The 288,358-nt window shown below is 38.1% G+C and overlaps 2 long non-coding RNA genes across 10 annotated transcripts; one reads left to right on the top strand and one right to left on the bottom strand.

The window, feature by feature from the left end:
• Window positions 1-71,844: 71,844 nt before the first annotated feature.
• On the top strand, window positions 71,845-284,672 carry LOC102547510 (uncharacterized). Of its 9 annotated transcripts, none has more exons than XR_010059787.1 (13): window positions 71,845-71,969; window positions 112,504-112,617; window positions 113,882-113,979; window positions 168,939-169,001; window positions 188,717-188,853; window positions 196,360-196,616; window positions 262,633-262,736; window positions 267,208-267,274; window positions 271,509-271,564; window positions 278,532-278,625; window positions 280,057-280,194; window positions 281,172-281,288; window positions 284,422-284,672. It is a non-coding gene; the product is annotated as an uncharacterized LOC102547510 (long non-coding RNA). The 9 variants fall into 9 exon arrangements; XR_005496103.2 differs by lacking the exon at window positions 168,939-169,001 and adding an exon at window positions 157,991-158,070; XR_005496102.2 differs by lacking the exon at window positions 168,939-169,001.
• On the bottom strand, window positions 126,266-129,800 carry LOC134483000 (uncharacterized). The gene is made up of 2 exons (XR_010059785.1): window positions 129,169-129,800; window positions 126,266-128,932 (listed from the first exon to the last, which is right to left on the bottom strand). It is a non-coding gene; the product is annotated as an uncharacterized LOC134483000 (long non-coding RNA).
• Window positions 284,673-288,358: the final 3,686 nt, after the last annotated feature.

Raw genomic sequence — 288,358 nt, 5'->3', positions numbered from 1 at the left:
CTAATCTCCACATCTAGATATCCAGACACTGATAAGTAGTGTCCCTAAAGGTGTGGTTAGTGCCTCTACAATACTGATATCCTTAGGAAGACAGATAACTAGCAACTAAGTACTCACAAGTAATTGATGGAAATAATTATATATGTGTATCCTCACCAAGCTCTGACTCTGGCAAATGATAAACATATGCCGGTCTGAACACCAGCAAATTCAGGTACTCCTATCACACAACCTAAGCACATCTCTCTTTTTCTCCGTACTTGGTTTTAAATGTGAACAAATTTTTCCTTCTTTTCTACTCTCTCAGTCTAATTTGAGAGGTTAGTAGGTAGCCGACTTTGAGTTTAAAAATCACATGCATGCACATTATAAAATACAGTGCATATGTTTTTACAAATAAGAACATGGTTTGTCTCCAGATCAATTAAGTTTGCGTATTAGTGTATGCATGCCGGGATGTGTGATCCTGTGGGTGCTTTTGGAAACTCAGTAATGAATATAGTGTTTGTTCAGCAGTGAACTCCTGCTCTTTTGTAAATCTGAAGGTTTGTTCCATTAGGCAGTTCTCTAAGAAAGGGGGAAAGGGGCTCTTCACAATGAAATATGCTGTACTGAACATTCCAAGAAACTCCAGAGAAGATTATATACTCCTGACAGCCCAAATGTGATAAGTATATCAAGATTTACTGTCCCTTTATTAGTTTCTCTTACAAGAGAACACCACAGCTGCCAAGTCTGAATCATTACCCTCATTTTTCCTGATATAATCAGTACGAATATGGTGACTGCTTCGATATTGCCTCCATGTGAGCTTTTCTAACTGAATAAGGTGAGATCAACCTTATTGTGTAGCTCACTGATTAGAGCTCTGATTAATGCTGCTGCTTTTATTTTCATTTCCCAGGCTGAGGTAATGCATATGCTTCCGAGTTCCGGGGCCTGGCACTTGTCTCTGCATCAGACCCTCTCTAATATGTTTGCAGCAAGTTTTGCAAACCCAGAGCCTTCTTGCCAGGCTTAATTACTGCTGGAGTCTGCCTTTTCATCTCTCTTTTTCTTTCCTACAACTTTATAGAGACAAAAAAATGCCCCGAAGATACATAGTTTGTTTGTTTCATTATCTTGTACAGTGTCCAGCCCAAAAGAAAAACCAGGCCAGCATCTCCAAGGTGCAAACATTTTACATTTCCTCAGATACTTTTAAATGGAGAAGGCAGGAAAGCAGTGGAATTTACCAGCCCCTAAGACTCACCAGAAAGAAGGGTTGTTTTTTTTTTTTGTTTTGTTTTGTTTTTTTCCATCTGAGAGGTGTTGCCATTAAAGTCTAAAGACACCTGAACTAGGTGCATGAAGGATATCTCCATCCTGTTGATCACTTCTCTAAGGAAAAGATTGGACACTGTGTGTCAAATAAAGAAAAAAATTCCCACTATCCCCAAGCAAGGGAAGAAACAGCAGAACAAAGCTGTGTTATGCTCAAAATGGGCATGTGACCCTTTTAAGTGGACAGTGTCCTCTCCCATAACCACACTCTTGTGCAGGTGGTTGGAATGCCTTACATGGAAAACAATAAAATAGCTGAAAATGCAGATTAAAATCTTGACAAATGTGTCCAGTACAGATTCCATACAAATCTGCTAAGAGGATCCTTGATACTCTAAGCCCATTTGACTGGCAATACACTTCATAAATCTTGGAAGGAAAGGAAAAGAAGAGGTGGATGAAAAAAGACACCTTCTCGTATAATAAAAGGGCTTAGAACAAAAGTGGTCTAAAGATGTATATGCCACTTTTGTAAATGAAGTTTTGCTGTAGTGATGGTCCACCTACTCTTCTTGCTAGTGGTGTTTTCACAATATAAACTTCCTTGTCAAACAATATCATAGTAAATGAAATAGAGGGTGTCTGTCAACCAGAAACCTAGAACATTACTGTCTAGGCCATTTACAGAAAAGTTTGACTACCTTTCCACAGAGAAATTTAATGATCCAGTGATGTGCCTAACTTCAGAATATGTAGTGTTCAGGGTCCTCTTGAAAATTCTCTCGTATCTTTTTTCCGTCCCCTCCCCCTTCTTCCTTCATCTGTAGAGTTTATTCTGATATGTGAGCTACATTCTTAGACAGGCTTACTTCCATAGGTTTTTGTGCATTTTTGACTAAGACTTGACTCAGAATAGCCACACATGAGGGAGAAATATTTCTTTGAAATATGTGAAGCAGGGATCATGGAGACATCTGACTTTATTGATTTGCTGGGGCCAGTGCAGTCATGATTTGAAATTTGTGAACTGCTTGGTTACAGTCAAGAACAGGACAAAATAATAATTGAAACTATGTATTTTGAACATGACTATTTTCACTGATTTTACAGAACTTGGAGATCAAGGGGGATTGGAGAAAGTTTGATTTAATCAGTTACTATGGTATGAAAGAGGAAAGGAAGTGAAATAGGGATACGAGGAAGAGAAATAAAAGAACAGCGAAAAATGAGGAGGGAGGAAAGGAAGGGAGACAGGGAATAAAGGAAGTTACCCAATGTTTTGTGTTACTTACAGGTGTTGTTTTCTTGCTGAAAAAAAAAATCTCTGTCCTTGAAAGTGCTAAGTATTCTGTCACCGACATTTGGAAGTGTCTAACAGACTGAGTGTGCTACGACTCTTTTGGAATACAAAACCAAGAGCATGATGAATTGTGTGTAATAAAAATGTGTGTAGACATCTTCTATGCATTAAAAGACTCTACTTCCTTTTCTAGTAGATTTTATACATCCCTGAAAATGTGTTATTAAAACAGTTTGTTAATTGTCATTCACTCTATTTTGGGTGTGGGTCAAATGAAAAGAGAAGTAAGAAGTAATTTATAGAGAAATAATCAATTGCCAACAAGATTAGAACTGCATAAAGCAAATTAACTATAGCAACATTCCATGAAAATTTGCAGGCCAAAAGGATACTTTCCTGAAGGTTTGGGTATTGTTCTTTTCCTGTCACAGCTCTATTCTCCTCTGTGGCAGTGAGAACAAGTGCGCCTTTTGAGGAAGTGACTACTCTTATAAACACATGGAAGAGAAATAATTCAGGGTTCTATGTCCTCTGTTTCTCTGCCATTTGACAACACAGCAATCCAATTATCTGGGGACCAGTAGCTGAGGAACTCTACCACAGTGGAATGACATCTTAGTCCCACGACATGAGCCCTCCACCAGACAAAGAATTCTGAAGCTGCACTTGACCAGGGCCAAAATTCTGAGAAATGAGTTTATATTGTTCTTAAATTATATATTTTGATGAAACAGCAAAAATAGACAAAGACAAAGGATAACCATGATATACTAAAATTATTGGAGAATAATTAAAACAGTGTTTATAGAATCCGAATACAATTTCTGAAGAATATCTTTTTACATTTTTTGAATTGTAGATTGCTTTTGGAAGCAACCTCCATCCCCCTTCCCCTGCTTCTAAGAAGAAGCTCCCACTCCCACCTCTTGTCGTATTATTCTCCTAGGAGACTGAGGAAACGAGCTTCTGAAGAATATCTTAAACAGAGAAAAGACTTCTCATGCGTAGAATGGACCAAAATATAAAAGAACAAGAATATTACTATAGTGTTGAAACATATAAGTGGAAACTCAATCACTAATGGAAGGAAAGTTAAAATACTACTAAAAATTGCCAATAATTCTGTAAACATTCTATGGTTGCATGGCAATCATGAGAGCGTGAGGTTGATGTTCTATAATGCATGTAAATGATGAAGACATTATATAATAACTAAGAAGAAGACAATTGAATTTCTGAAAAGTGCTGGTCAGCCAACCATACCTTTTTAGCAACCTCAAGAATAATAGAGAAAATAATATAAAAATAGGTAATTAACAGATGAGAAATAGCATTTTACGCTTGTGAATGCATGTTGATTTACGTATAAATGAACTAATATGTTTTATACAATATTGTGATTATTTGAGATTTATATGGAGAAGGAGAAAGAGATAAAGAGACCATCTTTGCCTATCATGAACAAATTGCCTTGTTTGATAAACATTTCTTAAAAAATAATTAAAAAACTGCAATGAAAATAAGAAAATGGAAAAAATCAATTTAGGTCCCACACCTGCGGATCCCGGCCCACAGCAGCTCTCTGCTCCCAAACCCCGTGGGAGAGAGACCTCACCGCCTGGTCAGGTGGGCACTCCTGAGGCTGCAGAGCGGAGGAGACCACCAACACTGCCCACCCCTGCCCACATCCCTGGCACAAGAGGCAACTGTATAAGGCCTCTGGGTTCCCGTAGGGGAGGGCCCAGGAGCGGCGGGACCCCTGCTCCTGAGACACCTCCGGAACCTGAAGGAAACAGACCGGATAAACAGTTCTCTGCACCCAAATCCCGTGGGAGGGAGAGCTAAACCTTCAGACACGCCTGGGAAACCAGAAGAGACTGCACTCTGCGCACATCCAGACACCAGAGGAAAACACCAAATGCCATCTGGATCCCTGGTTCACAGAGGCTCCTGGAAAGAGTGGCGCAGATCTTCCTGGTTGCTGCCGCCGCGGAGAGGACTTAGGCAGTACCCCACGAGCAAACTTGAGCCTTGGAACCACAGGTAGGACCAACTTATCCCCTGCAAGAGACCTGCCTGGTGAACTCCAGACACAGGCCCACAGGAACAGCTGAAGACCTGTAGACAGGAAAAACTACATGCCCGAAAGCAGAACACTCTGTCCCCATAACTGGCTGAAAGAAAACAGGAAAACAGGTCTACAGCACTTCTGACACACAGGCTTATAGGACAGTCTAGCCACTGTCAGAAATAGCAGAACAAAGTAACACTAGAGATAATCTGATGGTGAGAGGCAAGCACAGGAACCCAAGCAACAGAAACCAAGACTACATGGCATCATCGGAGCCCAATTTTCCCACCAAAATAAACATGGAATATCCAAACACACCAGAAAAGCAAGATCTAGTTTCAAAATCATATTTGATCATGATGCTGGAGGACTTCAAGAAAGACATGAAGAACTCCCTTAGAGAACAAGTAGAAGCCTACAGAGAGGAATTGCAAAAATGCCTGAAAGAATTCCAGGAAAACATAAATAAACAAGTAGAAACCCATAGAGAGGAGACACAAAAATCCCTGAAAGAATTCCAGGAAAACACAATCAAACAGTTGAAGGAATTAAAAACGGAAATAGAAGCAATCGAGAAAGAACACATGGAAACAACCCTGGATATAGAAAATCAAAAGAAGAGACAAGGAGCTGTAGATACAAGCTTCACCAACAGAATTCAAGAGATGGAAGAGAGAATCTCAGGAGCAGAAGATTCCATAGAAATCACTGACTCAACTGTCAAAGATAATGTAAAGCAGAAAAAGATACTGGTCCAAAACATACAGGAAATCCAGGACTCAATGAGAAGATCAAACCTAAGGATAATAGGTATAGAAGAGAGTGAAGACTCCCAGCTCAAAGGACCAGTAAATATCTTCAACAAAATCATAGAAGAAAACTTCCCTAACCTAAAAAAAGAGATACCCATAAGCATACAAGAAGCCTACAGAACTCCAAATAGATTGGACCAGAAAAAAAACACCTCCTATCACATAATAGTCAAAACACCAAACGCACAAAATAAAGAAAGAATATTAAAAGCAGTCAGGGAAAAAGGTCAAGTAACATATAAAGGCAGACCTATCAGAATCACACCAGACTTTTCACCAGAAACTATGAAGGCCAGAAGATCCTGGACAGATGTCATGCAGACCCTAAGAGAACACAAATACCAGCCCAGGTTACTGTATCCTGCAAAACTCTCAATTAACATAGATGGAGAAACCAAGATATTCCATGACAAAAACAAATTTACACAATATCTTTCTACAAATCCAGCACTACAAAGAATAATAAAGGGTAAACCCAACATAAGGAGGCAAGCTATACCCTTGAAGAAGCAAGAAACTAATTGTCTTGGCAATAAAACAAAGAGAAGAAAAGCACACAAACATAACCTCACATCCAAATATGAATATAACAGGAACAAATAATCACTATTCCTTAATATCTCTCAACATAATGGCCTCAACTCCCCAATAAAAAGACATAGCTTAACAAACTGGATACGCAACGAGGACCCTGCATTCTGTTGCGTACAGGAAACACACCTCAGAGACAAAGACAGACACTACCTCAGAGTGAAAGGCTGGAAAACAACTTTCCAAGCAAATGGTCAGAAGAAGCAAGCTGGAGTAGCCATTCTAATATCAAATATAATCAATTTTCAATTAAAAGTCATCAAAAAAGATAAGGAAGGACACTTCATATTCATCAAAGGAAAAATCCACCAAGATGAACTCTGAATCCTAAATAACTATGCCCCAAATACAAGGGCACCTACATACGTAAAAGAAACCTTACTAAAGCTCAAAACACACATTGCACCTCACACAATAATAGTGGGAGATTTCAACACCCCACTGTCATCAATGGACAGATCATGGAAATAGAAATTAAACAGAGACGTAGACAGACTAAGAGAAGTCATGAGCCAAATGGACTTAACAGATATTTATAGAACATTCTATCCTAAAGCAAAAGGATATACCTTCTTCTCAGCTCCTCATGGTACTTTCTCCAAAATTGACCATATAGTTGGTCAAAAAACGGGCCTCAACAGGTACAGAAAGATAGAAATAATCCCATGCGTGCTATCAGACCACCACGGCCTAAAACTGGTCTTCAATAACAATAAGGGAAGAATGCCCACATATACGTGGAAATTGAACAATGCTCTACTCAATGATAACCTAGTCAAGGAAGAAATAAAGAAAGAAATTAAAAACTTTTTAGAATTTAATGAAAATGAAGGTACAACATACCCAAACTTATGGGACACAATGAAAGCTGTGCTAAGAGGAAAACTCATAGCGCTGTGTGCCTGCAGAAAGAAACAGCAAAGAGCATATGTCAGCAGCTTGACAGCACACCTAAAAGCTCTAGAACAAAAAGAAGCAAATACACCCAGGAGGAGTAGAAGGCAGGAAATAATCAAACTCAGAGCTGAAATCAACCAAGTAGAAACAAACAGGACCATAGAAAGAATCAACAGAACCAAAAGTTGGTTCTTTGAGAAAATCAACAAGATAGATAAACCCTTAGCCAGACTAACGAGAGGACCCAGAGAGTGTGTCCAAATTAACAAAATCAGAAATGAAAAGGGAGACATAACTACAGATTCAGAGGAAATTCAAAAAATCATCAGATCTTACTATAAAAGCCTACATTCAACAAAACTTGAAAATCTACAAGAAATGGACAATTTCCTAGACAAAGACCAGGTACTGAAGTTAAATCAGGAACAGATAAACCAGTTAAACAACCCCATAACTCCTAAGGAAATAGAAGCCGTCATTAAAGGTCTCCCAACCAAAAAGAGCCTAGGTCCAGAGGGGTTTAGTGCAGAATTCTATCAAACCTTCATAGAAGACCTCATACCAATATTATCCAAACTATTCCACAAAATTGAAACAGATGGATCACTCCCAAATTCCTTCTATGAAGCCACAATTACTCTTATACCTAAACCACACAAAGACCCAACAAAGAAAGAGAACTTCAGACCAATTTCCCTTATGAATATCGACGCAAAAATACTTAATAAAATTCTGGCAAACCGAATCCAAGAGCACATTAAAACAATCATCCACCATGATCAAGTAGGCTTCATCCCAGGCATGCAGGGATGGTTTAATATACGGAAAACCATCAACGTGATCCATTATATAAACAAACTGAAAGAACAAAACCACATGATCATTTCATTAGATGCTGAGAAAGCATTTGACAAAATTCAACACCCCTTCATGATAAAAGTCCAGGAAAGAATAGGAATTCAAGGCCCATATCTAAACATAGTAAAAGCCATATACAGCAAACCAGTTGCTAACATTAAACTAAATGGAGAGAAACTTGAAGCAATCCCACTAAAATCAGGGACTAAACAAGGCTGCCCACTCTCTCCCTACTTATTCAATATAGTTCTTGAAGTTCTAGCCAGAGCAATCAGACAACAAAAGGAGGTCAAGGGGATACAGATCGGAAAAGAAGAAGTCAAAATATCACTATTTGCAGATGATATGATAGTTTATTTAAGTGATCCCAAAAGTTCCACCAGAGAACTACTAAAGCTGATAAACAACTTCAGCAAAGTGGCTGGGTATAAAATTAACTCAAATAAATCAGTAGCCTTCCTCTACACAAAAGAGAAACAAGCCGAGAAAGAAATTAGGGAAATGACACCCTTCATAATAGACCCAAATAATACAAAGTACCTCGGTGTGACTTTAACCAAGCAAGTAAAAGATCTGTACAATAAGAACTTCAAGACACTGAAGAAAGAAATTGAAGAAGACCTCAGAAGATGGAAAGATCTCCCATGCTCATGGATTGGCAGGATTAATATAGTAAAAATGGCCATTTTACCAAAAGCGATCTACAGATTCAATGCAATCCCCATCAAAATACCAATCCAATTCTTCAAAGAGTTAGACAGAACAATTTGCAAATTCATCTGGAATAACAAAAAACCCAGGATAGCTAAAACTATCCTCAACAATACAAGGACTTCAGGGGGAATCACTATCCCTGAACTCAAGCAGTATTACAGAGCAATAGTGATAAAAACTGCATGGTATTGGTACAGAGACAGATAGAAAGACAAATGGAATAGAATTGAAGACCCAGAAATGAACCCACATACCTATGGTCACTTGATTTTTGACAAAGGAGCCAAAACCATCCAATGGAAAAAAGATAGCATTTTCAGCAAATGGTGCTGGTTCAACTGGAGGTCAACATGTAGAACAATGCAGATTGATCCATGCTTATCACCCTGTACAAAGCTTAAGTCCAAGTGGATCAAGGACCTCCACATCAAACCTGATACACTCAAACTAATAGAAGAAAAACTAGGGAAGCATCTGGAACACGTGGCCACTGGAAAAAATTTCCTGAACAAAACACCAATGGCTTACGCTCTAAGATCAAGAATCGACAAATGGGATCTCATAAAACTGCAAAGCTTCTGTAAGGCAAAGGACACTGTGGTTAGGACAAAACGGCAACCAACAGATTGGGAAAAGATCTTTACCAATCCTACAACAGATAGAGGCCTTATATCCAAAATATACAAAGAACTCAAGAAGTTAGACCGCAGGGAGACAAATATCCCTATTAAAAAATGGGGTTCAGAGCTAAACAAAGAATTCACAGCTGAGGAATGCCGAATGGCTGAGAAACATCTAAAGAAATGTTCAACATCTTTAGTCATAAGGGAAATGCAAATCAAAACAACCCTGAGATTTCACCTCACACCAGTGAGAATGGCTAAGATCAAAAACTCAGGTGAAAGCAGATGCTGGCGAGGATGCGGAGAAAGAGGAACACTCCTCCATTGTTGGTGGGATTGCAGACTGGTACACCCATTCTGGCAATCAGTCTGGAGGTTCCTCAGAAAATTGGACATTGACCTGCCTGAGGATCCAGCTATACCTCTCTTGGGCATATACCCAAAAGATGCCCCAACATATTAAAAAGACACGTGCTCCACTATGTTCATAGCAGCCTTATTTATAATAGCCAGAAGCTGGAAAGAACCCAGATGCCCTTCAACAGAGGAATGGATACAGAAAATGTGGTACATCTACACAATGGAATATTACTCAGCTATCAAAAACAACGACTTTATGAAATTCGTAGGCAAATGGTTGGAACTGGAAAATATCACCCTGAGTGAGCTCACCCAATCACAGAAAGACATACATGGTATGCACTCACTGATAAGTGGCTATTAGCCCAAATGCTTGAATTACCCTAGATGCCTAGAACAAATGAAACTCAAGACGGATGATCAAAATGTGAATGCTTCACTCCTTCTTTAAAAGGGGAACAAGAATACCCTTGGCAGGGAAGGGAGAGGCAAAGATTAAAACAGAGACTGAAGGAACTCCCATTCAGAGCCTGCCCCTCATGTGGCCCATACATATACAGCCACCCAATTAGACAAGATGGATGAAGCAAAGAAGTGCAGACCGACAGGAGCCGGATGTAGATCGCTCCTGAGAGACACAGCCAGAATACAGCAAATACAGAGGCGAATGCCAGCAGCAAACCACTGAACTGAGACTAGGACCCCCGTTGAAGGAATTAGAGAAAGAACTGGAAGAGCTTGAAGGGGCTCGAGACCCCATATGTACAACAATGCCAAGCAACCAGAGCTTCCAGGGACTAAGCCACTACCTAAAGACTATACATGGACTGACCCTGGACTCTGACCTCATAGGTAGCAATGAATATCCTAGTAAGAGCACCAGTGGAAGGGGAAGCCCTGGGTCCTGCTAAGACTGAACCCCCAGTGAACTAGACTGTTGGTGGGAGGGCGGCAATGGGGGGAGGGTTGGGAGGGGAACACCCATAAGGAAGGGGAGGGGGGAAGGGGATGTTTGCCCGGAAACCAAAGAATTATTATTAAGTATTAAATAAATTTAAAAAAAATTAAAAAAAAGAAAATAAGAAAATGGTTTAATATAACAAATAGTAAATCCCATAGTTTTGTCTCCCATGTTGCACATGGTTTGGGGTTCAGTCCAGAGCTGTATGTTTTAAAAATATGTGATAGAATATCTAAGAAAATTTAGGACATGTCAGATAGATAATATTCTTGGCCTTGTATTAACTTGTAGAGACTGGGGTCCTCAGCAGGTGTTTCTTAGACATGGACAGGAAATCTCCCTAAGAGGAATTTGTGGGTTACAAAATAGGCTTACTCTTGATGTGGGGCAGGACAAGAAAGCAACTTCCTTGGTTCTTAATCCTAGCATTTATTCTAGTGTTACATGCCTTTTTTTTTCTAAAGCAAACTCTACATGTTCCCGAGATGACAAACAACTCTGAAGTTTCCAGAGAGCGAGCCTTAAAAATGGGCTGCCCTAGTCCCTAATCAATAAGAAGCTGTTTTGAAGACAGCTGTTATTTTCTGGTGCAGAATGCATCTCAGTATTTCCAGCTGAGTGGTTCTGGAGGCTGTTTCATGATTGCATTTTATGTTTCTTATTGAAGAGCCCACAATTACTATGCCATCTTTCACAGCAAAGGATGCTGCTGTGACCCGCCATTGGCACTGCATAGATGCTGCAGAACGGACTTTACATGGAGTCTTTGGTATCTTGTCTCCTTTCTCAAAGAGCTAACCATTTAGCAACGCTTATAATCCCCATTTACATATTTATTTGCATCAAAATCAAGAAATGAGTTCAGTAAAATATATCTATCATGTTTTCTTTTCTCCAATTTTTAAGTGTACATAGCAACATCTGTAATTCAGATTGTCACAATAATTTTAGAATACAGGAAATACAAATTATTAATTTAAAGGTTTTGTACATTTGATTTTATTTGCAAAATTACTAGAATACTTGGTTTATATTTTATGCTTTAACAAGCATCTTTCTGAGTTGACAAAGTACAGGACTTGTTCAAGAGATACTCTGTTGTCCGCATGCATTTACAGGTATGTGTGTGTTTTGTGTTTCATCATGTGGTAACTCTGAGCTAATGTGAGTGTTGGGGGTAAAGAGCATAGTTGTCTAAAAATTAAGAATCTTTTTTGGAACAATTCTATTTCTTAACATATTTTACTGAGAAAAAAGTAAATCTCCAGGTTTTTTTTTCATATTTTACAACATTTATTTGCAAAGTGGTAAACATGGGGAAAAGTAAGTTGAATGTCAAGTTAACCTTGGAACCGAAAAAAATTCGTAGAAGAAAGAAAAAACTGAGTAGACATATTTAGCTCAAGGTCCCTTCTTCCTTCCTTCCTTTTTTTTTTATTTGTATTTACTTTACATCTTTCTCACTGCCCGTCTCCTGGTCACCCTGTCACACAGTCCTTTCTTCTATCCCCTAATTCTGGCACATCAAGACTCTGTAAAGCTAGGTGCATCATCTTCCGTTGACCCCAGACAAGGCAGCCCAACTAGAAGAACATACTCCAGGGACAGGCAACAATTTTAGGGATAGACTTGGCTCCAATTGTTCAGGACCCACATGAAGAACAAACTACACATCTGCTACATATGTGTGGGGAGGCCTAAGTCCAGCTCGTACTTTTTGGTTGGTGAGTCAGTCTTTGAGAGCCCAGAGAATCCAGGTTAGTTGATTCTGTTGGTCTTCCTGTAGATATTTTAGAAATACTTCTTAAAGTTTATTTTAATCGCCTTGAAATTTTCTGTAGAAATTGAAGGCTTTTTTAAACTTTGAACTTTAGAAAGTTTTACATTGAGAAAGTGCTAAAAACTGGCAATTTTGTAAAGATTAATATACTGCAATTACCTATTTATACATTAGCTTTCTATAATATATGGGGACATGTTAAATGAGATTGTAATTTATTGATCCATAATTTGTGATATATTTACTGACACGTGCAGTAACTTTTACATGCTATATAACTGGATTTGCTTTTCAGCTTGTCAGTACATGGAAAATGCTACTCTTGTACAATATTCCTGATCTGCATTCTTCCTCACTATTGGCATGTAATTTGGCAATGATTTACAACATTAATATACATTTTCCTGTATGTTCCTTAGTACACATTATAAGTAAGTATCTAGAATGAATGCATTAACTGAGAGACTTAAAGTTCTACAAGAAAACTAGAAACAATAAACAAATTCAGCAACAGGGCTGCATAGATATAAAACTTGTACAAATCCATTGCTTTTTTATACAATAAGAAGGAAAATACAGAGGAGATGGTAGATACGCTCTCCTTCACCATATCGTCAAGGAAAACAAAGTTTCTGGGAATAAATCTAACTGAGAAAGTTAATATCCTAACATTTCCTAACATATACAAGTTATTAGCATTTTATCAAATTTCTTGGAATAGGGAAAATATTCAACATTCATAATTTGGTCAACGTTAAAGTATACAGAACTAAATTTGTGGTTGAAAGAACATGATTGTCTTTTTGCATCATCATCTTTGTTAATTTCTGTAATTTTAGAAAACAAAGTCATCATCAGTAAATGACTTAAATGTGTTTATAATTCAATAATGTGTTAACTTTTTCTGTGCCTAGCATGCATATAATTTTTCATCTGAGATAATGTTATAATCTGATATTTATTCATTCATTTATTTTTACCTGTTTATTTATTCTGATTTACAGTCTTTTGTTTTTATCTAGTCATTCTTTTTATATCTCATGCACTGCCCCCCAACCCATTCACCCCTCCTACAATCATTGCCTTTATTTGCCCTTCCCTTCTTTTCTGAGAAGATGGACTCCCCTCCATCCTCCTACCTTACCATATCCTCTCCCAGTGAGGCCAGACAAGGCAGTCCAGTTAGGGGAATATATCACACCTGCATGCAAGAGTTTTTGTGATAGGCCCCTACTTCAGTTGTTTGGGAACCCCATGAAGACCACACTGCACATATGCTGCATTTGTGGAGAATGGTGTAGGTCCAGTCTAATTATGCTTTTTAGTTGGTGTTTCAGTCTCTAAGAACCATAAGGGTCCAGGTCAGTTGAATCTGTTGGACTTTCTGTAGAGTCACCATTTGCTTAAGGGCCAAGAATCCTTTCCTCAAGTCTTCCAAAATTCTCCACAAGATCCATCCACTATTTGGCTGCAGTCTTATGCATCCCTCTGAGTCAGGTGAGTCAGAGTGGAGCCTATAAGACGATAGCCATGGTAGACTCATGTCTAAAAGCATCACAGAATAACATTAACAGTATCAAGGATTGGTGATTGCTAATCCCTAATGGGTGTCAAGTTGACCAGTTATTGGTTGGGTATTCCCTCAGTCTCTAATCCATCGTCCATTCTTGCATTTCTTATAGTCAGGATAAATATTCCGTGGAAAGTTTTGTGTATGGCTGATGTCCATACTGCTCTACTTGGGTTCCTGGCTGGATACAGGAAGCAGTTCATGTTACATATCTTCATTGTTATGAGTCACAACTAAGGTCACCCCCATTGATTCTTGGGTGCTGTGCCTATACCAGGTGTCTGTCAAATCCAGGAGATGCCCCTACCTCCTTATATCTATTGATTGCAGCCTAGACTACTATACCCAGCAAAACTTTCAATCACCTTTGTTGTGGTTTTTTTTCTGGAGTTACCTGTTTTTGATGCTAATTCCCCTGCCCCAAGGAAGGCTGCCTAGTCACATATTCAGGACTCAGGTGACTTCAGCAGAACCTTCTCCCCATTTAATTTGTAAAATACAGGTGAGGGCCGGTACAGGAGAGAAGGAGGTCTGTCGTCGATTAAGAAGGAAGGATGGATAGGAGAAAAGTTTGAAGGAAGAGGAGGAGACTGGAGTGGAAAGAGGAGAGACAGGAGGGACAGAGAGGGTAGTCACAGTGGAGAGAAAATGGAAGCTGACATTAAGAATCCACTCTGTGTACTTACAGGTTATAATTAATGTTCTGAAGGGATGGATGGTACTGGGCTTTGTATATTTAGGTGGGCAATTATATCTTATCAATTGGGTCAAAGGTTATTGTGTTGTGTGTTCTTTTATGTGACAGTTTGAGTGTAGGAAAGTGAGTGGAGGCTGGAGACATTGGGCCACCGTGGAGTTGGGACTTGTGTGTCTGGCATGGAAACCTGCTTTGGGAACTAGAGAGGTAGAGAGATTGCTGACGGCTCAGAGAGAGGCCTTTGGCAGTGTGATATGGGACCGAGCAAAGCAGGTGAGAGGCTTTGCTCACTGATATTAAGATATCTAGCAGTCATCTTGGTGCACTGCACTGTAGACCTATTGGGGATAAAAGTCAGTGTTTAATTTTTCTTATATTTTACAACAACACACCTTAGGTGGAAAAAATGAAGATATTTCAAGAAAAATCCAAATTCAAACATTATCTATACACAAATCCAGCCCTACACAAAATACTAGAAGGAAAAGTCCAACCAAAGGAGGATAGCTACATCCAATAAAACACAGAAAATAAGTAACTCATACCAGCAAAAACAAAGGGACCAACACACACACACACACACACACACACACACACACACACACACACACACAGCACGACCACCACCACCAGCACCAGCACCACAAATACCAACATCAAAATAACAGGAAATAATTATGACTGGTCATTAACGAACTCAATTCTCCAGTAAAAAGACACAGGTTAATTTCAAATGTTATCACCTTTCCCAATGTCCTGTCCATAAACCCCCTATCCCATCCCCCTCCCTCTGCTTCTATGAGGGTGTTCACCCATGCACCCCCTAAACAAAACTTTGAAAATGCTTAAATTGCACATCTAACATGACACATTAATACTGAGAGACTTCAATCTCCACTCTTACCAAATGACAGGTCACCCAGACAAAACCTAAACAGAGAAATAATAAAACTAAGAAACATTATGAAGCAGATGAACCTGTCAGACATTTGTAGATATCTCGCCCAAACACAAATGAATATACCTTCTTCTCAACACCTCATGGATCCTTCACAATAATTAACCACATAGTTCGTCACAAAGTGAACATGAACAAATACAGGAAAATTGACATAACCTCTTGTATCTCATCAGAACACCATCGATTAAACCTGAACTTCAACAACCTCAGATATACCATAAAGCTTACATACTCGTGGAAATTAAATATATACATATAAATCCATTTATTCATTGTATTATATACCTATACATACATATATCACACATGAATACAGAGTGATAAAATATTTTGTTCATAATTGTCCTAAAATAGAAAAAAATCGCATATATCAATCAATAAGAAAACTTGAAAACAAGTAATGTGCTATCAAGATATAGATTATTCCTAAAAATTAAGAAATATTTGTTGAACAGCACAGTAAGCACATACATCAATCATCTGCAGAGACCTCAGTCTCAGCAGAGAACTAACGGACAATGAATGCTTACATACTATACTCGGTTCACGAAGATCAGAACAGTGGTTATGAGAAAAGAGATGCATGCTAGTCTAGGTTTAACATTCAGTCATTCTAAACTGTGCAAAATTTATACTCATAGAAAATAAAATAAAACACTAAAAAATACTAGAAAAATAGACACAATGTCTTTTCCCTTCTGCATATTCTCTCTCTCTCTCTCTCTCTCTCTCTCTCTCTCTCTCTCTCTTTCTCTCTCTCTAACATAGTTTAGTTGTAACTTGTTAGATAGGTAGTTACTTAGTTGGTTAGTTAGTTTTATCTATATAATTATGCTTATCTTATGCTAGAACAAGCAAGGCCAGAGTATTTAATGCCCTTTAAAGATTGAAAAAACCGACATCTTGAGATTTGCAGGCAAATGAATGGAACGGGAAAATCATCCTGAGTGAGATAACTGAGACCCAAAAGAACATGCATGGTATGTACTCACTAATAAGTGGATATTAGCCAAAAGTAAAGTACAGAATACCTAGGATACAATCCACAGAACTCAAAAAGTTTAACAAGCTGAGAGGCCCAAGTGATGATACTTCAATCTGATTTAGGAGGGAGAAAAAAAAGGAATTACAGGAGGCAGAGGAAGGGAGGGACATGAGTAAGAGAGGGGAGGGGAGGAGAGAGAAAAGGGGAAACATGATCAGGAACAAAATTGGAGAAGAAACTGAGAGAAAGGAGATCTAGTGACTGGACCTAATTGGGATCCAGCTCAAGGGGAAGCTCCAAAGCCTGACCCTATTACTGGTGCTATGGTATGCTTATAGACAGGAAGTCCTCTGAGAAGTCCAACAAGTAGCTGACTGAGACAGATGCAGATACTTACACCCAACAAACAGACTGAAGTCAGGGACCCTAGTAGATGAATTAGGGAAAGGCTGGAAGAAGCTAAGGAAGGGCAACCCCCTAGAACAGACAGCAGTCTCAACTTACTCAGACTCCTGAGACTTCACAGACCAACCAGGCAGCATACACTAGCTGGTCCAAGGCCCTGACACACATACAGTAGAAGACTGACTGTTCTGGCCTCAGTGAGAGAAGAAGTACCTAATCCTCAAAAGACATTAAGTCCCAGGGAGTGGGGAGGCTTGGAGAGTGATGGGGATGAGGGGCATCTTTTTGGAGACAGGAGGGAGGAGGAATGGGATGAGGAACTGTGGGACTACAGACCAGGAAGGAGGCAAAAAAAAAATAAAAGTAACAACAAAAAAAAAGAAAAGAAAAGAAAGGAAAGGAAAGAAAAGGAAAGGAAAGGAAAGGAAAGGAAAGGATAAGCCACAACAATGAGGTTACTGAGATTTTGTCTCCTATGCAGCCTAAATAGGAACTGAATACGAGTAATGACTGACATGTTAATGTGGAAAAGGGGAAGACTTCAAGGGTTCATCTCTAGGGAATAGTCCACCAATTGTCTATATAATACCAAATAATCATTCCTACAAATATTCATACTGGTGATATGCTCATACAGAATGAGCATGTTATGTATATATATATATATATATATATATATATATATATATATATGTGTGTGTGTGTGTGTGTGCCTATAATAATAATTAATAGAAGAGTCCATAATTTTGAAAGAGAGCAAAGAACTGTATATGGGAAGATTTGGAGAGTGGAAATGAAAGAGAGAAGTAATCATAACCTAATCTCAAAAATAAAGAAATTAATAAAAATATATTAGTTAAAAGAAGACTTACAAATGAAAGACAAAATGTTAAATATATTTTTGCAAAAACTGAATATTCGTGATAAGACTCGGAAGCCTGTTTGACCCTATTCATGTTCAAGACAGATAAATAGTATAATGTTTCATATCAGAAAAAAGATTATTAGAGAAGTATATAAATGTGTTTTTAATCTCTGTATGGAAGGAAATGTGATTAATGATCCCTATTATCTAACACATAGTATCATACCATCAGAAAATAGTGATCCTTTATCTCTGCTTGCCCTGTTTGTAACAACCCTATTGCTCTAATCCTTCCATCACAATATTGAAAAAAATTTGGGGTGGTGAACATGTCTTTCTAGTCATGACTTCAGTAGGATTGCTTCAAAACAAACACTTACGATGATGTTGGTGAGGGACTTTGCATACATATCTGTTCTTGTTGAGATGAGTTTGTTCTAATTCCATATTCTCTAGTACATTTATCATGAAGAGATGTTTGAATTGACAAAAGTATTCCCCTTTACTGTCCTTTTCTGCAATGATCCCTAAGCATTAGCTGCTAGATCTGTATCATTAAAATTGTGTAAAAATTTATATGAAAATTACTATTATTCTTACATTCTGAAAATACTACTAGACTTTTTCACGTTTAAAAAACTAAGGGAAAGTAAGAGCTATAACAATAGTGAACACACTTTAAAGCATAGTAATAAACTTTTTCTAAAACAGTTATATATACAGTATAAGATGTAATACAAACACTATTTGCTCTTATTAGGGGGCACAATGAGACAACTCAAGAAAACAATGGAGAGCTTTCCATCTTCTGATTTTTTTCGTCAATTTCTTTCTTCAGTGACTTTAAGTTCTTGACATACAGGACTTTCCCTTGCTGGGTTAAAGTTACACCAAGATGACCAAGATGGAGTTATTTCCCTAATCTCTCTCTCTCTCTCTCTCTCTCTCTCTCTCTCTCTCTCTCTCTCTCTCTCTCTCTCTCTCTCTCCCTCTCTGGCTGTTGATTATCTGTATAAAGAAGGACTGTTCATTCATTTCTTTGAGTTAATTTTGCATCTAGCCATTTTGCTGAGCGTATTTATCAGCTGTAGGGTTTCTCTGGTAGAACCATTGTGGTAACTTATGTATACTATCACATCATCCATCACTTCTTTTCGAATTTATACCCACTTGATCTCTGTAGTTGTCTTATGACTCTAGCTAGAATATCAAGAACTATGTTGAACAAATAGAGAGAGAGTGGGCAGCTTTGTCTAATCCCTGACTTTAGGGAAAAATGTTTAAGTTTATCTTCATTTAGTTGGTTTTTGGCTCTTGACTTGTATGTTTTTGATTATGTTTAGGTATATGCTCTATGTCCCTGGTTTCTCTATTCCTCTAGCATGAAGGGGTGTTGGATTTTATCAAATGCTTTTCCAGTGTTTGATAAGATGATCATATTATTTTTTGCTTTCAGTTTGTTTGTATGGTGGATTAAGTTGAAGGATTTACATATATTGAACCATCCCTGCATCCCTGAGAAGAAGCCTACTTGATCCTGATGGTGTCTGTGATGTGCGTTTGGATTCACATTGTATTTTAATGAGTATTTTGCCAACAATCTTTACTAGCGCAATCCAGTTCAAATTATCTTTCTTAGTTGAGTCTTTGTGTGGTTTAACTATCAGGGTGACTGTGGTCTCAGAGAATGAATTAGGCAGTGTTCCTTCTGTTTCTATTTTATGCAATAGTTTAAGGAGTATTGGAACTAACTCTTCTTTGAAAGTCTGGTAAAAATCTGCACTCTAACCATCTGGTCCAGGTATTATTTTGGTTGGTAGATATTTAATGACAGCTTTTATTTCTTTAGGTATTATTGGGGTTTTTAAACAGTTTACCTGCTCTTGATTTAACTTTGGTAAGTGGTATTTGGCTAGAAAATTGTCCATTAGCTTAGTTTTGAGTTTTTCTATCTTGTTAATTTTCAAAAAAAAAAACAAGCAAAAAACAAACAAAAAAACCAACAAAAAACAGCTCCTGATTTTGTTGATTCTTTGTATTGTTTTCTTTGTTCATATTTGATTTTGATTCTTTCCTGACTTCTTGCTTTTGTTTTTTTTTTTAATCCAGAGATTTTAGGTGTACTTTTAAATTGTTGTATGACTAATATCCACTTATCAGTGAGTGCGTACTATGTGTGATCTTTTGTGACTGGGTTACCTCACTCAGGATGATATTTTCTAGTTCTATCCATTTGCCTAAGAATTTCATGTAGTCACTGTTCTTGATAGCTGAGTGATATTCCATTGTGTAAATGTACCACATTGTCTGTATCCATTCCTTTGTTTAAGGGCATCTGGGTTCTTTCAAGCTTCTGGCTCTTATAAATAAGGTTTCTATGAACTTAGTGGAGCATGTGTACTTCTTACATGTTGGAGTTGAGGTGGGAGTGGGTGAGTGGGAGTGGGAGCAAATTCTAGAAACAGGGAAAGGGTAAATGGTGATGGGAGGGGGAAATGGGGATGACATTTGAAATGTAAGTACATAAAATATCCAACAAAAATAAATAATGCAGGTATGAATATGTTCTATTTTTTTTTTTTGTGGAGGCACTTAATGTGAACTCTTCTCTTAGTACTGTTCCATATATTTGGGTAGGCTGTGCCATCATTTTTATAAAGACGTCTAGAAAGTCTTTCATTTCTTTCCTTATTTCTTCCCTAATCTAGAAATCATTAACTACCGAGTTGCTTTGACACCATACTTTTGGTCATGGTCTCCCACAGTAACCCTCTCAGGATACGTTCATCATATTTGTAGCTGCTGCTTGCTGGTCTCCAGTTCTCTTTTGAATTCAAGTGTGTGAAAAGTCTCACTGAAGGATTGCTGCCAATTGGAAAGAATTTTAGGCAAGGACCAGGTATCTAGGCATTTTTTTTCACTTATATGCAAAACCTTAAGGAAGGAAAGAAGGGAGAAAGGAAGGAAGGAAGGAAGGAAGGAAGGAAGGAAGGAGGGAGAGAGAGAAAGAGGGAGGGAAAGAAGGTGGGAAAGAAGGAGGAAGGAGGAAGGAAGAGAGAGGGAGGAAGAGAGGGACAGAGGGAGGGAAGGGAGGAAGGAAAGGAGGAAAAAGGGAAGGAAAAATACGTCATGATGTTTTCTGTACTCTGTTTGCTTGCACATGTTAGCTATAAAGCCCTGGTATTAAACGTGGTAGAGAAAAATATGAGAGGTTTCCAGAAAAGTAATGCCTGGGCCTGTGATCTTACACATTCTGATAAAGTAGGAAACCTGGACAGCCCTATATTGTGATCTCAGAGATAATCTTTTATTGTGAAAAATCAGGATCAATTCAGCCTTCTTAAATAATGTACTATTTAGAATCTTTATGTGAACTATTGTCTTTCCTAATCATTCTTTCATAATCCTGTTCCACAATTTTTAACATTTTGAGTTTAGTTTAAATAACAACTTATCAGAAACATCAAGCATAATCACGCTCCCCAAAATAACCTCACTTCCCATTCAGCATCACTCATAAAAATCTTGTTTGTATTTTTATTTGATATTTTTGTCATTCATTTGTTTACTGATATATTTGTCCATGTTGGTCTCTCCGTGGTGCCTGAAAAGCAACCTTAGATTTGTCAAATGCTTGTTTGTTTGTTTTTCCTTTTACTATTTCACTGTAAGCTTGGAACATACAAAATAAAGTCTTTTCTTGAATATTTATAAATTTAGTAATGACTAATTTTCTCTTATGTTTTTTAAGATTTATTTATTTTATATGTGTGAGTACACCGTCTCTGTGTTTAAACACACCAGAAGAGGGCATTTGATCCCATTACAGGTGCTCGTGAGCCATCATGGGGAATTGAACTCAAGATCTCTGGGTGAGCAGTCAGTGTTCTTAAACACTGAACCATCTCTCCAGCCCTATTGTTCCCTTTTTACTGAACATGTTTACTTTGCTACCTTCAAGGAATCAAAGTCACAAGTAGATTTAACAGGTACATATGTAGATAGAGCATCATTTTGACTAGTTTCTCCACATCTTGGGGGATGGTATGTATGGCATGAGCAGGAACCAAGTTCTAGAGTACTCTCTGTGGACGGTCGATGACTTTAGAAGATAGCTTTGTCCACCCCTAAAGTACTAACTTAATAATACAGTATAAAAATTAATGTTTATATACTTATAAATGTAACACCACCCTATGAGCCACAAGGAGTATCCCCATATAAAGAAGTCTTACACACACATGTAGCTTAAAGTGTATGATGTCTGAAGATAGCACTTGTGAATACTACAAGATGCATGAAATTGCTTAAAAGTGCTCTGATCCTGGGAGCACACAAGGCAAATATGAGATAAAGCTCACTAGAGCTGTTTTTCTGCCTTGTGGTGTTAATTAAATGTCAATACTCCCTTTTCTTGAGAAGGTCGGAATTAAATTCATATTCTCCACAGAGAAAGGCAGGATCAGAAAGTTGAAGTCATCTGTGTAAGCTGCCCCACTTTTTTTTCCAAAATTCCCAGGAGTGATTTTATATTTAAGTATTTCTTAACCATTATTTAAAGTTGTAATATGTAAAATACACTGTGTACCTTTTATTCAAGTGCTAAATTTTCCTGTTTCAAAGAAGCTAACATTGATGCATTTAGGGTTAGCTCTGCTTTAGTGTTATTTGGTGCATTGTTAAAATTAAATCTTTATCTTTCAGCGGAAAGAAAAGATTGCTTAAGAGAAAATTCTACACTCTCATAAAATGAGGTAGTAGTTATAGATGATCTAAAAGAAACCCAACACAAAATCTCAATAGCATGCAACATTTAAGGTGACTGAAACATGTAATTATATAAAGTCTTAGAGCCTGAGATCTGTGTCAGTATCTATCTATTCAAAGGTTACCCTGGAGGCATGAACAGATACAAGGATGCCTAACAATTAACAGTATTGATAGAGATGAGGCTAGAAGTGTCTGTCAAGAATTCTCCGTGCTAAGTCTACTAAAGATGGGGAACGATTCACCAGTTTCAAAAGGGCTAGATTTCCAAAGACAAGGTTAGTTGTGAAGGGAAGAATCGTGATAGCCCTTCATCAGGATAAATGGAGGAAACTGTGGATGGAGTCATGTGGTCTTTTTATATCTGATCTGCACAATCCACATAGGAACCTTCATGACAAACCATACCTGAGACATGGGACATGGAAAAAAAAAAAAGAGGCCGCAGACAGTGTGACTAAAGAGGAAGCCCAGACTTAGACCCAAGTTAGCATGTTTAGAACCTCTACACTGGGGCTGGGGATTTAGCTCAGTGGTAGAGCGCTTACCTAGGAAGCGCAAGGCCCTGGGTTCGGTCCCCAGCTCCGAAAAAAAAGAACCAAAAAAAAAAAAAAAAGAACCTCTACACTGCAGTGACAAAGAGGTGTCTTTGAAACACAGAGTGGGGACGGATTTCTTGAAAACAGAGGAGGAGCTCAGTGAGGTTGTCAGGACACTGCTCTTGGGAGACAAGGAAAATAGAGTTTTGCATTTAACACTGACCAGGGCACTCAGCCGGAGGCCCAGGCTTCAGTGTGCAGTGATAATCTTAGTGTAATTGATAGCCCCAGGGTTCTATAGAGAGTCACAACTTTGTCCTGAAGTGATGATTCTGAAAGAATATATAAGATTAAAAGAATGTATAACTATACGGGCATTAATAACAAAGGAAACAAATGAAGTATTAAAGGAAGGAGGGAAAGGACGTCATGTGTGGAAATGTGCATTCCAAATAAACATGAAACAGTAAAAACAGCATGAAGAAGAGTTAACATACAGGAACATATTCCTATTTAAATCTCAGGAAACTATGAGAGGTAAAAATTAACTATGCCTTGTGAACCTTATGGTGGTGTGAAATGTTGGCAAAAATGCAAAAGCTGAAAGAAATGACTGTCAACAGGTGTGAAGCCTTTGCAACCAGTGACATATAACCATGAGATAGATCATGATAAATGAAAACTTCAGGTTATAATCTTCAATCACATGTAAATAAGGATTCTTTGGCCACAAGTCTAACAAAGCAGAAAGAAAAGAGAAACAAATAATAATTAAAAGATACTATCAGGGTCAAGGTTGACCATTCTTGTTGGCTGGGATAAAGGCATATGTTATATTTTATTTTGTGGGGATTTTTAATGGGCTTACAATTTAAAATGATAAAAGATATAAAAGATTCGAAGTTGGATAGTGAGAAGTTAAGCTTTGATCCATAGAGATTTTATTAATTAAACAAGTAAATTATTTAGACAACAGCAAATTGCAGCAAGTTGCAGGTTCAGGTAGGCATGCATTCAACCTCAGAACTCAGAACTCAAGGGTGAGGCAAGGGTATATTGAGTTCAAAGCCAGTTATGGCTGCATAATGATATACAGTCTCTATCCCCTGTATACAAAAGATATTAGAAATGGCACAAGATCCTTTTTATTTGTCTTTCCTCAGTGGCAAAGGGGATCATTTTTCTGAAAAATGCATTGTTCCACAAGGCCTTTTCTCTAGCAGAGATGGGGACAATGTCAAAAAAATGTCTTCCTAGTCTTGCTTTTTCTCTTGTTATAGTCTACATTACAATGCATATTTGCTGAAACACTTATTATATTGTTTATTCTAAAAGCATTTTATTACATTATGTAAAGATGCATAAAATATGAAACATAGCTGTCCACTAATCTATGTACCATCTAAAACATTTTCACTCTATTATTTTATTAGATCATCACAAATTAGTGCTTAAAATATTTTTCCTATTTGCAGATACATAAAGTGAGAATTAAAAATGTTTTCATATAATAGGGCATAAAATTTCATATTAATAACAAAATGCTCATAGTAAGAATACAAGATGACTGAACAAATTAAGCAGGCACTATTCGTTCATCTACATGGATTTAGAATTTACTGTACATTCTGTGGTAAGAATGCAAAGAATAAAGTACAATTCTCACAAAAGTGTTTTTTTTCTCAATTACTCCTAGTTCTTCTATTTTCTAGTCTGACTACTTGTTAGCATAGCTGGGGATTACATCAAAAACAGAAAATATATTTTATAGGGCTGTAGATGAATTCATATGGTTTATTAATGCTATACATAATTTCCAAAGGCATATATAAGAAAAGCAACTGTTTGGCAGTAGTAAATATAGTATATGTTCATTACTGAAAAGTATTGTGTGTTGCACACATAAAGGTTGATTGCAGAGTATACTACTGTGGAGTTCTTAAGAAAGTCATTGTGTTGACTTAAAGCCAAAGTAAGATTTTGAGTTGAAAAATTTTATCATCTAGAATGTACTGGAATGTTATGAGAAAATGTATTCCAACAATACAAAAGAGAAAACTAACAATGCTATGATATTTCCTTTATAAATGAATCAGTCTTTAAAGCCATATGATATGTTCACAACATCAATCCTCAGATTTAGGTTTTTTTCTTTCCAGTTAACATTTTATTACTTACAAAGTCATATTTTAAGCAGCACTAACAAATTCACACTCATCACAATCAGTAAAATCATTATAATACACATTTTGCCATCTCTCTTCTCACAGCCATATCACTGGTTGAAGGAATTTTGATAAATATTATCAAAACTATATAACTTGATTTGGGGAAACATGGGAGTGTTTCTGGCCATAGGAAATAAAGAGTCAAGGATAGTGCACTATTATTGGGGTTCTGAGTTGACTGTCCAGATACTAACATGGTTGATTTCCAGAATCTATAGGGAAATGGAAAGCTCATTGATAAAGTGATGCTTTAATGTTCAAAGGGCAGAAAGTTTTGTTTCAGTGACTGGATTGCACCCTTCATTCTTCATTATATTCATTAGAAGCAGTAGACAATTTATCAATTCACTTGAAGTACATATTTCAGTAACATAGGAAGCACATGAAATGTTAAGTTTCATAACGTAGCAGATTTGCACTGACCCAGTTTTTTCCTATTTGTTGAAAATTTCCTGTAGTCCTGACAATATCAAGTATTTGTAATGGTGACATGGACTTCAGCCTGGATTAGCTCTAAGTGAAGTAATTCATCTCTACCTTCTTGATGCTGTATGATCTTTCTTAAGTCTGATGAAAACACCAATCTTTCAGGGTTTGTGATAAATATCTAAATAATATGTATTAGAGCCTTTGGCATGATCATTCAAAATGAGCATTTAATAATTATATTTAAATTTTAAAATGATGACTTATTTGTTATTATTTGCATGTCTTTCAATCATCATCTCTGATTATTTTTCCATTGTATCAGTATTTGGGAACGTGTTCTCAAAGCTAGAGGTCAAATTTGATATAAATGAATAAATGCAATAAATGTGTCAAATCTCTCTATCCTGCGATCTATCTTCAGCCTGTAAGGTTAGATCAACTGCCGTGCAGTCAGAATCAAGTACATAAGTTCCAAATAAAAGGGTGATAAACATTTTTAATATGAGGAATTGAGGGCCTTCCCTAGGCTGTTAGTAGTGAATCACTGCTAACTTAATGTAATAAGATTATAAACAGAGTAGAGCTTGTAAAAAATGCTGTGACATTCTAGAGCCACTAAAAATTATTAAGATTAATTGGAGTCATAGAATCTCAAGAAGTCTGAGAAAAAAAATGAAATAATTCAGTCCAAATATCAGATGCTTTGACTTGAGTTACAAATTTTCGACACTCCTGCTATTTTGACATTGAGTGGCCCCAGTTACTCAGCCTTTCTTTACAGTTCTTTAAGAATCTAAGGCTTTAATACTCTACCCTCCTGAAGTTTCATTTGCAATCTAGACATCAGGCAGGACGGAGTAGCTATGTGATTCTGTTCTCCTTAAAAACATATTATCCCCTAATGGTATCTCCTTACCTTCCCACCCTTGGAAGAGAATGGTCTGTGGCAGTTTAGAAATATGTGCTATAAATTGGCAGGCACAAGCACCCTAAAAGACTGTAAAATAAACATGAATCCTCTTTGAAAAAACTCTTTGTATTTTCATCACATCCCTTGTAAGCTAACACACTGCACTGTTTACAGTCTACCACTACAATATATTTTGAAACGATTACCTTCTTCTGAGTCGTTTGTGTCATAATGTTCTCCATAGGTACCCATAAAATGAAAATGTAAGCCGTTTTTATTGGCCACACTACATCTTAATTGAAAATATTAAGGGGGATTGCTCTCATACTGATTTTTCCCTCTATTTAATTGGCTAATCATATGATATTTTTAATGGAATAATCGTGAAAGAAAATATGAATCTAATTTAAATTCAAACTGGATTTGGGATATTTAAGAGATTATCCCAGAGTAACAGAGGGTGCATGAGGCAATAAACATCTGCTCAGTCCTGACCACTAGCCTTCATGTTTATGAGCTTGGGGGATATTTATTTTCAGGAGACATGATTCTCTACATTTGGGCTTCAGCTGTTTTACTGCTGTGATTTTAGTGAAAAAATTTAAATTTATCAGCAGATTTTTGTATCCATTTTTTAACCTCTTTCTTGCACTCCCACACAAATGCAATTCAAAAAATGGAAAATTATCTCAGGGAATCCCTTCACTCTACTGAGATGAAAAAAAATCAGCCATTAATTTATTGCTTACTAAGAAAAGTATGACAGATGAGCCAACCTAGTAACAGCCAGACATGCTATAGTATAAAACCATGGCAACTATAGCAATAGAAATTTACTTATTTCATCTTTGTACTCTTTAATGTGCTTTTGACTCTCTCCCAGTGTTTAAATGCGGTAGATTTACTCAAAGTTGAACAAAGGAATGGAGGTCCAAACTACTGCAAAGTGTTGGAAACAAAAGGTATAGGCTCACGACGATTATTCCTCCTGTTTTAAAAGTCTCAGCTACACAGGTAACAAGCTGCAAGGGTCTACAACAAGTTCACCATTTGCATACTGCAGGTGATGATTTTGCAATAGTAACTAGACATGGTGTTTATGAAGCATCCTTTTATGCACCACAGGGCATGTGGGAATATTTAGTGGTATAGTCATAATTCTAGGAATTCCAGAAATTTCATGACCAAACTGACTGCTATTCTCACTGCTTATAATAGATTGAATATGTTTGGCCATAGGTACTGGTGTTGTTAAGAGGTGTGGCCTCATTGGAGGATGTGTGCCACTGTGGTTTTTGTGCTTTTGTTATCTCCTCCTATGCTACAACTTTACCTTTTGTTGTAGAGACCATCCTCTTAGCTGCCTGAGGATGCTAGTTTGTTACTGAACAAGATGTAGAATGCTCAGCTCCTCCAATGCCATGCCTATATGTATGTTGCCATGCTTCCAGCCATGTTGATAGTTGACTGAACCTCAGAACCTGTAATTCAGCCCAAACTAAAACTTGTCCTTTATAAGAGTTGCTCTGGTCATGGTGTCTCTTCATAGCAACGGAAACCCTAATTAAGATACCACATATGCTTCAGTGTCACATTTGCTCACCCTGCCTCAATTATTCCAGTATGGTGACCCTGGCATTCACTGTGCTAGCCACCACTGTCTTCTCGTATATTCTACCCACAGTGCTGGTCAAATGAGTTTCAGATACAAATGTAGCCCTTACCTTCTTGGTTTTTTGCACTCACCCAGAGAAATCTCTGAAATAAACTCTGTGTTTCTTTAAAACCCCAAGTCACTCTTGTGAAACTACACTTGTAGTTGTTCTTCTGGCTTCTACCGTAAGGACTGAGTAAATGGTTTCTGAGGCTTAGTAAAAAGATTCATCACTTATGTAATGCCATGAGTTCTTGATCAGCACAAGAGATTGGTCTTCCTTTTTATATAATTCAACAGGCTCCTGCCCTTGGTTGTGTATCCCATATCTGAGCTGCCCTGTTTCAACCTACATTTAATGCTCTAAATCTGCTCCTTCTCTAAGGCTAGAAACTACCACGAAGTCACTGGCATTATCACAGTTCTGGATTGTATTTGGAGAATGGCATAATTCTATCAGTTTAGCTTTACTGTTTACATCCAGTTAAACAATTAAGATTAAAGCACGAGTCCCATTATAGACTTCCCATAGGATACTGTTTCTACAGCTCAGGTCCTGAGATTGACAATGAGATTCATGTTTGGTTTTTTCATACTTCCATGGAAACGTATGAGATCTTAAATGACTTTGAGAGTCACAAGAAAGAATACAAGGATAAAAAAAAATAAAATTCTACTTTACTCTATTAAGTAATACGAATTATATTTTTTCTTTGATTTTTCCCTAAAAATGGCTATGGATTTAAGCAAAAAGACCTTTTATTGATTTTCAGTAGCACAAATGATCATTATGGTTCATGGTAGTTCAGAGCAAATTTTCTTTCCAAGATGAATGTCTCACCTAACAATTATTCATTTTTATTCAGGACCAAGAACTCAATGATATTACAGCTCAGATGACGGAAGAAACTTGTTGAAAGAATAACACATTTAGGAAAGAGATCAACATTAGGTTAACTGAACCATGAGGCAGAAATGTGTAAGCAAATATGGTCTGTAACCTCCTAATACTGTTTCTGTTCCTGCATACCTAAAGTGTATTTTGAAAGGGGCAAAAAAGTGTAAGTCTCTTTGTGTGGCCTGACATAAAGGTATAGCTATAAAGGTATAGTGCATTGCTTACCAATTAAAATGCACTGTGAGAAATGGGTTGCTATGTAACACGCCCAATATAAGCCTCATATAATTAGTTTATGTAAAACAAGAAGCCTTTGATACCAGAAGTTGGAGGATGTGAAAGGTTCACTGTTGTGTATGTATGTACAGTCCTATTTACAAGACGTTTTACCATTTCAGAGTGCAGTTGACAACTTACATGTCCATTAGATACTTTCTGATATAGTTTGCTTTAGTAGTGAAGTAAGCATGTTAATCTCAGCAAAACTCTTGCTATGTCATGCATACGTTTAAAAAATTGAGTCATCTAAAATTGAGGGTCTTCTCTCTTAGCTTTGTTTTCTGTTTGTCAATGAATCCAAAGATTCCTGAGTGTTAGACTTTGTTGCACGTCATTGCTGGCATTTGATGCACACTGAAGAGTAGGTAACACAAATGCCATACAGCTGAGGCCATTTTTTTTCTGTTTCCTCTTCTAGAATCTTTAAATGTTGTCTGAACATAATATGTAAGATATATATTTCCCAACGTTAAGCATCAAAGTAATAACCATAGTAGCAGAAGACTTCTATTTATTTTATCTTGTATGTTTAAATACATCATTTTGAGACCATTAGGAAGATAAAGTAACATATATCTATATTAGTCTCTCTCCTTGGGAGAAACGTAATTGATGGAATTAATATACCTATATTACTAAAAATTAAATATATATTATATATGTTTGTGGTTGGGTGGTGTGGGTGGGGGTGATTTAGTAGAATCATATACAGGCAGTGATCTATCTAGTTAATTGCTATCATCCAATAGAAAGATCACCAATTCAGTAGTTATTTAGTTCATGAGGCTGGATGTCCCAGCCAGTCTACAGTCTGCTTTCTACTCCTGAAGAAGTAGAATCCTGAATACTAGCAAAGGAATGCCTCAGTGACAAGATAGATGAACTTGCCAGAAAGAGGAAAGAGAGGGAATACAGGAATAAAGCAAAGGACTTCCTTTTTCGAAGTCTTTACAGGTTCTCTGAGAGCAAATGGTGTGAACCAGATTTAGGGTGCATCTTCTGATCCCACTGGTCCATTCAAGAAAATCTTCTGCAGACACAGCCAGTTGCTTAGGTTTTAGCTGACTTCCAATTTTATCATGTTGACAACCAAGATTAGCAAGCACAATATCTATTAAAGCTTCCTGTGACACCTCGTTAAAACAGTCACAATTTTATTAGTATATTATAGTTACAGAGAACAATGAGTTCCGTTGTGATATTTTTAGTCTTCATGGAATATAATGTGATTATGTCTTGTATGCCACGGCCTTCGTTACATTGCCTACCCTATCCTATGGTTCTTCCATCTTCTCTAATAATCTTCATTTTCATAGCACATTTTCCAACCTCCTTGAGGCCACATATGATGCATGCATCATATACATGTTCGTAGAAAACTACAACTGCAAACAATTGCAGAGCTCAATGAATAATAGGGAATCCAACTGCATAGATGAATTTACATCTCAACCCCTGCATCTATGGCTCAGTAAAAATTAAGGGAGAAAGAACAGGAAAGATTGTAACAGTCTGAATACCAGGAAGTTTATTGTAAAATCTTATCTTCTAGAAAGCTACACATTTATCCCTAAAGGATAATATCAAAAGATATGCTAATTCACATGGGGTTCGACCTATAGACAAAGAACTATAGCTGAGAGAGGAAGAATTAGCTTCTGCTGGGGATGAGTCCTCCTATTAGGTTATCCACTAGAAATTGGTCAACCTCCACACAATATATTTGTAAATAAGAGAAACAGACAACAGTAGATTGTATTTACATATTATGTACATACATATATTATATGTGTACTTAGCAATAATAATAAAAATTGCCTCAATTTTAAGTGGGTGAGAGATGATGGACATCATGAAAAAATACTTTCTTATGTGAGCTATTATTTGAAACATATTTCCTAGCATTATATTAGTGATGAGTTTCATATCTAACAGAAATGAAATTGACATTAAATATTACTTTAATTAATGGCAGACTTTAGTTATTGAGTTGTCTTCCTTTTGTTATCACCAGCTTCAATTTACACAGACACATTAAAGAAGAATCAAGGAAAGTGGCCAACATAAGTTAGAGTCATGAAAGTGACAAAAGGCTACAAACAAAATTACCCAAGATTCCATTACATAGAAGAGAAGTTTGCATGTGAATGAGAGTCAGAAATTCAAGAGTCGGAAAAAAAAACTCTACTGATAGGTAAATAGAAAAAGGCAAACATAGTAAGTGTAAATGTAACTTTTATTTGATTGATGTAATCTTCTTTTCTGAGGCTTCCTACCACCTCCATCCCTTACTTAAGCCTGGTCTTGGAAGCGTCTAACCTCAATACAATCTTATCTATGCCTAGAACGTTTTCAGGTTATGAGATTTACTGATAAGTAAGCTCATCCTTTCCAGTTCTTTCTGAACCATGGCTGGTTCAATTCAGCTCTTCTGGCTCAAATTCCTTTCCAAACTGACTAATTGAATCCGGCTCCTCTCAGCTTCTCCCTGACTTTCTTGACTTGGTGGCAAACTTTGGCAATTTGCTCTAATCTTATGGCTTCTTCTTATTTTCTGTTTTCAATGGCCTCTGCTGACTTGTACTGGATTGTATGAATTCACTAGTGAACTCCAGCTTCCTGCACTGCACTCCCAAATCAAACTGAGCTGCCCTAAACTGCACTGACTGAATGCCACTCAGACTCCTGAGTGGTGGAATCAAAGGCATAGCCTTACCTCTCATGGACTTAAGCTTAAAAAAAAAACCTGGAACATGTTCTTTTGACCAGGATGACCTTGAATACAGGTATATGTTTTCTCCTGTCTCCTGGGATTAATGGTGTGAAATTACAATTCCTATACAGGTTAAGTATAGGCATATAATAGGTAATTGTTTCCAAATAATTTGATGGTAAACTATATGTCAAGGAGATAAAAAGTTATTTTTTGCCTTGGGTGAAATTGCAACATAGTTAAAATTAATGAAAAACAAAGTCTCTGGAATTCTGTGCTGAGCTATTTTGCTTCTCCTCACGTGTCATTCTCAGCCAGTATCCCCGCGTAACCTCCTTTTAATGGCGGACATCGACACCATGCTTCTTAAACTCTCACATGCAAATGACCTGTCCTTTTGTGGAGCTCACTACACTATGGAAACTTTATAGGAGATGAAGTGACATAGGAAATTTAGAGTCCCTCACTGCCGTTATGATCACATTAATTAAGGGATATGGCCCAGTACTGCAGCAGCTCCATTGTGTTAATTCATGTCTTGGGATGAATGTTCAACATGGGGCCTAAGAATGAGGCCACAGGACTCCCATTATCATCATTGAGCCACGGGGATTAATGGTAGACACCTGCTCCTCAACTCTGCCGTTGCAGATTACAAGGAGTTATGACTTATATAACACTTTGTGACAATGTAATTGTGTCAAGACCCTTTTCAGTGCTTCTAACCTATACTCAGTTATTCTCCCATAATGCTTTACATGTTAAAATATAATTTCAAAAACACATATTAATTAAAATATATAATTACAAAATCAAAACTATCCTTATAATTACAAAGTCAGAACTATTTAGAATGAATGGAATTTTCTAGGGAGAGTTTACTTTTTTCATGTAAATGCTGAATTAAAAAATATGAAATAAAAGAACACAAAATGATATATTTTGGAACATATTATCAATTTAAATTAGAACTCAGAATTCTAACCTTGGAAACTGTACAGCAGGTACCCTTCAAATGGACACAAACATTTCAGGACTCAGTAATGTTTGAATCAGATGAAGAGAATTCTTAAATTCTGTAAAGCACACAGGAATCTCATGTAATTCAATTGATATTCTCCTCCCCCAAGTTGCTACTCTTTTATTAATAAGACCTAGTCACACTTAATGGAAATTTCTATGCTAATTCAACAGTTTAAGAATTGTAGTGTCTTGATACACATCAAAATTATTTGAAAATATTTTAAAATAGAATTTAAGGCTCTAAGTGCAGATAGCACAGTCATTGAAGAAGCTCAGAAACCTGAGTTTTCATTAAAAACAACAACAACAACAACAACAACAACAACAACAACAACCCCTCTGGGTAAGTTTGAAACACACCAAATCTTAACAAATGCAGTTACAGCTGAAATATTAGAAGAACTATGTTTGTTTCTTCAGAGTTTCTGTAGTTTGCTTTGATCATAAATGGTAAGTTCCCTGTTTCTTTTATAGAACAAATTGGGTCAAAATTTAGGAATTGTTTTATTTTTAATAGTATTTTTTTCAACCCGGTTGGCCTTTTCTCCATAATACATTTATTAAAAAGTACCTCTGATGTATGGCCACATGGACACAGTAACGTAACTGCTGCTTCACCAGAGTGCAGCTGTGCCGTGCGTTATTTCAACTAGACTCTATCTTGTCTGTGGTTATTCTACTCTGAATCTCACTTTGTTTACTTTTTTATTTTCTAGTGGAGAAGATTCCTGACTTAATCCTGAAGGTTAATTGCTAACCATATGTGTGGTTTTTAGACTCCTGTATCATATTAACCTCCTTTGGCATCCTGGTAAAAAAATGCACAAAATATATTTTTCTGACCAAGTTACTCTAACAAATTCACCAGCATTGGAATTCAAGTTGAAATACTATGTTGTTGTATTTCTTGAGTACACTCTCTTCTAGAAATATTTTCCCACATATCTACTGTTAAGGTCCCTTCCTTGTTCTTTATGGCATCTTTCAAATGCAAGTTGTGTGGTGGGAATCATTTTTGAAGTGTTTTCTCTGAACACATTTTCTTGTCTTTCTTTATGTTCATATCTGACAGTACTGCTCATTTGAATAGAAAAATTTTCAGTAATTATATCTTTGTCTAGTCTTTGCTAACAAATACCACTGTCTTCTAGTTAGTTCTTTGTTACTAAACCTACGATACAAAAAAAAAATGTAACAACTTCTGTTTATGATCTTCCCTACTACCTGTGTGAAGTCAACAAATTTATGACTAAGGGAATCACATAGCATGTTTTACAGGTCTGCATTCCAGTGCAGAGTACCTTTTTCATCACATAGAACTTATATAATGAGTCTGGTACCAGACAGGCCTGAGTCAGACCCTAATTAAAGGCTGTGGTAAATATGGCCCCAATAATTACAGCCAGTGAATGACAATTTTAAAATTTAGAAATTAGTTGCTTTTTTATATTATGAACATATGAATAGCAATGATCCTTCATTTAACACAGAATAATTAAAACAATCATGTACAATATGCAATATTGCTAATAGTCAATTAATTCTTGGACGACACCCTTGTGAATTTTATTGTGGTCTCTGTTAGCAAAAGTTTACACTGAAACAGAGGACATTAAATATTTATACAAAGTATTGCTATTATAAAATACATGTGTTTATCTAATATCTTTTTCAGTTTCTTTATCCTTTGAGTAGAGGAAGGCTACTGACTTGGTAGAAGTTAATTTTATATCCAGCCACTTTGTTGAAGATGTTTATCTAGTGTGTGAGCTCTCTGGTAGAATTTTGGGTATCAGCTTTGTATATTATCATCTTATCTGCAAATAGTGGTACTTTGACTTCCTCCCTCCCAATTTGTATACCTTTGATTTCCCCCCATCAAAGGAGGGGGAGGGAGAATGGAAGGGGGGAAGGGGATAACATTTGAAATGTAAATACATAAAATATACAAGTAAAATAAAAAGGAAAAAAATAAAAGAAAAAAAAAGAAAAAGATGATCTCGAAGGGAAAAAAAGAATTCGATCTATTAATATGCTATTGGGGGAATTCCAATCAAAGCATCAGCTAAGTGCTGCTACACATACTTATGGGAATGGCCAAGATACAGAACACTCTCAAAACCAACTGCTCATTAGGATGTGGAATAGGTCATCTCTTTGGATAGGATGGTGAAAAGAGAAACTCACAAATCTATTTGGAAGAGTGTTAACATGTTCTTAAAAGGTCTATCATGCAACTCAGTCACTGTGCTCCTTTACAGTCTTGAAATGACTTGAAGGAGGTGAAGAGGCTTGCCACACCATAGGAAGAAAAATAATATCAACCAACCAAACCACACCAGAACTTCCAGGAACTAAACCACCAACCAAATAGCACACATGAGGGACCCATGGCTCCAACTGCATATGTAGCAGAGGATGGCCTTATCTGTCTCAGTGGGAAGAGAGACCCTTGGTCTTGTGAATGTGCCCCAGTGTAGAGGAATGCTAGGTCGGTGACATGGGAGTGAGTGGGTGGGTGGGGGAGCACCCACACAGAAGCAGGAGTATGGGGGATTGGACAGGGTGTTTCTAGAGGAGAAACCGTGAAAGGGGACGACATTTGAAATGTAAATAAATAAAATATCTCCCCAAAAGAAGAAAAATATCCGAGTAGTATATATTGTGTAAATGAACCACATTTTCTGTATCCATTCTTCTGTCCTGGACATCTTGTTTGTTTCCAGCTTCTGCCTATCACAAATAAGGCCACTAAGAACATAATGGAGCATGTGACCCTATGGAATAGTGGGACATCTTTTGGGTATAATTCCCAAGAGTGTTACTGCTCAGTTTTTTGGTGGGCCTACTACCAGTTTTCAAGGAACCTCCAGACTGATTTTCAGAGTGGTTGTACCAGTTTGCAATCCCACCAGTAATGGGGGAGTGTTCCTCTTTCTCAACATCCTCACCAACATGTGTTGTCACCTGAGGTTTTGATCTTAGCCATTCTGACTGGAGTAAGGTGGAATCTCAGTGTCGTTTTGATTTTCATTTCTCTGATCACTAAGGACTTTGCAAATTTCGTTGGGTGCTTCTCAGTCATTTGAGATTCCTCTACTGTGAATTCTCATTTTAGTTCTGTTCTTTATTTTTTGACTGTGTTGTTTGTTTTTTCATGGTTAGTTTCTTGAGTTCTTCATATATTTTGGATATTGGTCCTCTATAGGATGTGGGGTTAGTGAAATTTTTTTCCCCAACCTATAGGTTGCCTATTTGTCCTTTGCCTTACATAAGCTTTCCAGTATCATGAGGTCCCATTTATCAATTCTTGATCTAAGAATTTGAGCCATTGGAGTAATTTAGGAAATGTCCTCCTGTGCCAATGAGCTCAAGACTCTTTCCCAATTTCTCTTCTATTAGATTCAGTGTCTCTGGTTTTATGTTGAGTTCCTTAATCTACTTGGACATGAGCTTTGTGCGTGGTGACAAAATGGGTTTATTTTTATTTTTCTCCATACAGACCGCCAGTTAGACTAGCACCATTTACTGAAGATGCTTTCTTTTTTCCATTGTATATTTTTGGCTTCTTTGTCAAAGATCAAGTACATGTAAATTGTGGTTTAATTTCTGGGTTTTCAATTCTATTTCATTGGTCAACCTGATTGTCTCTTTACCAATACCATGCAGTTTTCATCACTATTGCTTTGTGGTAGAGCTTGAGGTTAGGGATGGTGATTCCTCCAGCCGTTCTTTTATTGTTAACAACTGTTTTCACTATTCTGAATTTTTTGCCTTTCAGATGAATTTGAGAATTGCTCTTTCCATGTCTTGAGGAATTATGTTGGGATTTTGAAGGGGACTGCATTAAATCTGTAAACTGCCTTTGGTAGGATGGCCATTTTACTATGTTTATTCTGACAATCCATGAGCATGGGAGGTCTCCCCATTTTCTGAGATCTTCTTTGATTTCATTCTTGAGAGACTTGAACTTATTAACAAATTTCCACTTGTTTAGTTAGAGTTACCCCAAGATATTTTATATTATCTGTGGGTATTGTAAAGGGATTTGTTTCCCTAAATTTCCTTCTCAGCCTGCTTATCATTTCCTTTGTATTTCAAAAACACTTGTGTTCAGTTCTACCCCTGTGAGTCATGTGTTATTGAGTAAACTATTAGCAACTATTTATTATTATTATCAATTTCAGTTTGTAAACTGCTGATATTATTTTACTATGAATTTATATCAGTGAGTTTGTCATATCTATAAGAAAATGCCTATTATCAGTATCAACCAACTAGATTGAACAATCTTTGAAAGCACTAATAGTTCTTCTTTCCTTACATATAATTACACCTACTATGTTACTCCTTGCATGAGATAGTAGACATAATGGGAGAAAAACAATTATGGGTTTCAAAATGTGAAATTCAATCCCTGCTTGGAATATGTAATTTTGTAATTAACATTTGCTCTTCTGAATCTTTCTTTTATAACTCACAAACAAATATGTACGTGTGAGAGATTTCCTCACACTATTATTAGAACTAAATTCTGAAAAGCAAACAATAGGTTTTATACTTATGTAGAATTCAAGTAGAGTTTCAGTTGAAAAGTGTGTAAGTTTTGATGTAGGTAAACAGTAATGCATCTATGTATTGATGAAAGAAAGAAATTATCTAAAGGAGTTGGTTCACAAAATTATTGGTGCTGAAAAAACTACAATGTGGAATTTTTACATCTGCCACAGGAACAATTATGATGTGACACAATTCATACTTAGAGTCTTGAGATTTAGAGACAGTGGGATGTAAGTTACACTTAAAATCCAGATGGTCAGAGAGAGAAAATGTTATCCTTTGACTCTACTTAGGCCTTGATCAATTATGATATAATCCCGTTACACCTGACAGTAACATACCTTATACCCAGTCTATTGCTTTAAATCATAAATATGGACAATCTGTGTGTCTATAAGGTAGCCCTTAATTCTTTGTTGTTTATGAAAAAATAGGTATAATATCATTTCATGGCCCAAATATCATGACCCTGAAAACAACCATGTTTCTCTAAAAGAAAATAAAAGGAGTCTAGAACAATGTCTTAGTGGTTAAAAACATTTGTTGTTCTCGCAGAGGGCCCAGGTTCAGTTTGAGAACATACCTGATGATTCAAAACATTTTTTAACTCCAATTCCAAGAGACCCAATTCCCTCAGATTAAATTGTGTAAGAAAAAAATCCTCTATTTTCAATAAAAGGAAAAGAAAAAATATACTTGAATCAAGTTTTCAAATTTACCCTCTTTTGATGTTATATAGTTTAAATACTAACATTAGAAATTAATAATTGCAAAACAAATTAGAAAACATCTTATATTGAATGTAAAGCAAATAAAAGAGGGAAAACATCAAATTATTTAGAATATGCATAGTCTATCTAGACACATACACATGCATTTTATATATGCATAAATATATACATTAAATGCTCAAAATAAATTGATTTCAGAATACATGCTACATATGTACACTAACATATATATGTTATAATATCCATACATTTTTCAATATATGTATTAATATATGCACATAAACACATCCATATTTCATTTGAGCAAAGTGGGTAGTAACATTTTGTTTGATTGCTTGAAGTTCTACCAAGTATGAATGTTTTATTATTTTTTTTACAAATATTCTAAAGATATTTCTGCAGACCAGTGACATTGAAACATAAAAGCAAGCATCAAACATTGATTTTGTGTATGGAGATTAATGGGGTCACAGCAAAGGTAAAATCATAGGCTGTCATGCAGTATTTTCATGTGGGAGCTAAAGCTGTACCAATAATCAACCAGAAACACAATCTAAAGCTAACCTCTCTTCCTCATTGCCTGAAATGAATATTATCCTCATTCCCTTGAGAAAATAGATTAAGAAACAAATTCTCACAAGCAGTAAGAAGTTATTTTCAATACATCAAAGATAAATAATTTTTTTAACTAGAAATCTTCACATTCTTTCTCTCTGCTATAACAAGTGTTATTGACTTTCTGAGTTAACAGCTTTCTTCTTTTTATGAACACAGGTGTTATTATACCCCAGATATAAATTGTATTTTATAATTCCTTTATCCAATTAAGTTTTGACTAAAATCCTGTGAAAACTCATTGAATATAACTTTTACGGCTTATTTTATAATCATTTAAAAAATAAACAAGTCAAATAAAATTTAAACAAAATCTATATGAGGGTTAATTATTAAATGACATGGAATGCAATTATAATGTAGAGCTAAAATATTTAATAAATAAGGATCAGAAATGGTTGAAATTTAAGGAGGACATGGGGGAACAAGAGCGAGATGACATTCCTGGCAACATGACTATTTGCTGATGGACCATGAAAGAGGTGATCATGTACCATTGATGACAACTGGCCTGGCAGTGTAGAACATTCACTGATGGCAAATGAAAGATGCATGTGTATTGGTTATTTTTGAAAATTACATTTGAAACAACTTATGTCTTTGATTAAAAGATGATCAAATATGCCTTAGCTCTCTTCTGCATCAACCTGACTATCCATAAAGCACACAGTCCACTTCTGCCTACATAAAGTACAAATACATAAATCAGCCACCAACAGTGCTTTATGCCTGTTGAACAACCTGACTCTCCTCACTTTGCTTCATAAGGCTTGTCTATGATATCCTGACTATACAAGTGCTATTATATTTCTGGATTTGGAAACAGTATAATTCATGAATTCCTTCCATGTTTCTACCAAGTTCTGTCTGAAATAAAATTTTTATCTGCATTATCTAGATTCATCTATTTCAAGCTAAAATCTGCCCAAACATCATGTTGCTTATGACTTGTGTACTACATAAGACTACCATCTATTGGTGTTTATTACAGTCAGCAAAGCTCAGCATGGGGGGACTCAGGTCTGTCTGTAATATACCCAGAAGAGAATAAGGAAGACTTGAAGAAACTGGAGAAATGGTATTTCTGAAAATGATACTTTTACAAAAACAGCACTTTGTAGAGTAAATAACTTTAGGATTCCATGCTGTTAAACATATTCACAAAAAGTGTGGCAATCAGCTGGATGAGGAATTGTGGTCCAGCATTGGGACTCTAACCACCCATATTCCCTAGATGTAGCTTCCAACCACCAGTTCAACCATTCTCCCCTGCTTGTTGCTCACTTCTCAAATTTATAACTACTTCTTCTTTGTAAAAATGGAAGAAATGAAATTCGACTTATTCTTCTAAGGATTAAATTACATTTTAATGCCATAAACATTTTATACAGTATAGTATAAAGTATCACATTGTGACAATCTTCTCGTTCCTGTTACCTGAAGTTGTTAGGTTTTGGTTTTGCTGAAAATCATCACCAATATATTATCTGGTAACCTTAAATGGCACACCACCAAAACACTATTCCTTAATCTCTCATCCATAACTTGCTCCTTGAATCTACTGCACAATATTTTTGTGTATGTTAATTAATATATGTTTCATACTGTGTAAATCTTTTCAGTGATCCTAGTGCAAAGAATTATTCCTTAGTACTATAGTACTTGGGATTTAGACTGTTAGATGATGGGGGTGAGTGAAGATTTTAGGTAATTGTGGACATGCCTTTGAAGTGGATTAAATCACCTTAGCAATCCCATTAAGATCAGGGACAAGACAAGCCTCTCTCCCTACCTATTCAATATAGTACCCAAAAGTTCTAGCCAGAGTAGTTAGACAACATAATGCTATGTTGCTCCCATTCCCATCCACCCACTCCGTACTCAACTCCCTAGCATTATCCTATATTGGGGAAACAAGCCTTCATACGACCAAAGGCTTTTCCTCCTATTGATGCTGGCCAATGACATACTCTGCAACATGTGTGGCTTGAGTCATGGGTCCCTGCATGAGTACTTATTGGTTGGTGGTTTAGTCCCTGGGAGCTCTGGTGTGGTTTGGTTGGTTGATGTTGTTCTTCCTCTGGTGGTGTTGCAAGCCCCTTCAGCTCTTTCAACCTTTTCTCTAATTCCTCCATTGGGGTCCCCTTGTTCAGTCCAATGGTTAGCTGGGACCATCCTCATCTGTATTAGTAAGACTCTGGTAGAGCATCTCAGGAGACACCCATGTCTGGTTCGTATCGGCAAGCACTTCTTGGCATCAGCAAGCACTTCTTGGCATCAGCAAAAGTAACCAAGTTTGTTGGCAGCATATGGGATGGATTCCCCCAGGTGGGGCAGTCTCTGGATGACCTTTACTTCAGTCCTTGCTCCACTCTTTTTTTTTTTTAAAGATGTATTTATTTATTTTTTTTTATGTATACAAGTACACTGTAGCTGTCTTCAGGCCAGAAGAGGGCATCAGATCCCTTTACAGATGGTTGTGAGCCACCATGTGGTTGCTAGGAATCAAACTCAGGACCTCTGGAAGAGCAGTCAGTGCTCTTAACCACTGAGCCATCTCTCCAGCCCCTTGCTCCATTCTTTGTTCCTGTGTTTCCTCCCATGAGTATTTTGTTCTCCCTCCTAAGAAGGAATGAATCATTCACATTTTGGTCTTCCTTGTTCTTGGGCTTCATATATTCTCTGAATTTTTCACACATATTCCATGCTTTTGGACTAATATCCACTTATCAGTGAGTGCATACCATTTTTGTTTTCCTGTGACTGTGTTACCTCAATCATGATGATATTTTCTAATTCCATCTGTTGTGGTTTGCCCTGGAGTTATCTATATTTTGATGCTAATTCCACTGCCCCAAGGACAACTGCCTAGTCAAGTACTCAGGAATCAGGTGACTTCACCAGAACCTTCTGCCCCCTGAATTTGTAAAATACAGATGAGGGCAGGTACATGATAGAAGGAGGCCTGTCACTGGAGGAGAAGGAAGGATGGGCAGGAGAGAAGTTTGAAGGAAGAGGCGTTGACTGGAAAGGAAGGAGGGGAGAGAAGGAGAGAAGCCATGGCAGGACAATGGAGGCTGACGTTAAGATTCTGCTCTGTGAACTTACAGGTTTCTATTAATGTTCTTAGGGATGGATGGTATCAGGCTTTGCATGTTTAGGTGGGCAATTATATCTTACCAATTGGGTCAAAGATTATGGTGTTCTGTGTTCTTTTATGTGACGATTTGAGTGTAGCAAAGTATGTGACAGCAGAAGACACTGGGCCGCCAAGGAGTTGGGGTGTGTTTCCACCAAGATATCTAGCAGATACTTTGGCCACCATGGTGATGGACCTAATTGGGGTAAAAGACAGTGTTACTTTTTTTGTTTTTTTATACAACAACAGATGGCAAATTAATGTGCTGGGCAAGAATCTACTAGTAGTCCTGAGAGTTGAGAGAAAGTTTTTATTTTCTAAGAGGAGGGCAGTGCCATGTAAACTCATGTGATATCTCAAGGGCAGGGAATTGAAACAAAGAAACAGGGAAGTAGCCTGGGCTGACAGGCTGTAGGTCCCCTGCTGTGTGATAAATAATGGCAGCTCAGAGAGTTAGAGATTAAAAGCTGCTTTTTAAAGAAAGTTGTTTAGAAAGTCTTTCAGGATACTCATATTCTTTTTAAAGTGGGCTTCACAGGAATTTTGGGTTGAAATTCTAGTTAGACAAGCTATTTCTTAATTACAGGTATTATTAAAAGGTGATTAAGTTTGGTTTTAGAAAGAAGGGAGTAAAGAGATTACCTGAATGAGATGGGGATTTTCATCCACAGTTCAAAACTTAGATAGGGAAAAATTAGTCACTACCTCTAAATAGAGTTGGGATGAATGTCTGTAACACCAGGCACAGTGAATGCAGACATGTATTATAGAAGTTACTAAGGTTAAAGAAAAATCTGTGGCTCTGGGTAGAGAGCTTAACAGATGGATATATTTTGGGCTAAAGTCCTGAGATTTAAGTTGCTTATCGGTTTTAGAATTGATAGAAGGTGTTTAAGTTTGTTTTAAGGAGAGTAAAGAGATTACCCGAATGACGTGGGGATTTTCTTCTATGGTTTGGAACTTTGATAGGGAAAAATTTGTCACTAACTTCAAGTAGAGAGTCGTGATAAATGTCTGTAACAACAGGGAGAGTGAATGCAGACATATATTATAGAAGTTATTAAGGTTAAAGAAATATCTGTGGCTTCGGGTAAAGAGCTTAACAGATGGTTATATTTTGGACTGAAGTCCTGGTTTGACATGTTGCTTATTAATATTGGAATTGATAGAAGGTATTTGGTTTGTTTTATAAATTACCCCGCTAAAGGTCATATGGCTCGTCGATGCTGGCTAGCGAGGGTTTGTGGTTATTTTTTGCATCTATCCCAACGGGAAGCTCAGATTCTCTTAACATAGGCTCCACAGGAATTTTGGGTTAATTTCCTGATATCACAGAGTACAAAAGCCTATTAGGCTCATTGTTTAGCTTACTTTCTTTTTAAAAAACTGTTTCATCTTCATGAGGGTGTGACTGTGAGTTTTATGGTTATACTATTACTCTGGGAGAGAGTACAAGATACAAGCGTTTCTGCTTACAAACTAAAGAACACAGTATTTTGGGAGAAAGATTTTGTCTTTTATTTTTAAAAACTGTGATGAGGCTCTGGAAACCTCACAGAGTCATTCTGATCCGATTTTATAGAGGTTAAAAAATTAATTCAGGAGAGTCAAACAAAAAGAGATTTCAGTTGTAAACTTTTTTCTTGAGAGTTGTGTTTTACAGAGTGTGTCTACTTGGATTCCTGGTCTAAAGGACTTTCATCTGGGTCCAGTCAGGATACATCGGCTACAGCATTTGCTTCATTCTTCCTACCACCCATCCCCAAGGATATTTCAATGCCCATGCACAGCTTGAAAAAGTTATAGGGGAGTCGTCTCACCAATTCCCTTGACTTTGGGGGGATGAAAGTGGTTATTCTAAAGTTGTTTTTATGAGGAATTTAGAAATGGTTGTAATTTAACAGGAAGGAATTAGCTAGATTTCAAGGACCAGGGAAAATTAAGACCCCCCTAGCAAACAGAGTAGAGCCAAAAATGTAGGTCAGCCAGTTCAGTGACTCTGTTTCAGGAACTTGACTGACCACAGACTGATAATTAGACCAGCCAATTCAGCAACTCTCTCCCAGGAACTAGCTGACCATAAAGTTAGATTAAAAACTTAAGGAACAATATTGAGAAACAGGAAGCTTCTCCTTGTGATTTTTCACTGGTATTCTCAACCTTTTCCAATGATGCCATCCCTACCCCCTTGGGTTGTGGCTTTTACCTTTAAATACCCCTTCTCCCAGCTACTCGGGGTTGAACAACTCAACCCCTGTGTGGGATACGAGTGTCGTCCCCAGTGCACTAGTTCCTATCAAAAAATCATTTGTGTTACTACAGCAAGGACGCTCTCTTGTGAGGTCTTGGGTGGTCACATCATCCCAAGATATGAGTGGGGGTCTCCCTGCTCCGGGGGTCTTTCTTTTGGGGTCTCGTCTGGGATTGGCTACAACCCTCATCTCCAGAGACCCACTTGGAGGTGAGATATTGTCTGTGTCTTTGCGTTTTTGTATCAGCTGAACTCTGCGTGTGTATTTGCTCACGAGTTCTGGATTTGCAGTAGCTCTCATCTTGGGTAGAGATGGAAGCTGGTGTCTCAAGAGAGAAGGTGAGTGTGAGCAGTAGACATGCCAGGGGTTCAACGATTGTGCTGCCCTGGGAGACATCCCAGGAAGTCTGAGCGAACCCCAGGGATGCCTGGGAGATTCCTGTCTGGGTACCGGTGAAGATACATTAGTTCTGTAGTTCCCCTGGATTGGAGAAGTCTGCGCCCCCTCCCAGCCATCTGTATTTCCAGAGTCGTCTTTTTCTGAGTGTCTTAGGTCTTTGTTTTGTGTTACTTGTGACTTTGATGATGGGACAGACTGTGATGACTCCTCTGAGTTTGACTTTAGACCACTGGGCTGAAGTTAGGGCTAGAGCACACAACTTGTCAGTTGAGATGAAGAAGGGACTGTGGCAGACGTTTTGCAACTCGGAGTGACTGATGTTTGATGTCGGCTGGCCTCCAGAAGGAATCTTTTACTTAACCTTCATTTTTGTAAAATCTGCTCTCCTCCATCTGTCTTTGGTGCCCTGTTGGGAAGGAGGAGTGAAGTAGAATCCACTCCCCTTCATCTGTCTCTGGTTGGGAAGGAGGAGTGATGTGGAATATGTTCCCCTTCATCTGTCTTTGGTGAGCTCATGGAAGCTCCCATCTGAATCAGTTCAGTTTTGTGGTGATCCCACGGCGGCCACTTGTTTTGTTTTTGTGCGCACTTCTGTTTTTTGTCTGTTAATCTTTTGATTGTCTTTCTGTGTGTCTGAATGTTGTTTGTCCTCTTCGGCGGACCTGTATTTTCTGGACTCTCTTCTTTTTTTTCACACCAGCCCACTTGAGATGCTTGTTAGTAGCTGTTACAGGTCCTCTTTACTACTGAGGGAATACAAAATCCTACTAGAGCCCAGAAAGAATGTTCCAGAGATGGATGGAAGGCCCTCACTTCTGCCTGTTGACTTCAACACACCTGACAGTAGGGAGGGCCAAGTCTATGGCCAGGTTCCAATGGTGTGTCTTTAAGGGGCTGTAAAACGGCCCACCAATTTGGCTACGGTAAGAAAAAAAAGATATGGGAAAAATGTTGCAGAAACTTGTGGGGTTAAGCTAAGTTGCTGAGAGAGTTAGTGTAAAGTTAATGTGTGGTTCAGGGTCTGTGCACATAAGTGGACAGCATAGAAAAGAAGACAGAAAGAAAAAAAGCTAGAGAACTAAAGAGAGATAAAAGATAGGAGAGGAACTTATACTGGCCACAGTAGTTAGAGAGACTAGGAAGACAGTACCTGGCAGCAGAAAAGAATTCCTGGCTAAAGATCAGTGTGCCTATTGTAAAGAGAAAGGGCACTGGGTCAGGGATTGCCTCAGGATAGAGGGGAAGCTCACTCAGAGTTTTGTGGATACAGGGGCCCAACATTCTCCCAAGTGGCCAGTGTCCATCAAAAGACCTTGGGTACAGGGGACTACAGGCAACAAACAATACTTACTGACTATCCGCAGAACAGTGGACCTTGGCGTGGGCTGGGTAACCCACTAGTTCATGGTCATCCCTGACTGCCCCTATCCTTTGCTCATGAGAAATTTGCTCTCCAAAATGACTTGTGTGGGCTGAAATGGCTGGGTGGGGCCATGTGTATGCATATCTGCAGACTGTGTATGTGGAGCTTAAGACACAGTTGGACCCTGTCTCAGTGCACCAGTACCTGATGCTGGAAGATGTGTGACTTAGTGCTGTTCTGCCTGGAACACACTGCTCCTGACTGTGCCTAACCCCTGATGTCCCAGAGGATGGGACCACTGGTCAGCTGCCATGGACTAGATTCTCCACTGGTTGGGGGCAATCTGGTCACCTTGCTACCCAGTCCTGACCTGGAGCCACCACAGCACGAGTGTCAAGTACTGGCAGAAGCCCATGGGTGGAGGGAAGATATCTGCGACTGACTGATCGACCCCTGCTGAAAGCCAAGGCTACCTTGTCTACAGTCGGGAACAGTTCTCTTCATGAAGGTCAGAGATGAATGGGTGCTGCCATGGTGGACAACACAAATGTCATCTGGGATGGACAAACCTCTATCCCCCAGCACATCAGCACAGATGCCTCTGCCGTCTCTTGGATGCTCTGATGAAGCCAGCAACTGTGATTATTATTCTTTGCCAAGGACATCAGGAGGAAAGAGATTCAGTGGCATGGGACAATAATAAAACAGATCAAGTGGCTCAAGAAATGGCTATTCAGGAGCCTACCCTGGTTACAGGCCTGCAAGAGACAACCACTGGGAACTGGGATCGGACTAAGGGATAGCCTCACTTAGAATGTTCAAACTGAAGAAAAGGCACAAATTGCTTAGAAGAAAAAAAGGACAATGGCACACTTGAGGGAAAGCTATACTCCCCAGAGAACAAACAAAAGACTTACTTTGCCAAATACACAAATCGACTCATTTAGGTGATAAGAAGCTTATCCAAGCAGTTAAGGTATATGTAATAGACTTTAGGATTTTAGCCAGAGAGACAGTAAAAAAGTATAAGCTATGTCAGCAAGTGAATGCTTAGCAAGCAAAAGGGCAAAGAGACCTAGGGAGTTTAGTGAGAAGTCAAAATGAACTTCACTGAGATAAAACCAGGAAAATATGGTTACAAGTATCTCCTAGTGCTTGTAGATACCTTTGCAGGATGAGTAGAAACTTTCCCCGTCAAGCAAGAGAGGGCCTCAGTAGTCATCAAGAAGATTCTGGAAGAAATCTTCCCCTGATTTGGAGTGCCCAAGGTAATTGAGTCAGACAACGGACCTGTTTTCATTGCCAAGGTAAGCCAGGGTATGGCCAGGTATTTAGAGATTGATTAAAAATTACGTTACAGAAGGGTTGGGGATTTAGCTCAGCGGTAGAGCGCTTGCCTAGTGAGCGCAAGGCCCTGGGTTCGGTCCCCAGCTCCGAAAAAAAAAATTACGTTACAGACCTCAAAGTTTAGGACAGGTAGAGAGAATAAATAGAACTCTAAAAAAGTCCCTGACCAAATTGATTATGGAGACTGGGTGGCACTCCTTCCCTCTTGCTCTCTTCAGAGCAAGAAATATCCCCTCCAGATTCAACCTTACCCACTTTGAGATCTTATATGGAGCCTTAGCCCCTCTGACTATATTAGATCATGTTATTGAACCAACATATCCTAATAATAATGACTTGTATGCCAGGCTAAAAGACCTACAGGTGATATAGAAAGAAATATGGTCACAACTGGCAGCAGCCAATGCCCCGGGGACCCCTGAGACATCTCACCAGTTCCAGGTTGGAGACTCGGCTACATACGATGTTATTGAGCACAGACACTTGATCCTTGCTGGAAAGGACTGTACCTGGTGCTGCTGACCATCCCGACAGCCATCAAGTCTCAGTCCTCACCAGCTGTGTACTAGCTGTTGGGGCTGGGAGCTGGAACCTAGAGGGACACTCAGATCTTCAAAAACCTCCCTGGATGTGCACGTCAGATAAGTGGATACATCAGAGACATAACTGGGTGATTGCTGTAATGCTCACTTGAAGACTGTGCTTTAGAAACAAGAATTTCATGTTTGCCCTCGGTTCCATCGAGATTGGTCCCCCAATCGTAGGTGTGGGGTAGGCTTGATTTCTATTGCAAATGATGTTAACACCTCCTTACTATGGAGGCATTGCATATGTTAGTACTCCTAATAGTTCTTGGGACTGTGCCTCGGGGATCACAACCTGTATAAGTTTAGAAGTTCTACAATGCAGTCATGACTTTTGTGTGTAGGTTCAGATACTGTCCAGATTAGAATCCTGATGCTAAAGACTTAGTAAAACACAAAAGAGAGTTGAGAATTACTCTGGCAATTATCTTAGGGCTGAGTTTAGGTGCTGCAAGGGCAGCTACAAAGACATCTGCTATTGCCCTACAACACAAGGCTTATGGAGAATTCAGAACTGCCATTGACTTAGATATAAAAAGAGTAAAAAAGACTTTTTAGCTGACCTCCATGAATCCCTAACCTCCCACTCCTAGATAGTCCTTCAGAATAAGAGATGAGACCTGATATTCCTTTAAGAAGAAGGTCTGTGTGCTACACTAAAGGAAAAATATTGCTTCTACTTAGACCATTCAGGAGTAATTAAAGACTCCATGAGTAAACTTAAAAAAAGATTAGACAAAAGACAGAGAGACAGAGAAGTACATCAGGGATGGTTCGAGAGTTGGTTTAATAGATCTCATTGGATGACTCTGATATCTTCCCTTATGGGACTCCTCTTAATTTTGCTTCTGCTTCTGATTATAGGTCCATGTGTGTTAAATAAGCTAGTTACCTTTATTAGAGAAAGAGTAAATGCTGTTCAGATTTTAATATTACTCCACCAATATAGTACTATACAAGGTCAAAAAAAACCCAATATTATAAAGATCCTGAAATTTAGTTCTGTAATTAAAACTAGCCACTAAAAGAAGTGGGAAGATGAAGGACCAGGAAAAATTCAGAAACCCTAGCAAACAGAGTAGAGCCAAAAATATAGGTCAGCCAGTTCAGTGACTCTGTTCCAGGAACTTGACTGACCACAGAACTGATAATTACACCAGCCAGTTCAGCAACTCTCTCTCAGGAACTAGCTGACCATAAAGTTAGATTAAAATCTTAAAGAACAATCTTGAGAAACAGGAAGCTTCTCCTTGTGATTTTTCACTGGTATTCTTGACGTTTTCCAATGGCGCCATCCCTACCACCTTGGGTTGTGGCTTCTTACTTTAAATACCCCTTCTCCCAGCTACTTGGGGTTGAACTCCTCAACCCCTGTGTGGGATACGAGTCTCATCCCCAGTGCACTGGTTCCTATCAATAAACCTTGTGTAATTACAGCAAGGAAGGTCTCTCATGAGTTCTTGGGGGGCTACGTCATCCCGAGACTTACGTGAGGGTCTCTCTGCTCCAGGGGTCTTTCAGATTGAGTTGTACAGTCATAATCTCATTTTGTTACTAAGATAATACCCTACATTTGCTTTGGTATAGAATTTATTTGTCAAAAAAGTTTAAAAGTACAAGGTTGAGAGTCAGTCCTTCTATTGATGTCATTAACTTCTATTGATGTAATCAAACTTCTGAGTTGATTACACATGTGAGTTAAAGGCCAAATAGTAAACATATTGCTGACTCTGTGAGAGTACTTTCAAGATATTATTAAAATACGACAACAGTACAGATTGTCTTATACAGTAGATGGTTTTGAAAAACATCAGACATCCACAAAATTTGAAATTTAAAGTTATTTATCTTTTGTGGAGACATATTTGCTCCTAACCGTTCCCCTTTAGTGGAGTTCATGAAGAATTTGAACATCTCTACCTCCAGGTGAGGCAATACTTTGTTGCTAGGCAGACACTGGACAAAACTGCCTCTTTCATCTGCAGACTAATACTATCCAGAAAAGGACAAATTATATAGAATAGTTCATTGATAAACTGCCAAGACAGGGTGATCAGCCCTTCAAAATCTGCATTTCAAGAGTCTGTCAGTTGATTTTGGGCCAGAAGGCTGAAGACTTGTGCTCACATGTTGCTACCAGGGGAGTGTGCTAGTGGAGATTTGTTTCTACATCCTCACTTCTGGAAGCCGTGTTAGGCTTCCTATGTGTATAGATATTTGGTCATTCTCAGATTTCTGACTGGGTTGAAGACTGATTATATTCTCATAGGCTATCAGTCTGTTTAACTCTGAATATACATATTTTACTGGATAGTTATCAGATAGTATACAAGCTAGCCAAAATACAATATAGATTTTAAGATTTTCATTAAGCTGGAATGGAATAACTATATGTTCTGTTTAACTGATATAGTGATGGACTGGGTGTTGAGTTTATCATATGCTTTATAAATTGTAGAATGATAATAATTGTATTCAATTTATATATAAGTGAAAAGCCTTTTTAACTGGACAAAAGGGGTAAATGTTGTGGTTTGCACTGGAGTTATCTGTATTTTGATGTTAATTCTACTGCCCCAAGGACAGCTGCCTAGTCAACTACTCAGAAAGCAGGTGACTTCACCAGAACCTTCTCCCCATTGAATTTGTAAAATACAGATGAGGGGCAAGTACAGGATAGAAGGAGGCCTGTCACTGGAGGAGAAGGAAGGATGGGTGGGAGAGAAGTTTGAAGGAAGAGGAGGAGACTGGAAAGGAAGGAGGGGGAAGAAAGGGAGAAACCGTGGCAGGACAATGGAGGCTGACATTAAGATTCTGCTCTGTGTATTTACACGTTGTTATTAATGTTCTTAGGGGATGTATGGTACCGGGCTTTGTATGTTTCAATGGGCAATTATATCTTACCAATTGGGTCAAAGATTATTGTGTTCTGTGTTCTTTTATGTGATGGTTTGAGTGTAGCAAAGTATGTAGCAGCAGGAGATATTTTACAACACCATCCATTTGGCTAAGAATTTCATGTAGTCATTGTTTATTATAGCTGAGAAGTAGTCTATTGTGTAAATGTACCACAATCTCCTCTCTTGAGAGACATTTGGGTTATATCCAAGTTCTGGCTATTATATGTAAAACTGCTCTGAACATACTAGAACATGTGTCCTTGTTATATGTTGGAGCATATTTTGGTACATGTCCAGGAGTGGAATAGCTGTGTATGCAAGTAGTATTATGTCCAATTTTCTGATTAACCTCCAGACTGATTTCCAGAGTGGTTGTGCCAGCTTGCAATCCCACCAACAATGGGGCAGTATTCCTATTTCTGCCCATCCCCACCAGCATCAACTGTCACATGAGTTTTTGATCTTAGCCATTCTGACTGGAGTGGGATAGTATCTCAGGGTTGTTTTGATTTGCATTTCACTAATAACGAAGGAATGAACATTTCTTTAGGTGCTTCTTAACCATTAGGTATTCCTTTGTGAGAATTCTTTTTTTTTTGTATGTATTAGATATTAGCTCTTTATCAAATGTAGGGTTGGTAAAGACCGTTTCCCAATTTGTTGGCTGCCGTTTTGTCTATTGACAGTGTCTTTTACCTTACAGAAGCATTGCTATTTTATGGTGTCCAATTTGTTGATTCTTGTTCTTTGACCATAAGCCGCTGGTGTTCTATTCAGGAAATTTTCCCCAGTGCCCATATGTTTGAGACTCTTCCCCAAACTTTCTTCTATTAGTTTCAGTGTATCTGGTTTTAAGTGGAGGCCTGTGATTCACTTGGACTTGAGTTTTGAGATAAGAATGGATCAATTTGCATTCTTCTATGTGCTGATGTCCAGTTAAATCAGCAATATAATTTTTTTAATGCTATCTTTTCCCCCTTGGATGGGTTTAGCCCCTTTCTCAAAGATCAAGTGACCATAGGTATGAGGGTTCATTTCTGTGTCTTCAATTCTATTGCATTGATCTACCTACCTGTCTCTTTACTAATATCATGCATGTTTTTTTAACATGATTGATCTTTAATACAACTTGAAATCAGGGATGGTGATTCCCGTAGAAGTTCTTTTATTGTCAAGAATAGTTTTTGATATCCTGGTGTTCTGCTTTTCCAAATGAATTTGCATATTGCTCTTTCTTGTTCTATGAAGAATTGAGTTGTAATTTTGATGGAGATTGCATTGAATATGTAGAGTGCTTTCAGCAAGTTGGCCATTTTTACAATATTAATCCTGCCAATCCATGAGCATGGGAGATCTTTCCATATTCTTAGATTTTTTTCAATTGTTTTCTTCAGAGAGTTGAAGTTCTTGTCATACAGACTTTTCACTTGCTTGGTTGAAGTGGCTATAAGGTATTTGACATTATTTGTGGCTAGTGTGAAAGGTGTTAGTTTCCTATTTTTTTCTCAGTCTGTTTAGTCTTTGAGTAGAGGAAGGCTACTTATTAGTTTGAGTTAATTTTATATCCAACCACTTTGCTGAAGTTGTTTTTCAGCTATAGGAGTTCTCTTGTGTAATTTTTGGCATCACTTAATTATCCTATCATATCATCTGCAAATCATGATACTTTGACTTCTTCCTTTCCCATTTGTATCCCTTTGAACTCCTTTTGCTGACTGATTTCTCTGGCTAGGACTTGGAGTACTATATTGAATAGGTAGGGAGAGAGTGAGTCGCCTTGTCTAGTCCCTGATTTTAGTGGGATTGCTTAAAGTTTTTCTCCATTTAGTTTAATGTTGGCTACTGGTTAACGGTATATTGCTTTTACAGTGATTAAGGATGGGCTTTGAATTTCTGATCTGTCCAAGACTTTTACCATGAAGGGGTGTTAAATTTGGAAAAAATGCTTTCTCAGTGTCCAATGAAATGGTCATGTGTTTTTTTTCTTTGAATTTGTTTGCATAGTGGATTATGTTGTTGGATTTTCATATATTGAAACATCCTTGAATCCTTGGGATGCAACTTACTTAACCATGGGGAATTAATATTTTGATGTGTTTTTATATTCAGTTTGTGAAAATTTTATTGGGTATTTTTGCATCCATATTCATGAGGGAGATTGGACTTAAGTTTTCTTTCTTTGTAGGGTCTTTGTGTGGTTTAGGTATAAGTGTAACGGTTTCAAGGTATGGCTTCAAGGAATGAATTGCATAGCATTCCTTCTGTTTCTATTTTAGAGGAATAGTTTGAATAGTATTGGTATATTGCAAAAAATCCATCTGATGCTGTTTGTTGTTGTTGTTGTTGTTGTTGTTGCTTGTTTTTGTTTGTTTTCTGTTTTGGTTGGTAGACTTTTAATGACTGCTTGTACTTTTTCAGAGGTTATGGTACACTTTAGATGGTTAATCTGACCCTGATTTAAATATGGTTCCTGTTATCTGTCTAGAAATTTGTCTATTTCCTGCAGATGTTTCAGTTTTGGTGAGTATAGGCTTTTGTAGTAGGATCAGATTTTTTTTTTTAATTTCCTCAGATTATGTTGTTATGTGTTCCTTTTCATTTCTGAATTTGTCAATTTGGATACTCTCTGTACCCTCTGGTTAGGTTGGCTAAAGGTAGCACATTTGATAGTTATCTCAAAGAACCTACTCCTGGTTTTGTTGATTCTTTATATAATTCTTTTTGTTTTTACTTGGTTCATTTCACCCCTGACTTTGATTATTTCCTGCCATTTACTACTCTTGTGTGTAATTGCTTCTTTTTCTCTATAACTTTCAGGTGTTCTGTCAAGCTGTTAGTGTATGCTTTGTCAAATTTCTTTTTGGAGGTACTCAGAGCTATGAGTTTTCCTCTTAGCATTGCTTTCATTGTATCCCAAGTTTTGGTATATTATTTTCCAAATCATCATTTTCGTTAAATTCTTAAAAGTCTTTTTTATTTATTCCTTGACCAAGTTGTCATTGAGTAGAGTGTTTTTCAACTTCCATATGTATGTTGGCTTTCCAATGTTTTTATTTTTTTTGAAGACCAGCCTTAGTCTATGGTGATCTGATAGATTGCACGGGGCTATGTCAATCTCCTTGTATTTATTGAGGTCTGTTTTTTGACCAAATATATGGTCAATTTTTCACAAAGCACTATGAGGTGCTGAGAAGAAGGTATATTAATTTTGCTAGAATGAAATGTTCTATAGATGTCTGTTATAACTATTTCGTTCATAAATTCATTTAATTCCACTGTGTCTCCACTTAGTTTTTGTTTCCATGATCTGTCCATTGATGAGAATGTTGTATTAAAGTCTCCTACTCTTATTGTGTGCGGTGCAAAGTATGCTCTGAGCTTTAGTAAAGGTTCTTTTATGAATGTCTGTGCCTTTTCATTTTGAGCATAGATATTCAGAATTGAGAGTTCATCTTGGTGGATTTTTCCTCTGATGCATATGAAGTGTCCTTCTATATCCTTTTTGTTAATTTTCATTGAAAGTCGATTTTATCAGATATTAGAATGGCTACTCCAATTATATTCCACTGATCTACCTGCTGGTCTCTGTACCAATACATACAATTTTGTATAACTATTGCCCTGTAATACTGCTTGAGGTCAGGGATGGTAATTTCCCTAGAAGTTCTTTTATTGTTGAGGATAGTTTTTGCTCTCCTGTACTTTTTGTTATTCCAAATGAATTTGCAAATTGCTCTTTCTAGTTCTATGAAGAATTGAGTTGGGATTTTGATTGGGATTGCATTGAATCTGTAGATTGCTTTTAGCAAAATGGTCATTTTTACTATATTAATCCTGCCAAACCATGAGCATGGGATGTTTATTGATCTTTTGAGAGCTAGTTAAATTTCTTTCTTCAGAGACTTGAAATTCTTGTCACTTGCTTGACTAGAGTCACACCGAGGTATTTTATGTTATTTTGGACTACTGTGAAGGGTGTCATTTCCCTAAATTCTTTCTCATCCTGTTTTTCCTTTGTGTAGAGGAAGGCTCTTGATTTGTTTGAGTTAATTTAATACCCCGACACTTTGCTGATGTTGTTTATTAGGCTAGGTAGTTTTCTGGTAGAACTTATAGGGTCACCTAAGCATACTATCCTTTCATATGCAAGTAGTGATACTTTGATTTTTTTTCCTTTCCAATTTGTACCCTTTTGGTTTCCTTTCATTGTCTGATTGCTCTGGCTAGGTCTTTGAGTGCTATACTGAATAAGTAGGGAGGGATTGGGAAGCCATGTCTATTCCCTGATTTTAGTAGGATTGCTTCAAGTTTCTCTCCATTTATATTAATGTTAACTACTGGTTTGTTGTATATTGCTTTTACTATGTGTAGGTATGGACCTTGAATTTCTGATCTTTTCAGGACTTTTATCATGAAGGGGTCTTGAATTGTGTCAAATGTTTTCTCAGCATCTAATGAAATGATCATGTGGATTTTTTCTTTGAGTTTGTTCATATAGTTGATTACATTAATGGATTACTGTATATTGAATCATTCTTACATCCTTGACAAAGGAGCTAAAACTATCTAATTGAAAAACGATAACATTGTCAACAAATGGTGCTGGTTCAACTGAAGCTCAGCACATAGAAGAATGCAAATCAATCCATTCTTATCACCCTGTATATAGTTTAAGTCCAAGTGGATCAAGGACCTCCACATCAAACCACATATACTCAAACTTATAGAAGAAAAAGTAAGAGTCTTGATCACCTAGGCACTGTGGAAAATTTTCTGAACAAAACACCAGTGTCTTATGCTCTAAGATAAGACAATGAGACCTTGTAAAACTGGAAAGTTCTGTAAGACAAAAGACACTGTAATTAGGACAACAGAAACCAACATATTGGGAAAAGATCTTTATTAATCTTTATACAAAGAAATCAAGAAGTTAGAGTCCAGAGAGTCAAATAACCCTTTAAAATTAGGTTACAGAGCTAAACAAAGAATTCTCATGTGAGGAATATCAAATGGCTGAGCAGGACCTAAAGAAATGTTCGACATCCTTAGTTATAAGTGGGATGCAAATCAAAACAACCCTGAGTTTTTACCTCATAACAGTCAGAAGGACTAAGATCAAAATCTCAGGTGGCAACATATGCTGGTGAGGATATAGACAAAGGGAGCCACTCCTCTACATTTGGTGGGATTGCAAACTGATACAACACTCTGGTCAGTCTGGAGGTTCCTCAGAATATTGGATGTTGCACTACCTGAGGACCCAGCTATACTACTCCTGGACACATACCTGAAAGATGTTTGAACATACCACAAAGACACATGCTCCACTATGTTCATAGCAACCTTATTTATAATAGCCAGAAGCTGGAAAGAACCCAGATACCCTTCAACAGAGGAATGGATACAGAAAATGTGGAACATCTGTACAGTGGAGTACTACTCAGCTATCAAAAACAAAGACTTCATGAAATTCAAAGGCAAATGGATTAAACTAGAAAATATCATCCTGAGTGAGGTAACCCAATCACAGAAAGGCACACATGGTAGAGACTCACTGAAAAGTGGATATTAGCCCCAAACCTCGAATTATCCAAGATAAAATCCACAGATCACATGAAGCTCAAGAAGAACGTCGACCAAAGTGCAGGTGCTTCACTCCTTCCCCAGAAGGGGAACAAAAATATTCATAGTAGGACATATGAAGGCAAAATTTGGAGCAGAGACTGAAGGAATGGCTGTTCTGAGCCTGCCCCACATGGGTATACATCCCATGTATATACAGCCACAAAAAAACTAGATAAAATTTGACTTAGCTAAGAAATGAATGCTGATAGGAACCAAATATAGCTGTCTCCTGAGAGGCACAGCCAGAGCATGTCAAATACAGAGGCAAATGATAGCAGCAAACCATTGAACTGAAAAAGATATCCCCATTCCAGGAATTAGAGAAAGGATTGAAAGAGCTGAAGGGGCTTGCAACCCCATAAGAACAACAATGCTAACAAACTAGAGCTTCCAGGGACTAAACCACTACCCAAAGGTTGTACATGTACTAACCCCTGGCTCCAGCAGCATATGTATGTAGCAGAGGATGGCCTTGCTGGGCAAAAATGGAAGGAAAAGACCTTGGTTCTGCCAAGGCTGAAGTCCCCACTGTCAGGGAATGTTGGGGGGTAGGAAATTGGGGTGGATGGGTAGGGGAACATCCTTATAGAAGAAGGGGAGGGGGATGGGATGGGGGCTTATATACGGGAAGTTGGAAAAGAGAATTACATTTGAAATATAAATAAAAAATATCTAATAAAGGAAAAAAGTTAAAAAAATGGCTACTCCAGCTTGTTTTGGGGACCATTTGCTTGGAAAAAATTTCCCCAACCTTTTACTCTTAGGTACTGTTTTTCACTGAAGTCCACTTCCTGTATGTAGTAAAATGTTAGTATATTAGTCTATGTCTTTTTTGTGGGAAATTGAGTCCATTGATGTTAAGAGATATTAAGAAATAGTGATAGTTTCTTGTTATTATTATTTTTTTGGTTAGAGGTGGAATTATGTTTGTGTGTTTATCTTCTTTGAGGTTTCATGCAAGAAGATTACTTTCTTGCCTCTCCTAAGGTATAGTTTCCTTCCTTGTGTTAGAGTTTTCCATCTTTTATCTTTTGTAGGGCTGGATTTGTGGAAAGATATTGTGTAAATTTTGTTTTGTTATGGAATATCTTGGTTTCTCCATCTCTGTTGAGTTTTGCTTGATAGAGTAGCCTGGTCTGGCATTTGTGTTCTCTTAGGGTCTATATAACATCTGTCTAGGATGTTCTAGTTTTCATAGTCTCCGTTTAGAAGTCTACTGTAATTCTGATAGGTCTGCCTTTATATGTTATTTGACCAGTTTCCCTTATTGCTTTTAATATTCTTTCTTTGTACTGTGTATTTGGTGGTTTGACTATAATGTGACAGGAGGAATTTTTTTTCTGGTCCAATATGCTTGGAGTTCTGTAGGCTTCTTGCATATTCATGGCCATCTCTCTCTGTAGGTTACAGAGGTTTTCTTCTATAGTTTTGTTGAAGGTATTTACTGGCCTTTTAATTTAGGAGTTTTTGTTCTCTTTTATACCTATTCTTCTCACATTTGGTCTTCTCATTGTGTCTTGGATATATTGGGTTAGGACTTTTTTTTCCTTTTTGCCTTTTCTTTGACTACTGTGTCATCATTTTCTATGGAATCTTCTGTCCCTATGATTCTCTCTTCAGTATCTTGTATTCTGCTGGTGATACTTGCATCTATGACTCCTGATCTCTTTCCTAGGTTTTCTATCTCTAGGGTTGTCTCCCTGCGTGATTTCTTTATTGTTTCTCTCTCCATTTTCAGATCCATGATGGTTTAGTTCAATTCCTTCTCCTGCTGTGTATGTTTTCCTGTAATTCTTTAGGGGATTTTTGTGTTTCTTCTTTAAGGACTTTTACTTGTTTACCTATGTTCTCCTGTATTTCTTTAAGGTAGTTCTATATGTCCTTCTTAAAGTCCTCTATCATCATCCTAAGCTGTAATTTTAAATCCATATCTTGCTTTTCTGGTTTGTTTGGATAGCCAGTATTTGCTGTGTTGGAAGAACTGGGTTCTAATGATGCCACACAGTCTTGGTTTCTGTTGCTTAGTTTCTTGTGCTTGCCTCTTGTCATCTGGTTATCTCTGGTGTTAGTTGGTCTTGTTGGTTCTGACTGGAGCTTGTCCCTCCTTTGGGCCTTTGAACCTGTGAGCATGTGTTCTTTGGAGTGAGAGCACTCTTGCTAGACTAGTTCTCTGCCAGCATATTTTGTGTCCGAGAGCTGTCTGTACCACTGCTCTAGGTACAGATGGAGAGCTGTAGGATCCTGTACTTGGTCACCCTGCAGCTCCCATGCTTTGTGTGCTCCTGGTGTGTCTCTCCTTTGTCAGTCAATGAGGAGAAAGTGGGGTCTTACCAGAGGGCTTAGGAGGGAGGGAGGGAGGGAGGGAGGGAGGGAGGGAGGGAGGGAGAGAGAGAGAGCTCCTTGCAGACCAGCTCTCTGAGGGCAGGTTTTGGATGTGAGAGCTGTGGGACAGCCCCTCTCTGGGTGCAGAAGGAGACCAGAAGGTGCTACTCAGCTATTAAGAATGAGGACATCCTGAGTTTTGCAGAAAAATGGATGGAACTAGAAAATCATGGAGTGAGGTAACTCAAACCCAAAAAAATGCATTGTATATTCTCACTAATAAGTGGATATTAGCCAGAAAAAGAAAAGTACAGAATATCCAAGATACAGTCCATTGAATTAAAAAAGCTCAACAAGGTGAAGGGTCCAAGTAAGGAGACCTCAGTCACACTTGGAAGGGAGAAGAAAGCAATCATATTGGGGGAGGGAGGAACAGTGGAGAGAAAGAAAATGGGGTTGGGGGAAGAGGGGAACATGATCTGGTATTCGGTGGGGGAAAAGGACTGAAGCCCTGAGGGCCAGCAGAAAGAATGAAAACTGGCAAACTCAGGAGGAAGTTGTTTGAGAAAACCCTCTAGAATGTACAAGGGGAGTGAGACCCTCAGGATTCAATGGTGTGGGACTCTAGAGGAAATGCCCTCCAGTGGGGAGAGGGAACTCATTGAATCTACCTCCAGCAGAAAGACAGGGCATCAAGTGAGAGATAGGGTTGCTATGCCACAGTTAAAGCTCTGACCCATAATTCTTCTTTTTTGAAAGAAATGCAGGAATGGAAATGGAGAAGAGCCTTAGGAAAAGAAGGTCCAATGGCAGGCCCAAAGTAGGATCCAGCTCAAGGGGAGGCTCCAAGACCTGGCACCATCACTGAGAGTATGGGGCATTCACAAAAAGGGATGAATCATGACTGCCCTCCAAAGACCCAACAAGCAGCTTAAAGGGTCAGATGTGAACACAAACAATCAACAGAAGCTGCTAACCTCTCTGTTCGAAATAGAGAAAAGCTAGAGGAAGCTGAGGAGGAGGCTAACCCTTTAAGAGGACCAGCAGTCTCAGTTAACCTGGAACAGTGAGATCTGTCAGTCACTAGATCACCAGCAAGGCATCATACACCAGCTGAGATGAGGCCTCCAACACATATAGAGGAGAGGATTCCCGGGTCTGGGTTCAGTCAGAGAAGATGCACCTAACCCTCAAAAGACTGTAGGCCCCAGGAAGTTTAGAGGTCTGGTGAGGTGGGTGGAGTAAGGACATCCTTGTGGAGACTGGGGGGCAGGGCAGGGAGGAGGTATGGGATGTGTAAGAGTCAGGGGTGGGCCAGAAGGAGAATTAAATATGGAGTTTAAAAATAAATAAATAAGGGAATGTCAGGATGAGGAGTTGGGAAGGGGTGGGTGGATGGGTGCACAAACACCCTCATAGAAGAAGGGGGAGGGGTATGGGATGGGGGTTTATGGAAGGCTAAACTAGGAAAGGGAATAACATTTGAAATGTAAATAAAAATATCCAATAAAGTAAAAAGTAAAAAACAAATTAAGGAAAGAAAGGGAAGGGAAGGAAGGAAAGAAGGAAGGAAGAAAAGGAGTCAGGCAGGGAGGGAGGGAGGGAGGAAGGAAGGGGGGAAGGAGGGAAGGAAAACCCAGGGCTGGAAAGATGGCTCAACAGGTCCTGAGTTTCTGAGTCTAGGGTTCCTGAGTCCACAACCACCTCTAGTGGGATTTGATGTCCTCCTCTGGTATGTCTGAAGAGAGCAACAGCGTACTGACATACATAAAATGAAGGACCATTGGGGCTTTCACCAGCCTTGTACCAACATGCCTCTGGTTAATACTAGGCCAGGTTCCAGCTTCCTGCCTCGGGTCACAGCTAGGCCAATTTCCATTCTCCACCCACAGTTATTGGGAGCAGCAGGATCATTATTGAAAAATGCAGAATGGACTGACTGACAGTCACCTGACCTCTGGTCCCAGATAAAGTTTGAATGAATATCATAATCTGCCCATGCTTGCTAGTCAATAGATTCAGAGATCAATTTGTTTAGCCAATAAATGTAAACTGTAGTCTTGCTGATTTAAACTGTACACATAAAAAGTGTAAAAACTGCTTGTTATAACCATTCAGGGAAGTCTTCTGATCACTTGCCATGAGGTGCTGATGGGGGGTTGACCCCAGGAGCCAGAAAATAAACATCTTGCGTTTGCATTGAATTCTGTTCCATGACTCACTTGGGGAGGGGGTTCTCCTCATAGTCAAGACTCACTTCAAGTCTTACATGATCCGTCAGCAGCAAATAACAGAGCTCCCAGAATCTAATTAGTCTTGTTCTTGAGAAGGAGCTGAATTATGGTTAAAAATATCAAACACAAGGAACTTTTATGTAGGAAAAGTTTTGCCATCTGTTCTAGGTTAGAGAGATATAGATGTTCAAAGTGATTGAGCATCTTCAAAGAAGCATGTTTCTGTGCAAAAGATCTGTACAATATAAATCTTTCATTATTCTATCAAGGATGCGGATGGTGCCTGTGAAATTGCATTCTTATCTGAAAAGCTAGTGGCAATTGTCTGCTATAAGAGGGAAAGTTATTTTTCTTCAGGAATATGGGGCCCAACAGACGACAGTAAAGGGTCCCATACAAGTGTACACGCAAACAGCACCAAATGGGCTCTGTGGTGATATAGAAAGACAGGAACAGAGACAAAGAAAGGAACTTCATAGAGACAAAGACCAAAGAATGAAAAAGTCATAGAGTGATGGGGGAAGAATTGGGAGGGAATAAAATAGGGTATAAATTTGATCCAAATGCATTACATGCATATACAGATAATAAACACGTTATATTTAAGAATGAAAAGGTAGAATGCTTTGTTTGGTAAGCTGTACCTCAAGAAATTCACATGTGGTAGTATAATCCTGGGCACAGAACAGCATGGTCACATGTGTGTGATTAGAACCAGACCACATTTACTCGGTGATAGATTATCGCAGCTAACTCTTAACAAAGCGGGAGTGTTGGTTGAAAACAACTCTTTTCTATATTTAACTGCAAATGAAACTCCTCATTTAGATAAATGTGATGAAGTCAATCCTGCCACAAATTCTTTTAAAGTAAAAATTGTCTTGTGGTAGAGACTAAATATATAATTTGACAAACAATTACTTGAGCCTGTAGACTTTCAACAGAACGAGATAGAGCAAATATTCTCACTTAAAAAAAAGAATCAAGTATCTCACCTCTGCTTGTGTCTGAGCTTGACCCTTACCTCTGTGGCATAACTCAAAATTTGATACTAGGGTGTGTCATTGGCAGACAATTAGACCTAAGGCAAGAATCCATAGTCTGCTAGCATGATGGCAGTGGTGGGACTTTAGTGACCTTATTTTCACTCCTTTACCCTCTCACACATCCCTACAGAACCATTCCTTGCCTTCATCAAAACAATTTCCTTTGTACTTATGAAATCATTGCAGCCAGGAAGCAGAAGGCATGGAAAGGCACAACCACAGGAGCCTTTTCCCATCTGAATATCACAGATCTTGTCTCTCACTGTGGTATAAGGTCTCTGATTACATCAGCCTCTTTAAATTATGCTGAAATGAAGGCCATTCAATTTGCCACAATCAGTAACTTTCGAAAGAGCTCATATAATTGATTTCACAGTCATATAGGCATAGGTGACAGAGAGGCACAGCTTCATTTAGGCAATGTTTTCTTTCATTCCAAAGTGCAGTATTCAATAGAAATCAAATTCTTTCCTCCAACAGTTGGCTGCTAAGTTATGGTGCATACAAGGTTTGGGTTTCTTTTAATTCCTTTTTTCTCTTTCTCCCCCTGCCCCATGTTACAGTTTCATGAAAATTGAAATTAATGCCCAGGGTGATCTAATAGAAGCCAGTAGGCTACAGGTGAAATAACTTCTTTTTGAAGCTGGACCTGATGAGTATTTCAGCCAGAAGGCAAGGAGCCATTCTGAATGCCATTCCAACCTCCAGGAGCATTTGCTGCAAGAGGAAGAGTTTCAACGCCCAGCCAATGGAGAGGTTAGATGTGCGTGCAGCCATTGTGTCAAATATGAAAAGTGCAGCCAGATTTTCATTCTTTGGGTGATTTGTGAATGCTTACAAATCCACTATTTCTGGGAGCAAATGTGTCTTGGCATCAGCAACGCTTGCTTTTCTGACCTTGGGTTTGATAACAAAGAGGCTGAATTCATAATTTCCATGTGCAGAATAGAAACTAGCTAAATTTGATACAAAATAAAAATCTTAAAATCAACATCCTTCTGATTTTTTTTATTTGAGTTACAGAGTTTACATATAATACATACATTTATTTGCTTGGTGGCAGGTAAGTGTTTCAGACAAAAAAAAACAAACCAAAACAAAACAGTACCCCCCGTCTCTCACACACACAGACACAGACACACACACACACACACACACACACACACACACACACACAAGACACACACACACACACACACACACGTACACACACTCACAGTAGCTTTAGATTTGATTCCTAGATATTCCTGTCCCAAGTTAGCCTCAGACCAGTCATATCTTTAATATTGTTTGTCAAAATTCTCTTTATATTTTATAGTTGTTACCATACCATATTTTCTGGTAGTAGTTTGTCAAGTCAGAGTAACTTTTCAGGTCCCTCAGGCCTACATATCTGTCTGTCTGTCTGTCTCTCTGTCTATCTATCTATATATCTACCTATTATCTTTCTCTACCTACTTACCTACCTACCTACCTACCTACCTACCTACCTACCTACCTACATATAAGACTTTTTAATACAGAATCTCTCTATGTAGACTAGGCTGGTCTAGAACTCATAGAGATCTTACATTTGCCTCCTTAGCACTAAAATTATAGGCTTGTGCCACCATGTCCAGCCAAACTTACTGTACTCAATTAGAACACTATAACCCTGTTGTCTCATAGACTGTTTTTAGTAGGGTCACATTAAATTTTTCAACCAAGAATTTATCATCATATGATATAAAATATGAATAAGTTCAGAATTATTAATAGTATGGAATTATATTTTATTGTTAACATTATCCATCTTGGGTTGAAAAGTAAATACCAAGTGAATTATTATACACAAATTCCATACATGACATGCACTTACATCTTTTTTTAAACTCTATTTATTTATTTACACCCCAAATGTTGCCCCCTTCTGGGCTTCGCTTGCTGAGTTCCTTCCCTCTCTCCCCTCCCTGCTTCCTCTGACTGGGCACCCCTCAGGTATCCTCCCTGGTGCATCAAGTCCCATACATTCACATATTAATACTATGTGGAAGAAAATACGTACATTTGACTTCCTGATGAGTCATAATGCATAACAGGCAGACGTTCTATGCTTTACAAAAACTGTCAAATATATTAGACTTCCTGTCTCATTCAACTATTCAAAATGTATTTAACTTTCAGTAATATCTAAAAGATAATACATAGTCCACAAGATAAAATTCACTAGATTTTCAAAAATTATAACCTTTCAAATCTAACGATGAGACATTTCCACTAGAAAAAAATTGTAATGTTTTATAGTAGAAAAAATATTAATCTTTCCAAAATTGTCTCATGGTCATAGGTACTCCCTCTGTAGGCTGTGTTTTCATTTGTCTCTCTAAATGTGATCCTTCACCTCTCCAGCATGCTTTGTGCTGTAAAGCATCAATATTAATGCAGTCAATGAAAGGTCACCTGCCTTTTGAATTACTTGCAGTTTGGATGCAGATGAGAAGGAAGTAAAGCTCTAGATTTGGCTTATCCCTTCTGCTCAGAACAGCACACTCTCCTGCCAAATGCCACAACTCTTGCCCAGGGCCTTTCCTCAACAAACTTCCATTTTTATGTTCTAAGAATCATTTTATTTATTCTCTGATCTTAGCAGGGATGATACTGGCACCCGCAGTAGCCAAGAGTAAGACATTGCCTTCTTACTTGGGGATTTCCCTTCTGGTGTGTGTGCTTGTGTGTGTGTGTGTGTGTGTGTGTGTGTGTGTGTGTGTGTGTGTGTGTGTATCTTTTCATGCTTACACATTTTAAGTGCATCCCCTGTTGTATGAGGGGATCCTGATTTGTACCCTAGGCCGAGACACTGTTTCTTTTCAAAGGCATCGCATCTGCTAGATTATCCAGTCAACTGGCCCCTGATTAACATTTAGAGATGCAAATTGGGAGCCTGAATAGAAAACATCAGATATAACAAAACGTATGGGCTACAGGAATATCTGTAGAAAGAAACACAACTAGTAACAGATCCATTGTTATCCCATACACACAGAAGAGGTATCTAAGACAATCTTGCACCTTCACTTTTGAGTAAAAATATTACTTAATCATGTCTTCATCTTCTTTCTTTTAAGATTTATTTACTTTGTGTGTGTGAGTACACTGTAGCTACACTGTGTCTGTCTTCAGACACACCAGAAGAGGGCATCAGATGCCATTACAGATGGTTGTGAGCCACCATGTGGTTGCTGAGAATTGAACTCAGGACTTCTGGAAGAACAATCAGTGTTCTTAACTGCTGAGCCATCTCTCCAGCCCATGTGTTCATTTCCTTAAAGATTCACTGCAATTATTGTTTTAATAGGTCACCAAATGGTAGGCTTTGATCTTAGAAGTCATAAACTCTGGAAGGCTAGAGACATCTTTGTATCATAGTCATTATGCTGTTTCTCTAATTCAAAGTGTCCAATATAGAGGGGTGTGTGTGTGTGTGTGTGTGTGTGTGTGTGTGTGTGTGTGTGTGCGTGCGTGTGTGAGTTTTAGATCCTCCACAAAGAGCAGAACAGATGAGCACCAGCGTATTCACCACTATCACCAGCACCACGAGCACCAGTACCATCAGCAGTACCAATACCAGCACTACCACCATTAGCACCAGTACCGCCAGCACTACTACTAGGAGTACCAGCACCAGGAACAGTACCAGCACCAGCACAAGCATAAGCATTAGCACCAGAAGCAGCACCAGTAGAACAAACACCAGTTCCAGCACCAGCACCAGCACCAGCATCAGTGCTAGCACCAACACCACCATCATCACGACCACCGCAAAGCAGCAGCAGCAATGTCAATGACTGAGTCAATAAAAATCTAGTTTCGTCCAATTGTTGTAAATTTCCACATTCCTTTCAAGCATCTTTCTCTGAATTCACAAAGTTGAATACACAAAGTTCCAGGAAACATAATGTTTTATATCAGTCTAAATGACTGCCCATGATATATCTAATGAAAGAAGACAATAGAAGGAATTACAATCACAGGAACAGATGAAAAGGGAAAAGTATTCTATAAGATTTCTCAAAAGTTAGAGGGTACTTATATTCCACAAAATTAGCTCCCAAGTAAAACATGCATGACTTTTAAGTCTATGTACACTGCACAAAATAGATTGCTAATTCACTGCACAAAAAACAGCCAGCAGGAGGACCCATGATACTTTTTATACTAAATTTACTTTTAAAGAAGGTGTAATTGTTAGCTTTAACTATAAATTTCACACTATGTGGAATTGAGTAGTAGGAGAATCTCAAGGTTTTTTGCATATTGGGTCTGCCTTCGGGCATGTTGTGGATTATTGTCTTAAGTGAATTGATGTGGAAATGCTCAACCCAAAGTCAGCAGCAGCATGTCCTCCTTAGATCGTTCTGAACTGTTTAAGAGTAGAGAAACAAGTTACACAAGCAGAAAACATAGTGGGCATAGATATCTTCATGCATTCTGCTCTACTGTGTATAAGATCTGGCTATCTGTTTCAGATCCTGGCCATTGTCACTGCCCCACATTGAAGAACTATAACCTGGATTTGTAAAATGAAATAAACATCTCCCCCCTCTGAGCTGTTTTTGTCTGGTTATTTTATTACTGCAACAGAAATGAAACTAGAACAAAGAGAAGCACAATACACAGATAATTTTTCCAGAGGATAATTTGTACCAACAGAACAAAAGGTATGGGGATATATATAGACTGTAAAACATTATCCCACAAAATTATTATTTTTAAATAAACAACTCGTGTATTTCAAAAACCACACAAGACAGAAATACATGAAAGTCATCTTAAATAGAAAAACAACAAAAACCATTTTCATATCATACTCCAGAAGACATAAAGTCATCCAATAAAAATTGTACCATTGCATGACTAGAATGTGACTCAGAAATGATAAACACATCTGTTCTTGAGGATCTCAGTACCTTTGAGACAAGAGGCCATTTTTTTTTTGCATATTTCAGTGTTGTGACATTCAGCAAACACAATGGCTCAGCTCCTTTCTGTCATTCTGTATCTGGGTCTTCTTTATGCCAAAAGTTTAAACTTCCAAGGAAACAATGTTTCCTGTAATGTGACCAGAGATAATTACAAGAGGTAAAACAAAATGGTCTGAAGTACACCAAGGGCAGGCTTAGAAACAAGTCCCCGCTCATCTCTTTCTGTAATAACAGATCACTTAAAGCTTTTCCATACCATAGATCCCACAAAATTGTAAAGACTAAAATTAACTGTACTTACTCAAAGTAAGACTTACAGAATGGGAGACAAAGAGTGGCTCTTCTCTATTCTGTATTTTTTATTTTTCTAACTCACCTTAGACTTCAGCTCGTCAGAGACATTCAGGTTATGTATTCCTTGATACATTACTGTCCTGACATCTTAGAATCCCATTGCTACAGGAACTCTTTTAAAATCCTTTATCTAAGTAAAAACACCGCTCAGAGCAGCCCCATGTTCTTTATGCTTTGAAAATTTCCCACATGTATACAATATAGTTAGATCATCTATACCCCTAAACTAATTACCTCACACCAACAACACAATATGGGAGGCAGCTTCAATAATTTAGATGCATTTGAAATGTACTTCCTTGTCCTATTATGGTTAGGACATCTGGTCTTTTTTGTGGCACATTCTAGAAAGAAACCACTTTGGTTATTGATTATTTAGTTGTTGGTTGTGGTACTGGTGGTGGTGGTGGTGGTGGTGGTGGTGTGTGTGTGTGTGTGTGTGTGTGTGTGTGTGTGTGTGCATGTGTGTGTGTGTCTGTGTGTGTGTGTGTGTGTGTGTGTGTGTGAGAGAGAGAGAGAGAGAGAGAGAGAGAGAGAGAGAGAGAGAGAGGGAGAGAGAATATATATTTTCAGTGGATAATAAACATAAAATTAAAATTATAAAATAGCCAAGAGATATATGTCTACAGAGCAAATTTGAGCAGTATTAAAGTTTATGCTGCTTAAATCACTTCAGATTGTAGGATATTCACATCTCCGAATTTTATGATAATGTCAAGAGAGCTTCTGGTGAGTCCCATTAATTTTTTGGTATTGTTTAATTTTACATGAGTAAATATAATTACTCCTTTTGTCATGAAGAGCAAGTTCTAATACCAATTTATAATTCATGGAGCTAATTATGTTAACGAGGCGGCAATCTTTCCTCTGCTATCTCCCCTGTAATTTTAAAGGATTTTGATTTTTCCCCCTTCCCTCTACAATTTCTCTTCCAGCTATGAAAAGGAAGTGTACACATTTCATCTGTGATATAATTATTTACCATGGCAACAGTTTGTGAATGGGATTGGGAAGTTGCACAGAAAGAAAAAGCAGCTTAAGGGGAATAGCTTTAAAAAAAATCCTTTCAAGGCAAGTGAAGAGGCCTTTCAGGTGGGAGCGGGTTTTGTCTCCCCAACATTTTAAGGAGGGTTTCAGCCTTGCAGAACATTGTAAAAACTATTGTTGGTCTCAAAATAAAAGAGCTTATTTTCTGCCGTTGCATTTTCAGAAAATCACCTTGATTAAGAGCTTGGCAGAAAATGGAAACCTACATTTCCCCCCCTCCACTTGAATTAACAACCTCCAGGAAAGCAGAGCGAAAATGCTTTCTTTTACATCTCAGAGGGCATAGACAGGGCATGTGAGGGGGGTAAAAGGAAGCTCTTGCTTGATATATCCAGAAATAACCCTGAACCCTATACAGCAAACAAAATCTTCCTTGCATCATAACTACAAATGGCAAAGGAAATTTTTCTATCCAAATCCAGTGGTCCAGTCTTTGGAATTTGCCTACGGCTGTCATACAATCTTTCATTACTTGCATTGTTCAGAAGAATGTTGAAATCATTTAGCCCCCATGTGAATAAATAGATACTTCCAAACATCCTAACATACAGATAAAACCATATTAGTAATGAAATTAAAGTAAAAGCCATCATGTCTCCTAAGCATTTGCTATGGAAACATTACTTCTCAAAATCTTCTATCCTTTCAGCATTCAGCAACAGCTAACCAACTAAGTTTGGCATAATCCTTCTCTATTGAATGGTAACATCACATCTTTCCTTAAAATACTTTAATGCATGTTTGAGTGTGTGTGTGTGTGTGTGTGTGTGTGTGTGTGTGTGTAAGAGATGTGCTTGTGAGTGAAGCTCTTACTGAGGATAGAAAGGCTGTCAGACCCCCTGCAGCAGGAGATATAGGCAGTTGGGAGATACCTGAAACAGATACTCGGGAAATGATCTTGGATCCTTTAAAGGACCCTTAATAATAATACATCATTAAGCATGACCCTGTATCCATGTTGAAGTTACCTCTCTTGGATCTTTCAGCATGCTGATTGGATCAATAACTATGTGGAAATTACAGTTGAGATCTGACAGAGCACAAGCCTCTAAATACCTTAATATAAGAAATAAACAGAAAAACAAAATATACAAACAAATCTGATGACACACTTTTGCATGGACATATTAAAGGAAATTTGATTCTTTTGAACGGCAGTTTCAGTTTACTGGAGAGATGGCTCAGCGGGTAAGAGTACTGACTGCTCTTCCAGAGGTCCTGAGTTCAAATCCCAGCAACCACATGGTGGCTCACAACCATCTGTAATGAGATCTGATGACCTTTTCGGGTGTGTCTGAAGACAGAAACAGTGTACTTACATATAATAAATAAATCTTTAAAAAAATTAAAAAAAAAAGAAAGGCAGTTTCTCTGTCCAAGTTACAGAAGCATCAATTTGATGGCCAAGACATAAGATGATGAGATCGTAATGGGCTGAGCATAAGAGAGACTTAGTGTCAATTAGAAGGGTTGATTTTGAATTTCTGTATCCACGTAAAAACTGTCATGGCATGGTCACCCGAGGCACAAAGACAGGAGGATTGCTCTGTCTTGATTGCTAAATAAAACATAGTAGCTCTAAGCTATGTGAAATAACTTTTCTCAAAGATTAAAGAGAGGGAGCAATAGACCACAATGGGTGTTCACAGAGATTTTCCTGATGCTTGTGGTTAATTTGGGAGAATCCAGACCACTGTGGGTAGCACCATCCTTACTTAGGCTAGTAGCCCTAGGCAGCTTAAGAGAGCTAGGTGAGAATGAGCCAGAGAGAATGCTGGCAAATATTGATTCTCCTGGCTCCCAACTTCAATTTCTGTTATATTTATTGCCTCAACTTCCGTCTGTGAAAGACTATAACCTGGAAGTTTAATCCAAATACATTCTTTCTTCTCCACAGCCACTTTGGACACAGAGGCAGAATGAAAACAGAAGAACCACTCTAAGTCTTCCATGCTCTACACATAGGTCTATCCAATGCACATGCATATATACTACAGAGATACACAGAGACAGAAGGGAACACACACACACACACACACACACACACACACACACACACAGAGCTAGAGAGAGAAAATGTGTGAGTGAATCAGTAGAAGCATCATGTAATTTCCAAGGTGTCCTCTTCAGTTCATAAAGATTTAAGTCTCGAAATGTCTCCCTTCTGGTATGTAATTTCATATTCAACCAGTGTGTATTAGTTGAAATATAAAGAATTTTTTTTTTTCGGAGCTGGGGACCAAACCCAGGGCCTTGCGCTTCCTAGGCAAGCGCTCTGCCACTGAGCCAAATCCCCAACCCCTATAAAGAATTTTAAAACCAAACACTAAAAGAGGTTTAGTATGTCTACCTGGGTGATAAAGTGGGTAACAATACTTTGTTTTTAAATTACATGTGCTGTCTAGTCAAGAGATATTCTAAGGAGAAAAACATATTTCTATGTGTCACAAAGGATGTGTGAAACTCACTTTGTGTCTGAAGAGGACAAAATATAGTCCTAAGTGCCTGGACCTCAGTTCCGTCCACAGTGTCCCAGAGCAACAGTGCCAACAAATCCTGGCATAGACTGAGCTTGGCCCTTTGTCTCTGTGCCTTCAATGAGTTGAAGTTATTCTTCTGAAGGAAATATAACTTAGGTATATCCAGAATTCAATAGATAGTATTCCTAATATGGTGTCTATACCTAAAGGCAACTAAAATACGATTCACTCAGTACATTTAGCCTGATGAGATCTGCAAATCCAGAACACTCCCAGCCTTTGAATGAAATTATTTCAGCAAACACAGCTTAGTCTTCACTCTGTTATTCTCAGGAGATTACAGGCTAATTTTATCCTCCTTGTTATATTTTTTATTTGTTTCATTTAGTTTTTCACTGTTCGTTTCCTTCCCCCCAACTCTTCTTCTTTTGTGGCCTTGGAGCCAAATACATCTGCTTTGTATGGAAATTCCCACCTTGGACACAAAACCTTCTCTTTAAGGTACCCATTGGGTGAATACTTTGATGGTTCAAGGGCAAGTTCTAAATCTGTACATGTTATAAACTTGTTCATCTATGTTACTCAACTCATTACTTCAAAGGGCTCTTTATGTCTTGATAGTATCTTCTTCCATAAACCTAGCAACGCTGGAAGATATAGATCACTTCTCAAAGATGAATTGTGACATCAAAGTGCAATTCCTTTATGAGGTAGAAGGATGTAAGTGCGTGTGGTGTTACTGTTATAGATTCAAGGAAGAGGGAAGAAAGCAGTCACAGCACCACCCATCCCACCACTGAGAAGAAGTCTAAATAAGGCCATAAAGAACTAGGGGAAGGCAAACTATCAACAGTGAGGTAAGGTACTCCATTGTGCCCACTGAATAACCACAGGCTATCTACTGATAGAAATTACAAGTCTGAAGGTCTGTGGCAGTGGCTATCACATTCGGCATATTCACACTCCTTGTGTTCTTACGCCTCACTTTAAATCACAAAGCAGAGTACCCGAATTCTGAGACTGTGTAGACCAGGGTCAGCAGTGGTAGGTGTGTAAATCACAAATCCAGATGGGATCACCACCCAAGAATGTGAATCCTTGAGGTCTGATCTTCTGATTTTCCTGTCAATGCACTCGGCAGGTCTTTTCTCTCTCGCTAGGGAAGGGAACTGATGTTTTGTTTTTACTTCCTCTTCTGAAGAACAAAAAAAAACAAAAAAACGTGATTCCTGGAAATGCATTCTCACATACGTCTTTGCATTTCTGGACATGTAGATATTGAACAAGTTAGTTGTAAAGATATCTTCATGGGACAAGGTTTCTGCCTCTGGAACTGGCAACAGTTCATGTTATGATCACATCTTCCTTCAATATGCATACAGCTGAGATGAGTTCCGTAAAACATCATGTAAAATATGTGTATTAGACACATGAGGTCTTCCAGAATTGATAGAGTGAGTAGAGAGCCTGTACCTTTTTGATAGCTAGAATCCTCCATGACCTCTTAAAGGGAACAAAACAGGAAGAGTTTTTTGTTACTATCGGAGTACTCCTGTTTATACAACAGTCTGAAGCCAGCCAATCATTGTACTAAACTGACCATGTGTCAAACAATTCTTAGGTTCTTTCCAGGACCCTCTAGTGAACCAGAAGAGAAAGTGGAGGTTTAAATACCAGAAGCCATCAAAGTCCTCTACCATTAAGGAGTCCACACCACATGGCAGATTAGTCTGTAGCAGTTGTGAAATAGTATTTGCCAGCCCCTTCTGTGCGCAGATGGTTGGTTCATAGCATCATGAAGTAAAGGGGGAAAAAAAGAAAACGTGAGCAGGTTGGAACTATAGCATGCTTGCAGAAAATGTGAAGACAGGCCCTTTGCTTCCTTTGTGTCTCCCCATTCCCACCTCCAAGTGGTTTAGAATTGAAATGCGGACAAAAGCATCTCCAGATTTATTTGGCTCTGCCATATTAACCATAAAAAAGATCTAGCCTGTTCCAATCTTCACCCAGCAGTAAACTATAAATCCAACTTCTCTTCTCTGCTGGGAAATAAAAATCCAAATACAGTAGCATCCAAATAATTATCAAGAGTTGAGCTGCGCTGGCAGGGTGCAATGTACAAGATTCAATTTTAACTAGTGATTACAGACGGGCAACCTTCTAGCCCTGAATGTCAAACGGCCATGTCACTTTCTCCTGTCACGGAGTATGTCAGGCTCACCGCAGCCTGGTGACTTTCCATCAGAGGTAATGAATCTTGTTCTCCTGAGATGGGAAGTGTCACTATGCCTCCACCCCTGCCTTTTTTCCACCTCCACTCCTCATTCCCTTCCTGCCACCTGTCTAGGTCCTAATAATTAAGAAAAAGATGCTGTGTGTGACTGCTTCTCACATCCACACCAGTGCTCTACTGCGATCAATTTAAATTGTTTGGTCAGTCATCAGCTTGCAAACTGTATGTTATAAAATGGCCAGCCTGTTTATGTTTATGGCCCTGGAGTCTAACGCACTGAGCTCTCTTGTCCTTGGGCAATAAAAAAGTGTGTGTGTGGTGGGGGTGTGGAAAAAGAAAGAAAGGTAAATGCTGACCTTATAGCCTGCATGTTTTGGGGCTCTATTCCAACTTTTGAGTCTGATAACTTGCTTTTAAATCTCAAGAATTTAGCACTTTTAACTTCTGACCTTCCTGCTGTTGGACAGTATGTGTGAACTGCTGGGCGTGGGTTCCACATCGAAATCCACCAAGGTATCGGAGAGGGTGCAGAGCCAGTAATGACTCAAATCAAGAGGCTGACATGAACAAAAGAGCCCAGAGAAACACTTCCCTTATGTATTTCATGAAACACGGATTATACATATACATCCAGAACCAGTTTTAAAAGGAAAGAAAATTCCTCAAAAACACCAAGTTCTTACAGTTTAGCCTAAAATCTTGGGAACTTGGAGAACGTACATATAGTTGACATGATAGGAGTTATTTCAAATGATAGTAAGGACATTCATATTAAATTTAATATACTTTAGCAATGTTAGACATATAGAATACCTATATTATTCAGCATTATATATTAACCACTGAAGGGAAGTATATTCTTCCAGTAATATACTCTATCCAGTAATATACTCTATAAGGCACACATATAGGAAGGAATAAAGTTGATGGGCAAGAAGTGGTAAGGGTCTTGTACTTAAAAATGGCAAACCTTGTAGGAATTAAGTCAGTTGCATTCATTACAATGTAATGAAATTCATGTTGACCAAGATGGTCTGGAATTAGAGTCAACCAAAGAGAGTGCCTATGGAAAAACAGTAGTTATCAAGGTATATTTGATAACCCTTTGTGTGACACACGGCAGTGGCTGTAGCACTGTGTGTATCCCATGGAACACGGGCAGCAAACAAGAGTTGAGATCATTTAATTCACTGTCATTTAGTCTACACCAGCAGGTTAGGAGGCAGAATCAAGGCTAACCATCATGTCAATGGTGGCTCAAAGGATCCGGGTGTCAAATGCTTTCCTTTGGTAAATAGGCCTTTTCTTTCTTTTGAGTAACTTGTTCTCCTGTACTGGTCAAGACTTAAAGAGAAATACTTAAATCTCAATGGACCAAGGCATTTGAAGGAAGATTATTAATATCTATATGATACTTGACAGACTTTCCTCTTGCTTTCCTGTCCCTGTCCAGTTCCTGTATTAGTTTCCGGAAGAAGCTTATCACAAGAAATTAAATAGTAGGCAACATGAACAGTTCTCTTGTCATCATTTAACCAGAAGCTTTGTGGGGGGAAAAACAAATATTTGAGAAATTAAAATGCAAAATACTGGGACATGCCATGGGCATCCACAGTCTAATATGGCCCTGATACAAGCAGCCTTCCTTTTCTGAGAGAGTTACAAGCCTCTAGACAAACCCCAAATTGATATTTCATCTTATATGCTAGAATATGTCTCCAGTCTGGTAAGATGGACGCTTACCCCATGGCTACCTGCATCTTAGTGTTCAATCAATGAAATAAGGTTTTTGAGAAATAAGGTTTTGAGAAACACATGCCACCTTCACAGATTCTATGGTGTATGATTTCAACACAAAAAAATTCTTTCTCCTTTTCATATTCTTTACAGCATTACAAATATATTAGGAATGAAGACTGAGCAGAACTGTCTCCTTGTGATAGAGAAATCTCTTTATCAATTGTATTTTCTTCCTACCTTGGTTTCCTAGTTGAGTTTTACTTTAAAATTTTAAATTCAACCAGTGATACAGAGACTATTGTGTATCAGCTGATGTTTATCAATGATACTAACAGTAAAATGAAAAAAAATGACATCTCTTATATAACTGGAATCCTAGAAATAGAAAGACATGGGAAAGAGCCATTGGAAACATGGTATTCTCTGCTAGGAGAATGGATCAGGTATGGAACTGGGCTCCAGAAAGTTTCATGTCTTATTTACAAAGAAGGAAATTAAAATCAGGTGTTTGTAAACTGTTACCATTGTTGAACTAAATTGCAAGCTATGATTCTAAAACATATAAAAGAATCTCTTCCTATAACCATAGAACTCTTGTGATTACCCTAGTCAGCGTGGAAACAAGAATGTCATTAAGAGATTTCAGCATGCATGCTAGCATATAAGCCATTGGTAGTTTAAGAAAGCCTCTCATGCTTCTAACTATATTTAACTATGAAGATTGCCCATTCATCAATAATCCATACAGCCTTATTTTTTTCTTCAAGTGGGATTGACTGAAATACAGTTTTCCTGGAGGCAGAATGACATCATGAATTAAAAAGATAAGAAGACAAGTGTCTCAATGTTTGTACCAATTAGTCACCATAGATCCTAACCATGTTGAAGATTTAGAGTGTCTAGGAGGAAGTTGAGTGTTCATACTCAGATCAAACTAACTAGTTGACACATTAGAAGATGGGCATTTTTATAGTATAACATCTCTGTGATACAGGGTATTTGACATCACAGGTTACAATATGCCAAAATATGAAATCTTCACTGACTAATGAAATAACCTAATGGAACCATGAACTTTAGCTTGTATTGTGTGATATATTCACTTAACTTATCTATTGTAACATAATAGAAAAGTTAAAATCAGGGAAAGTGAAAGGACTGAGACCAGGCAATTTGGTTATTGAGGTAGCTCTGAATCTTTCCTTTAAGTTTTCTATAAAGTAGAAGCTACTTAAAAATAAAATTTACTATAAAAAACGTTATACTACATAGTTCCTATTCATGTAACAAAAAGTTTCATCTTTAGTCTCTGAGGTTCAAAGAAAGATCTAAAGTTTTGTATTTTTGTTTATAATTAGCAAAACAAAATTAATTGAATGATTAAAATTTTTATATTATAAACATGTCTCTTTGTTTGAAACTATGAATTGAGATGCATATTCATCAGCATAAATGGCAGCAGGCTGTGAAGAAAGAAGATTCAAATGTGAGGTCACTTGTGAGCTAAGGCCTGGATGTAGCCATGGGGTTCCATTACTTGAAGATATTTTTTCAGGTTGAACATATTTGAAGGAAATGACTCAAAATATCAGTCCTATAGAAAAGTTCTCTGATTCTCTGCTCTCCGAAAACCAGCTTTTCTAGATTGACTCCTTTGCATTGCATTCCTCTTCCCATCTTGATTTTGGGGAAAAGGAGTTTTGAGAATTAACAAAACAATAAAAAAAGCAGTTGTGCTTGAAACCATGTGAACACCATTATGGAAATTCTATTCAAATGCAAACTTCAGAAGTTATATTTCTAATAGTCCTAAGAGGACTAATTAATAATCACAAGTGCTTTGAAGATGAAAAGTGCTAAATTAACATCAATATTTATTTATTAATAATCAGAGGAGGTGATGCTGCCATCTTGAAATTGCCTCTTTTACTATCAAGTGCTGTGAGCTATCCCATTTCACCTTCTTAATTGCCTTTGCCATCCATCATTGCAGTGTGGCAATTCCATACTTGTGTTTTGTATCTCATTATTTTAAAAGGCCCCAAGTTCTATGTCCATGGTTAGAAAATATCTTGTTTGTATGTAGTAATGCTGTTCATTACAACAGGACTTGCATAATTTAGCTTAAGGAAAAATCAAATTGTCCTTAACATTAAACCTCCAGTGGCCACTGTAGAGTAAGTTTTTAGTACCACGGTCTTGCATGAATCAATAAATAAAAATGAGTTCATCATCCTGTCGTTTGTATATAAAATATAAACATTACCTCATAGCTCTTAGGATCATGCAGTGTCCACCTTCTTGTGGTTTATTGTAATTTATAAAAGATGTGGGACCTTTCTCTCATTGCATAAATGGTAGACTACATTCTCCACTTCCATCTATGGCCTTGAGCTTCAAAAGTCCACATATATGCCTTTGTTGATTCCAGCTATGTTTGAAACATATCAGTGGAAAAGAAAGATTTTGTTTAATAGTAATTTATTTCTACACTTTATTTCCTGATATCCACCTCCCTCTTCTCCCATTGTTCTGTTTCTCCCTCTCATTCTTCCCTCCCTTTCACCTCTGGGAAGGGGAAGGATTCCCCTCAGTATTACCCTGTCCTGGCAAAACAAGTTTCTGCATAACGTGGTGCATCCTCTCCCACTGAAGCAAGACAAGACAGCCCAGCTAAGGGAATGTACTGCTTACACAAGGAACAGTTGTTGGATTACCTTCATGAAAATCAAATTGTGGTCCTGCATACAAGTTGGTCATGGACAAAGACAGAGACAAAGGGAATGGGCAACCAATGACTGGCCCAAAATCAGACCTCTATTTGGGCAAGAACCAGTCTCTAATACTATTAATGATAATCAGTTATGTTGCAGACATGATACAAGCATAACTGTCCCCTGAAAGGTTCCACCAAGCAGCTACTGGAAAATAGATGTAGAGACCCAGAGTCAGACATTAGATGGAGCTCTTGGAAGAGTTGTGAGAAGGATTGAGGGACATTAAGAGGATACTCCCAGAGATTAAACCACCAACCTGAGAGCTAGCAAGGACTAGACCTAGTCCTCCTGCACATATGTAGCAGAAGAAAGACTTTTTAAACATATTTCAACGATAATTAAAATTTACAAAATTCTAGGCAGGCGGCACTGGTGAGTCACAGACTTCAGGACTTTCTGGCTTTGACTTTAAACTTAGGTACTTATCAGCATCCACAGTGAAGTACATGCAGGAACTAGGGGCTAACTTGGTTTCTTCCTTAATGTTTGCCAATAACTATTAACTACAGGATAGCATGCCAATGGTGTGAGACACAACTCTGACATGCAAGTATTTGAAGTTCCTAAATAGTCCTAATGGCATCCATTAATTATTGGATCAACATAGACTCCAGGAAAATTCACTCTTCAACACTTTAGTACATATTGTATGCTACAATAAGAGCATGTATTTCTTAAATAGACAAGGGACAACATACAATCTCTTCTTAAAACCAGCAGAAATCTTTAGTTGATTAGACACAGGGACAAGGGTATCACTGAGGGGAAAAATAGCTGGCAAAATAATAATAACATGGACAAGGGGCCAGGTAAAATTTATTTACAAGTCCAGTTTAGTTCCTGCTAACTGGGATTCAGATTCAAAAATGAAACAAAAGGCAACCGATGAACTATTTCTAGACCAGTAGAGAGAAAATACTGGAATATAGCATGTCATGTTTATTTCACAAAGAAGTTAGTCACCTGAACCATTTGACCATTAAACAAGTAGATATTTACCACCTGACTCTCAAAGGCTTGAGTTGAGCTTTGCAGAATACATAGCTTGGTTGCATTTTAAGTTGTAAAATCAGGCTTGGTTATGAGGAGACTAGAAAACAGTATTCTGCCTGGGATACTCAGCAAATGGAGAACCTACCTTACTTGTGGCATTAAAAAATTTTCTGTGAGGTTATATTGAATATTTTAGCACATATATAGTAACTCACAAATCATCTTTGGGGGGATTAAGAGCAAACTATTATAGTTATCAAAATTTTTACAAGCTGCTTTGTATATATGTAACACATTCCATGCCGACAGGAGATTAATTCTGGGAAGCACAAAATATAATGTAGGCACGTAGATAGTTGCATGTATGTGTGCATGCACACATACAGGCATGTGCACGCATGCACATAAACACACACACACAGAGAGAGAGAGAGAGAGAGAGAAAGAGAGAGAGAGAGAGAGAGAAGCAATCCTTTTCTACATTGGTAAATTGGAGAATTGCATATACCGTATCACTTTCTTTTTTAATGAATTAGAATCATCTAATACCTAGTAGCACAAAAAAATACTGATTTTCCTCATACTTGCAAATTTTCTCTCATCTAATATACTAAAGGGAGCAATATCTCATAAAATTGCACATATCTTTATATATATACATAGAAGAGATGATTGATCAACAGTAAACAGTAAGTGAGCCAATGCCTAAAGTTTAGCTCCATTGTCACAGGTAGATAAAACTAAAGATATTGTTTCTGATTTGTAAGATACAATTTGTATAAACAAAATTTATATTGAGGTCAACTCATTGTTTTTTATGGTGATGATGTAACTAAATATTCTCCAATACTTCTCCTCTAAAACAATCTCTAGGGCCACGGCCATTTTCTTCCCTCTGTGGGTTTTTGATGGTTGTCTTCTCATGAAAAGCAAAACGATTCACTAATTCAGTTTGTAAATGTCCTTCAGAAAAGTCCTCTGAAATGTCTTCTCTTTCTCCTGTAGATTTCTCTCATTTTCCTTTGTTTTCATCCTCTTGACTAAGAAGTGCAGCTATAAAACTAACTTCTTGTAGTAAATAGTTTCTTATTAGATTGTCCTTGAGGCTATCTTTTACTGTGTTCTTGGGACCTCTCCTTTCCTGGAATATTCAAAAATTATATGTGATATTTTCTGCTATGATTTTTAAAATATGGTTTATCTCAACAAAGATGCATGTTCTAGTAACATTTTTCCCAGAATGACAATGCTTATGTGGTAAATATAATGAGAAGACTGATGACAGTCATTGGACTCTTTCACTGTTAAGGTACTGGTACTGGGCCTTTGGGGTAAAATGTTTTCAAAGCGATCAGTCCCCTCACCAAAATGTTGTCTCTGTTAGTATTTTGTCTAAGGAATGACCCATGTTATCTGGCAGCAGCCAGGTATGCCTCATTCACTGGAAAGGGGGATGCCCCCTTCTCTCTCCCTCCCTCTCCCTCTCTCTCTCTCTCTTGCATTCTTGCTTTCACTCTCTCCCAATTTCCTTTTCCTGTCTCTTCCCTTCACCCTCTTCATGTGCTATGGCTGGTCTCTACTCGTCTACTTCTCCCTCTCTCTCCCTCTCTGCCTTTCTCTGTCTCTACTATCCTCTTGATTCCCCTCCCCATGAACTGAATAAACTTTATTCTATACTATACCATCATGTGGCTGGTCCCTCAGGAGGAAAGAATCCCTCAGCCTGGGCCTACAGAGGCATCCCCTTCCCCTTTCCTCACCACATATCCATAAAATGTATCCCTTCTCCTTCTTATCTTTTTATAGATATATCAGTCCCAAAAATTCAATTGCTTTTTCTTATTAGCACATATATCCAATCTTTATCTATGCCTTTCTTGAGTCTATGACATATGAATCCCAGCAATGGGGCCCTTGACACTGTTTGTAGAGACTTTGAACAACAGATTTACAAAGAAAATATAATCTTTACTTGTAAAATATGTAAGCAATGCTTGCCTGTTCTTACATGGACTTGACTGTTTGATTACCTCTTTGTATCCCCATTTGTAGGGTAGGAAGGTGATGACTCAAGGAAAGCAAGTTGTCCTCAAAGATCATTAGAATGTTAGATGTGAATCTACGCATATCTCAGCTACTTGTCAAAAACTCATATTATAATAAAGTCAGATGGGATTTCCCAGAGTTTTATTTTGGGAGACAGCGCTAAGGTAAACAAACATTGACTATATTAATGGAGCTTGTGCTCATCTTTCTCGGTCCCATTCATCATTCAATGTTCAGCACACTCATGTGTCATAAAACATCAGAGCGCTCATGTCTTACCTACTAAGCATGGTTCATTCAATTCACCAATGAGTGCCTCCCCTTCCAAAAAGAAATCATATGTGTTAAATGCTTCCCACATACTTCTCACATATTTCCCACATAGTATTAGTTTTTACCCTCTTTGTTTTCTTGGCCATTCTTACATAGTCCTTTGGTGATAGCATTCTCAATAAAGGTTTGTTGTATTTTTCAAGACAGAAGATGTCAAATTCTGATATGTTCTCAAGGCATAGAATAATGTTGTCCTCTATACTCATGTCGGTTACCATATCTGTCACAAATGTTTATTAATGATTAAGAGATTTGATTTGGTATATGATTGATAAACTAATTGGCTGAATCTCTATAGAACATATATACCAGAAGCATATATTCCTTCAATTTATTGTTATTCTGTATATGTTAGATTAGTTGTCTAAACACAATTACAAAAAAATCTGAAAATAAAATTAAAAGTTGTGTAACATAAATTATGATAGAATAGTTTTTTTTTATTTTGCAACATCACGTGGGCTAGTATGAATTTAAGATTCTTAGATTCCTCTTTCCTCTCCATTTCCTCCCCCCTCTGTATAAATGCAGAAGCAAATTATGAATTGCTCCCTCTTTCCTTCTCCTACCACATTCACATACTCACATGCTTCTGTGGATCAGGCATCACACGGAAGGCCAAACAAACATCATTGTGTGTATTTTGACAACTAAATTAAATTAATCTCAACTAAGTTAAATCAGATACCTTGAACTGTACTTTAAGTTGTCATTCAACAGTAAAGATTCTTCTGCCTGTTATTTGGAATGAACACAGTAGCACGAGTTTTCCATTGAATGAACAGAGCTAACTGAGGGTATCCAAGAAGAAACTTCCATAGATAATTGGCTAGTTCAGGGACGCAGCAGAGCAGAACAGCATTCCAGATTGAATCGAATTCTGGAACACGTCTGAACAGATGACTAAAATACGGAAGAAATGATGAGGAAATCGACATGACAATTAATGAATAATTTTAACTTCATTTTTATCAGCTTTTATGTTTCCTCTGTTGATATAAAAATGTAATCATGAACATAATGCTAAAATATTTTATGTATATGCTATATACATTATAAAACGGGATCAGGATTTATTTCTATTATGAAGAAGAACATTGACAATTTAAATTAATAGTCTATATTCCTTCTTTCTATTAGGAAAAAAGTAAAAGCTTAAGAGAGACTTTGATAGAATTGTCACTGTGACATTCAAATACATAAGAAAATCCAGGAATGAAATGAATATGAAATTTAAATACATCCCTTGAAATATTAGAGTGAAAGAAAACCTTTACTTCAAGCAGATGACATTCACAGTATTTGATGTTAAAATTTTTAAATTTTTCATTTAATGAATCAGTCAGCTTCTTTGTTCACATTTTTGGAATAAGTATAAATTTAAAATTGGCTTTTATTATCTACTCTGGGTTCTTAATTTTCTGTTTGATTTATCCTGTCTTCCTTTTCTACTTATTCACATCTGTTTTCATGGAGCCATTAATTTATCTCTCCATTCATTTTTGATCATATTCCTGTCACATCTCTGCCATGTCCTATATTCACAACTATAGCTATTCATGATTGTTATTAATGTCTAATAACATACTATGCTATATCTAAAGAAAAGTTTAGTGTGTGCCTACCTATGGACATTGGATCACTGTGTAAATACACTTTGATTATCAATGTATTGGCAGCATTGTCAAAACTATGATTAATTGGTAAGGCCAAAACTAGATACTTTTACCCACAATTCATGCTCCTCTATTTCTATATTTCTGCAAATATTTATGCATCTCAGTTTTCAGGAACCTGATTTTATTGAGTGTGCTATCGGACCCCTATTTAAATTTTTCATAGCTTTTAAAACAGTGCATTGTATATAATGTGTACCTATTATATATTTAATAGGTGAAACAAATAACTTATAGTTGAATTTACTGATAGCATGTGATATTTTAATTTCATTGCTATTTATTTTACGTCCCCCCAATGATTGTGTTTTTACTGACATGGCTGTATCTTCTACGTACCAACTATATTCTGTTTCCTAAAACAAGCCTGTTTCTAAATTTTGAATTTTGGGCCAAATAAAAGGCCTCTAGTGGTTTTCTTCAGAGCTCCCAGTCACCATAGTCTTTGTAACTGTCACACCCCGCATCACACATAGGTGTAAAGTTCTAAAGCCTACCAGCCATATATGGAGTTTCCTTTTCTCCTTCACAATGGGGTCAATTTCACTATTAAAACACAAACCAATCCCAGCAGGCTTTGTCTATGTTTGGGTCTCACATTCTGTGTTGTTAGGTATTGTTGCAAGAAGACAATTCCTTCTCTCAGCCTACAAAGGATGGTAGAATTCTAGCCATTTGCCAATTTCTAGAACACAGAAAGCAGTGACAGGAGAAAAAGCTAGTCTCCTGAGGAGGTAATGTAGCAAAGCCAATGGTGGTTCATATTTTTTTCTAAAATATTGCATGACATTAATGGTGAGAAGCATAAATGTGAAATTCCATTATAAACGAAATATACTGTGCATCCATAATTCATCCCAAAAGGAACAAAGGTGTTAAAACAGTGGAAAATGTTCAAAGGAACATCCAGGCCTATGACAGAGGGCCAGTGGTAGACAGTAGATACTTACAAATTACAGATTTGAAGGAGCAAGTGAGGAAATCACTATAAAGATGTGGATATGCAATTGGGATAAGACAACTTGCCACATGGCATCGTTTATATTTTATTGTTGGAAAGGATGGATTTTTAGTCTATACATGAGTTTTGCAGCATACGAGTATCATTGATCCCTCATTCTCTTTCCCCTTTTTTCTACATGTGTACTAATTTCTTACTCTCCTGTCACTTCTACACATTGGAAGGGTTGGTTTCCATACATTTCCATAATCCCCTCAGCAATGTTTATTGCCCTGGAATTTATTGCCCTAGAATAACTACATGAATAATCTATTTGTAAGTGCAATCCGTCAATGGAGTAAGAGTTCCATTTCAACTTCAAATATGCTCTAGATTGCTATCATACACAAAAGCTGGCCATGTACCCTAGACCCCATCTCTGCTGGTCAGTTTTCAAAACCTTTTCCAACTGTCCTCCCTATGTGACTGTATCCTCAATATTCAGAATGCTTGCAGCATAACTTGTTTTTCTTAATTAGCACACACTTGAAAAAATGTTCAATTATACTCTATTGACTGATTTCCCTATTTATGTGAAAAAATAATCTGGGAAAAGTAACTCAAGGGAGAAAGGGCTTATTGTGACCCACAGGTCAAGAGTACCTTTTCCCATAGAAAGGAAGTCAAGGACACATGAGCTTACAAAAGCTGGTCATATTATAAGTACACTCAAAGTACAGGGAACACTTGCTGCTTCTCAATTCCTTTTCTCCTTTGTACAACCTAGTATCTTGTACAGAAATTTGTTTCTACCCACAGTGGGAAGAAAGACCTCTGTAAAAGATAGCAGGATAACCTTCTGTAGGTATGCCAAAACCCCTGCTTTCTGGGTATATTGAGTTGACAATTGAGAGTAACCAACATAGACATCATATGTATTCCTACAAAAAATGAGGGGGGAAATGGGAAATATTCATGAAAGCTAATTTGGTACATGAGTCCTTTATATTTATATCATAATAGACAGAGCACTTATCTTCTTTTCATTGTCCATATTAGGTGTCAAATCTAAAAGTAAAAATGAAGTATTCGCAGAGAAAAGAAAGAAAATTAAAAAGGAATGGTATGTTGTCCATTGAGCTTAAATAAATAATTGTGACTACAGCAGCCCCAAGTGATATAAATGATAGGACTGAGGAGGATGCTACAGAAAGTGGGATATTGAGACACTTTGCTGAAATCAACCTGCTTCCTTAAGATTCAAGAACTTTAGTGCAGACAAGAGCATGGGTAAGTTAATAACAGAATTTGGACAGAAGGAAAGCCTGAGTGGACTGTGAAAGTCCAGCTGCTCTCTGGGCTGGGCATTTTAAGCAGCCTGGATTTTATACCCTAATACAGGATAGATTTAAACACAAATAAATGACCTACAGACCTTGTAAAACAGTTTTTGGGGGACATCATAGGTGTTTGAAGAATTGAGGAAAAAATGTGAGACTACTTATAAACACTATAAAGTACTAGAATAAAGTTGAGATTCTTTTGAAGTATAACATTTTTATACTATTTTTAAGATTACATAAAATTACATCATTTTACTCTTCCCCTCCCCCATTTATATTTCTAAAGCTCTCACAAACCTTTCCCTGTACTCCCATAAATTCATGGTCTCTTCTCACCAATATTTTGGGACTCACTCACATACATGTACATACCAGAGCCATCTGGCCAGCTCTGAAAACATACACGTGAGTAGCATCATATGAAACGAACAGGTTATATTTAACAAGGTAACATTTTATAATGTAAGTTATATGATAGAAAGAGAGTGGGGATATATGCTGGTCAAAATCATGAATTTCATTACTTTCCACCTTTTCCCACAAGTTTAATTTTTTTTAAAAATTAAAAACATTTAAAAATGGCATGGTTCTATGGTTAGAACACAGTGTATTTCTTCTCATGTGCAGATATACAGATCTGTCAGCTCTGTCTCCCATTGTAAACAGTTCTGCTGTTGCAGTAGGGGGCAATGAGCCTTAGATCTGTGAGCCTATTGTAATCTCTGGTTCAATGTGGTGACCAAATACCCACAAGTATTTGCCTCCATTTTTCAATAAAATGAGAGAGAATAAAAACAAATTAAACCCATAAACCTTAATAAGAGAGAGGAGAGAAGAAAGAACATCATCCAATATTAGATTCAAAACATTATTGAGAAATGAAAATGACTAGGCACAACACATTGGCAGAGGAGGGTTTGAAGAATCTATAGTCCAAAATTAATACCCCACACAAAAAAAATGGATGACAGAAGCAATGGGTGCTGACATTATAGGACAAACTACCAAGGAATAAAATTAGTATGTATGGAATGTGGATCTAATTTTTTAAGGCAGTATGGGTGGCTGCCTGTTAAAGAATTAAAGGCTCAGTTTAAGAATCTGTCTTTGGGAAAGCATTCATCATGCTTTCAGTGTGTGTGTGTGTGTGTGTGTGTGTGTGTGTGTGTGTGTGTGTGTGTGTGTTTCTTTTTTGCACATCTTTCGATATAGGGAGAATACAGGAAATCACACACTGATTTAAGGTATGGTCAAAGAGATCTTAGAAATATCAAACCAAGAAATCATGGGACATATAAAGTGTAAAGACAATGAAATGACTGAGTCGTAGCTTGCAGTTGGCAGAACAGGACTCACACCTGTCCTTATTTGACTGTTTTTCAGCAAACATCTACCTGATCACTTAAGTTCTCAATTGACTCTATTAATCTCTGAGGCGAAGGAAGAATCTAGCAGAGAAAATAAAACTTAGAAAAAGAAAATAATAAAATACATTATCAGAGTATGTAATTCATTTTTCTGGACATATATGGATAAGAATCACTTGACCTCAGTAGTGATTGACTATGGACATAAGAAGGATGCCTGCAAAGCCAGGCTTGAACCAATTGTTTATTGAGGTCACCTTTAAAAGTATGGGTGAGGACATAACCACAGGGCATGGAATATGTGTGGGTCTTTATAGAATTGAAGAATAGTATCTGCTCTCTACAATTTTTAGCTCAGATTCTTGGAAAAGGGACAGGGGCCTATAAGTCTCATGCACCTTCCTCTATGTCTTGTATGCTCTTTGGGCTTTTCTTGAGCATCTTGTACACACTTTTGCTGTTTTGTGTGATCTGTGGGCCTACCTTACTCTCTCCAGGGGTATTAATGTTAATCAGTCTCATGCAGATCTTCATATATGATCTAATTTCTACATGCAAAGGCCACATCCAGAGGATAATACCCCTCAAAACCTACAGAATTGGATTACCTGAGATAAATAACTTAGACATGAACAGAAAACTATTCGTTATAGATGTAAGAGATGGAAAATCCAAAATCCTAGTCTAGAATCTAGAGAAGGCCTTCTTGATGGTTTCCTAAGGAAAGAAAAAGAAAAAGAGAAAGACAATGAAAAATGACAGAGTGGCTCTCTTGGCCATTACAATGAAAAAAAAAATGACTTCAAAGATAGATTACTTATGACTCCATTAAATCCCAAAGGCTCCATTCTACTACAGCAACAATTAAGCCATCTTTGTAATTCATTTCCAGAGTGTTTCCATCTTCCTCATATAAAATTCTTTACTCAGTTGCTTTGCCTTTTCTTCCCTTTCAAGCCCATACTACCCACTATTACACTGTTGTAATTAAATGTTCTAGAAGTTTCATATGAGCAAAGATAGATTGTTTTTAAGGTTAATATTTCCACAAATATCCTAAAAACTTCATCAATTTTCATAACCAGATTGATAAAACTCATCACATGATTCCAATTCTAATAGAAATGAAATAAATGCAAAAATCCCTGAAGATTTTGATGAAACAACCTAGCACTGATAACTTAGTGACAATCAACTGAAATATTAGCTAGTAACTGAATGGAAGCTATGAAGCCATGGTGATGGCAGGGGCTAACCCGCCACCGTCATTGAATACTGAAGAAGAACTCCACTTGATTAGTCTGGAAACTGAACTTCCACATTGTATCCAGGCACACTGCAGACTAAAATTTGGTTTGTGTCTGCAGAATGAGATCTGAACAGTTGAAAAATGTGTGTCTCCAAGTTTTTAAAACATTTAAATTATGTAGATTTATCACTTCTATATCATACACATGCCACACCCATGAATGAAAATATGTAAATTGTCCATTTTTCCCTTTTTATTAGATAGTTTAATTTACAATTCAAAAGTTATCACCTTTCCTGATTTCCTGTCCCTAAATCCCCTATCCCACCCTCCTCCCCTTGCTTCTATGAGGTTTTTAATACTACCCACCAAACCACCCCTTTTGACCTCCCCATCCTGACATTCCTCTATACTGGGGCATCGAGCCTTGGCAGGAACAAGGGCTGCTCTGCCCGTTGAAGCCTATCAAGGCCATTGTCTGCTACATATGCAGCTGGAGCCATGGGTCTGTCCGTGTGTACTTTTTGGATGGTGGTTTAGTCCCTGGGAGCTCTGGTTCATTGGTATTGTTATGAGGTTGCAAACCCCTTCAACTTTCTCAATTCTTTCTCTAACTCCTCCATTGGCGACCCTGTTCTCAGTTCAATGGTTGGCTGTGAGCATCCACCTCTTTATTTGTCATGTTCTGGCAGAGCCTCTCAGGAGACAACTATATCAGGCTCCTGTCAGCTTGTACTTCTTGGCATCAGTAATATTGTCTGGATTTGATGGCTGTATATGGGCTGGATCCCCAGGTGGGGCAGTCTCTGGATGGCCTTTCCTCCAGACTCTGCTCCAAACTTTGTCTCCGTAGTTTCTCCTGTGAATATTTTTATTCCCTCTTCTAAGAAGGTGTGAAGCATCCTTTGAGTAGAAAGGCTCCTGATTTGTTTGAGTTAATTTTATTTCCAGCCACTTTGCTGAAGTTGTTTATCAGACGTAGTAGTTCTCTAGTGGAACTTTTGGGATCACTTACATATACTATGATATAATTTTGCGAATGATGATATTTTGACTTCTTCCTTTCCAGTTGAATTCCTTTGACCACTTTTTGTTGTCTAGTTGCTCTACCTAGAATCTGAGTCCTTTGTAGATTAGGAAGGGAGAGAGTGGTCAGCCTTGTCTAGTCCCTGAGTTTAGTGGGACTTCAAGTTTCTCTCTATTTAGTTTGATGATGTCTACTGATTTGCTCCACATGGCTTTTACTATGTTTAGGAAAGGGCTTTCCAAGACTTTTAAAATGTAGAGGTGTTGAATTTTGTCCAATGCTTTCTTTTACCATCTAATGAGATGATCATGTGTTTTTTTTTTCCCTTTGAGTTTGTTTACATAGTGGATTACATTGATGGGTTCCCATATATTGAACCATTCCTCCATCCCTGGGATGAAGCCTACTTGATCATGGTAAATGACTGTTTTGATGTGTTCTAGGATCAGCTTGCAAGAATTATATTGAGAATTTTTGCATCAATATTCATAAGAAGAATAGGTCTAAAGTTCTTTTTCATTATACTGTCTTTGAGTGATTTAAGTGTAAGTATAATTGTGGCTTTAAAGAATGAAATGGGTAGTGTTCCTTCTGTTTCTATTTTGTGGAGTAGTTTGAAGAGTATTTGTATGAGGTCTTCTTTGTAGGTCTGATAGAACTCCCCAATAAACACATCTGGACCTGTGCTCTTTCTGCTGGGAGACTTTTAATGACTATTTCTATTTCTTTATGGGTTGTGGGACTGTCTCGATGATTTAGCTGATCCTGATTTAACTTGTGTAGCTGGTATCTGTCTAGAAAATTATGTATTTCATACAGATTTTTCAGTTTTGGTGAGTATAGGCTTTTGTAGTAGGATCTCATAACTTTTTGAATTTCCTCAGATTCTATTGTTATGTCTCCCTTTTTATTTCTGATTTTGTTAATTTGGATACAGTCTTTCTGCTCTCTCTTTAGGCTGAATACGGATGATCTTGTTTACTTTCTCAAAGAACCAGCTCATAGTTTTGTTAATTGTTTGCATAGGTCTTTTTGTTTCTACTTGGTTGATTTCAGCTCTGAGTTTGATTATTTGCTGCCATCTACTCCTCTTGGGTATATTCTTTTTGGTCTAGATGTTTTAGGTGTGCTGTCAAGCTACTAGTGTGGCCTCTCTCTGGTTTGTTTTTGGAGGCATTCAGAGTTCTGAGTTTTCCTCTTAGCATTGCTTTCACTCATAAGTTTGGGTATGCTGTACTTTTTTTTTTTGCACTTTGTGTATTGCCTCTTTTTTTCCTCCATCTTTATTAAATTGTGTATTTCTTATTGACATTTCAATTGTTATTACCTTTCCCGGTTTCCGGGCCAACATCCCCCTAACACCTGCCCCTCCCCTTCTATATGGCTCTTCCCCTCCCCATCCTCTCCCCATTACCGCCCTCCCCCCAACAATCCTGTTCACTGGGGGTTCAGTCTTGGCAGGACCAAGGGCTTCCCCTTCCACTGGTGCCCTTACTAGGATATTCATTGCTACCTATGCAGTTGGAGCACAGGGTCAGTCCATATATATTCTTTGGGTAGTAGCTTAGTCCCTGCAAGCTCTGGTTGTTTGGCATAGTTGTTCATATGGGGTCTCAAGCCCCTTCAAGCTGTTTCAGTCCTCTCTCTGATTCCTTCAACGGGGGTCCCATTTTCATTTCAGTGGTTTGCTGCTGGCATTCACCTATGTATTTGCCATATTCTGGCTGTGTCTCTCAGGAGAGATCTGTATCCCATTCCTGTCAGCCTGCACTTCTTTGCTTCATGTTGTATGTTGGAGCATCTTTTGGGTATATTCCCAAGAGAGGAATAGTTGGGTCCTCAGGTAGTTCAATGTCCAATTTTCTGAGGAACCTCCAGACTGATTTCCAGAATGGTTGTACCAGTCTGCAAACCCACCAACAATGGAGGAGTGTTCCTCTTTCTCCACATCCTCGCCAACCTCTACTGTCGCTGGAGATTTGGTTCTTAGCCATTCTGACTGGTGTGAAATGGAATCTCAGGGTTGTTTTGATTTGCATTTCCCTTATGACTAAAGACGTTAAACATTTCTTTAAGTGCTTCTCAGCCATTCGGCATTCCTCAGCTGTGAAATTTTTTTTTTAGCTCTGAACCCCATTTTTTAATTTGTCTCCCTGCAGTCTAATTTCATGAGTTCTTTGTATATTTTGGATATTAGCTCTCTATCAATTGTAGGATTGGTAATGATATTTCCCCAATCTGTTGGTTGCCGTTTTGTCCTAACAACAGTGTCCTTTGCCTAACAGAAGCTTTATAGTTTTATGAGATCCCATTTGTCGATTCTTGATCTTATAGCATAAGTCATTGGTGTTTTGTTCAGGAAATTTTCTCCAGTGCCCATGTGTTAGAGATTCTTCCTCACTTTTTCTCCTATTAGTTTGAGTGTATCTGGTTTGATGTGGAGTTCCTTGATCCACTTGGACTTAAGCTTTGTACAGGGTGATAAATGGATCGATCTGAATTCTTCTTCATGCTGACCTCCAGTTGAACCAGCACCATTTGCTGAAAAGGCTATCTTTTTTGGACAGTTTTGGCTCCTTTGTCAAAAATCAAGTGACCATAGGTGTTTTGGTTCATTTATAGGTCTTCAGTTCTATTCCACTGGTCTATCTACCTGTCTCTATACCAATACTATGCAGTTTTTATCACTATTGCTCTGTAATACTGCTTGAGTTCAGGGATAGTGATTCCCCCGGAACTCCTTTTATTGTTGAAGATAGTTTTAACTATCTTGGGTTTTTTGTTATTCCAGATCAAATTGCAAATTGTTCTGTCTAACTCTCTGAAGAATTGGATTGGAATTTTGATGGGGATTGCATTGAATCTGTAGATCGCTTTTAGTAAAATGGCTATTTTTACTATATTAATCCTGCCAATCCAGGAGCATGTGAGATCTTTCCATCTTCTGAAATCTTCTTCAATTTCTTTCTTCAGAGGCTTGAAGTTCTTATCATACAGATCTTTCACTTGCTTTGTTAAAGTCACATCAAGGTAGTTTATATCATTTGGGACTATTATGAAGGGTGTCAATTCCCTAATTTCTTTTTTCGGCTTGTTTCTCTTTTGTGTAGAGGAAGGCTACTGCTTTATTTGAGATAATTTAATACCCAGCTACTTTGCTGAAGGTGTTTAACAGGTTTGGGAGTTCTCTGGTGGAACTTTTGGGATCACTTAAATATACTATCATATCATCTACAAATAGCGATATTTTGACTTCTTCCTTTCCAGTTGAAACCATTTGACCACTTTTTGTTGTCTAATTGCTCTACCTAGGACTTTGAATACTTTGTAGACTAGGAAGGGAGAGAGTGGTCAGCCTTGTCTAGTCCCTGAGTTTAGTGGGATTGCTTCAAGTTTCTCTCCATTCAGTTTGATGATGGCTGCTGATTTGCTCCACATGGCTTTTACTATGTGTAGGTAAGAGCTTTCAATTCTGGATCTTTCCAAGGCTTTTAACATATAGAGGTGTTGAATTTTTGTCAAATGCTTTCTCACCATCTAATGAAATGATCATGTGGTTCTGTTCTTTCAGTTTGTTTATATAATGGATCACGTTGATGGTTTTCCATATATTAAACCATCCCTGCATGCCTGGGATGAAGCCTACTTGATCATGGTGGATGATTGTTTTGATATGCTCTTGGATTTGGTTTGCAAGAATTTTATTATCTTTGCATTGATATTCATAAGGGAAATTGGTTTGAAGTTCTCTTTCTTGTTGGGTCTTTGTGTGGTTTTGGTATAAGAGTAATTGTGGCTTCATAGAAGGAATTCGGTAGTGATCCATCTGTTTCAATTTTGTGGAATAGTTTGGACAGTATTGGTATGAGGTCTTCTATGAAGGTCTGATATAATTCTGCACTAAACCCATCTGGACCTGGGCTCTTTTTGGTTGGGAGACCTTTAATGACTGCTTCTATTTCCTTAGGAGTTATGGGGTTGTTTATCTGGTTTATCTGTTCCTGATTTAACTTCGGTACCTGCTATATGTCTAGGAAAATGTCCATTTCCTCCAGATTTTCAAGTTTTGTTGAATATAGGCTTTTGTAGTAGGATCTGATTTTTTGAATTTCCTCTGATTCTGTCGTTAGGTCTCCCTTTTCATTTCTGATTTTGTTAATTTGGACACACCCCCTGTGTCCTCTGGTTAGTCTGGCTAAGGGTTTATCTATTTTGTTGATTTTATCAAAGAACCAACTTTCGGTTCTGTTGATTGTTTGTGTAGTCCTTTTTGTTTCTATTTGGTTGATTTCAGCTCTGAGTTTGATTATTTCCTGCCTTCTACTCCTCCTTGGTGTATTTGCTTCTTTTTGTTCTAGAGCTTTTAGGTGTGCTGTCAAGGTGCTGATATATGCTCTCTCCTGTTTCTTTCTGCAGGCACTCAGCGCTATGAGTTTTCCTCTTAGCACAGCTTTCATTGTGTCCCATAAGTTTGGGTATGTTGTACCATCATTTTCATTAAATTCTAAAAAGTCTTTAATTTCTTTCTTTATTTCTTCCTTGACCAGGTTATCATTGAGTAGAGCATTGTTCAACTTCCATGCATATGTAGGCATTCTTTCCTTATTTTTATTGAAGACCAGCTTTAGCCCGTGTTGTTCTGATAAGATGCATGGGATCATTTCTATCTTTCTGTATCTGTTGAGGCCTCTTTTATGACCGATTATATGGTCAATTCTTGAGAAAGTACCATGAGGTGCTGAAAAGAAGTTATATTCTTTTGTTTTAGAATGGTATGTTCTATAAATGTCTGTTAAGTCCATTTGGTTCATGACTTCTTTTAGTCTGTCTATGTCTCTGTTTAATTTCTGTTTCCATGATCTGTCCATTGATGAGATTGGGGTGTTGAAATCTCCTACTATTATTGTGTGAGGTGCAATGTATGCTTTGAGCTTTAGTAAGGTTTCTTTTATGTATGCAGGTGCCCTTGTATTTGGGGCATAGATATTTAGGATTGAGAGTTCATCTTGGTGGATTTTTCCTTTGATGAAGATGAAGTGTCCTTCCTTATCTTTTTTGATGACTTTTGGTTGAAAATCGATATTATTCGATATTAGAATGGTTACTGCAGCTTGTTTCTTCAGACCATTTGCTCGGAAACTTGTTTTCCAGGCTTTTAATCTGAGGTGGTATCTGTCTTTGTCTCTGAAGTGTGTTTCCTGTAGGCAGAAAAATGCTGGGTCCTCAATGTGTATCCAAATTGTTTATCTGTGTCTTTTTATTGTGCTATTGAGTCCATTACTGTTGAGAGATATTAAGGAATAGTGATTGTTGCTTCCTGTTATATTTATGTTTGAATGTGAGATTATGTTTGTGTGCTTGTCTTCTCTTTGTTTTGTTGCAAAACAATTAGTTTCATGTTTTTTAGGGTGTAGCTTGCCTTCTTGTGTTGGGCTTTACCATGTATTATCCTTTGTAGGGCTGGATTTGTAGAAAGATATTGTGTAAATTTGGTTTTGTCATGGAATATCTTGGTTTCTCCATCTATGTTAATTGAGAGTTTTGCAGGATACAGTAACCTGGGCTGGCATTTGTGTTCTCTTAGGGTCTGTATGACATCTGTCCAGGATCTTCTGGCTTTCATAGTCTCTAGTGAGAAGTCTGGTGTAATTCTCATAGTTCTGCCTTTATATGTTACTTGACTTTTTTCCCTTACTGCTTCTAATATTCTTTCTTTGTTTTGTGCATTTGGTGTTTTGACTATAATGTGATGGGAGGAGTTTCTTTTCTGGTCCAATCTATTTGGGGTTCTGTTGGCTTCTTGTGTGTTTATGGGCATCTCTTTCTTTAGGTTAGGGAAGTTTTCTTCTATGATTTTGTTGAAGACATTTACTGGTCCTTTGAGCCTAGAGTCTTCACTCTCTTCTATACCTATTATCCTTTGGTTTGATCTTCTCAATGAGTCCTGGATTTTCATTATGTTTTGGGCCAGTAGCTTTTTCCATTTTCCATTATCTTTGACAGTTGTGTCGATGATTTCTATGGAATCTTCTGCTCCTGAGATTCTCTCTTCTGTCTCTTAAATTGTGCTGGTGATGCTTGTATCTAATGCTCCTTGTCTCTTTCTTTGGTTTTCTATATCCAGGGTTGTCTCCCTTTGTGCTTCCTTCATTGTTTCTATTTCCATTTTTAATTCCTTCACCTGTTTGATTGTGTTTTCCTCTAATTCTTTCAGGGATTTTTGTGTTTCCTCTCTATAGACTTCTGCTTGTTTATTTGTGTTATCCTGCATTTCTCTAAGGGAGTTTTTTATGTCTTTCTTGAAGTCCTCCATCAACATGATCAAATGTGATTTAACATCTAGATCTTGCTTTTCTGGTGTGCTTGGATATTCAATGTTTGCTTTGGTGGAAGAATTGGGCTCCGATGATGCCATGTAGTCTTGGTTTCTGTTGCTTGCGTTCCTTCACTTGCCTCTAGCCATCAGGTTGTCTCTGTGTTACCTTATTCTGCTATTTCTGACAGTAGCTAGACCATCCTATATGCCTGTGTGTCAGGAACACTTTAGACCTGTTTTCCTGTTTTCTTTCAGCCAGTTATGGGGACAGAGTGTTCTGCTTTCAGGCGTGTAGTCTTTTTTGTCTACGGGTCTTCAGCTGTTCCTGTGGGTTTGTGTCCTGATTCTATCTTACAGGTCACTTGGAGCAGAAAAGATAGCCTTACCTCTGGTCTCAGGCCTGAAGTCGCTCCTTGGGTTTGGGTTTCACCTCGCCGTGAGGGCAGCAACCAGAACGGCCTGCCCCACCTTCTCTCAGTTCCCTGTGCACAGGGGGCCCAGATGTTATTAGCCGTTTTCCTCTAGATTCAGAAATGTGGACAGAGAATAGTCTCCTCTGGTTTTCCAGGTGTGTCTGCCCCTCTTAAGGTCTAGCTCTCCCTCCCATGGGATTTGGGTGCAAACAGCTGTTTGACCTGGTCTCTTCAGATCTGGGCGGAGTCTGGACCATAGTGCACCTGCAGCTTGAGTGCCCCTATCTTCCTGTTCCCAGAGGCCCTATACAGTTTCCTTTTGGCCCAGGGATTTGGGCAAGGGTGGGCAGTAGTGGCGGTCTCTCCTGCCCTGCCGTCTCAGGAGTGCCCACCGGTCTGGGCGATGAGTTCTCTCTCCCACGGGGTTTGGGAGCAGGGAGCTGTGGGCCGGGATCAGCGAGCATGTTGTGCTTTCATTTTCATTAAATTCAAAAACATCTTTAAGTTCTTTCTTCATTTCTTCACTGACCAAGTTGTCGTTGAGTAGAGCATTCTTCAGCTTCCGTGTGTATATTGGCTTTCTGATATTTTTATTGTTATTGAGGACCAGTCTTAGTCCATGGTAATATGATAGTATGCATGGAATTATTTCAATCTTCTATTACCTGTTTTGTCCTGTTTTGTGACAGATTATATGGACAGGTTTGGAGAAGGTACCATGAGATGCTGAGAAGATGGTTAATTCTTTTGTTTTAAGAATAAATGTTCTATAGATATTCATTTGTTTCATAATTTCTGTTAGTTTCTCTGTATCTCTGTTTAGTTTTTGTTTCCATGATCTCTAAATTGCTGAGAGGGGTGTTGAAATCTCCCACTATTATGGTATAAGGTACAATGTATGCTGTGAGCTTAATTAAGGTTTCTTTTATGAATGTAGCTACCCATGCATTTGGAGCATAGATATTCAGAAATGAGAGTTCATCTTGATGGATTTTTTCTTTTGTTGAAGATGAAGTGTCCTTATCTTTTTTTTTTTTTTTGATAACATTAGGTTGAAAGTCGATTTCATTCGATATTAGAATGGCTACTCCAGCTTGTTTCTTGGGACCAATTGCTTGGAAAATTGTTTTCCAGTCTTTTACTTTGAGGTAGTGTCTGTTTTTGTCACTGAGGTTTATTTGCTGTAGGCAGCAAAATGTTGGGTCCTCTTTACCTATCCAGTCTGTTAGTCTATGTCTTTTTATTGGGGAATTGAGTCTATTGATGTGGAGAGATATTAGGGACCAATGATTGTTGTTTCCTGTTATTTTCGTTGTTAGAGGTGGAATTATGTTTGTGTGGCTCTCTTCTTTACAGTTTGTTGATATATTACTTTGTTGCTTTTCTCTAGGGTATAGTTTCTTTTCTTGTGTTGGCGTTTTCCATCTATTATCCTTGGTAGGGCTGGATTTGTGGAAAGATATTATGTAAATTTGATTTTCTCATGGAATATTTTGGTTTCTCGATCTATGTTAATTGAGAGTTTTGCTGGATATAGTAGCCTGGGCTGGCATTTGTGTTCTCTTAGGGTCTGTATGACATCTGTCCGGGGTCTTTGACTTTCTAAGTCTCTGGTGATAATTCTGGTGTCATTCTGATAACTCTGCCTTTATATGTTATTTGACCTTTTTCCCTTACTGCATTTAATATTCTTTCTTTGTTTTTTGCATTTGGTGTTTTGATTATAATGTGACGCTAAAAATTCTTTTCTGGTCCAATCTACTTGGAGTTCTGTAGGTTTCTTATATGTTTATGGCAATCTTTTTCTTTATATTGGGGAAGTTTTTTTCTATAATTTTGTTCAAGATATTTACTGGCCATTTAATTTGGGAATCTTCACTCTCTTCTATACCTATTATCCTTAGTTTTGATCTTCTTATTGTGTCCTGGATTTGTTGGATGTTTTGGATTAGGAATTTTTTGCATTTTGTGTTTGCTTTGATGATTGTGTCAATGTTTTCTTCGGTATCTTCTGCCCCTGAAATTTTCTCTTCTCTCTCTTGAATTGTGTTGGAAATGCTTGTATTTATGATTCCTGATCACTTTCCTAAGTTTTCTATCTCCAGGGTTATTTCTCTTTGTGCTTTCTTTATTGTTTCTATTTCAATTTTTAGATTCTGGACTAATTTTTTTCAATTCCATCACGTTTGGTTTATTTTGTATTTTGTCTTTAACATCTTCTACCTGTGTTGTCCTGTATTTCTTAAGGGAGTTATTTATGTCTTTCTTAAAGTCCTCTAACATCCTCATCAGTTGTGATTTTAAATCAAAATCTTCCTTTTCTGGTATGTTGAGGTATCCAGTATTTGCTGTGGTGAGAGAACTGGGTTCTCTTTATGCCAAGTAATCTTGGTTTCTGTTGCTTAGGATTTGCCCTTGTGTCTTGTATTTGCTTATCTTTGGTATTAGCTGGTCTTGTTTTTTCTAACAGTCACTAGACTCTCCTGTAAGCCTGTGTCTCACCATTACTGGGAGACCAGCTCTCTCCCCAGATTATTTGGGTACAGAGAGCTGTAGCACAGGGTCAGCTCAGGGTGCAGACTGAAATCCTAAGGACCCTGTCTCAGACTACTCCTGAGTTCCTTAGTACTAAGGGCTCTGGGTGGGCCCCTCAGAGCAGAAGTGGTGGTCTTACTTGTGTTCTCAGTTTTGTCAGTCCTCCTGGCAGACCGGCTTCTCCCAGCAGGATCTGGGTACAGAGAGCTGTGGTGCAGGGTCAGCTCAGGGAACAGGCAGAAACTGGAAAGATCCTGCCCCAGACTGTTCCTCAGTTTCTGTGTCCTTAAGCGCTCCCTATGGGTTCCTCTTGGACCAGGAATGTGAGCAGAAATAATGGTCTCACATGTGTTCTAGGTACAGCACTTCTGAGAAACCAGCTTTCTGCCAGTGAGATCTGACAAAAAAAAAAGTCTCTAAACAAACAACACTGAACAAAGAGAATTTTAATGTAGAGACCTCACATATATTTTTGCTTATTTTTATAGCCCCAGGACAGTTTCAAAAATGCCCCTATGGCCATGGCAAGAAGACTAGACATCCATGAGCACAGAAAGTTCTCAAAAAGCAACAGCAAAAGCCTGAATGTGAAGAGACCTGTTGTTCCTTGTGTTGTCATTTTGGCATGTATCATTGGTATTAATCTGTTGTCTGTGACATCATTTATACGAGTCTAATTTTCATTACTATCGCCATTTCCTCCTTACATAGAGAAACAGATGTTTGTCTACTTCTTTGCACACTGGCATTGTGACTTGCCTAAAATATATATGAGTTCACTGAAATCATACCAACTTACTATCACATTAACCCCTTCAGTTTTCCAAAGATCCATCCCTGTTCAACAAAGTTGTCACATTAGCACCACAACTCACAGAAGTATCAATACCCAGAACTTCTTGACACAGACTTGTATATTCCCCCTCGATTTCTTCTGTATCTATGCAAGGGGCACTCAGATTCTCTGTTCCCCTGACATTTTGCCTCCTCAGCCACCCAGAGACCTTCACAGCTCTTTGTTGTTGCTTGTCTTTTCTCCAGCTCCAGCTCTTTTTAGTAACAATATTTCCTTTTAGAATCTTAACTGAGTCTGGCAGATTCAAACAAATGGTAGATCAGATATGAATGTCTTCTCTTTGAATTTCAGGAGACGGATACAGGACTGTGTCAGGCCATGCCCTCCAAGAGATTAGGGGAAGCATTTAAACTAAATTATTTCCATTAGTTTGACAGAGAAAATAGTTGGTGATGTCTCAAGCAAATAAGGACATTTTCAGACTGAAAAGCACATAAGGTTCTCTCAAATATGTTTGCTTCCCATCAAATCCTTCTGATGCTCTTATCATCTTTGTTTCAATGACTTTTGAAGACACTGAATCTTGATTTAAAGAAGAGTTGACTTATAGTTCCTCTAGATGCTTTCCTTGCCATGTCACATTTTCAGTATCATTTGCAATTTAAGCTGTCATGTATTCAGAAATAACCCAGAAACTTCTAAAACGATATCTAATAGCTTTCTCTTCTGGCTGAAAATCCTATTAATTTGGACATTTTTAGGGAGGCTATCATGGAAACCTAGAAAAGAGATACCTAGAACAAACCATATTAAATTGAAAGTGTTAAGAAGTTAGAAGCACCTATAATCCTCCACATGTTCATCAGGATACTTTGAACTCCACCCTATATTTGGCAGTGGGTCTCTCCATGTTTCCATCAGTTGCTGGATGAAGTCTCACTGATGACAACTGGATTAGGCACTACCTATGAGTATATCAAAGTACCATTATGCATCACTTCATTGATGTTTTTTCCCAGTTTGTTTGGTTCTATCCCAGGTTTCTGGATGATATGCCCTCTGGGTTCTGCTCCTCCAGACAGTGTAAGGGGTATACTCCCTCTCATGGCATAAGTCTTAAGCTAGACCAGTCATTGGTTAGCTACTCCCAGAGTTTCTGTGTGCCCTTTACCTCAGCACATCATGCTGCTAGGACGAAGGTTAATGATTTTGTGCCTGAGGCGGTATCACAAACCCGCCAATAGAAGTCTCTCATGGTTACAGGATATCACTCGTTCACGTTCTGTACACCATTAATAGGAGTCTTAGACAGTATCCCCCTAATAGGTTCCAGAGGGTTTTCATTGCACTAGACTTCTGCCTTATCTCAACGTGCCCCCCATTCCAGTTTTCTCCCCCCAGTACTCTCTTTCTCTTCTTACCTTCTGATCCCGCCTGTTTGAATTCCCACCTGTCTCCAATCTATACAATATCTATTTTATTACCATTCCCAGGGTTAACCACGTGTCTCTCCTTGAACCCTCTTTGTTACTTAGCTTCTCTAGGTCTGTGTATTATAGAATTGTTATCCTTTACTTTTCAGTTAATACTCACTTAAAAATGAGTAATATGTTTGTTTTTCTGGGTTTGGGTTACCTTGCTCCAGATGGTTTTTTTTTTTTGGTAGTTCCATCCATTTGGATGCAAATTTCCTACATTTTTTAACAACTGAGTAATACTCCATTGTGCAAATGAACCACATTATCATTGTCTATTCTTGAGTTGTGAGACATCTAGATTGTTTCCAGTTTATCATGAATAAAACTGCTATAACTTATTTGAGCAAGTGTCTTTGTAGTAGAATAGAGTGTCTTTTGGGTACACCCAGGAATGGTATGGCTGGGTCTTGAGGTAGATCAATTCCCAACTATCTGAGGAACTTCAGTGTTTATTTCCAAGCCAAACGTATCAAACACACAGGAAAACTCACAGAATCAACAAACTTGGACTCATAGGGGTTCACTGAGATTAAACAGACAAGGAAGCCTGCATGGCCCTGACCTAGGCCCTCAATATATATTATAGTTGTGTAACTTGGTGTTTTTGTGGAGCTTCTAAGAGAGGATCAGGGACTGTTTCTGATTTTTTTGCATGGTTTGGGGACCTTTATCCTCCTACTGGTTTGCCTTTTGCACCCTTAAGATGAGATGAAGTTTCTAACTTGTTACCTTCTATAGGTAATAGCTTTGGGAGGGAGACCTGCCCTTTTCTGAAGGGAAATGGAGGAGAGGAGATGAGGAGGAAGGAAATGAAAAGTTGGAGGAGGTGGAGGCAGAGGGAGGGAGAGGAAACAGAAGTTGGAATGTAGTATATGACAGAATAAATTAATTAAAATGAAAATAAATTAGAAATATTTGGGTGTTGTGGGTGAGTCCAATATGCAGGATCTGGGTAACTTTACTATTGATTCTATGAATGCTGTGACCCTGTAAAAGGTCACACACAAACACACAAACACACACACACACAATCACACACACAATGAGAGAGAGAGAGAGAGCCTCACAGTCTCTCTGTATAGCTAGAGCATTAGCAATTCCTGTGAAATATGATGTCTGTGATAATAAATGAGAACTTAAACTGCTGTGAATCTTTTAACTCATGATATTTATCACATGACGAGCACACACTAGAATTCCCTCTACCTCTCCTCCTCTTCAGTGTCACTATGATTAGCAATGCTCCATCACTGATGGTGAATTGACCAATGCAGAAATCCCATACTACCAGTTAGATGCCCAGCTCTGTGAGATGGTGACTTTCCTAACAAATGAAAATATCATGGGATGGAGAGTTCAAGGAAATAATGAGCTTCTAGTGCTATCTCACGGGAATTCTGTAATTAAAAGGAAGTACTGTATCAAATAGGTTATGTCTAAGAATCATTAGGACCCAGCTTTTCTTTTAGATATAATGGAATGATTAGGTTCTCCTAGTTCATTAAGGCTCATAAGTTTGGGTATGTCAATGTATTCCCAAACTATTTTTCTTTCCTGCTAATCGGGAAGAAGTCTGAGTGGAAAGACTTGGCTTGCTGCTTCTGGTGGAGCTGCCTGGCACACAGTTTCTCTAATTCAGGTGCAGTCATTGCCTGTTTTCCACTGTTTTCCTTCCGCCTGAAAACCTAGAAAAGAAGTGGCAGTCGCTTCTTCTCTTTTTCTTCTCCAAGTAAATGATGAAATGATATTCTTCCCTAGTCTCTGTTAAATGATTTCTATTAGAAGATCTGGCAAACACTTCAAAAATATGAAAGAAATGACAGGAGGATTTGTTGACAAGGGGAAAAATGAGAGTTCAGAAACTGTCACACACATTGGAGGTCAAGGAGCAGCTCCTCGATCCTCTGGCATAAGGTTGTATCCAAGTTGTTTTTCAGGAATCTAGATTTCCTTAAATGACTCAGTCAGTGAGAGTTCTATTAGGATAAAATCGATCTTACCATCAGCAGAATTGTTTTGATGGTTAGTTTAACATTTTTCTTAACTGATTCCATCCTCTTCTCTTCATTAGATGAGAACCATGAATTAAGATACAATGAAAACCTTGCATATTTGAAATAAATATCATCACACAAACCTCAGTTTAAAATGAAGGACAAGTAAAAATCTTAAGGAAATGGGACTTCATTAAAAAGAAAGGACCACAGGAAGTCAGTCTTGCCTTGATGTGATGACAGGAACAGAAATAAAGGCCACCAAAAGCAGACTGATGTGCCTGGTACGCACTTAATGAGACTCACTAGAGACCATTCTAAATTCATTTTGTTCACACTAGAAGACCTTTGAAGTTGTTACATCTCAATTAAAGAAAGGATTTGCTTTTGGAGATAGATCAGCAGGAATAATACTTGCTAGTCATGTGTGAGGTCCTAAGATTGAGTCTCTAGCATCTATGTACAAGCCAGGCCTGAGATTCACCTATTACCAATCTTGGTGTTGTGGTTTGAGGAACTTGCCATCCAGGCATCCTAGTGGCTATGGAAAGATTCCAGTTCAGAGAGAGATCCTGTCTCAAGGAAATTCAGTGAAGAACAGTAGAGGAAGATACCTGAACCTGACATGCCCTTCTGCATCTTCATGCTTATTAATGTGTGACTATATATGTATGCAACACACACACACACACACACACACACACACACGCACACACACACACACGCATGCACACACACACACACGTGTTAACTTACAGACACACACATGGCGTAAAGAATATATAATAAAAAGCAGAAATGCTATTTTTAAAAGGAACAAATAAACAAACAGAAATATTCTGCATACGTGAGGTAGACATATATTTTGTGAGGTCTAGTCCTGACATCACCATTTTCTTCCATAATTTGATTATCAGTCGCAGCCTAAATTTCTTGTCTCATAAATGGCCCTGATGTTCCACATTTCCCTGTGGTTTCGGGGCATTTTACCAGATATTAATTTAGTATATGACAAGTGTGTGTGCATGCAAAGAAAATTACATGGATTTGTATTCTCCTGGTATTAATAGCATTATGAGAGGTATAGGTATAAACTTGTGAAAAGATATTTTGATGTTTCAAGGTTACCGACATTATGTAAAAACATATAGAACATTATTATGAAATCATATAACACTGCTAACCAGAAATCACTTAGTTTCAAAATAATGAGGTGATATCCTAGAAGAACAAATGTGGGAAGGAGGTAGAGTTTCATGAAGGAAGACACGTTGGATGGTCAGGCACTTGTATAAAAAGGTCTCAGTTCAAACTAATATGAAGGTTGTAAAGCGAGAGACACAAATGGAAAAGATGAAAGAATGACATTAAAGGGAGGCAAAAAGAAGTCAGGGCAGCTTCACTATATAAAGTGTCTTCCTTAGAAATGTCACGTATATCTGAAAGAATCCCTTAATTATATATTCTAGGAAAGAATACTAGTGTGTTGCTATGTTATAGGTGTGAAGCATAATTCTGTAAAGTATAAAAGCTCTCACCCAGCAATCAACTCTCATTTAAGACCTTTCTCTACTGGAGAAATCTGAAAAGGCTGTTGAATACTTTGAAATTTATCAGTCTTGTTTGTCCTTTAACTTCATTCATTTGAGAAATGACCATAATTTTACTATATTATCTGTTTTTTGTTAACATACCACATACCTACCTATTCAAAAGATGCTTTATTGATACAATAAAACCTTACACCTAAGGCTCAGGAAACATGGCACAAGAAGAAGAAGAGAAAGTAGAAGAGCCAGAGGGCCAGGAAGATGTCTAGTGTGAGACACAATCTTCTGTATATGACAGAGAATAAAGCCCATGAAATCTCAGCAATGTAGTCACTTCAGTAAGACAGGAAATAGGACAAAACTAGGGGAAATGACCTGCTGTATGAAAGAAATTTTACAAGGCCCAATCTCTAGATGAAGAGCTAATCTCTTCATCTAACATGGCTAAGGAAAAAATCAGTCTTCTCCAGAATTAGTGCCCTGATAGGTTATCCAATCCCAAGAAGTTATCTCTAAACACAAATGCATATGGCCAATAGAAAGTGGACTCGACAGGCAGTATTTATATACATATGCATATTTATGAATGTGTATGTATAATAATAGTCTAAAAATAGATCAAGAATTTGAGAGGAAGTTGGAAAGACATGAAAGAGTTAGAGGAGACAATGGGGGAGGGGGAATGATGTATATAGAAAACTCATGTGTGAAATTCTCAAAATAAAATAATTCATATGACTAAAATTTAATTCAGAAAAAAACAACAACACTAATCCAGTGTCTTGAGCTAATGGCCACACATGTGACCTAATCACCCAAACATCATTAGCCACTGTAACAGTTTTGGTGAAAACCCTTCAACACAGTGAATCTTGAATTACCTAAATGTGTCAATGGTCATATTGACATGAAATATGTATAAAAAGAGTCCCACTGATCAGAGCAGTTGTGAACCTTCTTACAGATGTTTTGTTAATTTCTTTGAAAATGTTATAGTCAATGTTATAAAAATGTAATATGTCAAAAATGCATTTTGATTACATTTACCTCTTTCCCCATCTCCGTCTAAACAACCTGCCCTGCTTCATAGCCAATCAATGTTGATTTTTTTATTTTTTTCTTGGATATATTTCTTTATTTACACTTCAAATATTATTCCTTTTCCTGTTTTCCTATACCCAAGCCCCCTATTCCCCCAATTCCCGATAATGGTGCCCCCATACATCCCCCTTAATACCCAGATATTCCCCTGCACTTGGGTCCAACCTTGGAAGAACCAAGGGATTCCCTTTCCACTGGTGCCCCAACAAGGCTATCATCTGCTACATTTGCAGTTGGAGACATCAGTCAGTCCATGTATATTCTTTGGGTAGTGGTTTAGTCCCTGGAAGATCTAGTTTGTTGGCATTGTTGTTCTTCTGGGGTTGGAAGCCCCTTCAGCTCTTTCAATCCTTTCTCTAATTCCTCCAATGGGGGTCCTATTCTCAGTTCAGTGATTTGCTGTAGCATTTGCCTCTGTATTTGAAATGCTCTGATTCTATCTCTCAGGAAAGATTTATATCTGGTTCCTGACAGCATGCACTTCTAAGCTTCATCAATCTTATCTAGTTTTGTTGGCTGTACACATGTGGGCCAGGCTCTGAATGGCTGTTTCTTCAGTCTCTGCTCTGAACTGTGCCTCCCTATTCCCATCTGTAGATATTTTTGTTCCTCCTTTTAAGAAGGAGTGAAGTATCCCCATTTTGTTCATCCTTCTTGAGTTTCCTGTGGTCTGTGGTTTGCATCTTGGGTAATTCGAGCTTTTGCGATAACATCCATTTATCAATAAATGCATACCATGTGTGTTTTTCTGTGATTGGATTACCTCACTCAGGAAGATATTTTCTAGTTCAATCCATTTGCCTATGAATTTCATGAAGTCATTGTTTTTGATAGCTGAGTAATATTCCATTGTGTAGATGTACCACATTTTTTAATTCATTCCTCTGTCGAAGGGCATCTGGGTTCTTTCCAGCTTCTGGCTGTTATAAATAAGGCTACTATGAACATAGTGGAGCATGTGTCTTTGTTATATATTGGAGCATCTTTTGGGTATATGCCCAGGAGTGGTATAGCTGGGTCCTCAGGTGTTGGAATGTCCAATTTTCTGAGGAACCTCCAGACTGATTTCCAGAGTGGTTGTACCAGTTTGAAATCCTACCAACAATGGAGGAGTTTTTCTCTTTCTCTACATCCTCTCTAGCATCTTCTGTCGCCTGAGTTTTTTTTTATCTTAGACATTCTGACTGGTCTGAGATGGAATGAGGGTTGCTATGCTTTGCATTTCCCTGATGACTTAGGATGTTGAACATTTCTTTATGTACTTCTCAGCCATTCAATATTCCTCAGATGAATATTCTTTGTTTAGCTCTATACCCTATTTTTTAATAGGGCTATTTGGCTCTCTGGAGTCTAACTTCTTGAGTTCTTTGTATATTTTGGATATTACCCCTCTATCTGATGTAGGATTGGTAAAGATCTTTTCCCAATCTGTTGGCTGCCATTTTGTCCTAACCACAGTGTCCTTTGCCTTACAGAAGCTTTGAAGTTTTATGACGTCCTCTTTTGTCGATTCTGGATCTTACAGCATAGCCATTGGTATTTTGTTCAGGAAATTGTTCCCAGTGCCATTGTGTTAAAGAATCTTCCCCATTTTTCCTTCTATTAGTTTAAGTGTATCTGGTTTGATGTGGAGGTCCTTAATCCACTTGGACTTCAGCTTTGTACATGGTGATAAGAATGGATCAATTTGCATTCTTCTACATGCTGACCTCCAGTTGAACCAGTGCCATTTGTTGAAAATGCTATCTTTTTTTCCATTGGATAGTTTTAGCTCCTTTGTCAAAGATTAAGTGACCATAGGTGTGTGGGTTCCTTTCTGGGTCTTCAATTCTATTCCACTGGTCTATCTGTCTGTTTCTGTACCAATGTCATACAGTTTTTATCACTAATGCACTGTAATACTGTTTGAGTTCAGGGATAGTGATTCCCTCCCAGAAGTTCTTTTATTGTTAAGTATAGTTTTTGCTATATTTGTTAATTACTCTTTCTATCTCTGTGAAGAACTGAGTTGGAGTTTTGATGGGGATTGCATTGAATCTGTAGATCCTTTTGGCAAAATTGCTATTTTTCTGTATTAATCCTGCCAATCCATAAACTTGGGAGGTGTTTCCGTTCTGTGAGATCTTCTTCAATTTCATTCTTCAGGGACTTTAAGTTCTTTCACTTGCTTGGTTAAAGTCACACCAAAGCATTTTATAATATTTGGGACTATTGTGAAGGGTGTCACTTTACTATTTTCTTTTTCAGGCTGTTTATCCTTTGAGTAGAGGAAGGCTACTCATTTGCTTGAGTTAATTTTATACCCAGTCAGTTTGCTGAAGGTGTTTATCAGGTTTAGTAGTTCTCTAGTGGAAATTTTGGGGTCACTTAAGTATACTATCCTATCATCTGCAAATAGTGATATTTTGACTTTTTAATTTCCAATTTGTATACCTTTGATGTACTTTAGTTGTCTGATTGCTCTGGCTTGGACTTCGAGTACTACATTCAATAAGTAGGGAGAGTGGGCAGCCTTGTCTAATCCCTGATTTTGGTAGGACTGCTTCAAGTTTCTCTCCATTTAGTTTGATGATGGCTACTGGTTTGCTGCACATGGCTACTGGTTTGCCCCATAGTGCTTTTTACTATGTTTAAATGTGGGCCTTGAATTCCTGATCTTTTGAGGACTTTTATCATAAAAGGTGGTTTAATTTTGTCAAATGTTTTCTCAGCTAGTGAAATGAGTGAGTCTAGTGAAATGATCATGTGGCTTTTTTCTTTGAGTTTTTTTATATCGTGGCTTACGTTGGTGCATTTTTGTATTTTCAACCATCCTTGCATACCTGGGATGAAGCCTACTTGATTATGATGGATGATCGCTTTGACGTGCTTTCTGGATTCGGTTTGCAAGAATTTTATTGAGTATTTTTGCACCAATATTCATAAGGGAAATTGGTCTGAAGTTCTATTTCTTTGTTGGGTCTTAGTGTGGTTTTGGTATAAGAGTAATTATGGTTTCATACAAGGAATTTGGTAGTGCTCTGTCTGTTTCTCTTTTGTGGAATAGTTTGGACAGTATTGGTATGAGATCTTCTATGATGATCTGATAGAATTCTGCACTAAATCCATCTTGTACTGGGATCTTTTTGGTTGGGAGACTTTTAATAACTGCTTCTATTTCTTTAGGACTTATGGGGTTGTTTAGATGGTTTATCTGTTCCTGATTTAAATTTGGTACCAGGTATTTATATAGAAAATCTTGTTGATTTTCTCAAAGAACAGCTCCTGGTTTTATTGATTATCTGTATAGTTCTTTTTGTTTCTACTTGGTTGATTTCAGCCCTGAGTTTGATTATTTCCTGCCTTCTACTCCTGTTGGCTGTATTTGTTTCTTTTTGTTCTAGAGCTTTTAGGTGTGCTGTCAAGCTGCTGCTCTCCTATTTATTTTTGCAGGCACTCAGAGCTCTAAGTTTTCCACATAGCACTGCATTCATTGGATCCTACAAGTTTGGGCATGTTGTATCTCCATTTTCATTTAATTCTGAGAAGTCTTTAATTTCTTTCTTTATTTCTTCCTTAACCAAGTTGTCATTGAGTAGAACGTTCAACTTCCATGTATATGTGGGTGTTCTTTTGCTATTGTTACTATTGTAGATCAGCCTTACTATGTAGTGATCTGCTAGGATGCATGGGATTATTTCTATCATTCTGTATCTGTTGAAGCTTGTTTTGTGACAGATTATATGTGACGAGGTACCATCAAGTGCCAAGAAGACGGTATAACCTTTTGTTTTAGGATGAAATGTTCTATAAATACCTGTTAAGTCCATTTGGTTCATAAAGTCTGTTAGTTTCTCTATGTCTCTGTTTAATTTATTTTTCCATGATATGTACATTGATGAGAGTGGGGTGTTGAAATCTACTATTATCGTGTGAGGTGCCATGTGTGGTTTGAGCTTTAGTAAGGTTTCTTTTATGAATGTCCGTTCCCTTGCATTTGGAGCACAGATATTTAAGACTTTTTATTATTTATATTTTATTATTTATATTTAAGACTATTTATTAAGAGAGTTCATCTTTGTGGATTTTTCCCTTGATGAATATGAAGTGTCCTTTCTTATCTTTTTTAAGACTTTTGGTTGAAAGTCGGTTTTACTCAATATTAGGATGACTACTCCAGCTTGTGTGTTTGGACCGTTTGCTTGGAAAGTGGTTTTCCAGCCTTTTACTCTGAGGCAATATTTGTCTTTTTCTCTGAGATGTGTTTCCTGTATTCAGCAAAATGCAGCATCCTTTTTACATATCCAATCTGATAGTCTATGTCTTTTTATTAGGGAGTTCTGTCCATTGATATTAATATATGTGAAGGAATAGTGATTGTTGCTTCCTGTTTTTTTTCATATTTAGAGGTAGAATTACATTTGTGTTTCTCTCTTCTTTTGTTTTCATTGCAACGAAGTTACTTCTTGCTTTTTCTATGGGGTAGCTTCCCTCCTTGCATTGGAGTTTTCCATCTACTATTCTTTGTAGGGCTGGATTTTTAGAAAGATATTGTGTAAATTTGGAATCATGGAATATCTTGCTTTCTCGACATCTATGGTTATTGAGAGTTTTGCTGGATATATTAGTCTAGGCTTGCATTTGTGCTCTCTTAGGGTCTGTATGACATCTGTCTAGGATCTTCTGGCTTTCATAGTCTCTGGTGAGAAGCCTGGTGTAATTCTGATAGATCTGCCTTTATATGTTACTTGACCTTTTTCCCTTACTGCTTTTAATATTCTTTCTTTGTTTTGTGCATTTGGTGTTTTGACTATAATGTGATGGGAGGAGTTTCTTTTCTGGTCCAATCTATTTCGGGTTCTGTAGGCTTCTTGTGTGTTTATGATCATCTCTTTCTTTAGGTTAGGGAAGTTTTCTTCTATGATTTTGTTGAAGACATTTACTGGTCCTTTGAGCCTAGAGTCTTCACTCTCTTCTATACCTATTATCCTTAGGTTTGATCTTCTCATTGTGTGCTGGATTTCCTGGATGTTTTGGACTAGGAGCTTTTTATGTTTTACATTATCTTTAAAGGTTGTGTTGATGTTTTCTATGTTTTCTTCTCCCCAGACTTTCTCTCTTTTATCTTTTGTATCCTGTTCGTGATGCATGTATCTAAGACTCCTGATCTATTCCTTAGGTTTCTAACTCCAGGATTGTCTCCCTTTGTGCTTTCTTTGTTGTTTCTATTTCCATTTTAAAATCCTGGATAGTTTTGTTTAATTCTTGCACCTGTTTGGTTGTGTTTTCCTATATTTTTTTAAGGGATTTTGTTTGTTTGTTTCCTCTCTAAGGGCTTCACTTGTTTGCTTGTGTTTTCCTGTATTTCTTTAAGGGAGTTATTTATGTCCTTTTTAACGTGCTCCATCATTATCATAAAATGTGATTTTAAATCTAAATCTTGCTTTTCCAGTGTGTTTGGATATCCAATATTTGCTTGGTGGGAGAGTTGGGCTCCGATGAGGCCACATAGTCTTGGTTTCTGTTGCTTAGGTCCTTGCACTTACCGGTCGTCATCAGGTTGTCTCTTGTGTTAGCTTGTTTTGCTGTTTCTAACAGTGGCTTGACTCTCCTGTAGGCCTCTGTGGCAGCACTCCTGTAGACCTGTTTTCCTGTTTTCTTTCAGTCATTTCTGGGAACAGAGTGCTGTGTTATCAGGTGTGTAGGAGCTCTGGTGTCTGTATATCAGCTCTCAGTCCAGGCAGGAATCAGAAAGGTCCTGCCCCTGATTACTCCTAGGTCCCTGCGCCCAGGGCACACAGATGGCACGGCACTAGATTCTCTCTTGGGTTGGGAATGTAGGCAAAGTGTAGTCTCCTTTGATTTCTCAGGAGAGTCTGCATTTCTGAGGATCCAGCTCTCTCCTCCATGGGATTTGGGTGCAGGGAGACATTTGATTGGTTCAGTTCAGTGCTGGGTGCAGACCAGAACTGCAGGTACCTGCTGTTCACTGCTCCTATATTCCTGTGTCCAGAGACTATGCAGTTTCTTCTAAGGCCAGCGATGTGGGCAAAGGTGGGCAAAAGTAGCAGTCTGTCCTGAGGTCACAGGATGGTCCTCACTTCCGGGTGTTCAACTCTTTCCTCCATGGGATTTGGGAGCAGGGAGCTGTTGGATGGGCCATTCAACTTTGCGTTCTCATTAGTGCTACTTATGTATTCTCGTGTGTGGACACCCAGTAGAGTCTGCTTGAAATACCATCATTCATACTCTTAAAGGAAGCTAGCATTGTCTCTCAGTCCCAGCAGTGACAAAATAGCAACAATTCCTTACGGAGCAGTGGAACTTTGTGTCTTCCTCTTTCAATGCAAAGTAGTTTTATCTGATTTAAGTTTATAGAATTTTTGTGCATGTCATAACTGCTTTCAGTTCATACTGTTCTGTTTCTATTGTTTCATTTCACAAAACACGTGCTTGGGACATTTAAGTAGAATATCATATTAAACGAAACAGCAAAAAAAATGGTAAACTGCATTACATAGGAACTACGGAATATTATAGTACATTGTAGCATCAATGGGAAGGGTATTTTTAATTGTTGGTATTCAGCATAATTTTGTAAATAACTGCTGCCCATCCCATTTTCCTCCCTCCTGTTTATCCCCTTTTATCCAGAAACGCCACTGGATGGGTTTGTTGATTCACTTCTCAACTTTTCTACTGAAGATAAGATTTCAAGATCTGTTGTAAAACAGAGATCACCCTTATGTTTTATGTAATAAAATTATTGATCATGAAAAGAGAATAAATGGTGTTTATCTGCAGACGCCATTCCCTAAGGATTTATTCATAGCAATAATACTTCCCAATAACTAACAGTCTTTGTTTTGCAGGTTCCAGCCGGTAATGCCCTGTTCAAATGAATTTAGAGATTTTCCCAGCTTGTGTTCATATGCTACAAAAGGGAAATAACCGAAATTACACCTACTTGTGTAGGAATTATCGACTTTATCTTTGAAGTGCAAATGAGCTGAATGAAAACACACTTAGTCTGCAACACAGAAACTATTTCTACCACTGACTGGTGGTGCATTAACTATCTTATAAAGAATGCCTGGTGTTGCAAGGGATCTGAAATGCTGGAGAACAGTTATCCCACTGGTGACAGCAAATGCCTTGCACAAAGTGAACGAGGCAATAGTGGTTCTCCCCCCCCTTTCAATAATTTTTTACTTTCTCCATTCGATGTAATTAAATTTAATTCCAGCAATTCAAGTTAGTAATATCCCATAAAATCTCTCTCTCTCCTCTCTCTCTCTCTCTCTCTCTCTCTCTCTCTCTCTCTCTCTTTCTCTTTCTCTCTCTTTCGCTCTCTGTGTGTGCATATGCCTGTGTATGTGCGTGCATGTTTATCTATCTTTCTCTGCTCTGATATTTTAAAAACTAGTCTAAAGGAGTCAAGGTTGGACATGTACTATTATAAATCAACCCTCAGGAAGTTTAAATCACCTGTTATTATTTTGCAGAATTCCTGTAGTAATCTGTGACTGAGACCTACTTACATAGGATAATGTTCAACTAAGTGAAGATATCATTAAAGAAAAAAATCATGATGCATTAAAAGACAAAGCAAAAGGCAGGTGAGAAGAAACTTTTAAGTGATCATCCATGTTTGCAGCTTGAAAATGGACTGTGGGCATGAGGTTAAGTGGTTAGGATAGACTTGATAAGTGCTATAGGAATTTTGTTACCTTTAATATGAAGTCATAGATAGTAGTGACCAAATGTGTCTGCTCACCATTTCTAATCTGCCATCTTGATTCCTTCATAACTCATAACTGAGATGCTTAAAATTAAACAGTCCCTTGTGGAACACTATTGCGTGTTGCCACAGTAGAAATGACTTCTCTGAGGAGGATCTGCCTCTTTGTTAAGTGATTGGCAGCCAATATTTTCCATTTGTTTTTGTGAAGTATACAAAAGATTAATACATACATTCTGTTTTGTAAGAAGTTTAACAAACTCCTCACTCCACCTCATTCTTTTTTAATTCAGATGTTAGAATAATACTTTGTGTTTTCAGAGAGGAGAAAAATATTAAAAGAGACACAAATAAAAATTTCCTCTGCATTTCTAATTCCTGCCTCCTCTATGAAACAGATTGTGTCTGTCCTTTTATACTTGAGAGAGGTTGGTTTCAAGAATTCTAACCCTATCATGATTTGACTCTTCTAGTTACCTCCATAGATCTTATAATGACCACTATAATGTTAGTAACCATAGTTTTATGTAACCAGTTATAATACTCTACTACTGAGGGAGTAACTGAAATTACCATCTAGAAAATCCCAATGATCATGTTCTTTCTACACAGTTAACTACAGGCATGTGGAGGCCACAGCTGTGAATTATGTTGAAAATTGTGTTACTAAAACATCTACATTTTGGATTTTTTTAAAATTCATTTTACGTTAAGATCACATACTCCCTTCTCTCTTCCAAGTTTCGCCTTTACAAATACCTTCCCACATTACCCCATCCTTTCTCTTAAGAGAAAGGGAACCCCTATTGGGTATCACCCAACCCTGAGTCACCTAGTTTCAGCAGGATTAGGCACCCACAAGGCAGTCCTAGTAGAGGGGAAGGGAAGCCAATGACAGGCAACAGAGCCTGAGACAGTCCCTGTTCCAGTAGTGAGGGGAACCATAGGAACATTAACCTGCACATTTACTACAAATGTGTAGGGAATTGAGTTCCAGCTCCTGCATGTTCCCTGGTTGGTACTCCTGGCTCTGTAAGCCACACATGGTCAAAGATTAGATGCCTCTGTAGGTCTTCCTGTGATATCCTTGATCCCTCCAAGTTGCTAATTTCTTTCCCTAATTCTTCCACATGACTGCCCAGACTTCACTTGATGTTGGACTGTGGATCTCTGCATCTGCCTCCATCTGCTTTTGGAGGAAGCTTCTTCGGAAAGAGTCATGCTAGATTCCTGTTTTCAGGTAGACCACAGTATTATTAATAGTGTCAAAGTTTGGGCCTCTCAAATGGACTGAGTCTCAAGTTGGGACATCAATGACTGGTTACTAAAACATAAACATTTTGTACATACACTTCTTTTAAAGAAAGATTCTTTCTCCAGAAGTGCCCTGAAGGAAAGCTGGTATACAGACTAGCATGTATCTTAATAATAACACAAAGAACAGTCCAAGATGACATGAAATGCAGAGGCAATATCCATCTAATTTAGATTTTATTGTTCTTCATCCAGTGTTTTTTTTTACAAGCTCCCTTATAGCGCACATGTATAAAAAGAACAAATTTCAAAATTCATTGGTCTTATGAAGCAAAGAATGGACTGATCTAACTCAAAATAATTAGGAGGTATCAGTTCAGTGATGCTGAAATTTGAATTTCTTAAAAAGTAGCAAAATATCATGCCATAAGAGACAATAAGAAAGGAGGAAGGACAATGAAACTATTTGACTTCAAAATTTTACCCTAGTCATTCCTCTAGAAAAGATAAACTGAAAATTCTACATTTTGCAGTTCCAAAAATGGTTTCAGAGAAGTTTTTACTATTATCATTGTTCAATTTCATGCGTCTCTGCACTTGAACTTCCAGCCAGGAGGAGGGCTACAACTGCCAGAAGTTTTATGTGTGTGTGTGTGTGTGCGTGCGTGCGCGTGTGTGTGTGTGTGTGTGTGTGTGTGTGTGTGTGTGTGTGTGTGTAATATCCAGCCAATATTTGCAAACCCAGGAGGCTGGGCAACTTATCCAAACTTGTGAGTGCTGATATGATTTGAGCCTTTGACCATTCTAAGATTTTTGATTTCCAACCACAATCCAATTATAAACTAAGGAAAAAGAATAATGGAACACAATTCCACAAGTTATTTTCTGTACATGAATCAGTCTCTGTGGGCTTCCGGATTTCTGTTATTTTTCTTCTTTAATCTGAATATATAGGTAACATTATAGATTATCAAGAGTGGTCTACATTTCTTGTGAATAGCTCCTTTATGAAGTATCCTTCAATAAATAGTCAGTTTAACAGGAACATATTATTGTATTATTTAATTTTTTCAGCATCAGAAAGCCCAAATTTTCAGATAACTTGAAAAAATTTATCAAGTCAAAGTCTAGTGAATTTTGAGACATGGTGATAAGACATCCTCCTAGGCTGTCCCCTCACCCAGTTCTCAACACTATTGAGCCATTGTTATATATTGCAAGCTATAAATTATTCTAGGCTATCTGTAATTTTCATTACACTTTAAACTCCTTAGTTTAACACTTCAATTTTATTGTCCTTAATTTCTGGCAGTTGTTGTCTGCCTGATTCATACAAAACGAGAAACAAAGAAACAAAACACACACACACACACACACACACACACACACACACACAGAGAGAGAGAGAGAGAGCTTTATCTTTTCTTTTTTAATTAGTTTTTAATTTTATCATTCTATTACCTCTTTTTATTGGATTTTTATTCATATTTTAAATATTATCCCCTTTCCTGGGCCCCCTACCCATCTCCCCTTTCCCTTCTTCTCTGAGGGTGTTCCCCACCTATCCACCAACCCCTTCCTTACTCTTTGTCCTGACATTCCCCAACACTGGGGTTCCAGCCATGGCAGGACCAAGGGCTTCTCCTCCCATTGGTGCCCAACAAGGCCATCCTCTGCTACATATACATATCTTTTTTCAAACTTAAATCTTAGCAGACCCGAAGAATGAATGGGCAAACACCAAGTATGATATCCAATCAGGATCATCCAAAGTCACAGATCTGCCCAAGAACGTGCTTTTAATGCTTGAGAGTTTATGTCAGTGATTTTATGTTTGGAAAAGATCTGATTCTAGAAATAGATTTATATTCCAAAGAGAATAGATTCCTGTAATCTCTGTGTACACATATATTTAGCACCTAAGCTCATGGGCAGTAGAGATCTGAGTTAGGAGGCTAGGATTTCAAAAGGCCTATTTCTACATTTTAGGAGAAAGTAGCTGAGCCCCTTTCAGAGATGTGATGAAGTGGAAGCTTACACATGGAGATATCTCCATGCATAACTTGTATGACACTTTATACATGTTCCTCAACATTTTATGTACATATTAGAATATATATATAGATATATAGATATATATATAGATATATATAGATATATATAGATATATATAGATATATATATATATATAGATATATATGCATGCTTCCTCACATAGAAACAACTGTTATCTCCCAACAGCTAAAGTCATGAGAAAGTAAGCATGGCTTTTGGAGTCAGTTTGGGTTCAAGTACTGTCTCAAGTGTGTCCTACATTTTATTACTGGTAATCTATTTAATGCTTGATGCTATTAGCATACCCTTTGTGAGAAACAAATTAGGTTTTTCCATCAATACCAGTAAGCTTGGGATGAGTTTAGCTGCGTATCTGTCATCATTCTTATTAATGTATATTTCAATTAGCTGATTCTTATATCAAGCCTTATACAGTAGATATTCTGCTTCACAGATCAGGAAACTGAGGCTCTAAAATGAAAAATTGTTCCAGATGTTACATACTTGGTAAATAAGATACTCAAATTTTACCTTAGAAAGTGTGGCTTCAAGTCCTGTGTCATTGATCATGACCATAATATATATAATTAGGGAAACACTAAGGATCCTTTTTTCTTTTTCAAAAGTGCGATATTACTGGGGTGATAAAGAACATCTACTCTGATATGTTTTGAAAGGCTGAGATATTTGCCATGCTGATCAGCAGTCTCGGGAGACTGAAGAGATGGGGATTTAATGGCTGCTTCAGGTTCTTAGAGACAGGGGAATGGCAGAGCAAAAATAAGGACAAGAAGGGAGAAAGGAAGATTGTGAGAGTTCTCATAAAAAGAGAGTATGCACTAACACTAGCATGTTAAATGAGTAGTCTGGTAAGACCCTGAAGAAGATGTGGAGGACACAGAGATAAAATATTAAAACCCCTATCATCATTCATGTTTGTCAAGCCATGATCTAAACTCATTGAGGGTAGATTTCTATAGTCCATCTCCTCTGCATTATAGTGACCATACAGCAAATGACCAGCCATTGTCACATTTCAGCCACACCTACCTACACCCCTCAGACATCTCTCTTCATACAAATGAGGTAGATTCCAGATTTTTACAAAAATATGTATGGTGAACTAGTTAAATAGCTGTATGATTATACTTTAAAGTTGTGTTTACCTTGAATTTGATTTGAATTCTTGAGAAACAGGCTCCATTGAGTGAAGAACTTAACCTTTTTAAAGTCACAGAACAAACACATACACACACATCCTACCTTGAGTATACAATACTAAAAGAAACGGTCTCAATATATCGTATGCTTAGAAGTACCCAGTGTGGAAAAACTTTTCTACTACCACACCTGAGTCTTGTTTTTGTTTTTGTTTTTGTTAACTTTCATTCTGGTTTACAAACCTATTTACATAGGAGTGTTTCTGTGCCATCCTTTGAAGAGTCACTATCTGAACCTAACACCCAGGACTTACCTGACTCCGTGGGCATAAATCATGCTGTCACTGCTTTAGGGAATAAAAATTGCAGTTTTTAAGTTCAGTGAAACATGCCCTTCCCTCTTCATCACTATCCTGAGCCAATTACCGTGACGAACGTAACACAGTAATCATAGCCACATAAAGGGGTGATATGAAAATCTGACTTACACACATGTTCAGTTCTTTGTTTTGACTTTATACTTTAAGCTTGTGTGTCTGTGTGCATATGCATGAATGTGTCATTTGTGCATACAGGTATGTGTGAGTAGTAGGCTTTCAGTTCGTAGTAAGGCTTGAGATATTCCAAACCAAATGTACAGGATTGAAAGGTCCACAAGAGAAAACTCAATGCACTCATTTTCCGGTTTGGTGCATGTCTTTGTTTGTTTGTTTGTTTGTTTGTTTGTTTGTTTTTTGGGTTTTTTGTTTTCTTTGTAACTTTTTTTAGTGTATGTCTTAAAGGAAAAAAATTGTTCTCTTTGCAAGCTTGTATTTGAGTCTTTCATACATTACCAAAATCTCACTAGAAAGGAGAACCACAGAAATGGATATGCAGAAAGCTTTTCTCATAAGGAAATTGGAAATTTATTTACAAAATTATACACTCAATTTGTGATACAGGATGTATGCTTTCCTTTGTCACTTAAACATGTTAAATAAATCAGTATATTCACAGTATCTGTTTTCATTTTGAAAGCCTTTTAAAATATGAAAAGGGGACAGACAATATTACAAAGTAGTAGAAAGGCACTGGGCTAAAGACCTCTGGAATCAGCCTCGTATTAGGTTTGAGTGTATTTAGATAGAACTTCAGTTAATTTCTTATGTAACTCATATGCATGTTCCTCCTGAATCTCACAGCCATGAAAAGCATTGATACAAAAAAAATTTATAAATCCATTTGCAGTTTATTAGGCATGGCCGATGAATGGATCAGTAATTATCAGTACATTAGCACTTAACTTCTGGGGAACATTCAGCTATTAGCATATAAGAATATTCAACAAATATGTGTTTAAGTAACTGAGTGAAAGTCTGCAAACCAACCAAACACAAACATACTTGATGGAAGTAACAGTTCAAGTATAGAAACACAATCAGTGACGTTTTCCATCAGCACGGGATTTCTGACATATCCCGGTGTGGGCCTAGCATGATATTCTTATGTATAGATTCCAAAAGAATGGTTTTAAAGGAAAGCTGTGTTTTCACTGTTAATTGTTTATACTAAGACAAATAGGTTCAAATGTCTGGAAATGTTATCTATGGAGTTCTTCAAACTTTTTGTGGTAACTTGATTATACTCTTAATATGTAGTAGTTTAAGTCATTTTTATCACACATTCTGGTTACCCCCTTCTATGTTTCAGTCTAATTTTACATTTATTTCAAAATGATTGACACATCAAGGAGGAAGATAATACCCTGTAATTCTGTTCAGTAGGTACTTTCATAAGAAATAAAATGTTTAATTACTAGAAGAACACTTCTCTCCTGAGACACACAGCTACAATACAGCAAATACATAGGCGAATGCCATCATTAAACCACTGAACTAGAACGGGACCCCCTTTGAAGGAATCTTTGAAAGGACTGAAAGAGCTTAAGGGGCTTGAGACCCCATATGAACAACAATGCCAACCAACCAGAGCTTCCAGGGACTAAGCCACTACCTAAAGACTATACATGGACTGACCCTGGACTCCGACCTCATAGGTAGCAATGAATATCCTAGTAAGAGCACCAGTGGAAGGGGAAGCCCTGGGTCCTGCCAAGACTGAACCCCAAGTGAACATGATTGTTGGGGGGAGGGCGGTAATGGGGGGAGGATGGGGAGGGGAACACCTATAGAGAAGGGGAGAGGTAGGGGCTGGGGGATGTTGGCCTGGAAACCGGGACAGGGAATAAAAATCGAAATGTAAATAAGTAATACTCAAGTTAATAAAGATGAAAAAAAAAGGAATCAAAACCAAGCTATGGATGATGTTCTTTCCTTTACACTCATGGGAGTGGGAATGCTAACAGTCTTTATGTAATTTTCCTTTATTTTGGCCTGCTCTCCGTAAGGGTGTCACCATCCACAGGGGAACGTGTTCCTCTTATGTGTGACTCTTTGGGCATCCATTCATCCACCTCTGGACCAAAGCACCTGAAAAAACAGCTGAGGCTCCCCACAGCTCCACTCACAATGATGTCCATAAAAAAGCAAATCTTGGATTCTCTGCCTGCAACAAGTGTGAATGTGGTATTTTTTCCTCCATACTTTGGGGATTAACACCAAGTTCTGATGCTTTAAACATTTTTGGCTTTGGTTTTGGTTTGGAGATGCATAAAAATATCGTATGTTCATTTAAGACATTGTTTTAATTTTTCTTAGTTTAATCTGATCAAGAGTTGAAAGGTATCACTGGGCATGTTTAATGATTATCAGCATATCAACTCCAGCTGATAAATCACAAAAACAAAACAAAACAAAACAAACTAAAACAAACAAAAAAAATACCCCTGGAAAACAAAAAGATTGTGTGAAAGAGAAAGCTTCCAAAGTTCTGTTTTTGCTCAGAATGCCTTGATAGTGAAGAATTGTAGAATATACTGCTATCTAGATGGCATCTGATTATTTCAAGGCTACTTGATTCATGAGAAACATACTACCAGCTATCTTCCATCAAGGCTAAATTACTAATTCCAAAAATACTGATGTTTTCAAATTATCTGCTATCACGAATAGTTTATAAAATAGCACATTCTAAAAATAGAATTTACTTGAACAAAAGTTGTGCATGTATCTCTAATCTTAAAATCTGATAATATGAATACCCCTTAGATGGACAGGATGACAGAAAGGAACTGCAAATCAACCCCAGGCTATTAAGAAGTTAACTATAGAAACTATTTTGCACCTAAATGAGCTTGCCTGATTCTATATTTATATCTGAATTCATGGAAGAACCTTAGACAATGAAATTGCCCAACTTCAAAGTTCAGATGTTACTCTGTAATGGCAGAATTAATTTCCTTGATTGGTAATCCATCATGCCTAAGTGTGATGCATGTGGTATCAAACATGTGTGTATCTGCTATCATTAATTGTGGCATATTGTCACAACTGATAAGGAAATGCAGGGAGAAGGAAAGGAGCAAGGCTGTGATATTGGCAGTGTAGCCTTCTCTTCCCATAAGCCATGGCAGATACAGCAGACTGGCAAAATAAGTGTGGGCCTGTGTGATTCACACTAGGAGAAAAGACAGGCTTCCAAAAGCATAAATCACCAGACCAGCCACGCTCTCCATTTGCAAAGCTGCTGCTTATATTGTGAGATAATGATTGATAGGGTCTAAACAAATGCTTGGAGAAATCAGGGAAGGTGCAGGCGCTTAGGTGTGACATTTGGTCACAGAAATCTGCAGGGAACAGACCAGCTGGCAGTGAGGCCATTCTCAGGAAATTAACACAAACACATTTAAAAGAAGAGCAAATAATGAACTGTGGGTTAAATGACATCCAGGTGGAGTAGCAATTTTGGATACCAGGTAGTCTATGTGCCAGAGAGGAGAAAATCGAAGGAGTAGAGAAATAAAAATATTTGGGCAGATTTCATTAAGACAAGGGCATCCTTTAAAAAAAAACAAACCTTCAGTTAGGGAGACAAAAGTTTCAAGGGATAAAAAAGCAGAAGTGAAAAGTGAAAAGTCTTGGAAAGTTTTGTTTTGAATATAGGCACAACTAAATCCGAAAAAGAATATGAGCCTTTGATATAGGTGATGTACTTATTAAAATAAAATGAATATAGTAAGATAGTACATCTTGTGTCCTGCCATTAGAGTTGTCTTTTTTTCTTGTTGTTTTTGTTGTTGTTGTTGTTCTCTTCCTTCTCCTCGTCCTCTTTCTTCTTCATGAAAATAACTCATATATTAAACCATAATACAGTTATCCGAAGGCAGCTATTTGAACATTATGTCTCCAGTCCCAAACTATATACATCTCAATGAACTCTGCAGTTTGAATAACCATTCTAAAGTATAGAGCTTCACCAAGATTTATGCTCAGAATTAGGACAGTGATTCCTTTCACATAGTCTTTCATGTTATGTTTTCTAATGTATATATTCTGTCCTTATCACAGTACCGTCCTTCTTTGAACATCTCCAAATGTTTTACTACACTCAAACACCTCACCTGTCTTGGATGTATGTGTGGGAAAAATGCAAATTTCTGTTTATCTTCTGGGTTTGAGTGATAATGATTAATACTAATATTACACGTTCTATTTTATTTTTATTGGATACTGTTTATTTACATTTCAAATGTTATCCCCTTTTCCGGTTTCCCATCCATAAACTTCTTATTCCATTCCCCCTCCCCCTGCTTCTATGAGAGTGTTCCCTCACCCACCCATCCAAACCTTCCTGCTTCCGTGCCTTGACATTCCCCTACACTGAGACATGAGCCTTGAAAGGACCAAGGGTTTCTCCTCCCATTGATGCCCAACAAGACCATCCTCTGCTACATATATGACTGGAGCCATACATCTGTTCATGTGTACTCTTTGGATGGTAGTTTAGTCCCTGGGAACTCTGGGTAATTTTGTTGTACTTAGGGGGTTGCAAACCCCTTCAGCTTTCTCAATTCTTTCTCTCACTCCTCTGATGGAAACCTTGTTCTCAATTCAATTGTTGGCTGCGAGCATCCGCCTCTGTATTGGTCATGCTCTGGTAGAGCCTCTCAGGAGAGAGCTGTATCAGGCTCCTGTCAGCACACACTTCTTGGCATCAGCATATTGTCTGGGTTTGGTGTCTGTATATACATGGGCTGCATCCCCAGGTGGAGCAGTCTCTGGATTGCATTTCCTTCAGTCTCTGCCCCACCTTGGTATCTGTATTTCCTATGAGTTTTTCTGTTCCCCCTTCTAAGAAGTACTGAAGCATCGGCAATTTGGTCATCCTTCTTCTTGAGCTTCATGTGGTCCATGGATTTTATATTAAGTAATCTGAATTTTTTGGGCTAATATCCACTTATCAGTGAGTACAAACCATGCGTGTTTTCTCGTGACTGGGTTACCTTACTCAGGATGATATTTTGTAGTTCCTCCATTTACCTAAGAATTTCATGAAGTCATTGTTTTTGATAGCTGAGTAGTACGCCATTGTGTAAATGTACCACATTTTCTGTATCCATTTCTCTGTTGAAGAACATCTGGGTTCTTTCTAGCTTCTGGCTATTATAAGTAAGGCTGCTATGAACATAGTGAGCATGTGTCCTTGTTATATGCTGGGGTATCATTTGGGTATATGCCCAGGAGTGATATAGCTGGGTCATCAGGTAGTACTACCAACAATGGAGGAGTATACCTCTTTTCTACATCATCACCAGCATCTGTTGTTAGGTGAGTTTTTGAGCTTAGCCATTCTGACTAGAGTAAGGTAGATGCTCAGAGTTGTTTTGATTTGCATTTCCTGGATAAAAAGGATGTTAAGCATTTCTATAGGTGTTTCATGGCCATTCAATATAACTCAGCTGAGAATTCTTTGTTTAACTCTGTAGCCCATTTTTAATGGGGCTATTTGATTCTTTGGAATCTAACTTTTTGAGTTCTTTGTATATATTGGTTATTAGCTCTCTATCAGATGTAGGATTGGTAAAGATTTTTTCCCAATCTGTTGGTTGCCATTTTGTCCTAATGACAGTGTCTTTACTTTACAGAACCTTCGCAATATTATGAGTTCGATTCTTGATCTTAGAGCCTAAGTCATTGGTGTTCTGTTCAGAAAAATTTCCCCTGTGCTTATTATGTGTTCTAGGCTCTTCTTTACTTTCTCTTCTACTAGTTTCAGTGTATTGTTTATTGTGTAGAGGACCTTGATTCACTTGGACTTGAGCTTTATACAAGAATGGATCAATTTACATTCTTTTATATGCTGACCATCAGTTGAACCAGCACCATTTTTTGAAAATGGTGTCTTTTTTTCCACTGGATGTGAAAGAGCATACCCCTAAACGGGGAGCCGCGCCTCTCGCTCCAATCGTGGGATGGGGTGCCCCCAGGAATCACGAGTAGCCGGTCTTGATGTAACAGCAGGAGGTAGCTTTATTAACGAGTTCCCGGGTCTTAGCAGGATCCCGGGTCGACACGTATCTCACACAGGAGACAGAGGAATCGACCCCGAGCCTCTTCAGGCAGGGGTTTATATAGGAGAAGCCAGGGAGTTTCGCGTGGTTATCAGCAAGGGAAATGGGTACAAGGTCTCATCTGCAAGCAGTACGTGCGGGCTGGGGTGTTCTCAATATAGGAGAACGTCTTATCTTTATCTATAGAGCAGGGAGTCATCCATCCGGATGGCCCCCCCTTCCTGGAAAAATCCCTTGACCTTGTTTTTAGGCTTGGCCAGGCACATCTCAGGCCGGCTCTGTCCTGTCCCCTTATCTGCTGTTCTTTTGCAGTTTTTATGAAGTTTTTATTTTAACTCTTCATTTCCAAATGGTCCGGCAAGCCCTATAGTCTCCCTCAGGTAGTCCGGACCTTGTTTATGACTAACTTTTTGAAATTTGACTCTTCATTTCCCTCTACTTTTTGTGAATAGTTCTAATCTTAGAACTACATGATGAGTTCAGCATCCAGAGATGCAGCTTCACCCCGTACAGCCTGATACTGTTGTCTTAACATGAAGACATGTACAGCACTAATCCATTCCCTGACAAAAGCTAAAAGGCAGGCGATTAATGATGCAGGGCCCAAAAGTGAGCAAAAGGAGGAGGATGATCAAGGGACCGGCTGAGGCCGACAACAGGGTGGTAAGCCATGGGGACCTATTGAACCAGCTTTGAAACCAGCTATCAGTGGCTTCTCATCTCGTTGTCTCTTGTCTAGCCTCTCTCTAAGTTTAGCCATAGAATCTTTAATGGTCCCTGAGTGATCGAGGTAGAAACAACATTTTTTTTCAAAGCGGCACATAGCCTTAAATAATTTTTAACTCTCTTTTGTGTCTTATTAAGTCTTTAGCATCAGGATTCTAATCTGGACACTATCTAAACCTATACACCAAAGTCATGACCAGCTTTTAGAACTTTTAAACTTATACAGATTGTGATTCCTGAGGCACAGTCTCAAGAAGTGTTAGGAGTACTAACATATGTAATGTTAAATCAAGCCTATCTCCTCACCTATCTCGATGGAACCCAGGGCAAACATGAAATTCTTGTTTCCAAAGCACACTCAAGTGAGCATTATAGCAACCTCCCAGTCACTTAAGTCTAGGGAGCTTTTTGAAGACCTGAGTGTCCCTCTAGGTCCCAGCTCTCAGCCCCAACAGCTAGTACACTGTTGGTGAGGGCTGGGACTTGATGGCTGTCAGGGTGGTCAGTAGCACCAGGTATGGTCCTTTCTAGTGAGGCTCGAGTGTCTGGGCTCAGTGTAGCTGCAGTCTCTGACCTGGAACCGATGAAATGTCTCAGGGGTCCCCGGGGCATAGACTGCTGTCAGCTGTGAGCAGATTTCTTTCCGTATCACCTGTAGGTCTTTTAGCCTGGCATACAAATCATTATTATTATGACATGTTGGTTCAGTAACATCATCTGATATAGTCAGAGGAGCTGAGGCCCCATATAAGATCTCGAGGGGGTAAAGCTGAGTCTGGAAGGGGTATTTCTTGCTCTGAAGAGAGCAAGAGGGAAGGAGTATCACCCAGTCTGCGCCAGTCTCCATGGTTAATTTGAACAGGGTCTCTTTTAGAGTCTTATTTTTTTTTACCTGTCCTGAACTTTGAGGTCTGTAAATATAATGTAATTTCTAATCGACCTCTAAATACTTGGCCACACCCTGGCTTACCTTGGCAACGAAAGTAGGGCCGTTGTCTGACCAGATTACCTTGGGCATTCCAGACCTGGGGAAGATTTCTTCCAGTATCTTCTTGATGATTGTAGAGGCCGTCTCTCGTTTGGTGAGGAAAGCTTCTATTCCTGAAAAAGTATCTACAAGCACTAGGAGATACTTGTGATCATATTTTTCTGGTTTTGTTTCAGTGAGGTTCACTTTGACTTTTCACTAAACTGTCTAGGTCTCTTTGCCCTGTTTGTTTGTTAAGTATTCACTTATTGACATACCTTATACTTTTTCCTGTCTCTCTGGCTAAAATCTTAAAGTCTATTACATACACTTAACTACTTGGACAAACTTTTTATCTCTTAAATGAGTCCATTTCTGTATTTGGCAAAGTGAGTCTTTTCTTTGTTCTCTGAGGAGTATAGCTTTCTCAAGTTTGTCATTGTCTTTTTTTGTTTAAGCAATTTGGGCCTTTTCTTCTGTTGTACATTCTAAGTGAGGCCATCCCTTAGTCCAATCCCAGTTCCCAGTGGCTGTCTCTTGTAGGCCTGCAACCAGGATAGGCTCCTGTATAGCCATTGCCTGAGCCACTTTATCTGCTTTGTTACTGTCCCATGCCACTGAATCTCTTCCTTCCTGATGTCCTGGGCAATGAATAGTACTCACAGTTGCTGGCTTCACCAGGGCATCCAAGAGATGGCAAAGGCATCTGCGGCACTGATGTGCTGGGGGGTTGAGGTTCAGCCATCCCAGATGACATTGTGTTGTCCACCATGGCAGCACCCACTTATCTCTGACCTTCATGAAGAGAACTGTTCCCATCTGTAGACAAGGTAGCCTCGGCTTTCAGCAGGGGTCAATCAACCAGTCGCAGAGGTCTTTTCTCCACCCATGGGCTTCTGTCAGTGCTTGACACTCATGTTGCAGTGGCTCCAGGTCAGGATTGAGCAGCAAGGTGACCAGATTGTCCCCAACCAGTGGAGAACCTAGTCCATGGCAGCTGACCAGTGGTCCCATTTTTGGGACGTTTTATTCAAAGGCAAAACATCAGCCACTCTATCACAGTTTAAGTCCTGGATTGGGTGATAATTGTTAGTGCCTGGCTGGCAGGAGTGATGTGTTCCAGGAAGAACAGGACTAAGTCACACATCTCTCAGCATCAGGTACTGGTGCACTGAGACAGGTCTTAAGCTCTACATTCACAGTCTGTAGATATGCATATACATGGCCTCACCTAGCCATTTCAGTCCATGCAAGCCATTTTGGAGAGCAAATTTCTCAGGAGCAAGGGATAGGGGCAGTCAGGGATGACCATGAACAAGTGGGTTACCCAGCCCACGCCAAGGTCCACTGTTCTTCAGGCAGTCCATAAGTTGTTTGTTGTCAGTAGCCCCTTATACTCAAGGTCTTTGGATATTGGCCCACTGGGGGGGCATAGGAGCACAGAACATTGGGTCCCTGTATCCACACTTCTCTTCTATCTCTGTACATAGCCAGCACTCTAGGACCAAGAAGCTCTCTAGTGGCCCCTCTTGTTCTTTCTTGGGCAGTCCCTGACCCAGTGTCCTTTTTCTTTGTATTAGGCACATTGATCTTCAGCCAGGTATTCTCTTCTGTTGCCAGGTACTATCTTCCTAGGTTCCCTAACTACTGTGGCCGGTATATGTTTCTCTCTTGTCTCTTATCTCTCTTTAGCTCTTTAACATCCTCTTTTTGTCTCTTTTTTTCTCTAGCTTCTTGTTCTTTTTATCTTTTTTTCTTTCTCTTCTACAGTCTCTCTCATATCTTCTGTATCTTCTTTTACAGCTATTAGATGTTGTCTACTTAACCACATTTTAATTTTACTTTTTTGTAACTTACACTAACTCTCAGCAACTTACCTTAACCCTTCAAGTTTCTGTAACTTTTTCTTTATATTCTTTCTTTATCTTAGCCAAATTAGTGGGGCATTTTCTAGCCCCTCTGAGACCCACTCTTGGAGCCTGGCGGCAGACCTGGCACTCCCTACCTTTAGGCGTATTGAAGTCAACAGGCAGAAGTGAGGTCCTTCCATCCGTGTCTGGAACATTCTTTCTGGCCTCCAGTAGAATTCTGTCTTTCCTCAGTGGTAAAGAAGACCTGTAATAGTTACTAACAAGCATCTCAAATGGGATGGTGAGAAAACAAGAGAATCTTGAGAATAGAGGTATACTGAAGAGTGCAAACAGCATTTAGTCACACAGCTAAACCAGGAGGCCTTCTTGAACAAAAAGGCCATTATACAAATAAGCACAAGCTTTGTCTATGAACCAGAAAGGCGAGCAGAGAGGCAGCCAATCTATTATCAACTATCTCTCTAGACTTAGATTTTCTCTCAAGGAGTGTCTCTCTTCAGTGTCCGCTTGGTGGCTTTGCCTTTCAGGGGAACCAGCCTCCAAATGACACTAGGCTTCTAGTAACAACTAATAACAAAAGGATGGAGAGATGGTTAGAACCTGAGTGCTAGATGCCAGGTGACTGACAAAAGAATCGTAACCAGTTCACCTGGGGCTATCAGGACCTCAGTAGTAGCCCTTTACCAAACTGTCTCACTGGGTTAAAGGCCCATGGAAAAGAAAACATTAATCCTGACCTTGGCCACCGCCAAAACCTGAATTCTAAATCTTGACTGGCAAAACAAAACAAAATTCTTTACAGTTTGTTGTAGATTCTTTGAAACTATTTTAGGGGCTCCTCTGTCCCCCAACCTGGGGCATTTGACCACAGGGGCAGGAACTGGCTGCTGTGGGAATAGGATCAAAGGCACTCTCCATGTTAATGATGACTAACGAGAAAAGTAATTTAATGCTGGAGACTGACTCCTCTCTTGGAATAGGGCCAGCAGATAAGGCAGGCTTCCTTAAAGAACTTCTCTTAAAGAGTGCTCTCCTTCTGTGAGCAAATGTCAGAAATTCCTTTCTTGTTTTTGTTTTTTTTAGAGTCCTCTCCCACCTCGCTCTCAGCCTTTTCAGATAGTTCCTCCTGTAGCATTTTTAATGTAGCCTGTCCCTTTAAGGTTCTTTGCTACCAAGCAAAATTTAAATCTTTCCCAGTTTATCACAGCTGTCTACCGTGAGATTTCCAGAGACAGCGAACCAAGATGTAGCAATTCACTAAGAAATCTCTCTATAGTGTTTCTTTTTACCTTAAGCCTTTTTCTTTTAAACAGCTCTTGAAGAGCCAGAAAAATTGGGTGAGACTTGAGAAGTCCCCATGCTCGCTGCAGCAGCTCCGCAGCTAGTTTCCCTTTCCCCTATTGTGTGGGCTGTGAGCACAAGCACAGATAAAACACTATGTTTTAAAAAAAATAACGTTGGCTATCAACCAACACACTGCCACTAGAGTGGGGTCCGCAAAATTAAGTTCCTTACTCACTAAGCATTAAGGGGACCAAGTAAAACTCTTCGATGAGCAAAGCAAACGGTTCAAACACAATTGTCAGTCCAAGATTTCAAACACAAATCTCTTTGACGGCCAGTTGCTGGGTCCTCCCGACAAAGTTCGGCTTGCGGAACGTCTTTCACACGTCCCAGAACTTGCACGATTGGGGCGTCCCCCTGTGCACTTTCTAAAAAGGAAAAAAAGAAAGAAAAAGACTATTCAGAGTAGGAATCCTTCATCTACTCACAGGCGCCTATTCGGGGTGGGGAACCTTCTTCCACCCGTGCACAGGGCAGGAATCCTCCTTCTGCCCAGACAGTGCACCAAGACCTTAAACCGGTGCCGAAAAACACAGACTACAAGACTTAATTCACACACACTCACACACACAGCAGCCGCTTTCCAGCACTCACACTAACGTACCTCCAAGTGGCATTCGGGGTTCCTGGGGGTCACGCTCCGATCCCGGACAAGCCCCCATATGAAAGAGCGTACCCCTAAACGGGGAGCCGCGTCTCTCACTCTAATCGTGTGATGGGGTGCCCCCAGGAATCACGAGTAGCCGGTCTTGATGTAACAGCAGGAGGTAGCTTTATTAACGAGTTCCCGGGTCTTAGCAGGATCCCGGGTCGACACGTATCTCACACAGGAGACAGAGGAATTGACTCCGAGCCTCTTCAGGCAGGGGTTTATATAGGAGAAGCCAGGGGGTTTCGCGTGGTTATCAGCAAGGGAAATGGGTACAAGGTCTCATCTGCAAGCAGTACATGCGGGCTGGGGTGTTCTCAATATAGGAGAACGTCTTATCTTTATCTATAGAGCAGGGAGTCATCCGTCCGGATGGCCCCCCCTTCCTGGAACAATCCCTTGACCTTGTTTTTAGGCTTGGCCGGGCACATCTCAGGCCAGCTCTGTCCTGTCCCCTTATCTGCTGTTCTTTTACAGTTTTTATGAAGTTTTTATTTTAACTCTTCATTTCCAAATGGTCCGGCAAGCCCTATAGTCTCCCTCAGGTAGTCCGGACCTTGTTTATGACTAACTTTTTGAAATTTAACTCTTCAGATGGTTTTAACTCTCTTTTCAAAGACCACGTGACCATTGATGTGTGGGTTCATTTCTGGGTCTTCAATTCTATTCCATTGTTTACCTGCCTGTCTCTGTACCAACACCATACGGTTTTTATCAATATTCCTCTGTAATAGTTTGAGGTCAGGGATGATGATTCTTCAGTTCTTTTATTGTTGAGAGTAGTTTTTGCTATTATGGGTATATTGTTATTCCATATTAATTTGAAAATTGCTCTTCCTAAGTCTATAAGGAATTGAGTTGTAATTTTGATGGGACTTGCATTAAATGTCTAGATTGCTTTCAACAAGATGGCCATTTGTACTAGATTAATCCTGCCAATCCATAGACATGGGAGATTTTTCTTCTTCAGAGAGCTTCTATTTCTTTCTTTAGGGGCTTGAAATTTTTGTCATACAGATCTTTCACTTGCATGGTTAGAGACACTCCAAAGTATTTTTTATTATTTGTGACGATTGTCATGGGTATTGTTTCCTAATTTCATTCTCTGTTTGTTTATCCTTCAAGTTGAGGATGACTGTTGACTTACTTGAGTCAATTTTATATCATGTCATTTTCCTGAAGTTGTTTATCAGCTGTAGGAGTTCTCTGGTAGAAATTTTGGGGTCACTTAAGTACACTATCTTATCATCACCAAATAGTGATATTTTGACTTCTTCCTTTTCAATTTGCATTCCTTGACCTCCTTTTATTGTCTGATTGCTCTGGCTAAGATTTCAAGTAGTATATTTAATAAGTAGGTAGTTAGTGGGCAGCCTTGTTTAGTTCCTGATTTTAGTGCGATTCCTTCAAGTTTCTCTCCATTTCGTTTGATGTTGGCTACTGGTTGGCTGTATATTGCTTTCAGTTTGTTTAGGTATGGACCTTGAATTTCTGATCTTTTCAAGACTTTTCTCATTGAGTGGTATTTAACTTTGTCAAATGCTTTCTCAGCACCTAATGTGATGATCATGTGGGGTTTTTTGAATTTGTTTATATAATCGATTACATCGATAGATTTCTGTTTATATTGACCCATCCCTTTATCCCTGGTATGAAGCCTACTTGATCATGATGGATCATCATTTGTATGTGTTCTTGCATGTAGTTTTCAAGAATTTAATGAGTATTTTTGCATTGATATTTATAAGGGAAAATGGTCTGAAATTCTACTTCTTTGTTGTTTCTTTTTACTGGTTTAAGTATAAACATAATTGAGGCTTCATAGAACGAAATTGGGTAGTGTTCCCCCTGTTTCTATTTTGTGGAATAGTTTTTATGAGTTTTGGTATTAGGTCTTCTTGAAGGTCTGATAGAATTCTGCACTAAACCCTTCTGGTCCTTGGCTTTTTTTTTTTTTTTTTTTTTTTTTTTTTTTTTTTGGTTGGGAGACTTTTAATGACTGCTTCTAATTGTTTATGGTTTATAAGACTGTTTAGATGGTTTATCTTAACCAGATTTAAGTTTGGTTCCTTGTATCTGTCCAGAAAATTGTCCATTCTATCCAGATTTTTCAGTTTCATTGAGTATAGGCTTTTATAATAGGATCTGATAATCTATTGAATTTCCTAAGTTTCTGTTGTTATGTCTCCCTTTTCATTTCTGATTTTGTTAATTGAATACTGTCTCTGTACCCTCTGGTTAGTCTGGCAAAGGTTTATCTATCTTGTTGATTTTCTGAAAGAATAAGCTTCTGGCTTTGTTGATTCTTTATATGGTTCTTTTGGTTTCTACTTGGTTGATTTCAGCTCTGAGTTTGGTTATTTTCTGCCATATATCAGATATTCCTCTTAGGTTTATTTGCTTTGTGTGTGTGTGTGTGTGTGTGTGTGTGTGTGTGTGTGTGTGTGTTCCAGAGCTTTCACTTGGGGTATTAGACTGCTAGTGTACTCTTTCTAGTTTATTTATTTATTTATTTATCTATTTATTTATTTATTTTTGGAGACACTCATTTATGAGTTTTCCTCTTATCACTGCTTTCATTGTGTCCTATAAGTTTGGGTCATTTCCATTAAATTCTAAAAAATCTTTAATTTCTTTATTTCTTCCTTGACAAAGTTTTCATTGAGTAGAGCCTTGTTCAGCTTCCAAGTGTATGTATGTTTTTTGTTGTTCTTAATGTTATTGAAGAAAAACCGTAGTTCATGGGGATCTAATAGGATAGAAGGGATTATTTTATTATTTTATCTGTTGAGACCTGTTTTCTGACCATTTATATCATCAAATTTTAGAGAAGTCACCATGAGGTGCTGAGAATAAGGCATATTCTTTTGTTTTACAGTAAAATGTTCTATAGTTATCTGTAAAATCCACCTGGTTCATAACTTCTGTTAATTTCATTGTGTTTTTGTTTAATTTCTGTTTCCACGATCTGTCCATTGATGAGAGTAGGGTGTTGATGTCTCCCACTGTTATTGTGTAAGGAGATATGTGTGGTTTGAGCTTTACTAAAATTTCTTTTATGGGTGCCCTTTCATTTGGACCATAGATGTTCAGAATTGTAAGTTCATATTGGTAGGTTTTCCCTTTTGCATGTATAAAATATCCTTCTTTGTCTTTTTGATAACTTTTGGTTGAAAGTCTAATTTACTCCATATTAAAATGGCTCCTTCAGTTTGTTTCTTGGGAACATTTGCTTGGCCAATTTTTTAAAGCCTTTTACTCTGAGGTAGCATCTGTCTTTGTCACTGAGGTGTGTTCCTGTATGTAGCAAAATGTTACACATCTAATTAGTTAGTCTATATCTTTTTTTTGTGAGATTAAGTCCATGGATGTTAAGAGATTTCAAGCAAAAGTGATTGATGCTTTCCGTTACTTTTGTTGTTAGAGGTAGAATTATGTTTGTCTGGCTATCTTCATTTGGTCTTTTTGAAAGAAGATTTCTTTCTTGCTTTTTCTAGAGTATAGTCTTCTTCCTTGTGTTGGAGTTTTCCATGTATTATCCTTTGTAGTGCTGGATATGTGGAAAGATATTGTGTAAATTTCATTTTCTCATCGAATATCTTGGTTTCTCCCTCTATGTTAATTGAGAGTTTTGCCTGGGCTGGCATTTGTGTTTCTTAGGGTCTATATGATGTTTGCCCAAGATATTCTGGCTTTCATAGTTTCTGTTCAGCAGTCTGTTTTAATTCTGCTAGGTCTGTCTTCATATGTTACTTGACCTTTTTCCCTTACTGCTTTTAATATTCTTCTTTTGTATTTTTTTCACTTCTTTTTTTTTTTATTAACTTGAGTATTTCTTATATACATTTCGAGTGTTATTCCCTTTCCCGGTTTCCGGGCAAACATCCCCCTCCCCCCTCCCTTCCTTATGGGTGTTCCCCTCCCAACCCTCCCCCCATTGCCGCCCTCCCCCCATAGACTAGTTCACTGGGGGTTCAGTCTTAGCAGGACCCAGGGCTTCCCCTTCCACTGGTGCTCTTACTAGGATATTCATTGCTACCTATGGGGTCAGAGTCCAGGGTCAGTCCATGTATAGTCTTTAGGTAGTGGCTTAGTCCCTGGAAGCTCTGGTTGCTTGGCATTGTTGTACTTTTGGGGTCTCGAGCCCCTTCAAGCTCTTCCAGTTCTTTCTCTGATTCCTTCAATAGGGGACCTATTCTCAGTTCAGTGGTTTGCTGCTGGCATTCGCCTCTGTATTTGCTGTATTCTGGCTGTGTCTCTCAGGAGCGATCTACATCCGGCTCCTGTCGGTCTGCACTTCTTTGCTTCATCCATCTTGTCTAATTGGGTGGCTGTATATGTATGGGCCAAATGTGGGGCAGGCTCTGAATGGGTGTTCCTTCAGTCTCTGTTTTAATCTTTGCCTCTCCCTTCCATGCCAAGGGTATTCTTTTTCCTCATTTAAAGAAGGAGTGAAGCATTCACATTTTGATCATCTGTCTTGAGTTTCGTTTGTTCTAGGGATCTAGGGTAATTCAAGCATTTGGGCTAATAGCCACTTATCAATGAGTGCATACCATGTATGTCTTTCTGTGATTGGGTTGGCTCACTCAGGATGATATTTTCCAGTTCCAACCATTTGCCTACGAATTTCATAAACTCGTTGTTTTTGATAGCTGAGTAATATTCCATTGTGTAGATGTACCACATTTTCTGTATCCATTCCTCTGTTGAAGGGCATCTGGGTTCTTTCCAGTTTCTGGCTATTATAAATAAGGCTGCGATGAACATAGTGGAGCACGTGTCTCTTTTATATGTTGAGGCATCTTTTGGGTATATGCCCAAGAGAGGTATAGCTGGATCCTCAGGCAGTTCAATGTCCAATTTTCTGAGGAACCTCCAGACTGATTTCCAGAATGGTTTTACCAGTCTGCAATCCCACCAACAATGGAGGAGTGTTCCTCTTTCTCCACATCCTCGCCAGCATCTGCTGTCACCTGAGTTTTTGATCTTAGCCAATCGCACTGGTGTGAGGTGAAATCTCAGGGTTGTTTTGATTTGCATTTCCCTTATGACTAAAGATGTTGAACATTTCTTTAGGTGTTTCTCAGCCATTTGGCATTCCTCAGCTGTGAATTCTTTGTTTAGCTCTGAACCCCACTTTTTAATAGGGTTATTTGTTTCCCTGCGGTCTAACCTCTTGAGTTCTTTGTATATTTTGGATATAAGGCCTCTATCTGTTGTAGGATTGGTAAAGATCTTTTCCCAATCTGTTGGTTGCCGTTTTGTCCTAACCACAGTGTCCTTTGCCTTACAGAAGCTTTGCAGTTTTATGAGATCCCATTTGTCGATTCTTGATCTTAGAGCATAAGCCATTGGTGTTTTGTTCAGGAAATTTTTTCCAGTGCCCATGTGTTCCAGATGCTTCCCTAGTTTTTCTTCTATTAGTTTGAGTGTGTCTGGTTTGATGTGGAGGTCCTTGATCCACTTGGACTTAAGCTTTGTACAGGGTGATAAGCATGGATCGATCTGCATTCTTCTACATTTTGCCCTCCAGTTGAACCAGCACCATTTGCTGAAAATGCTATCTTTTTTCCATTGGATGGTTTTGGCTGCTTTGTCAAAAAATCAAGTGACCATAGGTGTGTGGGTTCATTTCTGGGTCTTCAATTCTATTCCATTGGTCTATCTGTCTGTCTCTGTACCAATACCATGCAGTTTTTATCACTATTGCTCTGTAATACTGCTTGAGATCAGGGATAGTGATTCCCCCTGAAGTCCTTTTATTGTTGAGGATAGCTTTAGCTATCCTGGGTTTTTTGTTATTCCAGATGAATTTGCAAATTGTTCTGTCTAACTCTTTGAAGAATTGGTTTGGTATTTTGATGGGGATTGCATTGAATCTGTAGATTGCTTTTGGTAAAATGGCCATTTTTACTATATTAATCCTGCAAATCCATGAGCATGGGAGATCTTTCCATCTTCTGAGGTCTTCTTCAATTTCTTTCCTCAGTGTCTTGAAGTTCTTATTGTACAGATCTTTTACTTGCTTGGTTAAAGTCACACCGAGGTACTTTATATTATTTGGGTCTATTATGAAGGGTGTCGTTTCCCTAATTTCTTTCTCGGCTTGTTTCTCTTTTGTATAGAGGAAGGCAACTGATTTATTTGAGTTAATTTTATACCCAGCCACTTTGCTGAAGTTGTTTATCAGCTTTAGGAGTTCTCTGGTGGAACTTTTGGGATCACTTAAATATACTATCATGTCATCTGCAAATAGTGATATTTTGACCTCTTCTTTTCCGATCTGTATCCCTTTGATCTCCTTTTGTTGTCTGATTGCTCTGGCTAGAACTTCAAGAACTATATTGAATAAGTAGGGAGAGAGTGGGCAGCCTTGTCTAGTCCCTGATTTTAGTGGGATTGCTTCAAGTTTCTCTCCATTTAGTTTAATGTTAGCAACTGGTTTGCTGTATATGGCTTTTACTATGTTTAGGTATGGGCTTTGAATTCCTATTCTTTCCAGGACTTTTATCATGAAGGGGTGTTGAATTTTGTCAAATGCTTTCTCAGCATCTAATGAAATGATCATGTGGTTCTGTTCTTTCAGTTTGTTTATATAATGGATCACTTTGATGGTTTTCCGTATATTAAACCATCCCTGCATGCCTGGGATGAAGCCTACTTGATCATGGTGGATGATTGTTTTGATGTGCTCTTGAATTCGGTTTGCCAGAATTTTATTGAGTATTTTTGCATCGATATCCATAAGGTAAATTGGTCTGAAGTTCTCTTTCTTTGTTGTGTCTTTGTGTGGTTTAGGTATAAGAGTAATTGTGGCTTCGTAGAAGGAATTCGGTAGGGCTCCATCTGTTTCAATTTTGTGGAATAGTTTGGATAATATTGGTTTGAGGTCTTCCATGAAGGTTTGATAGAATTCTGCACTAAACCCGTCTGGACCTGGGCTCTTTTTGGTTGGGAGACCTTTAATGACTGCTTCTATTTCCTTAGGAGTTATGGGGTTGTTTAACTGGTTTATCTGTTCCTGATTTAACTTCGATACCTGGTATCTGTCTAGGAAATTGTCCATTTCCTGAAGATTTTCAAATTTTGTTGAATATAGGTTTTTATAGTAAGATCTGATGATTTTTTGAATTTCCTCTGAATCTGTAGTTATGTCTCCCTTTTCATTTCTGATTTTGTTAATTTGGACGCACTCTCTGTGTCCTCTCGTTAGTCTGGCTAAGGGTATATCTATCTTGTTGATTTTCTCAAAGAACCAACTTTTGGTTCTGTTGATTCTTTCTATGGTCCTTTTTGTTTCTACTTGGTTGATTTCAGCTCTGAGTTTGATTATTTCCTGCCTTCTACTCCTCCTGGGTGTATTTGCTTCTTTTTGTTCTAGAGCTTTTAGGTGTGCTGTCAAGCTGCTGACATATGCTCTTTCCTGTTTTTTTCTGCAGGCACTCAGCGCTATGAGTTTTCCTCTTAGCACAGCTTTCATTGTGTCCCATAAGTTTGAGTATGTTGTATCTTCATTTTCATTAAATTCTAAAAAGTTTTTAATTTCTTTCTTTATTTCTTCCTTGACCAGGTTATCATTGAGTAGAGCATTGTTCAATTTCCACGTATATGTGGGCATTCTTCCCCTACTGTTATTGAAGACCAGTTTTAGGCCGTGGTGGTCCGATAGCACGCATGGGATTATTTCTATCTTTCTGTACCTGTTGAGGCCCGTTTTTTGACCAATTATATGGTCAATTTTGGAGAAAGTACCATGAGGAGCTGAGAAGAAGGTATATCCTTTTGCTTTAGGATAGAATGTTCTATAAATATCCGTTAAGTCCATTTGGCTCATGACTTCTCTTAGTCTGTCGACATCACTGTTTAATTTCTGTTTCCATGATCTGTCCATTGATGAGAGTGGGGTGTTGAAATCTCCCACTATTATTGTGTGAGGTGCAATGTGTGTTTTGAGCTTTAGTAAGGTTTCTTTTACGTATGTAGTTGCCCTTGTATTTGGGGCATAGATATTTAGGATTGAGAGTTCATCTTGGTGGATTTTTCCTTTGATGAATATGAAGTGTCCTTCCTTATCTTTTTTGATGACTTTTAATAGAAAATTGATTTTTTTGATATTAGAATGGCTACTCCAGCTTGCTTCTTCTGACCATATGCTTGGAAAGTTGTTTTTGAGCCTTTCACTCTGAGGTAGTGTCTGTCTTTGTCTCTGAGGTGTGTTTCCTGTAGGCAGCAGAATGAGGGGTCCTCGTTGCGTATCCAGTTTGTTAATCTATGTCTTTTTATTGGGGAGTTGAGGCCATTGATATTGAGAGATATTAAGGAATAGTGATTATTGCTTCCAGTTATATTCATATTTGGATGTGAGGTTATGTTTGTGTGCTTTCATTCTCTTTGTTTTGTTGCCAAGACGATTAGTTTCTTGCTTCTTCTAGGGTATAGCTTGCCTCCTTATGTTGGGCTTTACCATTTTTTATCCTTTGTAGTGCTGGATTTGTAGAAAGATATTGTGTAAATTTGGTTTTGTCATGGAATATCTTGGTTTCTCCATCAATGTTAATTGAGAGTTTTGCTGGATACAGTAACCTGGGCTGGCATTTGTGTTCTCTTAGGGTCTGTATGACATCAGTCCAGGATCTTCTGGCCTTCATAGTTTCTGGCGAGAAGTCTGGTGTGATTCTGATAGGTCTCCCTTTATATGTTACTTGACCTTTTTCCCTTACTGCTTTTAATATTCTTTCTTTATTTTGTGCGTTTGGTGTTTTGACAATTATGTGACGGGAGGTGTTTCTTTCTGGTCCAATCTATTTGGAGTTCTGTAGGCTTCTTGTATGTCTATGGGTATCTCTTTTTTTAGGTTAGGGAAGTTTTCTTCTATGATTTTGTTGAAGATATTTACTGGTCCTTTGAGCTGGGAGTCTTCACTCTCTTCTATACCTATTATCCTTAGGTTTGATCTTCTCATTGAGTCCTGGATTTCCTGTATGTTTTTGACCAGTAGCTTTTTCCGCTTTACATTATCTTTGACAGTTGAGTCAATGATTTCTATGGAATCTTCTGCTCCTGAGATTCTCTCTTCCATCTCTTGTATTCTGTTGGTGAAGCTTGTATCTACAGCTCCCTATCTCTTCTTTTGGTTTTCTATATTCAGGGTTGTTTCCATGTGTTCTTTCTTGATTGCTTCTATTTCCATTTTTAATTCCTTCAACTGTTTGATTGTTTTTTCCTGGAATTCTTTCAGGGATTTTTGCGATTCCTCTCTGTAGGCTTCTACTTGTTTATTAATGTTTTCCTGTGTTTCCCTAAGTGTGTTCATGTCTTTCTTGAAGTCCTCCAGCATCATGATCAAATATGATTTTGAAACTAGATCTTGCTTTTCTGGTGTGTTTGGATATTCCATGTTTGTTTTGGTGGGAGAATTGGGCTCTGATGATGGCATGTAGTCTTGGTTTCTGTTGCTTGGGATCCTGCGCTTGCCTCTCGCCATCAGATTATCTCTAGTGTTACTTTGTTCTGCTATTTCTGACAGTGGCTAGACTGTCCTATAAGCCTGTGTGTCAGGAGTGCTGTAGACCTGTTTTCCTCTCTTTCAGTCAGTTATGGGGACAGTGTGTTCTGCTTTCGGGCGTGTAGTTTTTCCTCTCTACAGGTCTTCAGCTGTTCCTGTGGGCCTGTGTCTTGAGTTCACCAGGCAGCTTTCTTGCAGCAGAAAATTTGGTCTTACCTGTGGTCCCGAGGCTCAGGTTCACTCGTGGGGTGCTGCCCAGGGGCTCTCTGCAGCGGCAGCAACCAGGATGACCTGTGCCGCCCCTTCCGGGAGCTTCAGTGCACCAGGGTTCCAGATGGTCTTTGGCTTTTTCCTCTGGCGTCCGAGATGTGTGTGCAGGGAGCAGTCTCTTCTGGTTTCCCAGGCTTGTCTGCCTCTCTGAAGGTTTAGCTCTCCCTCCCACGGGATTTGGGTGCAGAGAACTGTTTATCCGGTCTGTTTCTTTCAGGTTCCGTCCGGTGTCTCAGGCAGGTGTCCTGCCGCTCCTGGGCCCTCCCCCAGGGGAGCCCAGAGGCCTTATACAGTTTCCTCTTGGGCCAGGGATGTGGGCAGGGGTGAGCAGTGTTGGTGGTCTCTTCTGCTCTGCAGCCTCAGGAGTGCCCACCTGACCAGGCGGTTGGGACTCTCTCTCACCGGGTCTGGGAGCAGAGAGCTGCTGCGGGCCGGGATCCGCGGGTGTGGGACTTCCGGTAAACACAGACCGTGCCTGGTCCTAGAGAAATTCTGCTTCCGTGTGTCCCAAGCTCACCAGGCACCTTTCTTGCAGCAGAAAATTTGGTCTTTCCTGTGGTCCCGAGGCTCAGGTTCGCTCGTGGGGTGCTGCCCAGGGGCTCTCTGCAGCGGCAGCAACCAGGAAGACCTCAGTATTTTTTTTTTTTTTTTTGCATCTGGTATTTTGATTATTATGTGTTAGAAGGAGGTTTTTTTCTGGTCCAGTCTATTTGGAGTTCTGTAGGCTTCTTTTATATTCATGGGTATCATTTTCTTTAGATTAGGGAAGTTTTCTTCTATAATTTTGTTTAAGGTAATTCCTGGCCCTTTAAGTTGAGAAACTTACTCTCTTCTATTCCTATTAGAGTGTATAGTCTTATTGTGTCCTGGATTTCCTGGATTTTTAGGTTAGGAGATTTTTGCATTTTGCATTTTCTTTCACTGTTTTGTCAATGTTTTCTATGGTATCTTCTGTACCTGAGATTCTGTTTTCAGTCTCTTGTATTCTTTTGGTGATGTTTGCATGTGTGACATCTGATGTCTTTCCTAGGTTTTCTATCTCCAGAGCTGTCTCCCTTTGTGTTTTCTTTACTGCTTCTATTTCCATTGTTAGGTTCTGGATGGTTTTGTTTAATTCCTTCACCTCTTTGGTTGTGTTTTCCTATAATTCTTTAAGGGACTTTTGTGTTTCTTGTTTAAAGTCCTCTGCCTGTTTACCCGTGTTGTCCTATATTTTTTTAAGAGAGTTACTTATGTCATTCTTAAAGTCCTCTATCATCATTATGAGATAATTTGGATTTTAAAATGCAAATCTTGCTTTTCAGGTGTGATGGGATATGCATGGTTTGCTGTGAATGGAAAATTGTGCTCTGATAATGCCAAGTAGCCTTTGTTTCTTTTGTTTATGTTCTTGTGCTTGCCTCTACCCTCCTATTTATATCTAGCGTTTCCTGTCCTTGCTGTCTCTGACTGCAGGCTGTCCTTCCTGTGATCCTGTTTGTGTCAGAACTTCTCAGGGTCCAGGTATCTCTGTGGTCCTATGATTCTAGGATCCTTTGGTATTGAGATGCTGGTTGTTTCTGCTCTTTTGGGACTCAAGCTTCCCCTGTGAACCTGTGATCCTGTTATCTTGGACATTTCAGAGCATCTCTGATCCTGGTTATGTTAGAGCACCTGGGAGTCTGTCCTGTGATACGTGGTGCAGAACCAGTGGCTAATGTCTGTTCTGTGCCCTAACTCAGACCAGAAGGGAACTGTGCCCCTGGCTGTATGGGGGTTCCTCTGTCCTTGAATCCTGGGGGAACCCATTTACCCTGGGTGTTGGGGAGGATGTTGAGGGAAATGTTGTAGCCTCTCCTATAAGCACATTGGAGTCAGGCTTTCTATGAGTGTTGTAGGAGTGGGTGCTGAGCAAATGCCCAAGGTCTGCTAGGGCACTGATTCAGACAGAAAGGAACCCATGCCCCTTGCTGGGCTGGAATTCTTGTGTTCTTGCGTCCTGGATATCCCAGTTACCCCAGGTGTTTGGGAAGTTGTGGCTTCCTCACCTCTGTGAGCATGTTGGAGCACCTGGAAGTCGGACTTCCTCTGGGTGTTGTAGGCCTGGGTCAGAGCCAGTGCCTAATCTACCATATTGTTCTTAAGGTATTATGTTTAAGGTTTCATAATGGTTTCAATGTTAATATGCAATTAATATTTCTGTGCCATGGAAGAGAATTACACTATTTTTTTCAATGTCAGGCTTTGCATGCTTCCATTGAGCAATTCACAGTGGTACAAGGATCTCAAACTTTCTGAATTCTCCACTTTCTGCACCATGGTCTCAGTGGGGTTGTGTTAACACGTGGTTGTAGCCTGCTTAAAGAATCCTTAATGAGGAGATGTGAGAGAGAAGATATCTGTTCTCTAGGTCTACTGTGGATGATTTCATTTTAGGGTGATAAGAGAAGTTCATGGAGTTTAAGAGAAATAGTTCCTGGTGAGTTGTAAGTCAATTCCTAAGAATAAGAGTATTTACTCAGGGTTGGGGATTTAGCTCAGTGGTAGAGCGCTTGCCTAGGAAACGCAAGGCCCTGGGTTCAGTCCCCAGCTCAGAAAAAAAGAACCAAAAAAAAGAGTATTTACTCAATAAATTAAATTTTAAAACTGTAGCTCATTTTCGCCCTCTATTTCTTTACTAAGTAAAAGAAAGGATCAGTGGTCAACAAGGCTCAAATGATTTTTAGATGAATTGAAATTAATTAAATATATGTATTTTTATATATTTATGTAAAATATAAATATATATATATGAATACCACACTTACACACTTATCTCCCTGTCTGCTGGTAATGTCACACGAGTAAGCATAATAATCAAAGCAGAACATTTCTGTCTATGATGAACATAACTCATTAAAAAGGTCAAACTAAAACTTTCATAAAGAATCTATAAAAACTAAAAAGAAAATAAATAAGGACAGAAATCCAAAATGAAGGATGGAGGGATGAAGGAAGAAGAGTATCAAAGGGGAAGGCAAAGAAAGGAGAAAGGTAAGAGAGTGCTGAAACACAGCTCCAGACATTCTGTTATCCAGATTCGTTAAGTACTTTTGTCTTCCAAGGTAGTCAAACAAGTAAAGAAAATTAACAGGATGGAAATAGAATAAGAAGAATTGCAAGTCTTCATCAAACCGCCTTCTTTGTATTCCCTGAAGCCGTCTATCTTCTACTTTCCAAACTTCCAATAGGGTCTAGGCACCCCCTCGCTGTGCCTAGGGGTGAAGTGGGGGTGTAGAGATATTTGTGTGTGGCAGTTTCTTTGACTACCCGGATCAGTTGTCAGTTATTAAGTGAATGAATAATACAGCCACCAATATGGACATACAGATTAGAAAATAAATGTCCTTTCAGTGCATATGTAAAAATATCACAAGAAACTCTGAATAGCACTGTGCATCATGAAGAGAGACTTATCCTTCCAATGTTGCATGGCCATGTTGGCAGATGGAAAAAGATGGGAGACCCTGAACCTAAAATCTGTCAGACCCTGAATTCCCACTTTAAATGGTTAAAAAAAGCAGTTATCATAGCATGAATTGCAATCATGGTGTTGGGGTATAAGTAAACTACATAGAAGTACAGAAAGAAAGAAATAATAGCTAAAAGAGAAAGAATGTTACCAAGGAAGTAGAAATTAAGGAAAGAATATTTTGAGATATTTGTTGTAAATTAGCTTTTAAATAAATCACTCTTCCCAAACACAAACAATAAAATAAAGGAGTGGAGCACAATTACAGCCTTCACCTTTCAGGAGAAGCACAAGAAAGGCCACTTACTGAGATTTTGAAATATAATGTTACCATGACAAAGTGAGTAATCCAGAAATCTCATATTCAAACAATTAGTTTAATACCATACCATGTCTTTCAGATCATGAGTGTTAACCTTAGCTTTGCAGTAATGTTAATTAAAATTTGACCTTAAGTAAACATTCTTTCTGTTACAATTCTTCAGGAATAAATGAATAAACTAAAATCTGACAGTAGAGGATAAAACTCTGAATTTTCAAACTCTAAAGAAAGTTTACCAATTCAATCTCAGTGATTGTCTTGTTGCCAGTGCCTGTATCCCACGTCAGAAATCTCCTATAATCTATAGTCAAAAAGGAATGCCTGGGTGTGTTATTTTCCAATGTCTAAAGGCCTCATGGATGGACTTAGAACTACCCTTAACCACATCCAAGCTTCTCAGACCCCCTTTCATTTAGTGCATGGATGTTCGCATCAATTGAACAATATTCTGACCTTTTGTAAAGGGCAAATATAATACTACATGAGCTTGGTTTGCTGAACTTTAGACTCTTCTGAATTAGAGTGTGTTGAAGAGCGACTGCTTAGATTTCATATATAATGTCATGGCAAAATTAATGATTCATTCTTATAGGAATTACCAAGCTTTCCTTTAAAAACATGTTAAAATATATATCATTTAAGCTTGAGCATTGAGACCTATTGTTGAATCAGCTGCCCTCAGGATAAGTGGAACTGGTTTGAAAAGAACACATTGATTGGATCAAGAAAAATATGCAAGATCAAAGGCACATGGTTCATGATTTCACAGAGAGAACAGGAGTGGCTGCAGGCAGAAACAGAAACCCGAAGTATATACTTTACCTTCACTTTTTTTTTTGGTCTCTGCCCCTAATCTACACTCTGCTTCCTGCACTACAGATTCTTTTTTCCAAAGCTGATTTGCCCTCTTTGAAATGTATACCTTAACTATTTCATACTGTAGGTTTAAAATCATTCCACAATCAGAAAGAATTATGGTTATCAGGTACAATTACTATAAACCTGATCCTTTCATCATCTTCATCTGGTTAACCCGGTCATTCCAGTTCTTCTTTCACTCCTGGGTCACGTTTTACAGAACATCATCAAATGACCACTGTCATCCTGTGAAGCCGCTGCTAAGAATATGCTCATTCTGAATGTGATGTTGATAATGTACTTCTAATTATCATACCTGACATAAATGCTTCATAAATACTAGCTGTTAGTTTAATTTAATTTTCTTATCTTCCATTACACAGTAGGAACCGTGTATTTAAGAGAGAAACTATCTTACCCTTTATGTGGGAACTGATGCATTAAAAGAAGGACCAAATGTGCATATCAGATCCAAATCAAACCCATAGTAATCCATTCACTGCTATTTATTGTACCTAGTATACAAAGTGTCATGTGAAGCAAGATGAGAAAGACAAAGAAATAATTAAATTTTCTTCTAAACCAGAAAGCTCACAGTCTGAGCCACGAGTCAGGATGTATATATATATATATAATATATGTATATTATATATATATTATAGGAATTACAAAAGGTATATGTATGAAATTAAAAACAAAGAGGCAACGATTATAAGGTAACAGGAAGAGTAAAGACCAAAAGACAGCCTTTAGGAGAGGACATCGCAGGCTACAGCATTTGGAAGAGTTACATGTAGAATCACATGAGTTGTTTAATAGACATTATTCACAGCTTCTGTAGACAACTGGAAATTGGTGACCTGAAGGATGCTGAGGATGTCATTCCTTTGACTATAGCTGTCCAGTTGGAGTTCCTTCTGGTGGTTTGTATTATCAAAGTTCATAAAAGTTAGGTGACTCAATCAATAATAGGATAATTTCAGGAATGAAAACATGCCTCTAAATGTGGGGGCAACCTCGGGGGAAACAGGTAAATTTCATTCAGTACTATAGCCAGAAGGTGAATTTACTGGATTTTTAAAAATGAACTTAGACTTTTGTCTAGCACTGGTGGGAAGAAAGCAATATCAGAAGTATTTGGGACCATATCCCATAACCATCTCTATGCCAAAGCCTGATCCTGGCTACAGAAATCATTATTTTTAAGCACCTAGACCTACAGGGGAACAAAGCTAGAACTAATGTTACAAAGACTGAATAATATTTGACACTTATCCATCACAACCTAGTATGCCATGCTGGATAAGACCCTCCTGTTTACTCTTTCTATGTGAAGGATTGAGTGAGGTAGTCCAAGTGATCTCTGACATCCTTGATTATATCAGTGATTTAGCAAACCTAAGTGTCACAAACTTAGGGTGACAAGCATTATGTAGCTATACAAGTAAAAGAAGACAGAAATTGAGTGTTGCTTTGCAATCTTCTAGTCTGCAGGCTTTCAGTCTTTGTATTTATACAATCCCATTCCTGCAAAAAGCACCTAGCAACTGGGCAAATACAAGCAAAATCATTACCCATCTTGGTATGTGGTAGTTATATTTATGACTGTTGCCTAGGATATTCTTAATTGAGATGTACTGTTTGTCATTTATTTTCCATGTACTTATATGCGAGATAATAAGATATCTGACTTTTGAGTGGCTTATAGGATTCCTGGGTTACTAAGACAAGTGTACTAGACTTACATGTTGGTATATGGCTTATGTGCCTTCCAAAGCTGAAACTTTAAACTACATTGAAATCTAATATTTCTTGGTGACTGAGAAATGAAATTACAATTCAGAGAAACACAGAAGGAAGAAGAGAGAAAAAATTGAGGCTTCAATTTGTCGGACAGAGCAGCCCACCACTACTTTCTCTTAGTTATGAAGCTGGAAAAAATGACAAGGTAATAAGATTTGGACCAATAGGTCTCAATAAAAAAGAGAATGAAACTATATTTTATGGACCAATTATGACTTGCACTCAGTTCAAATTGTCTTCCACCTCTAGTGCCCCTGCAGTATGCTCTGTGCTACCCGGATAAATATCACTCTCAGCTTCCCCTCTAACTTCTGCTTGAAGGCCTCACCTTCCTCCGTGTCTTCTTCCAATAAAGCAGGAGCAAGCATACAGGCTAGATATTTGTGACTTGTCTGCCTTGGCTCAATCCTACCTGATAATTCTCTCACACTCTGAAGGCACTGGGCACTGCATAGAACAGAGCAAGTCCTTCTGAACATATGTGAAGTTGCAAAAAGTGTTAAGGCATGGAAGACATTTTATTTGGTTTAATCTTACGAAATAACTGTTTTCAATTAATTTTGCATTTTTTTTGTTCTTTTTTTCAGAGCTGGGGACCGAACCCAGGGCCTTGCACTTCCTAGGCAAGTGCTCTACCACTGAGCTAAATCCCCAGCCCCTAATTTTGCATTTCTATCTTCCTTCATTAGAAGCCCATAAAAGTTTAGAGTTTGTAAAAAGCATAATCAACAATAGGTTTTCATGTTATGACTTTCTGTCAGTATAGTAGTCTCCCCCAACACACCTATGAAAAAGATATGCTGTTAGCTTTTTGTGTGTGTGTGTGTGGTATAACATTTTAAATCGAAAATTCATTGGATGGATTACTTCTATTCCCTTTACTAGCTCCCAAGTACTCAATTCTGTTTTCTTTGGCCCATGCCTATAGAAATCAACTACAGAATGTGCTTGTGCCTATACATTAAAATTCAGAGATCTAGATACTTATCCTAAGGGGTACGAAGGACACATACCTGCATTTTCCTAGAAAGAATACCATAGCATAAATAAGAAGAGAGGGTCACAGGAAAGTATGTAAGAGAATGCAGCAACCAATGAATCCTGAATCACTGAATAACACTACTCGTCCACCAAGCTTCCTGAGACGCCCTACTCTCTATGGGTTTCACACATTGTCCTTTGTCTATCGATATTTTTCAACCATTTACCAAACATTTCTCTTAAAGTTTGTATCCAGTTGAAAGTAAATGTTTTCCATGTAAAATTAATCAAAAGAAAACATTAAAGCAAAACTAAAGAAGTTAATAAATATTGACTTTCAAGATATAATTATAACAGATTAAAAGACATATATTAACTATTGAAAACTCAAGCGTTTGTCATGTAGACCATGCTCAAGAGTTAGTTATTTTAGCCATGATTCTACCATGATTCTGCCTTCTTGGTTTTCAAGAAAGTAACTCCCTCTGTTTAATGTTGTTTCTTTTATTTGCATATATATCTGTGACTTACTTTTGTAAGTGCCTATCAGGATCTCTGTCTATGAGCACATTCTTTGTAACATTTCAGCCATTAGTAGAACTCTGGTAGAGATCTGCATTGTTAATGTTTCTACTTCCCCATGGGGTGTCACAAACAGATGTTCATTTATGCATTCATAAAAAGAACGCCTGGAACAGAGAGCCAGGAAGATGAGAGAAAGAAATGGTCTGGAGTCAGCTTGTCCTATCGACATATTGGGGAATTCACCAAACCTGTGTGCTTTTAGTGTATGGAGTGACGGAGGGTAGTTCTTTTTTATGTGAGTGGGTGTAGTATAGAGCATAATATGGGTTCATAAGAGAAAAAAAACCAAGGTTTTTTGACGGTATATGAAATGAATAAGAGGCAGTGCACCCATCCACTTCCTTTGACTGCATCTCTTAGTTAACATCATGTTACCAGAGTGACAGATGAGGCTTAAAGGAAAGAATCTGATAGATCTCATAACTATTCAAGTTCAAGTCTGAAGTTAAGGATATCCATTGCTCTGGTTCTCTGTTCAAAGACAGCACTGATTCTTATAACTGACATGATATGTAAAAGCATCATCACCAGGACAGAAATGTGAATATTTTTTACAATGTCATATCCCTGACATTACACACACACACACACACACACACACACACACACACACACACACACACTCCATTATGTCTCACTTCCACTCAAACTCCTAGAACTTACAAATATCTCCACAAGTTTTCATGCAGAAACATTTAGGGGACACCCATCAAAAATTTGGAAGTAATCTATTTTACTACAGAAAAAGGCATGGATTTTTACATATTTTCCACGAAACATCATCACATGTTTGTGTGTTTATTGTCTTAATTCTTCGCCTCAAAATGTGCAAATTAGTGATAAAGTGTTTGGAATATCCCGGCCCGCAGCAGCTCTCTGCTCCCAGACCCCGTGGGAGAGAGACCTCACCGCCTGGTCAGGTGGGCACTCCTGAGGCTGCAGAGCGGAAGAGACCACCAACACTGCCCACTCCTGCCCACATCCCTGGCCCAAGAGGAAACAGTATAAGGCCTCTGGGTTCCCGTGGGGGAGGGCCCAGGAGCGGCAGGACCCCTGAGCCTGAGACACCACCAGAACCTGAAGGGATCTAACTGATAAACAGTTCTCTGCACCCAAATCCCGTGGGAGGGAGAGTTAAACCTTCAGAGAGGCAGACACGCCTGGGAAACCAGAAGAGACTGCACTCTGCACACATCTCGGACGCCAGAGGAAAACAGCAAACGCCATCTGGAACCCTGGTGCACTGAAGCTCCCGGAAATGGATATTCCTGGTTGCTGCCGCCGCAGAGAGCTCGTGGGCAGCACCCCGCGAGCGAACTTGAGCCTCAGGACCACAGGTAAGACCAACTTTTCTGCTGCAAGTGACCTACCTGGTGAACTCAAGACACAGGCCCACAGGAACAGCTGAAGACCTGTAGATAGGAAAAACTACACGCCCGAAAGCAGAACACTCTGTCCCCATAACTGGCTGAAGGAAAACAGGAAAACAGGTCTACAGCACTCCTGACACACAGGCTTATAGGACAGTCTAGCCACTGTCAGAAATAGCAGAACAAAGTAACACTAGAGATAATCTGATGGTGAGAGGCAAGCACAGGAACCCAAGCAACAGAAACCAAGACTACATGGCACCATCAGAGCACAATACTCCCATCAAAAGAAACATGGAATATCCAAACACACCAGAAAAGCAAGATCTAGTTTCAAAATCATATTTGATCATGATGCTGGAGGACTTCAAGAAAGACGTGAGGACCTCCCTTAGAGAACAAGTAGAAGCCTACAGAGAGGAATCACTCAAAGAATTCCAGGAAATCATAAATAAACAAGTAGAAGCCCACCATGATCAAGTAGGCTTCATCCAGGCATGCAGGGATGGTTTAATATACGGAAAACCATCAACGTGATCCATTATATAAACAAACTGAAAGAACAAAACCACATGATCATTTCATTAGATGCTGAGAAAGCATTTGACAAAATTCAACACCCCTTCATGATAAAAGTCCTGGAAAGAATAGAATTCAAGGCCCATACCTAAACATAGTAAAAGCCATATACAGCAAACCAGTTGCTAACATTAAACTAAATGGAGAGAAATTTGAAGCAATCCCACTAAAATGAGGGACTAGACAAGGCTGCCCACTCTCTCCCTACTTATTTAATATAGTTCTTGAAGTTCTAGCCAGAGCAATCAGACAACAAAAGGAGGTCAAGAGGATACAGACCGGAAAAAAAAGAAGTCAAAATATCACTATTTGCAGATGATATGATAGTATATTTAAGTGATCCCAAAAGTTCCACCAGAGAACTACTAAAGCTGATAAACAACTTCAGCAAAGTGGCTGGGTATAAAATTAACTCAAATAAATCTGTAGCCTTTCTCTACACAAAAGAGAAACAAGCCGAGAAAGAAATTAGGGAAACGACACCCTTCATAATAGACCCAAATAATATAAAGTACCTCAGTGTGACTTTAACCAAGCAAGTAAAAGATTTGTACAATAAGAACTTCAAGACACTGAAGAAAGAAATTGAAGAAGACCTCAGAAGATGGAAAGATCTCCCATGCTCATGGATTGGCAGGATTAATATAGTAAAAATGGCCATTTTACCAAAAGTAATCTACACATTCAATGCAATCCCCATCAAAATACCAATCCAATTCTTCAAAGAGTTAGACAGAACAATTTGCAAATTCATCTGGAATAACAAAAAACCCAGGATAGCTAAAACTATTCTCAACAATAAAAGGAGTTCAGGGGGAATCACTACCCTGAACTCAAGCAGTATTACAGAGCAATAGTGATAAAAACTGCATGGTATTGGTACAGAGACAGACAGATAGACCAATGGAATAGAATTGAAGAGCCAGAAATGAACCCACACACCTATGGTCACTAGATTTTTAACAATGGAGCCAAAACCATCCAATGGAAAAAAGATAGCATTTTCAGCAAATGGTGCTGGTTCAACTGGAGGTCAACATGTAGAAGAATGCAGATCGATCCATGCTTATCACCCTGTACAAAGTTTAAGTCCAAGTGGATCAAGGACCTCCACATCAGACGAGACACACTCAAACTAATAGAAGAAAAACTAGGTAAGCATCTGGAACACATGGGCACTGGAAAAAATTTCCTGAACAAAACACCAATGGCTTATGCTCTAAGATCAAGAATCGACAAATGGGATCTCAGAAAACTGCAAAGCTTCTGTAAGGCAAAGGACACTGTGGTTAGGACAAAACGGCAACCAACAGATTGGGAAAAGATCTTTACCAATCCTACAACATATAGAGGTCTTATATCCAAATTATACAAAGAACTCAAGAAGTTAGACCGCAGGGAGACAAATAACCCTATTAAAAATGGGGTTTAGAGCTAAAAAACAATTCACAGCTGAGGAATGCCGAATGGCTGAGAAACACCTAAAGAAATGTTCAACATCTTTAGTCATAAGGGAAATGCAAATCAAAACTACCCTGAGATTTCACCTCACACCAGTGAGAATGGCTAAGATCAAAAACTCAGGTGACAGCAGATGCTGGCGAGGATGTGGAGAAAGAGGAACACTCCTCCATTGTTGGTGGGATTGCAGACTGGTAAAACCATTCTGGAAATCAGTCTGGAGGTTCCTCAGAAAATTGGACATTGAACTGCCTGAGGATCCAGCTATACCTCTCTTGGGCATATACCCAAAAGTTGTCCCAACATATAAAAAAGACACGTGCTCCACTATGTTCATCGCAGCCTTATTTATAAAAGCCAGAAGCTGGAAAGAACCCATATGCCCTTCAACAAAGGAATGGATACAGAAAATGTGGTACATCTACACAATGGAATATTACTCAGCTATCAAAAACAATGACTTTATGAAATTCATAGGCAAATGGTTGGAACTGGAAAATATCATCCTGAGTGAGGTAAGCCAATCACAGAAAAACACACATGGTATGCACTCATTGATAAGTGGCTATTAGCCCAAATGCTTGAATTACCCTAAATGCCTAGAACAAATGAAACTCAAGACGGATGATCAAAATGTGAATGCTTCACTCCTTCTTTAAAAGGGGAACAAGAATACCTTTGGCAGGGAAGAGAGAGGCAAAGATTAAAACAGACACAGAAGGAACACCCATTCAGAGCCTACCCCACATGTGACCCATACATATACAGCCACCCAATTAGACAAGATGGATGAAGCAAAGAAGTGCAGACCGACAGGAGTCGGATGTAGATCGCTCCTGAGAGACACAGCCAGAATACAGCAAATACAGAGGCCAATGCCAGCAGCAAACCACTGAACTGAGAATAGGACCCCCGTTCAAGGAATCAGAGAAAGAACTGGAAGAGCTTGAAGGGGCTCGAGACCCCATATGTACAACAATGCCAAGCAACCAGAGCTTCCAGTGACTAAGCCACTACCCAAAGACTATACATGGACTGACCCTGGACTCTGACCTCATAGGTAGCAATGAATATCCTGGTAAGAGCACCAGTGGAAGGGGAAGCCCTGGGTCCTGCTAAGACTGAACCCCAAGTGAACTAGATTGTTGGGGGGGAGGGCGGCAATGGGGGGAGGGTTGGGAGGGGAACACCCATAAGGAAGGGGTGGGGGGAGGGGGAAACCAGTAAAGGGAATAACACTCGAAATGTATATAAGAAATACTCAAGTTAATAAAAAAAAGTGTTTGGAATACATGGATTGGTTCACTTTCGCATTGACCTGTTGCTGCTTCATAAATATTATTCTATACCCAGCAAAGGACCCTTGTTTCTTTGGCACAACCATATTGAACACTATTAACTTCCTATGTTAAGATCCCAAACATTCTTATTCTCTAGCTGATTGTTTGCTAACAATTAATGCTTCTTAATTGCTAACATTTAAATCCACCTGCATATTAAAACAACTTTTCATTCTAATTTCTCTGTTTTATAACTTCAAAATAGATTAAAAATAACATTTATACTTATTGCATGTAGTTTATTTGAACACATTTTTAAACATATATTACTGTAAACATTCAGAAAAATGAAGACACATTTCCTAGTAGTGATAACACAGACACTTGCAGCTTAAGGGGCAAGCATATACAAGAAAGCATATTTCTACACAAATGTATCTGTAAAAAGCTAGAGACTATAATTAAGGGAACACAGTTACCCACATGATCTATGCAACACATAAAAAGACTTTTAGGGGTTGGATTCAAATTAAATATTGGAGAAAGAGAATAGCTAATTAGGTAAAAGAGAAAAGAAATAAAATTGTTCTTCTCTATAAAGGAAACAGTAGGGAACACACAATACAGTAAAGAAGTCAATAAGAGAAAAATCATTTTGTTATCAATGCTCAAAATTAATTTGATTTCATCTAAACATCTACTTGACAATAGTTTCATATGTTTATTCTTATTCCTCTATGAAACTAGAGCAGAATATCAAGAGTTAACTCTTATAGTATTAATTGCCAACCAGGATTTATTTTATATGCTTTGCATATATATTAAAACTATATTAAGCCATCTTTTCTGCAAGGTTCCTGAAATTCTTCAGCAGTTTTGGCTGCTCCATGGTAGAGGCAAGGGCAGAGGCAAGGTGTCTGTAGATGAAATGACTGAATATGCTTTTATGACTAGCCATCTGCAGCTCTCATTCAAACTGATCTTATATCTCTGAATTAATCAGCAGAGGTCCAGGAAAACCCTAATCAACACAAATCTCTCAATATCTTATGACTAGATAAAGGATCTCTCTGGGCCTCAATGTCCTCATTAGAACATGTTGGAATTGGGAGTAGTGTGGGTCCTTTTGACTACTCAACACACATGATAACATTCCAGTTAACCTTAGATTCTACCACATGTACTCAGTCTGTGCCACATAATCTCACAGCAGAAAAGCAATGCAGAAAAAATAATTTAAAAACCAGAATTGGGACAATAGCAGCAGACCACATTTGATCTTTGAACCCTTTCCTTTTCATTTTTTTTTACCATATTCTAATTGTTTTGGATAGAAACTTGTGTATTTTAATCTTGAGATGCATTTCAAGTAGCTATCTCTTCTAAACTAGCATAGACTCATTGCACTAACATTGGTTTTCACCATGGCATTTTAACTATGTACACAATAATTATACATTTTGGTGATATGTACAGACATCACCATCTCTTGATTTATTCTGATCCTACTGAACCTCCTTTCTATAGTTATCCTTTTATATTCATCTTTAATAACAACAAACAAAATTCTAAATGCAATAAATGTGGGGTTTTTTTTGGAAATGGTTTATTTCACTAAACAAAACAATCTCTACTTCCACCCATTGGGCTGCACATGATACAATTGCTGTGTTCTCTGTGACTGAGTATACAGAAGACACTCTCATTAATCTTTTTTTGGTGGAAAAATAGTTCTTCAATGAAGTACATTTAAATTAATTGAGTATTCTAATATTTATATTTGTTAAACATGAGTTGCATATCAGTAATAAGTATTGATAAACTAAAAACTTTTGGGGCACAATAGATGTTCTATATCTTCAGAAATCTCTTTTAGAAAGGCAAGATGCAAAATTAGACATAGACACCACGTGCCCAACAATACAGAAGCCAGAAGTAGAGATGTGGATCAACACATATAATTCAATAGAGAAATTCCACTCAGAATCACTTTTCTTATCCTACACATACAAGACAGTGTTCCAGAAGCCACATCTCTTCTCTGACTTGCACAGCAAATTAAGATAGTTTAACCCATCCATAAACAAATATTTGCAGCCGAAGCTGATGCTTTACAGATTTACCTAACATAGCACTGAGAAACTCTACTGAGAAACTTAGAAGGATGACACTTTTCTTCCATGTCCAAAATTCAGCAACATTAATCTGTAGGTACTTATTATAATGTCATTTGACCTAGATCTTTTAACCAAAATGTGCTGAAAAATAGATTATTGTACTCCGATGTTTTTGTAAAAACATGATTTCAAAAGACCATGTTTGAAATCTTTCTTTTTCAAAAATTTTTATTAGTCATTTTGTTTATTTACATTTCAAGTGTTATCACCCTCCTTCCTGGTTTCCACTCTGAAAACTCCCCATCCAACCCCTTCTCCCTACCTCCACAGGGGTGCTCCTCCCCCAACCCACCCACTCCTGCCACACAGCCCTAGCATTCCCCTTCATGGGTCTAAAGGCTTCCCTTCCTTCTGATGCCAGACAAGGCCATACTCTGCTACATATGCAGTTGGAGCCATGGGTCTCTCCATGTGTATTCTTTGGTTGGTGGTTTAGACTCTGGGAACTCTGGGGGTGGTGTGGGGAGTGTCTGGTTGGTTGATATTGTTGTTCTTCCTATGTGGTTGCAGTTCCCTTCAGCGCCTTCGTTCCTTCCCCCTAACTCACCCATTGGGGTCTTCCTGCTCAGTCTGATGGTTGGGTGCAGTCACCACATCTGTATCAGTAAGGCTTTGACAGGGCCTCTTAGGAGACTTACATACCAGGTTCCTGTCAGCAAGCACTTCTTGGCATTAGTAAGTGTCTAGGTTTGGTGGCTGCATATGGGATGGATCCCCAGTTGGGGCAGTATCTGAATGCCCTTTCCTCCAGTCTCTGCTACACTCTTTGTGTCTGTATTTCCTTTAGACAGGAATAATTCTGGGTTAAAATTTTGCAATGGGTGGGTGGCTCCATCCCTCAACTTGGAGCTGTGCAACTCCTAGTGCATTTGTAGCAGAGGATGTCCTTGTCTGGCATCAGAAGGAAGGGGAGCTCTTAGTCCTTTGAAGGGGAAAGCTAGGGCTGTGGGGCAAAAGTGGGTGAGTTGGTGGAGGAGCACCCTTGTGGAGGCAGGGGGATGGGGGTGGATGGGGGTTTTCAGAGAGGAAATCAGGAAGAGGGGGATAACATTTGAAATGTAAATAAACAAAGAAAGATCTGGATATGATCTCTTCAAGTTCTCTCTCCCTTTGTTGGGTGTTTCAGCTAGTGAAACCTTTCAAGCCATGCTTTCTAACCATGGCTAGCATGTACTCTGTCTACCAGTTTATTATTTCAGTAATTCATGGAGATATGTTGGAAATGTGATTTGTGTGGGAGTCAAGTAGAAATCAGATTGGCCCATTTCTTATATCTATATATCTCTATATACATTTGGCCCTGTCATTCATCAAATTACATTATCCAAACAAAGGTTTCTTGCACAAAGTAATCACATGTGACACTGCATACCTACCTGTATAATTTGTGAGCCCTGGAATGACTAAGTAGACAACCTGGCCGTGCTGCTGAGATCTTTTATTGCATATATTAGGGAGTTAAACATTACAATCTACTTCTCCTACAAGGCCCAATAAATAATAAAAAGCATTAACTTAGGTTTAAAGTAGCCTTCCTTTGTTTACTTGACAAAAGGAATAAGGTCTTGATAAGTTTGTATGGGGTAGAATTTTTCTTCCAGTGCTTGGAGGGGTGAAATGTTCTTCAGAATTCTATTTTCAGGAGAACCCTCTTGATCTAGGTATCTCGTTCTGCTCTTCTGTCTCCTAAGTTCAAAGCAATCTAATTGTTATTTCTGATTTTATAAGTAGAAACTTCATTCACTTCATGAGAATGACTTGTACATGAATCAGACACTTGGGGAAAACGTATGCCCCATGGAACGTAAGTCTTTTGGTTTCCTATTTGTTTATCTCACTCAAAAAGCAGTGCTGGTGCTCAGCCCATATTTCTTGGACATGACATTCACTACACACTCTGAAAACAGATCAAAATAAATTATAATAATACCAGTAACAGCACACGCTCACTGTTTTTTATTTGTCCAGAAAAAAATATGAATAGGAAAAATGTGTTGCCTATAAACACACACATATGTACAGGCACATACACATATAGTACATGTGTATACAATATACATACAAATGTTTACATACCATAATGCTTGTTCACATATACTTATGCATAGATGCATGCACAAAAACCATGCATATTCATGTGTATACAGATACTTGTGTACCCTCATACATGTGCAAACACATATAAGTAGAAGCACATCCATTTACACACCACACACATGTACAATTATACAAACATAAGCAAACATATTTGCACACGTGAACACGGAAACAAAAACTATGTACAGTACCTTTTTCTATTTTGGATGAAGTTTATTCTTCAAGAATCCACAGTATCTCTTGTATCGTTTCTATATTTCCCTAAAATCATAACGAATATTCATAATTACTCATTACCCAATGCTTGACATATTGATTTCTCTGAAATCCTTCCTTCTACATAGATAATGTTTAATGTTTTATATATATATGTTTATATATATGTATATATATATATATATATATATATATATATAGAGAGAGAGAGAGAGAGAGAGAGAGAGCCACCATCTGTTTTCAGTTCCCTGCCTATCTCATGAGCCTCATTTGTCTCTCTAAAGGGTTTGCCTTCCATTTTCAGGCTAGAGATATTCACAAGGTTTTATGAACTAATTTAAAATCTCAGAACCACTGCAAGAGAAAGCATAATGTTTGACTTTTAGACACTGTTCTAATTATCTTATCATGCTTGTAAAAACTATATTCATTTTCCTACAAACACAACTAACATGTTTCATGTTTATTACATTATCATGTGAAATATTAGTGTTTTGCCAAATATGTAATATTTACTAGATAGTCCTAAATAAATTTTATCATAAATATTGCTGTTGTTCCATGAGGAGCAGGGATGTTATATCATGAGTTCTTTGTAACAGTCCAAAGTCTCAATTGCTTACTACCCACTGAAACTTTAACATTATAAAGTTAAAAATAAGTTGAAATATTTTAAGACCATTGGGGCTAGAAAGTTTTCTGTGGACATATGTCTGCTAGAAATGTCAGAAATTGCACCAATATAGTCTCCCCAACATGAAATTCTCAACAAAACCTGAAGCAAGACACAATGGACATATAAAAATGTGCAGGGGCCTCAATACTCCACAAAGAACAATGTGCAACTCCAGAACACACAGAGTGTTAAATAATCTTCCCCAAGGAAGAGCACACCAATTAGTTATCCAATACCAAATCATGAGCTTGGAAAACATATAAGTACATTATACAGACTGAAAATTTTATGCTTAGAAATATATGTATGCACATAACAAAACACAATGACATGTAGTAGATTTGAAAGAAAGCAAGTAGGGGTACATAGGAGGAGTTGGAAGGAGGAAAGGAAGGGAGAAATGATTCAGTGATATCATCTTAAACATAAAAGAAACGTTTTATAATTAAGTGAGAGCTTATCTGCTGTGAACAGATGAAACTCAGGACCACATCATCAGAAAAGCCTCTGTAAAATTATACGGACATGAACAACATAAATAGAAATATGTTATTACGGACCTTTGCATTTAAGCAAAACTGCTGGTAAAGAGACAAGTGGGATTAAATCTTAGTCTTATTGATTTGTGAGGTACAATGCGACTCTTTCATACATCGTAAACTGTGTTTCTATTTCAAACATTTGTAAGTAGTCTGTTTTACCAAAGCAGGCTAGTTGTATTTTGACCTACTAATCAAAGATTATAAACATATACGAGGTTTGTTTTAAAATGCATATTTTGAAAAGTGATTTGAGGCATACCTCAGAATATAATTATACTCTTAAATCGAATCTCTGAAAGTTGTAGATGCTCCTGCTTTATCTAACGCACTTCATCCCATTTATAATCTTAGTAATTAAAGCACTATCAATGGAAAGTTAGAGGAAATATTAAGGTAGGACAAGGATAATAATTGGTAAAATTGATAAAATAAAAATACATATGCATTACAGCTGGAGATAATTTCTTTTTGGTCTTCCATTCGAACTAGATTAAAATTAAAAGAAAACTATGGGGGGAAAAACTTACACCGCATTGTTTACGTTTATTCCCTTGTAATCTAGGGAAAAAGCAAGCCCTGGATACAAGGCAAGGAAGTTTCCAGAAAGCAAACTCGAGACTCTGTGTGAAGAAGGTATGCAGGGTAAGGACCAGGGAAAGGAAGGAGGGAGAGCAGATCTGTGACATATCACCCAAAGGCAAAGCATCTGGACAGCTGTGCTACTTACCAGAAGCTAAGCAATCTCCCTCAAGCCACCACTTTATGCTACAGTTGGTGGTATGGTGATGACAGGAGACGTTTGATAATGACAAACCAGTCACTTTCAGAACTTCAAGATACAGCCTCTTCTAAGGAAAGGAACAAAAGGATTCCCAGCAGGCAACGGGAACAGAAAGAAAAAGATCAGCAGCAAAGAAGATTCTAGTAACTAAAGTTAGCAGGAATATGAAGTCCAGCTGACTCCCATCCAGAATAATGGCAATTCTTATGCTGTTTTTATCTTTAGGCTCTATTACTGATAGAAGCTGTGTTTAAGCAAACATATAAATAAAATTACAAAGCATTCCCAAAGTGATAAAATATATAATTAACCAGACATAGCAATCATCAAAACTACATGAAGACGTGCTTAAAATGTTAGAATTATCAGACAATGAATTCAAACTAGCCATGTATGCCTGCATCAAAGAATTTATAAAATATAGACAATGATACAAAGAGAAGAATGTCTACAAAAAGAACAACTGTGAGAAATATTTAAAAGAGTATGCCAGGAAATTTCTCCCTTTCTCTGTCTCTGTCTCTCTGTACCTCTTTCTTGCTCTCTCTCTCTCCCTCTCTCTCTCTCTCTCTCTCTCTCTCTCTCTCTCTCTCTCTCTCTCTCTCTCCCTCTCTCTCTCTCCTTTCCTCCCTCTCTCTCTGCCCTCTGTCTCACATATACATACATGCCTTTCGATTTATTATGTATAAGTTTAGAAAAACCAAAGGCAAATATATTCTGAAGTCAAATGCCCCATACAGAATTTCTTGCATAGAGAACAACGGGGGACAATACAAATCATCCCTTGTAAACAGAAGGCTAGCACAAATACTTTTGTATTAACAATCATTGCCTTTTGACATTTTTACTCATTTATACAGTGTATTCTAGGATCAGGAAGTATCGCCCATTTGTGAAGGCCAAATACTGTTCTTCTAGAACAGCTAGTTTCTGTGCTCAGAAACCACCTGGTGGTTCACAACTTTCTCTGCCCCCAGTCCCCGGTGATCTGAACATGTCTTTGGTTCCCATGGACACGGCATGAATTGCTGTGTATCCATACATGGAGGTAAACTCTCAAATACACAAACAGCATTAAAATTGTATTTTAATTACAACCTATACTCTCTCCATACATTCTTTTCCCACATTAACAGGTTTGGTTTGTTTTGTTGCCCTTTAACTCTTACTAGGGCCTTCTGTATGATTATGGACTTTGAACTGTGCATTGGAGCATTATGGAATCTTCAGGAGGTACAAAATTAAGACAAAGTATATTTTATAGGAAAAATAAAGATTCCTCCTTAGATCAATGTACATTAGATTAAATCAGTTTTATAGAAAATTAACCACTTTGGTTTCCTTAGCTCTTATTCAAACCAAGGACAAACATAACTTTAATTTAATAATAATAATGTATTAGATGTTGCACATTGATTAGAGAAGCAAATGACAATATCATAATAAGAGCAGGACAATTATAATATATTTATACTGCAATACAGGATACTAATAGTTGAAATTAGTGTTTTAAAATGTATATTGTCAACTAGGAAACCACTCGAACAGCAGACTATTTTTCAGAAGTGTAACTCCTATGCTGAAGATGTAAACGATTTCATGCAGAATGCCGAGCTATGAACAAATGAAGATATAGAAATGGAGAAATAAGTGAAGAGGTAAAAGAAAAGCAAAGAGAATAAACCAGAGTGATGCTAGATCTTAACTCGTCTAACTCCGTGATTTTCTGAAATTTGTGGTTTAGATAAGAATACAGAAAAAGAATAAAATTGACCTGAATACTCTGTATACAGAATGTACTTTAATTATCATGTTCAGCAGGTTAAAAATAGACTGGAAATGATTACAGCATATTGACATCATCAAAAGGAAGATTGCTTGCTCTGATGAATGATGGTCCATATGGATAATTGATCAATTATCCAAGAAAACTAAATACAAGAATTATTTACCATTCTAGTGGAATCTCAGAACACAATAAGCAAAAACTGAAAGAAGTAGAGGATAAAATAGATAGATTTGCACTCAAAGACATTATACAGACTAGTAAACCTTTCTCCGTGATTGATAGATCAATCAGGGAGAAAAGCAGTAAGGATGTAGCAGACCTGAGTCGTGTAGTGTTGTGAATTGACATGATGTTATTGGCATTTGTAGAATACTCAATCAGAGACAATAGTGTGATGGACTTGTTATCAGTTATACATGAGATATACCATATGTGTGTGTGTATATATATTTGTATGTGTATAGATATATACATATATAAATATATCTGAATATGTGCATATATAATTATATAATTCTATGTATATTATATATTTGTCTATCTTTATATATATATGTCATAAATACTATTGTAGAACAGATTTCAATTAAGTTCTAGAGATTTGTTTTTATTTTTAAATGTGTGTGTGTATGTGTGAATGTGTGTGTGCATGTGTGTTTGTGGGAGTGTATATGTGTGTTTAAGTATGCAAATGTATGTGCATACAGTTGCCTGCTGTGGCCAGATGAAAGCACGCAGACACACAGAACTGGAATAACACTCACTTGTAACATGTACTAGGTGCTAGGAACTAAAGTTGAGTCTTCTAAAAAAAAAAACACTAACTACTGTTAACTACTGAGACATTTCTCCCACATCCTTCAAAAGTTTCAAAGAGAAATCGAAATCAAAGAAGTTTTCTAACCATATTTAATTAAAATAAGTATCAATAAAATAGCTAGAATATAATAGATAATTTTCCAAACATAATAGAAGTGAAATGGTATTCTTTTAAATATGTCATGAGTCAAAAATATTTTAAGATATATTTACATTTTTAATTAATTTATTTAGTCATTTTACATCCCCAATTCTGCTTCCTCTCCTTATACTCCTCCAAACCCATCCCTCTCCTCCCTCTTCCCTTCTCTTCTCTTCTCAGAGAAGAGAAGAACTCTAAGGAGTGTCAACCCACCTTGGCATACAAGTTGAAACAGGACTAGATGCTTCTTTTTCTATTAAGCCTAGACAAGGCTCCAGTTAAGGCAAATGGATCCAAAGACAGGCAACAAAGTCTGAAACAGACATGGATCCAGTTGTCAGGGGTCCCACATGAAGACCAAATTGCAAAGTTATTATTTATATGTAGGGGGCCTACGTCTATCCCATGAATGCACTTTGGTGGTTCAGTATCTGTGAGCCTGTAGGGACCCAGGGTAGTTAATGCTGTAGGTTTTCTTGTGGTATCCTTGACCACTATGATGCCTCTCATTCTATCCCCCCTTTTCCCTTCCGTAAGAATCCATGTGGGCTGCCTAATGTTTGCCTGTGGGTCTCTGAACCTGTTCTATCAGCAGCGCAAAGAACAATTATGCTAGGCGCCTGTCTGCAATTACAGCAGAATATCCTTTATGTGCAACGGGTGGGCTTCATCTCATTGCATGGTTTCAAGTTGAGTTAGTCATTGATTGGCCCTTCTTTCAATTTCTCATCTTTTTTATCCCTGAATAATAGTAGGCAGGACGTCAAAGGTTTTGTGGATGGATTGGTGTCTGCATCCCTCCATTGGAAGTCCTACCTGGTTACTGGCAGTGACCTTTTCAGTTTCCATATCCCCTATTATTTAATTGTGTAGGTCTCATTTCATCTTAAGATGTGTGTGTGTGTGTGTGTATATATATATACACACACACACACACACACATATATATATATATATTAGCTAGAATATAATTATATATGTATACATACACAATTTGGATAGTATTTTGGCTTTACCTACTATAAGGGAGGTGCATTGAACTCACTGATTTCTCAGACAGGGTCATCATCATAGGTTCCTGGGAGTTTCCCTGCTGGAGTTTTCTAGTTTATCCTAGCAGTGCATACCACCATCACCAATTCCCTTTATTCCTCCCAGTTCTCTCTCCCACAGACCTCCCCACATTTGAGCCCTCCTGTTTCCCTTCCCACTCCTTATCCTACTGAGTTCCTTCCCTCCATCCATCTGCAATGTGTATTTTATATTTACATCTTTAATATAAACTACACAATAAAATGTAAGTTTAATTTATGAGAATCATATAAAATAAAGCTTTAGGAAATTTTACATCATTAAAATTTGTAGAAGAGAGTTTGAAATAATTTACTGTACTTTCAACCTTAGGAAACTAGACAGAGGATACATGAATACTAAATCAAACAAGAATAAATAAATAGGAATAAGGAAAGTAAATGTCAGTAAGTTCAATGTATTTTTTCTGTAGTAATTAAGGCTATCCAAAATGCTCCAGCATATGCAAACAAAATACATGACCTAAACAATTAAATGAGATATAAGTTCAAGGATATCGTTATAGCTATCCTACTTCACTAGCTTTGTAGAAGCAAAAGTAGTGTTTTAAGTCATGGTTACACCTTTCAAATTTTTTATGCTGTGTTGTAGAAATGCAAGTCCTTTCATTGTTACATAATATATTATTGCATTATCAAATTGTTGGTATTAACTTTTTGGAAAACAACTTGGCACTTTCTACATATCTTATTTTTCTTATTTATTAACATTCACTTTTCATTTTTGGGTGGTATATTGCTTTCACATGTGCTGTGCTATGTGTTTCCCTTTGCTCTTGTACATGCTAGTGCTCATGTTCACATGTGTACATATGAAGAGCAGACTTAGATAGATATATTCTTAGATCACTTTTGACATTTTAGGGTTTTTTTCCACGTAAAAAGTTTTAATGAGTGAAGCGTAGTAGAAGGGGGGATAAGTAATGGCTGACCATGAGCATGTGGACAAAACACCAATGGCTTATGCTCTAAGATCAAGAATCGACAAATGGGATCTCATGAAACTGCAAAGCTTCTGTAAGGCAAAGGACACTGTGGTTAGGACAAAATGGCAACCAACAGATTGGGAAAAGATCTTTACCAATCCTACAACAGATAGAGGCCTTATATCCAAAATATACAAAGAACTCAAGAAGTTAGACCGCAGGGAGACAAATAACCCTATTAAAAATGAGCTAAACAAAGAATTCAGAGCTGAGGAATGCCGAATGGCTGAGAGACACCTAAAGAAATGTTCAACATCTTTAGTCATAAGGGAAATGCAAATCAAAACAACCCTGAGATTTCACCTCACACCAGTGAGAATGGCTAAGATCAAAAACTCAGGTGACAGCAGATGCTGGCGAGGATGAGGAGAAAGAGGAACACTCCTCCATTGTTGGTGGGATTGCAGAATGGTACAACCATTCTGGAAATCAATCTGGAGGTTCCTCAGAAAATTGGACATTGAACTGCCTAAGGATCCAGCTATACCTCTCTTGGGCATATACCCAAAAGATGCCCCAACATATAAAAAAGTCACGTGCTCCACTATGTTCATCGCAGCCTTATTTATAATAGCCAGAAGCTGGAAAGAACCCAGATGCCCTTCAACAGAGGGATGGATACAGAAGGTGTGGTACATCTACACAATGGAATATTACTCAGCTATCAAAAACAATGACTTTATGAAATTCGTAGGCAAATGGTTGGAACTGGAAAATATCATCCTGAGTGAGGTAACCCAATCACAGAAAAACACACATGGTATGCACTCATTGATAAGTGGCTATTAGCCCAAATTCTTGAATTACCCTAGATGCCTAGAGCAAATGAAACTCAAGACAGATGATCAAAATGTGGATGCTTCACTCCTTCTTTAAAAGGGGAACAAGAATACCCTTGGCAGGGAATAGAGAGGCAAACATTAAAACAGACACAGAAGGAACACCCATTCAGAGCCTGCCCCACATATGGCCCATGCATATACAGCCATCCAATTAGACAAGATGGATGAAGCAAAGAAGTGCAGGCCGACAGTAGCCGGATGTAGATCGCTCCCGAGAGACACAGCCAGAATACAGCAAACGCAGAGGCGTATGCCAGCAGCAAACCACTGAATTGAGAATAGGACACCCGTTGAAGGAATCAGAGAAAGAACTGGAAGAGCTTGAAGGGGCTCGAGACCCCATATGTACAACAATGCCAAGCAACCAGAGCTTCCAGGGACTAAGCCACTACCTAAAGACTATACATGGACTGACCCTGGACTTTGACCTCATAAGTAGCAATGAATATCCTAGTAAGAGCACCAGTGGAAGGGGAAGCCTTGGGTCCTGCTAAGACTGAACCCTCAGTGAACTAGATTGTTGGGGGTAGGGCAACAAGGGGGGGAGGATGGAGAGGGGAACACCCATAAGGAAGGGGAGGGGGGAGGGGGAATAACACTCGAAATGTATATAAGAAATACTCAATTTAATTAAAATTTTTTTTTCACAAACTGAATCAAAGAACACATAAAAAAATCATTAACCATGACCAAGTAGACTTCATCCCAGGGATTCAAGAATGGTTCAATATGCATAAATCCATCAATACAATCCACTATATAAACAAACTCAAAGAAAAAACTACATGATTATCTCATTAAATACTGAGGAATCATTTGACAAATTTCAACAGCTATTCATGTTAAAAGCCTTAGAAAGATCAGAAATTCAAGGCCCATACCTAAACATACTAAAGGCAATATATAGCAAAAATGTAGACAAAATCAAACTAAATGGACAGAAACTTGAAGCAATCCCACTGAACTCAATAAAAACAATAATGACAGAAGGCCCACATATATATGAAAGTTGAACAATGCTCTACTCAATGACAACTTGGACAAGGAAGAAATAAAGAAATTAAAGTCTTTTTAGAATTTAATGAAAATGAAGTTAAAACATTCCCTAACTTATGGAACACAATTAAAGCAGTGCTAATAGTAAAACTCATAGCTCTGAGTGCCTGCAGAGAGAAACAGGAGAAAGCATATGTCAGCCGTTTGACAGCACACCTACAAGCTCTAGGAAAAAAAAGAAATAAATAACCCAAGAGGAGTAGAAGGCAGGAAATAATCAAGCTCAGGGATGAAATCAACCAAGTAGAAATGAAAAGGACTATACAAAGAATCAACAAAAACAGGAGCTGGTTCTATGAGAAAATCAACAAGATAGATAAACCCTTAGCTAGATTCACCAGAGGACACAGAAAGTGTATCCAAATTAAGAAAATCAGAAGTGAAAGGGAGATATAACAACAGAACCTGAAGAAATTAAAAAAAAATCAGATCCTACTACAAAAGCCTATATTCAACAAAACTGGAAAATCTGGAAGAAATTGACAATTGTCTAGACAGGTACCAGGTACCAAAGTTAAATCAGGAACAAATAACCATTTAAGCACCCCGTAACTCATAAAGAAATAGAAGCAGTTATTAAAAGTCTCCCAAACAAAAAGATCCCAGGACCAGATGGGTTTAGTGCCGAATTCTAAAAGAACTTCATAGAAGATCTTATAACAATACTATCCAAACTATTCCACAAAATAGAAACAGACAGAGGACTACCAAATTCCTTCTACAAAGCCACAATTACTCTTATACCAAAACCACACTAAGACCCAACAAAAAAGAGAACTTCAGACCAATTTCCCTTGTGAATATTGATGCAAAAATACTCAATAAAATTCTTGCAAACTGAATCCAAGAACACATCACAACGATCATCCATCATGATCAAGTAGGTTTCATTCCAGGAATGCAGGGATGGTTTAATATACGAAAATCCATCAATGTAATCCACTATATAAACAAACTGAAAAATAAGAACCACATGATCAATTCATTAGATGCTGAGAAAATATCTGGCAAAATTCAACACCCCTTCATGATAAAAGTCCTGGAAAGATCAGGAATTCAAGGCCCATATCTAAACATAGTAAAAGCAATATACTGCAAACCACTAGCTAACATCAAACTAATTGGAGAGAAACTTGAAGCAATCCCACTAAAATCAGGGACTAGACAAGGCTGCCCACTCTCTCCCTACTTATTTAATATAGTACTCGAAGTCCAACCCAGAGTAATCAGACAAAGAAAGGAGGTGAAAAAGATACAAATTGGAAAGGAAGTAATCAAAATATCACTATCTACAGATGATATGATAGTGTACTTAAGTGACCCCAAAAGGTCCACCAGAGAACTACTTAATCTGATAAACAACTTCAGCAAAGTGTCTGGGTATAAATTTAACTCAAACAAATCAGTAGCCTTCCTTCTACACAAAAGAGAAACAAGCCTAGAAAGAAATTAGGGAAATGACACCCTTCACAATAGTCCCAAATAATATAAAATATCTTGGCGAGACTTTAACCACGCAAGTGAATCTGTATGACAAGAACTTCAAGTCTCTTAAGAAAGAATTTGAGAAAGATCTCAGAAGATGGAAGGATCTTCCATGCTCATTAATTAGCAGGATTAATATAGTAACGATGGCCATTTTGCCACAAGTAATCTAAAAATTCAATGCAATCCCTATAAAAATTCTTACTCAATTCTTTATAGAGATAGAAAGAGCAGAGAGGAGAGGGAGAGAGAGAGAGAAGCCGTGGTAGGACAATGGAGGCTGATGTAAAGATTCAGCTCTGTGTATTTAAAGGTTGTTATTAAAGTTCTCAAGGGATGGATGGTACCGGGCTTTGTATGTTTAAGTGGGCAATTATATCTTATCAATTGGGTCAAAGATTATTGTGTCGTGTGTTCTTTTATGTGATGGTTTGAGTGTAGGAAAGTGTGTGGCAGCAAGAGACACTGGCCCACCACAGAGTTGGGATGTTTTGTTTTGTTTTTTATACAACAACAAATGGTGAACCAATGTGATGGACAAGAATCCACTAGTAATCCTAAGAGTTGAGAGAAAGTTTTTATTTTCTAAGAAAGACGAGCCCAGCGCCATGTAAAGTCATGTGATATCTCAAGCACGGGCATTTAACAAAGGAACAGTGAAGCAGCCTGGGCTGACAGTTGTAGGTCCCAGGCTGTGTGATAAGTAATGGCAGCAAGAGAATTAGTGATTAAGAGCTGCTTTTTAAAGAAAGTTTTTTAGAAAGTCTTTCAGGATACTCATATTCTTTTTAAAGTGGGCTCCACAGGAATTTTGGGTTGGAATCCTAGTTAGACAAGCTACTTCTCAATTACAGATATTATTAAAAGGTGATTAAGTTTGTTTTTAGAAAGAAGAGAGTAAAGAGATTACCTGAATCAGGTAGGGATTTTCATCTACGGTTCAGAACTTAGGGAAAAAATTAGTCACTACCTCCAAGTAGAGAGTTGTGTTGAATGTCCGTAACACCAGACAGAGTGAATTCAGACATATATTATAGAAGTTATTAAGGTTAAAGAAAAATCTGTGGCTCTGGGTAGAGAGCTTAACATATATTTTGGGCTGAAGTCTTGAGTTTTAAGTTGCTTATTGGTTTTAGAATTAATAGGTGTTTAAGTTTGTTTTAAGGAGAGTAAAGAGATTACCTGAATCACGTGGGGATTTTCATCTATGGTTCGGGACTGAGAGAGGGAAAAATTCGTCACTAACTCCAAGTAGAGAGTTGTGATGAAGTGTCTGTAACACCAGGGAGAGTGAATGCAGACATATATTATAGAAGTTATTAACGTTAAATAAAAATCTGTGGCCCTGGGTAGAGAGCTTAACAGATGGATATGTTTTGGACTAAAGTCCTGGTTTGATATGTTGCTTAGTGATATTGGAATTGATAGAAGGTATTTGGTTTCTTTTATTAATTACTCTGCTAAGGCCGTATGGCCATTGATGCCGGCTAGCTAGGGTTTGTGATTATTTTTTATATCTACCACAACAGGAGCTCAGATTCTCTTAACAAGGGCTCCAAAGGAATTTTGGGTTAATTTCCTGGTATTGCAGAGTACAAAAGCCTATCAGGCTCATTGCTTATCTTCCTTTCTTTTTAAAAAAAATGTTTAATCTTCATGATGGGTGTGACTTTGAGTTTTTTGGTTATAGTATTACTCTGGGAGACAGTGTAAGACACAGCTTTTCTGGTTACAGACTAAGGAACACAGTATTTTAGGAGAAAGATTTTGCCTTTGTGTCTTTAAAAAGTATGATTAGGCTCTGGAAACCTCACAGAGTCATATTGATTAGATTTGATAGAGGTAAACCACCTGAAAAAATTGATTCAAGAGAATCAAACAAAAAGAGATTTTGATTCTAAACTTTAGTCTTGAGAGTTGTGTTTTACAGAGTGTGCCTACTTGGATTCCTGATCTCAAGAACCTTCAGCTCGGTCCAGTCAGGACACATTGGCTAGTGCATTTGCTTCATTCTTCCTAGCCCCTACCACCAAGGATATCTCAATGCCCATGTACAGCTTGAAGAAGTCATAGAGGAGTAGTTGCCCCAATTCCCTGGACTTTTGGGGGCTGAAAGTGGTTATTCTAAAGATGTTTTTATGAGGAATTTAGAAATGGTTGTAATTTAACAGGGAGGAATTAGCTAGATTGAGTTATACAGTCGTAATCTCATTTGTTAACTAAGCTAAAAATCACATCTTTGCTTTCATATAGAATTTGTTATTTGTTAAAAGTTTAAAAGTACAAGGTTTAGAGCCAGTCCTTCTATTGATGTCATTACATACTTCAGAGTTGATTAAACACATGTGAGTTAAGGGCCAAATAGTAAACATATTGCTGACTTTGTGATAGTACTTTGAAGATATTATTAAGATATAAAGACAACAGTATAGATTGTCTTATATAGGTATATGGTTTTCAAAAATGTCAGAAATCCACAAGATTCGAGATTTAAAGTTATTTATCTTTTGTTGAGACAGATCTGCTTTTAATAGTTCCACTTTGGCGGAGTTAATGAAGAATTTGAACATCTCTACATCCAGGTGAGGCAATACTTTGTGGCTAGGCAGCCACTGGACAAAATAGCCTGTTTCATTGGCAGACCAATACTGTCCAGAAAAGGACAAATTATGCAGAATAGTTCATTGATAAACTCTGCCAAGAAAGGGTGATCAGCCCTTCAAACTCTGCATTTCAAGTGTCTGTCAGTTGATTTTGGGCCAGAAGGCTGAAGACTTGTGCTCACATATTGCTAACAGGGGACTGTGCTAGTGGAGTTTTGTCTCTACAACCGCTCAGTTCTAGAAGCCGGGTTAGGCTTCCTATGTGAATAGATACTTGGTCATTCTCAGATTTCTGATGGGTTGAAGACTGATTATAGTCTCATAACCTATCAGGCTGTTTAACTCTGAATATACATATTTTATTGGATAGTTATCGGATAGTATACAAGCTAGCCAAGATATAATATAGATTTTAAGCCTTTATTAAGCTGAATAGATAACTAAATGTTCTGTTTAATGGATATAGTGATGGACTGAGTGTTGAGTATATCATATGCTTTATGAATTGTAGAATGGTAATAGTTGTGCTCAATTTATATATAAGTGAAAAGGCTTTTTTAACGGGACAAAAAGGGGGAAATGTTGTGGTTTGCCCTGGAGTTATCTGTATTTTGATGCTAATTCCACTGCCCCAAAGACAGTTGCCTAGTCACATACTCAGGAATCAGGTGACTTCACCAGAACCTTCTCCCCATTGAATTTGTAAAATACAGGTGAAGGGCAGTTACAGGATAGAAGGAGGCCTGTCACTGGGGGAGAAGGAAAGATGGGTAGGAGAGAAGCATGAAGGAAGAGGAGGAGACTGGAAAGGTGGAGAGGAGAGGGAGAGAGAGAGAAGCCGTGGCAGGACAATGGAGGCTGACATAAAGATTCCACTCTGTGTATTTATAGGTTGTTATTAATATTCTCAAGGGATGGATGATACCAGGCTTTGTATGTTTAAGTGGGCAATTATATCTTATCAATGGGGTCAAAAAAAGAGAGAAAGAGCAATTTGAAAGTACATTTGGAACAACAAAAAACCCAGGATAGCAAAAACTATACTCAACAAGAAAAGAACTTCTGGGGGAATCACCATCCCTGACTGCAAGCAGTATTAAAGAGAAATTGTCATAAAAACTGTGTTGTATTTGTACAGAGACAGGCAGGTAGATCAGTTGAAAAGAATTGAAGACCCAGAAATGAACCCACATATCTACGGTCACTTGATATTTGACAAAGGAGCAAAAAAAGCACTTTCAAAAAATGGTGCTGGTTCAACTGGAGGTCACCATGTAGAAGAATGCAAATCGATCTATTCTTATTACCATGTGCAAAGCTTAAGTCCATGTGGATCAAGGACCTCCTCATCAAACCTGATACACTCAAACTAATAGAAGAAAAAGTGGGGAAGAGTCTCAAACATATGGGCACTGGGGACAATTTCCTGAACAAAACACCAATAGCTAATACTCTAAGATCAAGAATCTACAAATGGGACCTCATAAAACTTCAAAGCTTCTGTAAGGCAAAAGACACTGTCATTAGGACAAAACAACAATCAACAGATAGGGAAAAGACTTTTACCAATCCTACAGTTGATAGAGGGCTAATATCCAAAACATACATAGAACTCCAGAAGTTAGACTCTAGAGAGCCAAATAACCGTATTGAAAAATGGGTTGCAGAGCTAAACAAAACATTCTCAGCTGAGTATTATCGAATGGCCAAAAAGCACCCAAAGAAATGCTCAACATCCTTAGTCATCAGGGAAATGCAAATCAAAACAACCCTGAGATTCCATCCCATACCAGTAACAATGGCTAAGGTAAAAAACTCAGATGACAGCAGATGCTATCGAGGATGTAGAGAAAGAGGAACACTCTTCCAGTGTTGATGGGATTGCAAACTGGTACAACCACACTGGAAATCAGTCTGGAGTTTCCTCAGAAAATTGGACTTTCCCCTACCTGAGGACCCAGCTATACCTTCCTGGACCCATACCCAAAAGATGCTCCAACATACAACAAAGACACATGCTCCACTATGCTCATAGCAGCCTTATTTATAATAGTCAGAAGCTGGAAAGAACCCTGATGCTCCTCAACAGGGGAATGGATTTTAAAAATGTGGTGCATCTACACAATGGAGTACTATTCGGCTATCAAAAATAATAACTTCTTGAAATTCATAGGCAAATGGAATAAACTAGAAAATATCATTCTGAGTGAGGTAACCCAACCACAGAAAAACACACTTGGTATGCACTCATTGATAAGTGGATATTAGCCCAAATTTTGAATTACCCAAAATGCAATCCACAGACCGACCACAGGAAAGTCAAGAAGAAGGATGACCAAAATGTGAATGCTCCCACTCCTTCTTAAAAACAGAAAAAAAAATCCATAGGTGGGGATATGGAAGCAAAGTTTAGAGCAGTGACTGAAGGAATGGTCATTCAGAACCTGCCCCACATGTGTCATACATATATCCCAAAACTAGATAAGATTGATGAAGCTAAAAGATGCATGCTGAAAGGGACTGGATATAGATATCTCCTGAGAGACACATCCAGAGCATGTCCAATACAGAGTTCAATGCTAGCAGCAAACCACTGAATTGAGAACAGGACCCCCTGGGGGGAATTAGAGGAAGGATTGAAAGAGTTGAAGGAACTTGCAACCCCATAAGGACAACAATGCCAACCAACCAGAGCTTCCAGAGACTAAACCACTAATGAAAAACTATATATGGACTGACCCAGGGCGCCAACTGCATCTGTAGCACAGAATAGTCTTGTAGGTCTACCAGTGGAAGGGGAAAATCTTGCTCCTGCCAAGGTTGGACCCCCAGTGCAGGGGAATATGGAGGGGCAGTAAGTGGGAAAGATGGGGGAAATACCCATATGGGAGAGGGGGAGGGGGTGAGGGATTTTGGACAGGAACCTGGGAAAGGGAATAACATTTGAAATGTAAGTAAAGAATATATCTAATGAAAATAAATAAATTAATTAAAAAAACAAAAAAGAAAAAAATCAGTAGCTTTCTTCTATTCAAAGGAAAAACAGTCTGAGAATTTAGGGGAATGACACCCATCACAATGGTCAACAATATTACAAAGTTCCTTAGTGTTACTCTGAACAAGCAAATAAAAGATTTGTATGACAAGACTTTCAAGTCTCTGAAGAAAGAAACTGAAGATCTCAGAAGATGGAAAAATCTTTATGCTCATGGATTGGCAGGATTAATATCATAAAAGTGGTCATTTTGCTGAAAGCAATCTAGAAATTCAATTCATTCCTTATCAAATTTCCCACTCAATTCTTCATAGAATTAGAATTAGAAAGATCATATGACAAATTCATTTGGAATAACAAAAAACACAGGATGTTGAAAACTATTATCAATAATAATAGAACCTCTGTGGGAATCACCATCCCTGACCTAAAGCTGAATTACAGAGCAATAGTGATAAAAACTATATGATATTGGTATAGAGACAGTCAGGTATATCAATGGAATAGAATTGAAGACCCAGCAATGAACCCAAATAACTATGGTCCCCAAAAAGAGCTGAAATTCAGTGGTGGGGGGCCGTTTTCAACAAATGTTGATAGTTCAACCTGAGGTCAGCATGTAGAAGAATGCAAATTGAGCATTCTTATCTCCTTGTACAAAGCTCATGTCCACATGAACCAAGGACCTCCACATAAAACCAAATACAGTAAAACTAATAGAAGAGAAAGTGGAGAAGATCCTCAAACACATAGGTACAGGGGAATTTTTTCTGAACTGAAAACAAATGGCTTATGCTCTAAGATCACAAATCAACTAATGGGACCTCATAAAATTGCAAAGAACAGTCAATAGGACAAAATGGCAATGAACAGATTGGGAAAAGATCATTACTAATCCTACATCTGATAGAGACCTAATACCAATATATACAAAGAAATCAAGAAGTTTGGTTTCTCCAGAGTCAAGTCACCCTATTTTTAAAATGGGTTATAGAGCTAAACAAAGAATTCTCAACTCCAGAAAACTGAATGACCATGAAGCACCTACAGAAAATTTCAACATCTTTAGTTATCCTGGAAATGCAAATCAAAACAACACAAGATGACAACTCAATCTAGTCAGAATGGCTAAGTTCAAAAACTCAGGTGACCACAGATGCTGGCAAGGATGTGGAGAAAGAGGAACACTCCTCCATTATTATAAGCTGGTACAACCTCTCTGGAAATCTGTCTGGCGGGTCCTCAGAAAGTTGGACATAGTACTACCTGAGGACCCAGCTATACCACTCCTGGGTGTATACCTAAATGATGTTCCAATAAAGAAGAAGGACAAATGTTCCACTATGTTCATAACAGCCTTATTTATAATAGATAGAAGGTTGAAAGTACCCAGATATCCTTCAAGAGAGGATGGATACAGAAAATGGGGTATATTTCCTCAATGGAGGAAATTAAAAACAATGACTTTATGAAGTTCTTAGGCAAATGGATGGAACTAGGAAATAGCATTCTGAGTGAAGTAACCCAATCCCAAAAGAACACACATGGTATGCACTCACTGATAAGTGTATGGTAGCCCAAATATTCAGAATGCAGAAGATACAATTCATAGAATATGATGCTCAAGATGAGGATAAAACCAAAGTGTAGATGCTTCAGTACTTCTTAGAAGGGGGAACAACCCCAGCTCTGAAAAAAAAAAAGAACCAAAAAAAAAAGAAGGGGGAACAACATACAGGAAGAAATATGGAGACAAAGTATGTAGCAGAGACTGAAGGAAAGGCCATCCAGAGACAGCCACACATGGGGATCTATCCCACATGCAGTCACCAAACCCAGATACAATTGTGGATGCCAAGAGGTGCATGCAGAGAAGAGCCTGATGTAACTGTCCTAAAAGCTCTGCTAGAGCCTGACAAATACAGACGTGAATGCTTGCTGGTCACCATTGGACTGTGAACGTGGTTCCCTAATGGAAGCATTAGAGGAAGGACTGAGGTAGCTTAAGGGGGTTTGCAGCCCCATAAGAAGAACAACAATATCAACCAACCAACCATGCCTCTCCCCAAGAGCTCCTATGGACTAAACCACCATCATAAGTGAGCACAGGAATGGACCCATGACTCCAGCAGCATACGAAGTAGAGGATTCCCTTATAGGGCATCAATGGGAGGAGAGGCCCTTGGTCCCGTGAAGGCTTGATGCCCTAGTGTAGTGGAATGCCATGGAGGGATGATGGGAGGTCTTGGGTTGCGGGGAGCACCTTCATTGAGGCAGTGGTTGGGGGGATGGGAGAGGGTGGAACTGGGAAAGTGGATAACGTTTGAAATGTAAATACATAAACTATCCAAAAAATGTATTTATGTATTGGATTTTTATCCCAATACTTTGGAAGTTGTTCTGTGAACATTTTCATTTAGCTGTAACTTTCAAAGGGAGGAAATGTTTTGTGACTGCCTTTATTGTATGTATAAGGCTGTAAATATAATAATACAAAAAGAAAAAAATAGAATAAAACAACTATTATATGGTTTATTACATTGATTTACTTGTTTATGTTGGGCCTCCCCTGCATTACAGGGATGAAGCATGATGATCATGTTGATGATATTTTTTATTTAATTTAATTTTGTTTTATTTCACTTTGGGGGGAGGTCTTCTGTCTTTCAATCTGACTTGTGTCCTAAATAATATTGGCTCGTTCAATGGTGTTTATGAGTGCCCCTTCTGTGTGTTTTTGTTTTGTTTTATTTGCTTTTAATAATTGTAAGAGGATTGACTGGAAATCTTCTTTAAATGTCTGGTAGAATTATGATGTGAATTCATTTTTTGATATTCAACATGCATATTTTTATGTCTTCTTATATTGTCAACATCTTGGTTTTGTTTGTTTTAGTTTGGTCGTTTGTATGATTGGTGGGTTAGTTCATTGTGGTTTTGTTGTTGATGCTATTGTTGTGGCAAGTGGGGAGGGAGATGATTTCCCTCCTTCATGATGTATATTATGAATTTCTTTGGTGTCTATTCTCATACTTTCCTTTTTATTTCTGATTTTGTTTATTTGGGTCCTCCCTTTTATTGGATTTGTTGAGTGCCTCAGACTCATTGCTTTTTTATATTGTTTCCTTGGTCTATTTTATTGTTTTGGAGTCCGATTTTAATTATTTCTTGCTGTCATTTGGTTTTGGCTTGTTCTTTTTTTTTCCATTTTTATGTCGAATTATGAAGTCATTTATTCATGTTTTTTGACTTATTAATGTAGATAATTGAACTATAAATTTCCCATGCCAGACTACATTCAATATGTCCTAGAAGTTTTGTACTGTTTGTTTTCATTTTCATTTAGCTACACGAAATATTTTATTTTTAATTACTTTTTGACCCATTTATCAATCAGCAATAAGTGGTTTAATCTCCAAGATTTTATGCATTTATTTGAGGTTTGTTTGATATGAATTTTAACTTTTATTGAATTTTATTCAAGATACAGGGCGTGATTTCAATTTTCTTGAATTTGAATTTGTTTTGTTTTATAGGATGTGACCTATTTCAGAAACTTATTGGTCTTTTACGGGCAATATACTACAGAATACGTAGCTCATTTACTATATGATGTTAAATAATTCTTACATTTTAAAATTTTTTTCTAGATGATATGTTTGAAAAAGTAGAGCATTTAGATCACCTACTATTGGTGGATTGGTGTTAACTGGTGTCGTTTAATCGATTAGTAGATTTTTAAAGTATTTGGGGACCATTTAGTATGTTTACTTTCTTGGTGAACTATTCTCCTGAATAGAGGGATGAAACTCTATATCTTTGCATTACTTTAGTTTAAAATTTTATTTTCTCAGATATAGAGGTAGTGATTCCTTCTGGCTTCCTAGTTCATTTGACTGGAACATTTTTTTATCCCGTAGTTTACTCTAAGGTGGTGTCTATATTTAAAACTCAGATGGATTTATTACAAACAGAAATAGTTGAATTTTGTTTCTTGATCGATGTACATGGCCGTGTCATTTTATTAACAAACTGAGGCCATTAATATCTAAAGTTATTATAAAATATGTGTGTTAATTTTGGTCATCATGATTGTGTTGTTTATTTTTGGTGGTGTTGTTTGTGTGCTCAGTTGTATTTTGAATTTTAAATGTTCTGGCTTCTCATTTTCTTCCAAAGTGTCTATTGTATTCTCATTCATCTCTTAGGTTAGAAACAATGCTTTCTGTTTTTTCTTAAGGTTTGGTCTGTTGGATTTTTAAAGGATGTTTATATCGTGTAAAGTTTTTACTTCCTCATTTGTAGCAGATAGTTTTGCTCAATATGATATTCTGTGTTGGACTACACAGTCATTGAGAACTTGCCATGAAGTGATCTATTCTCCTCTGGACTTCGTTTCATTCAGAAATCAGTGGTTATGTCTTCTTATGGGACCTACAAGATTTGTTTTTTTCTTTCTTTCTCTTTTTTATTTTATTTTGTTATGTACAATTAATTCGGCTATTATATGTCATAAGAATTTGAACTCCTGACCTTGTGTATTTGTTATTCTGTGTACTTCATGTATTCATATGTGTCTTAGTTTTGGAAATTTTTCTTCTATAATTTTGTTCACTATCTGGACTATGTCATTGATTTGAGATTCTTCTTTTTGTATGCTTATAATGTAAAGCTGTTTTTATTTTCCATGGTGCCTGATAGTTCCTCTGTGTTCTTTTTCTGTGTATTTTAAAGTTGTTCATGTTCCTTATGTATTTGGTCTAATTACTCTTTTGATCTTCAACACTTTATATTCTATCTTCTGTTTGACTCCTTCTTTGTTTAAGATTTGCCTTTGAGTTTTCTAATTTGGCTATTGGATTTTTCATTCCCCCTTCATTTCAGCTTTAAATCCCTTTCTATCTTTTTTTTTTTTTACATTTTATTCTCACATTCTGGAGTATCTTTGACATTTCCATCAGTTTCCGTTTCTTTTTCTTTTTCTTTTTTTTTTTTCTTTTTTTTTTTTTTCTGGAGCTGGGGACTGAACCCAGGGCCTTGCGCTTGTTAGGCAAGCGCCCTATGACTGAGCTAAATCCCCAACCCCCCATCAGTTTCCTATATGTGTTTTCCAGGGTTCAATTAAGCATTTGTTAAGTTCTTTTCCTGTGATTTCATTGGTCTCTTTCTGTTTTCTTTTTTTAAAGACCTTGGGTTTTTTTTGAGAACATCTTTTTATTGTTTTTTGTAAACCTCTGTGTCCTATGATTCATCTAGTTAATCCTCATTTGTACACATTTATGGGGATTATTGAATTTTAGACAAAAGTATAGTCTTGATCATTCATAGTGTTGGTATTCTTGAAGTGATATATTGGCATGTGAACTTCCTTTGTTAGTTTTGGTTTTGTTGTGGATGGAGAAGGTTTGGCAATACGAGAAGATGGAAAGATGGTTGGGTACAGAGGTTGGAAAGGGCTTGGATAGAACAAAGTCAGATGGGCAAAGGAGGCTGGGTTGGAATAAAGGATGTGCTTCCTAGTCCAGGTGTAGTATATTGGAGTAGAAAGGTCTGAGTACAAAGTTTTGGTACAACATCAGTCAGTGCTAAGTTTTGTGGGATAGACACAGCGTGTGCAAAGGGGAGAACACACTTGGTTGATGCACTGGTTGTGAGACTCAGGCTAGATCTTTCTGACTGTAGAAAAGGAAGAAGTCATGGTTATTCACTGGCCTAGACCTTGGGGAAGATGTAGAAATCTGGATAACAAGAGGGATAGTTGGGCATAATATAGAACCCCTTTTTAAATACTCTAATAAAAAGAAAACCTGAGATAAAGCTGGACAGACTCCATTCCCCTTATCCTTACCAAGTAAAAGGGTATGCATGAAGTTGACACACAGTTATACAGTTTGAAGCAAGAAATAAAATCCCAAATCCATCATGATTGTATCATGACAGGAAAGCAAAAGTATAAAACGTGGCTCCCTCTGTATTAACAGATCAGGTAAACCAATGCTAGCAGATTTTTTGCTTAGAATGAAAAGTCAATTCCCATTTTTTTGTGAACCCTGAGAGCTGTCCAGTTGTCATTGTTTGTAGTTTACAGTTAGAATTATTCCTCCTACTCTATCTGGTAGCTTTGAATGTTGGCTATTTTGATGTGGAATTTCTTGAGTGCGTATATTCTACTGCTTGCTTGAAAAATTCTGCCTCATCATATTACATAAACTCAGTAATCAGCAACTATTTTAATATGGGACCACCTCAACAATAACTACCTTCACAAGAATGAATAAAGACTTTCTATGTCCCCAGAGTGCTGGTTATATTAAAAATATAAAAGATAAATTGGGTTTTTCAAATCTTGGAATAATATTGCATTTTTATAGCATTGCCCCTAAAAACCCAGCAGATAAAATTGTGTCTGGAAGTGCAAAAGGCTGAATTTTGAATAAAGGAATTTGTGTTCATTGTGTGCAGAGCAGAGAAAGAAAGGGGGGGCTGTGGGCAAAACCAGAAATTTCACCCACTACCCAGGCTGCTTCTTATTAGTATTAATTGCAGGCTCAGTGTTAAGTCAAGTATGTGGAGATGTGAGTCCATGAATAATAATGGCACTGAAGCACAATAATTAATAGAACAGAATGCTCCCCAAAGAGGAGACCCCCACTGTGGAGGCAGAAAAGACGTCGTCTTTCATAAGAGTCTGATATGGACATTTGAACTTTGATTTTTAAAGGTGGAGTGAGGTGAAATGAATTCCACTTCATTAGCAATGTGGAGTGAGGCAAACAGACTCTAGAGAAGCAGTCTTAGTTGCTAATGCCCAGATCTCTCCAGCACAGCCAAAGCAGGTTCTCTCTCCTGATTCTTATTAACATATGGAGGGCTTTTTGTTTTTACTCTTGTTTTTGTTTTTAAGCACAATGAAATTATACAGCCCTGTTCAAACACAAAATACAAAGGTTAGTCACCAGCTTAGAAGCTTGTAAACATGTGACCATACCAACAATGAGAACTGTAACCTGAACCTAACCCTTAGGGTACCCAACTTCAGTTTTGATTAAGCAGTGGATGCAAGTGAGTTAGCACATTTAGTGGGTTTTGTATGAAGTGGAAAAACAATCTCTTATTTGCTTTTGTTCTCTGCCACTTGAAAACATACACTTCACTTTGTCTATAGAATTTTCAATGAATTAAATATTAGATTTAGGTTAAGGTATAGAGTCAATAAAAGAAAGACTGCTATGTAGACTGGAATAACTAACTGCAAAATGATAAAAAGTATATAAATTTGAAAATTCTGAATAGAAACAGTAAGACTTTTAGCAGGCTATATAAAGGAAAGGGTCTGTGTTAAGAGCATAAATGGCTCTTTCAGAGGACCTGATTTTAGTTCACAGAATAAACACGCAGCAGCACATAGCCACCTATAACTTCAGCTCTAGGGGTCCTACACTCTCTTCTCTTTTGTATACTCTAAGACAGAGACAATTAATTAATTGGAAATGAAAATAAATGTAAAGAAGTTCCTTTTAAAAATATCTTAGTGAGATGGACAATGAATAATAAACTACTGGAAGCAATATGATCGAAGAGTAAGGCAATCGCACGGTGTAGATTTCAAAATGAAACAAGATGATCGTTCCTGAACTAAAAAGTAACTTCTTCAAATGCTAGATTATACATTTAAAATTATATGATGTAAGCTTTTGTTCTAGGTTGGTATTTGTTGCTGCAACAAACACCATTACTGAAAACAACATGTGGAGAAAAGGTTTAATTTCGTATTATCAGTTATAGTGCATCCATGAAGGAACTCAGTATAGGAACTCCAGCAGAACCCAGAAACCATGGAGAATCAAAGAGGAGGCAGATAGGTGGAATTCAGGGATGCCTGTTGGAGCCCCAAGTTCATGCTCCTAACACCTCTTTTACTTACCTAGATCCTGACCAACACGTTAATCCTATCTGTGATGATGACACATTGGAGTGATTCACAGTATTGGATAGCTAAGACATCATTTGAAAAATGAAAAATAATAAACTGTTTCCTTGAGCAGGTTGAGAAGCTAAAACTACCACTGGCATTGGACACAGTGACTACAAGAGCAATGGTGTTGCCTTAGTGAGAGTAAGTGGATATGAATGAATTTAATGAAATGTGTTCAGGCGCAGGCAGAAAATACAGTTCAGTGCTCTGGTGCAGCACGATGCCCCAATTCTACCAACTAACAAATTTGCTCGAAGTGAAGACATCCCCACTGGACAGCTGGCCTTGTGTGAGGCCATCCACATAATGCACTGTGACAGAAATTACCATTATAAACAAATGAACATTTACAAATTGGGACAAGGGGGAATAGTCACAAAGCTAAGAAGGCCTAGAACCTTCTGATTGGAAACTGATTTTCCAGAGAAAAAAATTTTTAAAAGATTATAGACACTTCTAAAAAATGGACATTAAAATGACTTTACGTGTATACTAGCCTTAATTTTCAATGTTTTTCTATTTTCAGAAGAAACCATACTCTTAAAATAAGAGGTAGTTGCTATTTTGGAAGATTTTCTAAAACTTTCAAGAAGTATTATTATTTTCATATTAAATATAATATTTTTTAATATCTGAAAAATCATGTTTTAGACCTAACTTTGTGGGCCTATAGACAGATGCTTTCATGATTTATATTTGTGCTACAGATTAGGTCTCCTCCACAACACACATTTGTCACTGCCACTTGCATCAAAGTGGATGTGAGACAAAAGGCTAAAGCTTTCTAACAATTGTAAAGTACCTACCATGGCTAGATTTTGCTATTTTATATTTAACATTACTTAATTACTTAATCAAGTTGATAAGGAAAGTTTCACTTCAGATGAGACTGAACCAGAACAGGACAAAATTTTCATCCAATACTTAAGATTTCTTGTTGTTCACCCAACTTTCATTACCATGTATCAATTCTTTGTTTGTTTGTGTGTGTGTGTGTGTGTGAGAGAGAGAGAGAGAGAGAGAGAGAGAGAGAGAGAGAGTCTGTGAAGTTAGATTATATTCTCTTTGTATGATTCACTACTGTATTTACTACACACATGTTGTGTGAGATGGAACTGTCCTTCCTAGGGAGGAATAGAAGATGTATACCATTCTCAATGCTCATTCTTTTCATGAAAGCCAATCTTAGAACACACTCCAAGATGTTGGGTTAAGAACAAGTGCCTACCCACACCTCTTTGCCCAAACATATATATGTATGTGTATATGTATATGTATATGTATATGTATATGTATATGTATATGTATATGTATATGTATATGTATATGTATACGTATACGTATACGTATACGTATACGTATACGTATACGTATACGTATGTGTATGTGTATGTGTATGTGTATGTGTATGTGTATGTGTATATGTATATGTATATGTATATGTATCTGTATATATATATGTATATATATGTCCAATTTGATATATGGAAATTGTGCCTGTTTCTCAATTGTGAAATAAAGACACAGCTATCGTTGAAACTCTTCGAAATTAAATGTTCAAACCACATTCATTTTCACATCTCTCACCAGGCTTATCCTTGTACATAAAAATAATTACAGATTTGTAAAAAATATTCCTTAGGTGTCAATTATCTTGGACTGTGTAAAAAATTCTCCATGCTTAGAGAAGACAAATTTGTTTTTTCACAATTATGGAGGCTAGAAGTCTGGGTACTGGGTAGAAGATAGCCTGGGCTTAGGATCACCTCTTTTTCTGACGTACGGAAAGCTGCTACCCAAATCCTAAGATGCAGGCAGATATATGCCACGTTCTTTCATCCAAACAGACCTGTTTCTTTACATAAGGACCCCTCTTACACATTCCCTTAAACTTAACTACCTACACGGAGGTCCTCCTTTTAATAGGATCACATGAAACTTTAGGACATCAATACATGAGTTTAAAACAATAAATCCTGTCCCATCATAAATATTTCCTGCTTTATACAAGCTTGTATTACAAGGTTTGTTCAGAAGGACTTAAATCCTTCTAATCAGCAGAACTTATTTTTAATTCACACTAATTGTAGTTTTGACATAATTATGAGTCCAATTAAAAAATCAATAATGGAATATTGCTGATCATCCTGTCTCATAATAAATATATTTGTTGTTTTGTATTTTTAATATTTACTGTTAGACACAAAAATCACTGTTCATTTCCAGTTGATATTAGAAAGCTTACATATTTCTTATAACAGGGTGACAGAATTAGACAAAAAACACATGAATGTCATACTCAAACATGCCATGATTGCACAGAGTAATAGGAATGTAATAAGTTGATTAATAAGAGGAGGCCCACATTAAATATTCTAGGATAAAAATATTAAGTAAACATGTTTTGGAGCAGTTAGTAATTCAAATTATAGTTCTATACCCAAAAGATAAGAATCCATTTTGAGGTCATGATAACCTCTATATCTTCTAGCTAACCAGGAGTGAAAAGAAACAGGAAACATGTCTGTTTCCTGTAGCTGGAGAATCCAAAGAGAAGTAGTCACACAGGAAAAAGGAAGAAACTGTCTTTAAATCTACAGAAAATACCAGTGGTTAAGTACACCAGCCAAACATCAGCATGTGCCATTCAGATGGGGGTCTTATTAATATTTAAATGGAAACTGAGTGGAAGCTAAGAACTCTGCCTCAAAGAAAAAGGACTATAATTTTCAGAATGTACACTGGCAAAGAATTGAAAGTAGAGAATGTCATTAATAGTCATTCCATTTTTTTTTGTCAGTCATAAAGACAAAGTTCCTAAAGTTATATTGTGTTCTGTCCTTAGGTAGTTTATTTCAGCTAAGCTAGATCACCATATTGATTGCTTCAGAAATCAACAGGTCCAGGTCTGTATAAGCAAAAGACAGGGCAGACTTTTTCAACTGGAAGGTGGTTGTAGGATTTCTTCCATCACCCAGGTGAAATAATTAGTCAAATTTCCTACATGTACATAATTTTTATTTTTATTTTTCTACCAAGGTACCTAACATGTGGGAGTTTGTCTCAGAATGTCCTCACATAGCAGCTAAAATAAGGAGGAAAAGTGGGTGTAAACTTTTTTTCAAGGCTTTTAACAGATGAGGAGACACATAGATTTACTCACATGTGTAAGAGTGAAATAAAGCACCATTCTGGTTCATTTAGTGGCTTGAAGCTTTGATATTGCTGTTCACTTGACGACCTTAAGTGAAAGGTCAATGTGTGATGATTTCAACAACCATCAGATGGCTCTGATCAGTACTGCCCTTGTGAGCATGTATTGGTGAAGCTCTGGCCAAAGCATGATATAACCACACCAAAGCAAGTGAGGTAGCTGCTTCTGTCTCATTGCTTCTCACAACTGCTGATGAGGTTCTGTGGGAACATAGGAACAGAATAGGAACAGAAGGAGGAGATGACAGGATGGCATTCTATATCACACAAGAAGAAAGAACGATCTCCTCACAGGAGAGATGTGAATAAACCTGGGGTGGGATTGCCTGAGGTGTGGCCAATAATTTGAATAATATCTACCTCTCTAGTAGCCTCTGGATTAGCCCAGCTTTGAAACACTTTTGGACTATATAGTTGAAAAAGAAGTGCTAGACCTTGTAGGTGTTAAGACCATTGAAAATCCTCAGTGAGAAGTTAGGAGCTGGGGTGAAGGCTGAGTCAGTAAACTGCTTGTTGCATGAGGAGAAGGACCAGGCTTTCATTATCAGGTTTCCACTTAAGAAGTCAGGTTTGGCACTTTGTATTGATAATCCACTCTGCTCTGGAGGCAGCAATGAGATTCCTGAGCCTTGAGATCCAGACGGTTGAGACTCTCAATGAAATCCAAGTTCAGTGACAGTCCCGTGTCTAAACATCGGGCAAGGAACAATTGAAGAAACATGTTGGTCTGTCTTCTTCATTGTTTACCAACACAAACACAACTTAAATACATATGTATATACACACACACAGACATACACACACACATACACACACACACACACACACAAATACATAAAAGGGGAAAGAAAGCAGGTAGAGAGGGAGAGAAGGGTAAGGGAAAAGGAGAGGGGGAAAGAAATAAGTAGGTTTTGCTTCTAGAAGCCATTTCTGGTCTCATAAAGAAGCAGGACATGTGTGGTTCTATGCTTCCACCTCACAGAAAGGTGTCAGGACACCACACAGGTTGGCAAAACACAGAGGTGACAGCCTATGTTCCTTTTTTTCCTGTTGCAATTTTTGGCTCATGGGTGCCAGCATGCCACTGAAAGGAGATAAAAGTCAGCCTAAGATGAGGACCTCATCCTGTGCTTCTCCAGGTGAGATGATGAGGGGCTAGGGCAAGGCTGTGGTTCTTAAGCTTCTGGGTACCCAGATGTTGCTGGTAACCTTGAAGACTTGAGACCTGGTGCTGCAGGCCTGATATGAGCACCAGGATGGGGTGAATACGCCTTAGCTCAGCGTGTTCCAGAAGCCCAGAGAGGTTTACTGTGGAAGACTTACATACATGCTGCTCAGTATGAAAGAAATCGTTTTCCAAGGCAGTCCTTGAAGAAGGAGAAAGTCATTGTTTATCCATACTGCTAATTCATGATGAAAAACAGAGGCATATGACTTACTGAGAATGGACCAGAGATTAAATACCTTCTGCAGAAAGGAATGTTCAGGAAGGGAAGCCTCTAGGTTAAACCCTGGAACCCTATTTAGATACCTACCTCATTAGCATGGATAATTCTGGGTTTCTATTCTATGTGACCAGTTGTCATAATCCACTTAGTGGGGTGCCATGGTCATGTGCTCCAGGACAGGAATCTGGTCAGACCAGATTCAAACACCTACCATTCTCAAGTATGAGAATTGCTGGGGTTCCTTACTCTGCTTGACCTTAACAGTTCTTCTACCTAGTGACATGATTCATTCCACCCCACAGACATGCTTAAAGCTAATGTCATATTTTGGCATGTTGATAAGCCTGAATTTTAAGATCACAGAAAGTGTCCAGATTTGAAAAGTATCTAAACTATGGCCCTTGACTATATTATGCCAGCATATTGTCTCATTTTCTGATGCTGTAATAAATAAATACTTTGACAAAGTTAATTGAATGGAGAAACACATATTTGACTCACAGTTCAAACTTAGAGCCCATCATTGATGAAAATCCAGGTACAGGAACTTGAAAAAGCTATTCATACCACACATGGAGCACAGAGCAATGAATCAGCGCATGCTTCCCAGTGCTCCGCCTGTTTTATCCTGCAGTTCAAGGCCAGCCCATGATGTTGTCCAACCAATATCCAGGTTTATTCCACCTCAACTAACCTAAATAATATTATGTCTCACAGGTATCCACAAAGTCAACACTTTCATCCCAGGTAATTCTTAGTTGTATTAAATTAAGTGTGTGTGTGTGTGTGTGTGTGTGTGTGTGTTTCAGGAAATGCTCATGTCTGATATCTTCTGGTTTTACATGTATTCCACTAGCTTGCTTATTCTATAGGCTCAGCAAGGGTACTCAAAAGGCATTTTCGATATAGCAGTATTGAAATTTAGCATGGCACATGGTATAGTAGGGATATAGAATGTAAATAAAAGGCTTGTGATGCAAGGACTGGGTATGATCTTGATTTTTTGGAAGGTGGTAGGGACTTCAAGAGGTTGGTCGATTGAAAGTCACTGAGAAGGTACAGAAATCTCAGAACTTACCGTGGTTGGTCTCTCTTTTGAATGTGAGACATTCTGAAATTTGACTTTTCACCATATATCCCTCACAAACTAACAGAGCCAACAGTCCAAGAAAAGCGATTCTTAATATTCTTAAAAATATAGGTCATAGTGAGGTTTTTCTCTTAAATTTCGAGGTGATTGTGTCAGGTATTCTGTTAGCGTAATGGAAATCTCAACAACACCCTGCTTTTGGAGTAGAAGTGAGAAAAGTGTCCTCTATACCACTAACCAGATGTAATCAGCATATGCATATGTTCAGCATACACATATGTTCTCAGAATATTTATCAACCACCTGGGTGTGAGAAGGAAATATACGTTCAAACTGCTTCTGGGAAAGTAGGTAAAGGGAGAGTTAGTTACTGCTTCCAAGAATGGTTTGCATTTCTGCTTCTCTCTCCCTTTCCTTTCATTGTGGTCTAAATAATTAGGCAGAACACCATAATGACAGTGTGTGTAAATTATTAAGATGCATGTTCTGTTTTTAGCTTTTTTATTTCTGTGAAGCCTGTGCTTTAGCAGTACTGTTCTTCAGGCCTACAACAGAGATTCCTTCCTGTCATTTGTGCCCTCATCATGCAAATACTATTGTCACAGCCCCATCGGTCCCAGGTGCCATCCATCTTCAGCCAGAACGATTGCTTTATTACCACATTCATCAATTTGTGCTCTGGGCTCCAGTTAGAAGTGACTTGGAAAGACAAAACTGTTGCCTTAGTAATTGAATATGAAAGTCTTATTAGGCACCACTTTCACTAATCTGAGATGAAAGTCACTAATGCGATATGACTCTAACACTGAATAAGCAACAATAAATTCTGATACGATGTGAATATTAATAGATGCAACAGGAGAGTGTTAATATGTTAATGTGGTGAGATATTGCTAACGAGATGTGAGGATTGCATTTGAAAAGCATTAATATCACCTCACTGCAACTCCCTAGATTTGCAGATATCTTGCTCTAAGACAGCCTCTGTCTAAATTCCAGAAATAAACTGCTTGCTTTTGGAGTCACTGCCACAATAAAAGCCTGTCTTATTTCAATGTTCCAAATGAAGAAATATAAGTAAACAGTTATTAAGTGCATTGCTCTTTGGCACTCTTTTTCACCTATTGATTGAATCACATAAACTATACAAAAAATATGAGTTAATAGTTGCTTGGGTAACAACACAACTTACCTACATTCTGGGAAGAAAGAAGAAAGAGCGGGAAGACACGGAATTGAGTTCTTCCTTTATCACAAGGCACCTCCATTTCCACTGTTCTGTTTCCAACCGTCCATGCTCCAACCTTCTGCAGGTACTTTTCTGTGTTTTACTCTGCCATACCCGTGCCAGTTCCAAAGGCAGTCACACACTAGTCAGTGAATTGGACGCTTCAAATTAAGCTACCTTTGGTGTTGTTCCAAGTTTTCATCCATTTTAGTGTTCTAATTTTGCTATAAGTCACATGTCTCTAAATGTCTGACTAATGTTCCAGTACTGTGTCTGAAATCACTTATGTTGACATTAAGGAGTGGCTGAAAATCCTGTCTTTACCTCAGAGTTTGGAGTTTATGGTTAGGTAGTCGGAGGTAGTACCTTCAAATATCCAATAAAGCCTATGTACTTGCTTGCGTGCATGCATGAGTGCTTGTATGTGTGTGCATATGTGTGGGTGGTGTGTGTGTGTATGTGTGTGTGTGAGTGTGTGTGTGTTTGTGTGTATGTATGTATGTATGTATGTATATACGTGTACTTGTGTATATGGGTAGTATGTGATGCATGTATGTAGTAAATTAAAGTTTTATTTTATATAAAATTTACTTGCTAGACAATTTTCAAAGTCAATGCTTAGTGTAATTAGGGTCAATCATGAACCATTTTGAAGAGTTTACTTACTTAAGGCAAACTTGTAACATTGTTCCACATCTTGTCAGTCTACCATGCCTATAGAGACCTCATAGACTGCATTAAAGTTCCATAGCATCAGTCAACAATTGCAAGTTACTGTCTACTTATGTGTTATTCTGCATTAGACACTTCTGATTACAAAAAAAATAGCAAAACGTGGCTGTTCTTGTACCTAAAATTTGTCCATTTCCCTGGATACATAAAAATACCTATGCAACATTAAAATATGAAATAAAAATTCATAATTCAGAATATGGAGTACAAAGTATACTACATTATATTAAGAGTCGGAAAGATAGTGTCTTAGGAATCACAATTTAAGAAGTCAAGTTTTAGGGGTTGGGGATTTAGCTCAGTGGTAGAGCGCTTGCCTAGGAAGCGCAAGGCCCTGGGTTCGGTCCCCAGCTCCGAAAAAAAAGAACAAAAAAAAAAAAAAAAGAAGTCAAGTTTTGTGGACAGGATTGTCTCAAAACACAGCAGTCACAAAGAAAGTTTTGAGTGTGCTTACTGTGCAATATACTGTTTATTAAACAATAAGGTAAGAATTTGTTTATTTCAAATCAGGGCTAGAAAGATAATTCCATGGATAAAAGTGTGTACTGCTTTTACAGAGACCTTAATTTTGTTCTCAGCTCTCACACCAGGCAGCTCAGAGTGACCTGTAAGTCCAGCTCCAAGCCATTAAACATCCTCTTGTATTCTCTGCCAATGCATGTAGTTACATACACCCATGCACATAAGTACTCACGAGCGCGCGATCACACACACACACACACACACACACAGACGCACGCGCACACACGCACATACACATGCACATGCAAAAGCACATATTTACACAGACACATGCACAAGCACACATTCACACATAAGCACAAACACACACTCACAGACACATGCACAAGTACACACTCACACACATGCACATACATACAAACACACATCTCAAAGTATTTATCTAAAACTTGAAAAAGCATAACCACCGTGACTGAATCTAAAGCAAAACAAAACCAATAAAAACTACTTAGCTGTTTTTTCTAAACTTCTAATTTAACTCTCATTTACAGATGAAGGAATTGAAGTCTAGCAGTGCTACATGGAATTTTTGAGCATGGCACACATACAAATGTTCTCCAAAGCAAACCAAGAAAACAGAAAATTGATGGTTGGGGCCTGGGATCATGATTCTACAGTATAATCTACTGTAAGTCTTTCTTAATGGAGGAGGATATTAGAATTTACCAACATGTTGCCCGTCATCTTATCATGTAATTGTAGGGAAATCATATACTCCAGAGAATTCTGACTACTAATACTTTAATATGAAGTCAGATAGAGAACATTTTTTTCAAGTGGTCTGATAACATCACAATTTCAATGGTGAGTTGTAGATTCCCATATAAGTTCATGTCCAAATCGCTTATGAGTCCTTTGCAATAGTTGCTATTGCGTAGAATTTTATAAATGTTAAGTGATGTAGGTTTTCTGATTACAGGCAGTGCCTTATCTGCCTAAGACTATGCAGTTCTCAGTTTTTCTTGTCAACCTAGAATTATCTGGTGAGAGAAAAAAAGTCTCAGTATCAGATTGTCTGGATTGGGTTGCTTTTCGAGCATGTCCAGGTGATTGTTTCCATTCCATTAGTTGGTATAAGAAGACAAAGACTGAAAATGAGTGGTGTCACCATCTGGATTTGCTCCTGGGACTATAGAAGACTAGGGAGTGCTAGCTAAGGATGACATATGCATTCATTTATTCCTGATTCCTCTAGACTGTTGGTAGGATCTGCTTTAACACCCTGTGTCCTTGACTTCTTCACAGGGATGGATTGAAAGCAGGACTTTTGAGCTAAAATAAAGTCTCCCCTAGATATAGTTAACATATTTTATCTGAAAACATAAAGAAATCAGAATAGACTACACTCAAAATCCAGTTTGAATTATTATTTGTTGTATTTTGCGACATTCACATTCTACCTCTTGCATTCATTCAAATGAAATAGCTGTCCATAAACACTAATATTTGAAGATACTGCAGCAAGGGTAGCAACAACATCATATTGCCAGTTCCTAAGCACAGTCTTCACGTACAATTGGCACAGTAAGCTTCAAGTTTTACTCTCAGAGAAACCAAGGAGAAAATAAAGGGAAGCAAAGGAGCCCATGATTCATGTGGTTGAAAGAAACAAAGCTGAAAACAGAGAAATATAGCCAGTGATAGTTTATTAAATAAAACAAGTAACTAATTTAGTCAGAAATGTTCTTTGGCTACAATCACTTTCCTTTGAAATTAGCTGTTAATTCAAAATCAAACATCTGTTGTGCTGAAATTATTTATACATAAAAAAGTTTCAACCAAGATTCCTAGTACTACAAATATGCACAGCGGGTGGAGGCTATGTGTGTTCTCAGTAGAGGACAATGGCTGATACTTTCTTCCTAGAGACCTTCCAAAACCACCTACACTAAGTCATTTTGTAATAGTATATCTGATAGAAAATACCAGGCAATGAAATTCTCCCTTCTCATGACACTGTTTTATACTATGAAGTCCTAAAGGGACTTAAAGACTCTGTCATGCACCTCCATTCATCCTGCTGTTGAGGACACCTCTTTTCCAAAAGTGCTAATAACAAAGTTGATTCTAGAGATCAGGGAGCAAAGTTGACTTTGAATAGACACATATGTCTGATGGGAACAAAAATTGGAGAAAGGACTCAGAATATAGCTTTGGATAATAGAATGAAAGTCATCCGGAGTTGTTATTAACCTTTATTTATCCAGAAATTATAACAGGAACCCTCAAAAGCAGAAGGTGATCATTCTTTCTTCATAACAACTTTCTAACACACTCTAAAATCGACCATGTGTTGGGTAGATGATAAGCCTTTCAGAGAACTTGAGTTAAGTTGCTCCTATACACAGTATTTTGGTGTAGTTATTTTAGAAAGACCATTCCTTATGGTGGGTAAGCCAATGACACAGGGAGGCATTTTACTTAGAATCAAACATGTTAGGAAGAATTACCCAATTCCTCTTAACAAATTACTTTCAGCTTTAAGAAAATAGCCCAGCTATACAGCCATCTATTTCTGTTTCTGTATTTCATTGGGCTGGGGTATACAGCAGTATATGTAACTATGAATGTACGTACATAAAGCTCTATTTTTATCAGTCTGTCTTCTTTCTATGTATCTATGTATCTACATATCTATCTATCCATCCATCTATATATCTGTCTCTCTGTCTGTCCATCTGTCCGTCTGTCCATCTGTGTCCATCCATCTATTTATCTACGACCTGTCTATGTATCTATCTACTATCTATCTATCTATCTATCTATCTATCTATCTATCCATCCATCTATTTATATTTGTATCTGTGTATCTATCTATTTATCTATCTATCTGTCCACCTATCACCTATCAATCTATCTGTCTATCTATCTATCTATCTATCTATCTATCTATCTGTCTATCTATCTTTCATCTATCGATCCATCTATTACCTATTAATCTATATATCCATCTCTCATCTATCATCTGTCTATCCATCTATCTATCCCTCTACTTACCATTTATCCTTCATTTATCACCTGTTTCTTCATTTGCTGATTCATCTCCTCTGCCATTATGAATGATTTTATATTTATGTTAATATGTATACTGTCATTTTACTCTAAACTTTTGTTTAGAGTTCTCTGTGTTGATACAAGTTAATTAATGTCATTTAAAAATATCAAAATCCTCTTGTTTACTGGACTACTGACTGAGGCACCTTAAAACGCCTGCATTTTAGAAAATTGTAGTACACACATTAGTATGAATCCCTATCATCAAATGTTCAAATAACATTTTCTAAAGTAAAGAAAATACAAGTTTAGAAGCATTGTAAAATTGTGAACTTTGTTTAGTTTCCTGCATTTTATTTACTATTGTAGCAAGCAGTGAAAGCAAATTAAACTACCTTTTAGAGTTTATAAAATTCATATTCATAATATTTTACTGAAACATGCTTATCATAATGTATAATATTGTTCATCTGAAAAACATAATGTCACAATCTTGTTTTTAATTCTCTAATTACTATTGCAGTACATTAATGTTTTTTCTATTTTTCAGACAAAATTGAATTTTCAGATCCTTCATTTACAGAAAAAAAATCTTACAAGTTTGTGAACACTTTAATAAATTTTGTAGCAAAGTCACCAATCAGCTTATTGGATAATGATGCAAGGAATTTTAAACATTTATTTTAGCAAAAAAAAGGCATCAGTTCCTTTGTGATATAGTATTTTAAGTTTTTATTAAGAACATTATTACTTTTATAAATAAAGTAGTCACATTCATGCTCTGGTGGCATGCTGTGCTCAGTCAGTTCAAGAACCTTCAAAAGCTATAAGGGAAGCCGATACCTGCTCCCTGAATTGTCTTTGAGTTCCTTGATGATTTACTGTATTTCCTTTGTCCCAAAATATCTCCATTTGCATGATATTGACACTTGGTACTATATAATTTTGCTCTACTCTGTAACCCTGCCACATGGTTTCCATAATCTGTTAGGTAAGAAGTCTTTGTTGGTGTAATCCTCAACATTTTCTTCTTAGTTTTGCAGTCTACACTTGTTCACTGCTGATGTTATTATATGTTAATTCTTTGATTGTCCTGTCAGGTTCCCTGGAAACGATCCTGTGGTGTTTGGATGGAAACTGTCTAATACTTATGAATTAATTTTCAGGGTGAATAGCACCCACACACTAAGACTTCCATCAATGAGCATGATACAGATTTTCAGTGATTTGACAATTATATTTTCTTATTTCAACTATGTATTCATAATACTCATTCCTAGTTTCTTAATCAAAGCTATGAGTTGTTTTTGATAATGTGAAATATTTATCATTTATACGTAGAAACCTTACTAATTTTTTATTAATCTCAGCTCTTTATTTTCAAATTTTAATTGTTTGATAGTTTCATGTACTCATACAGTGAATTTTGGACATTTCAACTGCTCATTTCCTTCTCACACCCTCCCTCCTACTAAAACCATTCTTTTATACAAAGATTTTAAATTAATCACATTCATTCTTCCTTTCCTTCAAACCCACCGCCCTTTGTCTCTTACTGTCATTCATTATATTTTACTGACAGTTCTCTGTTTGCACTGGCCATTCCTTTAGGAGATGAATGGGAGCATTCTACAAACTGAGTTTTCTTGGCATGGATATTTGTGTGTGTGTGTGTGTGTGTGTGTGTGTGTGTGTGTGTGTGTGTGTGTGTGTGTTTGTGTGTGTGTTATTGCTACCTGCATTTTGATGATTGCAAAGATTTATGCTTCAAACACCCACATCTATCTTAGCTGGTTCATCTTTTCCATTCTCTTTGGTAGTGATTTTTCTGGAGCACATTTCTGTATCCCTCTGAGCCACATATTTTAGAATAATATACTAGTTTTCTTTACTCTGACAACTTGCTTCCCTTTGCTTAAAGTGTTTACTGGGTGATATTGAAAATGCCCACTTCGTTTCTTTTGTCTAGCCTTTGCTAGGATAGATCTATCTTTTTAAAATTCTTCTCAATTGTGGTTTACATTTACTCAATATAAATAGTAGGTTTTCCCCCCTTTGACTGTAGCCTCTAGGTCTAAATTTTCCTTTACAAAACTACAATCTAATACCATTATTTCCTCCTGCTGCAGTTAATTGAAAACTCAAGCTATTAGAAGACCAGTTCCACACAACCATTGCTTTTATTAGGAAAGTAATTCTTTCTCGAAACTCAGGGATGTATTAAATATTCTACGTGCTATTTGCTATCTCATTGCTCATTTCACTGATGGGAAACGCTGCTGGAGCCATCCTATACCTCCTTTCCAAAGGAAGCATCTACTCTGATGTTCACTCTCATTTGACTTGCGCCAGCCTCTTAATTCCATTCCATCCAGGACTTATAGATGTCAAGCTTTAATATTTTAGGTTTCTGCTTACATTTGTTTATGTTACCATGTAGATATCTTTGTGCTCAGCAAAGACAGGCAGTAATCCTTCTTCAAAAGTTCATTCTTTCCATTCTGGGCTGAACACTGAACAATCGGACTTGTCTTTATCCTTCCAGACATTGAAGACCCATCAATATTCGTTAAAACTTAGACAAAGTTTATATAATCATTTTATTATGTAAATGTCTAGGTAAAATTTCATAACATTTTGATGAAAAGAAATAGCAATACTATCCAGTGAGGATGAAAAGGATTTTCATGATAAAAATTGGACAATAATTCTCCTGTGTCAAGTGATCACTAAATTGATAATATCCCAGTATTAAATGTTGTACTCAAGATGAAAACACCAATGACGTTTCACAGAAAAGCAAAGGTCTTTTTTTTTTCTTTTTTTGGAGCTGGGGACCGAACCCAGGGCCTTGCGCTTGCTAGGCAAGTGCTCTACACTGAACTAAATCCCCAACCCCAGCAAAGGTCTTTAGAATGTTAATCTACTATAACTGCTGTGAAGTTTTAAACTATATTTTAAGGCTAAAATATATAAATGCGTAATGAATTCCTGCGGAAATATTTTGATGTAATTTTTTATTATGGGTTTTATTCTTTGTATTTTGGAATTTTCAACTCATGTATAAACGTTATTTTAAAATGTCTGAGTGTGGGGTTGGGGATTTAGCTCAGTGGTAGAGCACTTGCCTAGCAAGTGCAAGGCCCTGGGTTCGGTCCCCAGCTCCGAAAAAAAGAATAAAAAAAAAATGTCTGAGTGTTAGGACCTTACAAAAGTACTGCTAGGAGGAAAATTAGATTCATCCAGGAATGAGCCACTTTAATGTGTGTTCAAAGTAGAGTGGCCAGCCTTCAAACCATTTACACACAAACAACAAAAATGCACTCAGTAGTCTGACAATATAATATATTTGCTAACTAAAAAGAGGTTATTAACTTGAGAGTTGAGGAGTAGAAGGGGTTTGTGGGAGGGTATCTTGGAGGGGCCAAGGGATGAAAAATAAGGGGAATGAGATATAAGTCTCCTTCAATTAAAAATAATTATAAATTTAAGAAGAAAATATATAAAACAAGATGTGTCTTTGCGAACCAAACACAAACAAAAATTCCCAGATTAAATACCAGGGACATCACAGCACCACAGCCTGTCTCCAGCATCACTGAAAAGTGAAGACGTAGAGCTGTTAGACAGAAAGACGTAAATGCAATTGAGGCTCAAAGTGTGTCAGTCATAGGCAACAGACATGTAGAGCTGAACTTGAGTAGTCTACCTTCTGTCTCATCTTCATGAATTACCCAGGGATGTGGACAGGATTTACACCACAAATATTGGCAAAAGCTAAAAATCACAATCAGGCTTTGTTTGTTTGTTTGTTTCAAAGGGACCTTGCAAGATGCATGGCCTTATTTCTTCTTTCAAAAGAAGATAAAATCCAGTCATGTCATCTATAAGGCCAGCAAGCAAAAAGTCTAAGGATCTCCCTTCTTAGACCTGTGTCAAACCTCTGGCACAATGGAAAGCAAAAAAACCTTACAGACACTATCAGAGGCTTTCTCACACACACCCAGGGTGAAAATGTAATTAGTAAAAAAATGCTAGGTGCAAACATTGTGGGCCAGTACTATTCAATCAGAAAATGCTGATTGAGCATATATAAGCACAATCAAAGCCTTTATTTAAATAGGGGTTACAGTCCTAATAAAACACAAAGGGAAGTAGGGGCATAGGCCTCTTCTACAGGTAATGAAAGAAAAAATTAAACTCGTCCAATTACATCTGGGGAAAAAAATCCATTACCTATAACAGAGAGAGGACTGCCCCAGGAAAACTCAGAAGCAAACTAATAATGAAGGCACAATGTCCTTTCAACAGATTCTAAATGAGCTCTAATTTTCTTATATCCACCATTCCCAAACTATATAAATTTCAACTAAGCAGAAAAAAGTGACATGCTGGCACAATTGTTATTCCAAACAGGCCCAGCTGCTTGCTCACCTTAATTAGACCTAGTCCCGAAAGGGAGCCAATCTTTCCTTATTTTCTTCTATGAGTTAACGTGATTTTCCTCAACTTTTCCTTCCTAATAGATTTTGCTGTAACCTTTCAGCAACTGTCACTTCAGATCCTCTCCCAGGGGTCACAGACAAACTGGTCTTTGGCCAAACAAGACTTGAACTCAAGCGATAAAGAGCAAGAGAAAATGAGGGTGCTGATCTATCTATAGGGAAAATATTGGCCTTATCTTCATTTGGATTCCCATCTGTCATATGTGGTGTGTGTGTGTGTGTGTGTGTGTGTGTGTGTGTGTGTGTGTGTGTGTGTGTGTTGTATGTGTATGTTGTGTATGTGTGTATGGGTGGGTGCACACATGTATGCTAATACACAAAATTAAGGAGTGGCAAGAATTACAGATCATTTTCCCCCATATTCCAACAGATTTAAAGATCATTAAAGTAAAAATGCTTTAAAAATCCAAATGCCTAAAGTTTTATCAGAGTGCTTAGATGGTTTTAAAGATTACAAATATATTTTAATCCCTCTAAACAGCTGTAGCCAGTCAAAGTGCTCTCATGGATATCCTGTTTTACTGGGCATTATGCCCTTGAACACTTAACATATCTTCTAAGACTGCCTTTATCTCTAATGTGGTCTAGAAGTCCTCCTTAAGCGTTTCTAAAAGTATTCTGTCTTCTATCCATAGATGCTGCCATTTAATAAGACAGGAGCAACTGCAGCATCCTCAAAGAAACAAAAGTATTCAAGATCTCTCATACATTAATTTGGGCACTATTGAAAGGAGAAAAAAAGTGGACTTGGTGAACCATTTGATGCCATGAACTGTATATGATCATAAACTCTGGCCTGTACCTAGCAAAGTAGATAGTGCAAGAGAAATGTCAATATTAAATTCAGGCTCACAACAAAGGAGAATGCTGACAGCATGCAGCCTGATGTGAGGTAAGTGTTAAAGAAGTAGGATTGAAGAAGAATTCAGAGAATTGACTCGATAGAAAGACTACAGATTCTTCATAGAGAAGGTAAAGTTTAATCAAAGTTTAAACCTGAAAAAATCTTAAGTAACATTTGGAAAGGCAGATAGGCAAAGCCCTGCAAAGAAATCTGATAAAAACTTGAGAGCACGTATAAGCAGTCTGTGTTCCAGAGACTGAGGAAAGGTAAAGCTGCTTCTGACCACACATTCTGCACTGATCCCTTGGCTGAAAGCTGATAGTACTTATTGGCCACCTGATTTAAATTCCTATATTGCCATTCAAATCCAGAATCTTTATTCAACATTCCATGCATATAGATCATGTCTTTCCAAACAGCAGTAAACTCCTGAGGGCAAGAATAGCATATGATATTCTTTATGTCCCCACAAATGCATTATGCATTTGCCATTGCCCCCAATGCATTAAGTAAGCAGAAATATAAATATCATCCACATTGATGAAAGTACGAATACCAGGAGGTGTAGGAGAGAAAGGAGGAGAAAATGTAGAGGAGTAAGGTGGGAGAATTGGATCAGCTGTACAGGCATATGACAAGCCATCAGAATGAAGAACTCAGAAGCAGGGATGAGTGTCTCCAGCAATGGTGTACTCTGTCCTTGATGGTTAGACAATAATGTGAATTATCAACTAGCATATTTCCATAACACAATTAATGTATTTGAAAAATACTTATTTCAAAGTGTTTGACAAATCAGATTAAAACAATTCAAACAAAATAGAAAAAGTCAAGCTTAAATATCTGTCAGTAATAATCATCGTCCTCCACCTCCCCCTTTTCACAGTGCCTGATTAGTTGTATCCTTCTTAGCAATATCTGGAGATGATTTAATTCCAAAACCCAGATGTCTCCTAGGAAGTTATTTTTAGAAAACCAGTCACTCCTGAGCATGCACTTTTATTCCAATCCATTACCAAAGTCTGTCAGTAACATGCCCAGCATTCTTCCCCACGAAGCCTTCTTCGTTCCCTTTCTCCTCTCCTTGTGTCTGGCTGCATGTGCAGGAATCATGTGCTGGCAATACCACCTCAACAGCAGCAGAAGTGCAGTTTGGGAAAGTGTGACTATTCCCGGAGTTAAGTTGCCAGACAGACATTTGCTCGAATTAGCATAAAGAGAAAAAAAAAGAAAGAAAGGAGAAAAAAGTTGTCACATCTGTGTATGTGGGATGTCTTTGGAGTGCAGAGAGAAAGAAAACAGAGAAGAGTATTCTTTCAAAAATTTTCTGTAAAAATTTTGCCACCCATTACCATAGTTTTGGGGTGTGTGTGTGTGTGTATGTGTGTGTGTGTGTGTGTGTGTGTGTGTGTGTATCTTTCTATAAATTCACTAAAAGTGAGAGAGAGTTTGTGTCAAATGGGTAAAAATACTGAATGGATAGGCAGAAAGAAAGAGGTTGCTAAGTTCCTAAAGTTTAGAAGGAAAGGGACTATGCAATCAGCTGACAAGTTCAAATAGCAGACTATTCCTCACACCCCAGAAAAGACACAGGAAAGCACAGGCCTGTCTGTGAGTGAGTTCGCAGTAAATAAGAAGCTAGGAACTACAGCTGAGACACTGACACAAAATATGGCATCCCAGCTGGAGCCTACTGGGTTTAAACTGTCAAGTGAGCACTGGGCACAGCCACTTCCACATTTTCAGGATCATCACACACAAACAACTACTGTGACTTCGATGCGCGTTGCACATGATCACACGAGTCTGACTGCTCACTGATTAGGGGTGTTGCGTCTTTCATCATGGCCCCATTAGCATGCCAACCAAAACAGAAGCAGTTAGTCCGGTACTAGATGAAGTGCTCAAAGCTCTCATATACAAATTAGAAAGTCAGAGACAATAAAGTCACACAAGTACTTGTGCACACGTGCTCACACGCACAAAATGCATATATGCAGTGAGACCAGTAATAATATACACAGAATTGTCGAACCCAGGTGAATGAAAACACATTCATCCTCTAAATAGGTTTCAGACATTTCCTAATCTCCAATACCAATGTTAACAAATAAGCAACAAATTAATTAAAAAAAATTCAGTCTTAGAAGATTTTGTGTTTTCTCATATTCCTACCTTAAATTATTTAGAGAACAGGTGTAAATAAAATCCATAGGACGATTCTTTTATAAAATAGTCATTAAATGAACAACATTTATACTCAGGATTCTGAAACAAACTCTTTGGAGATTACATGACACATAGATGATAGCTTTTGTCTCTAGGAATTTGAGATCTGAAGTTATCAAAGATCATCACCCCCACCCCTTCCGTTCTACCACCTTCTTTTCTTATGCTTTTCTTCTATTCCCACTCTGGAATGAAGTGGTAATAATTGTTTTTTTCAAGAAACATGGTAAGGTGAATTAGCTATGCTACCAACATAGTCCAATGACTTTCTTCACTGTAGAATAGCTCTGCACAACCCCTTTCGAAAAGACCAACCTCCATTGTCTTTCATATCACTTCCCTGCAGAAGCCTTATCTAAGCCTAGATTCCATGTTTCTTTTCCTGGTTTTCATCATGGACCTGTAATTAAACAGCCAAAATGTAGCTGAACAGCTGTGTACCCTGCTAGAATGGACACTCATTGAAGGACCAGACTTTGGCTTCTTCACTTCCCTCTTCTCAGTTCAGTGACCAGTTGAAAGAACAAAAGCAAGGAAGGATATATATGTAATTATTTTACTTCACAAATGTCTTGGAGGCTAAGAATTTTAAATGATTCCTTTATATGTGATAATATTGTGCAATTGGATTGTAGATTGCAATTGTGAACTCCTATCTCTAAAAGACATACCTTTTCCTACTTATAAAATCCTTCAAGAATCTCCATCTTTCATTGTTTCAATTTATGCCTTTTTAGAATGTATTCAGTTTATATCCTGCTCACTGGCCGACCTCCTGGTCACCCCCTCCCACAATCCTCCCTCTATCCGTCTCCACTTCTCTAAGATACCCTGGCACATCAAGTCTCTGAGTGGCTAGGTGCTTCCTCTCCCACTGAGATAGATAAGGCAGCCCAACGAGAAGAACATATCGAACAGACCAACAAAAGCCTTTAAGATAGCCACTGTTCCAGTTGTGCAGGACCCACATGAAAACTGAGCTGCATATCTGCTACATATGTGTGGGGAGGAAATAAAAGGCCATCATACAGAGAAGTCATGGCAGGAACTCAAGGCAAGAATTAAAGATAAGAACAGAAACAGCAGTTTTATTCAAACTGTCTTGCTCCCATGGCTTCTCAGCTGACTTTCTCATACCATCCAATTCCAAGTGACCAGGGCTGGTCCCAGGGCCAGGGTACTACACTATCCTATCAGTCATTAATCAAGAAAATATACTGCTAATGTACTAATACGGTAATCAGATTAAATATTTTCTTAACTTTGGTTCCCTCTTTCTAAGTATATCTAAGTTTTCATCATTGTACTTGTGAAATTTTCATTTTCTTTTGTTCTTTTTAATTTCTATTACACATACACACACATATGCACACACACACATACACACACAGAGAGAGAGAGAGAGAGAGAGAGAGAGAGAGAGAGAGAGAGAGAGAGAGAGAAAGAGAGAGAGTGAGAGTCCTGATAGGTTTTTCTGTTTTACTTTGTTTTTGCGTGTGTGTCTTTTATTTTCCATATGATATATATCACAAAATTTTAACATCAGTTTGGCATACGCCAGCTTCATAAAATAGCAAACAATGAATAGACTAACCAAAAAAGAAATAAAATGAAAATAATAAAGCTTAAAATGTATTAAGTATATGTAACATAACAAAGTATGTAGATTTTAGTAAGCAAACTGAAGAGACATTATTTTAGGAAAAAGGAAAGGGAGGGAGGAAGAGTGGAAGGGAGGAAGAGAGAGAGAGAAGACAGAGGAGAGAAAGAAGTTCATGTCTTTCTGCTTGCCTTTGTAAGAAAGAGGGTTGGCATTTTGATTTGTATAAATTTCCAAACTTCAGTATTAGATGCAGCAGAGGCTGAGGCAACAGCACATTCAACATACCCAAGATGAAACACATTAGAAATCCATAAAACCAACCCAGTGTCAATTTTGTTTAAATTATTGCCCTTCAGCATCCGAGGCATCGGCTGTGTTTAGTAGCACAGAATAGGCTACGATGCTATTTCCCTGTGACTAGATGCAACTCTTATTTTGTGCAGTGTTCTCACATATCAAGTAAATTGTGTTAGCCATAGGGGGAAATTTCTGAGAATCAAAGAGAAATTCATGTTTTATAATCATTACTGGAGAATGGGAGGAAACAGGATGAAGTTGCAAAGAGCTGGCTTCTCTGAGACTTTATAAAAGCTGAATTCTAACTCTAGTGCTCCAATAAACTAGGTGCACGGCTGACCTGGAGCAAATGCCTATACTCTTGTAGGCCCAAGGTTTTTATCATAAAAAGCCAGAAGTAAATTAGTTACTGCCTAGGAATTCTGTGTTCTAACTCTACATGATGTAAAAGCGTAACTAGGAAGAATAAAAAACAAGAAAAACTCCCCTGGGGAAAGTTATCCTGACTGTTTTTATTTTTTTCTGCTTTCCTCATCTAAAGATGATTTCTCACCAAGTTAACATTTTAGATGATCATTTTTATTATTTATGATATTTTGCTGTAGTTTTTCCCTACTACATTGTAAAATATACATGTTTAGGGAACTGCTGCTTAACCTTAGTTCATCATTTATAGTTTGATGCATTACGAATTCAGCAAATACTGATGCAACTAATTAAACAAAAGTAAACTCATATGAAGTTTCATTATTATTATAATTGATTTGTAACGGAGTAATACCACCTTATCTGTTACTTTGTTGACAAATTAAGTTAAATATTTCTTATTTTTACTGCATTCCTTGCAGATAATTTCTCACTTGCAGGAAACAAATATTTGACTTTTTTCCTTTCTTTTTGCTCTTCTGCATAGAGAAATATTTTAAATTAATGCATTTAGGACTTGCTTTGTTTCTGTTGTGGTTAAATGTTTAATTGAAAAAGAATAATTTATAATGTCTAATTGCCTTTTCCAAGATCAATTATACCAAATTAATACTGGGCACAGACAGGAAATTCACTGCAGTCCTGCCAGATTGGGTCACTTGATTCAAATAGTGCCTAGAAGCACATCTAGATGGGGAGAGGAGGATTATACTAATAAGCAAGGGAGGAAAGGAATGTGATAATATGTAAGGAAGGGGAGGAGTATGCTAGTAAGCAGAGGAGGGAATGAGTATGCTAATATGTAAGGAAGGGGAGTATTTGGCTAATAAACAAGAAAGGGGAGGATAAACTAATAAGAGCAGAAAGAGGAAAGTATGCAGATATTCAAGGAAAGGAGACTAGTAAGAGTTACAAGCTTTCTTTCAGCCACAGGGTTCAACATCACAAATGGCAAATGGGTTAATTAAGTCAGAGAAAGATTAGTCCTTAATGAGTGTAGGTAGGAGAGAAAAAAATGAGTAAATTTACTTCTCTAGGGTCTGCCTTATTTTTCTGCTTCCAGTCATGAATATTTAAGACTTAGGTTATCTGAAAATCTGCAGAAAGCATATGAAGGACCAGCATGGACATAGGTGCGGTGAGCATAAAGACAGTGGCTGGAAAATCTGAAATTCAGCCAGTGACTGCAACTTCTTTCAGGATAATTTGAAAATTGAATTAAAAACATAGATTACAAGTTCTTGAAATCAAGAAATGAAGAGATGAATACTCAATAAACACTAGATGAATGATTTATGAATTTAAATTTTTACATTTGTTTCAATTACTTAAGAAGGAGAAAGAAGATCATTACTTTAATTTCTTTCATATGAAAAATCATGTACGGTATGAATTCCAGTCACTTTTGAAAGAAGAAAATGTACCAGCATTGGGTAGTAGTTTTCTACTTGGAGTCTAGGTCAGGAGAGTACAATACTCTGAAGGAGGGAAGACTTTATTTAAAAAGACATTAGTAAATGTTTTAGAGGATCAGTTAAAAAATTGGCCTGCTTTTAACTGCTTTATGTGAAGATGATATATAAAGGAAATCATCAGTGTTCATCGGATTAATGGTGCATTCTCACTGAGCCTCAACAAAGTCTTAGACAGAAGATACATAAGAAAGTGTCGACGTTTGCTAAGCATGGTGGCCAGAATTGAGATCCTCAGTATCCACATGAATGCTAAGGGCATAGAGGACCATGTATAATCCCTAGAAGTAGAATTTTGAGACAGAATTCCAGGAGTAAGTTGACTAGCTAGAATAGCTGAATGGATGAGCTCTGTGCACTGAATACATGAGGTCTATGAGACCATGCTGTAGTAAGCAAGAGTGTACTAAGAGAAACATCCACACCCACAGGATCACATGAAAATCACATGCAAAATACCCTGTTACATAAATACAAGTGCCCACACACCAAGCAGACATGCATGCATATAGACCATGTGGCATACATACTACACCACACAGAGATACACAAGCAGAAATAAAAGAATTCCACTTGCTTTAAATTTTTGTGGTTATCTGTTGTTGCCAGTTTTCTTAGTGTGAGCTCTGTGGGGATGACGGCTTTAAATTGTTTGAATTTAATGACTTACTCCAGATATCAATTTGATTCTGATACAGTTTATTTTTTGAAATGTCTATATATGAATTTGTGTCTCATAAATGAGTTGTGTTTCTGTATTATCCACATTTGAAAAGATCTATGCAGAGTTTGATTATTGTAATATATGTATATATGTATGCATATATATTATATATACATACGATGTCATTAAGATCTAAAATTTTATGATTCATAGAACATGTCCTCTTCCAATATAACTCAGGAGAGAGAGAGAGAGAGAGAGAGAGAGAGAGAGAGAGAGAGAGAGAGAGAAAGAGAGAGAGAGAGAGAATCTCTTTCAAACAGTAGATAAAAGACACTATACTAAGGTCACTATGTCTTCTAGACTATACATAATCTTCCTTTCCTGCAATTACGAGAGGAAATTCAGATACTCCATGTATGTTCTTGGTAGAAAGACTAATGAGGTGAAGCTTATCTTTATAGTATGAATAATGATTCTAAATCCAAATGTTACCAGTGAGGAATATTTACAAGTTTGATGGAATTATTGTTTTATTATTTGTTTAAAAAGATTAAATGTTGTTTAACAAGTTACGTGTCTAGTTGACAAGACATACTGTTTGGATGGTTCATTTTCTCAGAAATGTCTATATGGTTGGTGAAATATATTACCCCTTCTGTTTATGTATGCATATGTGTTAGGAGTTTTTATAGAAGAATTTCATATTATACTAATCAGATTGGGTGACGGTTTCTTTTACTCATATAGGTGCCATAATGTTGGGCAGAGTCTATATAAAGGGTTGTTTATGTCGCCTACTAGAGCTAGAATACCATAGTTATCTGGAGTTTAGATATTGTCATTTTTGATTCTTTTCTTTGGAAACTTATTGGCCTTCAGAAAACTAACTTTGATTTGGGTGGCAATGTGTCATTGGATGTCTTGCATCTTTAGCAAGCAGGAGGTGGGTTTCAGGAACTCTCTATTTCCATATCCGTATCAGACAATGTTTGTCACAAATGTCTTCTTGTTTTTAAAAAAAGCCTGTATTACTTGGTTTTTGTTGTTGTTGTTGTTGTTGTTTTTTTCTTTTAGGAAAATATTTATTGTGATAATAAGACAAACAGAAAATTTTCTTTTTTTTCCATCTTTATTAATTAACATGGGTATTTCTTATTTACATTTCAATTGTTATTCCCTTTCCCAGTTTCCAGTCCAACATCCTCCTAACCCCTCTGGCCATACATATACAGCCACCAAACTAGATTAGATGGATGAAGCAAAGAAGTGAAGGCCGACAGGAACCAGATGTAGATCTCCCCTGAGAGACACAGCCAGAATACAGCAAATACATAGGCGAATGCCAGCAGCAAACCACTGAACTGAGAACGGGACCCCCATTGAAGGAATCAGAGAAAGAACTGAAAGAGCTTGAAGGGGCTTGAGACCCCATATGAACAACAATGTCAAGCAACCAGAGCTTCCAGGGACTAAGCCACTACCTAAAGACTATACACGGACTGACCCTGGACTCTGACCTCATAGGTAGCAATGAATATCCTAGTAAGAGCACCAGTGGAAGGGGAAAATTTTCTAATCTCAAATTATATCTGCTGCACAGAACTTCACTGCTTCATAGGTAGATTACTTTCAGTGAATAAATACTTGACGATAGATAGATAGATAGATAGATAGATAGATAGATAGATAGATAGATAGATAGATAGATAGATAGATGATACATGGATGGATGGATGGATGGATGGATGGATGGATGGACTAATGGACAGACAGACAGTATTTCAGAAATTTAGGTACTCTTCAGTGAGTTATTACAGTGAGTTATTATTATCCCGAGGCAAGTCATTTTCCTTACTCCATGGGCACGAGGTCTTAAAAAGTTGAGGAGAACCATCTCTATGTAATTTTTTTAATTGGATAGTTTTTATTTACATTTCAAATGTTATTCACATTACTAGTTTCCTGGCCATAAGCCCCCTAATTCTTCTGTGAGGATGTTCCTCCTCCCCACACCCCTCTTCCCTCCACCCCTGACATTCCCCTAAACTGGGGAGTCCAACCATGAGAGGACCAAGGACTTCTCCTTCCTTTGGTGTTCAACAAGGCCTTTCTCTGCTACATATACAGCTGGAGCCATGGGCCAGTCCATGTATTGATTTAGGTAGTGGTTTAGTCCGTGGGAGCTCTGGTTGGTTGGTATTGTTCTTATGGGGTTGCAAGCCCCTCAAGTTCCTTCAATCCTTTCTCTAATTCCTCCAACAGGGACCCTGTTCTCAGTTCAATGGTTTGCCACTGACATTCGCCTCTGTATTTGACATTCTCTCACTGTGTCTCTCAGGAGACAGCTATATCTGGCTCCTGTCAGCATGCACTTCTTAGTTCCATCATTATTGTCTAGTTTTGGTGGCTGTATATATATGGACTGTATAACCAGGTGTGGCAGGCTCTGACTGGTCATTCCTTAGGTCTCTGCTCCAAACTTTGTCTCCATATCCACTCCTGTGAATAGTTTTGTTCCCCCTTTGAAGAAGGACTGAAGCATCCCCACTTTGGTCTTCCTCTTCTTGAACTTCATATGGTCTGTGTATTGAATCTTTGGTATTTCAAGCTTTTCAGCTAATATCCTCTTATCAGTGAATGCATACCATGTGTGTTTTTCTGTTTGCGATACCACACCCAGGATAAAATTTTCTAGTTCCACCCACCTTTTAGATAGCTGAATACTATTCTATTGTGTAGATGTACCACATTTCTGTATCCATTCCTCTGTTGAAGGTCATCTGGATTCTTTCCTGCTTCTGGCTATTACAAATGTGCCTTTGTTGTATGTTGGAGCATCAGGTGCATATATGCCCACAAGTGGAATAGCTGGGTTCTGAAGTAGTACTATGTCCAAATTTCTGAGCCCAAAATCCAGACTGATTTCCAAAGTGGTTGGACCAGCTTGCAATCCCAGCAAAAAATGAAAGAGTGTATCTCATTCTTCACATCCTCGACATCATCTGTTGTCACCTGACTGTGATCTTAGCCATTCTGAATGGTGTGAGGTGGAATCTCAGGATTGTTTTGATTTGCATTTCCCTGATGACTAAGGTTATTGAATATTTCATTAGGTACTTCTCAGCCATTCAACATTCCTCAGCAAAAAATTCTTTGTTTAGCTCTATACCCCTTTTTAAAATAGGGTTATTTGGCTCTCTGGATGGTTTGCTTCTTGAGTTCTTTGTATAATTTGGATATTAGCCCTCTATCAGATGTAGATTGGTAAAGATCTGTTCCCAATCTGTTGTTTGCCATTTTGTCCTAATGACAGTGTCCTTTGCCTTACAGAAGTTTGCAGTTTTATGAGGTCCCATTTGTTGATTCTTAATCTTAGAGCATAAGCCTTTGGTGTTTTGTTCAGGAAATTTTCCCAGTACCCATGTGATCAAGGCTCTTCCAATTTTTCTTCTATTCATTTGAATATATCTGGTTTGATGTGGAGGTCCTTGATCTACTTGGACTTAAGCTTTGTACAGGGTGATAAGAATGGGTTCATTTGCATTCTTCTACATGCTGAACACTCCTTGAACCAACACCAATTGTTTAAAACGCTATCTTTTTTCCACTGGATATTTTTAGTTCCTTTGTCAAAGATCAATTGACTATACATGTATGGGTTTATTTCTGGGTCTTCAATTACATTCCACTGATCTACCTGTCTGTCTCTGTACCAATGCCATACTGTTTATCACTATTGTTCTGTAATACTGCTTGAGGTCTGTGATGGCGATTCCCCAGAAGTTCTTTTTTTTTTTTTTTGTTGAGGATAGTTTTCATTATCCTGAGTTTTTTGTCATTCCAAATGAATTTGCAAACTGCTCTTTCTAACTCTATGAAGAATTTTGATGGGGATTGCATTGAATGTGTAGATTGCTTTTGGCAAAAGGGCCATTTTTACTATATTAATCCTGCCCATTCATGAGCGTGGGAGATCTTTCCATTTTCTGAGATCTTCTTCAATTTCCTTCTTCAGAAACTTGAAGTTCTTGTCATACAGATCTTTCATTTCCTTAGTTAGGGTCACACAAAGGTATTTTATATTATTTGTGAGTATCGTGAAGTGTATCCATTCTCTAATTCCTTTCTTACCTTTTTTATTCTATGAGTAGAAGAAGGCTACTCATTTGTTTGAGTTAATTTTATATCCAGCTACTTTGGTTAAGTTGTTTAGCAGGGTTAGTAATTCTCTAGTGGAAATTTTGGGGTCACTTAAGTATACTATCATATCATCAGTAAATAGTGATATTTGACTTCATCTTTTCCAAATTATATCACCTTGACCTCCTTTTGTTGTGTGATTGTTCTGGTTAAGGCTTTACTACTGTATTGAATAAGGAGGGAGAGTGTGGCAGCCTTGTCTAGTTCCTGATTTTAGTGGGATTGCTTCAAGTTTCTGGTTTGCTGTATATTGCTTTTAATATGTTTAGATATAGGCTTTGAATTCCAGATCTTTCCAAGACTTTTAACATGAAGGGGTGTTGAATTTTCTTAAATGCTTTCTCAGCATCTAATAAGATGATCACGTGGTTTTTTTCTTTGAGTTTGTTTACATAGTCAATTAGATTGATATCCATATATTGAACTATCCCTGCATCCCTGGGATGAAGCCTACTTGGTTATGATGGATGATTATTTTGATATGTTCTTAGATTTGGTTTGCAAAATTTTTATTGAGTAATTTTATATCAATATTCATAAGGGAAATTGGTCTGAACTTCTCTTTCTTTGTTGGGTCTTTATGTGGTTTAGGTATAATTGTATATAATTATATATATTATATATATATGTATGTATATAATAGGTATAATTAGGCATAATTATTCCTCACCTCTCATTTCTGATTTTGTTAATTTGGATACTCTCCCTGTGCCTTCTGGATAGGCTGGTTAATGGTTTATCTATCTTGTTGATTTTCACAAAGAACGAGCTCCTGGTTTTGTTGATTCTTTGTATAGTTATTTTTGTTTCTACTTGCTTGATTTTGCCATGATTTTGATTAGTTCCTGCTGTCTACTCATTCCTCTTGGGTGTATTTGCTTCTTTTTTATTCTAGAGCTTTCATACATGCTGTCAAGCTGCTAGTGTGTGTTCTCTCCATTTTGTTTTTGGAGACACTCATAGCTATGAGTTTTCCTCCCGTAAGTTTGGGTATGTTTTTCCTTCATTTGCAATAAATTCTAAAAAGTTCGTTCTCTCTCTCTCTCTCTCTCTCTCTCTCTCTCTCTCTCTCTCTATCTATCTATCTATCTATCTCTCTCTCTCTCATTCTTTCTTTCTTGACCAAGTTATCATTGAATGGATCATTGTACATCTTCCATGAGTGTATGTGCTTTTTGTCATTTTTTTTTTTTATTAACTTGAGTATTTCTTATATACATTTCGAGTGTTATTCCCTTTCCCGGTTTCCAGGCAAACATCCCCCTCCCCCCTCCCCTTCCTTATGGGTGTTCCCCTCCCAACCCTCCCCCCATTGCCGCCCTCCCCCCATAGACTAGTTCACTGGGGGTTCAGTCTTAGCAGGACCCAGGGCTTCCCCTTCCACTGGTGCTCTTACTGGGATATTCATTGCTACCTATGGGGTCAGAGTCCAGGGTCAGTCCATGTATAGTCTTTAGGTAGTGGCTTAGTCCCTGGAAGCTCTGGTTGCTTGGCATTGTTGTACTTTTGGGGTCTCGAGTCCCTTCAAGCTCTTCCAGTTCTTTCTCTGATTCCTTCAATAGAGGACCTATTCTCAGTTCAGTGGTTTGCTGCTGGCATTCGCCTCTATATTTGCTGTATTCTGGCTGTGTCTCTCAGGAGCGATCTACATCCGGCTCCTGCCGGTCTGCACTTCTTTGCTTCATCCATCTTGTCTAATTGGGTGGCTGTATATGTATGGGCCACATGTGGGGCAGGCTCTGAATGGGTGTTCGTTCAGTCTCTGTTTTAATCTTTGCCTCTCCCTTCCCTGCCAAGGGTATTCTTTTTCCTCATTTAAAGAAGGAGTGAAGCATTCACATTTTGATCATCCGTCTTGAGTTTCGTTTGTTCTAGGGATCTAGGGTAATTCAAGCATTTGGGCTAATAGCCACTTATCAGTGAGTGCATACCATGTATGTCTTTCTGTGATTGGGTTAGCTCACTCAGGATGATATTTTCCAGTTCCAACCATTTGCCTACGAATTTCATAAACTCGTTGTTTTTGATAGCTGAGTAATATTCCATTGTGTAGATGTACCACATTTTCTGTATCCATTCCTCTGTTGAAGGGCATCTGGGTTCTTTCCATTTTCTGGCTATTATAAATAAGGCTGCGATGAACATAGTGGAGCACGTGTCTCTTTTATATGTTGAGGCATCTTTTGGGTATATGCCCAAGAGAGGTACAGCTGGATCCTCAGGCAGTTCAATGTCCAATTTTCTGAGGAACCTCCAGACTGATTTCCAGAATGGTTTTACCAGTCTGCAATCCCACCAACAATGGAGGAGTGTTCCTCTTTCTCCACATCCTCGCCAGCATCTGCTGTCACCTGAGTTTTTGATCGTAGCCAATCGCACTGGTGTGAGGTGAAATCTCAGGGTTGTTTTGATTTGCATTTCCCTTATGACTAAAGATGTTGAACATTTCTTTAGGTGTTTCTCAGCCATTCGGCATTCCTCAGCTGTGAATTCTTTGTTTAGCTCTGAACCCCATTTTTTAATAGGGTTATTTGTTTCCCTGCGGTCTAACTTCTTGAGTTCTTTGTATATTTTGGATATAAGGCCTCTATCTGTTGTAGGATTGGTAAAGATCTTTTCCCAATCTGTTGGTTGCCGTTTTGTCCTAACCACAGTGTCCTTTGCCTTACAGAAGCTTTGCAGTTTTATGAGATCCCATTTGTCGATTCTTGATCTTAGAGCATAAGCCATTGGTGTTTTGTTCAGGAAATTTTTTCCAGTGCCCATGTGTTCCAGCTGCTTCCCTAGTTTTTCTTCTATTAGTTTGAGTGTGTCTGGTTTGATGTGGAGGTCCTTGATCCACTTGGACTTAAGCTTTGTACAGGGTGATAAGCATGGATCGATCTGCATTCTTCTACATGTTGCCCTCCAGTTGAACCAGCACCATTTGCTGAAAATGCTATCTTTTTTCCATTGGATGGTTTTGGCTCCTTTGTCAAAAATCAAGTGACCATAGGTGTGTGGGTTCATTTCTGGGTCTTCAATTCTATTCCATTGGTCTATCTGTCTGTCTCTGTACCAATACCATGCAGTTTTTATCACTATTGCTCTCTAATACTGCTTGAGTTCAGGGATAGTGATTCCCCCTGAAGTCCTTTTATTGTTGAGGATAGCTTTAGCTATCCTGGGTTTTTTGTTATTCCAGATGAATTTGCAAATTGTTCTGTCTAACTCTTTGAAGAATTGGATTGGTATTTTGATGGGGATTGCATTGAATCTGTAGATTGCTTTTGGTAAAATGGCCATTTTTACTATATTAATCCTGCCAATCCATGAGCATGGGAGATCTTTCCATCTTCTGAGGTCTTCTTCAATTTCTTTCCTCAGTGTCTTGAAGTTCTTATTGTACAGATCTTTTACTTGCTTGGTTAAAGTCACACCGAGGTACTTTATATTATTTGGGTCTATTATGAAGGGTGTCGTTTCCCTAATTTCTTTCTCGGCTTGTTTCTCTTTTGTATAGAGGAAGGCAACTGATTTATTTGAGTTAATTTTATACCCAGCCACTTTGCTGAAGTTGTTTATCAGCTTTAGTAGTTCTCTGGTGGAACTTTTGGGATCACTTAAATATACTATCATGTCATCTGCAAATAGTGATATTTTGACCTCTTCTTTTCCGATCTGTATCCCTTTGATCTCCTTTTGTTGTCTGATTGCTCTGGCTAGAACTTCAAGAACTATATTGAATAAGTAGGGAGAGAGTGGGCAGCCTTGTCTAGTCCCTGATTTTAGTGGGATTGCTTCAAGTTTCTCTCCATTTAGTTTAATGTTAGCAACTGGTTTGCTGTATATGGCTTTTACTATGTTTAGGTATGGGCCTTGAATTCCTATTCTTTCCAGGACTTTTATCATGAAGGGGTGTTGAACTTTGTCAAATGCTTTCTCAGCATCTAATGAAATGATCATGTGGTTCTGTTCTTTCAGTTTGTTTATATAATGGATCACGTTGATGGTTTTCCGTATATTAAACCATCCCTGCATGCCTGGGATGAAGCCTACTTGATCATGATGGATGATTGTTTTGATGTGCTCTTGAATTCGGTGTGCCAGAATTTTATTGAGTATTTTTGCGTCGATATTCATAAGGGAAATTGGTCTGAAGTTCTCTTTCTTTGTTGTGTCTTTGTGTGGTTTAGGTATAAGAGTAATTGTGGCTTCGTAGAAGGAATTCGGTAGGGCTCCATCTGTTTCAATTTTGTGGAATAGTTTGGATAATATTGGTATGAGGTCTTCTATGAAGGTTTGATAGAATTCTGCAGTAAACCCGTCTGGACCTGGGCTCTTTTTGGTTGGGAGACCTTTAATGACTGCTTCTATTTCCTTAGGAGTTATGGGGTTGTTTAACTGGTTTATCTGTTCCTGATTTAACTTCGATACCTGGTATCTGTCTAGGAAATTGTCCATTTCCTGAAGATTTTCAAATTTTGTTGAATATAGGTTTTTATAGTAAGATCTGATGATTTTTTGAATTTCCTCCGAATCTGTAGTTATGTCTCCCTTTTCATTTCTGATTTTGTTAATTTGGACACACTCTCTGTGTCCTCTCGTTAGTCTGGCTAAGGGTTTATCTATCTTGTTGATTTTCTCAAAGAACCAACTTTTGGTTCTGTTGATTCTTTCTATGGTCCTTTTTGTTTCTACTTGGTTGATTTCAGCTCTGAGTTTGATTATTTCCTGCCTTCTACTCCTCCTGGGTGTATTTGCTTCTTTTTGTTCTAGAGCTTTTAGGTGTGCTGTCAAGCTGCTGACATATGCTCTTTCCTGTTTCTTTCTGCAGGCACTCAGCGCTATGAGTTTTCCTCTTAGCACAGCTTTCATTGTGTCCCATAAGTTTGAGTATGTTGTATCTTCATTTTCATTAAATTCTAAAAAGTTTTTAATTTCTTTCTTTATTTCTTCCTTGACCAGGTTATCATTGAGTAGAGCATTGTTCAATTTCCACGTATATGTGGGCATTCTTCCCTTATTGTTATTGAAGACCAGTTTTAGGCCGTGGTGGTCCGATAGCACGCATGGGATTATTTCTATCTTTCTGTACCTGTTGAGGCCCGTTTTTTGACCAATTATATGGTCAATTTTGGAGAAAGTACCATGAGGAGCTGAGAAGAAGGTATATCCTTTTGCTTTAGGATAGAATGTTCTATAAATATCCGTTAAGTCCATTTGGCTCATGACTTCTCTTAGTCTGTCTACATCACTGTTTAATTTCTGTTTCCATGATCTGTCCATTGATGAGAGTGGGGTGTTGAAATCTCCCACTATTATTGTGTGAGGTGCAATGTGTGTTTTGAGCTTTAGTAAGGTTTCTTTTACATATGTAGGTGCCCTTGTATTTGGGGCATAGATATTTAGGATTGAGAGTTCATCTTGGTTGATTTTTCCTTTGATGAATATGAAGTGTCCTTCCTTATCTTTTTTGATGACTTTTAGTTGGAAATTGATTTTATTTGATATTAGAATGGCTACTCCAGCTTGCTTCTTCTGACCATTTGCTTGGAAAGTTGTTTTCCAGCCTTTCACTCTGAGGTAGTGTCTGTCTTTGTCTCTGAGGTGTGTTTCCTGTAGGCAGCAGAATGCAGGGTCCTCGTCGCGTATCCAGTTTGTTAATCTATGTCTTTTTATTGGGGAGTTGAGGCCATTGATATTGAGAGATATTAAGGAATAGTGATTATTGCTTCCCGTTATATTCATATTTGGATGTGAGGTTATGTTTGTGTGCTTTCATTCTCTTTGTTTTGTTGCCAAGACGATTAGTTTCTTGCTTCTTCTAGGGTATAGCTTGCCTCCTTATGTTGGGCTTTACCATTTATTATCCTTTGTAGTGCTGGATTTGTAGAAAGATATTGTGTAAATTTGGTTTTGTCATGGAATATCTTGGTTTCTCCATCAATGTTAATTGAGAGTTTTGCTGGATACAGTAACCTGGGCTGGCATTTGTGTTCTCTTAGGGTCTGTATGACATCAGTCCAGGATCTTCTGGCCTTCATAGTTTCTGGCGAGAAGTCTTGTGTGATTCTGATAGGTCTCCCTTTATATGTTACTTGACCTTTTTCCCTTACTGCTTTTAATATTCTTTCTTTATTTTGTGCGTTTGGTGTTTTGACAATTATGTGACGGGAGGTGTTTCTTTTCTGGTCCAATCTATTTGGAGTTCTGTAGGCTTCTTGTATGTCTATGGGTATCTCTTTTTTTAGGTTAGGGAAGTTTTCTTCTATGATTTTGTTGAAGATATTTACTGGTCCTTTGAGCTGGGAGTCTTCACTCTCTTCTATACCTATTATCCTTAGGTTTGATCTTCTCATTGAGTCCTGGATTTCCTGTATGTTTTGGACCAGTAGCTTTTTCCACTTTACATTATCTTTGACAGTTGAGTCAATGATTTCTATGGAATCTTCTGCTCCTGAGATTCTCTCTTCCATCTCTTGTATTCTGTTGGTGAAGCTTGTATCTACAGCTCCTTGTCTCTTCTTTTGGTTTTCTATATCCAGGGTTGTTTCCATGTGTTCTTTCTTGATTGCTTCTATTTCCATTTTTAATTCCTTCAACTGTTTGATTGTGTTTTCCTGGAATTCTTTCAGGGATTTTTGCGATTCCTCTCTGTAGGCTTTTACTTGTTTATTAATGTTTTCCTGTGCTTCCCTAAGTGTGTTCATGTCTTTCTTGAAGTCCTCCAGCATCATGATCAAATATGATTTTGAAACTAGATCTTGCTTTTCTGGTGTGTTTGGATATTCCATGTTTGTTTTGGTGGGAGAATTGGGCTCCGATGATAGCATGTAGTCTTGGTTTCTGTTGCTTGGGTTCCTGCGCTTGCCTCTCGCCATCAGATTATCTCTAGTGTTACTTTGTTCTGCTATTTCTGACAGTGGCTAGACTGTCCTATAAGCCTCTGTGTCAGGAGTGCTGTAGACCTGTTTTCCTCTCTTTCAGTCAGTTATGGGGACAGAGTGTTCTGCTTTCGGGCGTGTAGTTTTTCCTCTCTACAGGTCTTCAGCTGTTCCTGTGGGCCTGTGTCTTGAGTTCACCAGGCAGCTTTCTTGCAGCAGAAAAGTTGGTCTTACCTGTGGTCCCGAGGCTCAAGTTCGCTCGTGGGGTGCTGCCCACGGGCTCTCTGCAGCGGCAGCAACCAGGAAGACCTGTGCCGCCCCTTCCGGGAGCTTCAGTGCACCAGGGTTCCAGATGGTCTTTGGCTTTTTCCTCTGGCGTCCGAGATGTGTGTGCAGGGAGCAGTCTCTTCTGGTTTCCCAGGCTTGTCCGCCTCTCTGAAGGTTTAGCTCTCCCTCCCACGGGATTTGGGTGCAGAGAACTGTTTATCCGGTCTGTTTCCTTCAGGGTCGGGCGGGGTCCTGCCGCTCCTGGGCCCTCCCCCACGGGAGCCCAGAGGCCTTATACAGTTTCCTCTTGGGCCAGGGATGTGGGCAGGGGTGAGCAGTGTTGGTGGTCTCTTCCGCTCTGCAGCCTCAGGAGTGCCCACCTGACCAGGCGGTTGGGTTTCTCTCTCACCGGGTCTGGGAGCAGAGAGCTGCTGCCTTTTTGTCATTTTTGATGTTTTTGAAGACCAGTCTTAATTACTGTTGAACTGATATGATGTATGGGATTATTTCAATCTTCTTGTATCTGTTTAGGCCTGTTTTATGACCAATTATAAGCTCAATTTTGGAGAATGTATCTGAGGTAAGTAGAAGAAGGTATATTCTTTGTTTTAGGTGAAATGCTCTATAAATATCTGTTATATCCTTTATTTCATAACTTCTGTTTGTTTCTCTGTGTCTCTGTTTAGTTTCTCTTTCTGTGATTGGTCCATTGCTGAGAGTGAAGTGTTGAATTCTCCCAGTATTATTGTGTGAGGCACAGTGTGTGCTTTGAACTTTTGTAAGTTTTTTTTTTTTTATGAATATAGGTGCCCTCACATTTGGAGCATACTTATTAAGGACTGAGAATTCATCTTGGTGGATTTTTCCTTTGATGAATATGAAGTGTCCTTCCTTACTTTAACTGATAACTTTTCCTTGAAAGTCAATATTACTCTATATTAGAATGGCTATTCCAGTTTTTTTTTGGAACCATTTGCTTGGAAAATTGTTTGCCAGCCTTTTAATCTGAGGGAGTGTCTTTCTTTGTCACTGAGGTGTGTTTCCTGTATGCAGCAAAATGCTGGGTCCTCTTTATGTATCCAGTCTGCTAACTTATGTCTTTTTATTGGGGAATTGAGTTCATTGCCGTTGAGAGATATTAAGGAATATTGATTGTTGTTCCTCTTATTTTTGTTTTTAGAGGTAGAATTATATTTTTGTGGCTTTCTTCTTTTAGGTTTGTTGAAAGAAGATTATTTTCTTGCTTTTTCTATGTTCTAGTTTCCCTCCTTGTGTTGGACTTTTCCATCCTTTGTAGGGCTGGATTTGTGGAAAGATATTGTGTAATTTTGGTTTTGTCTTGGATATCTTGGTTTCTACATCTATGTCGATTGAGAGTTTTGCTGGATATAGTATCCTATACTGGCATTTGTGTTCCCTTAGTTTTGGTATGACATCTGCCCAGGATCTTCTGGCTTTAATAGTCTGTGGTGAGAAGTCTTGTATAATTCAGATAGGTTTGCCTTTGCACGTTACTTAACATTTAATCCTTACTGCTTTTAATATTCTTTCTTTCTTTTGTGTGTTTTGTGTTTTGAATATCATGTGATGGCATGAATTTCTTTTCTGGTTCAATTTATTTAGAGTTCTGTAGGCTTCTTGTATATTTATAGGCATCTCTTTCTTTAGGTTAGGGAAGTTTTCTTCTACAATTTTGGTGAAGATATTTACTTGTCCTTTAATTTGGGAATCTTTGTTCTCTTCTATCCCTATTATCCTTATGCTTGATCTTCTCATTGTATCCTGGATTTCTTGGATGTTTTGGATTAGGAGATTTTTGTGTTTTACATTTTCTTTGACAGTTGTGTCAGTGTTTTTTTATAGTATCTACTGTCCCTGAGATTGATTCTACTATCTCTTGTATTCTGTTGGTGATGCTTGCATCCATGATTCCTGATCTCTTTCCTAGGTTTTCTATCTCCAGGGTTGTCTCTGTTTTTGATTTCTTTATTGTTTCTATTTCCATATTTAGATAGTGAATAGTTTTATTCAATTCCTTCACCTGGTTGTTTTTGTTTTCTTGTAATTCTTTAAGGGATTTTTCTGTTTCCTCTTTAAGGGCTTCTACTTGTTTACCTGTGTTGTGCTGCATTTCTTTAAGTGATTTATTTATTTTCTTGTTAATGTCCTCTATCATCATCATTATATGTGATTTTAAATCCAAATCTTTCTTTTCCAGTGCAAAGGGATATCCACTATTTGTTTCGGTGGGAGAACAGGTTTCTGATTATGCCAAGTAGTCTTTCTTTCTATTGCTTAGGTTCCTGTTCTAGCCTCTAGCTGCCATGTTGTTTTTGGTGTTAGCTGTCTCTGGTGTTCGCTGTCTCTGATTGTGTCTTCATCCTCCTATAATCCTGTGTGGCAGCACTCCTGGAGACTGGCTTTCTTCCAGCCGGATCTGGGTACAGACAGCTCTTTCACAGGTTAAGCCCTGGGTGCAGGTGGAAACTAGAAGGATCCTGTCCCAGACTGCTCCTTGGTTCATCTTTCCAGATGTCTCCAGGTAGATTCTTCTGCTCTGAGGTGTGTCAGTGCTCCTGGTGACTGGCTTTCAGCTCTCGGTGCAGGCAGACACTACAACTGTCCTGTCCCAGATTTCTCCTTGGTTCCTGGGTCCAGAGGTCTCCAGGAGGAGACCAGGAATTGGATCATTGGACCAGGAATGAAAATAGAATTGGTAGTCTCCCCTGAGTTTTCTGGATTCCCCTTACTCTGAGAGCCCAGCTCTTTCTCCCACAGGATTTGGTCACATATATTTTCTTAGGAGAAAACACCCTTCAAAAGGAGTCTCTATAATTATTTCTCTCTCTCCCTCTCCCTCTTCCTCCCCTACCCCTCCCCTGCCCTTCCCTGCCCCCACCTCTCTCAAATTCTCTCTATCTCTAAGTCTCTCTGTCTATCTGTGTCTTTCTCTTTCTCTCTTTCTCTCATATCTGCACTCAGGAAAGACCTTTTGCCCCACCTCATCTCTTTTCCCCAATAAACCCCTTGCATTAGATTTGGTGAGGGTATGATCTATGCAGTAAACCTTCCTTGGCCTTGATGCACCAAGGTACCTTTTACCAATCCTAAAAGAATGATAGTATCAACCCTTATCTAAAGTACTATGGGTTACAAATCTTTTAGTCTTCAATTATTTCTCAGAGTTTTGAATATTTGTATATTTATAATAAGATACCCCAGAATAAGTTAAAGACTTTGTCCATGTGTTCCTTAAACATATAACTGCAGGATTTTATGTTTAAACAAACACACACACACACACACACACACACACACACACACACACTGCACCTTGAATGTGCCTTTCTTCAGACTCCATATGTGTCATAAACACTAGTATGAGAATTTCTACTTAAAATTCCAGGCTGGTTTTCAAAACATAAACTTGGCAATGTTTAAGATTTAAACTATTTGGATTTGTAATATTTGTCCTGTAGCTACTGAGTCTCTAAAATATTTTCATGGTCTTCTGACTCTTTCATTTGATTGCTTAGGTAATTGTTGTACATATAATCGCTCTTGTTTTTAGTTTGATATACTATATTATTTCTCTACATATGATATCTAATTGACTGAGATTCTAAGGATGTAATAATTAACCATAAACAATGATGTCTAAGTACCTTGCTGAAGGCTATTTCATTCTGAAAAATGCTAAGGCCATCTTCAAATCGTTCTCTGGCAATATCATAAAACTTGAACCACTGTCACTATAGGAGCAATGATTTGGAGATCATCTCTACATGCTTGTCCTTCTGGTGATCTTTTGAGATAGCTTCTCAACCGACAACACTCTCTAATGTTTTGTAAACTCTCTTTCTCTTGTCTAATACATCACACAAAGATGGCAGGGTCAAGGAAGATGCAACAAAACCCCTTTAAAGGTTTGATTGTAGGAAGGCAAATTCTGGTGGGAGATGAGTTATAACACAAAAAATTAAGAGAAAAAGAATCATGGACCCAATCAGAGGACATTAAGTAACCAAATTCTCATAAAGTAAACAAATAGGACAGGCATAGCAAGGCTTCACCATCAGACTGTCAAGTATGATGAAATTGAAGATTCTAACTTGGCAATAGTCATACTCCTTCTATCAGGTATGGATCTGTGGTACTAATGTGGGGCTCTACACTTCACATATAGATACACTCGTCGGCAGTTCAAGTGGGTAAGGAAGAGGAAAACAACAACTTGTTTATCCGATCCAAGCCAATGCATCTGTTGCTAATGATCAGATCTTCAGCTTCCAATTTTCCTTTGAATGTTGTTGCTCATTTCTAATGGGACACTGCGTGACTGTTTTCCCCTGAATGTGGATTCTACAGAAAATACAGCTTACACTGAAAGCCTAGTGGAGGAAGAAATCATGCTTAATGATGTCTGGAAGATTCTCTATGCCCTGAAGAAAAACTCAAGAGGCCAGGTCAGGAAACAGGTCAATTCTTGGCTCAGCATGGCTTTCGGGTAATGGGTGTACTCTGTGGGACTCACTTTGTCCAACTGAAAAAGAAAATAGCTAACTTCCCAGGTGTGGAGACTAGATAAGGATAAACTACTTCTTTCTATCCACTTTATATAAAAATTTGAATTGGATGCAAAGTTTATAAAACACAATTCAGGTTTCCTCTATGGTAATAAATGGGCTGTTGGGATAAACGTTTCTTTCCTGCAGAGTTTTATGTCTCTCTTAGTGTGGTTAGTAGGAGTATCTTAAATCACAATTTTTCATAGATGCTATTCACCATTTGGAATTGGCTGTATTGATTGCAAGTAATTATAATTGTATTTGTCAAGTTTTGTCATCTGTATGTGAAGTATGTGAAATTACATGACACTAGTTCTAGAAAGTAAAAAGAGAGGCTATGTGCTGTGTGGCTTGTCTGTATGTTAATATAATCCTTCATGGGTCTGTCTGTATGTATGTATGTCTGTATGTATGCATGTATTTATTATGCATCTTACTGTCTGGCAGTCCGGTAAGCTGTCTGTCTATGTATCTATCTCTATCTGTCACTATACATGCTCATATTTTTATGATAAAGGAAGCATACATTTACACAAGGTGATAGCACACACATATCCACATATGCTTCTAAATATTTCATATTTAGTTGATCCCCTTAACACTCTTAACACTTTAAGAGAGTGATTATATATGTATTCATATTGTTATGGTGTGTGCCTTGTCACCTGAATGTACACACACACACACACAGAGAGAGAGAGAGAGAGAGAGAGAGAGAGACCTAGAGAGACAGAGAGACAGAGATAGAGACAGAGAGACAGACAGATCCAAACTAAGAGAACTAAATTTTAGTATTTTGAAAACATTTTGAGATTTTCCAGATAACTGTCCAGTAGCCCAGTTATTCTGACTTATTTTGTACTTTGTTTATTAATCAACTCAAGTGAATTAGTCAAAGTGATACTTTTGTACTGAAATACTAGACTTCCTAGTTTCCCTTGTCAGCCCATTTTGGTTCTGATAAGGAGTTACATCTCATTTTTACCTGTAGGTATTTTGGCCATCTACTCACATGGAATGCAAGGTATACTCTCTCTCTGTGTGAATAAATATAGTCTTGTCTAAGATTAGACTATGCCTCTTTTCTTTCTGTCTTTCTCCTCTCTACAGCTTCCTTTATATACAAATGCTCGTACACATACTCACACACACACACACACACACATTCAATAAAGAATTTGCATTGAAAACATTTTTTCACACATTGATAATTGTAAATTAATTGTAATAACATTTATTCATTGATTTGTTTATTTACTTATTTATATATGTATGGGGCATTATTTGATTCCACGCTTGTGGAAATCAGAGGACATCTTGTGAAGTAGATTCTTCCCTTCTACTAAGTAGATTTTGGGTACTGAACTCAGGGTACCAGTCTTAGTGAAAAGATTTTACCAACTGAACCATTTCTTTGGCCCTGATGCCCATTTCCAAGATATAGTCTTCTTATTTTTTTCAAAGTTCAAGTATTTGTACTTCTCAGTTAGGTTTATCTTTGACATTTCTCAGAATATAGTGGTAAAACACTAAGGCACCAACCTATAAAATGTGCTGAGTCAGTAAAGCATCACAACAGTTTCTTTAAGAAGACAACAAATAAGTCCAGAACACGAAAGGGGAGTTCAGAGTTATTACAAGTTCCATTGCAATGGTAAGAAAGGGAAAGAACTCCCTCAGTTACTTGAAACCAGGATCACTGTGAACTGGGGAAGTTCATGAAGGATTTTTCTAGGAACTAAGAAGACAAAACATGTTAGACATTGCATGCAAGGGTATGGAAACAAACAAACATGTGCCATCTCTCAGTCACCACATTATAGTTTTTACAGTTAGATTATGTCATGAGTAGAGGCTGATTCATGTTGCTCCCAGATAGCCTTGCTTCTTCCTTCATTTAATTCTAATTCCCTTTAATGATCTCCCTGTACCCTTGTCCTTTTGTAATATTTTTTCTCCTGAATGACTTAGTATTTTTCCATTTGAATTCATATTTCTTTGTTTTGCTTAGTTTTACTTAAATTCAAACCTCATATAAAATGCAAACAACCAAATTAAGACTATTAGTTTAGCTGAATATAACTCATGTAATATTTATTAAATCAATGATAATTCTAATCAAATGAATTAGGGGAGAATCCCAAGGAAATCTGGAAATAAAACAATGAGTACCCTAAAATGCAGAAGGAATGTGTGTTCGAATGAGCATAAATTAATAAAAATTTTCTACTGTATAACGGATTTATGTTTAGTTATATTGTAAGACTCAGAGTGAGTCTTTACCAGGAGACCCCCTCTCCCGGTCCCAAGTGAGACAGGAGAATGGAGTTCAATCAGAATGGAGTTCAATGTAAATGCAAGAGGTTTATTTTCTAGCACGTAGGGGTCCACTCTTAATCACTCCCTCATGGCAAGTGGCTTGAAGATGACCCCAAATGGCTAAAACAAGCAATTTTTATATTTTTAGGGGCAGAGATTACATTAGCAAAGTTACAGTTTAAATTTTTGCCTAAGCATATTGATCTTTAAATCTATTGGCTAGCAAGCATGGGCTGATTAGGACATTCATTCGAACTCCATATGGGACCAGAGGGTCAAGTGACTATCAGTCAGTACATTCTGTGGTTTTTCAAGGACGTTTCTGCTTTTCCCAAGGATTGTGGGTGGAACATGACCTAGCCTTGACCTGAGGTGGGTGGGTGTAAGGTTGGTGAAAGCCCTTAGGGTCTTTCAATATAGTAATATATTACTTAGATTTATCCATTGAAAGATAGTTTAAAATGGGTTTAGAACAACAGAAGTTCATGAGACACATACGGAATGCACTGTGGGACAAAAAGCCAGGACTGAGTTGAGCATAAGTAATATTCTGGGCCAGGGGGTTGTTTCTACTGACCAAAGCCACATTAGGGGAAAATGAAAACAAACTGTACTCTCTTTCATAGGAAAGGGTTAAATGATACAAAACTCCCTTTTAACAAACAATAATTAAATTGTAAATGAATTAAAATTCTTCTAGAGTCAGTACTTCTTGAGTGTAAATATATGCTGAAGTTTCATTTTTTTCCTTGGAAAATATGAACCTCTGTCTTAGAAAATGGCATCAGGGGCTGGAGAGATGGCTCAGCCGTTAAAGGCTAGGCTCACAACCAAAAATATAAGAAAATGGCATCAGAATGTGAGACAGAGTTGTGACCACACAGCATGAGGTACCAGACCCCTTATGTTATGAATTACAACTCAGCAGGATCCAGGCTGGTATGCTTGCTAACCTTATTTAGGAAGGCTACTTAATCGTCTGCAAAAGTAAACCTTTTCAACTTGCTTAAATACTTTGGAATGTGTGGCTATTTTCTTGACAGTTGGTACCTATTTCCGACATTATGTATCTACTTGGTTGTCATGACCTTTTCCCTCATTTTGACATCACTAGTGTTCATTTTTACAGCATACAGTCTTGCTTACACTTAACAGAATCCCAGAGAATGACAGATTGCAAATCTTTAAAATGGCTAATATGGTGTTATATGACAGGATAACACAGCAGTGTTGCTTTGTGTGGGCATACTTTGTATCTAACACAAAATTTCCATTGCACAGGGAAATCAGGAGTGTTCAATGCCTACATGAGTAACTTAGGATACATCACACATGCCATAAATATGTCTAAAAATCTGCTTATTAAACAAAAAACTTAATTAATCAAATTTCTATTATTTTAACTCTGTGCATGTGTGTATATGTCTAAGTGTGGGTTTGGGCATGTGCTTCTGTGCCAACAGATAACAAAAGACTTGGAATTCCACGTACTTCTGAGACACACAATGTGTGTGCCAGGAGGTAAACTTGAGTCAGCTACATGCTTATTCTAACCACTGAGCTATCTTTTCAGCTTCAACCCCTCTTCTTTTATTTATTGATATTTCCATATTGTTTTAAAAATTGGGTACTCCTTATTTACATTTCAAATGTTGTTCCCTTTGCCAGTTTACTGCCCATCAACGCCCTAACCTCTCTTTCTCCCCTTCTATAAGGTTGTTCCCTTCCACATCCACCTCTGCCTTACCAGCCCCACAACAATCCCCTACACTGGGGGTTTAATCTTGGTAGGACCAAAGGCTTCCCCTTCCACTGGTGCCCCAACAAGGCTATTCACTGCTGCATAACCAGTTGAAGCCCAGGGTCAGTGCATGTATAGTCTTTGGGTAGTGGTTTAGTCCCTGTAAGCTCTGGTTGGTTGTCATTGATGTTCTTACGGGCTTGTAAACCCCTTCAGCTCTTTCAGACCTTTTTCTAATTCCTCCAACAAGGGTCCCGTCCTCAGTTCAGTGGTTTGCTGCTAGCATGTGCCTCTGTATTTGACATGCTCTGGCTGTGTCTCTCAGGAGAGATCTATATCCAATTCCTGCACTTCTTAGCTTCATCCAACTTATCCAGGTTTGATGGCTGTATATATAAGGGCCACATGTGGGACACACTCTGAATGGCTGTTCCTTCAGTCTCTGCTGTAAACTTTGCCTTCCTATCCCCACCTATGGATATTTTTGTTCCCCTGTTTAAGAAGGGGTGAAGCACCAACATTTTGATCACCCTTCTTGAGTTTCATGTGTCTATGCATTGGAACTTGGGTAATTCGAGCATTTGGGCTTATATCCACTTATCAATGAATGTATACCATGTGTGTTTTTCTTTGTTTGAGTTACCTCACTCAGGATGATATTTTGTAGTTCTAGCCATTTGCCTAGGAATTTCATGAAGTCATTGTTTTGATAGCTGAATAGTACATCATTGTGTAGATGTACCACATTTTCTCTATCCATTCCTCTGTTGAAGGACATCTGGGTTCATTCTAGCTTCTGGCTATTACAAATAACACAGTTATGAATATAGTGGAGCATGTGTCTTTGTTGTATGTTGGAGCATTTTTTTGGGTTTATGCCCAGGAGAGGTAGTGCAATGCCCAATTTTGTGAGGAAACTCCACACTGATTTCCAGAGAGGTTGTACCTGTTTGCAACCTCACCAACAAAGAAGTATTTCTCTTTCTCCACATCCTTGCCAGCATTTGCTGTCACCTGAGTTTTTGATCTGAGCTATTCTGACTGGTGTGAGGTGGATTCTCAGGGTTGTTTTGATTTGCATCTTCTTGATGACTAAGGACGTTGAACATTTCTTTAGGTGCTTCTGAGTCTTTCGATATTCCTCAGCTGTGAATTTTTTGTTTAGCTCTGAACCCCATTTTAATAGGGTTATTTGGTTCTGCAGTCTAACTTCGTGAGTTCTTTGTATATTTTGGATGTTAGCCCTCTATCAGATGTAGGATTGATAAAGATCTTTTCCCAATCTTTTGGTTGCCATTTTCTCCTAATCATGTCCTTTTCCTTACAGAAACTTTGCACTTTTATGAGGTCCCACTTGTCAATTCTTGATGTTAGAGCAGAAGCCATTGATGTTCTGTTTCTCCAGTGCCCATGTGTTTGAGACTCTTCCCAATTTTTCTTCTATTAGTTTGAGTGTATCTGGTTTGATGTGGAGGTTCTTGATCCACTTGGACTGATGGTTTTTTCAGGGCAAAAAGAATGGGTCAATTTGCGTTCTTCTACATGCTGACCTCCAGTTGAACCAGCACCATTTGTTGAAAACGCTATCTTTTGTCCATTGGATGGTTTTGGCTCCTTTGTCAAAAATCAAGTGACCATAGGTGTATGGGTTCATTTCTGGGTCTTCAGTTCTATTCCACTGATCTATCTGCGTGTCTCTGTAACAATAGTATACAATTTTTATCACTATTGGTCTGTAATAGGTCAGAGATGGTGATTACCCCAGACGTCCTTTTATTGTTGAGGACAGTTTTAACGATCCTGGGGTTTTTGTTATTCTAAATGAATTTGCAAATGGTTCTTTCTAACTCTATGAAGAATTGAATTGGAATTTCAATGGAGATTGCTTAGAATCTGTCAGTTGCTCTTGATAAAATGGCCAGTTTTGATATATTAATCCTGCCAATTAATGAGCATAGGAGGTCTTTCCATCTTCTGAGATCTTCTTCAATTTCTTTCTTCAGAGACTTGAATTTCTTATCATAGAGATCTTTCACTTGTTAGTTAAAGTCATACTGAGGTATTTTATATTATTTGGGACTAGTACGAAGGTTGTCATTTCCCTAATTTCTTTCCCAGCCTGTTTATCCTTTAAGTAGAGGAAGGCTACTATTTGTTTGAGTTAATTTTATACCCACCTACTTTGCTGAAATTGTTTACCAGGCTTAGTAGTTCTCGGGTTGAACTTTTTGGGTCACTTCAGTATACTATCATATCATCTGCAAATAATGATATTTTGACTTCTTCCTTTCCAATTTATATCTCTTTGACCTCCTTTTGTTGTCTGATTTCTCTGACTAGGACTTCAAGAACTATATTGAGTAAATAGGGAGAGAGTGGGCAGCCTTGTCTAATCACTGATTGTAGTAGGATTGTTTCAAGTTTCTCTCCATTTAGTTTGATGTTAGCCACTGGTTTGCTATTATCTCTTTTTACTATGTTTAGGTATGGGCCTTGAATTCATGTTCCTTCCAAGACTTTTATCATGAAGGGGTGTTGTATTTGTCAAGTGTTTCCTCAGCATCTAATGAAATGATCATGTGGTTTTTATCTTTGAGTTTGTTTATATAGTGGATTACATTGATGGATTTCTGTATATTGAACCATCCCTTCATACCTGAGATGAAGACTACTTGATCAAGATGGATAATTGTTTTGATGTGTTCTTTGATCTGGTGTGGAGAATTTTTTTTGGTTCTTTTTTTTTTTTCTTTTTTCCGGAGCTGGGGACCGAACCCAGGGCCTTGTGCTTCCTAGGTAAGCGCTCTACCACTGAGCTAAATCCCCAGCCCCTGGTGTGGAGAATTTTATTTAGTATACTTGCATCAATATTCAAAAGGGAAATTGGTCTGAAGTTCTCTTTCTTTGTTGCATCTTTGTGTGGTTTAAGTATAAGATCAATTGTGACTTCATAGAAGGAATTTTGTAGTGCTCTGTCTATTTCTATTTTGTGGAATAGTTTGGACAGTATTGGTATGAGGCCTTCTATGAAGGTCTGATAGAATTCTGCACTAAACCCATCTGGCCCTGTGCTCTTTTTGGTTGGGAGACTTTTAATGTCTGCTCTATTTCTTGAGGAGTTATGGGGTTATTTGGATGGTTTATCTGTTCCTGATTTAACTTTGGTGCCTGGTATTTGTCTAGGAAATTGTCCATTTCATCCAGACTTTCCTGTTTTTATTTAATATAGGCTTTTGTAGTAGGATCTGATGATTTATTGAATTTCCTCTTATTCTGTTGTAATACCTTTCTTTTCATTTCTGATTTTGTTAATTTGGACACACACTCTGTGCCCTCTGGTTAGTCTGGCTAAGGGTTTATCTATCTTGTTGATTTTCTCAAGGAACAGTCCTTGGTTTGTTCTTTTTGTTTCTACTTGGTTGATTTCAGCCCTGCGGTTGATTATTTTCTGCCTTCTACCTCTCTTGGGTGTATTTGCTTCTTTTTGTTCTAGAGCTTTCAGATATGCTGTCAAGCTGCTAATGTATGCTCTCTCCTGTTTCTTTCTGCAGGCACTCAGAGCTATGAGTTTTCCTCTTAGCACAGCTTTCATCATGTCCCATAAGTTTGGGTATGATGTACTTTCCTTTTCATTAAATTCTAAGAAGTCTTTAATTTCTTTATTTCTTCCTTGACCAAGTTATCATTGAGTACAGCATTGTTTTTCTTCCATGTATATGTGGGCATTCTGCAGTTGTTGTTGTTATTGAAGACCAGACTTAGTCTGTTGTGATCTGATAGGATGCATGGGATTATTTCAATCTTTCTGTATCTGTTGAGGGCTACTTTGTGACCAATTATATGGTCAGTTTTGGAGAAGGTACCATGAGGTGTTGAGAAGAAAGTATATCCTTTTGTTTTAGAATGGAATGTTCTATAAATAGCCATTAAGTCCATTTGATTCATAACTTCTGTTAGTTTCTCTATGTCTCTGTTTAATTTCTGTTTCCATGATCTGTTCATTGATTAGAGTGAGGTAATGAAATCTCCTATTATTATTGTTCGAGGTGGAATGTGTACTTTGAGCTTTTGAGCTTTTTATATGAATGTAGGTGGCCTTGTATTTGGAGAATAGATTTTTAGGATTGGTAGTTCATTTTGGTGGATTTTTCCTTTGATGAACATGAAGTATCCTTCCTTATCTTTTAGAAGGGGTACTCCAGCTTTCTTCTTTGGATCATTTGACTGGATAGTGGTTTTCTAGCCTTTTACTCTGAGTTTTTGTCTGTCTTTGTCTTTGAGGTGTGTTTCCTGTATGCTGGGTCCTCTTGATGTATCCAGTCTGTTAATCTATGTCTCTTTATTGGGGAATTGAGTTCACTGAGGATGAGAGATATTAAGGAATACTGATTGCTGCTTCCTGTTATTTTCATATTTGTAGGTGGGATTATGTTTGTGTGTCTCTCTTTTGGTTTCATTGCAAGGAGATTATATTCTTGCTTTCTGTATAGTGTAGTTTTTCTCCTTGTGTTGGAGTTTTCCACTTATTATCCATTGTGGGACTGGATTTATAGAAAGATATTGTGTAAATTTGGTTTTGTCATGGGATATCTTGGTTTCTCCCTCAATGGTATTTGAGAGTTTTGCTGGATATAGTAGCCTGAACTGGGATTTGTGTTTTCTTAGGGTCTGTACGACATCTGTCCAGGATCTTCTGGCTTTCACAGTCTCTGGTGAGAAGTCTAGTGTAATTATGACATGTCTGCCTTTATATGTTACTTGACCTTTTTCCTTCACTGTTTTTAATATTCTTTGTTTTGTGCATTTGGTGTTTTGACTATTATGTGAGTGGAGGAATTTCTGATCCAATCTATTTGGAGTTCTGTAGGCTGCTTATATGTTTATGGGCAACACTTTCTTTAGATTAGGGAAGTTTCCTTTTATAATTTTGTTGAAGACATTTACTGGACATTTAAGTTGGGAGTCTTCACTCTTCAGTACCTATTATCCTTAGGTTTGACCTTCTCTTTGTGTCCTGGATATCCTGGATGTTTTGGGTTAGGAGCTTTTTTCTGTTTTACATTATCTTTCACAGTTGTGTGGATGTTTTCTGTTTTACATTATCTTTCACAGTTGTGTGGATGTATCCTGCTCCTGAGGTTCTCTCTTCTATTTCTTGTATTTTATTCATGATGCTCACATCTATGACTCCGGATCTCTTCCCTTGGTTTTCTATCTCCAGGGTTGTCTCCATTTATGTTTTCTTTATTGTTTCTAATTCCAATTTTAACTCCTGGATGGTTTTGTTCATTTCCTTCTCCCATTTGGTTGTGTTTTTCTGTAATTCTTTAAGGGATTTTCGTGTTACCTCTTTAAAGGCTTCTACTTATTTACTTGTTTTGTCCTGCATTTCTTTAAGGGAGTTATTTATTTCCTTCTTAAAGTCCTCCATCATCATCATAAAATATGGTGTTTAATCTAAATCTTGCTTTTCCAGTGTGTTTGGATATCCAGTGTTTGCTTTGCTGGGGGAACTGCACTCTGATCATGCCAAGTAGTCTTCATTTCTGTTTCTTCTGTTACTGTGCTTGCCTTTCACCATCAGGTTGTCTCTGATGTTAGTTTGTCTTGCTGCTTCTGATGGTGGCTTGACTTTCCTGTAGGCCTGTGTGTCAGTGCTCCTGTAGACCTGTATTCCTGTTTTCTTTCTGGGAACAGAGTGTTCTGCTCTTAGGCACATAGTTTCTCCTTGCAGCTGCCTTTCAGCTCTTGGTGAGGGCAGCAACTGTGTGGTCCCTGCTCCTACTACTACTAGTTCCCTGTGCTCAGGGGCCACTGATGGTATGAGGTGCATTCCTCTTGAATCAGGGATGTGGGAAGAGAGTATTGTCCTCTAGTTTCTCAGGAGTGTCTGGACTTCTGAGGGTCTAGATCTCCCCCCATTCATGGGATTTGGGTGTAGGGAGCTGTTCAGTTCAGTTCTAGGGGCAGACCTAGACATTGGAGCTCCTGTAGCTGGTTGCTCCTATATTCCTGTGTCCAGAGGCACTATGCAGTGTCCTCTTGGGCCAGGGATGTGAGCAAATGTGGGAAGAAGTGGCAGTCTGTGCTGCAGTCTCAGAATTCCCTGCAAGTCTGGGTGTTCAGCTCTCTCTCCCATGGGATATGGGAGTCCCAACCTCCTTTTTCAACCCTGGAATTCATCCCAGCCTGTGTAATAAAATAAGACTGGAATAGTTTTGGGTTTTGTCTTTGGTCTTTATAAAGTAAAGACACATGAATATAGAAGTCTTCAAAGCTGGCTTCAAATACTCTCAGAAAGGCATGGCCAGTATTGCTTTTGTCCCAGGCACCTGTGAATTGTGTAACATAAATGTAAAACTCTAAAATTAGTAAAAGTTCCAGAGTTTTTACAAATAGAAAATTCATGAATCAAGCAGCACCACCAGCCTTCTCTCTCAGGCTGAGAGTGCCAGGTCTGGAATGGGATTGGTGGGGACAGAATGACATGGTTCCTGCCCCTGGGACAGGGCCAGCAGAAGTGAGCCTTCATGAGTGTCTATGGCTACTCTAGACATTAGACTAGTTTGTATATTAATGTACATATTTTCATGTTCCTCTAAGGAATGTCCTCACTGTTAAAGGTAATGATTCCATGATAAATCAGACACACTAGTCTAGGATGTTAAACTGTGGCTAATGTCTTAGAAAAATGTTAAATACTGGGATATTCAAAACATCCCTTAAGTCTGTGGAAATAACTTTAAAAACATGGCTTTGAAATTTTGAAAATTTCTCAACAATTTAAAAAATAAGGATGTAGTATGAATTATATGAGACACTTCATAAATCTAATGGAAGGAAAGCAATTACAGTATAAGCCAATATGTCAGAAGGATACTAAAAGATAAAAAGAGATATATGAAGTGGTTATAGTAGGTGATCCCACCCAGCTATGGGTTTTTGTTTATGCTTATAAAGGCAAACAAATGCTTGAGCTCAGGATCAGCCAGGAACAGGCAAGGTTAGGCCCAGAAGGGGGAGAAATGGAAATTTCAGGACAGCATCCCATCCAGCATCAGCTTAGAATCTGTGCTTAACAGAGGCAGGCAGATCTCTGAGTTCTTTTGAAATTTTAAAAGGAAATGAATGCTTGCTGTCACCTAAGGATTAAAGAACTATGGTCACATGATGCTGATTCACAGGATAATCAGAAGAAAATATGGAGGAAATGACTGGATTAATATGTAAAATAAAAGACTGGGCTTATGATCTGCAAGAGATGAGCTATTCAAAGAATTTTTTAGACTAGCAAGAAAGAAAGGCTTGGAGAATTGTGTCCAGGAGAACACAAAGAAAGCTCTCAGGAGATTTTCAGAAAAAGCTGATCAGAGAGAAAGAAAGCAGGACAGAGAGAAAGCAGGCTGGCAAGCTGCCTTGAATAGAGCATAGCCATAAGTTGGGATCCATAATTTGACTTTTGAATCATTTGTTTTCACAGCTCCCAGCCAACCCTTATCTTAGGACCTCCTCTCCAAGCTGAAGTTGACCCTTGACATGATAGTAGAGATGACAAGAGGAAATTCCCTGACTGTTCACAGAGTGGTCTTTATTTTGTTTGTGTAATGGTTGATGGCAGGATCTTTCTTTCTTTCTTTCTTTCTTTCTTTCTTTCTTTCTTTCTTTCTTTCTTTCTTTCTTTCATCTTTATTAACTTGGGAATGTCTTACTTGCATTTGACTGTTATTCCCTTTCCCATTTTCTGGGCCAACATCCCCCTAACCTCCCCCTCCCCTTCTCTATGTTTCCCTTCCCCATCTTCCCCCCATTACCGCCCTCCCCACAACAATCATGATCACTGGGGGTTCAGTCTTGGCAGGACCAAAGGCTTCCCCTTCCACTGGTGATCTTAGTAGGCTGTTCATTGCTACCTATGAGGGTTGGAGCCCAGGGTCAGTCAATGTATAGTTTTTGGATACTGGCTTAGTCCCTGGAAGCTCTGATTGGTTGGCATTGTTGTTCATACGGGGTCTCAAGCCCCTTCAAGCTCTTTCAGTCCTTTCTAAGATTCCTTCAATGGGGGTCCCGTTCTCAGTTCAGTGGTTTAATGATGGCATTCACCTCTGTATTTGCTGTATTCTGGCTGTGTCTCTCAGGAGAGATCTACATCCAGTTCCTATCAGCCTGCACTTCTTTGTTTCATCCATCTTATCTAGTTTGGTGGCTGTATATGTATGGGCCACATGTGGGGCAGGCTCTGAATGGGTATTTCTTCTGCCTCTTTTCTAAACTTTGACAGGATCTTTCTTACAGGAACAACAAGGACTTGATTACTTGTTGTTAACTGAGTCTATCTATCTATCTATCTATCTATCTATCTATCTATCTATCTAATCTATCATTTACCTATCATCCTATATCTATCAAGTTAGATATATCTGTAATCTTTATGAATGTCTATAAGGATAATATACATTTCAGAAAATAATTGCAAGTTACATTTACCTAAAGTCTTTGGTTTCAGACAACCTAGAAGCAATGATCCTATTCTTACTTTAGTAAAAAAAAAGATACCTTATGGAACCCCAAAAGAAGCACCTCAATATTAATAAAATACAGGATATTCACAAACTTCTTCATAATCTTGTCAACTTATCTCTTCCCTGCTTGCCCTAACAAAAGTAAGAGAGCAATGGTACCACCCCAAGGCAGTGGGAAAGATGCAAAAAATTCCCACGCTCTGACTAGGAGAAATGCCTAGTCTTAAAGCCCTTCTGTACTTGCAGTGGTTTTCATAGCTAATCCCAGGACAGGTGTCATCACCATCAGCATGTCTTATGTCATCTGGAATGCAAATTTTGTGGCTGTATTTTTACTAATTGAATCACAGTCTCTAGGGCTAGGTTCAGAAAACAGTGATTAAAAATACTCTAGGAAATTCTGACTCTAAAGCTCCATCATTTTTCTTTTAAATTTAAGAGTATAGCATATTTTTAGCATAATCCTGAAATACAAGTCCACTGATTTGATTATTACCAACAAAGAGAAAGATTAAAATAGGGATGTGTCTTATCACAGTTCATTAGTGAAAATGTGTAGTTTGTACTGTCTTAAAAGAATTCATCAGGTCATTCACAATCCATCATACTTGGCACCCATTTGACTCTACTATATCATGGGAATTCAGAGTGGTTGGGCTAGAAAGATGAATGATTGATAATCTAGCCATAAGGAACTCTTACGGTTTGATATATGTCAGATGTGCAGAGAGCTTCTGACATCTCAAGACAGTAATAATTAACCACAGCACAGTGGCAATGTTAATAGACATGCCTGTGAGGGAAGAGGAAGGACAGAAGGCACTAGCACCATTAAGTAGCAGTTTCCCTCAGTTTTCCAGAAGATGAACACCTAAACATAAGAGGAAACGGAGTCCATATGAAGTCACTGCTGAATGGGGGATGTGTTCCCTGAAAGACAGTAGGGAAGACTAAAAAATTCAGTTTTAAAGAAAGCATTTGAGAATTGGAATAAGTAATGTCTAAGACAAAACCATCGACTTTCATGAGTTCTACTGACATGACTAGAGGCTATATGGATGGATGGTTGGGTATGGGCACTTGTGCCAGCATCAGCACCTGAGTTAGAACTGTAGCAATCCTGTGAATTGAAGCCAATGGTTATGGCATGAGTTTTCTGTGGCCTTGGAGGTACGGATGGTAGTAAATGGGTGTCATGACTCAGAGAAATAAGGCAGAACACAAAAGAGGAAGACCTCAAAAGAGTGACCAGTCAGTGCATCTGACCTTCTTCACCTTCAGATGTGATCATAACAGATACAAATACACACACACACACACACACACACACACACACAGACACGTGTGTGTATGTATATATACATATATATACATATATATCCATACCACACGAATATGTATCACAAACCATATATTTGTGTACACACACCAAAAACTCATAAACACTGCTCACATTCACATAGAACACTCACACACAATCCACACATACAATAGATACAATACACATACTTACTAAAACATATACACACACATACACACCACACGCAAACACCATACACACACTATACTCATACTCAGCAAATGCACCCATACATACACACCCAAACACACACATATATACCCCACAACACATACATACCACACACAGCTTGCCGCTCATATCCCCATGCCATTCATACTTTTTAAGTCAATTCCCTCCATTTTCCCACAGTTAGGGTTCAAGTGTTCTTCCTCGCTTCTGCAGTTGACGGTTATTTCTTATGTTGGAGCATTTGGACTTGAAGGAAATAATTAATGCAGGAGGTAAACAGAGTACATGCATTTATTCAGCAGAAGCTAAGAAGTTGCTCTTCTTTTTGAGGGTTTTTTGACTTAGTAGACTGGGCAAGTGATAAACTGTTCCATTCACAAATACTTTCCACAGAGCATGCATGTAGATGGCTTGTGGACAAGTCTGGACAAGGGAGTAGATTTCAGAGGACTCTGCCTTGTCTTCATAGAGGAAATGGGAGAACAGATAGCAGAAAGGCCAGGATCCAGACCAACCCTGCCATCTGATGGAACGGTATCTTTCTAGGTCCACTAATTGCTTTCTTGCTCTTTGTGAGGTGGACATTCTAAATATCTTGTTTACAGTGATCTCTCCTTGAGCCAAAGATAACAGATTGTCATATTTTCACTCATACCTCATGAGTGACAAAAAAAAAGTGATAACATGCAAAAGACATGCGTCAATGAGATGATAGAAAAGAAATGGAAGGAAGAAACAAAAAGTTTTTTCAAGCTCATCTTATATCTTGACTCACATTTCTCAATTGAAATGTTCATTAATATCAATTAGAGTTAGTTTACTTTTCACTTTGTACACACATTTGAAAATCCTAAGTATTGTTTTAATTATAAAATTTTCCCTCCTTATATGCTATGGATACCCTTTATAAAGAGTGTAATTATCTCCATGTTTATACATTGAGCTGCAGATTGGGAGAAAGAACAGATGGGGGCTATGTGTCAATTCTTGTATAAAAGTGGAAATATTCCCTTCCTTCCTTTGACCTTGCAGAGAAATTGGGACAAATTTAAGCAAAACTGAGGTTGCCTTCCTCTCTCTCCTGGGCCTTCACACCATACCGAGAAGGTCATTTTTGTTTATTTACTTCCTTAGATTTAACACAAAGCTGGTGAGATTCAAATGTTTATGCTCCAAGCAAAGGAACCTTTTTCATTGTTTGCCAATCTGTGTCAGATTTAATCTAGATCTGTAAACAGTACTGCATTTTCGATTCGGATGCAATTTTCTTTAAATTTACCCTACAGAGAAGACATTTATTGTTATTGTTTTCTTTCTTGCTTTTTATCCTCTCCCCCTTTTAGTAATCTGATAGTGAAAAAAATCTTTGAACCAATTGGTCAATCGATTAACAAATTAACTGCTAAATAATGAATTGTGTCCTGTCCACACAGTGACAGGGTGGCTGGAATAAAATATGTTTCTACAATACCTCTCTGAACACATGCCTAACAAGGAACACTTCCTTCTCGTAACTTGTTTACACAAATGTCTGGAAAACAAATGGAAAAACAGGGACTGATAATATTTTATCAATCATACAAGCTGAGCAGACGCAGGCATTGCATTGAGAAATGAACAAGACTCGTTTTCTTTCGAATTAAATTTTAATGTAGCAGAACTTTATGTGATCCTTTACACATAAATGAATGCAAACAGACAACAAAAATATTTTCCACTACTAATTATGCCATTTACACTGAGTATGGTGTAAATGTACCCAAGAAATAATGGTATTAAATAGGCCAAAAGAAATCAAGGGAGAGGGGTGATATCAAGGGAGAGGAAATGGCAAAGCTGTGAAATGAAGGCTGGATTGTTATGAACTACCCTTCACATTTCTTCATGTCTTGATTATTTACTTCAAGGTTTTAATGAGGAATGATGGTTTGAGCAATCTCAGAACCAGACGCTGTGACTTGAAATTCTTCTGAGGAAAGATGAAATGTGAGAGAAACAAGACAGTGCTGCATGTTTAAGGAAAGACATGCTAGGCTGTTCTTTTCTGACAATATTCATATGACACCCCAATATACAAGTGGGGCTTTCTCTCCCACCTGCATGCTGTGCTCATTTTGGGGAAATGATGGTTTGAGGATTAGCTTGCAGATATAGGATGTAAGGCATTTTAAAATTTCCAGTTTGGAGGGATTCTTCAAAATGGTTTTTAAGTTCTTGTTTGCCTGCTAAAGTACCCAGAAATAACTTGATATACGTTCACCTGTGCAGTAACTTTCACTCAGGTTTGTTTAATCATTTTTATTGGTGATCACATACTCAGTTCTGGACTGTGTACATGTTGAGAAAGAGGAAAGACTGAGAATGTCTAAAAATATAATACAATGAACCTTATGATCTATGCAGGGAGACAATGAAAATAAACATAACATGATGAGAAAAATATGTGCTAGAATATTAGTCATGTTGTGATCTGATCTTAGTAGGGGGTGACTGTGACAGGATAGAAAGTAAACACATTTTGGAATGAAGCAGGTTTATAATTATTTATTCATTTTTAGCAATTATGGTTCCAAAAGGACAAATAGAATACTTGCCAGTATTTTATTTTAGTGTGTTTGAATGTGTGGGTTGATAATAAGAAAATGTTGAAATATCAGTCCAGAGTTGGGAAGGTTGATGTTTGGCTAAGGCAGCCTGATGTTTCAAGTTTCTCTTTAAGGTTTTAAAACTTCTGGGAGTTAGAAGGTAGAGTGATACTCACTACTGTCTCTTAAGATAGAGAAAGAGTCCTGTGTGTTTTGGGGTGAGTACAGACAATAGAACCTTGAACACTTGGTGAAGGGGATCAACACCCTAAGAAATAGGAAATACTGCAAATAGAGTAAATTCAAGAAATACTACAATTTTCCACTGTATAAAGCATACAAAGTTACTTTAAATATGCTTATATATTGTAAATTTTAGGAAAAGGAGACAAGGACATAAATAACTAACTTTTTTTGGTCATAATAATCATTTTAATTGTTTAATCTGGAGTTAAAATTCACTAAGTGGAAACACATATGGTTTTAAAATTGAGCTCTACCAAACACTTGAAGAAACAATATTATCTGTATTCTTAAAGAAATTCACAAAGTGCCATGCTAAAAGAAAAGATGTATACATTTGAGCAAACATCATTAAGATACAACAGACAAGCCACTATATAGAACATATGATTGATAGAAATCACAATTTTAGATTACATAAGAATCCAAACCATTCCTTACAAATCATAAAATCAACAACACTAACAGTTAAAAATAAAAGTGAAATTAAAATCGATAATTCACAAACAAGCTATGAGAATAAAAATAAAATCTCATTAACGGAATTGAGAGTTCAGTCAAAATGAGACAGTCATGCATGATCATATATCATCTATAATTTTAAGAATATAGTAATATAAATTTTATTAAAATGTGCTATAGAGAGATAGCTTGGTGTTTAAAAGTACTTGCTAATCTCCCAAAAGAATCAACTTCCTTTTTCAGGACACAAATTGATAGATCATAACTACTTATAACTCTAGCTCACTGAAATCCAGTGCCCTGTTTTGTCATCCAAGACCACAGTTACACATACATGTATGAACAAAATTAAAAGTAAATGGTATTTAAAATATTAACAAGCATTTACCGCAACTCTTTGCAGCACAAACAGATGCATAAGTTGGTAAAGATTTTTGAGGAAACTGTTGATATCATCTGGTAAAGTTGGATAAATTTTTATTCTGTAACCTGACAAACTAATGGGTGAAACTTATTGATGTAAAAATTTGTGAATGTCTACAGCCAAGTTGCATTTACAACAATGTTTGGAATGCCAGAACCATCTGAGCTGAAATACAGGAAATAGTCCAAGCATCACAATGGAGTACTACACAACTATTAAAAACAATGACTTCATGAAATTCATAGGCAAATGGATGGAACTAAAAAAATATCATCCTGAGTAAGGTAACCCAGTCACAAAAGAACACACATGGTATGTACTCACTGATAAGTAGATATTGGCCCAAAAGCTCGAATTACCCAAGATACAATCCATAGACCACATAAAGCTCAAGAAGAAGGACGACCAAAGTGTGGATGCTTCAGTCCTTCTTAGAAGGGAGAATGAAAATATTCATAGGAGGAGATAGGAGACAAAGTTTGGAGCAGAGATTAAAAGAATGGCCCTTCAGAACCTGGCCCACCTGGAGATCCAGCCCATATATATACAGCCACCAAACCCAGTCAATATTGCAGATACCAAGAAGTGCATGCTGGCAGGAGCCTGACATAGCTGTCCCCTGAGATGCTCTGCCAGAGCCTGACAAATACAGAGGTGAATGGTGGCAGCCAAACATTGAACTGAGAATGGGGTCCTCATTGCAAGAGTTAGAGAAAGGATTGAAGGAGGTGAACGGGCTTGTAACCCCATAAAAACAACAATACCAACCAGCCAAAGCTCCCAGGGATTAAGCCACGACGTAAAGAGGACACTGGACAGACCCTTGTAGCAGAGGATGGCCTTTTTGGACACCAATGGGAGGGGAAGCCTTTGGTCCTGCTAAGGCTGGACAGCCCAGAGTAGTGGAATGTCAGGGCGGGGAGGCAATTAGGAGTGGGTGGTTGGGTGGGGGATCACGCTCATAGAAGAAGGGGGAGGGGACGGGATAGGGCATTTATGGATGGGAAACCAGAAAAGGATAACACTTGAAATGTAAATTAAAACATATCCAATAAAATAAAAAAGACAGAAAGAGTGGACTAGCAGGACATACAAACTACAAGCAGACTGCAGTTATACTTGAAGATATGGGATGAGTGTGACAAGAAATACCATGATGTACACACTGACACAAGTGAATGCTGACGCATCTTAGCAACATCTTTTGATAATGACTGGCAGATTAAAGTTGGTGGGCTCTGAAGACTGAACACTTTGGAAGCTTGAATACTCTGTGTCTTGTTTGCTTGGTTTGTTTTATTTTTACGTCACCTTGATAAGTAGTGATTAATACACTACTTATGTTTGTATTAAGACATGTAAATCAGATTCTAATGAAATTAATTGCTCTGTTTTTCTTGAAGACAATATATACATTTTAAAGACTTAATGTTATATATGTAAAACCTATTTAATATGAAATCAAGATAGAAGTCTTTAAACTTGCATAGAGTTATCAACAGAAGTTGCCAAAAACAGAGTGAAGTAACTGTGTGCTATAAATGTCATCCACATACATGAAAACCTCTCTGAACTGTTTTTATTTTGATAAAAGAAAACAGACAACAGGTGAGATAGATGCTTACAAGAGGCATCAAATCTTCATTTCCACCCCTTCCCCAATCTTCAATCATAGTTTTTCGATTGGGACCTCAAGGATAGCTCTCTGGGTAAGAGTAATTGCTATTCTTCAAGAGGTCAGGAGTGCAATATCCAACACCCACTTTGGCTGAATAATACCCACCTATAACTTCACTGCTAGAGGACCCAACATATTTTGGCTTCTTCAAGCACATAAATACATATGTCATATATATATATATACATACATGAATAACATAAATCAATAAAATCTTAAAATATTAGCCAACTCAGTTAGTGGTAGTTTGAGTGAACTTTCATCACGAACAAGAAAGTAGATCCCTGTCTTGGGTACAAATGTGTCTGAAGAGGTATCATTATATTTTACTACAAAATAATATTTCTGTGAATAAGGAGACATTATCTCCTACCACTTCCTTCAGAGGAGTCTCAAAGGAAGATGTTTACCCTGTGATCCTGATTCTTACTTTAAAAGTATGGCAGGAAAGATCCCTGAACAAACCACATCAAACCATGCATTTAAATTCCATTTGAAATACATTCAGCATGTCATCTTTCTGTGTCTTCAATCTTCCACAGGACCAGTGTTTCATAATACATTGTCTAGATGCATTAGCTAATGGCTCTCTGTGAGGCTTTATTTGCCTCCTACAATCTACATTCCATATATCAGACAAAGTAACCCTTCAAAATCCAAACTAGGGTTAATTTTCCTCTCAGAGATAGCTGAAGATCAGGTGGAATACCCTCACTCAAGCAACACCAACAACTCACAGCTTCTATCCCATTTTTTTCCACCAGAACAGCTTGATCTTTGTGAAAATAAATTGGGTACGTACTTTCCTTGTCCCATTTCTCTTTGAGATGTTCTTCCTCCATATCTGACAGTACCAGGACTCAGTCTAATCACTACCTTTCCAGAAGCAAACAATCTTGACTTCTCCATGTTTCCTTTCTGTTTTTTCCTTCCTATATTCACCGCACATCTTCATCCACATAATTTCTTCTATGGAAGTAAAAATGACTTACAGTAAAATGGTTCATAATAGTCACATATAAGAAAAAGGACATTTGAAAATGCCATAAGGAATAATATTATTAACTACTGTCTTACTTAGGTTTCCTATTGCTGTGCTGAAAGATCATGAACAATAGCAACTTGAGGAGGAAAGGGTTTGACTTACATATCCTGAATCACCTTTCTCTGTGGGAAGCCAAGGCAGGAACTCTAGCCAGATGGAGGCAGGAGTTGAATCACAAGCCTTGGAGAGTTGCTCTTTGTTGTCTTGCTACTCATGGATTTCTCACTCTCAATTTGTCATACAAGAGGGTCCACTTTCCCAGGAATATCACTATCCATTATGGTCTGGACCCATGCAGATCAATAGTTAAGAAAACAACCTGACGTCTTATCTTCTGTAGTCATTTTCTCTGTTGACATTCTCTCTGCCCAGATTAGTATAGCTTGTGTCAAGTTGACTTAAAGCTAGCCTGCCCACCAATCTATCTAAAAACATCTTTAATGCATGGAAGTTGGTATATAAATAATTATGTATTGTTTAAGTGAAACTTTCCATCTTGTTGACAATGGTCCCACCCAAAGCTAGAGAGTGCTAAACAAAAAACCCAAACTCAGGCATGAGATGAATTCTTTTGAATTTTTTGCCAGGGTGCTCCAAAAGATTTTCCAAACATTTGGTAGCCTATTTATATTGTCCTTGGTTATATCTCAGGGGTAGAAGGTAAATTCCTATTGTGGAAGAAACTGTGGATCTCAGACACATAACACTGGACACTGTGCTGTAACTCATCTGAATTCTTGCTCCCTAAGGAATTTATGGTACCAGGCAGTGCCATGAGTGAACCTACAGTCTTATCTAGTTATAATCCCTATGAACCACAAGAAAAGAACAGCATAATAACCCTAAGACTATAGTATTTGCACACATGTGTTGATAGGAACCAACTGTTCTCAATTGGACTAAAGGCTCACTCAACAAGAATAAAGCCATACATAGTATTGGATATCTAGATAAATACACAATGCTAGTGAAAGAATAGAAACTGGAGAAGAATCTATAAACCCCTACATTATAAAATCAACATAATCAATACCTACATTCTAAATATTTGTTACCTTAAACACAGATAAATCTAGTACTTTTTCATCATTATGGGAATTTCTCTTTGTAATATACAGAGACCATTATACAAAACTATAACCATTCAAAAGGCAGAGTTGTGAAACTCAGTTCCAATGGTTACATCTGCAAAACATACCCACACCTAAAACTCAGAGATCATTGTGGAAAAGAAAACAAAGAGAAGCTAAAAGCTAGAGGAACAGCAAGTTTACTATGAGAGTATCTTCTAGAAATATTAGAAGCCTCGTGCATAATGTCACAAACCTGGTTGCCTAAATGTGAGCTGCACAAGAACACCAATAACAGGCACACTAAGGCACAAGGAGGAAAGTCCTGAGACCTCAACCCTACACAATTATTTACACACAAGTAAGGAATTCTGAGAGTTTGAGAAGCACTCTTGCCCAGAGATGAGTACTACATTACAGAGTTGTCCAATATCAGATGGTCTGCCTTGAAAACATGCACACAAGTAATGTTTTACAAACTGAACAGATTGACTGTATTTATATATTTAAGAATGTGAATATATCTGTCATGCTCAGGAACACATACACATACACTACATTATGTGCATTTTCAACAATTAAAGTGAAAGAGGCCATAAACTTGAAAGAAAAAGGTGTAAGGATGGTACATTGGAGGATCTGAAGGGACAATGATGAAGTGAAAAATGCCAGAAATGCCGGAACTGATAGAGTTATATTAAAATCTCAAAATATTTGAAAAAGTATCATTGTCCATCATAAAAATGCACACCAAAAAGAAAACGAAAATAAATAATATCAGCCTCCAATACCAAAAAAGGAAGTTACAAAACTGAACTGCTTCTTTTGTGTGAAGGGAGAGCATCACAGATGAAGCTCACTACAGAAAAACACCAGCAGTCAACATGCAGATTTGTAGAACTTAGTGCCAGGTGATATAGCTGCAAAACACTGTTATACCTAAGTTTTGGGGACCATTACAGAAGAAGACATAGATATATTGTAAGAGATAAAGAACCAGAGCCTTTCCTCTGAGTTTGTGTCTCAATAACATCAGAATCTATACCTATAAAATTTTACTAATATGACTGCCAAACATGAGCTAGAACAGAAAGACAAGAATAAAACAAAACAGAAAAGGGAAAACAGCACACACGGGACTATGGCAACTGAGTAGTTAGAAGTATGAGGTGTGGTCTTCCCCACTGAAAAGCATACGAGTTGTGCCAAGAGATCAACCCTGAAAACATCATGCATATAAGTAACATTATATGACTCAATAGATTACAATTATGAATATATGTGTATGTGTATGATATGTGTCTATGTAAAGCACACAAAATACATATAAGCACATAGTAAGATTTATTGATTAAAGAAGCCATAAATTTGAAGGAAAATGAGAGTGACATGTGGGACTCTCAAGACTTGGAAGGAGGAAAGGGTAGGAAAAAAATTAAAATTAAAACATAATCTCAAAACCGGGGCATTCCAACATGAAAAACAAAACAAAACAAAAAACGAACCCAAACTCATGTATATGAACCTTATCACAATAAGGTTTCTTGAAACTAAGCTTGATGGAAAGGGTACAATTTAAAAAAAGTTTTTTCATCTGAAACTCAAAACCAAATAAGCACATTTTAAGATTAATGGCAGAGTTTTAAAGTATAGACTAAGTAAGAATAGTAGCTGTGGATGATTATAACTAAAATGTGTGTGTGTATGTGTGTGTGTGTATGTATGTGTGGTGTGTGTGTATGTGTGTGTGTGGTGTGTGTGTGTATGTGGTGTGTGTGTGTGTGGTGTGTGTGTATGTGTGTGTGTGTGTGGTGTGTGTGTATGTGGTGTGTGTGTGTGGTGTGTGTGTGTGGTGTGTGTGTATGTGGTGTGTGTGTGGTGTGTGTGTATGTGGTGTGTGGTGTGTGTGTGTGTGTGTGTGTGGTGTGTGGTGTGTGTGTGTGTGTGGTGTGTGGTGTGTGTGTGTGTGGTGTGCGTGTGTATGTGGTGTGTGTGTGTATGTGGTGTGTGTGTATGTGTGGTGTGTGTGTGTGGTGTGTGTGTGTGGTGTGTGTGTATGTGGTGTGTGTGTGGTGTGTGTGTGTGTGGTGTGTGTGTATGTGGTGTGTGTGTATGTGGTGTGTGTGTATGTGGTGTGTGTGTGTATGTGTGGTGTGTGTGTGGTGTGTGTGTGTGGTGTGTGTGTATGTGGTGTGTGTGTGTGTGGTGTGTGTGTATGTGGTGTGTGTGTGTATGTGGTTTGTGTGTATGTGTGGTGTGTGTGTATGTGGTGTGCGTGTGTGGTGTGTGTGGTGTGTGTGTGTGTGTATATGTGTATGTATGTGGTGTGTGTGTACGGTGTGTGTGTAATGTGTGTGTGTGTTTATGTGGTATGTGTGTGTATGCTGTGTGTGTACTGTGTGTGTGTGTGTGTGTAGTAGTAGTAGTAGTAGTAGTAGTAGTAATAGTAGTAGTAGTAGTGTTAGTGGGAGTGGGAGTGGGAGTGGCAACTCCAGTGGCAGCAGAAGTATCAGCAGCAGCAGTAATAGTAATGTCATCTGAATTATAAAATTGTTTTCATAATGTTTTTTATATTGCCTTATGATACAAACTGTCAATCTAACCCTCTTGAGGGAAAATCCAGTCAGGTAACAAGACTTTTTCTCCTGGAACTTCACTCTTGTCTGGAGAACCGTTATGATGGCTTAGCACTTAAGAGTTCTTGCTCCTCAATCAGGAAGACCTGTGAGGACTGGAGTTAGGATCACAGTCCCCACATAACAAGACAAGCATTTGGTACATGTCTATAATCCCAAATCTGAGTTGGATAGTGGAAGGGAAACATGAGACTTCCCAGGGATTTTTGTCTTGGAAAATGAGAAATGTAGGTTCAGAGAAAGACTCTGACTCAAAAGAAAAGTTAGCGTGATAGAATAAGAAACCTCGTGCCCTTTGTGTTCATGTGTGTGCACACGCATAGGTGTGCAAACATATGCCCATATATTCTCTCCCAGAGACATACAAATAAGAAATAATTAAATAATAAATATTTTCTGGAAAACAAAAAAACATACATCTGTACATTTTTCCATAAGAATAAATTATATGATAAATATCTTGTAAAACAGAGTAAACACATAATAAAAAATTTAGAAGAGATCACATGACTCCAACAGAGACCTTAAAGTACCACTACTTTCAGAGGCAGATCATGATTATAAAATTTGAAATCACTGTCAGTGTGTTTATTTAGACCCATTTCCTGATAAGATCTTTATTAAAAAGCTTCTTTTGTCTAAAATTTGAATATTTAATAAACTTATGGCCATACGGTGATAATCAATTCGCTATTTTGGTCTTCATTATTGTATGTTTAATTGTAGTGATATCAATAATACAATGTGGCACATATATTTCATTTTATTCACAAAGAAACTATTATCACTTCATTTAATATTAACATATCAAGACATCTGGGACAGATTTATTCAGTGAAGTTTGTTCTGGCCAGCTTCTTGCTATATCTTCTGACTCTAATTCAATCACATCTGGTGAAAAACAAGGAGAATCATGCTAAAATGATGACCAGGAACAAGAGACACGTGGCAGGGAGCTATTCGTAGGGTCCTAAGCTAAAATTTCAGCATCTATGCTTCTTGAGACCTTTCTCTCCAGGAAAGCAAAAAAAAAAAAAAGTTCCATTAAAAACTTTGCACTCTGTCCTAGATCTTGAAAGACATGACTCATCCCTCGCTGCAAAACTGAATGCTAGTATCTCCACATATAAACTTTTGAGGACTGTACCCCAACCCACATGCAGCCTCTTGAGGAGGAAGGCTTGTTTGGAGATCGAGGCACATGTAACCTTTAATTAAATCTTCTGTCAGAGCAAATTTTCTCTGATCTTCAATCTTCTGTCATTTCTTTCATTTTCCCTTGAGTCGTCTGTATGCCAAAAGATGGTCAACATTAAAAAAACTTGATAATAACACCATCTACAGCAAGTGCAAGATCAGGTGTTTTGGAAGTATCTTGAGTACTGCATCCTACTCTCTCAAACACCTCAGTTCTTGTCTCTGATGCTGTTCATTTCATAAGAATGCTCTACTCTTTCTGGAGTTGAGGCTCAGTTGACTTTTCTTAGGTTGTACCTCAGGGTCCTGTGTTCTCCTGTTCTTTGAAGATCATGGAAGAAAATATATGTCTGTTCCCTGCATTTTGAATTTGTTATTTACTTACTTCGACTCTGCCAGTATGACTCCTGCTGTTATCTGTAAGGGGCTTTCTTCTTCCCAATATTTAAAATCTCTTTGTATGACTTAGAAAGCCATGCAAAATTTCTCTATTGAAATTCAAAACCTAACCAAGCTGACCTCATTTCAAAATAAGACCAAATCTCTAGCCGGCCAGATTTATTCAAACCATTCTTTTTCATATTTTCATTTATTTATATGAAAAATAGTTTCTTTCCTTTGGATATTTTGTACCTGCAAGAGAGATTTTACAGTGTTAATGAGAAAGAGGTATGATCTGTCTTGTATTTGCATATCACTTCACAACTGCAAATCCTTTTGCAAACATCATTCTTCATAGTAAGGGTCTGTTAAGTATATTAGGAAAATTGCATGCATCTCCCTAAGAATATACATAGAGATGGGTGGATATTAGGTAATTGCCCATAACACACAAACAAACACACACACACACACACACACACACACACACACACACACACACAGAGAGAGAGAGAGAGAGAGAGAGAGAGACATAGAGAGAGGGAGAGAGACAGAGACAGGGAGGGAGGGAGGGAGGGAGGGAGGGAGGGAGGGAGGGAGGGAGAGAGAGACAGAGAGAGACAGAGAGAGAGACAGAGACAGGGACAGAGACAGAGAGAGACAGGGAGGGAGGAAGGGAGGGAGGGGGAGAGAGAGAGAGAGACAGAGACAGAGACAGGGAGGGAGAGAGAGAGAGGGAGAGAGAGAGAGAGGGAGAGAGGGAGAGAGAGAGAACTTTAGTTTTTGAAGATAAAGTAGGCTGACAAAACCATGTAAGCTATTATACAACATATATATGCATGTACATGCAAAGTCATACATGCTCATAGTAAGTCTTATTTATGATATAATCTATACTCAACATAATTTGATGAAGTCTGTGGTATTTCTTACTGGTTTCATTGTATATAAAATACAATCCACCTAGAAAATTTGCCAAGTAGCAAGGTGACACTGAACACTTGTAGTAATAGATTTAAATTATTTTTCTAAACAGCAACTCACAGTGTCTTGTATCCATGAAGTTATCATTTATGGATTCTTCTCACTTAGTTCAAAGAAAATTCTGGCTTGTCATTCAAACATGGCATTTGGTCAAGACTTCTGATTCAGGCCTCTAGTCCATCTCTGACCAAATGAAATATTTAAAGAAATCCAGTGAGGTTATGGTGGCAAGATATTATTCCTTATGGGCACAGGAGAATGAGAAGTCTATCTTCACTTTTATTGTTCAGTTTGGTGTAATGCTTAGACTAGCTGACACCATTTTGCTAATTAAAAGGAAAAATGACTTCACACTGACTTTTTATTGTTTACTTTCCAAACCTCCCATTTGACTCCAGTTAGCACTCTTAACCCATCTCCAGTAGAATTCCTGAGTTTGTTTTATCATAGTCTACAGTCAGAAAATAATAGTTTTCCTATATTTGTTTCTAGTACTGAAGCAAAAAGTTGGTTCTATACATCATATTCCTTGAGCAAGAATTTAGTATTAGAAGCCTAAGTATGGTGAGTATGAGATCAAGTGAAATGCTATGTAAATTTGGGCCTTGGAGATACAAGAGGAATCATAACACATTTTTCTACAAGTATCCATAAATAGAAGTTAGGTGAATTCCAAGAAGGGCAGAGGAAGAAGAGGAAAATAGGTAAATCTTTTGATATATATATATCTGATTATGACCATTATATGATGAAATATCAATATAAGGGAGGTAAGACAATGTGGAATATATATATATATATATATATAATATATATTATATATAATTTCTTTTCTTTCCTCCTTCTGTCTCTTGGTTTTTTTTTACTTTGTGTACAAAGTAACCATAAACATTCTATATTCTTGTTGGAAATAGAGGCACACACTATGACACCTACCTAGGTATACAATTATTTTTAAATGTTATTCACAGAAATATGTTCTAGGAATATAAAACAGCTAATATGTAAATAAAATATGCATATAAATATATTTATATAGTATAATATAGTGAAATATACATTTATAATTCATACTTCTTTGTTTTCCCAAATATTTCTGAAGACAGGTTCCAGGTTGAAAGATTTCATTTTTGATCCTCTTTCTGAAGTCATGGACAATGCGGGGCTAAATCTCTGTTCACACACATTCCATTTTAGGGAATATCTCAGCAGTTGTTTAAGGAAACTATTTAGAAATTAGATTATTATATACACTTTTGTTCTCAGCATCTCAAAAACCATTAAAAGTCCAATACATCTGCACACATTGAAATGGCTACTAAAATATTCTATATTGCTAAAGAAAAACTAGACCATACTCACAAATACAGACAAATGTGTTTGGTTATAGTGTAAAATTTGCTAGAAGAGTCATAAATATACTTATTACAGAATGAATCTAAAAAATGTGAGTTGAAGTTCAAAAATGCATATTTTAACTATTGCAAAGTTTTATTTAAATTCCTCCCCTCTCTCTATTGAGTCACTGTATCAATTCATATATCAACAATTTTTTACATCATTTCTTAAAGGCTAATATAGGAACCAGAGGGATGAAGGGCAGCCATAAAAACAGGGTCTTAAATTACATCAGCCTTGTTTTATATAACTGTGTCAGTGAACAAATAATCATTGGGTTAGGAAGATTGGTGTCCAATTATTTTAACGTTTCCCATTAACCATATTTTTGCTGGTTGTGACCATTATATGATGAAATATCAATATAAGGGAGGGGAGACAATGTGGAAATGATGGTTAATTATCAGAAAGGAGGCAGAAGCCAGGTCTCCTGCTGATGATGGTCCTCTATGTTTCACCTGGGCTTTGCTAGTATCTTCCTCTTCTTAAAAGATTACAGGAAGAGACATTGCTAGCCCATCCTTCTCCTCATAGGTGGATAACTCTTCTTATCACTGGCTTGGTATTACAAAGCAGTCAGTCTGCTTGTACATGCAGTACCTCAATGCCCAAAAGCCACCCAGAATGCAATAAACACAATATGCATATTCGAAATAAACAGCAAATGTTTAGGAAGTTTTTTGAGAAGAATTAGTACCAGTCTACTTGATTCAAAATTCACATTGTGTTTAATTCTCTATGGTAATGGCTTCATCTGCCCAAACTTGGAATCATCAAATTCCATCCCTAGACCCTTTTTGAGACAAGGTGAGTGTATATCCAGGACCTCCTGTTACTTACGATGTAGACTAGACAGAGCCCAAACTCATAGAGATTGACTTGTCTCTGCCTCCCAAGTGCTAGTAGGACAGACAGACTTTATCATCTTCGCTTAGTTTTCCAAAGGAAAACACTGTGAGACCTATTTAAACTATTTTTTCAGTTTTGATATGTTCCTAGTTTCATAGAAACTTACATACACCTTATATACATCTCATAAGAAAAGAATATCAATATTTTCCAAGATTAGAAGTTTCTGTACAATCCGGCATGGCCAAGACATGTCCAGTTGAATGGATAGAGATTGCACATGCTATGAAAGAGAGCATGAAGAAGCTTCAAAGGCATGAACCACAGAAGATGAATGATGGCACTAGGGCATCCTTTCTGCATTTGCACAATAGAAATGTGAAAGATAATTCAGAGTACAAGACATGGCTGTTGTCCTATGTGTTGTTGCTCAAAATTGTTTTATTTCACAAAATTAGTCACTTTCTAGAGGTTTTAGAGGCTGCCCTTACTACTTTTATGGCTCCATGCCTCTGTGAAAAAAGTCACAGCGATAGAGCAGCACGGATCCTAGAAGAAGTTTGATTCAGTGCTGTGTTTTAGAAACTTAAAAATGTCTTTGATACGCACATTGTATCTCCACCTGGGTACTAAGAGCCTGTGGGAGACATCTCACACTCAAATTACAGCAGACATCAACTTAATGTTATATCTCAAACATAAAATATGAAGTAAAATAATAGATGAAAGTCACAGTACTAATTTCCACCATGGGCCTGTGGGAAATATGAAGGATCAACTCTAGAGCTTGTCATCGGTGGTCTGGCACACCACTCTTCACGCTGCTAAGAAGATGGATAAACATGTTTGGAACAGTGAGCTCATTCGTCAATCAGACTAATTGTAACTCCTAAGTTGTTGAGAGATATAGTATGAAAGAACTTTATAAGTCATGTTACTAAAAACATTAGAAGACAGTTTCAAAAGATTTAGAATCACTAGTATTGTCAGGTTCTTGCCATGAGTTAGGTCTTAGTTTGGGCAGCTATTGCTTGGTCATTCCTTTGTCTCTGCCCCCTCCTTTTCCCTGTACTTCTTGTAGACATGGCCCGATTTGCATCTACAGATTTGTGTGTGGTTTGGCATCCTCATTCCTCAGCTATAGGTACAGGGTGGCTATAACAGGTGTTCACTTTAGGCTACATATCCCCAACTTCTAGGAGCCTCAACAATAGTCACCTCCGTAGACTCCCCCCATCATTCCAGGTCCTGTCATATTCTGGAGATGCTGCCGATTTCCTTTCCTCAGTCTCCCTTTATCTAAGTCCCTTCCTGTCTCCTCTCCCAACCAGTTCCCTCCTTCCATTCACCTCTCGTGTCTATTAAGATTCAACCATCCTTTGGGCCCACTTTGTTATTTGGGTTCTTGGGTCTGTAGATGATAGTGTGGCTATACTGCATTTTATGGCTAATATCCACATATAAGTGAGTTCATACCATGCATATCTTTCTGAGTCTGGGTTACCTCATTCACGGTGATATTTTCTAGTTGCATTCACTTGCCTGCACAATCCCTGATGTCCTTGTTTTTAATAGCTGAGTAGTACTCCATTGTGTAAATGTACACATTTTCTTTTTTTAAATATTTTTTAAATTGGATTTTCTTTATTTACATTTCAAATGTTACCCATTTTCAGGTTTCCCAACCATAATTCCCCATCCCATCTATCTCCTCTCCCCCTTCTTCTATGAAGGTGTTCCCCCAAACACCTACCCACCCCTTCTGCCTCCGTGTCCTGCCCTGACTACACTAGGGGGTCTAGCCTTGGCAAGACCAAGAGCTTCTTCCCCCATTGGTGCCAAACAGGGCCATCCTCTACTACATATAAAGCTGGAACCATGTGTCTGTCCATGTGTACTCTTTTGGTGGTAGTTTACTCCCTGGGATCTCTGGTTTGTTGACATTGTTGTTCTTAAGGGGATGCAAACCCCTTCAGCTCCTTCAATCCTTTCTCTAACTCCTCCAATGGGGACCCATTCTCAGTTCAATGGTTGGCTGCTAGCATTTGCCTCTGTATTTGCCATGCTCAAGCAGAGGCTCTCAGGAGACAGCTATAGCAGACTTCTGTCAGCATGCACTTCTTGGCATCAGAAATATTGTCTGGGTTTGGTAGCTGTATGTGTGTGAGCAGTTGGGGCAGGCTCTGAATAGCCATTCCTTCAGTCTCTGCTTCAAACTTTGTCTCCATATCTCCTCTTATGAATAATTTGTACCAGATTTTCTTTATCCATTCTTCAATTGAGGGACATCTGGGTTGTTTCCAGTTTCTGCCTATTCCAAATAAAGCTGTTATGCTTGCAGACAGGAAGCTAACATAACTGTCCCCTGAGAGGTCCACACAGCAATTGATGGAATTAAATGCAGAGATCCACAGCCTAACATTAAACAGAGCTCCGGGAGTTTTGTGGAAGGGTTGGAGAAAGAATTGAGGGACCTGAAGGGGACAGGAACTTTACAAGATACCAACAGATTCAACTAATCAGGGCCCATAGCAGCACTCAGAGACTGAACCACCAGCCAAAGACTAAGCATAGTCTGGTCCTGGGACCCCTGAATATATATAGTATATGTGCAGCTTTGTCTTTATGCAGTTCTCCCGACATCTGGAAGTGTCCCTGAGTCTGCTGCCTTCCTGTGGATGTCATTTTCTTAACTGGGCCACCATATAGGGCCTCAGTGGGGTGGGAGGGGATGTGCCTAGGCCTGAAGAAACTTCATATGCCAACGGGTGGAGTGATACCCAGGATGGCCTCCCCCTTCTCAGAGGAGAAGGAGAGGGGAGATGGGAGTTCAGGAAGTGTGAAAGAGGGCTGGGAGGAGCAAGGGCTGCATTCAAGATGTAAAGTAAAGAAAGAAAAAAGAAAGAAGGAAGGAAGAAGGAAGGAAGGAAAGAAGGAAGGAAAGAAGGAAGGAAAGAAGGAAGGAAAGAAGGAAGGAAAGAAAAAAGGAAAGAATACAATCACTTAAAATATCCTATTGTATTCTTGGTTGTAGAGTCCAGATGAGGTTGCATAGTCACAAATTACAGGGTGTCTAGTCTGCTGTGACATGTGAAGATTCATTTGCCCCAAGGAACAATGAAAAAAATACATAACCTGGGTGGGGAAATGACTGTATGTAGGAGTACTCGCTATGCAATCATGAAGCTCCAAGTTCAAATCCCCAGCATCCACATTCCCCAGTGAAGACAAGACGACTGTTGATCACAAGCTGATCTCCACCTTTAATGAAAGACCCTGGTTCAGAAGATAATGACAGAGTGATAGAGCAGGAAACACAACATCCTCCTCTCATCTCCACATATACATGGGTGCACACACTTACATATACGTACACGTATACCAAGTATCTACATGTAATGAGACACTGTGAAAAGGCTCCAGATACATGCACCATAAGAGATGACACAATGATCTCTCCATTTTTACTATTTGCTTTTGCACTATATGTAAAAGATAAATCAGACAACAAAATGTATGGTGTTGCATGTTTCATTGAATTGTCCTTGGTCAGCCACCTGATGTTTTAGGGACCTCAGTTTTCTCTTCCCTGACACCTTAGTAAAGACACCCAACTCAGCTGTCTTATGTGGTCATCAGTTATGTAACCTGAGGAAGATCTGATATTCCTTGATCACACCCTAATCATTCGTTTTCAGCTGAAATTCCAAATATTCATATATCACTGACCATGCCGTTTTCAGAGACATAATGGTGACTATCAAACACTTAAGCAAGATGAAATGAGATTAGTCATTTAAATAAGTGCTACACTTATTCATTTAACTGTACATGAATTCAAAAAATGAAATTTTCAGGTTAGTGAGATATCTCCATGGTTAAGAATTTTTACTACTCTTTCAGGGAACATGACTGGCTCCTAACACATCAGGCAGTCCAACTACCTTTAATGCCAACTTTCTATGCTTCTATGCACATAAAATTCATATACATATACCCACACAGAGACACACATGCATGCATATAATTTTAAGAATAAAATAAAGCTTTTAATATCTGTTCTACTTAATCTTGACATTTGACTTGCTAAAGGCTCTGTTGAGACTTCATTTAATATCACATTCTGAGCATATAGAGAGATCCTTTTTACCAGCCCTTACTTTTTCCAGTAAACCCCTCTGCTTAACAATCATTATTTTTCTTAGTGTACAAATATAAATTTATATTTTTCTATCATGTATATTTACATTTTTATATGAACTATTATATTTGGAGAGTTTCATTTTTCAAGACAGAGCAGTTTGCTCCTATTTCTTTGGTCATTTAAGCTGAATTCATGCAAATCAGTTTTATATACTTCTGTTATTAATATATTGGAATTGTGAAACATATATAAGTTACTTTGGGAGAGCTGTCTGGTAGAGAATTAAAACCTTTTTCTGGTATCTTTCCTTATTTAGATTGAAAAATATCAAAGTCTGCCTTTATTTGTTCTCAGTTATTACCTTCTCAAAAACATTACCCAAATCTCCCATTCCATCTCATCCAAGGTGCTTGTGGAAAGTCTCACTGCTTCCCAAACACAAAAGCTGGGCAGACAGTTCTGTTTGCTTTACAAGTTCAGTCCAACACTACAGTGAGTATTCTTCCCTGTAGTTTTTCTTGTGAAAGAGGTGCTTTAAGCCTGATGGTCAGGAATTATAGGTGTCTTGGTCTGCAACTCGTTTCCCTCCACTTACTGTTCTAACCTTTGTTCTTCATCTATGATGAAGTAGAAAGTAAGAACCAGGAAATCAATGGCCCCAGTTTGGAAAGTCTTAAAAGATTCATCACATGGTACTTCTATCATGTGAGCTTTGGTGTGAATTAAGTTGTGAGTTTTGGGACACCTATTCTATATCCTCACATAGCTTTCCCAAACCACACTTTCCTAATCTCTGTAAATCCATTCCACATCCTCCTGTGTCTAAAATGCCTATGTCCAATGGGCTCCCTCATTATAAGATCTTGAAATGATTCAGTTTCACATATATATTTACAATGTTTATTAACAAGGATATAGGGAAGTCCCACACCCGCGGAGGGAAGTCCCACACCCGCGGAGGGAAGTCCCACACCCACGGATCCCGGCCCGCAGCAGCTCTCTGCTCCCAGACCCTGTGAGAGAGAGACCCAACCGCCTGGTCAGGTGGGCACTCCTGAGGCTGCAGAGCGGAAGAGACCACCAACACTGCTCACCCCTGCCCACATCCCTGGCCCAAGAGGAAACTGTATAAGGCCTCTGGGCTCCCGTGGGGGAGGGCCCAGGAGCAGCAGGACCCCTGCCTGAGACACCACCGGAACCTGAAAGAAACAGACTGGATAAACAGTTCTCTGCACCCAAATCCCGTGGGAGGGAGAGCTAAACCTTCAGAGAGGCAGACAAGCCTGGGAAACCAGAAGAGACTGCTCCCTGCACACACATCTCGGACGCCAGAGGAAAAAGCCAAAGACCATCTGGAACCCTGGTGCACTGAAGCTCCCGGAAGGGGCAGCACAGGTCTTCCTGGTTGCTGCCGCTGCAGAGAGCCCCTGGGCAGCACCCCACGAGCGAACTTGAGCCTCAGGACCACAGGTAAGACCAAATTTTCTGCTGCAAGAAAGCTGCCTGGTGAACTCAAGACACAGGCCCACAGGAACAGCTGAAGACCTGAAGAGAGGAAAAACTACACGCCCGAAAGCAGAACACTCTGACCCCATAACCTACTGAAAGAGAGGAAAACAGGTCTACAGCACTCCTGACACACAGGCTTATAGGACAGTCTAGCCACTGTCAGAAATAGCAGAACAAAGTAACACTAGAGATAATCTGATGGCGAGAGGCAAGCGCAGGAACCCAAGCAACAGAAACCAAGACTACATGCTATCATCGGAGCCCAATTCTCCCACCAAAACAAACATGGAATATCCAAACACACCAGAAAAGCAAGATCTAGTTTCAAAATCATATTTGACCATGGTGCTGGAGGACTTCAGGAAAGACATGAACACACTTAGGGAAACACAGGAAAACATTAATAAACAAGTAGAAGCCTACAGAGAAGAATCGCAAAAATCCCTGAAAGAATTCCAGGAAAACACAATCAAAGAGTTGAAGGAATTAAAAATGGAAATAGAAGCAATCAAGAAAGAACACATGGAAACAACCCTGGATATAGAAAACCAAAAGAAGAGACAAGGAGCTGTAGATACAAGCTTCACCAACAGAATACAAGAGATGGAAGAGAGAATCTCAGGAGCAGAAGATTCCATAGAAATCATTGACTCAACTGTCAAAGATAATGTAAAGCAGAAAAAGCTACTGGTCCAAAACATACAGGAAATCCAGGACTCAATGAGAAGATCAAACCTAAGGATAATAGGTATAGAAGAGAGTGAAGACTCCCAGCTCAAAGGACCAGTAAATATCTTCAACAAAATCATAGAAGAAAACTTCCCTAACCTAAAAAAAGAGATACCCATAGACATACAAGAAGCCTACAGAACTCCAAATAGATTGGACCAGAAAAGAAACACCTCCCGTCACATAATTGTCAAAACACCAAACGCACAAAATAAAGAAAGGATATTAAAAGCAGTAAGGGAAAAAGGTCAAGTAACATATAAAGGCAGACAAATCAGAATCACACCAGACTTCTCGCCAGAAACTATGAAGGCCAGAAGATCCTGGACTGATGTCATACAGACCCTAAGAGAACACAAATGCCAGCCCAGGTTACTGTATCCAGCAAAACTCTCAATTAACATTGATGGAGAAACCAAGATATTCCATGACAAAACCAAATTTACACAATATCTTTCTACAAATCCAGCACTACAAAGGATAATAAATGGTAAAGCCCAACATAAGGAGGCAACCTATACCCTAGAAGAAGCAAGAAACTAATCGTCTTGGCAACAAAACAAAGAGAATGAAAGCACACAAACATAACCTCACATCCAAATATGAATATAAAGGGAAACAATAATCACTATTCCTTAATATCTCTCAATATCAATGGTCTCAACTCCCCAATAAAAAGACATATTAACAAACTGGATACGCAACGAGGACCCTGCATTCTGCTGCCTACAGGAAACACTCCTCAGAGACAAAGACAGACACTACCTCAGAGTGAAAAGCTGGAAAACAACTTTCCAAGCAAATGGTCAGAAGAAGCAAGCTGGAGTAGCCATTCTAATATCAAATAAAATCAATTTCCAACTAAAAGTCATCAAAAAAGATAAGGAAGGACACTTCATATTCATCAAAGGAAAAAGCCACCAAGATGAACTCTCAATCCTAAATATCTATGCCCCAAATACAAGGGCACCTACATACGTAAAAGAAACCTTACTAAAGCTCAAAACACACATTGCACCTCACACAATAATAGTGGGAGATTTCAACACCCCACTCTCATCAATGGACAGATCATGGAAACAGTAATTAAACAGTGATGTCGACAGACTAAGAGAACTCATGAGCCAAATGGACTTAACGGATATTTATAGAACATTCTATCCTAAAGCAAAAGGATATACCTTCTTCTCAGCTCCTCATGGTACTTTCTCCAAAATTGACCATATAATTGGTCAAAAAACGGGCCTCAACAGGTACAGAAAGATAGAAATAATCCCATGCGTGCTATCGGACCACCACGGCCTAAAACTGGTCTTCAATAACAGTAAGGGAAGAATGCCCACATATACGTGGAAATTGAACAATGCTCTACTCAATGATAACCTGGTCAAGGAAGAAATAAAGAAAGAAATTAAAAACTTTTTAGAATTTAATGAAAATGAAGATACAACATACTCAAACTTATGGGACACAATGAAAGCTGTGCTAAGAGGAAAACTCATAGCGCTGAGTGCCTGCAGAAAGAAACAGGAAAGAGCATATGTCAGCAGCTTGACAGCACACCTAAAAGCTCTAGAACAAAAAGAAGCAAATACACCCAGGAGGAGTAGAAGGCAGGAAATAATCAAACTCAGAGCTGAAATCAACCAAGTAGAAACAAAAAGGACCATAGAAAGAATCAACAGAACCAAAAGTTGGTTCTTTGAGAAAATCAACAAGATAGATAAACCCTTAGCCAGACTAACGAGAGGACACAGAGAGTGCGTCCAAATTAACAAAATCAGAAATGAAAAAGGAGACATAACTACAGATTCAGAGGAAATTCAAAAAATCATCAGATCTTACTATAAAAACCTATATTCAACAAAATTTGAAAATCTTCAGGAAATGGACAATTTCCTAGACAGATACCAGGTGCAGAATTCTATCAAACCTTCATAGAAGACCTCATACCAATATTATCCAAACTATTGCACAAAATTGAAACAGATGGAGCCCTACCGAATTCCTTCTACGAAGCCACAATTACTCTTATACCTAAACCACACAAAGACACAACAAAGAAAGAGAACTTCAGACCAATTTCCCTTATGAATATCGACGCAAAAATACTCAATAAAATTCTGGCAAACCGAATTCAAGAGCACATCAAAACAATCATCCACCATGATCAAGTAGGCTTCATCCCAGGCATGCAGGGATGGTTTAATATACGGAAAACCATCAACGTGATCCATTATATAAACAAACTGAAAGAACAGAACCACATGATCATTTCATTAGATGCTGAGAAAGCATTTGACAAAATTCAACACCCCTTCATGATAAAAGTCCTGGAAAGAATAGGAATTCAAGGCCCATACCTAAACATAGTAAAAGCCATATACAGCAAACCAGTTGCTAACATTAAACTAAATGGAGAGAAACTTGAAGCAATCCCACTAAAATCAGGGACTAGACAAGGCTGCCCACTCTCTCCCTACTTATTCAATATAGTTCTTGAAGTTCTAGCCAGAGCAATCAGACAACAAAAGGAGATCAAGGGGATACAGATCGGAAAAGAAGAGGTCAAAATATCACTATTTGCAGATGACATGATAGTATATTTAAGTGATCCCAAAAGTTCCACCAGAGAACTACTAAAGCTGATAAACAACTTCAGCAAAGTGGCTGGGTATAAAATTAACTCAAATAAATCAGTTGCCTTCCTCTATACAAAAGAGAAACAAGCCGAGAAAGAAATTAGGGAAACGACACCCTTCATAATAGACCCAAATAATATAAAGTACCTCGGTGTGACTTTAACCAAGCAAGTAAAAGATCTGTACAATAAGAACTTCAAGACACTGAGGAAAGAAATTGAAGAAGACCTCAGAAGATGGAAAGATCTCCCATGCTCATGGATTGGTAGGATTAATATAGTAAAAATGGCCATTTTACCAAAAGCAATCTACAGATTCAATGCAATCCCCATCAAAATACCAATCCAATTCTACAAAGAGTTAGACAGAACAATTTGCAAATTCATCTGGAATAAAAAAAAACCCAGGATAGCTAAAGCTATCCTCAACAATAAAAGGACTTCAGGGGGAATCACTATCCCTGAACTCAAGCAGTATTACAGAGCAATAGTGATAAAAACTGCATGGTATTGGTACAGAGACAGACAGATAGACCAATGGAATAGAATTGAAGACCCAGAAATGAACCCACACACCTATGGTCACTTGATTTTTGACAAAGGAGCCAAAACCATCCAATGGAAAAAAGATAGCATTTTCAGCAAATTGTGCTGGTTCAACTGGAGGTCAACATGTAGAAGAATGCAGATCGATCCATGCTTATCACCCTGTACAAAGCTTAAGTCCAAGTGGATCAACGACCTCCACATCAAACCAGACACACTCAAACTAATAGAAGAAAAACTAGGGAAGCATCTGGAACACATGGGCATTGGAAAAAATTTCCTGAACAAAACACCAATGGCTTATGCTCTAAGATCAAGAATCGACAAATGGGATCTCATAAAACTGCAAAGCTTCTGTAAGGCAAAGGACACTGTGGTTAGGACAAATCGGCAACCAACAGATTGGGAAAAGATCTTTACCAATCCTACAACACATAGAGGCCTTATATCCAAAATATACAAAGAACTCAAGAAGTTAGACCATAGGGAAACAAATAACCCTATTAAAAAATGGGGTTCAGAGCTAAACAAAGAATTCACAGCTGAGGAATGCCGAATGGCTGAGAAACACCTAAAGAAATGCTCAACATCTTTAGTCATAAGGGAAATGCAAATCAAAACAACCCTGAGATTTCACCTCACACCAGTGAGAATGGCTAAGATCAAAAACTCAGGTGACAGCAGATCTGGCAAGGATGTGGAGAAAGAGGAACACTCCTCCATTGTTGGTGGGATTGCAGACTGGTAAAACCATTCTGGAAATCAGTCTGGAGGTTCCTCAGAAAATTGGACATTGAACTGCCTGAGGATCCAGCTATACCTCTCTTGGGCATATACCCAAAAGATGCCTCAACATATAAAAGAGACACGTGCTCCACTATGTTCATCGCAGCCTTATTTATAATAGCCAGAAAATGGAAAGAACCCAGATGCCCTTCAACAGAGGAATGGATACAGGAAATGTGGTACATCTACACAATGGAATATTACTCAGCTATCAAAAACAACGAGTTTATGAAATTCGTAGGCTAATGGTTGGAACTGGAAAATATCATCCTGAGTGAGCTAACCCAATCACAGAAAGACATACATGGTATGCACTCATTGATAAGTGGCTATTAGTCCAAATGCTTGAATTACCCTAGATCTCTAGAACAAACGAAACTCAAGACGGATGATCAAAATGTGAATGCTTCACTCCTTCTTTAAATGAGGAAAAAGAATACCCTTGGCAGGGAAGGGAGAGGCAAAGATTAAAACAGAGACTGAAGGAACACCCATTCAGAGCCTGCCCCACATGTGGCCCATACATATAGAGCCACCCAATTAGACAAGATGGATGAAGCAAAGAAGTGCAGACCGACAGGAGCCGGATGTAGATCGCTCCTGAGAGACACAGCCAGAATACAGCAAATACATAAGCGAATGCCAGCAGCAAACCACTGAACTGAGAATAGGTCCCCTATTGAAGGAATCAGAGAAAGAACTGGAAGAGCTTGAAGGGGCTCGAGACCCCAAAAGTACAACAATGCCAAGCAACCAGAGCTTCCAGGGACTAAGCCACTACCTAAAGACTATACATGGACTGACCCTGGACTCTGACCCCATAGGTAGCAATGAATATCCTAGTAAGAGCACCAGTGGAAGGGGAAGCCCTGGGTCCTGCTAAGACTGAACCCCCAGTGAACTAGTCTATGGGGGGAGGGCGGCAATGGGGGGAGGGTTGGGAGGGGAACACCCATAAGGAAGGGGAGGGGGGAGGGGGATGTTTGCCCGGAAACCGGGAAAGGGAATAACACTCAAAATGTATATAAGAAATACTCAAGTTAATAAAAAAAAAAAGAAGTTGGAGGCCAGACTGTGCTATATAAGACCTTATAAATAAATAAATAATTTAATTAAAAAAATAAGGATATACCATTATTTGGGCTGTACACTATCTACTGATCAATTTATTTTGTATAATTCTCAAAAGACACAGTTTTCAAATACATTCCATAAAGTAAAAATAACAGAATGTTGCCTTTCCTCGCCACAACCCATAATAAACATTTTCTTGTAATATTTTAGCATTTTAGTCTTAGTGTGGGATGATATACAGCCACCCCCATTCCATTGACTTAAAACTAGGGCATAAGAAACACTGTTCTCTACTTCTTAATCCCCTAAATTGACATCATGTTGCTCTATATGTCCTCATAGCTAAATGAAGATAGGAAAAGAAGAATGAAAGAAAGGGGTTGACTACATGAATTTCTTACCCCCAATTTGTGGTACAATAAATCAGCATCAGTCTTTGCCCACCCTTTGGAAGTTACTTATCAATGACAGAACAATAGATTCATGAAAATAAAAACAGTAGCCATAAGTCCCTATATGCACAATATATATGCATTTATTTGTACATCTCATTAATAGCAAAGAGTCCTCTCCTGAACAGTTACCCTGCAATGTGAAGGGGTAATGGACTTGATGCCATAGGTTACTATTGACCATTTATGTAACACATGTATTTGCAAAAATACTCAAGAATAACTCAGTCCCTAATCCCCTCAACAGCCCTTGGAGAGAGGCTCAACTATCAGTCCCCTTACAAATGAGGAAATGGGGAATTGCAAAGATTCCTGACACACTTTATGGCTGATTATTGGCAACTGGTGATTAAAGTGCTAAGTCTTGTTGTAGAGGAGTGTCTCTCATATCTTGGTTTTAATGAATGGGATTCCAAAACAAACAAACAAACAAACAAACAAACAAAAAAAACACCCTGTGAATCAAAAGGAAGAGGCACAGACTGATGTGGCTCCACCAGCTTTCTTCACCACTTCCCAGTGTTGGCTGAACGCTCCACCAGGCTGCTGAATTCCTCTCAGCAGTAAAATAAGGAGCATATTAGGTGCTAAATTCTTCACACACATGGTATTTCTCATTGACTGCAAGTGTATTTAGTTGTTAATTTCCAGCACCAACTTATATGATGGCACTCCTGCCTCCATGGGTAGATGAATTGATCTAATCAGAAATGACAATGATGAAATCAACAAATTTACTAGTCTCATGGAGGGAGGTTACATTTGCCAGTTTTTTTTTCACTCTAGAACCAACTCCGCAAAGCTCCCAGGCTAAGACATTCATTTTCTCACCTGCACACACTGCACATAGGTATCTCTGCTTTAGTTACAAACTTGAGATCACCATAGAAACCAATTAGTATTTATGTTGCTATGACAGATTGCAATGAAAAGGAGAAGAGGATGTGTTTACTCATTTTTATGCCATCTCAGTGGAGAAGGGATAAAATGCTGATCTTAGTTTCCAAATTTCCATTGACTTCTCTCACCCTAATTTACATTCACATCTTTCTTTTGCACAAGAAAAAACCCTTCATGGCAAAGTCTCTCTATGTATTTAGAGTAAACTCTACAGTTGTCAGTAGTGTCAAAGGAAATGAGAAGAGATAAATCATTATATTTCTTGCATGCTGCTTGACTATAAGATCTTTGTGTTCAAACAGCTGTAGGATTTCAATATCTAAACCCATGCATCCTACATTCGAAAACATTTTTACTTTAAAAATTCATACTCTCTTGTGACATTTAATAGAGCAGAAATAAGCAATACCATAATTATGTTTATTTATATTTTGTTTGCATTTAAACCTCCTTTCTCTGACTTTAAATCTCCTACCAAACAAAATAACATCTTCACATGTAAAAAGAATTAACAGCCTTCAGTTAAAGCCTGCCTCCAAACAATGGACAGTAATAGAAGAAAGTCTGAAAGGGGACAAGAATCAATGGCTGTTAGGCTAAATTTATAGCCTATAGAACCAGGAGTTGATCCCAGAGTTCAGATGAAAGACTTGAGATTTGACTCGGTCCCATTACCAACTCTTATTTACATACAACAATTATATTTTAAATAAAGTGTCTTTAAAAATCCAGATCAAATGCCCTCCTACCCCCACTCAGGGGTTTTCAATTGCATTGTTTACTGTCTTTAAAGCCCTTGCTTGGGAAGAAAGTGGGAGATGAGAACTAACATAGCGATGTGTAAATGCTTCCATAATGATGGTGCTGCCTCTCAGCTCCCATAAGTGCATGGAATCCAGAACTCACACCATAACCAGTCACCAATGGGATTTAACAACATTTCCCCCAAGTAGCGCAAGCTCTCCCAAGTTCATCCTGAAACAGTTCAGCACCCTTTGAAATTAATGAAATCCACTAATGAATCCAAGAAACTAAATGTCTATGTAGTTTGGATAAATTGAGTAAAGAATGAAAATTTCCCTTCCATTCAATTTGTTGCAGACTGTTTTAGTGGCAAATAAATGGTAAGAAGCCAGTTCGTAGACTAGAGAGGAAATGGAGCAATCTCTTTCATCTGGTCTGTTTGACTTTAGTCTCTTTATGACAAATTAAGTATGATAATTAGTCAAATAAATTGAAAAACTTCGTAGACATCACTGAATGCTCCCACCAGCATCCCCAGTAAGAACTGTAGCGCCAAGCAAGCCAGTACACTGCTTTCCTCGTATTCATAAGTGACTGGGGCTCAATCTTTCCCATGGGCATCTCTTTGTTTAGACAGAGGTCTATCACCAGCTCCATGACCACACCTGTGTATCTCCTCCCTCTCTTCACTCCCCTGTGTATAATAGCATCTATGTAAATATTGACTTCTATTTAGTAGACCACCAGTGCTAAAAGAACACCAGCAATAAACGCATCCAGAATAAATTAGACAAAAATGGCAGACAACCATAAATACAGTTGTGCTGATCACAATTTTGTTAATTTGCTGATCAATTTCTTTTTTCCACTTTTCTTCCTAAGCACAGAGACACTTGAAAGTTTTTTGCTTCATGATATGGACACTTTGATTTTCTCTTCTCATAGAACAGTCATTTTCAAAGGTGGAACAATGGACCAAGCATAAGGTATGTGTCCATAAGTGTTATTTTATAACACACATTATCAGATGGTTTCATTGCAGTGTTTCCCAGAACGTCAAAAGAAAAAAAAAAAAACTAGAGATTTTAAATGTTAAATTTACCTGAGGAGCTTTTTTTGGTAGTAATTAATCATGTCTTAAAGACTCGGTTTCTATTTCATAGGCCAAGCAGTTCAGTTCTACAACAATTTACTCTAAAATCCCTAGTGAGAAAAATGCAATGAAAGCATGTACAGATACTTATAGAAGAATGAAAGTCATTATCTATCTATGAAAATTCATCTATGCCTATTATAAAATTAAACCCAGCCAAAGTAACTAAAAATAGTAAAAAAAAAAATAGTGCCAATACTTTAATGCCAGCAGTTTACAATGCTCTACACGTGACATAGGAAAAACTGCACAATTTTACTTTAGAAACCGAAATCAACTTGGGTGTGAGCTCCGAAAGGATAAAATGGTTTTAAGAGATGAACATACCCTACTGAATTCAGATAAGTTAACAAGTACAATGTACCTGTAAGGACTGAGGAACAAGAGAGTGTGAGCGTTAAGTACATACAAGCTCTGAGGTGGGAAAACCATTTCAGTTGGGGAGTCTTCAATTCACTGATCCTTTACAAGCATTTTTGAAAATTGAACCATGTACTCCCTCTGGGAGAACTTTGTGGAAGAGAGAGGATTAGAGTTCAGATTCTTGGAACATACATTGTACATACCAGGAGCTTGAAAACTATCCCAGGCTGCTTTGTACAATTCCTTAGGTTTGAAAAAATTATGAATAATGCAAAAACTTGTATAGTTGTATAATATGAAATATAATTTACAAATCAACACATAAAAAGGGTTGTACAAATGTGAAGAATTTCAATATTGGGATAATAGATTGTGAGTTTTGCAGCTTAATTTTAAAGAGGAAAGAAACCTAACATTGTGAGAATTAATAACTTAGCATAGATTTATTATAGCTTATTTGAGTTCAAGATTATGTGATTATGTGCATTTTATCACAGTCTTGATATAATTCTTGTTATTGTTTTGAGACAGACTGCTAAGTAGTCAGGTTGGCATTAAAGTCACTATGAAACTGAGGATAACCATTGTATCCTGCAGTTCTCAGGGGCTGAGACTTTTCATGGGGATCATCACACCTATTATTGGGTACTGAGACATAAACACCTGGTTCCTGGCTGCCAGGCAGCCACTCTAAGCACTATATTCACTGAGCTACATCCCTAGCCCCGATGTCTGTATTCACTGCTGACCTCTGGCACTTTTAGAAGCAGGTGATAAATTCTAGGATGACAGTAGCAATACCTCTGTGTCTTGATAATCGGCCCTATGACAGCATTTGAATCTGACAAATGATATTTACAATTAATTGCTCTGTCATTAGTCCAGCCATTCTTCCCTTTCTAGAAATTTAAAGCATTACTAACAATCACTTGAAGCTTCAAAAACCACACTTCTAACACATCAAAAGTAGCTACTGGCTTCCTAGACTTTAGCATGCTTAATGAGAATTAATTTCTTTAACTCCATATTTTGCTAAGTAGTGCTAAACATATATAGCTAAGTAGCAAAGTTTTGCATCTAACTCTAGTCATGTACCTGCTCTAGTCATGATTCTTCAGAGGAAGGGAATTACATGGTCTAATCTTAAAGTTATCACCTATATAATGGGAAGAATTATCAACAGTTATCTTTGTTTCTGAGAAACCTAGCAGAGCAAAAAATTATCATGCATGACTGAAATATAAAATATTATCACTATTCTTTGGCCTACAGAGATATTAGAATAATTTTCGTAATGAAGAGATTCATTGATTGGATACTATTTATTTTGTAATAATATTTTGTGCAGAATTAATAACCTGCAGTTTCAAGACAGCAGGACTCAAGACAGGAAAAAGGCAGAGACAGAAAAGGAAACAAAATTTAATAAGCAGTGCTGAACTGTATCTCAGAGTCCATGCCTAGGGTCAGCTCCCACCCTTGGTGAATCTGACATAGTTTGAAGATGAAAAAACACTCTTTGTTTTCATATGTCCCCAAGGACATTTGAGTTTGGAGTTTCTTTTTTTTTTCTTTTTTTTCGGGGCTGGGGACTGAACCCATGGAGTTCCTTTTAAAGTTATTTTGAATGTATTTGAAAGAGAGAGAGAGAGAGAGAGAGAGAGAGAGAGAGAGAGAGAGAGAGAGAGAGAGAGAGAGAGAGAAAGAGAAAGAGAGAATGTGTTTGCCTGTATGGCACTCTTCCTTCTGAAAATTTTAAAGCAAACCTTAGTGCTTTTCCTCTTTTATTTTATTTATTCTTTTGAATTTGTTTTTGAAATTTTCTCTGATATTTTACATGTGATGGGAGGAAATGAAAATTGGCTGCTATTCCAGTGGCCTTATGAGTCAATCTGCAAACAGACATATTTTTTCCATGAAATCTTTAAGATAATAATTTAAGATCTGTTCAGTTTTTTTTATCTTACCAAAGTAGTGTTTTCAATGATTATTAAAAGTGCAATTAATTCCAAGAAATTATCTCACATTAATTCTCTGACACTAAATAAGCAGCCCAAATGTCTGATTGAGAAGGAGTATAGCCTTTTAAATCTAGAGAAACAGACACACTATTTGATTAACCAACTAACCAATCCATCACATATAAAATTCTCTATTGCACATCTCTGAGGTCTAAGACTTGAATTGCGTATATAAGAAACACAAAGAGACAAAGACTAATAATATTAATCACTTATAGAAGAAATTTATGATGAACCCAGAAGTTTTCCCTGAGTATATGGTAGGGGGATCAAGATAAGACATAGAAACAGGAAGGTAGTTTCTCTTCTGTATCTAAGTATAGGAATAAAAGGACTTCAAATCTCTTCCTGTGAATCTTATGTCATATTTCATAATTTATAAATAGCAGTTATTGTGCGTGGATTAACCAAGACCCTAGATAGCACCTCAAATAGTCAGTTACTATCCTCTTCTGCCCATTAAAACTCTTGATGGCAAACTGTGAGCATGTGCAGAGGTACCCAGGCCACTAGTCAGCAATCTATCAGGGACTCACCTTATCTTTTTGTCATCTTATATTCTCCTGTGACCAAAGGCTATGAGTATTGTCCTCCCTACATCCTTTTCCGGCTAGATTTAAGTCCTGCTTCCTAATATTCCCATGGCTTCTAGTTTTTAATCTACATTTTCGTCCTGTTTCTCCTTGCTTTCCTCATGGCTTGGTTTATACTTTTTAACCCTTACTGTTCCACATTTTATCTTTTCTATAACCTTATCTAAGCTTTTGATCCCAATCTTTTCATGCTTTCCTCACTCTCAGCTTTCCCTCATAGCCCCATTAAATAACTAGCAAACATTGTTAATTATTATGAATTTAACCTACCCATATCCACAATCTGATCAGTTCTTTCCTCGTGCCTTTTTGTTGTATTATGAACCACAGGGACACCCTCCTGACGGGAATCATCTTTATAGCCATAGCACAACCCAGTAGATAGTCTCCAATCTATGTGAGCAGTGCAACTCTGATAGCATTTGTTTTTAAGTAGAAAATGTTTATTCCTTACTTTCTCTGAGAGTCTTCAGTGGTGCCTTAAGTATACTTTTGGAAAACATAGGTCTTTTTCACCCTATCTTCACCATGTGGGCCATTTGAAGGCAATACTAAGCCTTTATAGCATCTAGAGATAGCAGACCTTCCCATTCCATGCCTGCCTGAATTATCTTTCTCTGTCTAGAACAGTGTCCCTAAATTCTGTATTCTACATGTCCTCAGCTTTAACCATATATTAAATGAACGTAAGGAGTTGACCTTGCCTTCACTACCCATGCTGCATCCTTTGCTTGTTCTTCCTGTACATGTTCTTCCCAGCACCCCAGGCACCCATTAGCAGTACTCACACTCTTCTATCATGACTCATTTACTAGGTCATTTTCTCCTCTGTACCATGGTAACTCAGAGATCATTCATTGTATCTTGCATGCGACAAGAAGAACAATGGCTACTCCTCTAAGAATTGTGGGTCTAGGAGACACCCATTTATGTCTGGATTCCAGAGCTGTGTGGCACTCTTCTCAAGAGCAACTAACCCAACTGCCAAGTTTAAGCTTTATCCACAATGGTGCTTTGTCTTGCTCATAAGTCAAACACAATCAGTAGAACGTGGAAAGAAGGATCACTCAAAAGCAGATATTAAATAAGTAATTTCAAGTCACTTATCTTCTTTTTGTTGGTCTTGTCTTGAGTATTCCATAAAATTCCATGTAGGGTAAAACTGTACTGAGAGATTCTAAATAGCATCAGATAAATGTAAATTCCTACCAGTGAGTTAGCCAGCTCCCTTTCCAGTCTGCTGAGGATGACCAAAGTTGAATACAGAGCTATTTACATGAACTAAAAACTCAGAAGTCTTATTCTGTAGTGTTTTCCTTTCTGATAGGGTGAAGGGAAGTCTGTGTCTATCTCCATGCCTCAAGCTCATGCCTGTACTACTTCCTGCAGTTCAGGTTCGTATGAAGTCCTGTCATAGGCTCATGTTTTAAATGAAAGCCTTCTAGCTGGTGGCACCATTTGGGAGACTATGGAAGGAGCTATATTGTTGGTGGACTTAAGACACTTGTGTGAGTTAACTTATTATTAACTTATAATTGATATATCAATTAATTTATAATTGAAAATTCCCTAGGCCCTGGTTTTGGTTGTCGGTCTTCCTGATCATCAGAATGTGAATTTCCAGTTTCCCATTCTCCTCCTTCATGATGGACTGCAAACAAGACAAAATAAATGTTTCCTCTGTTTCTACAAGTAACATAGTGCCAGCAATGTGAACATTCCCAGTACCAGTGCCTGGCCCTCTGCTGAGAAACAGAGAGCTATAGGTGAAGAAGGTTTATTTTGTATTCAAAGATGCCCTTAAGAAAAGATTTCATCCATCCTGGATAGCCCTTTTGGAACTCCCCACCTTAAATGAAGTGTAACTTTTTGCAAGATCCACACGTCAGGAAACTCATATTCTTTCTATTTAGTCTGTAAAGGTGTCTGTCAACTTTCTTTGTTTTTCCTTATTAATTTTGTAAAATTTCTACACCCTATTTAGGTTAAGCTAAATAAAGATATATGTTGTAAAATTAAAGGTGAGAAAACAAAAAGAACTCACACAATTAAAACTACAGAGAACTGGGGGATAGGTTTGAAGGTGAGAAAAAAATGAAATGAGAGCTTACTTATCTTGACACATGCCTCAATGTGTACAGCCAAAGATTACCATGGTAATGATCTAATAAACAGCTACAGCAGACCGATATACAAGACATTGGGGCTGAATATGGCCAGGGTCCAAAATTAAAACAATTAACGTAAGAGAAATAAAATAGCTTGCAGTGTATTGAAAGAAAAGATTTGACTTAAAGTTTTAACGTAAAACCCAGGCCCTAGAGCTGACAAGCATTTTCCTATCTAGAAACTCCGAGCCAGAGAATGGATTGTGCCTGTGGACAGCTTTGCTATAATAATAACAACCGTGGCAGGAAAGGAAAAGACAGATGGACCCAACTTCTCAGCCTTTTACCATCTCTCCTCCTGATTCTTCTTGCTTATTTTGAGCATCGACAAAATGGCACAGTGGTTATCATAGATCTTTGCATAGCATTGATTCAAGCCTGCAATGAAACAAGCCTGCTCCTGAGTAGTCACCTGCATCCCCAGCTCAAACCTACCTCTTCCTCTGTGCTGTCAATCTTGCATAACTCGGAGACCAGCATTTATCTTACTTTGCATCCCCAATCCCTCTACCTTGTCAGTCTAGCAGGTGTTCTTTTCAGATTGCTTTCATTCCTCATTACTCATTTCGGGCCCTTTCTACTTTTGTGTCCGTTTTTATGCTTTCCCCTTTCCTGATATGTACCTCAGGCATCATGCCTCTCCATTGCTCAGAAAGGTTCGTCTTATTTGTCGGTGGTTATTTCCACAGCTAAAGGAGGCCTTAGAAAATGCACCTGCTCGGCTTGCTTTCTTTCTCCGGGTATGTACGTTCTGGGTGCTTAGAAATAGGAAATCAGGACTCTTTTGTTGTTGTTGCTATTGTGGGTTTGTTTGTTTTGTTTTTGTTTTTGTTTTCACTACTTCTTAAAGCCTGATGTGACCATCTTAGATTCTAAATGGTACCACCTCCTTCTCCTTTTCGGAAATAAGTTCAATTAAAAGGCTTTAGAAACTCTGTGTCTGTAATTCTGTAACCAAAACACAGAAGTTCTGATCCTTTTAGGATTCCTTTGCTTGTAGCCACTTGCGGGTGTGGAGAATCCCACAGAAGAATCTAAGCAAGTGTGCAAATTCAGTTTTACACACATCTAAAATAAATTGTCATGGAGATGGCATGAAGACAGTCCCCTTTTACTTCCAAAGTATTCAAAGCCTCCCCACAACATGTTTTTCTGTTGTTGTACTAGCAACTTTGGAGGTATGGAGGTCATGCCTGTCAAATCTAGAATGGGAGGAAGGCCAGTGTCCCTTGCAGAGACATGAATCTGACCCAGAATTCCAACTCTGAACTGCTCTACATTACACAGTCCTCCAAATAGTTAATAAAATTAGCTCAGGCATGACATATCCCACTGTTCCAAGGAAACACAGGGGACACTTGATTCCAAAGAAAACCCATTAGAAAGAAACTTCGAGAATAATCCATGACCCTGTATCCCCCACTCATTTTCACTTAGTCAGATGTTTATGTTTATGTGCCACTGTTAAGAAATGGATGCTAGACATTCCAGCTGACTTATTGTCCATTTTATCATTATAAAAATTTGAAAGCTAGTCAAAGCATTAGGTACTTGCTAAACCAGCAGCAAACCACTGAACTGAGAATAGGACCCCCGTTGAAGGAATCAGAGAAAGAACTGGAAGAGCTTGAAGGGGCTCGAGACCCCATATGTACAACAATGCCAAGCAACCAGAGCTTCCAGGGACTAAGCTACTACCTAAAGACTATACATGGACTGACCCTGGACTCTGACCTCATAGGTAGCAATGAATATCCTAGTAAGAGCACCAGTGGAAGGGGAAGCCCTGGGTCCTGCTAAGACTGAACTCCCAGTGGACTGTTGGGGGGAGGGGGACAATGGGGGGAGGGTGGGGAGGGGAACACCGATAAGAAAGGGGAGGGGGGAGGGGGATGTTTGCCCGGAAACTGGGAAAGGGAATAACACTCGAAATGTATATAAGAAATACTCAAGTTAATAATAAAAAAAAATTCACCACAAATTATCTGCCTTTTTCCCTTATGGATATATATTTTGTAAAGAGGTGATATATATGTATGTGCATGATATATATATATATATATATATATATATATATATATATATGTGTGTGTGTGTGTGTGTGTGTGTGTGTATGTACATGTATAGAAAATTATAATATGTTCTGTACAATTTATAGAATTTGTAAGAAAATATGCAGCGAGTGGAAGCAGGGTCAGAGAGCAGAAGCATGAATGGAATCCTGAAATTCAAAGTGATAGCCTCTGTCTGTTACAGAGCTTTTCAAATACTGTCTGTCTTTATCTCCATTTTTAATTGAGATGTTTATTTTTCTGTTGACCCAATACTATACTAGTACCCTCATCTTGTAAACTATATTTCCTATATTTTGACGGAAATGTATGCAGTATCATGAACTGACTGAGCCCGAAGTTCTCTCTATTTCAAAGTAAAGATTTCCAATTATTTTTTCTTCTTCTGTAGGTGTAAGTAAATATTCAGGGGGTGGACTGGTGTACATAGCCTGCTTCTGGAATGAGCTTTTCATCATTCAGAATTTCTGCCTGTTCTATGCAGTATCACCTCCACCCCAGACACTTTCTGTTCCTTCATATTGCTATTAGCAATTGATTTTGTTGATGTACAAAAAAAAATATCATTTCAAAAGGCATTCCTTTCCCTAGCCAATATCTCTTGTGAGTTCAGCTTTTTCAGTCAGTAACTTGCTTCTGAGCTGGGGTTTCTACATTAGGTGCTTTGATTTACAGCTACTGTATAACCCTTTTTAAAGGCTTCTTCCCACTTTCTTGGACATTAGCACATAGTGTTTAGCTTGCTATTGATGAGGGTTGTGTCATATATATATATATGAAGGAGAGAGAGAGAGAGAGAGAGAGAGAGAGAGAGAGAGAGAGAGAGAGAGAGAGAGGAGGCCGGACTATGTAGGCTAGACAGCCTGATTCTTAAAATTATTCTTGCCTCCACTTCTTTCTAAGAGCTAGATGCCAGGCATACCTGGCTATGTTGTCCCGCCCTCACCAGATTAGTCAATCCAACAAAACCTTTTCTTGCTGTCATTCTTCAGTTAAATATCAGATTGCTTTTCCTTTTACCAAAAATACTACATTGGCACAAAGGTCTTTGTAGCCTTATGATTGTAACTGAGTCTATCTTTATGTGAAATGTTGACAGGATATTCGTTTCAGTTGATTTGGGGGGTTGGGCATGTTCATCTCTTTATCTTTAAGGTTTATTGGACAGAGAGCTTTCCTGGTTTGTTTTTCTCCTCGGACTCCCTTTCTCATCGGACTTAGTCTCAGGAAGACCATTCTCGATAATACATGTGAGAAGTTGGTGGGGTGCATGTGGATTTACAGGAACTTCTGCTCAATTTAAACTTTTCGTCTCTGATAACGCTATTTTAGAAGCGGGGCCCTTCCTTCCAAAGCTGGACATTGATTATTTTTCTCTCCCTCTTCAGGTGAATGGTTTCTACAAGCAGCAAGAGTGAGTGTCAGAGCAGAAAAGGAATGGGCAGTAAGCATGGGAGCATTTTACTGTTGTTTCTTTACACTGCATAAGACATAGAACCTCTCCTAGAATATGTTGTCCTTAATAACAGGAGAGTCCACTGTCCAGACTTCTGTCATCAATTTTTGTTCCCAGATAGGAAAAGTATAATAATATTTTCTTCAAAATATACACATGAACATTTTAGAAAGTTATGGATATAAATTAAATTATTCATAAAAGAAACACACGCACACACACACACACACAGAGAGAGAGAGAGAGAGAGAGAGAGAGAGAGAGAGAGAGAGAGAGAGGCACTTAGGAGCTTAACCAGTGAGTAACCTTGCTGCCCAAGCATGAAGGCCTCAGTCTAAATCCCCAGAATGAATTTAAAATGAGCAAAATAAATCAGTCTGGAGGTTCCTCAGAAAATTGGACATTGAACTACCTGAGGACCCAGCTATACCTCTCTTGGGCATATATCCAAAAGATGCCCCAACATATAACAAAGACACATGCTCCACTATGTTCATAGCAGCCTTATTTATAATAGCCAGAAGCTGGAAAGAACCCAGATGCCCTTCAACAGAGGAATGGATACAGAAAATGTGGTACATCTACACAATGGAATATTACTCAGCTATCAAAAACAATGACTTTATGAAATTCGTAGGCAAATGGTTGGAACTGGAAAATATCATCCTGAGTGAGGTAACCCAATCACAGAAAAACACACATGGTATGCACTCATTGATAAATGGCTTTTAGCCCAAATGCTTGAATTACCCTAGATGCCTAGAACACATGAAACTCAAGATGGATGATCAAAATGTGAATGCTTCACTCCTTCTTTAAAAGGGGAACAAGAACACCCTTGGCAGGGAATAGAGAGGCAAAGATTAAAACAGACACAGAAGGAACACCCATTCAGAGCCTGCCCCACATGTGGCCCATACATATACCGCCACAAAACGGCAACCAACAGATTGGGAAAAGATCTTTACCAATCCTACAACAGATAGAAGCCTTATATCCAAAATATACAAAGAACTCAAGAAGTTAGACCGCAGGGAAACAAATAACCCTATTAAAAAATGGGGTTCAGAGCTAAACAAAGAATTCACAGCTGAGGAATGCCGAATGGCTGAGAAACACCTAAAGAAATGTTCAACATCTTTAGTCATAAGGGAAATGCAAATCAAAACAACCCTGAGATTTCACCTCACACCAGTGAGAATGGCTAAGATCAAAACCTCAGGTGACAGCAGATGCTGGCGAGGATGTGGAGAAAGAGGAACACTCCTCCATTGTTGGTGGGATTGCAGACTGGTAAAACCATTCTGGAAATCAGTCTGGAGGTTCCTCAGAAAATTGGACATTGAACTGCCTGAGGATCCAGCTATACCTCTCTTGGGCATATACCCAAAAGATGCCTCAACATATAAAAGAGACACGTGCTCCACTATGTTCATCGCAGCCTTATTTATAATAGCCAGAAAATGGAAAGAACCCAGATGCCCTTCAACAGAGGAATGGATACAGAAAATGTGGTACATCTACACAATGGAATATTACTCAGCTATCAAAAACAACGAGTTTATGAAATTCGTAGGCAAATGGTTGGAACTGGAAAATATCATCCTGAGTGAGCTAACCCAATCACAGAAAGACATACATGGTATGCACTCATTGATAAGTGGCTATTAGCCCAAATGCTTGAATTACCCTAGATCCCTAGAACAAACGAAACTCAAGACGGATGATCAAAATGTGAATGCTTCACTCCTTCTTTAAATGAGGAAAAAGAATACCCTTGGCAGGGAAGGGAGAGGCAAAGATTAAAACAGAGACTGAAGGAACACCCATTCAGAGCCTGCCCCACATGTGGCCCATACATATACAGCCACCCAATTAGACAAGATGGATGAAGCAAAAAAGTGCAGACCGACAGGAGCCTTATGTAGATCGCTCCTGAGAGACACAGCCAGAATACAGCAAATACAGAGGCGAATGCCAGCAGCAAACCACTGAACTGAGAATAGGTCCCCTATTGAAGGAATCAGAGAAAGAACTGGAAAAGCTTGAAGGTGCTCGAGACCCCAAAAGTACAACAATGCCAAGCAACCAGAGCTTCCAGAGACTAAGCCACTACCTAAAGACTATACATGGACTGACCCTGGACCCTGACCCCATAGGTAGCAATGAATATCCTAGTAAGAGCACCAGTGGAAGGGGAAGCCCTGGGTCCTGCTAAGACTGAACCCCCAGTGAACTAGACTATGGGGGGAGGGCGGCAATGGGGGGAGGGTTGGGAGGGGAACACCCATAAGGAAGGGGAGGGGGGAGGGGGATGTTTGCCCGGAAACCGGGAAAGGGAATAACACTCGAAATGTATATAAGAAATACTCAAGTTAATAAAAAAAAAAAAAAACAAAAACCAAAAACAAAAAAAAAAGAAATAAAGATTCTACAATCCCTCTGAAAAAAAAAAAAAAAAAAGATGGATGAAGCAAAGAAGTGCAGGCCAACAGGAACCGGATGTAGATCTCTCCTGAGAGACACAGCCGGAATACAGAAAATGAATAGGCGAATGTCAGCAGCAAACCACTGAACTGAGAACGGGACCCGCATTGGAGGAATCTTAGAAAGGACTGAAATAGCTTGAAGGGGTTTGAAACCCCACATGAACAACAATGCCAACCAACCAGAGCTTCCAGGGACTAAGCGACTACCCAAAGACTATACATGGACTGACCCTGGACTCCAACTGCATACATAGCAATGAATAGCCTAGTAAGAACACCAGTGGAAGGGGAAGAACTTGGTTTTGCCAAGACTGAACCCCCAGAGAATGTGATTGTTGGGGGGAGGGCAGTAATAGGAGGAGGATGGGGAGGGGAACACCCACAGAGAAGGGGAGAGGGAGGGGTTAGGGGGAAACCGGGAAAAGGAATAACAATCGAAATGTAAATAAGAAATACTTGAGTTAATAAAGATGAAAAAAATCTAAATACAAAATGAGCAAAAGTACAACTATCGCCCCAAAACCACTAGACCTGTTTATGACTGTAACTTCAATGCTGTGGAAGATGAAGAGATAGTTGTATTGTTGGAGCTACTGGACAATATCAGATCTCCAGATACAATAAGAAATGCTTTCTTAAGGAAATGGGCAGGAAGACATAGAATAAGATACTTACCAAGCTTTTCTAGTCTCCGCACATGCACATAGATACATGAACTAGAGTATAGACACATACATCTGAACACATGTGCATATACTACATTCACTCATAAATATAGACACATATATAAACACAAGCAGGGACATAAAACTGTATAAATATGCATATGAGAGATATGTATATTCATCCTGGAGATTTGGGCTCAGGCCTTCATGCTTGAGCAGCAAGATCTCTTACTCAATGGTCAAGCACCGGAGCTTCTGTGTGTGTGTGTGTGTGTGTGTGTGTGTGTGTGTGTGTGTGTGTGTGTGTGCATGTGTGTGTGCATGTGTGTGTGTGCATATGTATGTATAAGTGAGAAATGTCTCACTGCGGAAGTCCTTCTTGTACAAATATGAGGGCCTGAATTCAGTGTCCTGGTTCCTAGAACTTGGTGGCAGTTAGCACAAATATCTGGATCGTGGGGACTTTTTGGACAACTAACTACACAAAACAGCTAATATTGATGATGATAAAAGATAGTCACAGAAATGCAGGCATGGATGAGTGCACCCACAAATATATGAACATTCACACACACACACACATACACACACAAACAAACACAAACACACACAATGCATTTAACACTGTGTGTGTTCAGTAAAGCTTTCAAAGTGTAGGGAAAATGGTTTCCAAAAACCACACTGAGACGTCCCATTTGTATTTTAATTGTTTGGAAAGACTGTTCATAGGACAATGATTTCCAGAGTTCAGAACCACTTATTCATTCACATTCAACTCGTTCATTCACACTTTCTAACACAAATAGTTCATTTTATTCACAATACTGATATAACTGCTATTTCACTTTGCTGCTTTGTTCAACATTGAGAGCTCTTACCGAATAGCACCCAGAGGTGCCTGTGAACAACTTATCAACAAATATGTTCCACCTAGGAGCTTCAGCTTGCCAGGCATATGAATATACAGGTTGTTCCTGGTCGTAGCCTATTTCTAAGACTACTTTTTACACACTTGGTTACCTCTGCAAAAATAAGGAACAGACAAATTTACATAGAATTATTCCAACGCACCTGTATGTTTTGAATACAGATAGCAACTAATACCAATAATATAAAGCTTGGCTACTTGGAATTCTGACATATTATTGTTCATTCAGTTTTTGCTAATTCATTTAAAATATTACCTTGCTTTTATTTTGTTACTAGCATTGTTCCTATTTATGGTACATTTTAATTATTTTTTAAAAGTCTCTTTAAATTTATATTATTTTCATATTATTTTTATAATTGACTTCAACAACTTTCTGCATATTATGATGTCCAACATTTTCTCATTAAAATTATCATGCACATCCCTTAAATATATATTTGTTGCTGAATTTGATTTTAGTGCTTTTTGCCAACATGTGGTTTCCATTTGTATATGTCATTTACTCCCTTGATTTGGGCCAGGGGGAATAGGTATGTTTGCAGAATACTTTTAAATAAAAGTAGAGATAACCTTGATAATAATTAAAAATATACATTTTCATTTTTAAGATATGAAACTCTGTGCTCCCTTCCATAATAATCACAATTCTGCAGGAATAAGCTATAAACACAGAAATTTAAAAATAACTCTTTTCCATAAAGCTTGGGTTAAACCATCAACAAAAGCCTCTGTTTTGTTGGTTGGGCAGGAGGTAGGGTGCTTAGTTTAGTGACTGGCTTGGATATGACTATTACACTTTAGAATTAATACATTCATTGTTGGCCTCCCTTCAGGGTTGCCTGTAAACAGCACTGCATCCCTGCAGGCAACTGATTTTGCCACAAAACCATGGATTAGTCAGAATTTGATTACTGTGTACAAAGGTTATGTGGTGAATAAAACAGTGAATGCTGCTAAATTATTGTTGTCCTCAATTCAGAAGAACACAAAAATAGCAGGTCGACAGCTTTTGAGGTGCATGACTTCACCAAGACTTGTGCACCATGTCCCTAGAGAAAGCCTGAAAGAAAAAAAGACCTGAGGATGTGGGTTTGCTCTCTAAATTTTGTGTTAATACTGTTTGTATTTGGACTTAGGCCATCAAATAACAGAAAATAATAATAATAATAATAATAATAATAATAATAATAATAATAATAATAATGGGTCCAGAGACCCCTTACTTTAAGCTCTCTAGAGATAAGTTATTTTCCACGAACTTTTCTCAGCACAGTTCTGCAGGGAAACAAAGCAAAGAAGCAACGGAGTAGACACTAATTCATATGTATGCACACTTAGAAAATTACACTCTTCCCTGAAGAACAAAACACAATTGATTTTGTCTTGGAGCATAATACTAACATGCTCTTACTATCCTTTCGGGAACAGTTACTATTTTTCTTGAGCTAAATCCACAAAAATTAAGTAATTTTAACAAATTCATCCTCTAAGATAATTATACCTTTAAAGCAATCATCTTTAGAGGCTAAGTAGTAAATTTTTAATATTTTATGTCTCACAAAATTTAAGAAAATTAGACAAGAACGAGAATGAAAAATTCAAGAAAGTACATGTTATTTGCTTACGTACCTACCCATCTCTTTGGTAGACTGGGCTGTCTGAGGTGGAGAAATCTCATCTCAGTCAGAATCACTATAACACTGGTAGGTGGTGTGTTCTCCTTCTGGACAGTTATGGACAAATTCAAGATACATTTTTGCTAACTAAATAATGGACATTGTGTTTTACTTTCTCACATCTTATCTTATTATGCATTTAGAACGCACCCATCGGTGTCTCTTTTTGTGTGTTGTGTGTATAGCATGCGTGCGTGCGTGCGTGCATGCGTGTGTGTGTGTGTGTGTGTGTGTGTCTTCATGTGTATATTTAACCTAGAGGATCATTTCAGATATCTTGCCTAATTCCTGTCTACCCTGGTTCTCTTTTAGTTTGGTTTGTTTTTTGTATGTTTTCTTGTTTTTTCTCTTTTTTTCTTTTTGTTCTTTTTCTCGGAGCTGGGGACCGAACCCAAGGCCTTGCGCTTCCTAGGCAAGCGCTCTACCACTGAGCTAAATCTCCAACCCTGTTTTCTTGTTTAGATGGGGTATCTCATTGGTTTTCACTACCTGCTTTGCCAGGAAACCTCAGTGACTCACCTGCTTAGATGTCTCTGGGCTACCAATTTTCTTTCCTTTGTTTTTACATTTTTCTTTTACTTCGGAGATTATAGTATATCATTTATCATTCCCTTTCCTCTCTCCAAATCTTCCTGCATAATCCTCTGTTGACTTTCAAATCCATGTCCTATTTTTCTTTAATTGTCACTACATGTATATATGTATACACATGTATTATATATAAAGTTTTATATTCTAATAATTTAATTCTATTAATTATATTCCTAGATATAACATACCTTGTGTATTTGATGTTATTGGTTTGTATATTTCCTGGGATGACCATTGGTATTGGATAACCCATTCATTTGTTCTTCCAAAGGGAAGACTAGTTTTTTCACTCTCTGTCTTCCTCAATTGGCTACAATTCTTTGTTTAGGGTTACAGCTTTATGTTATATCACTTGTTCATGTTACATTACCTATTGCTATTGTCCTTGCTCTGCTAAAGTTTGGGACATCATAGTGATGAGCTTTTATAGATGTAGTTTCTGAAATTACTAGAACACACAAATTCAGAGGAAACTCTCTGACTCTATGGTTCTCTAAATCTTTCTGTATTCTTTTCTATGATGATTTCTGAGGTTTATATGTGGAAATGTTTTGCAGATGCAGTTTATTTGTTGCCATTATTTTATATTTTAATCATTTGCAGTTTTCTGTGAGGGTGAATTATAAGGAATGAACTCAGGTCTTCAGTAAGAAGCTTTAGCAACTGAGCTATCCCTGTCTTTCCCATTTCTTGACAGGTAAGTTTCTAAATTTTTTAAATGATAAAATAAAAATTATTTAAATAACTAATTAATTTAAAAAGGGAGATGAGAAGCAGAATTTTGTGTAAATGTTTGATTATTGATAGATTGTGATATGCAGTATCACTCTTACAGATTTGTTAGACTCAGGCAAAAACATCTTTAAGGGAAAGAAAACTGAATTAGAAGTTGCTTGATGAAGATATTTTCATTTTGTCACTGTCTCACCCCTGAGAAAACAAACTAATAGTGTTGTTCAAACTACCAAACTTACATGAATGTCTTTTTCATAAAGTATATCAGGTTGGTGAGTAGAGTTTTTCAAAACTAATAATCAAACAGATTCAAATTTATAGTGTGTAAGTTTATTTGTCTGTGATAATGAAAGATACTGAAAAGATTGACAGAATGTCAAAGACGAGGAACCGTGTATGTCCTTGGCCTTTCTTTTGTGCCTTTATTATGATGTCTGAGCCAAGTGTGTTTTCCCATTTCTAGACCCTGCTCACTAAGCAGCTGACTTGGGTAGTAGGTTTCAAGGAGGTCACATATTGGAAGAGAAAAGAAGAAAGAAAGAAATACATGTTGAGCACTCTCTTTGCTTCTGCTGATTCATTCAAAATGAAGTGTTCTGTACAAAATGACTTGGTGATGTGAACGTTTTCCACAGCCTAGATAACTCTAAGGAGACATGTGCCCTTGTATTTTTCTGTTCTCACCTGTCATTGCTTATACAGAGTTACTCTCAGCCTGAGTGTGGTAGCCCCATGTTCCCAAATGTCTGTGCCATTAAAGGCCAAGAACAGGATTTCTGTAAACAAAGGATGGGATTTCCTAGGCATCTGATTACTCTATAAGTTTAAAGACAATAACAAAGCAGGTAGAGGTCTTTAAGTGACAACTGACAGAATGTGAAATTTTACCTTGACCTGACACTATATATAAGTAATTGAGTAATTTTAACCCTAACATCACTCTGCTGTTCTACATGCAACTTCTTTTTTTCTTTTTTTCGGAGCTGGGGACTGAACCCAGGGCCTTGCGCTTGCTGGGCAAGCACTCTACCACTGAGCTAAATCCCCAACCCCTACATGCAACTTATTAACTTGAACCTTCTTCTCAGTTCAACTTGACATGAAGTGAGGAATGTCACGAACAGTAATGATTCTTACTACAATTTGAATGACACTGTTGTCCATGTTTACATACTTCAGTCTTGAGAACTGTAGTTCCTTACCCATTAACGCTCTAGCACCATGTGCTACTGTACTATCCTTGTCCACATAATAGACTCTAAAACACCATGGGAACATTGACTCTGTTGTATCTCTGAGACCTACAATAATTTAACCTCTCCATGTAGTTGATAGAAACGAAGAAGTTATCCTTTCCTACATGTGAATTAGCTTTGGCCATGACTTTTTCCAGGGTAATCTGGAAAGGGAATTGTTTCACATTTCTCATCTCTGCCAGAGGATGGTGTGTGACCCTGGGAGGGGGTGTGCTACACACGTATATGACAGATCACAGCATCACAGTAGATATCCCTCCAACGTTACTCAAAAGGTAAGTAGTTTCTCAGGGGTTCCTAGACACATAGAGAAAGTAGAGCTTGAAAATTAAACCTGGAAATTCAAATAGCAGAGGAGGTAGACAAATGAGCAACAGGAAGAAAGAGCGAAAGGGACAAGACTCCTATCTCCATAGTATTCAATGATCACTCTTTCACTGGTCACATCATACCACCTGCAACTTAGAGTTAACACATAATGAGCAACAAAATATCAGATGGCTTTTAAAATCCTCTCCTTCAAAGTATCACTGTCTCTAGGATTCATTTTATTCTCTGGATTTGTTTATATTGAATTATGGAGGCCTGTGCATCTATATGTACTTGTGCATGTACCTGTATGCATGTGCAGAGGTAGTTGAGAAAAACACTCCAGGACTTCTTGTTTTCTCTGTGTTGTTTTGGTAATTTTCTTCTACACTCCATTTCATTGGAAATATTTTACTTAGAACCATATACTATCTGGGCTGGGGACATGGCTCTGTTGATAAAGTGCTGGCTTTCCAAGCAAGGAGATCTGTGTTTAACCTTCAGAATATTTAGAACATAATTAATATAATAATAATAATAATAGTAATAATAATAAATAATGCCATATGACTGTTCCGTGAGATACCATATGTTTTTAAAGGATGGTTGATACTAAGGATGATCCCTCAGATTGACCTTTGTCCTCCACATGCAAGTGAACCTTCCATTCAATTGCACACATAGAAACAAGCAACTACACACACACACACACACACACACACACATGCATACACACACAAACACACACATGCATACACACACACATACACACACATGCATACACACACACATACACACACACACACACGTTATTGTAGCTGTATATATATTCAGTCAAAAAACTCTCCTCTTAGGAGAGATAAGGTAAGGTATTATTAAAAAACTAGGTTACCTCAAAACTGTTTTGTGTATCTGACCTCCGTTTCTTTTTCTGAGCTTCTAGTTCTGGATTGCTGTTGTGTGTCAAGATTTTACTGGGGAGAGGATACACATATCTACTCACAGCTACTTTCCTCTGATACGGAGCCCAGGATGGACTAAAGTACAACTTGATGAAACAGTGAGTTGTACTGAGGTCACTCACAGGAATGTAGGCGAGTAGTTACTTACCACAGCAGAAACACATCACAGAGAGCTGCATCGCCAAAATGTGTCCCCAAATGGATACCAGCTCATAACGGTTGGAATGTGGAGCACGCTGCAGAGCCAGCAGTTCAACAGACTGCAGAGTGTCCTCTCCAAGTGGCTCTGATCTAAACCTCTTCCAGGCAGCTCAGCTGTTTTCTGCTTTTTCCAGGCAGGAAGCTGTTCTGGGTTCAGAGTTTTCTGTGTAGTTTGTGCTTATCTGAGAATTTTCTTTCCAAGTTGACTTGTCTGAGAGCTCTCTTCAGCATTCTATTGTTTAATCTTAGGAGGGAGGGACCTGGGAAATCTGCTTAGTTTCAGGGAGTTCCTGAAGGTGTTGATTTGTTTACCTTCTGCCTTAAGAAACTTCCTTTTAGGATAGAATGTTTCAATCTTGAAGAAAACAACTTTTCACTTAAACTCAGGTCACTATTTTCTTAGTCACCTACAGCTTCTTGACATTTTTGCGTCTCAGACGATGCTTCATACTTCTGTCAATCTTAGTGAAAAGCCATGCTTGCCAGAAACCCAAGGTAGCACCTTCCCTGGTTTTCCTGATCTTTATGAGACTTGCTTTGTATTTCTCATGGAAAAGTGCCAAGAGTATACATTACACATAGAGATTAGTTTGAAAATCCTAAATTCCCTCCTTTATGCAGGATTTCTTTTTTCCTTATAACATCTTTGGGAGGTTGTCTGAGCAGAGTTGTGGTCCCATTCACAGATGACAAGATCTCATGGCTGTAAATGAGGGGACAAGCTTTTTCAGTTTGTGTTTCAACTCTGAGTTGAACTCATGTTCTGGTCTGTCTTTACTCTTCTGTTCCAGCAGGTCAAATGTGAGAGGCAATAACATTAAGGAGGGACTCACAGTAGAGGTAATTTCTGAAAGGGGTCCTGGATGAATCAGAAAGTCATCCTAGGTGGGCAGTTAGCAGAAGGTAAGGAAATGAATGGCCTCTCATAACAAAGTGTGAAGAAAAAAATTAACTTTATTAAAGTACTCATTATTCTTTTTTATATTTAGTCATTTTTATATTTATAAATGATCTGTTTGTATTCATGTCTGTGCATTAAGAGTATGTATGTGCATCTGGTACCTACAGACACCAGAAGAGGGAGTTAGACGCCATGGAATTGGAGTTCCAGGTAGATGTAACCTGACAGATGGGTGCTGGGAACAAAATTTGCACAATCAGAATGTACTCTGACTCTCTGAACCAAGACTTTCTTTCCCTTAATCTCCTTTAAAGCAATGTACTTCTCAAGAAGGTGGTGTTGTCTAGAGTTGAATAGCTCCCATGTATCATCTGTAAAGAATGTTCAGACTTTTTAATTCAAGGATGGAACATTCATTTGGTCGTTGTTGTTGTTGTTGCTGTTGTTGTTGTTGCTGTTGTTGTTGTTGTTGTTGTTGCTGTTGTTGTTGTTGTTGTTGCTGCTGTTGCTGTTGTTGTTACCATTCTCCTTGATGTTCCTTACTTCAAGATTTGCTTGGGGACCATTCTCCTGAGAGATATTTCCACCATAATCCTCCAGATATCTCTTTTAAGCAGGTCAAACACAATGACAAGTGATTCACATTCTCTCTCTCTCTCTCTCTCTCTCTCTCTCTCTCTCTCTCTCACACACACACACACACACATTCACACACACAGAATAATTTATTACCATTTTATATATACAAAAAGAATATTTTATTCCCATCATATACACATAAATACACATACAAACACAGAGGGGATACTTTATTGTCATTTAACACATATACAGAATATTTTATTTTCATTAGACACACACACACACACACACATGCACACACACACACAGACATACAAATGCAGGCATCACACATGTATTCATACATGCATCTACACACATCTACAGCTGGAACACCATTCAAGTCTCATTTTTAACCTGAGCTAGGATGCCTTCTCAATCGTTTGTCTGAACACTGGGAGAAGGCTTCTTTCCTTGTCTTGCCAAACCATTTGAAACCTATAATGACCTACATAGCTTACCCTTCTGCCTTCCCCTATGCCATTGCCACAGTCAGTATGGAAACCAGAAATCCTGTTTGCTGCTCTTCTAGTGCATAATCAGTGTAGTCAATTAGATGTACATGAAGAGGTTATGCTTCTGACAGGGACCGGACAGGATCAGAAGATACATCAGCTTTCCAAAATTAATAAAAATTATAGTCATAAAAGCAATAATTCAATCACTTTTTAAAAAGAGCACTGATCATAATACTTATTAAAGGCTGGGTGCTGTTGAGGTATGTTTAAGGAGCCCAAGCACACTCATTCAGCAGCATCGGCCCCAACTCATTCCCAAACATTTCCCTGATATATAGATTACCTGATATGCTCATTTAATAAGCAGTATTTACTAACAGTCCTGTCTAGACTGCTCAGTCAGGGGAAAGCACTCATAAAGAGGATAACGGAAATGAGGCAGGACAGTTTTTTTTCTCCTGCCTTGTTTATTAACAATAAAATACTGAGTATGGAAAATGAGAGCCATCTATTTCTGTACACAAGTCAATTCTTTTCTTCAAATTTATATAATACTTTGAGAAGACTCCATGTTTGTCTTACCTTGATCTCATATTCTGTTTTAAAACAAGCTACAAGGGTCAATTGCGGCACATGTTTTTTAATTACATTGATTCCTCTCTTATAAAAGCAGAGGGTGACATTGGGTAGTGTCTTCCAGATGGAACATTCCATGGTCTTTGTTCTCGCCTCCTTGCTCAGTGACCTGTCCTGTAGTTCCACAAGCTTCTCTGTTCAGTATTTTTCTATGATGATAGATATCTGAGACTAAGAATCATGTGTTCAATTGAAGACCCAGTTAAATAGTTTGTGCACTTCACAGAGCTGTCCCGCAAAAGGAATTTATGGTGACAGAAAGACATGTGCCTTAATATATGAAAAGAGACATACTTTTCATCCCTCTTTCCTTAAGGCATAGAAATTTCCCTCTTGTATTTCACAAGATGGTATCATCAATGTCATCAAGGACCTTATTTGTTCTACCACAGAACTTATCCTTCTTTTTCTTAGGTCTCATGTTTAAAAGAGTCCCTATCTTGTGATGGTAGCACTGTCTTCAAGGGGGAGAGGCAGGACAAATACGGACAAGGACAAGTCAGGTCATGGGCATTTGATTCATGAGAACCTTACTCTCAGACCTCAGGGATCTCAACAGGCTTCTCCAAGCAACATTTCTGTTCATGGGGACAAACCTCACAGAGCTGCCACACTCGATGAATTTTTATCAAATAGCACATAAATAAATAACAATCTGTGAGCCTGCATAGCTCTCAGTGACTTGTGTGACCCTTATTGCTCCCATTTTACTTGACTCTCCTGATGTCTTTCCCAAGGCACAGAAGGGGGAAGTGTCTTTGGACACCACAGGTACTAAGTGATACGCCTGTTTGCCTAACCTCAAGTGACAAAGTGCTGGTCCTCATATATCACAGACTTGCCCAGGGAGGATTAGGTCACACTGGCCAGGGGTTTTGCTAATAAGATCATGCATAATCAATAAGGGTCAGCTGACATCTTGTCAACTCCATCACTGTCAATGGGGCGGGGGGTGAGGTAAGGCAGTGACAAGGGTAAGCCTGTCAGACACCCAGAACATGAACAGATGGCCAGCATTGGTTGCTGCCCTGCTATGTAAAGCTGGCTCTTAGAGCAGAATAGGTTCATGCATTCATTCATGGATTCGATCCTTTGTCTATTCCACAGATAGCTATGGATGTGTCAGGTAGAATTGGTAGTGTTATTGCAGGAGAGAAGGTATGACAGAGAACAGGACCTTGTGCATTTAGAACGTCTACATTTTACAGGGCATGATGACAGGGAGAAAAAAGGAGAAACAAGGAGCATGGGATAAAATAGAAAGAGAAAACGTTGAGAGAAATGTATGGTAAGGCAAAAGGAGACAAGAATTAGAAATTAATGTTTGTAGTATAACATAAATAAAACAATATTAGTAGAGGATTTTAGAATTTGTCTAAATGAGTGACTATGGGGAGTCTACCTAAAGAAAGGGAGAAATTGTGGAGATCTCTAGAAAGAAAAATGGTAGACAGTGGTTCTATGACAGATGTACATATATGGTTTTCAACCAGAGCTGAGGAAGGATGTAAAGTATCAGAAAGACAGACCGTGAGAGAGGGCATGGAAAAGAGTTTTGTCTTAAAGGAGGTATTCCTGGGAATGTCAGGAGAACCCTCTGAAGCTTGTGTTCAGAAGGAATTCTGTTTTACTTTAGCATCTGACACGATAGTAAGACTGTACTGCGTGAGGTATAAAAGCTGAAGAAGGACTGAAAGAAGACAGGACGAATGGCAGAAGGAGCCGTTCATACCTCTTTCTTGCATACATGGCTATTTTGTGCTAAAATTTCTTGTACCGGAACAAACTTAAGAAATGACATTAGAAATTTTCAGCAGAGTTATTACATTGAGTGCATATTTAAATTATTATTTAAATAGAAACAAAAGTGTTTATGTCAACCCCTTTCTTTCAATTTTGAATTCTATTAAAAGAGTCATGCATCTCTGACTTCTATTCTGATCTATCCAGTAGCAACTAGATTTCTATGAACCCCAAACAGTTCAGGAACCAAGACATAGCTAAGTAGTGCACACACATACATACAGGCAAAATACCAATATACACAAAATATATGTCATGTAATATCAGAATATATACCCATAAAATCTAACCTACATGACTGTCAAAATATGAGATGAGTAAACATGACAGCAATGGACACATCAAAGCAGGATCGAGAAAAGTCCATGGGGCCTTGATTCTACACAAAGAATGATGGGTACCTAGTAAAGCTGGGAATAGATGTGATGGTAATCTGTAGGAAAGAGCACACAAATTATTTGCCAGTACTGTTACAAAGACTAAGATCATATTTATGAGTATATATGTGTATACAAATGCATATAGATATGCAATATCAATTGATGATAAAGAAAAAGGCCTTGAATTTGAAGAGAAGTGGAAAAATATAGAGAGAAATATGTATAGAGAAAAATATCTTTTTTTTTTTTTTTTTTGGAGCTGGGGACCGAACCCAGGGCCTTGCGCTTCCTAGGTAAGCGCTCTACCACTGAGCTAAATCCCCAGCCCCCGAGAAAAATATCTTAAGTCTTTATGGATGTGTCAGCAGTCAATAATAAATCCATGACCTATGGCTTGGGCAAAAATATAGAAGATGGGACATTTGGGCAGTAGAGAGAATTCTGGGATAGAGCCAGCCACAAGGAAATCTCCCTAGGAAGATATGAGGCAACAGATACATGATACCTGAGACCAGGTAGCCAACAACATAGCAGAATGTAGATTAACATAAATGGGTTTTCTAAGATTGACTCTAGTCAGAGAAGAGCCTAGCCACATGGCCAAGATATTTGTAAATATATTTTGAGTCTGAGTTTTGGGTTGGGAGGAAGAACTAGGGCCTAACTTCCACAGGGGTGTATAGGAAGAATTATAAAGAGGAAAGGGAAGAGGAAACTTCTAATTAATATAACCTCAAATATAAAAATTAAAAATTAAGGACCATCATGTACTTTTGTGACCTAGAAAATTCGCATTCACAATTTTGAGCTGTGTAAAGACATCAAGACCTATGGGGCAGTAGATCATCCCAAGAATCTTGATAAAGTTACAAGGACATGTGTCTGGAAGCTCTGGAACCTCTTATCAGAGGAGAGTAGGTGCTTACCTGCTCCCTGACCATGTTCCTACAATATGAATACAGTACCCATGGACAGGATCATGACAATCAGCCATAAAGGGGCAATATCACAAGCCCCTTCACATACAGATGAGGCAACCCTAACATCTTACATCAAGCCAATAGAAACCGTCTACTGTCAGACCCAATTCACCTCAAAATGTATACACGATCCTATCCAGGTGGAATAAAGATGTGAGAATTACTCCATCACAGATTTCTGAGAGCTTCTATCATAGAGGAGCTATAACACTTCCTGGGGAAGAAGATTCCTGCCCAAAGCTTTTGCAGCTTCTCAGGCCCACCATGGTTATTTTCTACTCACTGGCCCAGACCTAGCCACTACATTGCATCTGTTAGCTAGACCTGGGCAGTATCTTGCTTCTTATTCAAGTGAATGTTGGAGCAGAGGTGGGACCTCCCTCTCCCGTTCAGAGAGTGCAACTCCTTGACTACTCCAGCTGGATCAGAGCCACAGATCCCTGCAAACAGCATCCAGTATACAGACCAGCAAAGGCTAATTATAGATCTGAGCTCAAGAGATAGCTTAGTGGATAAAGTGTTTGCTAAAAAACACTGGGACCCAATTTTCTATTTCTAACATATAAATAACTGCTTGGACAGTAAACCAGTCTAACTAAAGCACTATTGGGCCAACACATGATCTGTGGAACTTTTTGATCAAGTGAAAAAAACAAAACAAAACCACAAAACCCCCCAGAAGACAAACAAACAAAAAGTATGCTTTAATTGAATGTAATATAGTGTCATAAAATAAAATAGAAAGAAATTGAGGAAGACTTCTTGATGTCTAGCTTTGGAATCTACACATTCACACAGTGGCTTGTGTCTGTACAGACGTCAAACAGACACACAGATATCTATACACCCCTAATATTCACAAAGAGATTGGACAAATGGAAGAATTCTTTGGTCTTTTATTCTCATTAGAGTTTGCATTGTGATTATTTTGGAAGGATCACTTCTCTCCATATGGCCAGTCCACCCGATTAACACATTTTCAAGCATTTTAAGTGTTTTAAACACTTAAGGGTACACCTGACTTTGACATCACATCATTCTGTTGTGGCTGGTCACGATCTGTACTTTCGGTTCCATCAGAATAATGATAGTCATCAGATACTCATCACACCTTACAATTAAATTCAGTATTTCCTGTTTTTTTCACAGTACTAGCATTTCATGACTACTGTTGATAACATCCTGGCT

This window comes from Rattus norvegicus, chromosome 18 (assembly GCF_036323735.1).
Source record: "Rattus norvegicus strain BN/NHsdMcwi chromosome 18, GRCr8, whole genome shotgun sequence".
Classification (NCBI taxonomy): Eukaryota; Metazoa; Chordata; class Mammalia; order Rodentia; family Muridae; genus Rattus; species Rattus norvegicus.
Note: the sequence above shows the minus strand (reverse complement) of the source record. Positions and strands in the feature narration are given on the sequence as shown.